This window comes from Perna viridis, chromosome 11 (assembly GCF_037379345.1).
Source record: "Perna viridis isolate PV_CMFRI_1.1 ecotype Kerala chromosome 11, ASM3737934v1, whole genome shotgun sequence".
NCBI lineage: Eukaryota > Metazoa > Mollusca > Bivalvia > Mytilida > Mytilidae > Perna > Perna viridis.
In genome coordinates, this window is record NC_142455.1 from 28,273,329 (window position 1) to 28,561,686 (window position 288,358).

The 288,358-nt window shown below is 32.3% G+C and overlaps 7 protein-coding genes and 2 long non-coding RNA genes across 17 annotated transcripts; 6 read left to right on the top strand and 3 right to left on the bottom strand.

The window, feature by feature from the left end:
- Positions 1 to 5,336: 5,336 nt before the first annotated feature.
- Positions 5,337 to 24,584, bottom strand: LOC148603605 (uncharacterized). 2 transcript variants are annotated; one of them, XM_088551602.1, is made up of 5 exons: positions 24,439 to 24,584; positions 20,635 to 20,886; positions 19,280 to 19,812; positions 16,417 to 16,437; positions 5,337 to 8,860 (listed from the first exon to the last, which is right to left on the bottom strand). In XM_088551602.1, exons 2-5 carry the CDS (start codon positions 20,880 to 20,882, stop codon positions 8,715 to 8,717), a joined length of 948 nt encoding a protein of 315 aa, XP_088407728.1. In that variant the 5' UTR covers positions 20,883 to 20,886; positions 24,439 to 24,584; the 3' UTR covers positions 5,337 to 8,714. The 2 variants fall into 2 exon arrangements, with proteins under 2 accessions (XP_088407728.1, XP_088407729.1); XM_088551603.1 differs by lacking the exon at positions 16,417 to 16,437.
- LOC148603606 (uncharacterized) lies at positions 9,490 to 18,714 on the top strand. 3 transcript variants are annotated; one of them, XM_088551601.1, is made up of 12 exons: positions 9,490 to 9,539; positions 11,071 to 11,507; positions 11,961 to 12,161; positions 12,480 to 12,581; positions 12,787 to 13,164; positions 13,578 to 13,750; positions 14,333 to 14,463; positions 14,846 to 14,965; positions 15,299 to 15,453; positions 16,849 to 17,049; positions 17,422 to 17,520; positions 17,852 to 18,714. In XM_088551601.1, exons 2-12 carry the CDS (start codon positions 11,073 to 11,075, stop codon positions 18,059 to 18,061), a joined length of 2,205 nt encoding a protein of 734 aa, XP_088407727.1. In that variant the 5' UTR covers positions 9,490 to 9,539; positions 11,071 to 11,072; the 3' UTR covers positions 18,062 to 18,714. The 3 variants fall into 3 exon arrangements, with proteins under 3 accessions (XP_088407727.1, XP_088407725.1, XP_088407726.1); XM_088551599.1 differs by lacking the exon at positions 9,490 to 9,539 and adding an exon at positions 10,433 to 10,545 and having other exon boundaries at positions 17,852 to 18,713; XM_088551600.1 differs by lacking the exon at positions 9,490 to 9,539 and adding an exon at positions 10,455 to 10,490.
- Positions 24,585 to 24,749: 165 nt separating the features above from the next.
- On the top strand, positions 24,750 to 128,987 carry LOC148603607 (dynein heavy chain domain-containing protein 1-like). The gene is made up of 102 exons (XM_088553740.1): positions 24,750 to 24,844; positions 26,016 to 26,189; positions 27,032 to 27,133; positions 27,783 to 27,870; positions 28,441 to 28,542; positions 29,311 to 29,481; positions 32,739 to 32,829; positions 33,586 to 33,659; positions 34,327 to 34,428; positions 35,109 to 35,258; positions 35,601 to 35,770; positions 36,336 to 36,446; positions 36,789 to 36,836; positions 37,356 to 37,439; positions 38,018 to 38,107; positions 39,616 to 39,696; positions 40,151 to 40,308; positions 40,927 to 41,086; positions 41,556 to 41,782; positions 42,166 to 42,319; positions 43,031 to 43,205; positions 43,941 to 44,159; positions 44,404 to 44,526; positions 44,703 to 44,864; positions 45,298 to 45,363; positions 46,210 to 46,311; positions 46,878 to 47,075; positions 48,228 to 48,416; positions 48,911 to 49,154; positions 50,050 to 50,121; positions 51,617 to 51,652; positions 53,438 to 53,598; positions 54,022 to 54,156; positions 55,556 to 55,651; positions 55,990 to 56,350; positions 56,721 to 56,894; positions 57,131 to 57,350; positions 62,009 to 62,163; positions 62,927 to 63,130; positions 63,415 to 63,671; positions 64,013 to 64,145; positions 64,704 to 64,816; positions 67,616 to 67,732; positions 67,982 to 68,114; positions 68,714 to 68,913; positions 69,149 to 69,286; positions 69,514 to 69,619; positions 70,056 to 70,336; positions 70,872 to 71,072; positions 71,281 to 71,313; positions 73,026 to 73,064; positions 74,260 to 74,451; positions 75,004 to 75,271; positions 75,584 to 75,628; positions 78,035 to 78,200; positions 79,549 to 79,784; positions 80,168 to 80,333; positions 80,590 to 80,779; positions 82,072 to 82,387; positions 82,687 to 82,818; positions 84,237 to 84,415; positions 84,746 to 84,929; positions 85,372 to 85,551; positions 86,013 to 86,128; positions 86,706 to 86,976; positions 87,417 to 87,575; positions 88,479 to 88,544; positions 90,161 to 90,193; positions 90,677 to 90,760; positions 91,547 to 91,725; positions 92,119 to 92,212; positions 92,593 to 92,735; positions 93,245 to 93,340; positions 94,933 to 94,971; positions 95,576 to 95,747; positions 96,180 to 96,347; positions 96,942 to 97,099; positions 97,420 to 97,629; positions 98,340 to 98,510; positions 99,895 to 99,990; positions 100,700 to 100,762; positions 101,683 to 101,828; positions 102,093 to 102,363; positions 103,202 to 103,324; positions 103,850 to 104,648; positions 105,636 to 105,786; positions 106,101 to 106,151; positions 107,271 to 107,461; positions 107,877 to 108,062; positions 108,633 to 108,817; positions 109,641 to 109,953; positions 111,154 to 111,398; positions 112,766 to 112,867; positions 113,513 to 113,611; positions 113,995 to 114,163; positions 114,841 to 115,055; positions 115,338 to 115,515; positions 115,792 to 115,916; positions 116,146 to 116,436; positions 117,077 to 117,252; positions 117,762 to 118,317; positions 127,710 to 128,987. The coding sequence occupies exons 2-102, from the start codon at positions 26,032 to 26,034 to the stop codon at positions 128,070 to 128,072; spliced, it is 16,671 nt and encodes a 5,556-aa protein (XP_088409866.1). The 5' UTR covers positions 24,750 to 24,844; positions 26,016 to 26,031; the 3' UTR covers positions 128,073 to 128,987.
- Positions 128,988 to 131,564: 2,577 nt separating this feature from the next.
- Positions 131,565 to 163,692, bottom strand: LOC148603608 (protein boule-like). Of its 4 annotated transcripts, none has more exons than XM_088551263.1 (11): positions 163,617 to 163,692; positions 158,427 to 158,549; positions 151,084 to 151,175; positions 149,698 to 149,755; positions 148,927 to 149,010; positions 148,480 to 148,498; positions 143,869 to 143,999; positions 143,172 to 143,255; positions 141,748 to 141,798; positions 139,299 to 139,466; positions 131,565 to 136,380 (listed from the first exon to the last, which is right to left on the bottom strand). In XM_088551263.1, the coding sequence occupies exons 1-11, from the start codon at positions 163,617 to 163,619 to the stop codon at positions 135,988 to 135,990; spliced, it is 1,206 nt and encodes a 401-aa protein (XP_088407389.1). In that variant the 5' UTR covers positions 163,620 to 163,692; the 3' UTR covers positions 131,565 to 135,987. The 4 variants fall into 4 exon arrangements, with proteins under 4 accessions (XP_088407389.1, XP_088407392.1, XP_088407391.1 ...); XM_088551266.1 differs by having other exon boundaries at positions 133,845 to 136,375; positions 139,349 to 139,466; XM_088551265.1 differs by having other exon boundaries at positions 133,845 to 136,380; positions 139,349 to 139,466.
- A 519-nt stretch (positions 163,693 to 164,211) lies between these two features.
- Positions 164,212 to 185,668, top strand: LOC148603609 (uncharacterized). Of its 2 annotated transcripts, none has more exons than XM_088552851.1 (7): positions 164,212 to 164,245; positions 174,560 to 174,636; positions 175,210 to 175,266; positions 177,276 to 177,506; positions 178,011 to 178,640; positions 183,181 to 183,408; positions 183,988 to 185,668. In XM_088552851.1, the coding sequence occupies exons 3-7, from the start codon at positions 175,227 to 175,229 to the stop codon at positions 185,592 to 185,594; spliced, it is 2,736 nt and encodes a 911-aa protein (XP_088408977.1). In that variant the 5' UTR covers positions 164,212 to 164,245; positions 174,560 to 174,636; positions 175,210 to 175,226; the 3' UTR covers positions 185,595 to 185,668. The 2 variants fall into 2 exon arrangements, with proteins under 2 accessions (XP_088408977.1, XP_088408976.1); XM_088552850.1 differs by lacking the exon at positions 164,212 to 164,245 and adding an exon at positions 173,198 to 173,310.
- Positions 185,669 to 191,117: 5,449 nt separating this feature from the next.
- Positions 191,118 to 208,903, top strand: LOC148603610 (uncharacterized). 2 transcript variants are annotated; one of them, XM_088552643.1, is made up of 15 exons: positions 191,118 to 191,246; positions 193,195 to 193,278; positions 194,588 to 194,686; positions 195,340 to 195,399; positions 195,913 to 196,002; positions 197,439 to 197,510; positions 200,351 to 200,419; positions 203,244 to 203,300; positions 203,756 to 203,815; positions 204,369 to 204,425; positions 204,610 to 204,988; positions 205,973 to 206,152; positions 206,420 to 206,709; positions 206,871 to 207,475; positions 208,135 to 208,903. In XM_088552643.1, the coding sequence occupies exons 2-15, from the start codon at positions 193,211 to 193,213 to the stop codon at positions 208,470 to 208,472; spliced, it is 2,424 nt and encodes an 807-aa protein (XP_088408769.1). In that variant the 5' UTR covers positions 191,118 to 191,246; positions 193,195 to 193,210; the 3' UTR covers positions 208,473 to 208,903. The 2 variants fall into 2 exon arrangements, with proteins under 2 accessions (XP_088408769.1, XP_088408771.1); XM_088552645.1 differs by lacking the exon at positions 194,588 to 194,686.
- An 11,329-nt stretch (positions 208,904 to 220,232) lies between these two features.
- LOC148603611 (uncharacterized) lies at positions 220,233 to 221,662 on the top strand. The gene is made up of 3 exons (XR_015916662.1): positions 220,233 to 220,289; positions 220,606 to 220,659; positions 221,603 to 221,662. It is a non-coding gene; the product is annotated as an uncharacterized LOC148603611 (long non-coding RNA).
- A 2,957-nt stretch (positions 221,663 to 224,619) lies between these two features.
- LOC148603612 (uncharacterized) lies at positions 224,620 to 233,591 on the bottom strand. Its single transcript, XR_015916541.1, has 3 exons — positions 233,291 to 233,591; positions 227,887 to 227,985; positions 224,620 to 225,319 (listed from the first exon to the last, which is right to left on the bottom strand). It is a non-coding gene; the product is annotated as an uncharacterized LOC148603612 (long non-coding RNA).
- Positions 228,994 to 231,379, top strand: LOC148603613 (uncharacterized). The gene is made up of 3 exons (XM_088553251.1): positions 228,994 to 229,028; positions 229,693 to 230,279; positions 231,060 to 231,379. The coding sequence occupies exons 1-3, from the start codon at positions 228,994 to 228,996 to the stop codon at positions 231,377 to 231,379; spliced, it is 942 nt and encodes a 313-aa protein (XP_088409377.1).
- Positions 233,592 to 288,358: the final 54,767 nt, after the last annotated feature.

Genomic DNA, 288,358 nt, shown 5'->3' on the forward strand with positions numbered 1-288,358 from the left:
AGATCGTTACGATGCTTTTAGGAAATAAAACATAGAAGTCATTACTATAAATATAGACAATACTAAACACTATTCCTTACTGGACGTTTGTATTGTGGCAAATGATGTGGATTGTTTACTCTAATAGTAGAAAAAATGATTATATGTTTAATCATAGGTAAATGTGTACACTTAGCCCCACCTTACCATACTGATCAATGATTATAACCTTCTTTGCTGTTATTAGTTCACTACTATTAAATCACCATACTACAAAGTACTCATCTTTATTTTAAAACTCGTTTTAATTATTGGATACAAAACCTTTGTTGGATTAAGGTAAACCTTATCAAATATGAACTCAATCACAGCTGTTTCGTTGAAAATTTTTACAACAGCAAATCTTTGTGTCACTAGGATGTTTGTGATCAAAAGCTCATATCACTCCAGTAAATACTGATCCATGCGCCACAAAACCCAAGATGGAAAATATCTTGTTACGATGAATTTGGAGAGTTTGATTTTATGTTACCATCGAAATTATGAATATGTTTTTGTTTTATAATGACGAGTGACTGTCTTTGAGTTGGGTATGGAATGATACCGTATTTTATGATAATCAAAGCTTCTTAAAGTTTTATTTGTTCAAAGCTTTGCGTCATTATTAGCCATATATCCTATTTTTGTTTGTACAGTTATAATTCAATGTTGTTAAATTTACTGATTGGTATTGCTACATCAGTCTCATAAGGCACATAAGGCATATTGGCATACCTATCTGAGGTTAATTTGTCGAGACAAACATTCAATACAAATAAGAATAATGAAATAAACAAAACTATTAATACTAGCTAGATTAATCAGGTACAATCAAATTAATAGACGGACGGTCGGACAAACGGGCCAGAATTCAGAATACATGTGTGACTACAAAATCCAAATTATTGTATTATTATATCCTATTTTATATGTATTACTGAGTAAACATTTAACAATGAAATAAATTGTACTTAACAATATGAAACCGACAAAAATAGATCCGATCCTTACATTTCATATGAGCTGAGCTTCACTGACATTAATATGTGAAATCACTTGTCTTTTGTAGCTCTGTCTTGATGAAAATATCAAAAGAATTTGCAAAAAAAAAAATATATATAAAATTCATAATAAATGAAAGAGTTAATAATCAAATACCACACAGGTTATCCTTATCGAAACCCAGTCATCTCTAATTATGAATTTGATTTATGGTTGAGCTAGCATAGAAACAAGCTTTGACTAGACTACAAGAATTCAAAATTATCAGTTGTAAATTCAAATGGAAAGTTAATTTTGAAAGGGAATTATATAGGTAAATGATAATCTTTTGTTTTCTGGTTTTTTTTTTTTTTTGTTTTTTGTTTTTTTGTTTTTTTGTTTTTTTTGTTTTTTGGTGTTTTTTTTTCATTATGACCCCTGACCTGACAAACAATGCATGCAGAACAGAAAGAGAAAACATAAGAAAATAAACAAACTAACAAAACTTGATAATAACAAAGTTGTCAATTACAACATAACGTGCTTAGTATGTCATCCTCATAATAGCATATACACTTCAAATCAACACATATTTGATAGATGTCAACCCATTTCAGACATGACAACTTGCATATGACATTGATTTTGACTTCGATATGATTTTGACGACTTTGAAGTGAAAACAAAAATTCGAAAAAAAAAATGTGTAAAAATTCTGACAGTACAGAGGACCCAAATGCTACAATGAAGTCGATAGTGGGGAAGAGGAGTTCGTTAAATTGACTTACGTAGAAAATGAAATAGCAGGGACCTTTATACCTGCCGATGTAGCTTTTTTTCGGTTCACAACAGAAGAAGTTGTACTGTGTAAAACAAGAACTAATGAAGTGTCACCCGTATTCAATGCAATATTTACTCTGACTTCAATGAAGGAAAAACGAATGAAGTTCAACTTCCAGGGAAAAAGGTGACCCCTTTTCTGCAATTTTTACGTCTAGTTCTAACGGGTAATTATGACAAAATGATAGGTAAATTTCGTTCGCATTAGGGGCATGTAGATAAAAGAAATATAACACGTTAAGCATTTAGAAGGTATTGTAACATAAAAGTGACAAACATGAAAATTTCTATTTCTTTGATTTCTGCAGTTCTTTTTGTTTAAAATAATACATAGATCACATTGATATATATATATATATATATATATATATAACGTCTCAGAATGTGACGACTCTATTCTCTACACTGCTCCATCGGATCAAATTGATACAGGGAAGATAACGTAAACTTACAGAAGGGTCTGAAAAATTCCCAACGATGTTAGAACTGTCAAATTTGCGAAGCAAATTTTTGTCGTTCCCTCCGCGGGACTCGAACTCGTACCGCTGTGACATCTATGACAACACCGCCTGCACTAAGTCCAGCGCCCTAGACCACTCGGCCAGCTAGGCTATATAAAAAATATAGCTTTCGCTGGCCGGGTGATTCCTCCTTGTAGGATTAATCTAGGGCTGTAACTTAGTACACGATGTATGGTAGTACGGGACAGTTCATCTAGGTGTTATTATGTAGGATAGAGGGTCAAATTAATGATGCATGTCACAACAAATCAATATTATATAACGTCTCAGAATGTGACGACTCTATTCTCTACACTGCTCCATCGGATCAAATTGATACAGGGAGGATAACGTAAACTTATAGAACGGTCTGAAAAATTCCCAACGATGTTAGAACTGTCAAATTTGCGAAGCAAATTTTTGTCATTCCCTCCGCGGGACTCGAACTCATACCGCTGTGACATCTATGGCAACACCGCCTGCACTACCCGTTTGCAGTTATGACATAAATTTAATCTTTATATAGAAGATGGCTTTGATAGAAGAATGTCAGATAAGACTTCATCATTTCAGAGGAACAGTACATGAAGTACATCCACTTGTAAGAGAATATCAAACTGAAAAGTTAAAAAATTGATGAATATCTGTCTGCCTTAGCAAATAAAACAGAGGACACAATGACTCCGACAGACCGTTTTGCATATGTTCTCGTAGCAGAAGAATATGGTTTAAATGAGGCTTTTGGAAAACAGTATAGGTATTTCGTCGAAGAAAATTGGAAAAATTTAGTTGTCAAAAGAAGTTCGAAAAGATTAGTATAGAAACTGTTTCGATAATCGCTGTAATAAGATGAGAAAAGAATGAGGATTACTTTATCTTAATTCTCGTGAAAGGGCTTTGACCCATTTTGCTTCAATTGATCAATGATTTGATCGGAACGTCTATTTTGTTAACAACCGATGCAAAGATGACTGGTGATACGAATTTATAAACAAAAGCAAAGAGGCTAAAAGAATTAGAAAGTTTCTAAACAGCTGAAACAACTTTCCGATGTTTTTTTTTCTTTTTTTTTTCTTTTTTTTTTTATAAAATTGTAACTGGAGCTAGTGAATTTTAGATGTTACATTGTAGTTGTTCAGTCCTATTTTCAATCAATAGAATTTTTATTCCGGTTCGAACAAAGGGACCTGTCTCCTCCTGGCTTTACCAAGTAAAACGCAAGTAAGTTTTACATATTTAATAGGTAAAAAATGTCTATATATTAACAACAGTGTATTTGTTATATATTAAGTAACCATTATTTAATAAGTCACAAAGTTTAACATAGTTTAATGGATCAACCTATGTGAATAACGCACTAATAAAACCCTGCTCATGAAACCTACATTTAAAAAAACCTACATTCCTAATTAAAGTTAAGTCAAATTACCGAAACAAGACCAGACGTGGAAGATCCTACTAATGAAGAAAAATGCCAAATATTGGAAAGGTACGCAAGAGCTAAAATTACATAATCGATGATGGGTATTGGTTACAACTGCAAGGTAGCACAACGTCCTGCTAAAGGAACCTACCTTAGTCTTGTACAGACACTATTAGCTCTTGTGAGTAAAAAGTCTTAAAGTGAGAATTGTTTTATACATCTATGAAAAGTATTCAAATAAAATTGCTCTAGTTACCTAGAATGAGAATAGTTCAATAGTACTCATGCATTAACCTTGAGGGAACCAATCGCCTGCACATACCAGAAAGTAGTCCATAAAAAACAAAGTAGTTCTTAGGATGCATTGCATATTTTTTGTGATTTAGCCAGTATATGCAAACTGGGTATCATCTGAAAGCTTATCATGTCAGGTACACACTGAATACAACAGTTTTGAACTCTGATGTAGAGAATAATTTGTCAGAGTCTAGATCTTAAGCCCATTGATTTGTCAAATTTCCAAAAGGAAAGTAGTAGTTTTAGTACCTGTCTACTTTCACATCACCGTTCTTTCTTAGAAGACATTAAAGGCTGCAAACTTTATGAGAGAGTCTTTAAAGGGTCCCCTCTATGATAAAACCTGTTAAAGTTCATTTTAACAAACTTTAAAAAAGATTGGGACCTTGAAAATAGCTTAATTCAACATAGAAAGTAATGGGACTTTTAATAGTGATTTCACACCTTGAACGCACCCAATACTAAAAACCCGAAAGTAAATCTTCATTCAGAATTCAATTAGTTCGCGGACAACCATAATGGACCTAACGAAGTAAAACACTAAAACCAAATATCACTCAAATATAAGATATAATGATCTTGGAAACCTCTGTTGAAGTTACTTATTAAAAATGAATGCAAATTAAAGACGCTATCCGCCACAAAATAAAAATAAAATTTATTGAGACAAATTAATACGTGTAGACATGATAGCAAAGGATAGCAATAAACTTTTCATTAATCGTTAATGACTGTTCATTTGTTAAGAAACACATATTAATTTGAATTGGGTATAAATCAGACAATATGTAAGGTTGAATTAAGGAGAATGAGTTTTTATTAAATACACCCGATTTTATCCAACTTAATAGGCAAATCTATCAAAATCAGCTATATTTCAAGAGTTATGTCCCTTACCATAGGTCTACCTCCTTAATGACTGGTCGTTTACATTCATTTTATGGGGGAAGGGGCAAATTTTTTCAACAACCTTCTATGTATTTAGGGAAAATCGAGACCAAGAATTCAATAATATTTTAACACCCACCATTTTGTATATTGATTGGTTCATTTAACAAACCATAAATGACCTAAACATCTTTTTAACATTCTCAATACATATAGAAACAGTAACCAATGTGCTGTACAAGTAGACAGGCTTCATTTTATGAAAAACTGTGCATTGTACAACTGACGTTACCTACTATGATATACAAAATGGGACTATAAAAGGGAGGATAATTGTACAATGTGATCACTGACAGCTAAAGACAGGCAAATATTTAAATAAATGCAAATTATATTTCTTGTATCTATTTTATTTCTATATGTATCACTGAGTTAGAAAATATTAAACAATAAAATAAACAGAACTAAACAATACAAAACTAACAGAAATAGTCCCTTACAGTTCATGTGAGCTGAGCTTCACTGAAGTGTACCTACAATATGCATGTGATATACAATCCTCATAAATGCAACAAGTTACACACCTTGATACATTCACATTTCCCATTTTAGTGTTCATGCATCATTTATCATGCCTTTACACATCGTTTTGAGTTCGTTTAAACACACAATAGAAGTGTTCGTTTATTTTTGTACTTTATTTCCTTGATTCATTTGTTCTTTTGATATTTTTTGCTATTATTAATTTATATATTTTAAATAATTCTATATTTTATTTTTTTTTCTTCATTATTTGTTAATATTGTTTTTCATCTTTTGTTTACCATGTGTTGAAATGCACGCTTTGACTGTTCGTCTATCATGCGTGTAAATGCACGCTTGGAGCATTCGTCTATCCTGCATTTAAACACACGATAGATGCGTTCATTTATCGTGTGTTTGGTGAGCATTTAGCGTGCGTGTAGATATCATGCGTGTGGCAAACCTAAACGTCTCAAGGAGATTATACATTGAAACTTATCTTAAACAAAACTGGAAAAGAACACTTGTAAAATTTTAACAAAAATTGGTAGGAGCAAAATTAGGTATAAGTTATGAAGATGTAACAGAAAATAGCACTGTGACATCGTAAGTTCATAAATTACAACTTATGATTTTTTTGTGAAATTGATAACAGAAATCCTTCTAAACCAGACATATTCTGAAGTCCCTTCATGAAAATATAAATAATTTTTGAACCTGTGTAAACAGAAATCCTGGTTTATCTGAACATAGGCTAAAGTTCCAAAAGAGGTTTGGTACCAACAAGCTATACTATAATCGAAGCTGTAATTCGGCCAAACGACAAGAAGCATGTCTACCGATACCTTTATAATAAATAGAGATCCATATGCCTCGGTTCTAGACACTTATATGTATATAAAACAGTTTATTCAAAAATTATCTGAAAGACCTTACAGTTAAAAAATAGATTATATGTCACTTTCATATGGTCACTGACATTGATGTCACCAGAGGAAATATTTTCAAGACGTATAGTGTGGTTGTCTATATTGAAAACAATACAGACGGCTGACATTCAAAACTTAATTTTTCAACAACCATAAAAGGTGTTTTGGTCAAATTCACAAAAATAGAAATCACAATTAGCATAATATTATTAAAATCATAATTAAATGATGAAAACAGTATTTTCTAAATTTACATTGCTGGCTTTAGTAGGATTTATTTTAAAAAAATGATCCAAAATTTTGAAAAAAAAAAAAAACTCAAAATAATCCACATTTGGATGTTAATTGCCAAAAATAGATATGTTTAACTATTTCTGAATTATATATGTTATGCAATTCCCTCATTCTATTATCTAAATGCACTCAATTCTCCACTCAAGAATACCAATAGATACAACTCTCCTATGCAGATGTACCCCGTAACATATCCCATTGGCTACTGAAAAAATATACTAGCTGTACACAACACTCAAGGTACGTAATGGTAAGTTGTTCTCTATCATGATGATTAACTGACATATGATAATCATAATCATCATGTGTTAACTGATACAAATGACAATCATAAGCAACATGTGTTATCTGATACATATGACAATCATAACCATCATGTATTAACTGATACAAACACAATGTAATAATCATTAAAATCAGGTTTAAGTGATACAAATCATAACTTGTGAAATACATCTGTCCACCATTTCATCCCATAACAACTAATACTTGAGAATGACTATAGTTATTATTGCAACCTTTTAAGATTTTTTTAATTGTATAAGTATGGTAAATATCTAAATTTTCATTGCTTGTTAGTTCATTATGATATTTCTTCAATCTTGACTACTGAATTTATGGAATTTCAGAAAATAAGATTCAACTTTCAGTGAAAATTTTGAACTACATATCACTACTTTGACAATGTCATAAATACTGGTACCCATTAACAAAAATTCTTCCATGGTGATTTATTTAAATATAACCAGCTTTAATTGAACTCATTTAAAAAGCTAAAGTTTAAGTGTTTTAAAAGCATTCTAGTTTTTCACACAAATTAGTGAGACTGATATTTCTATTGAAATAAAATGTTAATGATGACACACTGACAAACATTAAAATAAAAATACACCTACATCATAAATTCAAGTCAGTAAATAAAAAGTAATATATTAATACTGCAAGGCGAAAATGAATGTTTTGGTTTCAGCCTCCATTCTGGAATTTCGACATTTAGATTTTTGTGTTGGATTTACCAAGTACTAAAGAAATCTATTCCAAAAGGTGTACAATGTTACAAACTTCCTAAAACATTGGTGTTTTAAGCCAAAATATACCCAACAAGAAAGTCTAAGTACTTTTAATACATACATCAAAGTTTTCAAATTTCTGGAAAATGATGTTTATTTACTCAAAAATGAAAAGTACATATATATATATATATACAACGTCTCAGAATGTGACGACTCTATTTGCTACACTGCTCCATCGGATCAAATTATAACAGGGAAGATATATAAAGTATAGAATGGTCTGAAAAATTCCCAAATTTGACAGTTCTAACATCGTTGGGAATTTTTCAGACCATTCTATATATATTTAATAACATACATTTACCTCTGTAATCTAAAGCACCTTGTCCTGACTATTGCATAAACATGACCAACTTAGTGTGTCTCAGTCTCAACAATTTATGTATTACAAATTTCATTGGAATCTGTCTAATTATTCAAGAAAATAATACATCAGTACTCATGTTAACTAATAATTTCACCACAGACAAACCATGTTTGTCAATTATATTACCACAAAGAAGAGCAAAGGTAAAATAACAAAATTAATTGCCAGCTCAACTTTGAGTGACTTGAAATAGTCATATGACTTTTTGCATGTGCAATAAACACATGGCTATTAAATGCTTTATCACACTTGATTGTAACCTTAAACCTTTCAAGTAGGTCAAATTAGAATCTCACAATATGATTTTCAAAACTAGCATACATAAAGCAACACATAAATTCTGGAACGAAGTACATTCACCTAAATTTAGCAGAAAAATATTGGTCAATTATAAAATTGCTTACTCATCTATTAATACAATATTGATGACACAATGAAACCAATTATATCTGAATTGAAGTTTTTATATGGAAATTGATCCCATTTGTTGATAGATTAAAAACTTGATGTTTTTTTTTCTCTTCAAAGATAGATCTATAATACGTAACTCCTATTCCAAAAGTAAAAAGAATTCAACCAGCGCTACAAATACTTATCAGGATTCCAAACATATCTTTTTGTCTTTGGCTTCACTTTTTTCTCTTGCTTCTGTTTAGGTATAGGAATTGGTTGCCATGGTATTGGGTTGTAAAAGGATGGTGTTGGATAGGCATTGCTGTCATGGTAACCTGTAAATAGAAAGACATTATCAAAGCAAACAAAAAAATAATTTCACAAAGCCAATGCACACATATATGCATTCCAGTATCTGATCTATGTAAAATTAGTCATAAGTAATGACATCATATCATGGAAAATAGCTTTGTGTTATATATTACACTTAAGATTTTTTTTATAAAATCTGAAGCAGTTGTAAACATTGGTTAGGGCCAATACACTGCAGAAGTAGGTTGTGATGATTCTGAAAATACCATAAGTAAATTCAAGCACCAAGAAACTTTTCAACTTGACAACATTTACAAGTCATATCTCCAATGCAATTCATCATATTGTCTTTGCAAGAACACCATTAAAGTATTATTGCTGAGGTCATAATTGTTACTGTATTTAACAACAGTGCTTGTCATATTAGTTCTTAATTCTATTATTACAAGTTTGTGTAGTACATGAACATGTAATTCAACTTCTCTTAAAGTTTCTCTACTGGTGGTTTGTACAGTCTAAATGATTTTTATTTTTTTTCTGAAATTTGATTGATTTTAAAGTCAATGCTTAGAAGTTAATATCATGGCATCAGTATTATCTATTTATACTTTTACTGTTTATCAATAACCCATTGATTTGAGTGTTCACACAGTACATTCAACTGGATAAATTTACACACTGACAAAAGAAGCACATCTGAAAGTAAGTACATGTAATTCATTTTAGAACAATAGTTTTCTTCATTGATTTTCACACCCTATGGCCTGTAAGGGAAAAATATTTCATTTGTTGAGAGATAGGTTGAAATATAAAGGAATGATTGGTTGTTGTGAGATTGACAAATGAAGAGAAACAGAAGCTACAACTTTAGCTTGTTGATTATGAAATTTCTCACATCTCCAGGAATAAATTTTATCATTTTTTCATATCCTGGCAACTCTTGATATTAAAATATGCAAATTTATTTCTCAAGATATGAGAATTGCTATTGTTGTAAATTCTATATGCAAATTTATTTCTCAAGAAATGATAAATTCTATATTTCTCAGAGTGAGAGTATACAGTATTTATGAAGATACACTAATATAGTGATACAGTAAACTTCTGACAACTAGAACAGAATATCAAGTACCAAGAATTTTAATAGTATGCCAAAAAGGAAATAGCTTTCAAGGTTCATCAGTCACCATGAAAAAAAAAATTTGTTGAGTCTGAACATTTTACAGAAAAGTACCATATATTCAATGGAAAAAGATCAATCTGACAACTTGGGCTCCTAGAACAATATTTATAACATATTCCCTGTACCTGTGAATAGGTTTTTCACGGTACAACGTTATAACAGACTTATAAGATTGCAACACACAAATACAATATCCTGCTACAATGAAAAAGTCAATTTAAGAGTTAAATAGAAAACTGACATGAAAATTATTTCTGTTTATTTCTGTCAATTCAGTTGAATAAAGGAACATTGTCACTTTCTCATGGCAAATAGAAATAGGTAATTCAAAAGTAAACAGCCTCCAATCAACTTTCCATTTAAAGTCACAGCACAGGTAAATCTTATAGATATACCTATCACCTTTTTGTGCCTCAGTTCATCGTCAAGGTAAACAATCTACCTGACAACCAATACACCTGTCTGTTCAGGTAAACTGTTGATTAGTACTTGATTAATATTAAAGGCTTATTGTTTCCTGTACAGGTAATAAGAGATTTATATTACTATGTTAACCTTTATATGGGTGAATACATTATGGGTTCAAATATCAATTGTTTAAAATGAAATTTGTGCTGCATTTTATTAAATACACAAAGAAAAGGGGGAGGGGACTTAACACTTTGTGTGTTATGTACAACAAACAATGAATTAATGCATAATTTATTATCTTGTTGGTTTTTGTAGTGATAAATGATGGTAAATGATATTCTTTGGAAAAAAAGATTCAAGAATGTTTTGGAAAATTACAAAAAGGACTGTTGCATTGAATCATGCCTTTACTGTTTTGTATTAAGTGTATACACTGATGAATTTGTTATGTGTCACCATATCTGTTCTTTTTTCTATTCAATTAGAAAATGTACTTTAATTACAGGGCATTAAGGTGACAGGGATGATTTAGTTTTGCAAATATTATCATACTATCCAATCAAGCAATTCTACTGCATGAAGCTTTATCATACAATTAAAAAGTACATTACTCCAACTATATACAATATTTTGCTTCAGAAATGAGTGAATTTGAATCCAGCAAGCTTTACCAAGCCATCAAGGATAAAAATACAAATGATGTAAAAGAGCTCTTAACAAATGGAGAGAATTCATCAATCAGGGATAAAGATGGAACAACACTCCTTCATGCAGCTGTCAAACTGGGAGCTCCTGTTGACATATTCAAATTACTTCTTAATAAAGTAGATATGACTATCAGAAGCTGTGATGGGCAAACTGTGGCTGATCTAATCTTCAGCAAAGACTACAACTGTCCAGCTGAGGCTGAAACAGTTCTAAAAGAACATACTCTACAAGAGATTATGAATGCTAAATCTGACAAACTTGAAGCAATGATTTTATCTGGTTGGTCTTATTGGCCTCTGACAATTGACTATGCAAGGGATACATGTCAAGAAGTGTCTGATTTTATGGCAAGCCTTCCTGAATTTCAGGTATAGAAATTAAAGGCTTTCAAAGCATGAAAGTAATATGGCTGGTCAAACCTGCAAGAAAATGAAGTTGCATATATTTTTTTTAATCATGCCTTTACAATTTTACATCAATAAGGATTTATTTTTCTTAATAATTTATCAAACTTACAGTTATGAGGACTTTGTCCTCTATAAAACATGAACTTTTATCATACAAATGTTAAAGTTTAACTAACACATGTAAGAGAAAAAATTGAATTGACATTTAACTGTATTTCAGATGCATGAATTTGTATTAAAACTCATGCTATGAGGGTAAACAGGCAAGCATTCATAATAATCTTACAATCTGTGAAGCAAAAAAAGTTAAATTTCACTGAGAACAATATTGCAATAACAAAGACTTCCATATAGTTTTAAACATAACTAAATTAAATCTTGCACATTATCATTATTTATCTCCATTCTTGTTAGGGTCAAGTGCAGAAAATCCATGAAGCTGTGGACAAGGAAAACATCAGAGACCTTAAAATGCTCTTAGAACGAAAAAAATTAACCCAAGCTGCTGATAAAACGGGATTACCTCCCTTACAAAAGGCAGTTCTCTTTGGAAAAGTTGACGTGGTCAAGGAAATGATTAAAGAATTTAGTTTCACATTGAACCAGCAAGATGGGGTATATATTAAATAATCTTTTGCGTATTCTAAACATATTGTTTTCTGAAAATTAATCCTCCTTATTAAAAGTGAGACTATCATGTCAAAAATGCCAGATTCAACTCTTAGCTTGAAATAAAATTTGGAACTTTTAATGTGCCACTGAAATCAGAAAAAAGCACATTTTAAACTTTAAGTCTTCTACAAGCCAACAGAATACTTTACTTTCTGAAACAGATTTAAAAGTGTTTGAATACTGTTTTGGAATAGTGTCTATGAGAGTGTAATGACATGATTAAAGAAGTATTGCAAATGATATTTTTTTAACACATTTCAGATGGGTAGAACATCCTTGCATTATGCAGCAGGAAAACATGATGGAGGACATTTGTATGAACTGCTTAAAAAAGCTGGAGCTGATGAAACCGTTAAAGACATTGTAAGAAAGAGGCTGTTAGTGGTTGTAGGGCAAAAATTGTCACTTTTCTGAACTGTACATAGAAACTAAAGAGTAAGACTTAGTGTTTCTCCAATGTAACAGCTGCTGTATAATCAAACAGAATAACATGAAAATAGCTAAATATTCTAAAAACTGATATTAAACAATATTAAATAGATCTAATTTACATTTATTTGTTTCTCAGAATGGATGTACACCCAAAGAATACTATGAAGATCCAACAAAGATAGGTACAGCTGCACTGCAGGATAAAATCCAGGAACTCCAGGAAAGCTCAACTCCTACATCAAAACAATCAGTGCAGACAGAGACAAGGGCCTTGTCAGCCAAGAGTAATGGCCGAAGTAGTGGCAGTGGACACAGGATATACATCTCCAAAGACACAAGGCCCAGAACAGGAACAGCTCCTTCAACGGTTGATGGGAAATATGTGGCCCAGCACTTAGGTACAGCTTTAACCTTGGCATTGGCAGAGATTGCTGAGAGAAGACCTAAGGACCCTGTAGAGTATCTATCAATGTGGCTGTATAAATACAGAGAAAATATGGACCATAACACTATGGTAATTATCTTTATTGTGATAAAGAGTGGTAGTAAGGAAATTAAAACCTCATATTAGAATAACATTTTGTGGAGATAGTAGTTTACAATTCTATGTTGAAAAAATGGTGAAACCTTCTATTCTATGGTAGGTCCCTGAAAATCTTGATACATGTTGGGTGAAAAACAACTGCTATGTCGCATCATGTGGTGTTCTAATCAATGGGCCAAAGTGTCCTCTTGTCTTTTTACAGCAATATGTTATTTATCTCAGAAAAATAAGATATCTTTGCATTTAATACAGTATTTTTTTCTCAGAGAATTAATGGAAAACAGGATTAGCCATTTATGAAAATCAAATATTCTTTTTCTACATACTTACATATCTTATTTACAATGTATTAATTTTTTTTTCATCATTTAAAATTTTTTCAGCAAGAGAATTTGATCCAAGACCTGCAGCGTGCTGAAGAAGAGAGAGTTAAAGATGCTGAGAGAAAGGAAAAAATCAAGACAGAAAGACTACAGCTAGAAGAGGAAGAAAGGCAAAGGAAGATAAAGGAAGAAGAAGACAGAAAGAAAAAAGAACAGGAGGAACTTCAGAGAAAGTAAGACTGACTGTTACAGTAAAAAAAAATATATCACTTCATCATATTTTTTATAAATCTTCATGGCTGTTCCATTAAACAGGACACAATTCTTTTGAAATGAAAAATTTCCATTGAGACCTTGGATACCCTTATGAAATCAATGAACTAATGATATTTTTACAAACAATGAAAACTAATACTCAAAAATTAAAGAATTTTAGTTAAAAGGAAATTGTTTAAGGACATTAGATACTAAACTAGGCATCTGACCTACCAAATTAGCAAATATACAGAATTGTATAATTTTCTGGTAATATGTTTTTCGTCAGCAATTATTGTCATTAAGTCCAGTTGTACACTCACTTTTCCTGGTCCACAAAATATTGAAAAAAAACACTCCTAGATTTCAGATTCATGGTAACTTCAAGCCTAGTCTAGGGTTCTAATGGCTAAGATAATTAAGATTAAGATTTAATCAATTTTGCATGTCTTGTGGCATCTTGGACAATTCTTAGAATGCACAAACAGTTCAGAAATGTTTCATTTTTTTCCAAATAAAGACAGATAGCCCTTGAGAATAATTTTGTTTATTTTTTTTAGGGCCAAAGAGGCTGCCTTGGCACAGAGACCAAACTTAGAGACGGTGACTGAGGAGGGAGAGGAGGAGACTCCCAGTAAGGAGAAGGACAGTCAAGGTCAAACTGAGCTACACAGACTGGCAGGACAAGAAGGTGAATACCAAGTTTCTTAATGTAAACATTAGCAAATGAAGAGTTGTCTCCCGGTTGAATCTGGCCATGGTAGTGTTGTATATTTTTTTGAAATGGTAAGGTGTGCCAAGAAATTGCCACATATTTCTTTACAATATTTTATAAATGAGAAATACATTGTCAAATCATTGTCTTTGCCCAGGGCATTTGACTGATCCATTGGCCTAAAATTGCCTGTGAATGAACAAATATGCATCCTGGAAAGTTAATTCAGGGTTGGTAGTCCAAAGATGTTTTTAAGACATTTGTGGCCTCAATTAGAATAATAATCCCATTATGAAAACACTTTTAGAATTTATACTTTGATAAAACAGTAGTCCATATGTACCTTTTCAAATATCAGGTGCGGATATAAGAACATTGATTAATATGGGGTATAGTATAGCAGAGAGAGATGCTGAACAGAGAACTGCCAGAGATATAGCAGAAAAGGCAGGCATTAAAGACAACATTGAAGCAATAGGTTGGTGTAATATCAGTCTTATACATCTCATTTATATTATCTCATTGCTGTTGTATAAATTATACAAATAGAGCATTTTGTGTCAGTAATAAATAAATTTTCTATAAATTTTTCTAAGCAAAAAGTATTTTTAAAAATTCATAGTACATAAAAATTGTAAATCATAAAATCGTAATGGTTGATATTCAAACAATAATAAAGGAAGTAGATGTTTCAGATTAAATTTCCCAATAAAATTTTCACAAGTGTTTGGTGGGAACAAAAAGTTACACACACCCATATTTATTGCTGGTTAAGTTTTATAAAAACATATTTTCGTTTCATAATTTTAAGATAATTACGTACAAGATCTGCTAAAGGAAGAAAAGTTTGATGAGTTAGAACAACTAGTACTGGACAGTTATGACAAACTGGAGACAGTTCTAGCTACCATAGCTGACCAATCAGAAGACATAAAAAAATTTGCTGCATCTTTGCCTGATTTCATGGTAAGATAGATAGTTTATAAATGTACAGATACATGACATGATTCAGCCAGTCAACCCCCTTAACCAACCAAAAATCATTAGGTGTGTTCACTTTTTATAAGTAGGGGTAAACTTGGCAAAGCATGGCAAAAGAATAGGCAAAATGATTGTGAACCTGTAAGAAAGTTATTTAAGGCAAACAGTTTCTTCGTAATTTTTCATATGACTTTGCCACTGAACTAAACAGATTATATGTGTACTAGTATATTGAGGACTGTGTGTTCAAGAAATTGATCAAGAATTTGTTTTTTTCAATTTTCTAAAAGTGTTGCTAAATATTCAATTGAAATTTCAGTTGTGAATCTATGTCTTTTCACCCTAAAATCCCGTTATAATGGAGAAATTAATGTAAGAAGCATGATTTATTTTCGTACATTTTCATTAACAAACCTGTGTTTATTTATAGAACATAACTGATATATATTCATATATACATGTATATGACTAACTGTAAAGTTTACAGTATGTATATGCTATCATTAAGGTATTAAGGTCTATATATAGAATCTTACACAACATTCAGTGTCAAAAGATAGTTCTTCACTCAAGATACATGTAACAGTAGCTAAATTTTCAAATTTAAGACAATTAAACACAAGGTTTCCTCAGTATTTGAAAATTTGATAAACAAGAGTGTAGAGATTAATTTTGACAGAAATGCAGTATAGGATTCAGTTTCTCTAATGACTTTTTATTAAAATTTTTTTAGCTTTTTTCGATAACTCTTATCATAAGGCAGAAATACTTGTTATGATATTCTTACTGATTATTGGCCGAAAATAAAATTGTTCCCTATGAGTAAGTGAAACACTTTTTCACACAGGAGTCAAGGGTATAATAAATTAGCAGAAATTAGAGAAATTGGATTCTATCACTACCTAAAATATGGTATATAATCTAGCTATAATGTAATGAGTTCCATACCTGGGATTTCAAAGTAATAATCTGTAAATAGAGAATGGGATGTAAACAGATACAGCAATGTTTTCATTGATAAGGGCTTCAGACCTAAATAAAAACACCTGCAGTATATACAGAGGTTTAAATTAGTTATGGTCAAGAGGCCAGACCCTTAATTTCTGACCTAGGACCTTTGAAATTTCATTTACCTGGGTTCTGGACTTTCAACCATTTTTAATGTCACTTATTGAAGACTTCCAGTTTTTCTTCCAATGGTCCATTGATTTAAAACTTCAATTCTTGAAAGTAAATTTGGACCCCTGATAATAAACTTCAAAACTCATTGACACCTTCAATAGGTGAGGCAGAAATTTAGGTGACATGCATGTTAAGGATTTAAGAACAAATACTTCCACAGTCCAAACAAAAACCTATAGACCAATATTCTATTTGCAGACCAAAATAACAGAAACATTCACAGCAGTACAGAAAGGAGTGTTAAGAGATGTACAACAGGCGGTAGAGCGTAAAAAATTAGCAACAGCCAGAGATGGAATGGGTCGTTGTCCTCTACATGTTGCAGTACTGACAGAAAATGAGGATGTTGTAGGATACATTGTACAGACATTCCCAAATACTGTTAAGTGTAGGGACCATGTAAGTCAAACTTTAATAAACACTAAAAGAAAATAAAAAAATATTTGAGGGCATGCATGTAGTTGAAAACCTAAACTGATATGCATATCTATAGATTTAAATGAATCTAATTGAGTACTTCTTTTTACCATGTTATTTCCTTTTACATTCTCTTAAGTTATAACTGTAGACAAAATTTATAATTATATATATTTACCATAAACTTTTGTTTTCTTTACTAACATCTTACTTTCAATATCAATGGTGGTATGCAATATACATTATCTATAAAACTAAAAAGGTTCTTTTTTTTTAATGTTGATAGGAAATGTTCCTTATAGAAAATTAATATCTACATACAAGAATATCACAAATGCTTTCATTTTTCCCCAGATGAACAGAACACCTTTACATTATGCAATGGGACTGAACAATGAAGACCTAATTACACTGTTACTTGCAAATGATGCTGACACAACCATAAAAGATGTGGTAAGTTTTCTACATTTTTAATTATCTCCCTTTTTATTGTTCCTAGGATCATAAAAACTACACAACTGTTGTTTTAAGCCACAATCCCATGTCTGATACTGTTTGAATTTCTTAAGGCTAAAATGTTTAAGCTTAATTATTATTCAGGGCAGAGGCATAGAGAAATGCAGCTGTCCAAGTGTGCAGCGCATAACGTTGAAAAAAGAGGGGGTGATAAAAACATGTATTTAAAGTTATGTAAAGATCATTAAAGTTTTGAAAATGTAAACATGCTATTTCATCTAGTAAAAAAAATAATTGTAATAATTTTTTTTGTAATTTCAAATTTCAGTTGAAAAGAACACCTTCTGACTATCGAGACAACAATGAAGACATTAAAAGTATGAAAGAGAACTTAGTTAGAACAAATGCTCAACAAGAATCAGAAGGACAGAGTCAACAAGAAGAAGATACCTCTCAACAAAAAAACACAGATGGGGAAGCAACTCAGCAACAGGAAGCAAAAGAAGGGGAGACAAGTCAACAACAGGAACAGCAATAGATCATGGGCTAACATTGCTTACATATTTATGCAAACTACATGTAGCTGCTATAGTTTTGTATAGAAATAATTCATACTTTGGATCTTAACACTGCTTTTGCAATACAATAATGAATATTTAGCAAGAAATAGATTCATTTATTTTGAAATATTATGTTGTGTTATTTAAAACAAAACTAATGTTTTGCATTTTTTTTACATTTCATTTGAAGTTCTCATCTACGTAAATAAGTACAAATGGTAGCATGCTTATAAAAAAAATCTGTTTTCAGTTGCAAATACAAATCATTCATAATCAACTGGATTTCCAGTTGTTTGAAAAAAAAAAGAGAATACATCTAACCCTTTCAGTTCATGTGCAATCCCTATTCATAGTATATTTAATGAATTTGTTTATTTCATTATTTTTTTTTACATTTATAAATATGTTTATGTGCTTAGCGTACTACTGAAGACTGCCATGACATTTTGCATTTTCTTGATATTAATACTTGCAATAATTTGGTATTTTGATATTCTAGTGCATTTCTTTGTTAGTATAATATATCTATTTATAATTTTCACCTGTTATAGCTTACTTTTTTATAACTTTGTATGTTATGATGTTACCCATGGTAATATAATATACAACTTCTTTTTTATTCAATAAAAATATTAAACAGTTATTTGTTATTTTATATTGATCTACAAGACTTACTGCAAGACAACATGGGACAAAATCAGCAGTCAAATAGAGAACCAAACATAGACCATATATATTTAATTTCTTCCAAATATAAGTACTTTGATATTTAAAGAAATGATAACTTGCTGGACTTCTAAAGAAATCCAAACAATTCAACATTTACCCTTGAGAACAAGAAGAAACCAGAAAGAAAGTATATCATGAAATCAAAATTCATGTAGTAGAATTATAATTTATGAGTGCTTCAGCTAGCCACAAACATACATGTAGAGGCAAAACACATCTTATTTTTCGGAGATTGGTGAAAAATGATTCCAGTCACAACTGTGTAATTGCCATTATTAGTAGCTCTAAATAAAATGATACATTAAACTAAAAATAGTTAAAATACATGTACAATGTAAAAACAATTACTTTAGCCATAATATAAGAAGTGTACCATTGTGATTCTTGATTTCAACTCTATTTAACTTTCTCAATGTCTAGCTAAAGCACTGCTTGTATTAACTAAAACACACAATATCAAACCTTACCTGTCAATTTTCCTGACATGTAGCCGTAACTATTTGGAGCGGATTTGGGTCTATTTTTAGCTTTGTGCAGCCATTCTTCAAATTTATGCTGTGCATCGATCTGTTGTTTTCTTTTTGCTAATTCTATTTCTTGTTGTCGTCTTTTTTGTTCTCTTTTCAGTTCTTTTTCTTCTTTACTTTTTCTTTCGATCCATTCTTGATAATTTTTATCTGATTTCATTGCCACTCTTCTTTTCTCGTCTTCCTTTAAGTCTTTTTCTAACCTTTTTCTCTGTTTTTCACTCTTTCTTTTTAATTTTTCTTCAAATTTTTTGCGCTCTAACCACTCTTTTCTCAACTCTTCAGCTTTCCTCTCCTTCAATTCTTTTTCTTGTTTTTCCTTTTCTTTTAATAATTTGTCTTCTCTTTTCTTTCTACGTATTTCTCTCTGTTTTTTACGCTCTACCTTGCTTTTTTGAATCAACCATTTTTCCCATGGAGACAACTGGGACTCTTTCTTTTCTGTATAATTTGATGACGATTCTGAGACAACACTGTAAAAACAAAAATATTCTTAGTAATTAGTTAATTTCCTAATAAATATTCAATGGAACTAAAGGAAATTGCATAAATGCCAAAATTTACAAATATAAACAACACTACACAGGCAAAAATTGTCCATGTGAAATCCATCATCGACATGTGAATCATGCTTCACATGAATTTCATGTAAAAGGCTTAATTCACCTAAGTTTCATGTGAACTGTCATCAATTTTACTTGGTCGATTCAGGTGAAAATCATGCAAAATTCTTGTAAAAATCACATGAAATAATATTGCTGGTGAAAAGCACATGATAGGCCCATCATCTCAAGTAGATATATTTGATTTGCATTTCAAGACATAAACACTCTAATCAATATAATATTACCAAAGTTACACTCTAATCATTATAATATTACCAAAGTTAGTCACACTTTTATTATTAAACTAGAAGAATAGAAAGTTCCTATAAAGAAGTGTCATTCAGATGAAACGTCAGGGCCAGGCCTAATCTAGACATCGATGGCAAAGACCAGATTTAGTCAATTCTGTTAGAAAAATAACAATATTAACATTTTGTCTAGGTAATCTTTTACAAAAACTTATCCCTATCAAAGTAAAATGGGAGAAGTAAGCACAATTGTTCATTTCTCACTCTAAATTAGGCCCTGAAACATTTAATTCTACTTTTGACCAAGATGTCATCAGTCATTCCTTGTGGTTACCAGAGAAACAGTGACTACAAATTACAAACCCATCTTTACAAGTTGGAAAAGGAACTCACTACCTTCAATACCATATTTTGGACAAATCTATGAAATCTATATTCATACCACTTTCTCTGAAGCCTTTCATGCAATCTGTTGTCAATGTCTGCTTTGGAATGCTGTTCGGTAATTTCTGTGTCTAGATCATCATCTGTATCCGCAAGGCTTTCATAACTATCATGATCGAGAACTGACGTAAGTGATGCTGTAGAGCCATTGGATTCCATCGACCTTGATCTTGGCCTATACACTTCAGGTTCCATCCATTTTGGTTTGGTTACAGTTGCAGTTACTGGACGAGGTCGTAAACTCATTGTTCTAAAAATAGAAATTAATACTGCTGTTAAAGTGTTTTTTTTTCCTTCAATAAACAATAGTAACATTATACATATACATATATTGTAAGGAGTTTTGATAGATTATAATACATGTATAACAACTAACTGTGAAGGTAATTTTATTTATGGGTATCTTTTTAAAATAGGTTCAGTAAATTTCTAGACACAATGACACTTCTTGTTGCTCATTAGTGAGACCTGTTACATGGAATTTTCACAGCTCATTTCATAAGATATTTTTATGTAGGAAACAAAGAGTACAAAGTACTAAATATTCATGCTAGTTTGAAAAGCATCCCTTGATCCTTTACTTTTATACACACTTTTTGCAGAAGCAATATTTGGTGATGTCAAAGTGTTTAATTAGTATTAAAATATGTATTTAAAGGTTCAGTTCTGGTTTTAATTTTAAGATATAACCAAAGAACATTTCAGAAAGTAAACTAGAATCAAAAGAAACAGGCCTTTCATTAAGAGCCAGTACCAGGTACTTTTACCCTTCTTAACTACTGAAAGGTACCTCCAGATTTTTTAAATTTCATACATTTTTATTAAACAAAATGGTGAAAAAAACCTCCTACAGAGGTACCTGTTTTGTGATAATGAAACCCCTGAAGATAGTATCACACCACAGAAATGGAAATATGTGACAAAGTTGACCTGACCTGGATGAATCTAATTATTATATCAAGACATGTTCAGGCCATCTGTTTTTAAAATTTGGTAATGTTGTAAATTTCTGTTTTCGCAGGAGTGTTTCAGATTATATTGTACATATATATTCTCCTTCAGTTAAGAGTAGTTTCAACCACTTCTCTACTCAAGATGGTAAAATCTTAGTGGAGAAATAACTTGAATCAAGGAGAATAAGTTTCTCCTATAACCTGTAGAAAACTTTGAAAATGTATTGTAAGAAGGGGAGAAATATCTTGCAAAAATATAATCACCACCTGTTAATTTAACAAAAATTCACATGCATTTTTAATCACTGGTAATAAATGGGAGAAATCAGTCTCCGTACTGACAGTTATAACCAGAAATATACATGGTTAATTGATTTGACGAGAAAAAAAAAAACTTAGCAATACCTCAAATTTCACCTCAACTCAACTCATATAATGTCCACCTAGAAAATTAGGCTAAAGGGGTACACATTGAGAAAAGGGGGCGTTTAATCATGCATTACCAAAATCATAAGGACAAAAGGACATACTTTTCACATTTAGTTTTATTTTTTATCAAATGTTTACTAAACGGTATTTCACTGTACAATAAGCAGAAATAATATGGCTCAAAAGGGAAAGCAAAAATAAGGTTTAATGAAAATTAAGGATCTGACAAAATACTATGGGTAAAAAAAATAAATTCTGCAAGATGATGGAAAAAAGGTAAAACAAAAGAAGGTAAGAATAGTAAAAAAAAAAACAGCACATACAATGTACATAAAAATGTACTCCAATAACTCATTAACTGTGATTTCATGATGACACAACAGCATATGTACATGAAATGTCAAGCTAAGTTTTAATTGCACCAAGTAGCTCTAAAATTTAATAGGGGTATGAACACATGCTTCTTCAGGTATGTTACAGGTTTTATTTGTATTTTTATCAATGGCATCTATCAAAAAGTATGAATATGAATACCTGACAATTTGATTAAAAAAAAAAGGACCATTTTCAGATTTGTATAAAAGGTCAGAGTTTGTACATTATTAGTTTAATAATGTATGCTGTTCTTCAGGAGCATAGCAGGCAGTGCCTGTCTAAAAGGACTACATTGTAATTTAGCATCAGCAACCTTCAACATTTTTAGATTCTATGTCAAAACATGGATGGCTCAATATCTTTCCGTCAGAAGTGATGTCAGCAGTTAAGATGTTAATATTATTCATTATAGCCATAGGTCTAGCAGATTTCCATTGGTTGAGACTTCAGTTGATCAGTAAATATATTAGAATTACATAGCAGTGAATTATCAACACAGTCAAATATTATTTGAGCACAAAAGCTCCCATCCTTCTTGACACAGCCTAACTACACATTATCATATATGAAACAGTGTTTAAAACACACTGGTATGTCACTGCCACAGGTTTAAAAACAAAAAGTGTCAAAACTAGTCCGAATTTCCTCTGACCCTGCAATCCTCCTCTTTTTTATTTGGATATTGATATGTTGGGTTGGGGTCAGAACGATGTGCCATACAAAATGTTGGAGATTTAGCGGTACCACGGAGTATTGCCTTTTAATCGCTTGTAACAACTTTCAAGTTGAAATTGTGCATGTCACACCTACCTAGTTCTATTCCGGAATCATTTTCCTGTATGCTGATACCAAATTTGCTACAAAAATTACATTTATTATTAAAGTTTCTATAATTTTCCACGAGAGACCCTGTTTTGTTGACATTTTGAACCGTAATAGAGAGTAGGCGGAGCTTGTTACCTTTGGAACGGAACGAAGCAGAAACGATTTTTAAAACCGGAATCTAACAGAATATTTCAAAATTCCGCTGAAAAATTACGTGCCTGCTACCCTTCCGATCGAAAAGTAACAAAATCTGCCCACTCTCTATGGTTCAAAATGTCAACAAAACAGGGCCTCTCATGGAAAATTATCGAAACTTCAATAATAAATGTAATTTTTGTAGCAAATTTACGTCACATACAGCACATTTTCAAATTGAAGCACTACTTTTTAAATCGTTGGGACTTACCGCTAGAGTTGTCTCTCTTTTATTTAATCTGAAGATAGTTTGCATATATGCATGATGTGCTAGGACCAATGAGTCGCTTATAGGCAAAAATCGTGCGTAACAAATCCTTACGGGTAAATCCCACACTAATATCCACCATGTTGGTTTCTATGGGACGATTTGTTTACAAAAGAAGTTCGTAATGTCCCGTCCAACTCCAGTGACAATCGTCTGGTTGATCAACTTCTCGGTATTGTACGTTGTTCGCATAAGATATATCCGAGATATCCGAACTAACGCTGAAATGCATTCTGGGTTCTTTGGTTTTTGGACAAACCATTTAAACGTAAACAACATCTCCTAGCAACCTGATCACTGTAAACATGGCCAAATTTTGACAATGTAAATATTGGGACTGAGAATTAAAATCTCACCGGAATTTAACGATTCAATGTTTAGGGAGAAGCCGTTTGGCTAAACGAATGAGCAAGTCATTTAAGACAATTTAAACGACGGTAGGTGTCAAAAAAGTTGTAGAAAAATATTTTTATTCAAATTTTAACAGTATCTTATTTATGTGACGCCTAGTATAAGTAGGTGTAACATGCACAATTTCAACTTGAAAGTCGTTACAAGCGGTTGAAGGGCGATGCTCCATGGTACCACTAAATCTCCAGCTTTTTGTATGGCACATCGTTCTAACCCCAACCCTACATATCAATATCCAAATAAAAAAGAGGTGGGTTGCAGGGTCAGAGGAAATTCGGACTATGGCAAAACAAGCACCTGTTTATGATGTTTTAGGGGTTTACAATGTCTAAATGTAATTAGTTACCCGATTCAGAAGGCGAGAATGTAGTTGTAAGAATGATCTTGACTTCAAATACTTCAAGATTTTTTTTCTGAACCACAGAATTAAGTTTTTTTCTTGTTCTACATGTCAAGACGAAGTGGCAGATCGGCGCTATGGTAAACAGGAAATAAAGCTTCGGACAAAATAATGTTTGCATTTAACAGTTAGATTGAATTTAGCAGCAATAGTACAAATTTGTTATATCAAATCAAATATTCTTTCTTTTGATATTTACAAATCTGTTTTTCATTACCTTTTTAGTAAAAAAATATTTACTGCGTTCCAACGATGGTACTAAAATTTTGAAAAATGGCGACTTGACAACAGACGCGAAATTTTATAAACATGGTCATTTAAAAATATATCTTGAACAGTTGTCAATGATCAGGTACTTAAAGAGCAAAACATACACGTCTTTGGTTGTATGTGACCTCAATATGATATATTCGTAAAGCTATGTGGATAGAAATAAGCCAGGAAAGTATGGGCCGGAGTGCCCGTTGAGGCTGTTCTCAAAATTTCTTCTCTTTCGCCTCCGATATCCCCATCACGTGTATGCAATTTGTTCGATACATTTATCTTCAATTGTTCACGTGTATTTCAAATTTTCAATGATTAGGCATGGGGGTGAGGCCAAATTAGTAAAATTTAAGAAAATACCATATTTTACAGTTTATCACTATCAGGGGTAAATGCCTGCAATAAAGGTGATGTGACACAAAAAATAAAATTGTATTAATATTTATATTTATAAAACGGTAGTATGTTAAAATATGAGTGTAACAAATGTTTTCTCATCCATGTTATGGACAGCCAATCATTTTTTTTATGGATTAATTTCTACTGCACAATTATTAACAAATACTGTCAATTTAACAGTCTAAATTTGGTAGAATCATTAATGTAAAAAAAAAAATTAAATTACCATTGTTGATGCAAAATGTTTTCTCTAATTCCAACAGTATAGTATAATTCTCAAATTTTTTTTGCAATAGTTATAGAAAATACTACAGGAAATTTATTATCAGCTTCATTGAATATTTGTTACATTTCCCCTAATATGTCACCTCCAGCTGGTAACCTAATGGCATGCAGTTACTGAGAAAAAAGGCTTAAACTTCAATTTACCCATTACACTTGAGGAGTCCTTTTGAGAAGAAATTTTGACAATGAAGGTGGTGAACATTTTAAATTTTGAGTGAACTTTTATATTCAAAACAAAAAAAAAGTTTATATATATGCATATTCCAATTTTAAAATAATCAGGTAATTTTTTTCAAGGAAACAAACTTCATGCATGAGGTTTTCCATTAACTTCACACATAATTTACTTGTTACACCATGAAAAAAAACACAGACCCCCCCCCCCAGTTTTTAAACCAAAGTTCCAGCTGAAAAATGACTAATCTCCTTTGACAATGAGAATTTCATGATATCAGTTTCAATGAAAAATGAAAAAAATGATTACATGTAGATCTAGATGGAATTTAGTTTTTTTTTAAGAATATTAAAAAATCTTTTATTATTATGCATTCATTTTCTGATATTTCTTCAATTAGGCATTAAGTAAAGACCATGTCCTCTAAGGTGGACTTATCCCTAGACAGGGGATCCACACCCACCTTACCAGCTTTGAGAGAGGGCCAGAGTAGTTTGGTGGCCCCACTACATGGATCACCATCAGTCACACCTCGACAAAGAGCATCACAATGGGCTGTAGAGACCAGAAATAGGTTTGTATACTGAGATCTTGTGGAACCGTTGTATTGTCCAAGTATTACATCAATGGGCTATAGAGATCAGAAATAGGTTTGTATACTGAGATCTTGTGGAACCCTTGTATTGTCCAAGTATTGCATCAATGGGCTGTAGAGACCAGAAATAGGTTTGTATACTGAGATCTTGTGGAACCCTTATATTGTCCAAGTATACATCAATGGCTGTAGAGACCAGAAATAGGTTTGTATACTGAGATCTTGTGGAACCCTTGTATTGTCCAAGTATTACATCAATGGGCTGTAGAGACCGGAAATAGGTTCGTATACTGAGATCTTGTGGAATCGTTGTATTGTCCAAGTATTGCATCAATGGGCTGTAGAGACCAGAAATAGGTTTGTATACTGAGGTCTGTGTGGAACCCTTATATTGTCCAAGTATTACATCAGTGGGCTGTAGAGACCAGAAATAGGTTTGTATACTGAGGTCTGTGTGGAACCCTTGTATTGTTTTGCATTTTGCATGTCACTATTAAAGAAGTAGTAACAATAATATAATACATTTAAAACTCAAAACTGTGGATGTTAAAAGCTTAGATTTAACAATGAGTTCTGGCTCGAAATTTACGTTTCTTGAATTTTTGATGAATCTAAGCCATTAAAAATATCTTTGTGTCATATAAGCTGGAAATGAATGTCTACATATTTTCTTATATTTCTTTACATATTTGCAGACTGACTTGAAACTCCTTATTTAAAGTAAATATTACAAACACTACTATTAAATATTTATTTGACTGGCCTTGGCAGTCAGATGGCTAGAATTAATGACTATACATAAAGTATTTCATTTTTTACAGGATAAATAAATCCATTGAAACTAGTGAAGTTCAGAAAGAAGATGTAACACAACTAAAGAAAGAACTTGTAGCTGTTTTTATTACAGCTCTTCAACAAGACAGGTACATTGTAGTTACATGTATTACAATGAAACCAATCTAAACCTAACTTAGACTTATAATCTATTTAAACCAGACATCTTTTGAAGTCCCTGTATCATTAATTGTGATAATATGCCCTATATATATATCATTTGTAAACCAAACACCTGTCTAAAGCAAACAAATCTTTAGTCTTAAAAGAGATCATTATAGACAAGTATCACTATAGTAGAGATTACAGGGAAGTTGTATGGTGTATTGCCATTACTTACTTACAGTTTACCAGTACTTTTTATACAGGTTCTCCTTCAGTAATGAGTGGAGTGCATGCAAGCTTAAGTGAGCCTGTTAAAATGTAAATGTTACCACAGAGAGTGGAGAAATAGTTAAAATCAAGAATAGGCTGAAGGAGAAACGGTTTCTTGTAAAATATATTTGAATATGGAAAATGGTGGGAAACCTCTTTCAGAAATTTAATCTCGGCCTGATGGTCAATAGGTTATGTGTATTTTTAATTACTGGCTTAAATTTGAAGAAATTTATTTAATCCAATAGTTTTGAGAAGTACACCACATCAAAGATATAAACTATATTTGTGTTTACCCCAATATCCAACAGAACCAAGCTATGTGAATATGATAGTGTCTAAAGAATGTATTTTCTTTTTCAGTCGAGATGCTTGGGTGTACCTACATGAAGTATTAGGCATAGCAGAGTCATACAGAGTCTATCTAGAGATGTTTGACCTGAAATCTGAGGTACCATTCAGATTAATCTATTTATAGCAAGTGTGTGATTGGATTATTAACCTCCACCCTTACTCCTACCCACCTGCCCCCCAAAAAATTCATTTCACAAATGAAAACATCTTACAACCACACATATTTAGAATAAAAATGTTGAGAAACAGATATTTGAACATGTCATAAATAAAAATGTGTTGAAGTTTGCTGTATTAGAATATAAAGTCAGGAAAATACTACGGAAGTTGGAAGGTAATAGTTTATTGAATTCTTAGACTAAAAAGGGAAAGACAAAAACAAACTATACTTTTACACCAAAACTTTAAATTTAAAGCTGTTCACTATGATACTGACCCAAGCTCGCCTAATATGATATCTGCATGGGATAATATTCACCTTTATATATGTGATGTAACTTTAGTCCAATATGATAACAAAGCATGATACTTTTACTTAGTTAATAGGGCATGGAGGTGAGCAATTCAAGCTCTTCGATAGCTTCTTGTTATATATGTGATATATCTGTAGTCCCATCAGTTTTTCTCACACTTTGATTATTACTCCGTCTATTTTATTATGTTACAGATGTATCACTACATTGAGAGATTGATTCATCACACAGAAAACAACAAAGAGAAATTATTTGATCTGCAGCTGGTGGAATCACTTTCAAAAATATTTCCTCAGGTATACAGTCAATCCTGTCTTCATAATACAACAAAGGGAGAGCAAAATCATGGTCATATTAGACAGGTTTCACAGGGAGAAGTAACAAGCTTTATAATTATGAAACTTTGTCTGTTGTTGTTTAAATTATTGTATTTACCATTGGAAACCTTGCTTTTCAGTTTTGAAATATTTTTTCTAGGTGGAAAAATGCTTTTTGTAAGGAATTGAATTACTTGAAAAGACAGAATTGTCAACTGAGGTTTTGAAGTATCCTCTTTTATTGCTACTTTGTTTAAAATCCCTTTGATCTTGCTATACAATAGTTTTTCAATCTCACACCAGTCAAGTGGGAATAAAAATTATCATATAGCTGCACAATATATGTGACGTCACATAGCACTCTGCCAAAAATAGTCCGGAAAGGAAACTTTGCAGCGCTTATAAAACTTACATATTTAGGTTAGGAAAACTGAAAATAAAAGAAAAGTAATACCTTAAACATCAACAAAACAGCGATAAACTGATTATTTTATATTTTTTCAACTCGCTGGGTTTTCTTTTCGAAGCTGCTTGACTAGATGAGCATGAGATACTTCCTCTCGTTGAAAAAAATATTAAATAATCTAATAATCTTAGTATATCAGTGTCTCGTGTAGAAATCTATTGTTCTCCCAGTTTTTAAGGAAAATCTATAGCATTTATTTTTCTATGAAAATTCATGTTTAAATCTTAAAATTTAAATTGGAATATTTGTATAGTTCACCTTTCTTTTCTTTTCTATGTCAGGAAGTTGAAAAGATCAGAGAAATTGGAGCTTACCCAGCCAGAAATTACTGCACAGCTCCTCCTGTGCCAGTCATCAAACCAAGTATTGGGTCCCCTAAAAAGTCTCTGCAGTCCCCAAGAATTTCATTCATGCTTCCTGATGGGACCAATCCTTACGATACTCATGTACCAGTAAGTATCATTGAGGACCCCTAAATAGATTTTACAATCCCTACAATGTCGTTCACTCTCATTTATGGAAAGAATCCTTGTAATACGCTTGTACTGGTAAGTATCTTTGTGAATATTTAATAGTTGTAGCAGTACTTATGTCACACACACTAGAGAATTAAAAAAAAGCAAATACTGTGCATGTACTTCAATTCGTGGATACCAATTTTCATGAATTAGAGAAAATACACAAGTTCATGGATTCTTGTATTCGTGGTTTTGAGGTTTTCAGTACACACATCAATTGAAATCTGCTTTTCATTGGAAACCAAATTTCTTGGTCTGGCTTACCAACAAAAACCACAAAAATTGATACCCCATGAAAAATAGTACTTTCACAGTAGGTAAAAAATTTTCTTATAAAAATTTTGGATGTTTCTCTTTTCTTTAAATAAAGTAACAACAAAGAAACGGTAAAACAAACAACCTTAAAGGGACTGGGAATGATTCCTAACAGAAATTATATGATGGGATCTAAAAAAAAATTACTTTGTCAAACCGTAGAAAGGGATTGTATTGTTCCTTAATTAGCAATTGAAAGATGTGCATTTCAATATATAAATAAAATTTGCCAAACAATGGAATTATACTGTGCATGTACAGTCAAATCTGTATTAAGCAGACACCTCTGGGGAATACTCAAAGTGACCTTTATAGAGAGGTAACCTTTGGAATGAGGTTACAAATTGTGATGTAGAAAGACTTTGATGTCGGCATATAATCCCATATTCCTTTTAAATTACATTACCTCTGATTGTCACAATATTACATGTATTTATCTTTCATTTTCAGAGGTAGATTCATGTATTTAAAAATATTTTCATTTAAAATATCATTCAGATAAAAATATATGACAATAAAAAACAAAGTATTTCCACATTTCCCATTTTATGTTGTTTTCACCGTATATGTTATTTTCAATGTCCTCTATAATTTCTGCTTATCTTTTGGCAGTTTTAGTAATTTGTGTTTTTCCAACATTAATTTCCTTACAATGGCACGGGCACCTTTTCCATTATTTAATTTTTTAATTGCCTCATGTCTTTCTATTTTCTGTTTCTGAGACATTTCGTCGCAACTCAAACTTTCATAATTTAACTGAAGACTGACGTTTTTACGACCAGTGAGTAAATTTCACACCTTTACTATCGAGTCTTTAATTTTGTTTTCATTGCAATACCGATTTAATCCCTTCGGCAACCTAATTATCTATATTTACATGTTCTAAATATAATTAAGTCACGTGACACGGTACTGTTATCAGGTCAAGTGATAAACCGAATGTTTACAAAATGGCCGATATAAGAAGTCAGAAAGACGATTTCAGATGAATAATAGGTGACCGTTGGCCGCGTTAGGGAGGTGACCACTGATTTGAGTTAAAATAAATAGAGAAAACAGTTGGGCGGGTTTTGAAATGACCTTTAATTGAAGGTAACTGTTAATTTGATGTGACTAGCAGAGCAGGTTTTACTGTATTTTTCTGTCTTTTGATTTTTTTTTTTTGCATTTTTTAAATGAGTCAATGAGTGCCAAAGCTACGTCAGTTTTCAAAGACCCCGATGTAGCAAAAACATTGTCTACTATACATGACAAATATGTTGTCGTACCAGCAGACAAAGCCCAAAACAACATTGTTTTTGTCTGCAAAACATTTTATATCCAATGTTTATTATCAGAGGTAGACGTAGAAAATAATAGCAGTGATAGGATCTACACTGCTACCACTCTCTCCAAAGAAGAGATTGTGGAAAACCATAAATCTGTGCTATCCTCTTTTGGTCTCTCTACCAAGGACGATGATTGTGATTTACCGTCTATGTACTGGATTCCTAAACTTCACAAGAATCCATACAAACAATGTTTCATAGCTGGATCTGCAAAATGTACCACCAAACCTCTCTCAAAACTTGTAACTTCTATACTCACAACTGTCAAAGAGGGTCTACAGTCCTACCACAACACTTGTTACTCCCGTAGTGGTATTAATTCAATGTGGATCCTGAAAAATTTGAAAGATCTTTTGGTGACAATCAGTTCAAGACTATTATCTGAATATAATAGCATTAAAACCTATGATTTTTCAACACTGTATACTTCTATTCCCCATACTCAGTTAAAATCCTGACTTAAAAACATTATACATCGTTGTTTTTTCAAAAAAGATGGTACACCTAGATACAAATATATAGTTCTTGGTAGAGATTCCTCATACTTTGTAAGAAATAATCATCTTCCAAATATACAGAGGAAGATGTTTACAAAATGCTGGAATTTTTAATCGACAACATATTTGTCCAGTGTGGTGGGCATGTTTTTCAACAAACAGTCGGCATTCCAATGGGAACAAATTGTGCTCCTTTACTTTTGACCTATTCCTTCACTCTTATGAGGCTGACTTTATAGCTGATCTGATCAGAAAGAAAGAATATCGTTTGGCAAGATCCTTCAATCTCAGTTTCCGCTATATAGATGACGTATTATCTTTAAACAATCCTAATTTCGGGGATTTGATACATAGCATCTACCCAAAAGAACTTGAGATAAAGGATACTACAGACACTGTGAAGTCAGCCTCATATCTTGACCTACACTTAGAAATCGATGGTAAAGGAAAACTATTGACCAAACTTTACTACAAACGTGATGACTTTTCATTCAGAATTGTCAACTTTCCTTTCATCTGTGGCAACATCACTTCGGCTCCTGTGTATGGAGTGTTCATATCACAACTCATACCTAATGTCAGAGCTTGCCGAAACTACGCAGACTTTTTGTATCACGGTAGAACTCTAACAAATAGACTTCTGGAACAGGGTTATGTTGCTACAAGATTGAAGTCATCACTACAGAAGTTTTATGGTCGTCATCATGAACTCGTGGATCATTATGGTGTATCCATCAGCACCATGAAAACTGATGTATTCAACGGGTCATAGTTTTCCTTTCCTCGTTTGTCTACCCCGGACTTTTTATGAGCAACTCGGTGGGTGTTTCTAAAAAAGCAGAGGACGCTTACCCTACCGGTGCACCTGGTCCATGCTCTCAGTTTTTAGTGGAGTCCAAGTTGCTCATTTACTTTTGTTACTTTGTATGTATGATTTTAGTTACTTTATGTTCTTTGTTGTATATGTCTGTTTTCCATGTCTGGTCTTTGTCCCTGGATTACATTCTTTTGATTACCGCTATAAACTTGGTTCCCTTGATAACTCTTTCAGCACAAAGAAGAAAAGTACATGTTTTCTAAACCACTGACAATTAGAGACATGAGTAAATCAATAGCAGATGTAGCAGCAGAAATGGCAGCAAGTATGTATATGTTTCTAATTCAGGCAGTGTTTCAAGTACTTATTAAGTTTTTGTAAGAATCAGGCAAAATGGAAAAAAATCAGAAACATGCATGTCAAAAACCCACCGGTACTAATGTAAAATCACTAGAGGATGCTTTGTCTATTTGAAAAGACAACTTTTAGATCTCTGCATCACTGGATTTGCTCAGTTTTCAATAGAATGTTAGAAAATGAGTTTTTTCAACCAAGTTATCTACCCTTGAAATGATCATTTTCAGTGCATTTCAATGAAATTATAACTTGATTTACCAAAATGATATGGAAAATTTTGTCTGTATTTCTTGATTCTGATGCTGGAAATAGTCAAATTAAACTTTTTTTCACACCATGTTTCACTCACTGTCTGAATATTACAGAGACTGACACTTAATAAAATAAAATACATTTCAAAGGGTGAAATATACTGACAATTTTTATGTCCCTCCTCCTTTTCCAGGTGAGATTGGGGTTTTTTGTCTATAAGAAGTGGTATGCTCTGTATATTTAAATATATGCTATTTATTTTATTGAAATGTAAACCTTTCACTGTTGTTTGAAACAATGCATACATTTTATTTTTGATGCAACGACCAATCCATCTTCCAGAATTTTAGGTAGCCTTGAAATAGCTCATTAAAATTTGGAAAATTAACACAAAAAGCCAAAAGCGACCCTTGTAGAAAAATTGTTTTCCAACTACTGGTTTTAAAATTTAGTCTGGTGAATTTGTTTACAGGAGAGTCAATATGGAGTCAACACTATGGTACTGTTACCCAGGCTCTCAGAACAGAAATTCCTGAACCAGAAGAGGTAAAACAATTTATTGAATAAGAAGAGTATAGAATAAACCTGGAAATCAAGATCAAGGCAGACATTTGTATTAATACCATTTTTACTTTTTATCATGGTGTATATAACTGGCATTTTTAATTTTATTTATGATAATGTTGTCTGTATGACTTAACTTAGGTCATTGAAATGACCAATGGTGTGTGGGAGAGTTGGCAGTATCTAAAAAATATCAGAAATTATGATGCAAAGATGCAGATAACTTGAGACCACTGGTAAATTTCAGTTACAAAAAAGAAAGAAAAATATAGAAACCACGAAATCAAAGAGAGATAATTAACAATATATTTTTACAAAAAAAAAGCCATCACTGCATTTCTGTTGTTATTCTTAATCCATTAAGTGTAAATCAGAGTAGAAAGAAATCACTTAACAATTGTTTTGTGCATTGTGAATTGATCTGCATTAATCAATTAAATTTATTTTGGTACTTGAGATGGGAAAAGATCCAAACAGGGTTGCCTTGAGATATCCTAATTTTGAAGTTTATGACAAATCGAAATAATGTTTACAAGTTTTTCCAAATATAATCAAAATATATTAAAAGCAGTTTTCTTTGTAATTTTGTTGTGTTAGATGTTAGAAGTTATAATGTTTTAGGAATTTTTTATACTTTCTGCAATTTTAGAAGAAACAGAAAGTAGTAGAACCAGTATCTAAAACATCATCTCCTAGAAGTTCTCTGGGGTCTTTGTATGGGAAGAAAGAGAAGAAAACACCAAGAATTAAGGTAATTTAATCTACAATTAAAACTTATGTCTAACATAGCCACTAAAAACCCAAATACTACTGCTAATTTATATGCTATGTCTTTATCATTGCACAAGTTGTATGTGGAATGCCTACCATTACTGGACCAGGACTATTCTCAATAATATCTCAATTTACAACATCAATTTTAAATTAGATAATATTGAACCTTCTTTATAATCCAGATGTATTTCAGTGTCAAATAATGCATCATGTTGATCTACAGAATGAACTACTGTTTAAATATAGGGATAAACATATTCAAGTATGAGAAAGACATTGTGGAGATTTTCTATTACACTTGTTGAAGACCTTTTGGTGATCTATGAAAGTATTGTACTATTTTATGCTTTTTTATATATTAGTTATATGCCTAGTGCATTTGTTGTGTTTCATCATATCTGTTATTTTTTCTATTGTTATCAAAAGAAAAAAAGATTACTGATCATAATTGTTTACTGTAATGGTTTCATTTCTCCAAACATCTAGAATTAGATTTTCTTTGATTCTTGTGTGTGTACTCTTTTCTTCAATACTGAGCTGTATTTTGTCTATGGTTTGACAAATAGATTATAAGGTATTTTGATAAGTGTGGCATAGATGCTATATTTATTTTGATTTTATTCTATATGCTCTTTAATACTTTTTATCTATATTTAGGATGAGAAGATACCAGTAATGACAGGACGAGAGGCTGTGGAATATTTTGCCAAGCTTCATCACATAGGAAGAATTGAATCAATCCACTTTAATATAGTCACTAACAGACATTATAATCCTTATGATCTTATATCTGTACACAAAAACAAGGTATGGTATTAAAAAGAAAACATAGGAAATTTGAGTCAGTCAGAAGTCATTTTATATACCCCCTTTTCTTTTTCTTCGCAAATATATTATGGCACACCACTCAGCATTGTCCACATGCCATGCAAAAGCTAAAAAAACATCTTGCACAGAATTTTATGATATTTTGGTACAATGTTTGTCATCATGAATGGACGCATTTTTGTGTTTGTCATCAATTTATGGGCTGGCACAATTGTTTATTTTGATTTCTTTTATTTAAATATCTAATAAAACAATGTGAACAATTTTGTTCCAAAACAATAAAAGATCATACAATTACGTATAGTCTTAATTTACATATAGGTTCATCCTGAGCACTATGTCTTCTCAACATTTGGAGTATTACATGTATACCCAGACCAACCCTCTGAGAGTATGAGTTTATCTGACTGGCAGAGAGAGGCTGTGTTATGGAGTGCTATTTCTAAGATACCCTTCTTTAAAAACTTTCTTGTCATGAAAATGTTCCAGAAGTAAGTACCCAATCTATTTGTAACACAATATTTTTGTAAGGTTCTAATTCTTTAAAATTTTTGTTCGTCCATAGAGACAAAATGAAAGACTATTAAAAATTTAATCTTTCATTGAAAATAAAACTACAAAAAAATCATTCACCTGTGAAATAGACTGCAATAAAATGATATGGTGTGAAATTAACTACTTTGATGTATTTAGTAAGTTTGTTTTAATTGATGAAAAAATCTCCTGAGTATTGGAGGACAAACTTATTCTAACTGTTATTGAAAAGAGTAATTTATAATTAGTATTTTGCATCTGGATCACATAGACATTGTTTTCAGTTAGAAAGGAAGTAGTTGTTCAAATAATATTAATGCAGGCATATTTAAAATAGATTTTTTATACCTTTTTGGAGAATCAAATTAATAATACCAAGTTAATGATAGATTACTTACTTACAATAGCAATACTGACACCCTTTTCTGACACACTGTCCTTTCCTCACATCTAATCTATATAAATTATACAGCCCACATTATGCTAAGATTACCCCTTGATAACTGTAATATTTCTCAACAGATGGAGATATAACAGGAACTGTTTAGATTTTATGAGGAAACAAGAGAAGTTAAATGACAGACTATTACAGGCTGTTCCTGCTTTTGGTGCTGCACTTATACAAGTTTCAAGGTGAACTATGTAAACCTTTATCAAGGATAATTTTCTACTTTGTACTTTAAAACATGTTAAAGTAGGAACATTTCTTGTGCTCGTGATCTCAGATGTGAGTTATTTTTCTAAGTTTAATTAGAATCCTGATATTTTGTTTTGATAACATTTATTTATTGTGTATTTACTTCTTATTCCTGTATCCATAAGGTTTATTGGCAAGAGAAAATTTATTGTCATGAGGGAGATGAAGTATGCATTTTACGGGTTGTAAATCTAGAAAGCATCTAAATTCTGTAATTGCCGAAGTTGTATTAACTACATGTATTTGTATGTACATGTATATATTTTCTGTTCTTACAGATTGTTGAAAGAACTGGTCACTGTAAAATTTCTGCCAATAGAAAAAGAGTAAGTAATTTAACCAAAACAGACAGCAATAATATAACCTTCATAGAAAAATACTTTTGAATAAAATTGCATTTTTCCAATTTTTCCAAGTACAAATTGTAACAATTTAGCATTTATTAAGACTATTTAACTGGTGTGTTTTGTTTGAATTCATAGAGTACCTGTAATTTGATATTTATTGAATACATGTACCATAGTTTTAGGCCAAACCATGATGAAAATGTAGAATTCTATTGAACAATGCTTAACTGCTATTTAAGAAAAATTATTTTGATATTCTTGGATCGTAAACCATTTAAAGTTGATAAAACTGTTTACGTATTAAAGAAAGGTCAGGCAGTTGCGACAAAGCAGAAAGATGGGCACATCAAGATAGAAAGGGGAAGGTGGTCATTTCTATTTTTGTCTTGGGCATTATAGAATCCTAGAAAGAATTGGAAAATTCAAATGTAGCTCATAGTTTACGGTTTTTTTCCCTGAATTTCTGCATTGAAATACTTTTGTCAAATTTCTTTGCAGTAAGTTGTATAAACTTCCAGAATTTGAAAGTGATGTCAATTATAAGAATATGCAGGCAGAGAAGGTTATAGAGAGGTTCTTTGGGTAAGTGTGCTGTTATAGAGAGGTTCTTTAGGTAAGTGTGCTGTTATAGAGAGGTTCTTTAGGTAAGTGTGCTGTTATAGAGAGGTTCTTTAGGTAAGTGTGCTGTTATAGAGAGGTTCTGTGGGTAAGGGTGCTGTTCTCTTATTGTTTGCTCTTTACTGCCGTGCATAGTCTTATGCAATTTCCCCCAGATGATCCAAATGTTATCACAAAAGGTGAAAAAGCCAGATGTCATTTTGTATTTGCTCTGGACTTTTTATAAGAATAGTTTATAGGTTGTTAAACATAATTAAAAATTTAATATAGGACAACTAAAATAATTACATGGTTTTTGATCCTCTGTATTCCATCTCATCTACTGTTTTTATCCTCATATCAATTAAGAACCAATAAAGCATGTCCCAAATAATTTTTTTCTAGCAATGAACAATATGATGTGTAAAATCCATTCATGGATGTTCATTAGAAAACCTCTCAGACCAAGAAAGTTGAATAAGGCTTTTTAACACTTTGTTAGCTCTCATCATCATCTATTGGTTTATCCTCCTTTTAAAATTTATAATCCAATATTTTTGTAGCTATTGTAAAATGGTAGTAGATGTGACAGCTGAAGCTTCATTCAAAAAACTTCACCACTGTGAAGAACAAGTCAAGAAGAAAACAATATTGTAAGTAAAAACTTCATATTTATTATAATGATCCTCAATTTGGGTTTTATGGGATTTTGTATGTCTGTCTGTCTGACCCTATTGTAGATCAAACATGTCTTAGATTTATATTTGTGATGATGCTGTTTTTTCAGTCAGTAGATTGTATACATCACCAATTCAGAACTCTGCCAATCCAGTTATGGGTTTGTAGGTTGGGGAATAATTTGTTTCCAAAGTTTATTTCTTTGCTCTTATTCTAAAAGTAAAGTTTACTGAAAACCGTGAAATTTATGTGGCAGTTTTTTTTGCTATTTTCACGCTAAGTTCTGTTATGCAAATAATTTCTTTGAAGAACATTACAGTACAATTTGATGAACGAAAATGAATTTAAAACTGTGTGAAAGCAGATTTATAGCTGAAACCGCCAAAAAAAAGACTGCGCCAAAATTTCCTGGTTAGCAGTATTCAGTTTTGCAAAAACTTTTTTTTTATTTGGTCAGTATGTTCATCTTGATATGAGAGTGTTAAATTCTTCATACAGTCGAACCTCGATGTGTCGAACTCGGATTAGTTGAAATCTCGGATAACTCGAACTAATTACAAAGTCCCGGCAAAACTCCCCTTACTCCAATACAATTTTACCTGGGATGACTCGAACTCGGATGAATTGAATCCTCTGATAACTCGAGATAATCAATCAGTCCCCTCGATAGGACTTCGATCTTAATTAACCCTGATGTTTCGAAGTTAACTAAGTAGTTGGAAAACTGATTGCTTTATTACAAACCATGATTGAAGTGCCTTTTAACAACAATTAGCGAGGCTTTTAAAATTAATTTGTTGACACTCTTTATGGTTTGATTGGTTTATTTAATTAATTTAAAATTGTGCGTATTGTTAAAAGAAATGAATTTTATTAATAACTCGTCAGAATTTTCACTAACAGTGATATCGAATATTTTGATAGTTTGAAATTAAAAAAAAAAATACAGATGAATTATAATGGTATCTGACTATTTAATGAAACATCAAACAGACGATAGTACGGGTATTTCAATGACTATATTCATTTCGCTAGTGAATTTGAAATTTTATCATAATATTGTAGAGCACATGGTTTGACGATACTCCTGATTGTGAATCAAACAAAGCAGCATGTTATGGACTATGACGTTTTTTGATATAGAAAAAATAAAAAGGAATTTCACTAAAACACTCAGTGCTGTTCAATATTTCATACATGATATACAACATACAAAACAATACAAATAATTTCTGATATGAAACACATGACATTATGAAGTATCGTGTAAAGTGAAGTACATGTACCAGCACAACAAATGATGTAAATACAGAAACAATCATGGACGAAACTACTAGTATTTCCGGTTTACCCTCAACCTCGGATTTCTCAAACCTCGGATAACTTGAACATTTAATGCATGGTCCTTTCGACTTCAACTTAAAGAGGTACGACTGTATTTTAAAACTTAACCGGCAATAAATGAGAGCTAATTTATTTTCAGTTCAAAAGACTCTTTACATTTACAAAGAATAAAGCACGAACAGAGACAGGTCAATTTGTTGAAAGCTAGGAATGAAACTGGGTAAGTCATAACTGTTCCTACTATTCAGTGTGAACTGTTATCATTGATAACTATCATCTAAGACACATATATTCTTAAACAAGCACCAAAGACAATTACTGTAACCAAACAAATATACCAGTAACTAAACATACAAATATACCAGTAACTAAACATACAAATATACCAGTAACTAAATATACAAATATACCAGTAACTAAACACTCAGATTGGCAAATTTGAAATATACTCTAATGTTTCAACAAGAAATTTACATTTTAAAAGGAATGTAAATTTGTGGCTTGACCAAACAATGAAAGTCCTACTAAATAAAGCTTCTTACATTGTAACATGAAGATTATTAGATTTTTTTTATCCATGTAGTTAAATGAGGATATTTTCAGCAGAATATTTTTTTTTTTCTTTTTCACCATAGCCAACCTCTTATATCTTTGGTTATATTATTTATTTATAGCCGTCTAGGAAACTTTGTCAAGCTGACAGATCAGCTGATAGTAGAACATATGTATGAGATCTGTAAAACTCAAGTGATAGAGTTTGTAAATGAAGTGTTGAGAAATCCTGGAGATTCTGATGGATTTTTTAAAGTCAGTCTGGTCTTCACTAAACAAGGTAAGAATGTGTTACTGTAAGAATCATCTTTAAAGGCTCTCTTTTTGTTGTTGCTGATTTGTATTCAACACATGTGCTGAGGTATTATGGTGACATAAGATAATTATTTACTGTTGACATTTTTTTTGAAAAAGTATCAAATTTTTCCATTCATTGTAGTTTTCATTGTGAATTGGCTTTGTTCTTCAGTTGTCATGGCTGTATTTCAGCCACAAAAAGATAACAAATAACATGTTTTTCAATACTTCGTAAGAGTTGAGATGCATTTCCTCAAGTATCATGAAAAAGTTATATAGATTTCATTAAAATCAGTGGTTATTGATGTTTCGCTTTTCAGAAAAGTACAAATGGATGTCATATATTTTTTGTATTGCCTGTACTGTGCAACAGTGTGAGTGGTATATGTTGAAATCATAAAACTATAAAGGTTTTTTGCATGGTTTGGTAAACTTTTTATCAGTTATTGAAAATTTTAAATTCATATTTTTGATGTGATTTTTCATGCTTTATCACAGTAAAATAATGATTTTTTTTCTTTATTTTTATGTTTTTTTTTCAAAATGGGTTTGATTACAGTTCTTTGGTATGTAACTGAAGAATATTCTTAATACTTTTCAGATATACTTGGTTTGTCACCAACTAAAGACAAATTCATCAAGGCTTTATCTGGTACCCTTAGAGGTATTCCTAAGGTGCTTTGCTCCAATGCTATGCCTATTGATGGTTCCCTGCCTGATGAGACTGACCACTCAAAGTCTGAGCAAGCTGAAGTTTCAAGGTAAAAAAACAGAACTTGCATGTCTTTCAGCATTTTCTATTACATACCCTTGTCTATTCTTCTACAAACATTTTCACTGCCTTATTTTCCCAGGAAATCTCATAATGCTTTGAACAAGAGTTGTATATTTTCTCTTTGTTTTGCATCACGATGTCATTCAACATTAAAATGTACAGAATACACACAAAACATTTTAAACAGGAACAGTTTTCAAAAGTCTTGACCACTACAAATGAATAATAGCAGGCCACTTATTTCCAAGTGTGCCCTATAGTAACAATGTGTACTGTGTGTTCCAAGGAGTTTAATAATTATTTTTTTCCACCATTTTATAGTTAGTCTTCAAAGACGCCATTTACAACAAGAAAAAATGGCAAAACATCTTAATATAATGTCAATTAACATTCTTTCATTGAAATTATGGCATCATTTGTAAAATTTCAAACATGCTTCAACTTTCAAACTTTAGGTCAGAGAGGAGGAAAAGTACAGCAGCCGCCACTCTAGCTACCCTGAGACGAGAGAGCCTGACTGCCCTGTCACAGAGGAGGGATAGCCAGGTACCAGTAGAACCAGCTCTATCACAAACAGGGGAAACAGTAGTAGCTGATACCATTGTAGAAGAAGAGGAGGGTCAGGCTCTGAAGTCTGTTACAGGTGGTGATGACTTGTGTGTACCTGACCTACCCCCAGCTGGTAAGAACCAAACATCATGGAGAAAATTAGCAAGAAAATGCCTACTTTCAGTACTGCAAAACTTTAGACCTATTATTACCATATTAGTTTTTATATCATAATCATGCTATTTCAAAGTTTTAAGGGTATGTAGGATACACAATGTTAGTCTGTCCATCTCTATGTCTATAATTTTTAAATTTTGTAAGTACACATCCTCTTAAATTGTTATATTGTTAGATTGCTGTGTTTTTTTTATGTGAATCTAAGTATGACAGATGGGCATCAAATGTAGATTTGCATAACGTTATATAAGGTGATTTATTGGTTTTACCTGTTGCCAGCTCATAAGCGCAACTCTTACCAAATTGTTTGATGGATTTTGATGAAACTTTCATTTTCAGATATAAAATCAAAGGAGGAAGATGAGCTAGGTGTTGCCACCCCTGACTTAGTTCTCCATGATGAGTCAACACAGCTGGTCATTAAAGGCGAGGGATTCATGGGACAGTATACACCACTGACTCGGGCTAGTCTAGAGGAGAAACTGAGCAAAGAGTAGGTCATAGGGACAAAAGTAGTTGTTGCAAAAATTGAGATTAAGAAAAAAGTTACATAAAATAATATTGCAGTTTATTATGGAAATATATTGCAGAAGTTTTAAGCAACATAAATCACCAAAAAATACAATGAATTAACTATGGAAGTTAAATTAGATTATGTTGTTATTGTACTCTTTGCTTTTTCTATGTGTGAAAAGTTGACAAAAATTGTCAGTGCCATGGTTAACAAAAACTGGAGTTTGTGAATAATTTAGCTATTACAAGAAAATATTTAGCTTGACATAATTTCTGCTTTAAGTACCATTCTGTGTAAGAATCAGGCAATGAGTGGCACATCATTTTTCTCAATTCATTCTTTTTTACCTCTGACATATTCAATACATCTTGAAAACAATTGAAATGCAATTTAAATTTATCCTGAAACATCTGTTACTTAGATATTTTTTTACTGCTTATATGGGAAAAATGTACGGGAAAATTTTCTTGCCATTTTCCATAGTACATTTCAACTAAATTTGACCTATAAATATCTTAAAAAGGCGAACGTGGAGGTTAAGATGTACAGATATCTAGATAATGCAATAAAATCAATATTTTTTTCCTTCATGTGCCATATCTTTTACACATTTTGCCTGATTCTTAGACAGAGAAGTACTTAAATGTTCTTATTTTAACTATGTCTGGTTATGTTGCCTTTATTTTTCAGTTTGAACTACATGGCTGCACTGAAGTTCCAGGATACAGTAATGAGCGAGGCTTTAGAGGAGATAGAACAATATTGTAAACACCACAGCTGGCTTGGGGAAATCTATCACTTCTGTAAAAAGTGGAGTGAGAAATCACTTAAGGAAATAAAAGGGGTACCTGCATTCCAGATTGAGGTAAATACAGAGAAGTATGGTTAAAGACAAAACAAATAATTTCACTTTTTCTCTCCTTTGACTGAAGAGAAAGGCATTCAGTCAAAGCAATGGGATGGGATAACTAAAGCTGTCGAATTATTTTTATTTGAACTTATTTGCCTGTTTTTGTACAAAATTCGATACTAGTTTTGCTGTAGTTCAACTAAAAATAATGTTTATCTTTTAGCAACATGTGGAGTGAAACATTGAAATTGGAAGGTTGACTTTGTCAGTTCTGATCAAAACAAAAACAAGGAACTCATAGCCATATGTCCTGTTGCTGAAAAAAAAGAATTGAAGTGAAAAAGTCCAATAACTCCTGTAAAATTTGTTAATTCAAAATGACAGCACAATTTGATCAAATACAAATGATAACTAACAATTCAACAAAATTTGAACACAATTCATCAAGCAGTTTCCAAGGAGTTGCCTCCACAAGTGTAACCAGACGGACAGATGCACAAATGGACACTGGTATTTCTATGTTCCCTTCCGAGGAGTGACAGTGTACAAAAAGCTTATAATTGCATCAGTTTACTTAGCTTTAAAAGAATGGACCAATTTGAATATTATCAAATTTTTCCAAATGTATTATTTGTGTTGGCTGATGATTGAAATTCAGATTCAGATGTATGATTGCAGAGGCACATTATAATAACAATCTGTGTAGTTCAGAATTAAATTATCATTCATATTTCATTTGATTACTTTCAGCAAAAATTGAATGACATTCGTGCCTGGTCAGAGAAGGTTAAAGTATTTGAGAGAAACTTCACTACAGAAAATGGACTATTTTTTGTGGACTGTATGGCTGTACATGACAACCTCCTACCAAGGTTAAATGATATCTATACTGAGGTTGGAATGTTTGTAGCTGAGGAAGCAACCACTCTTGCAAACAACTTCTGTGAAGAAATGAGGGAAACTATTGAGGTATGTCTGTACTACCACTTTAAAAGCTACAGTCTTCTCTTAATTAAATTCATTTTTTGGTCTAGAAATCAATTTTATTACTACAGGAAATAATATCTGAATTTTCAGTATTATAAATAGATGTGTTATATTTAAACATGGAATGGTTCAGGGTAAATACATTTGAAACTTGATCATTAAACATGAGAAAATATCATGCAATAAACATTTTTTCACTGTTTTTGTTATAATTTTAATTTTTCAGAGTTTAAAAGACAAGAGTGATGAGATAGATGCCTTTGCCACCTATGCCAAGAACTTTAACCAGTACAAGAAGAACAGTCCATCATTCCAACAGAGATGTGAATACATCAAAATGCTGTTTGAGGTAACATGACTATTTAAATAAAAAATTAAATATGTTGTGCAGCCAAAAAAAAAAAAAAAAAGTAGATTTTACTCCTACAATTATTTTGACCATCTGATAAGAATTTGCATACTACGGTTCTCTGTAGATTACTATTCTTTCATCCCGTAAGTCTCTTTTTTTTCCCATTTGGTTAGGTTGTAAGGATGAGTTATCGACAGTTGACCCCAGAGGAAGAACGAGATGATAGTTATGTCAGAGCACGATGGGATGAGTTTATGTTGACGATGCAGGAAGCTGCGGTCTTTGTTAACACTAAGACACCACTGATGACTCATCAACTAGAAGATACTCATAAGGTATACATTATTGGTTTCACTAAAGTAATCAGTTCTTCATTTTGATGAGCTTCATATTTGATATTCTTAGTAGGAAAAAGGGAGATAATCGGCCACATTTTTTTTTTTTGTTTCCTTTCTGTTTCTCTATAATTTACTTTTATTTATCCATGGAGCAGAAATGATTGATCATCAAAGCCTTGTATGATTTGCCCAAAGTCTCCAGTTAAATTTTATGCTAGTACAATTTCTTTTACTAGTATGAATAACAGAATCGAGTTCTTCATATTGATTACAGTGGTCTAAACCCTTTTGTATGATGTAAAAAAAAATAGTTAATATATTTTATGTTTGTTTTGAAAATTCACTCATTTTAGTTAAAAAATTTGAAAACTGTTATTAAGGTAAAAGAACATATTATCACATTATCTAACATGTCTATATCTACATACAGCGCTTGTCAAGAGCCAAGAACTTGAAACAGAAAATGAAGGCTCTGAAAAATCCCAGCCTCTATATGGTATTTGTTGTCATGATGACTGCTAAATAATGAATTTGAAATTTGTTTTCAGCAATGACATTATGCTTTTTTAATCAGTTTTGAGGTGATTTTGTGTGTCGTTAATTATTGTTTATTTCCACAATTTTGCTCTTGTAATTAATAATGTTGAGAAGCAGCAATGGCCATGCCAAATGTAACTATATGCCATATAAAATGCAAAAAATTCACAAACATATTCTTGAGGCATGACATTTTCAGTATGCATTTATGTTTTTCACATTGTAGTCTTGTATGAAAAGGCAATTTCTGGTAAAATATTTGGTCTAAATGTTGTCACAGAGTTAGCAAGTTGTCTTTAATATGATAAGCAAAACCTTTTTAAATTTCATTAATTAAGCCTTAAATTAAATAAAAAATAGATAAAGGAAATAAAAATATGTTGAGAAACAGGTAAGTCAGTTTAATAGAATGATTTGAGTAATGTGTGAAATTTGCTTGTGTGTGGTCATTTTGAGTAATTGTTGTTTGTGACTAAAGCATGTACAAGGGCTTTTTGATGTGTATTTTGATGAAAGTAGTCTTAAAATTTTATAATACAACTGACATTAGACGGTAAGAGTCCAATTTTTGAAACATTTGTTGTCATCTGTAGTTAGGTGAAATAAATATATTTTACAAACATAGTAGATGGTTTTGTATAGACTAATACTTACATAGTACATGTAGTAGGTGGTTTTGTACAGACTAATACTTTGATGAATCCAAATTAAATAGTTCTACTGTTTGCTAATTAATTATGTACAAATTTTTAAGGTGATTCCTAAGCCATGCACTGTACATAGATTTTGGATTTTTATATTTTAGAAATTGGATATGGAAGCAAGAGAACTTGCTAAAATGGCAACATCGGAGCATTTCTTGGATCCAGAACAAAATGCTACTAAGATTCTGATTGAAATGAGAAGGGTAAATAATGTCAAATCAGTTTCAGATATTGTTGGAATGCATTGTTTCAGATAGATGTTTAGTATCCTCTCCTTAGAAGGAAATAAGATGACAGAAACCAGATTGATTGGAGATAATTCTGTTTTATCTATGTTTTGTTAGAAATTACTTTGAGACAAATTGCTTTTTATTGAGTTTAATTGGTAATATGCTCCGTTTTTCTTGCTTAAAATACTCACATATATTAGTTCAAAGGTGAATTGGTACAGCATCTATGCATATTAATTTCATTTATTGCTTTCTGTGGTGGCAAAGTCTTTTTTTTTTTTTATTGTTAAATAAAATTTTATTTCATCATAATCATTTGCATCAGTTGGAAGCCATTTTGGTTATATTTGTTTTGCCATTGTTGTAAAAAAATCATGGTTAGACTCAGATAGTAAGATTTTGTAATTAAAATGACAGTCTAGAAATCTGAATGCATACACACTTATGACTTAAATAAATATAAAAAAATTAAGCTTATACATCTATAAGTTTTTTATGTTATGGTTTCAAAATTTATTTTGTCTTTTTTATTTTATCAGATTCGTGACAAGTTCTATCAGGTTCAGAAACAGCTGCACCAGGCCAGTAAATGGCGGGAAGCTATCGTAGGAGAACCATATGACCTGACATTCCTTCATGAGATCACAGTCAATATAGATGTACTACAGGAACTATGGAAGTATGTGGAAGTATCAAGGCATGCTATCAAAGACTGGAAACAGATGTTATTTAAGAAGGTATGGCTAGTTGATTGTGGATGATTTTTATGGGTAATAAAATTTGTCACTTTTATTACAAAAAACCTTTAGATGTGACTCTCGACAATTGGTCTCAAATTTTTTAAAGCTTTTTGGAACATTACTAAAGTAGCTGAAGTTAGAAATTTATGACTGTTTTCCCACAATATCATTTGTACAAAGTAGATAATGTAACATGATAATAGATAGTTCCAACACGCCAATAATTATTTCTGATGATAATTACTCCAAATGTGAATCTAATAAGTGTGTTTCAATATCAATTCCATGATTCTGAAAAATGGCAATGTCCTAAATAAGGTTATATAGTAGACTGTGTTTCATCTTCTGATCAAAAATACATGTTCTGTGATATTACAAAACCTCGTCAAGTCAGCTATTTAGAAATAGTTTTCCTTGACTTTACAGATAATTGTCTACCAAAACATGACAAAATTTGGGCTAGCCTTGGCAAAATTGACTTTCAAAATGTCCGCCGAAAATAAACGCTGATGAGCGCGCAGACGCATATATGTACCTGTATTTTTCAAACTTGATTAAAACATAGAATTTATTAATTTATGAAAAATATGAATAATCAAAAATTCTTTTGAAATAATAAAAATAATAACTTTAACCTTTTAGTCAAAAAATAAAAATACTGCAAAAATTTATCTTTACCACATTTCTGCTTTAGATCTGGCCAAAGGGAAATAACTCCAAAATTTCTCTCAAGGTCTCACTAACCACTTCTAACGTTTCCATTACTTTACATGTTAAAAAAGTAATTTTCAAAGTCTCACTGTGAATTCCCAGGACACAAATGACACCTTAAAGTTGCATACTGTTGCGAAGCTTGGAAAATAAGGCTTCCAAAATCATTATGCTAATGGTACGATGATACTAGAAAGTAAACATTCTCAGCTTCATTTTGACTACTTTTAATCATAATATACACAAATAATGCACTTACAATGCATATGTCTAGGTTCACTGTGTTTTTGGTACTACATAGGGGGGTGGCCATTTGACCCGGAAGTGGTTAGTGAGACCCAAAAAGTTTTAGAAATTAAACTGTCATGTTACATTTGTATTTATAATGAGCTCTGTAATTGGTTTATGTAAACATGTTTCTATTGAATATATATTCAGATGAACATAAAGAAGGCTCTTGAGAAGATAATAGAATGGCAGGCAGCTGCAGCCCAGCTCAAACCATATGTAGATAAGAAATCTTCTTTGCCGGAGGGAGAAAAGTTACTCAACCATTGGTTTACCTCTCTTAATGAGTTTAAGAAAGATCTTCCTATCTTACATAAACTAGCTAACGATGCTCTTAAGGTAAAGAATTCTGGTGCTTGGAAAGAGAAGAGTTTTCAGTCTACAAATGATAAACCTGTTTGTGTAAATAATATTTAAATGGACATTTTTGGTTGGTGAAATAGATTAAAACTAATATTGAAAAGTATAATCATAAATTGATTGGTAATTTTGTACAAATACTGGTACATTGTACCAATTAAATATAAAGAAAACTTAACATGAAACAAAGTTCACAAAAATATGTTTAAAATGAAATACACACAAAATGTACCTTGACTTGGAGGAAATATTCTTGGTTTATATATCTTACTTATTGTAAGCTTTTATGGTAAGTTTGGAAAGAAAATATGTTGATTTCTCCTTGAACATTTTCAATTCAGCTGCTTAAGAAAAAAAAAATTATGGTGAAAATTTTTATTAGTTTTAAGAGCGGATATTCATGAATTACAGTAAAATGTTGATGTTTGATGCAATAATTCCATCATTTACAGAAATTTGATGTTTGTTTTTAGGAAAGACACTGGAAAGCCATCTTTGTAGGCATGAATGAAACCTATGACTCTGATAAACAGTTCACTGTCTCTGACCTTTTGACATATGACCTTGAAGAGAATGCTGCATTGATTCACTCTATTTACCTTGGTGCCATTGCTGAATATGATCTTGAACTAAAAATAAACCAGGTCATTAAGCTGTGGGAGGAGAGAGAATTCAAGTTGGCCAAACATATTCCTGACAGTATCCTCAGCACAAAAGGTAAGTTTGATTTTTTGAAAAGTGTTTCTTAATTTACTCTTTTTCTTTAAACTCATTTTATATAATTTTGAATATATACTACTAAAATGGCATTTTTTTTCTTTGAAAGATATGTTTGAAACACTTTATTTTATTAATTTTTCAATGTATTAGTGAGGTGGCTAGATTCATGCAAATAGGAGTGTTCAAATTTTCAGTTTTGTTGATATGCTTCAGAAGTTTTAATTTGAAGTGGCTTTAGAGTGCTGCAGTTTATTATTTTGAAAAATATCTTATTTTTATCATTTATTGTTTATTGCTTGCCAACAGTACACTATCGAAAAACCATATTGACATTTTTTTTTAGTTTTCAATTACAGCACATACAATGATTATGTTCAGGAGATAGAGTTGGTCTTTTCTTTGATAAAATGACTATCACTTTTACCTATGGAATGGTAGAAAGTTTAAATCTCTTTGTTAATAGTCAAGTTCCCATCAAAGGAAGTGCATCAGATGATAGTCATTTAATAAAGGGAAGACCAAATCGCTCCCCTCAATATCACCATTGTACCAGTATATGTTAAAAAATAGATATTTCATATCAACCAAAATTATTGACCGTCAACAATTTCAATCTTTATTTTTCAAGAAGATAATATTAAATTATTTTAGTAAACTTTTAAAATCTGCTAAACATTATTTTCACTTTTGATATGAAACTGAATGTGAATTTGATTTTATATAACATATAATCAAGTAATGCTAAAGAATGGATGTTATTGCAGAAAAGCCAAATTGGTTTAGATATATGTGTTATTCAGGCATCATAAATTCATAATTTTATGGAATTGACATGACCATAAAAAATCAGATTTATCATAGATATATATAATAAAATATCATAATTCTATAGAACCAGAATTATCCTCCAATTGGTACACAATGCAAAATGATACGGTGCGATATGCCCAAACTCCACCTTCAGGTAAGGCAGAGCATGCACCAAGGGAGGCTATTCTATATATTCTGTAGACCGCTTCTAGTAGTCACTAGGGATACAGCATGCAAAGGGGAAAAACTCTTACAAATAGTGTAAAACAAACTACAAAGTTTTATGACAGAAATCATAGATATTATAAATTTGTTTGGTATATTAATGTTTTGAGATTAATGATTGATAAGTACAATGTACTGTTTCACCATGGAAACCAGTTCTGGTAATTTTGCTGTCTAAATTTTTGTACTCTAAATAAACAATGAAATACATGTTTAGAAATTGCACCAAGGTTACTTTATCTCGTTCTATAAATACTACACTTTTCAAAATCTCTGGAGAAAACTGCAGGGATTTGGTTTCTATCTTTAAACAATATATTACTTTTTGAGAAGGTAGAAATTTTAAGTATTTTCATTTTTTTGTACAATAGTTAGTATGCTTGTTTACTTATGGTTTGAATAGGAAAACAAATTATGATAAAGGTTTGTTTTTCATTTTTATAGTTGCCTAACATTTTTAACCTTTGTTTCAAACCCTTCCATTGAAATTTAATGAACGACTGAGTCCATCAAAATTCTTCTTATAACTTTGTAGTTTGTTTTCAGTTCCATGTACATTATATGTATGTTGTGTCTTGTGTACAGCACTGATGGAATCAAGTACACCATCATTGTACAGTAATCATTTTTAAAAATAGGCATGAGGGTATTTTAATAGTGGGGAATGACACGGTAGTAGTTATAGGATTTGGACCTTATGTCTGGAACTGGCTCTTAGAAGGTGGGAAGAGAGTCACTATACTTCAGTTTGGTGCAAGGATGGAAGTTTTTTTCTTATGTTTATATATTCTACTGTAGCATGGTTTTGTTGATAAGAAGAAAACTATCTCAAACATCCACAAACGAGTACCAATTCATTTTGAAAAGGCATTTTTTTTTCAAATTTGATAGAAGAAAGCATAGAAGATGGTTAAATTTCACAGTATGATAATGTATCATTTGAACTTTCATGCAAACATTTCCAAATAAATGCAAAAAAAAATGCTGCTGAATTTTTTAAGATTCTTTGTATATAAACAGATAATTCTACTACAGAATTAGTACATTTAGACAATAATTGTTAGTTTAAACTTATTTATTCAAGTATATACGCACAAGCAGATACAGTAAACACATTTACATACAAAACTAGGGATTCAGAAAGAAGCTAGATAGCTTATACAAAGTTCTGTGTCCATAATTGTTGCTCCCACATTTTGTATTTGTCATGTTTAGTGTTAAAGAAATATAGTTAGTTAATTAATCTAATTTTTAGTAACTGGAAAATTCAACAATATTACATGTGTTTGTATGTAAATATATACCATGAAACCACGTTAATTCATTAACAAATATTGAGTAGTTATTTCATTAGATATTCTTACGCAGGCATTGAGCTAGTAGAAACATTTAGATATTTAATTCTATTTCACTCCTACTAACAGAGGCAGAACGTCAGATGGATCTACAAGCTATGAATGGTAAAATGATTTGTGTTCACAGTGTGAAGACACCTTTCTTGCCAACATCTACATTCAGCTGAATCAATTTTTTAATGTTTCTTGGTCAATTTTAAATGATCTAACTGTATTATTTATAACAAAATACAGTTTATGACATTTATCTCCCTTTCTTGAAATTATCTCCTCTTTATAAATCAGTTCATGACACTGATTGAAATTTTTTCAATTTAATTCTTTCCATTAAGTATTAATTCATTCCATATGTCTTCATTTAATGTTTGCAAGATAGGTATTATACCCATTTAATAGAGGTTTTTTGGTGATCCAATGTGTTTATTTTTATTTTCATCATTGATTGAGTTCACATGACAAACATATTATTTTCAGTGTTATTGAATATCGTTCTAGAAATTCCTTGTTTGCGAACAGAAAACCATAATAATCTTGTCTTTTGTGGAATTTATCAGAAAAAAATGTATAGTAAAACCTTTTAGAAACCTGGGACCCATAACCAGAAATTTTTAGGTGGAGTTTAGAGGGGGTATTGGACAAAATTTTACTTTCTTTTTAACAGATTTCAACTGTTCTTTGCTTCCTAGGAAGAGGGTTGTAACCCCGAATCCCCTTGATATGGGCCTGTTTCTTAACCAGTAGTGTTCTTAAGTTTCAAAAATCAGTTTCTATGAGTCTGAATCTGAATGAATTAAATTGGTATACTCTGTCAAATTACTTACACGAGTAGATCATATCTCTGCGTAATAAAACCCTTTTTGAAAGTTCTGTCTGGTGCTTTCAATAATTTTCAAAACTTTGATAGATGATGTTAAACCTGAAAAATAATTGTAGCTTTCACAATTACTGCATTTAATATCCAAAGTAACAGGGGCTTTTGATATTGTTGCATTTTAATGATGTGTCTGTCTGTTTTGAGCATTAAATAGAAGTATAATGGTAAAGGTTAAGGCATTTAAAGTGACAAATGCTTATTATGGTTTTCATATTGTAACTTCTAACTTGTTTTATTTAACTCTTAATGTTCTCTGATATATTGGTGATTTATATGGGAAATTGCAGGTAGAACTGTGTGTATTATTATGATATTCTATAATACCTGGTTAATGGTAATGTATTGCTATTGCTATCAATTTAAATTTGTTGCAAATTTGAGTAAATGATGTTTCTTGGTAATAAAACTCTAGGGTTGAGAGAATGTTAATATTAATGCATTACATGATTGTGTCAGAGTCTGTGCAAGAACTGTTAATTCTGTTTTAAGGAAATAACAAAGAAATTGTATATGCCACTTTAATTTCTGAAAATGTGAAGTCAAAAAATAATTTAAATATTTTCAAAGTTCTTGTAACCCAGTCAGTAGTTAGCAATAGCATACTAATGTCTGGATATTTTTCACAAAGAGAACAACAAAAACAAAAACAGCTTAATGATGATATAGATCTTTCTTATGTCCTTTATGCTTTATACTTGCTATTCTGTCTAATTTTTATTACACATCTAATGACACTGCACACTGGTTAATGAAATTGGACAGAAATTGTTTGGTTCTGTCAAATATTTTACATCTTTAGGTTAAATACTTTTATAACCTATAACTGATAATTCTGTTTTCTTGTCTAAATACTGCAACTAAAGTTTTTCATCTTTAAAATTCTTCAGTAGCTTCTCTTCATTCCATGCAGTAACAAATGAGGATAGTATTGAATATCCAGAATGTTAATGATTGACAAACCATTGAGCTTTCTTTTACGCAAGGATTGTTTAAGCATGGTTTGGTTTACATTAAAGATCCACCTAAGAAGCCATCTAGCCCTCGTCGTAGGACTAAATTAGAAAAGTATCGCCAGGAGAAAGCTGCAGCTATGGCTGGTACACCTAAAGGCATGAGTGTTGCTGATGATGACTTCTATAAACTCATTGAAGTCGATGAACTAAAATATCAGTTACAGGTATGTATTAATAGAAATTGTGTATGCATTTTTTGTACCATTTTAAGTATTTCTTTACTATCTAGTATTCCTGTAAAATAAGTTAATATTAACTTTTTTGATTTTGATTAAATTTAATGTAAAACAAGTTGGTAGCAGCTAAAGTGATAGCTAGAGTAACCTGTGTTTGATGAGGATCCAGAAATTTTAAAAAGGGAGTTTCCAGACTATTATTGGCCAATTTATGCCAAAGTATATAAAATATTTTTTTAACAGAAGGTGGGGGGTTTCCAACCACTGGACTCCCTCCCCCAGGATCAGCCATTGAAAATCCATTCAAGAGATATAAGTTATGCTAACATTATAACATTAACATACATAGTTCTCTAAACAGTTGATCATGTGTGTACACAACCATATTATTACTTGAGTGTTGTACTTCAGGACTCCAGAATCAGTATAAAAGGTATGATGCAGTCTCCTTACCTGGGTGACATGAGACAGTTGGTAGAGTACTGGAACAGTGCTTTACAGCAAGTTGAAGAAATCACAGAGCTATGGTTTATCTGTCAAAAGAAGGTAATAGTTAAGGGGTCTGTGATTTATTTGTCAATGAAGGTAGTAAATTGGGGGCTTGTGGTTTATCTGTCAAATGAAGGTAATAGTTTAGGGCCTGTGGTTTATCTGTCAAAAAAGGTAATAGTTCAGGGACCAGTGGTTTATCTGTCAATGAAAGTAGTAAATTGGGGGCTTGTGGTTTATCTGTCAAACGAAGGTAATAGTTTAGGGGCCTGTAGTTTATCAGACAAAAGAGGGTAGTAGTTTTGGGACCTGTGGTTTATCTGTCAAGAGAAGGTAATAGTTTTAAGGGGCCTGTGGTTTGTCTGTCAAGAGAAGGTAATAGTTTATGGGCCTGTGGATTATCTGTCAACAGAAGGTAATAGTTTAGGGGCCTGTGGTTTATCAGACAAAAGAAGGTAGTAGTTTTGGGACCTGTGGTTTATCTGTCAAGAGAAGGTAATAGTTTTAAGGGGCCTGTGGTTTATCTGTCAAGAGAAGGTAATAGTTTATGGGCCTGTGGATTATCTGTCAACAGAAGGTAATAGTTTAGGGGCCTGTGGTTTATCAGACAAAAGAAGGTAGTAGTTTTGGGACCTGTGGTTTATCTGTCAAGAGAAGGTAATAGTTTTAAGGGGCCTGTGGTTTATCTGTCAAGAGAAGGTAATAGTTTATGGGCCTGTGGTTTGTCTATCAAGAGAAGGTAATAGTTTATGGGCCTGTGGATTATCTGTCAACAGAAGGTAATAGTTTAGGGGCCTGTGGTTTATCAGACAAAAGAAGGTAGTAGTTTTGGGACCTGTGGTTTATCTGTCAAGAGAAGGTAATAGTTTTAAGGGGCCTGTGGTTTATCTGTCAAGAGAAGGTAATAGTTTATGGGCCTGTGGTTTGTCTATCAAGAGAAGGTGATAGTTTATGGGCCAGTGGATTCTCTGTCAAGAGAAGGTGATAGTGTATGGGCCTATGTTTTATCTGTTAAGAGAAGGTAATAGTTTAAGGGCCTGTGGTTTATCTATCAAGAGAAGGTAATAGTTAAGAGGCCTGTGGGTTGTTTGTCAAGAGAAGGAAATAGTTTAAGGGCCTGTGGTTAATCTGTCAAGGGAAGGTAATAATTAAAGGGTCTTTGGTTTATCTGTCAAGAGAAGGTAATAGTTAAGGGGCCTGTGGTTTATCTGTCAGAACGAGGTAATAGTTAAGGGGCCTGTGCAGCTGACTAAAACATTTTTATACTGCAATCATTCCATTCAAGTAACTTAAATGCATTGATAGTACATGTGTATATTTATTGATGATATAGGTGACAGTATATAACACTGTGGTTCTGCCTTCTTTCCTACTTGCATAAACTACCGGTTTATCATATTGTCGCAATTTGGGGCCACAGGTGGGGAACATTTATACTATATCTTTGTAATTTCAGTGGTTGTATTTGCTGAAGGTGTTTGAGAAGCCAGATTTATACATAAGATTTAGAGGCCTCAGTACAAAGTTTGATTCAGTACACAAGCAGTTCAAGGTTAGTATATTGACTTAGGACCTTACATTCAAATTAACATGTATTTCGTTTTTGAAGGAGCTAGTTGTTAGTACAAGCTCTGTATACATGTACATTTTGTGACAATCTAATTTTGATTTTTTTTTCTGTCACTTTTGTTTAATTGAACAAATGCTAAATTTTCATTGAAAACTTAGATGCTCACTTGAAAATATGAATTCAAAATTTAAAGATTTTAATAAAACTAGAAAATTGATATACACAAATGAACATTTATTTTAGATGGGTTGAGAAAACATAAAACAAAGGCAGTAGTAAATTTCATGTATGTAATAAAAGATTAACTATTTGTATTCTAGGACTGGATGAGAGTGGTTGCCAATGATTCGAAAGTTCTAACTGTTGTCAATAGAAAACGTGGAGAGAAAGGATACAGACTTTTACAGGGTGACAATCTAAGGACTTTATTCCTCGGACTGATTCAATTACAAGAAGAAATTCTCAAAGATCTAGATTCCCTGCTTGGACAGTCACGTATGGAATTTCCACGTCTTTATTTCATTAGCAATGAAGAACTTGTTGAGGTCCTTGGGATATCTAGAAATCCTAAGGCTTTACAGGAATGTGCTGTCAAGGTTTTCCCTGGTATACAGAATTTGTGTTATGCTTTACCTACTGGAATAGCTAGCATGAATACTACATTAGACTTTGCTTTGAATGGTATGTTTATGGATACATCAAAACATTTAGGCCATATGGAGTTAATTCCTTGGGTCTGTGCCTAATTGGGGAAACCCGAAAAACTACACTGTGCTAGTCTGTGCAGAAAAAATTATATATTAACAGTGAAACATTAGTTAACTTCTACTATGAAAAAGACGGGGGAAATTTCCTGTCTAAATTTGTATACAATTTTTGCCAACTTGCTTTTAAAAATTATATTATTTACCAGTACTATTATATAAATGTATTCCTACTACATGAATCTCAGCCATATAAATGATAACTTGCATAGTGATTTTAAAATGCAGACTGTCTATAAAAACCATTTGTTACAAACTGTAGAAATTATTATTCATTTTCATTATAGCTGACAAACTGGAAGTAACTGGAATGAAAGGTTTACTAGAAGAAGATATCCCATTCTTTATGAGGGTACAGGCACACCAGAAGGCCACTAAATGGCTGAAAAATATAGAGACTAACATGAAAAATACAATGGCAATAGTCCTTCAGGGTTGTGTACAGGCTAGAATGGAGGAAGGTATGCTTAATGTGTGAAGTAAACCCTTATAAAAATGTGCACACATTTTGTATTAGTCTGTTTGGTAATGATAATATATTTAATAGTAATATCTGTATAACTATTAAGTATAGTTCTACTTAAAAATCATGCAAAAATATAGATAATAAGTGGTTCATGCATATCTTTGACACTAAAATATTTTGCAAGCAAATTAAGAAAAAAAACAACAATATTAAAAAAAAATTTGTTGATAGGGTCTAGACAACCTGTACATTTGTTGGAGGAGTTGGCCAAGGTAAACCGCCCCCTTACTCCACGCCAAGAGGAGATATCCACAGACATACATCAAACATTTAGACATTGGTTACTGAGGTTCCCTGTACAGTGTGTTTTGGTTGCTGAAGCCATTCTGTTTGCTAGATCTGTCACCAAATGTTTTGACAAAGGAGACATCGATGAAATAAAATATCTGAAGTAAGTCTTTTTTACAGCCAAGAAAGAAAAAAAAATGATGTTATTTACAAAATGAACATGGGGTATTTTCTGAGTAATCCAGTTTCTATCACTTTCTTTTAACTTACAGTTAATATACAAAAAAAAGTGTGGAAAAATTTAAAATCACTGAGATTCAAAATATTTTGTGTGGTTATCTGTAGTAACCAGACAAATATGGGGAATTACAAGCTAAATGTATGTTATAAGGACATAGTGTCAGGGATGTCCTTTATACGGTCAAGATGAAACATGAGTCACTTTAAATCTGTCTGTAAGAAATGACCTATTTTAGATGTGATATCAGTAGTTAGGAAATCATTATTTGAACTTTTAAGGTTGTAGACTTTGGGTACCCCCAAAATTTTCCTATAATTCAATTTTCTTATAATTTGTACATGATATTACACTAACTGTGGCACATCATTTGTCAATTTTTTGAAGAAAATTCACCATGCAGATTTTGAAGAATGTAGTCTGAAGTATTGCTGTTTGTAGAAATCTGCCAAAATTAACCATATCTGGTATTTTAGGGTCCTTTTGACAATACAGTGGAACCCCCATAAACCGGCTCTCTGAGAACCGGATTCCTCTGAAAACCGTACATTTATTTTTGGTCCGGAATTAACGCCTATATATTCAAGAAAAAAGTCCTCTGAATACCGGCCCCTCTAAATTCCGAATTCTGGCCGTACATTCTGGTACGAAACATATGTTTTCATACAATATTGACCTCTTAAAACCGGCCGACAAAATCTGTTTACCTGAGAAATCGGTGAACCGTGTTACCTGTCACTCTGTGTATTGATTATTGATTGACATATTTTACATGTAAACCATTGCCGCCGGACTATTTACCTTGTTACGTAAACATGTCATACAGGTGCAAATCGTAATTCAATGTAATTATCAAACATCAAAACATAATAATTAAAACAAATCGGCTTGTAAAGATAATGATTAAAAGACAATTTAGCTTGCACACACAATGATCGGTGTGGTTTACCACATGTATATTTTTGATTTGTTTTTAAACCCATGAATATCAAACGGTTTTGTAAAGGCAAACTTCATTTGATTTAAACAATTTTTCTGATCGCGATGCATTCTTTTGTCTTATGTGTAAATAAAATTAAATTTATGGTTTCATTTCATTTGGCTATAAATTTTGAGCGCTAATAAATTAAAATCATAAAAGTCAGTGACCCCCGATATCAATGTATTTATGGTATTCTATAAATAAACTTGTAAAATAACAACAACATGGATATAAATATTTATTCAATGAAACATACATGTATTACAAAAAAAAACATTTGAAAAGATACAATGCACTGCACAAACCGTCAACATGCTTTAAAAATGAAATGAAGGTATTTTGCAGACATAGATTAATCATAGTTGTATACTTCCGGAACCATTTTCAGAAGCAACAACGTCAATTTTCAGTACCTCTGGAAACCGGACCCTCTGAAAACGGGCCGATTTTGTCAGTCCCAGTGATGGCCGGTTTACAGAGGTTGCACTGTATATTTAAATAAATAACTGAATATTAGATGAAAATTCACTTTAACAGGATTAATATATCAGATTTAACATGAAACTTTATTCTGTCCATTTTGTAGAATAGAAACTAGGCTTTTAATTTACCAAAATAACAAAAAAGGGGGTAATTTTCAGCTGTTTGCTTATGTAAAAACTTCTTTTTTGCAAAAAATCCACAATACAATTTTCGTACAAAACTGACATTATATGGACTATTCATATGCAAATCAATAAACAAATTGTTAGGAAAGTTCACCGTGTAGTTTTTTTATGTTTTAATGATTGTAGGGTAAGGCATTGAAATATTTTTTTAATAATTAATCATTATGGCTAAAATAATGTTAATATTCAATAAGGTTACCAAATATCAAATTATTCATGACTTATATTGATGAAAGAGCATTGCCAGGCACAGCTTGAGTCAACTACTGTTGCAAATTAATGTTACACAAATATTCATGATACTTCTGCACAAAGGGTCAAACTTATATATGCTAAATATAGTTCAATGCTGGATAGAGTCACATGCTGAACAAAGCAACAAAAAGAAAATAGAAAGCTTGAAGTCTTATAAGAAATTATAAAAAAAGTATATTTTTTAACTCTAAAAGGTTAAGGAGTTATGAAACTGGCAAGGTTATTGGTAAGCTGTACTGTCTCATGACAGAGATCATCTTCATATTTCAATTTGAATATTTTATCTAAAGGAGTCTTGGTTTGTAGTAGAAGGCAACATTTCAAACGTTTTCCCCCACCTTATAAAAATATATTCCTCAATGTACCCATTTGTAACATTTAATCAATACTTCAAAAGGGCAGTGTTACTGGGGCTGGCATCTTTGTTCTAGAAGTTAAACCCTTTCTTGGAGTTATTTCCCTTTAACATCGGTATCACTTTGAAGCTTGCATATTAGGAAAGAGTAATCAAGGGAACCAAGGTTGTAGTGGTCATCAAAAGAATGTAACAAAGGGACAAAGACCAGACGTGGAAAACAGACACACACAACAAAGAACATAAAGTAACCGAAATAATACATACAAAGTAACAAAAGCAAATGAGCAATTCGGACTCCACTAAAAACTGGGAGCATGGACCAGGTGCACCGGTAGGGTAAGCGTCCTCTGCTTTTCTAGAAACATCCGCCGAGTTGCTCATAAAAAGTCAAGTCCGGGGTAGACAAACGAGGAAAGGTAAACTATGACCTGTTGAATAAATCAGTTTTCATGGTGCTGATGGATACATCATAACGATCCACGAGTTCATGATGACGACCATAAAACTTCTGTAGTGATGACTTCAATCTTGTAACAACATAACCCTGTTCCAGAAGCCTATTTGTTAGACTTCTAGCACGATACAAAAAGTCTGTGTAGCTTCGGCAAGCTCTGGCATAACGTATGAGTTGTGATATGAACACTCCATACGCAGGAGCCGAAGGAATGTTGCCACAGACGAAAGGAAAGTTGACAATTCTGAATGAAAAGTCATCACTTTGTCGTAAAGTTTGGTCAATAGTTTTTCTTTACCATTGATTTCTAAGTGTAGGTTAAGATATGAGGCTGATTTCACAGTGTCTGTAGTATCCTTTATCTCAAGTTCTTTTGGGTAGATGCGATGTATCAAATCCCTGAAATTAGGATTGTTTAAAGATAATATGTCATCTGTATAGCGGAAACTGAGATTGAAGGATCTAGCCAAACGATATTCTTTCTTTCTGATCAAATCAGCTATAAAGTCAGCCTCAAAAGAGTGAAGAAATAGGTCAGCAAGTAAAGGAGCACAATTTGTTCCCATTGGAATGCCGACGGTTTGTTGAAAAACATGTCCACCACACTGGACAAATATGTTGTCGATTAAAAATTCCAGCATTTTGTAAACATCTTCCTCTGTGTATTTGGAAGGTGATTTGGAATTATTTCTTACAAAGTATGAAGAACTATATATTTGTATCTAGGTGTACCATCTTTTTTGGAAAAACAACAATATATAATGTTTTTAAGTCAGGATTTTAACTGAGTATGGGGAGTAGAAGTATAAAGTATTGAAAAATCATAGGTTTTAATGCTATTATATTTAGATAATAGTCTTGAACTGATTGTCTCCAAAAGATCTTTCGAATTTTTCAGGATCCACATTGAATTAATACCACTACGGGTGTTGTGGTAGGACTGCAGACCTTCTTTGACAGTTGTGGGAGTCATTCAAACACTCTACTGACTAAAATCCTTTCAATTTGGATTACTTCCCTTACTCGAGGTCTACTACCTTATTAAGTATCAGTCCACATAAAATTCAGACACTGCCAATGGTAAAGTGATTCATGATGTAGAAAAACCCACCAAACAAACATTATTTTATCAGTCTACATACATGTATAGTTTCACATAACGATAAACATTTCTGTAGTCAGGTCTGCACTGTTTAGAGAATCATACAATCATGTAATCAACCAAATGGAACCAAATCAAGAACGATAACTTTTGCAAAGTGCCAATATGATGTACAGTCTATATATTTTTTTATCTCAAAAGCGCAACATCCAAATGAAAAACTAAGACTGGTTATGTGATCAGCAACTGTTTCTGAACAAGAAATAAAACTGAATTTGGTGGGTTTATCACTTGCATAAATCACCTTCTGTCTGATTTTTAGAAAGACTGATACTTAACATGACGTACTACGTGTGTTATATGAAGTCTTGCATATTTCTGTTTGTTGGGCAATATAACAACAAAGCAGTGCATTATCAATATGGTCAAATTTGATTAAAGAAAGAATAGCTCTGTCCCTGACAGACAAAGCCTAAATTCATATTGAATTTTGGAGGAATTCTGAATATCAATTAAAATCAACGACATGTAGGATAAGATCAGTACAAATATGTATTATAAAATTACAGTTACAAATGGCTTTAGTTTTGACAGTTGTATAGCTTCATGCCCTCCCATTGACTATGTTTGTGAGTTAATCAATAAAATACAATAAGTTCAAACCATTTCTTTTTAGTTAAATATTGTAGTTGAATTCTGTACAACTATGGACCTGGAAACAGTTTTTATTATGTAAATATAAATGCATCATTTTTGTATTGCAGGTTAAATGTTAACTCCAAGTTAGACCAGTACATTGAAGTTTTACGAGAGACCTACACTATGGGAGACAAGCTTTCAGAGGACACAATAAAGCGTCTTGGTGTATTGCTGTGTAGCCTGATTAAACAGACCCTTCATCAGAGAGATCTATTAGACAGTAAGTTTCATAATCAAACAAACTCTTTATCAGAGGGTTCTTTTCATAATCAAACAAACTTTTTATCAGAGGGTTCTTTTCATAATCAAACAAACTCTTTATCAGAGGGTTCTTTTCATAATCAAACAAACTCTTTATCAGAGGGTTCTTTTAGATGTCAGTTTTAACATGTCTGATTTCATTTGCTTTTTCATGTTTTTTTTCTTATCAAGTTGTGTTAAAAAATAGGTTTCATTCCTTTAAGAGTCTTTTTTTAGTTTAGTTGATAGTGCTACAGTAACTTGCTAAAAGACTTTCATAAGCTGCCAAAACAGTAAAAGTCAAATGTTTTACATGTACCTACATGTGTATATTTGAAAAAATGCACTGCATTTTTGAAGGCCAAAATAATTTTTGAATAGTCTCCCAGTAGGCAAAAATCTCCCCAAATGTTTGATTGACTTTAATCAGTCTTTACCTTCATAAAGTATGTGTAACACTGTCATGATGAATTTGATAGATATAGCTTCCCACTTCAAAGGGGTACTCCCACAAAATCAATGAAAAATTAAAAATCTCTCAGATAAAGACGAAAGATTGTGAGAGGTTTATGGTTAAAAGTACTATTTTTTCTGTGGAAAAATACTGTTGAATTATGAAAAATCTTTTAAATTTGAAAAAATCCCATATTAATTATTCCAAAGGTTAACAGTTATGGATAGGACAAAAAAAGGTTATTAACAACACGATAAGTTAATCCATCTATATTGATGTGTTTTAATAGAAATGATATCAGATGGTACTGGAGGTGAGAGTAACTTTGAGTGGCAGGTTTCTCTTAGGTACCACATGGACATCAATACAGTTCTCAGGGCCAAGACGGAGGCTGTTGACATGGAAGTTCATCCTCCACTTCACCAACTTGGCAAGAAAGGAAGTAGACCAAGAAAGACAACTCTTCCCAAACCAAGAGTTGAGGCTACCATTGGTATGTGTTCTAGATAATTTCACTTTTGATGAAGAAAATTGTATTAATGGTACAATCAGTTAAATATTCCTAAATCCAACTGCAGCAGCATATTATCTGTGCTTTTCTTTTTTTTTACATTTTAAAGCATGCATATCGCATCCAACCTAATTTTCCAGAAAAATTTTTAAAGAAAAGGAAATTCAGTTGTACTTGCCTTACATATCATTTTCAGTACATGGTACATTGACAATTAGAGAATCATGTCATGAATATCTATTTAGAATGTTCTCTCCTTCACACAGAAGAGCCACCGAAGTTGACCAGAACCAAGACAACAGTATCCACTGACTACCATTTCAGCCTGTGTTACCTCCAACAGTTAGGGAACACATTTACCTATGATTATGAATACCAGGGCCCTGTACAGAGATTGGCCATTACTCCCCTGACAGAAAGGGCATTTTTATCAATGACACAGGCCCTGAAATACTTTCAGAGTGCCACATTGGTTGGTCCATCTGGTGTGGGCAAGTCTGAGACCATTAAGGAACTGATGAAGGTATATATCATGATATTGGCTTGATGGAAATAAACGTTAGCTAATGGTTCTATCAATGTCTTTTAATATCAACTTAAGTTGACATTTAAATTGTAAATCTAGGTTGAAATTACATGGTTATTTTTTTTAAGGGAGGTTAGTTCATTGAAAAAAAAAAAAAAAACCTACTTGCACATATGGACATAATCAATGCAGATTTTATGATGTTGTTTACTAGCCCTCAAAACAATTGTATACAAAAACTCACTTTACAGAAACAAAGCATACAGGAGATTAACCATTGCTTGTATATTTTCTTTATGTGATATCTTGGACTTAACTCATCTTCAATCTTTATTTAGATGTTTGGTAGGAATTTAGTGACTGTGAACTGTAATGAAGATATAACCTTACCTATGATGACCCAGTACATGATGGGAATGGTCCAGTCTGGCAGTGGTGTACTGTTTGATGATACAGACAGACTGACAAAAGGTAATGGCAATGCAATAGCTCAAAATGACAGAGTATATAATGGCAATTGTCTGTACTGTTTGAAGATACAGACAGACTGACAAAAGGTTAGGGCAACACAATAGCTTATGATGACAAAGTACATAATGAGGAAGTAGTGTTCATTTGATAACATAGGCAAACTGACAAAAGGTAAGGAACTGCTTTAAACAGAGCCTTAGCTATAACCATGACATATTACCCTCTCTGTGGTGGTAGGGATCAAGTATGGATAAAGGGAAATGGTAAGGTAGTGCTTTAAAAGATGCCTGCACTATAACCATAAAACATTATTCATTTCACGATGAAAGTGTCTACCTGATTTTCTTCTGCTTTGTGAAATGCTTCTTGTAAGCCAAATTTTACCTCTTAGTTCTTTTTAGTTTGTATTTCCTTTTTTTGCTGATACCTTCTTAGTTTGGCCTTGTAAAATAAGGTCTGAAAATGTCTAGTTAGCCAGGGATGAACTATTGAATAAGACGGAAATCAAATCAACTCTAAAACTGAAACAGTCCTAATATGTACAAACTTCTTTTTTAGGTCTGATGTCTGTAACAGCACAACATCTGGACTACATTAGGACTGCATTGAAAACACTAGAAATCTCCAGTGAAAACCAGTATAAAATTAGAGGCCAACCTAGGTTTGATAAGGTATTGAATTAAGTATATGTGGACCTTGAAATTCATATACTTCCTGAAGTCTCTACTTATCTCTGTCCTTTCATTCCAGTTGACCTAGATACCTATACATGATTGATACTTATTTGTCCCTACATCAAATGAAATGAATGTAAAATTTTCAATATGTTTTTGAAATTCAAGTCTTGCCCAAGTGGAATGCAGAGGAAGAGGCGTAAAGATGTTGAATTTAACATACAAGATTTTCCATTTATACATTATTGAACAAGTGTCAATAATTTTTTTTTCTGTTAATATTATTACTCATTGTTGAAGTCCATTTGAGACCTGGTATTGTGACCAAGATGGTAGTATAATGCTAGAAGCAATAGACATGTACAAGAGTTTCTGACTGGATGTCACCTTGTTGACTTCTGTATATAAGCTGGTCTGAGTTCTGCCTTTAACATGAAAGTACCACTCACCAAGTAAAAAATTGGTTTAGAGAAACATATCTAGGTTCAACTGAGAATGAAAGTGTGAAGAAAGTAGCATCCTGAGGAATTTCAGAGAATTTATGATCCATTTATACAATTTTTCTTTTTTTTTCTTTGTGAGCTTTCTAATTTTTGCCATAACCACATTTATAATTTTACTAACAATCAGTCATTAAATAATTTTTTTTTCATTTTTAAGGTTTCCCAACTTTACTTGTATATTGATCTCTCCTAACATTTTTTGACAAAGCTGATAATATAAGCAGAGATAAGCTTTATTTTGCATCATATTAAAATACATACTGTTATATAATGTATTTAGAACAGAACATTTATGTAAAGAGCTTTCAACTGCTTTTATTTATTACACTGTGCAAATGGTTTTTTGATAAGTATAAAATTTTGTCATATCAAGATGTGTTACTAGCTTTTCTTACAGGTGGACAATTTTAAAGAAGGCTAAATAGACTACGATATGAGGGGGTCTTTCTCAAAATTCCAATCTTTTGGGAAGAAGGATTATGATTTTAGGCTTCTTGCTCTTGATGAAAACACTATTGTCTCAAAGCTTTCATAGTTGGTTTTGTGATTTATATTTTTTCAATAAGTTATGATTGAAAAAAATGTACATGTATGGTTTATCATTTTATATTTTCCATGTATGTTAACACTATAGCTTGTTCTATTTTCAAATACACTAATGCTGCACTTCTAAATATAGATTGGATTGATTTATACTATATCAGTCTAAAAACAACAATGATAAAAGTGCTACAGAGGAAAAAAATGTACAAAAATTCACCTGTGCATATGTAATGTTCATACAAAGAATTTTCCTTCAGTCAATACATTATATAAGGACTGTTAGATTATATTGACCTCAGACTTTTGTCCTTGGTTGATATAACCTTATTTGGCCATTATATGACATACTGACCTTGTCTAAAGTCCATTAAGTAATTGTTTTATTGGATTCAGTTTCACTTCTAAAATGTTGCAGAATTTACACTTCTCAAAAATTTCCTGCTGTACAGTTTATACAACGTTATTTCAATTTTTTTGATCCTGTATAATTTTCAGATTTATACAGTGGTATGTTATATAAACTACATGCTAATAGTATACTAGGAGTTTTCACAGAAATTTAGTTTTATGGCCAGTTATTTCCCTTTAATAACAGCTTGCTTTTTGTAGGAGATTGGCTTGTCGCTTAATTTGAGTGTACAATACTAAAATAATGATTTATTTTATGTATGAAACCAAATGGGGGAAAAATGCATACAATAAAAACACAAACATTACCAATAAACAAGTAATACATGTAGATGCATTCAGAGTATAATGTCTACCATTTGCAGCTTTATATATGAATTGTTATTGTCAACTTATCTGATTTCCTTTGGTAACAATATTTAAAGTAGGATGAAGGAAATGATGGCAAGTCACATGATCATTAACGATATCTCATTGGATATCACATTTGTACCAGTATGTTTATACTTATTTTCAGATGGACATGTTACAGTTAAATGCTTCATGCTCATCTGCCAATAATAGTTTAGTACCATTTTTTTATCCATGACAGTAACTCTCTTGTTTTTTCTGTAATTTCTGATTTATGGGACTTCAAACATTGTTAAACGAGGGGAAATCAACATCATGTGCCAAAGTACAGTTGATCATTACTCTGAATATACCTACTATGTAACAGAGCTAACAGAGAATTACAAGTTGTTGTTATCTAAAACGTGCTCTAAATCACAAACATGTAGTAATCTGCTAGTATGCTTGCTTGTATTGTTAGAATAGCTATATTCCACTGTATGATGTCACTGAATGACACTAAAGTAGGAAATATATAATGTATTCTATTGCTTAGTGACCATGTTTGATAAGTAATTGGGTTTACCATTGCAAACTCCAGCTTCACAAAGACGTTAAAAAGTACTTGTGTCAAAAAATATTCTCATTTCTCATATTGTTCAAAATATTTGATGACATGAGTAGAGTGGCACTGCAGCCTGGTGTTTAAATCTACTCTTTTTACTCTTTGCCTACTTTTGTTTTTTCAGAAATTCTTCTCTTTTATTTCAAACTACTGTATTTTCTGTAATAACAGGGGAAAATAATGATCTAGATTTATTTTTTATACTAGGATTTTCTAATTACATACATATGTTAACTTCAATTCTACATTTGGCTAATAACACGGTCCTTATAACCTTCTCTCATTACTTTTAAGATGTTGACCCTGTTCATTTTCAAGTCACATTGATATATTCCTGTAAATAAGATTGACTAAAGGTTTTGCTCCAGTTAAATATTTGTTTTACAGAAAGCAGGGATAGGTGATAAGGTTATCAGAAGAAACTCTCTGACGACCCTTCACCCTCTACCTACAACAGCTATGGCTAAAGTAGAAAGACAGAATACAGTACCACATGGATTCAATGTAAGTTTATATCTTGTGACTGAACAGGTAGCAAGTTTATATTATATAGGACAGTTTTAGTTGATTGAATTTGTTTTAAAGATCATGTTTTCTCCATATTGCAGAATTTTGTGTCCATTAGGCTTTAGTGAATTGGCCATACATATATTCTGCAAAGTCAGAAATTTTTTATGTCGGTAATGGAAGTTTGAATGTTTGGCTTGACCCTGAAGGCTACTGTTTATCAATTTATCATCTAATTATTTATAGGAGAAAGGATTGGTGACTTACTTTGAAGATGCCTGGGTTTCTGAAAGAAGGAGAAGACATTCTATAGAGAAGGAGATAGAGATCAAAGAATCAGACCTGTACAAGAATAACAGACCCCCTCCTCTGTTCTATGGTAATATTCTTTGTCCTAATAGCACATATGTTTTCAGCAGCTAAAAGAATTAATTTTACTAGGTTTGACTTTTTTAAGCGAACGAAAACTGTAAAAGTTTATTGCATTAAATTTAATTTCTTGAAAATTAGGAGCCTTCCATATTGTCATATATTTCTTCTGTATTTCATGACTGTTTTGGACATTTTGTTGTCACAGAAGTAGATTTTTGTTTAGATTAGTATTGAAGAAAATAGCTGGCTCACAGAAAAAAAAAATTATTTTGATATCTCAAAGATAATTCTTAAATCTGAAAGCAGTGCTGCTTTAGATCTAGAATGTAAATGATAACATGAATTTATCGGTACATTTAAGGAGGTAGACCTAGAGTAAGAGACATAAATCTTTAAATCAGTGATATGTTTGTTTCATATTCAGTTTCACCAAAGCCTTTTGAGCTTTCCTTTGAAACAGAATAAAATCAGTCCAAGTTACTTTGATACTTACATGAGATGGTTGTAAAATTGTAAATACAAATGTTCCAATGATTTGTAAGAGTTGTGTCCCTTACCCTAGGTCTACATCCTTAAGTCTAAAACTTTTAATTTGTCCATATCCAGAGCATGTGAAGAGCAAGGGTAAAAAGAATGCAGTAGCTCCTGACTATAGCAAGCTTCTTCAGGAAACAGGATATGAACAAAGGATTCTGGGTAATATCATGTTTAATGGGAAGCTTATCCAAGCCAGTGCAAACTTCTCATGTTTCATGACAATGAACACTGACAATCCTGCTTATAGAGACATTCCAGAGGCATATAGGGTAGGTAAAGCATCAAAGGACAGATTCAAAATGTCCATGTCATTTATATTAAGAGAAAAAGCAGAATTTTAAATGCGATTGAAAATTCAAGCAAATAGCATGGGAGTAGTGCCAATTAATTGGCATATCAGTAATTTTGAATTGAATGGTCATTTGAATAAAATTATACTGGTATATTTTCTCCCAATGGCTAAATGATGTTAATGTTAGGCATGTTTTATATATTCCCTTTTAGAACCTGATGAGACCTTGTGCCATGATTGTACCTGATACCTACATGATAACAGAAACAGCATTGTGTTGTCATGGTTTCCAAGAATATAAACCAATGGCAAGAAAGCTTACATTTTTGCTGAAGACTCTAAAAAATCAGGTGATTTTTTTTATATTTTAGTTTGAAAAGGATTTTGATATGAAGTAGTATATATTACTATCCTACATATTCATTTTATTATACCTTGCACTGAAGAAGGTCATAAGTTGATTGAAAATTGTGCTTGTGTTTATATTCTCTTTATCGGTATATATATATATATATATATATATATATATATACATACATACATACATACATACATATATATTATCAATATGCTTCAGTTGCCAAGAATGAAGCAGTACCAGTTTGGTTTGAAGGACGTAAAGAATATTGTTGCTGTAGCAACTGCTAAGCTGAGGGATGATAAATTTGTACTGGAGCTGAGAGGTAGGGTTTGTTCTTTGTATGCTTTCTATACCACAAGGTGATAAATTCATACTGATAGATTTCCTACATTACTGGGACCATGATAAGATCATCATAATTAACAGTCATTGAAAGACATTGTTGAAAGGACCACACAGGTGTTGTGTAGTAGTGAAACCGGCCACATTTGTGTCACTGATTAGGCTAGCTAGATGTTTATTGAATTCTGTATCAGTTTTATTGAATTTGTATAAAACTTAATTCAAGGGCCAGATGAGGCATAAACTGTAGAGAAAGAAATGATGTCATACAAAATAGACAAGAGAAGAAAAAAGCATAAAAAAACTGTTAACATGCAATCTAGACCATAAATTTGTAGCTTAGACAAAGGTACATTTGCTACAATATTTTTTTTCTACAATTACTGCATGGTTATGAATGATGTACTAATTTTCAGAAACAGAAGAAGGTGAGACTCCCAGCTCTGACACCTCAACAGAAATTGACAAATCTCTTGAAGAACATTGCATGGTATACTCCCTTAAGGGTGTAATACTGCCTAGCTTAGAGAACGAAGATGACAAAGCAGTATTTATGAACCAGCTGAGAGACATGTTCCCAATGTGTGCCAGTTCACGAAGCACCACAGAACATATCTATAACCATGAACTTGTAAAATCTCTCAAGGAACAGTTCAAGGAAGATAATCTTATTGTGTCTAAAGAACTGATAGCTAGGGTTAGTATAATTTGTTTGTCAGGGTGGGTATTTTGAAGCCTTCTTAAAATTAAACCTACTAACTGTTCCATACATATTGCTTTCACAATCATGAAAGTTGAAATTTGATTGGCTGAACAAATTAAAGTAGAATAGAGGTCTAATTTTTAATTTGTTTGTCATTTTTCAGTTAAAAAGAAATTTTAATGGTCTGGCATTGAAAATTTTAGGACCATTTTATCAGGTTATTTATGAATTATGATAAGAAGTATTGATGCTAACGAGAGAACACATACATGAACAAAACAATGCTAGGTCAAAAAGTCAAAGAGCAAATCACAGAACATAACAGAACTGAAAAAAAAAAAAACAGCATGAACTGGGAAATCAAGTTTCTTACATCGGTCCCAAATATTTAGAAAAAATTGCTTACTTATTTTTGTGTAAAAGTTATTCTACCTTGATGAGAACATTCTTTTAATTGGTTGCAAAGAAAAAGAAATTGTTAGGTTAAAATTTGAGAATTATGACCTATATTTTACATACTATTTTTCAGATGCTCCAAATAAATACTGCAATAGAGATGAGAAAAGGTATAATCCTATCTGGGCCAACTGGAAGTGGTAAATCTACTGCATGGCTGACACTCTCCCGTGCTATCAATAGGCTGAATTATCTCCTCTTTGCTCCAGATCATTCTAAGGATGAGCTGTCTACTGATAGAGATCTGATTTTCCACCAGAAAAAGAAACTGAAAGTGAGTCAGCATAGTATGGGTTATTTTTTCAAAGTTTCAGTGATTTTTTTTTTAAATTTTAGTTAAGGTTATGAAACCTGGTATCTTTTTGCCACATTTACATTGTATTTTGAATTCTACCTTTAGTTAAGTTAACATTTTCCTGTGGATAATGCCCTATTACATCAAATCTATATTTAAACCTAAGTGAGTTTTGAATATTTATTAGGAAATTGGCACAACCCTTTCAAGGGCATCTGAAGTAAGTGACATCACTTGATAACATATATGAAGCATGTTTGACCAATGTAATCTATAGAAAATTGAATAAGAAAAGCTTGATATGTGTGCTGCATTAAGATAGATAACTACACATAATCACGTATTCTAATAGCATAAATAGAAGTTAATGTTACTTTAGTATATGAGAGATAACTTGTGAATATTAATCATTGAAAAAGCATGGTTTTCTCACATTATATAATTATGAGGAAAAAAATCCTGTCACATCTAACAGAAATTCACCCAGTATACCACAAAGGTACAAATGTATAAGAGATAAGAAGCATGACCTTAAAAATAATTGCTTTTATTGTTAGAACATGCAGAATGGATTACTATAAACTAGGGAGTTTTGCAGACATGTACGTTCATTGTTTTAGATCTGTATGTGGTTCTAGCTTTTTTCAAAATCAGCAGATATCTAATTCAATCAAAGTTAATTCCTCGGTTCTCAGGCCATTTGCATTTTGTCATGAAAAGAAATGAGGGAGAGAGGCATTTTTAATGTCCCAAAAATGGTGATAGTACTTTTTGCATTGTTTATAGACAATATTAATAATGAAGGAGATGCTTTTGTAAGCTTTATTGTATTGATATGCCAGTTAAAATGAATAATGATTCACCTGCCAAAGAGACAAATAAGGGCATAAGAAAGAAAAACTTACTTTCAGTTGGCCTAATGTTAATAATGAAAATAATATGTAGTGTTTAGTGTAACAGTTATCAGTTTACAAAAAAAAAAACATTGCAATATTCACATGCTGTGGCCTTTGTGACGTGTCAACTAGCATCATCTAATACATGTATTGTTATTTGTATATAAAAACATGTATAATGACATTCCAAAGGGAGATAAATTATCTTTATTTTTATTACCATTTACTGAAAATAATTGCTGGTAATACTCACAATATTCACACACATGCTAAGACCCTCCTACCTTGTCTCCAACCTCATGTTTTGTTTATAATTAGTACAACTTTCTGAAAGCTTGAAATTAAAAAAAAATGAAATTCTTAATTACAGATTTATGTGAAAGTTTGATGTTAAATTAGAGGGGAAAATGTGATTTTTTTTTATTTATTGCAATATAGTATTTGATGAATTTGCTCTGAATGATTATCAGCTGCACTGCAGTATTTCTTATTTCAATTTAATCATTCACAACTGATGAGTGAAAGTTATAATTCTTATATAAGTTGTACTGTATTTTGGTCAGCTGTTTAGTCAGATTAACTCTCTTTGACTTCTAATAATGATTTAAGTATGGTTTTTCTTTAAAATTATACAGATGAGATCATTCCTCCTTGAAAAAATTAGCTCTAAGGAGCTATGATATACCTATACATCTTTTAAAAGGATATTCCCTACTATGTTACCCATGGACAGTCATAATAGATCATGAATTTGTGACTTAATATATATAGAGTCAATTTATCATTGGAATTTTACTGATAGTTTTTAATAGTTCAGTACCAGTAGACAACTTAATTTTGGCCCCCAATATCTTTGAAAATCAAACATTGCTTAGTCTTTTATTGTACAGACTAATATCTATGGCAATACTGCAGGCTTAATTCTTTGAAACTGTATTATTGATTCACATGTATTATCCATTTGCTGTTTCTGTGTGGTTTTAGGTAGAGCCATACTTAAAGTTCTCACAGTAATAATAATGTTTGTTTTACACAGGAAACCCTTGACAAAGTTGGTGACAATATTGATGAGGAAGTAAGTTGTCACATGACTAACATGTGATTGATATAAAATGTCACATGATTTGACATGTGATTGACTAACAAAGTTAACTTTTTTAATGTATAAATGTTGTATCTGCTCTTATGTTTCTAATCTTAGCTATCATAGGGCTTTGCTTGTGGTCAGTTCTGTGCTGCTGATTTAGAAGCTAGAAGTATATTCAATTTGGTCAATTTTGATAGAAGTCTTTTTAGGAGATATCTTTAGATTTGCTCTTGGATATTCATTAAGATATTTCCCCTTTATAGATTTTAGGGTGGTAGAGGGCAAAGTATCTAGTCAGCTCATTTTCTTGTTTTAGAAAACTTCATGTGAATGTTAAACTTGTAAGTAACCAATCCCTATCAGTGAATAGTTTTGTAACAGACTTTTTGCAAGGCAGGTATGATTACTAAAGAAGACCAACTGGTTGTAAATCCAGCTGATATTTGAAAATAATTATTCAGAAATTATGAATTGTGTTAAATTGACTTTATCCCAAAATTAGTCTAGTATTTTATGACTGCACACATTTCCTCTGCAAGGCCACTTCAAAATATGATTGGGGTTATATCTATGGGGGATATTGTAGAGCGGATTAATTGTATGATCTTTCTAAAAGACTTAACACAGCTTTTGTCAAAGATTTTTCAAGACTAAACCATCTTTACTAACTTTCCCAAACCTTTGTTCTTCCAAAAGACAGGACTTCCTTTACTCTCATTTTACTCATTGGTTCCAATGTAATTTAACAACTGAATCACCTACAACGCTAATATATCTTGGATGATACTTATTCAGCTGTTAGCTATAAACTTGAGCTTTCTCTTATAAGCTTTAAAGTCTCAGTCTTTAGTGCTTTATCTTTTTAGTGTCTAGAGTTTCTATAATTTCTTGCTTTTCTCTTCAGTCTTTTCTTCAATTACATAAAAATAAAGCTGTTTTTGAAATAACTCAAAAATATGAATTAGTCATTTATCTCTGCTAAGCTTTCTATTACTTTTGTTAAAGGTCTTTTAATCCAATTTACAAAGTAGAATACTATATTTATATAGTAATGACATTTGAACCTTGATAACACTAGTCACATCAAAATTAATAATCTATATACATTTTTACATCAATCAGGGTCAAATTAGATATTTGGAATGAAGGAAGGATATCAAAAGATAAATTTTCTTTTTTGTAGTTTTTGAAAGAAATTTCTGCACCTGAGATTCCAAAGGCCAAAAGAATGAAGAAGACAACTAGGATGTTGAATGTTATGGGTCGAGTCACTGATGCAATCAATGACCTTGATTCTCCAAAGGTCAAAGAGTGTGCTGAGTATCCCAAGGTTGATGTTGTGAGAATGAATCCTACAGCTGTTTCTCCGCAGGAAGTAAGTTTACTTTATTTTTAACTTTATATACCTGCCTAATCAACCACAGCTGTTGAACCTGAAAATTATTTGATTAGACAGGGTTTTGGAAAAGACAGGTAGAAAATAAAAAAGTGAATCTTAGGACTGGCAAAAAGTGTCAGATTATGCATGATACTGGTCCTGCACCATAAAGCATGACGAATTACGTAGTCCGAGAATATTCTTGACTGTTTTTGTCATCAAGAAACCTGAAGATTCTGATATGTGTTACCATAAGAGTGAAGAATATTTTCAGACTTACTTATTTTTCAAGTTCTATGACACCCAGGTCAGTATGTACTCAGGTCATAGATAAAACTAGTTACTAAATTATTCCTAAATTAATTTTAATGCTGTCTTGCTACAAAAAATTTAATAATTTGACATGGGACGATAGAAGATTGTTGTCAAGTTCTTATGAGCATCAATGTTAAAAACTAATTGTATAATGGAATTATGATACAAGTCCATATATAAAATTTTGAAATATGTTTGCTGTTGTATATATATGCACAATGTTTATCCTTCCAGTTTCTTGGTACATTTTCTAAGGGATTGTGGGAAGGTGGGATTTTCCCAAAGATCTTAAAGGACTCAACATTCTTGTCTGAGGCTGTTAGAAACTATATCACTGGACTGAAAGACAAGAAATCCAAAGGTCTGGAACTTCCGTCAGTCTTGGTCAGATGGATTGTATTAGATGGAGTTATGCATCCTATTTGGACTGAGAGCACAAACACTTTATTTGACGATGAGAATAAATTGTCGATGGCAAATGCAGGAAGTGTAGATCTGAAAGGTATGTTACTTAGTTTTCTGTCTTTGAGATATTACAGATGGAAAACACTTTTATTTCCATTTTATTAGATTTTGGAATATCAATGTTAATAGTTATGCATTTTATCATTGGTTGATCTTTTCATAAATCTTCTGTAAAAGATATGTCTTTAAGCTTCTAAGAAACATTTATTTACATCTTTGAGGCAAGAATAATTTGTTTTATTTTAAACATAAGAAGTCCTGAAATAAACAGTTTTTCCACCCATAAGTCAATGCAGAATTCTTCTCTATTTTGAAATCTTTTTATTCAAATATTAAAATGTATATTTAGACCGATATGGACACATCAAACCTCGTGTCTGGCCACCGTTGGAAGGTACTGTTTTATAGATAATAGTTATTGTGTAAAACAAACAAAGCATGCTATAGTGGCTAAATTAGGACTGTCTTAGAAATCACAAGTTAATTGGACAAGATTTAAACTAGATTGTTATAGCATGAATTAGTGGTGTACTTCAGTATCTCTGTGGTTGAACCACTATCTAAATAGTTTGGCATGTTAATCTGTCTTTTCTGATAGTTTTTCCCTATTTTTATACACTACCAGAAGTGGCTAGGTATTATGTGATACCTTCTGAAAAGTTGTTTGTCTGTCTGTTTTCTGATGATGATAACAAGCCTATGGATTATTTTGAAATTTTGCCCATTTGTTTAATACCATTATACTGAAGTTAAGTTAAATTTTCAACAAAATCCAAGATGTTATTTTTCATTTAGGCTTTTTTCACATTTTGCCACCCTCTTTTTCTTTCACCATTATATGGCAGGGTATCACTTAATGTTCCATCAATGCCCAATTTTTATTTTTAAGATAAAATATTTTAGAGGATGATGTAAAGGTACAATTCTTTTGTTTGTTAATCTATGGTACATATAATGTTTTTCCGTAATAGCCTTTACAGTAACCAGTAGATGGGGATATTATTGAAGGGTTTCAAAACTTTCAATTTATAACCCAACTGCTGACGAAATGGCTGAAAACAAACCTTAAGTAATTTAATAGGAATCTAATTATTAGTATGACCTGCTATTAGGTACATATATCATTACATGAAATACATGAAGTTATTTTTTTGAAATATTCATAGCAAACTGGCAAAGTTCTAAAAGAAGAAATTTTTGTGCTTTGTCTATCATTCCATCTGTCAAACTTCCCATTACATGTTATTCATTGGCATGAATGTAAATTTGTTTGTATTAGGTTTTTTCTTGATGATGAAATATTATTATTAAAAAAAAAAAGAAGATACATATTACAATGTACACTAATGTAGGAAAGTACATGTTATTTTATACAGAATAGTATTGAGAGTGTGAAGTCTTCTGTCTGCTACTTCTTCTTGTTTGGTTTGTGATATAAGTTCAATCAATACAACTTTATATTCAGAGGTTGATTGGATATACTGATTGTTCTTCCCCTCACAAATTAAGTTGTGAAGGGAAATCTGTACATTTGTCATTTTGTTTTTTTTTTCTGTCCCTCTGTGAAATCCTTGTAATCATCTTGAATCAACACATTTTAGTAAAACAAAATCAAAATCTAGGAGCTCATCTTTTCTCATGATCATAGGCCAAAAATCATTCGATAGTTTACACTATTAATTCTTTTACAGCCTTTTGAACAGTCTAAAATCAAAATTCTGTTCCAAATTTAGTGCTTTGGAAAATCTGGCTCATACATTTAAGATCATATGTCAAAGGTTAAGGCTACAAAAAGACTTTTAAGTTATTTGACATCCTTATAACACTAAAATCTTTTAAATGGCATTTACCATTTTTGGTGCGTACATATTTCTTAGATAAAACTTGAACCATATCTGTTTCCAAGGTCATGAGTCATATTTCAAGGTCACAGTGTCTTTCAAATGAAGAGGATGCCACACTTCCTGTTGCAAAATCTGAACCCTAAAAATCAAACAAGTGATGAATAAAATCAAATGAATATCTTTATCTGTCTTCAATTCACTGTTCTGCATGATGCTTAGTAGCAGTACAAGTACATGCCAATCTCTCTTATTTAAATGTTGGGGAGGGGATTATAATAGCTGCTTGGTTTGCACAATAATTAGTTCTAGTTTGTTATATTACAAGATTGCATTACAATCTAGTTGTATTATTTTTGCAGTAATTAGATGATGCATTTATTGCAGTAACCTAGTTATATTTATTGCGATAACTTAGTTGTATTTATTGCAGTAATGTTTTAGTTATAGTTTTCAGAGTTGTTACAACATGTTAGAATCAGGCTATAGAACTGAGGAATTATCTCTTTGTTAGTTTTGTATCATGCAGATGTTTTTTATATGCCCATCTTTTGATAGGTGCATTATTGTGTTCCGCTGTTCATTCATCTATCCATTAACCCACAATATCATATCAGACCTCTTAAACATATCCATGTTTTTATGATAATTCACAAAAAAAAACTTTTTAAGAATGTTAATATTTTTTTCTCTTCTGCCACCAAACTTTTTGTACTTAAACATACTTTTAATGATAAAATAATGGTTCAGTTATGGGTTACATTGCTTCCGCTGTTCAGGAGTTATGGTTCTTTTCCATATTTGTGTTCCCCAGGCCAGAGTGGTCCTTTAACATTTTACTAAAATTTTAAATAGAATATTCAGCAGAAAATCCAAATTTTGAGAACTAACCCTCTAAAGTCTCAAGCATGTTCTATCAACTTTGAATTTTTGTTTATTTCATCTTTAATTTATTTTAGACACGACAGCATTGATGTATGAAACCAACACGTTGTGTGATGCTTCACCAGCCACAATGTCACGCTGTGTCATTGTAAACTTTGGCATAGAGACAGTTCACTGGAATGCTCTGTTTGAATCATGGAAAAGTACAGCTAAAACTAGATGGGTTCTAACCTCAGCTGCGTAAGTCTGTTTTATGTAGTAGAATTAAAGTTGAAATTACACTTTTTAAAAATAGTTTTAATGGCCAGAAAAAATATTTTTATTATGACTCAATGATAGAAATAAATTATTATTTCTTAATGGATGATCAAAGTTCAGTTTACATACTAGTATATCATGTACCAAGGGTAAAATTATTAATGAGTTGAAAAATCACAAGTTTCTGTTACATGATCATAAAGTAATTTGTAGAATTAATCACAGGTCTCACTAACCACTTCTAATGTTTCCATTACTTTACATGTTAAAAAAGTAATTTTCAAAGTCTCACTGTGAATTCCCAGGACAAATGACATCTTAAAGCTGCATACCGTTACGAAGCTTGGAAAATAAGGCTTCCAAAATCATTATGCTAATGGTACAATGATAGTAGAAATTCTTCACAAAATTTACTTGAATAAATAATACTGAAAATCCACATTTTTACCTGTTCTGCTAACTGACAGCATGGAGGCAAATTACTCACACATGTAAACAATATTCATACACTTTTGTAGTTAATTACATATATAATTTTAAAGTACACATTCTCAGCTTTATTTTGACTACTTTTAATCATAATACACACAAATAATGCACTTACAATGCATATGTCTAGGTTCAGTGTGTTTTTGGTACTACATAGGGGGATAGCCATTTGACCCGGAAGTGGTTAGTGAGACCACAGGCAACATTCATTGATTAATATTACAAGCACCCTAAATAAAGAAATTTTTGCTGTAGTTTTGTTTTGGCTCATTTGGCACCTCTCTCAATAAAACCATCATTAAACACACCAAAATATGTAACGTTTTGGAAACTATATATCAGTGTATTGGTAGGTGTGGACGAAAACAAGATTAGTATAATAATATGTGTCTGCAAAGCAATTAAATTGACCCTGGTAAAACATAGTTATGAAGATGATACTGGTAGTGTTAGATTCTTTTTAGGATAATTAAGGATAGTTTGATTCCACCATGAAGGTAACACAAAAATTCTGAATACACCACAATTAAACATGCATATTTTACAGAAAACCAAAGTAATCCAAAACCAAAATATGCCAGTTTTCAGTATTAATAAATTCATAGGATTTTTGTTTTACTATCTCAGGTCCAAAGTCTGCAATAATGGATTTATAGATTTCTGTTACCACATGAATTCTTCATTTGAATGAATAAAACCAATAAAGTAGGGATCAAATAAAAAGATGCCTTACCTTGAAGGATTCTGCTTTTAATAGGTAAATTCAGTTTTTATATATTTCCAGTCAGTTTTATATGTAACTATAAGTGTCTTTGAAAAATCTGTTCATATTACATTGCAGATTTAAAGTCTGGGAAGACTTAGGTAGAGACATTTTTCCATCAACATTGAAATTCTTGAAGAATGAATGTTGTTCAGCACTATTAGCAGATGTTGGCCAGACTGTTCAGGCAGCAAACCAAGTTAACATGGGTATTCAGGAAATGTCAACATTCCTGAAGATTCTCTCTGCTCTGCTAGATAAGGTGTTCCTTAGAGATGACTTTGAGAAGAAACAAAAGGCCATGGAAAGTGATGGTAATGCTGTTTCCTATTTATGAGGTTCAGCTTTATGCACTTGTCTGTTATTGAACTTTATACACCAGAAATGGACTTATATTGCATTGGCAACTGCTTATCAGTGATTGAAGTTTTTTGGTGTTTCAATGTGTCAAGTGACTGATATTAAAACATTTAAGGTCAAAGGTCAAAGACAGCAACAAGAAAACAAACACAAAAAAAAAACAGACAAACAGCAACTGGCAACTTAAAACAAATATGGAAACAAAATAATAGAATGAAGAACATGGACTCAAACATAGAATTATGGAGATCAGATTTTCCTGTTGAGTAGTCATCATTTGCTTTTTAAGAAACATGCATCCAATTGTTTATGTAATGGTTAACCATTTATTTTTTAGATGATAATAGGAAGACTCCCAGTAGCATGGCTCCTTCCAGACAGGCAACCAGTCGTATGACCAGCAGTTCACAAATAGAACACTTATTACCAAACTACCTAGAAACATTGAAGGGAATGTTTGCTTTCTCTTTTATATGGGGATTTGGTGGCCATATCCATGAAAGGTAATAAAGATTATATTTATGGATGATATTCTGTGTATTGTTCAAGTCATTTGGACCTTTAAAACTTTAAAAATATGGAAATTTTTTGTTATATTTTCATCCAATATTTGCTTGAAAAAGTAATGGGATACTAATAAGTGCATGATGGTTCCCAACCTACACACAGGTAAGATTGAACATGTCAGTTGATATTTCTGGTAAGTGGATGCCACCTCTTGTTTCTTTGGTTTAATCATTTCTTTGTTGAATTTTACAGATATAAAGAAAAGTTCAGTAAGTTTGCCCATGATGCCATGTATAGAGCGACCCACCCAATACGTATTCCATTCCCTGGTACTGTATTTGATTATTGTATAGATGAGTCCAGTGGGGCGTTCATGAGATGGGGAGAGAAACAACAAGACAGAGCCAAAATCTTGGCTGGAGGGTACTGTTTAACACCAGATGTAAGTTCTGAACTACAGCTAAGCTGAAATACCCTATTTTGTGTGTATAGTGTGCATTTATGTATTGTGCGCAGTGCAATTTTGAATGTCTAAATGTGTGAAAAAAAATTTTTAGACTTAGGTTGCAGTAAAACTTTGTAAGACACAAAAATCGATACTTTGCACTTGATTGGTCAATTTATTTATCTTGATGCGGTATTTCCTATGAAAATGTGAAGGAAAGAAACTTCTATGCGGGCTAAAACATCATGTAAACATCAGTAGCTACATAAATTGGATAATTTTAATTTCGAAGCATGATAAAATTGACACAGGATGTATGAAATGGCTTATAAAACAAAATCGAAAGTCGGGAAAATCAGACATTGCCAGTTTTGGTTGTAACTCAAATTTCATAATTTTTCATTTAAGAACATACTTTTAAGGAAGAAAATTGTAAGAAACAATCAAAATAAGTATCAGAATAATCATTTTCAGCTGTAAAAGCATTTGATAAGGAGGGTTTGACAAAAAAGGAATTAGTTACTTTTTGGTTTTTAGTTATTTCATATTAATTTCTAACCATGCTTTATAACAAAGAAATATTGTACAACCTTTGTTTGAAACATGTTATTAAGTCATTTGAACTTGATTTGATGATTACATAAAATTTCTTTCAGTAACATTTCACTTCTAGTTTGTTTGATTACATTACACAATGTCTTTTCATGTACCAACCAAAATCTTTAATTTCATGGTCAATTCTTTTGTATTGATGTATAATACGCACCCCCATGTTCTGGAAATAATTTCTATGTAAAAATGTGTGCATAATACACACCAAAATACGGTAGCTATAGTCTTTTTCAACTTTTCATGATGTAAGTGTATATATATGAAGAACTTAATTTTCCAATAGAACTGATAACATACTTTATGAATTGATAGAATGTTTTAGTCATTTCAACATTTAGATTACTTTTAACCTTTCTCAACAATATGAAAGCTTTCATATATAACTGTATTATTTAAAATGTGTGTACTGAAAGTATTATAAATTTAAACTTACCGATTGAAAATCATGGAAGTTTTGTCTAAGCTCCTTTAGAACAATACTTAATAGATGTGTTAGTTTGTGTGGTAATTTTCATTTACTATAAAAAGATTTGTTCATGTAATATCAGTTGTATGCTTAACATCTTAACTATAAAATTCATGTTAACGAAAAGAAAGAGAATATAATTTCCAGCAATAAATTTTATTTCAAGATCTTATCATTATAGAATTTAAAAAAAAATTGTGATTTTTCACAGGTTGAGAAATACAACTACCTGACAGAGATGATGTTGAATGCCCACCACCCTGTACTACTGTCAGGATCTCCTGGTGTTGGTAAAACCGCTTTGATACATAACACCATACTCTCCAAGCAACAATCTACCAATGTACTGATGTCACGCAGCATGACCAGTTCTATCTTCCAGAACCTAATGGTTTCACACATTTTGGAACTGAAGTATAAAGTTGCCAACAACTTGCCTGGTAGTAACCCTGGGCAACACAAGGGCAAACAGTCACATCTGTTCTTCATTGATGATCTAAATACTGCTCCAACTAACAAGGAAGGAGGTAAAGTTCTGCTCTGATGTCAATTTTTTTAATAGTTATTTCACATTTTACCCATTTTTTTTCGCTGGCTGTGGAAAAGTAGTCTAGTGTGACAAACTACTGTATTTTGTAAATGTTTAATTGTTTATGTGGTCATCTGTACTGCTAAATGTATAAATAATAAAAGGGAATCTCTATGATGAATGAATAAAAATGATAATTATCTCTTTTCAGTTTTTCATGACACAACTTTCTCAAATTTAATGAAAGGGTTTCTTGACCTCTTGTTCTTTTGCTTATAGTTTTGGGAATATTTTCAGGTTACCAGCCTCCTCTAGAACTCCTGAGACAGGTGCTGACCCAGGGAGGATGTTATGACAGACAAAGGAAGGAATTCCAGGACATGGATGAGGCCATGTTCCTAACAGCTACTACACTACCCAGTGTTGCAGGTACATGGTTAATTATGTTTGTTCCTAGCAGATACTACACCACGTAGTGTTACAGGTACCTAGTTAATTATGTTTGTTCCTAGCAGCTACTACACTACGTAATGTTACAGGTACCTGGTTAATTATGTTTGTTCCTAGCAGCTACTACACTACCTAGTGTTACAGGTACCTGGTTAATTATGATTGTTCCTAGCAGCTACTACACTACGTAATGTTACAGGTACCTGGTTAATTATGTTTGTTCCTAGCAGCTACTACACTACGCAATGTTACAGGTACCTGGTTAATTATGTTTGTTCCTAGCAGCTACTACACTACCTACTGTTACAGGTACCTGGTTAATTATGATTGTTCCTAGCAGCTACTACACTACGTAATGTTACAGGTACCTGGTTAATTATGTTTGTTCCTAGCAACTACTACACTACCCAGTGTTACAGGTACCTGGTTAATTATGTTTGTTCCTAGCAACTACTACACTACGTAATGTTACAGGTACCTGGTTAATTATGTTTGTTCCTAACAACTACTACACTACCCAGTGTTACAGGTACCTGGTTAATTATGTTTGTTCCTAGCAGCTACTACACTACCCAGTGTTACAGGTACCTGGTTAATTATGTTTGTTCCTAACAACTACTACACTACGTAATGTTACAGGTACCTGGTTAATTATGTTTGTTCCTAGCAGCTACTACACTACCTAGTGTTACAGGTACCTGGTTAATTATGTTTGTTCCTAGCAGCTACTACACTACCTAGTGTTACAGGTACCTGGTTAATTATGTTTGTTCCTAGCAGCTACTACACTACGTAATGTTACAGGTACCTGGTTAATTATGTTTGTTCCTAACAGCTACTACACTACCCAGTGTTGCAGGTACCTGGTTGATTCTGTTTTCCAGAACAGTTTTAGACAGTATTACCAGTATTCAAAAGTAAAACAAAGTAATCTACTATACTCAAGTCAGTTGCTGGTACATGTACTTGTCAATTTTTTTTTTTATTTTGGAATACTATCATGTTTAATTCAGACTGATATTTTGTCTGTTTTCTTTCTCTTGTCTTTGTCTCCTGATCATGAATATCTGGTTTCATGTTGTTTTGACTCTCTTACTTTTACTCCCAGATAATTTCAAGCTAATAGAAAAGCAAAAGAGTTAGGTCACTAAGATCTTGTTTTGATCCTTTTATATACAAGTACATGTAGTATGAATTCAGTAATGATGATTTCAATTCTATTTGATGCTTGAATATTTCTAAAACATGATCTGTAGGAAGGAATGTTCTCTGTCATTGCTTTCACATGTTTGTTTTCTAGAATTTTGGGACTTTTAGCACCAGTGGAAAGGAGATTGTGATGTTCTTTAGCAAAGCTGTTTATGATTATATAACAAATGTATGATTATATTCCACAGGATATGGTCTGGGTAAATCTAGCCATGTGATGTCCAGTAGGCTGACTAGGTTGTTTGTAAACCTGACAGTATTCACACCCCCAGCTGAGACTCTACTCAGTATGCATGGCCGAGGTCTACAGAATTGGCTGGAGGAGTTCCCTACCTACAGTGTAGAACACCATTTTGAGTTTGCCAGAGTATGTTTTGTTATATTTGTACACATTTCTTTCTTAGTTTATGAACTTACATTGTACTATAGTATTTGTTTTGAAAAATTTTAACTTTCCTCCCTTTTATATTAGACTGTACTATTTACATTGGAAGCCGTAAACTGAAGGTAAATGATACTGAATTTTTAATGCCTCTGCCTGGTTGTTGAATGAGAAAATATTTCTACTCATGGTTTGTTTTCATTTAAGAAAAACGATCATTTTATTGTGTTGAAGCTTTGAATTCGCCATGTTAAAAATTATTGATAGAATAGTATTTAAAATAAGACATCATATATACAGATTAGAACTTTGTAGGCGATGACTCTTGGCTTATTAGACTTATATGGACGTATCAAGGAGAAGTTCAGACCAACACCAAATAATGCCCATTATATATTTAGTCTCCATGATATAGCCAGGGTGGTCCATGGTATCTTACTTATGTCTCCAAGGTCTAGGTCTAGAAAAATGCTGAGGAAGAAGAAAGACGGTGATTCTAGTAAGTGCACGGAAAAAATATTAAACAAAAAAAAAGTTGGTAAATAAAAATTTTATGATTTTTATGAAGTCTGTCACAAATAATAACAAATGCTTAAAACAGAAGAAAAATGCAATTAACAAAATGATTTAATGGTTTAAGTACTTTGTACAAATGCACAAAATTAAGAATTTTCAGTGTATGTTTTTCAAGGGAAAATATAAATTTTGTAAACATTAAGACATAAGATTTCTCTGTTAAAACTATTGCAGGGATAGTTTTTCAGATTCTTCACTTTCAAATCTGGATTATTCCATAATGATTTTTTTTCTTTTACTTGCAAGTACTCCAAATTTTGCCAATTCTGCCTTCCTGTTATTTTTGCTTTGGAGAAATATGCAAGATTTTACACTTGCCACAAAATTTGCTATTTTTGTTAAAAGTCATATTTTTAAACTTGTAGGAAGTAGCAGAGTGTCAAGACAGACCTCCTGGTCAGATTCTAAATCTAGAACAGTCAGTGTAGCCAGTGGAGGTTATGTTGCTGATGGTGCTGCGTCGGCTCCAATGATGAAGATCATTGGTCAGCTGTGGTGTCATGAGTGTACAAGGATGTTTGCAGATAGGCTGGTGTCATCTGAAGGTAAGACCACAGATTGAATTTTTACAACTTATTTATTCATGTAGTGATGACATTTTTGTTGCTAAAAAATCAATGGTGACTTATGTGTATGAAAAGACCAGTATTTAGAAAATTTAAGTGCAAAGAGCAAGAATTGCTCATAAAATTGAATAGAGTAAAGAAAAAATATTCTCCAATAGTGAGCAGTTATTTTCTTGTACATGTCGAAATTTTGTTGGCTCTTAAGTTAGAGTTTCTTACCAGATTCTTTAAAATTTTTAAAGTTGTTTATTTTTTCAAGTTAAGCTGTCTTTAATGTTGAAAAATAATAATTAACTGCTTGCGGAGAAAGGTTGTCAAGTTAACACAATGTAAAGATTTAAGTTTTGAGTTAGATTTTGTATGTCTCACCAGTAATTTTCTCTTTATATACATGAAATAGCTACCATATAACTTCAATCAATCAATCAATATTTTTACAGACCTTAGCTGGTTTTCTAAGACCCTTGAAGAGACTGCTATGAAATATTTTTGTTCTCACAGAGATGACCCTAAGTCTGAGATGGCAGCTATATCAGAGGAAACACATTCACAAACTGTAAGATTCTGTTTTAGCTTGTGGTTGAATTTATTTTAGTAGACTGGAATTTCAGTCATGGTATTATTGTTGTTGATTGACTATTGACCTATTATTTGTGATTGAAAATTTATTTTTCTTTGGATATTCTATTTAGTAGTATTCCTACATAAATTTGTAAGTATCTACTTATTGTATTAATAGAATTTGATGAAAAAGAAGTGAAATATAGATTCTCCATCAGTTTCAAGGTGATTACAAGATTTCTCCAATCAATCTAAAATTTAACTATCGAGAGTGGAGAAATCTTGCAACCCTCAAGAGCATTAGATGAGAATCTGTTTCTCCAATAAAATCTGTAGAAAACATGGAAATGTTCAATGGGATGAAAACTCTTGCAGAAATTTAAGCACTGCCTGGTGGTTAAAAAGATACATGCATTTTTAATCACCTGATTAGAATGTGAGGAAAAGAATTCTTATACTGTTACTTGTGTATTTTCATTTTGGCTTTGCCTGTATTTTTAATTAACAATAGGCCAAGTTGTACTTTCAATGTTTTATTTGATATTTGAAAAATAGCTTGTTGTATTATAAAGGGGCGAGGCACTCCTCAGACAACTACTTCACCTCCAGTTTCTGATGATGATTCAGAGGAGGAGCTTGCTGATAATGAACTAACAGTTGTTGATGAAGTCTCTACAACAAGGGAAAATGATGATGGAAATATCACTTCCCCTGAAAAGTTGGTCACACCCCTAGATACACCTCTGCCTGCCGGAGAGCGCACTCCTGTCATTCAGGCTACACCTGCTCCACAGAGAAAATCTGACACACCTGAGACACAAGGAGCAACTACTAGCAGATCAGGTATTAGCTCCAAACTTTATTTCCAGTCACACCTGTGTTAACATATCCTGTCACTCAGGCCACTCCTACTTTGTATTGACTCCTCCCCTTTTATCTGAAAACACTTTCAATCGGTAATTATATTTGTAAAAGTACTACCTTAAAAAATGATAAACTAAAACATAAGTTGCAATCAAAAGAAGGTCTATGTATTTGTCCTGTCCATGTTTCTTTCCGTTCATGGTTATCAAGGGATTGACCACATCAATAACTTAGATTTACTTTTTTTGTTGACAAAAATATTCTTTTTGAATAATAGTTTTGGATATATTAATATATTTAACATATTCATATTTAAATCTAATAATTCATCATTCACAGTAGACTTTATGAAACAAGATAGTTAAGGATAAGAAGGCCTTAATCTATTTATAGCATAATGCAATCCTTATTTTTTTTAGAATATACAGCTACAGAGATTGAGACCAACAGAACAACCAATGCTGACCCCAACTCAGAGTCTGAGTATGAATCTGAGCCACCCACAGAGGAGAGTGAGAGTAGTGAGGAGGATTCTGCTACAGAGACAGAAGAAACAGAAACTATAGATACTGGCCGAGGTTAGTCTGAGGGTTTTATAAGAGGTCATTTATACCTACCAACCAAAATTACTTTAAATACTTCTATCAGTTATTGTTTTTGTATGAACTGGTATGGAGAATGTTTTTATTAAATATTACTATTGTAATCTTTTATTTTTGTGGAAAATGTGAATTGGCTGATATTGTGAAAAAATATGTCTATAAAGGTGTATTTGGGCATTGGCTCCATATTAGAATTAAGGAAGAAGTATTTATAGTAAGTTGTCTCTATTTTAATGATTGTATAAACAGATAATGAAGCCATAAAAAAGAAGAAAGAGAACTACTTTATTTACAGACTTACAGACTTGCACTTGTTTTACTACACTGAAGAACTTATGTGTGTTGTTGATAATGTTTTCACAAGTTTTTGTTTATCAGTTAACTACAAGAATTATAATATTAAAATTGCATGATTTCTAGATGTTGGCATGTTACACTATCAGTTAACACTCATTATCTTAACAAAATCATACAATGTCCAAAAGGCTGTATAACATGTATACAAATTCTTTGGGAAATGAAAAACCTTCAGAAATAATATTCTGAGTTTTGGAAATGCAATACAGCAGTCCAAACTTGCCATTATTTAACCTTTTTTTGTAATATATGAAAAGATTTAATTTATAACACTTGCATGACATGATCTTTATGTTTGCTTGTAATTTTTTAATCATGAGAATTGTCCAAATCTGACTTAATTTTGGTGTTTTTAATTTATTTTGTGAAAAAAATGTTACATTATACAAATAAAAACATAATAGAATTTTTGGAGATACCAGAATGAAATATCAGATTTTTTTTTCAGGGATTTAAATAAATACAAATTTTGACAATTCATCCATTTTAACTTATTGTTTGTGACTAACAAATGTTTTGCAGCTAAAAAAACACCAACTGAAGTTTCCAAACCACAATCAGAGAGTCGAGCTTCGTCTTTTTTCACAGGTTAGATTATACTAGGACATTATGCACAAGCATGTCTATCTAGTTAAAGCTTAAAAAAAATCCTAAGGAAAAATGTTTCTTTGCTCATATTTATTATTCATTTTGTTGGTATTAACCACATAAAACTGATAAAACAACAAACAACAAAACATGTCAAAGTTCAATAAACATCCTTACAAATCTTTCCTGACTTTTTTTCCTGATTTGAAAGGTCCCTGTACATACGATCTATTGGATTCTTTTTTTATATTTATATTTTATTCTGTTTATACTAGAAAAAAGAATAAACAGGAAAAAAATGCATTGTCATGTTTTGGACTGAAAAATACCCAAGACAAATGTGTAAAAAAATCATTTAGTAAATGAAAAAAATGTCCTCTATATGATTTCATATTTATAAAAAAGTATATAATTTTGAAATTATATATTTTAATGTGCTTTTAAATGTGAAAAAACACATATTTAAATATTTAAATCCATATCTTTAACATATGTTTCTATATTAATTTATCTGTTGAAAATAAGATATTGCTTTTAACTGTTCATTTTAACTGTTATAATAATGTTAACAGTGGAGTCTGTCTAATCCACTGAACATAAACACCAGAAAAGTAAAACAAAACAAGTTGTTGAAATGTATAGGTTCAAATAATAGTAAAAAGTTTCAAGTTATGAGCAGGCATGTTGGTTTATGCAGTATCTGGATTAGACAGGTTTCCTTGATCATTAGTTCAGAGGTCAAGATAAGGAACTATATATGGTAATGTTTAATGGATAAAGTCAGTCTTCCTATGATTAAAAGACTATTTCCTGATGAACTGCTTTTGATAGTTAATTAAACAATTGACAAGGAGATTAAAATTTTCAATCATTCCATTGACATCAAAATCTATAGAAAGCTATCAATTTCCCAGTTAATTTCCCAAGGTGAAATTAAATGATTTTGCAACACTTATTCGTGTTTGGGCTGTAAATTTGTTGTCTTTTGGTTTAGGCTTTTGATATTTGGTATGAGGGTAGATCAGCTCAAAATGGTTGGTGACCTTTGACCTTGAACTTTGACATCAAGGTCAAATTAATGATTTTTGCTGAACTCTGTAATGAGTTTTGCATGATAAATTTAATGTGTTGTGCATGGCTGATGTACTGGATTTTTACCACAGTGGGACCAACAGTGATGGTTCCATCTCAGTGATATCTAGTTATCCAAGGAAGTTCATCAAATGATTGTCATTTAATACAGCGAAGACCAACTTTGTCTTGATTTATTTTTACATAGACCTACAGCAAATTTTCATGAAATTTTCTGTTGAATGTATATAAAATTACTGGATACATCACCTTTTATACAGACATTGTCTATCGGTCTTCCACTAATTTCAAACACTGAACATAATTAATCCTAATTATAAACTAATGCTGCTTATACAGTGGTTGGGTGTTTGTCAGGGAACAACACAATTTTGCAGTTTCTTAAAATTCTGATTACAATTTTCGAAAATGAACGTGCATTTTTCTAGTTTCATATAACAGATAGTCCATGGTTCCTTTTCTTCCCAACTGTTGTTTTTGATCTAACATTCCAATTGACTAATCTGTACTTACCTTTTTACCAGCAAGTACCCGTATAACTGTTAACACTAATAAAGGTAAGAGTTATCTCCCTTTTTTGTTGTATTTATTTAATCATTGTTCATTATATCAAGTAACTGAAAATATCTCCCTAATCTAAGCAGTTAAGAAATAATGAGATTTTTCTTGGATAGTATTGATTTTTTTCTGAGTTCTGTTGTTTTTAACAGTAGCGGTCTTTGTTATTGATGTGAATTTAATTATACCAGTAGAGCATTATTGAATTTTATAAACTAAAGTTTACTGGTACATAATACCAATATTAATGTAAAATTTCATAAATTAAGAAATATTATTCTTTATTTAGAATGATACAAATATGCTAGTAGTTTTAGATATTGATCTTTAGACTCCAGGTTTGGACTGTATAGACTGGATAGATCTAATGTATGCTAACAGCTTTCTACCTAGTATCTATTTTAGACCTTCAAACCTTTCCTGTAAATCATCTATTGATTTTTCACTTTCCACTAATGACCTTTGAACTTTAACCTCTACAGAATCAAGTGGCACTGATAACAGTTTTGAGACTGAACAGATGGGCGTGGCTAATAGATCTAAGGTAGCCCCTCCCACAGATCAAGGTAACTGTTCATTTCTTTTAAAATCTACATTAATTTAACAATTTTCTTTGTTCATTCCTTAATTTTCAATATTTATTTATGACCCATTGACTGACAAAGTCAGTTTTATTTTGTGCATGCTGACATTCTCCTTAACAACCTTTCCATGCAATTGAACTTTCCTAACAAAAAGTCAATTCCCAAAGCACTTTTCTCGTCTTTCATCAAATCTTTCTAACTTAAGATATCTATAGAATCTCTTTTTCTCTTTTATCTAATAGTTGAATGTCTTAGATTAGGAACTTCAGTGGTCTTGTTATAATCTACAGTATTGGATGCTAGTTTTACTGTAAATTTAGATATGTTATACAAGCAGAAATGTATGTGGGATTTAAGAATATCTACCATTTGTTTCAGGCATTTCAACATAAATGTATTTGGGATTTCTGTGTTCTAGGATTTTTCAAAATTAAAGGTTTCCACTGGAAAACTCTAAATAAATATTAAATTTCTCACAGTTAAAGTCTTTTTTCTGATCTTTACAAATACTTTCAAAAATTTTAATTTTCTACTTGCCAAATGGAAAGTGGAGCATATAAAACAACTTTCCCTCACCAAAATTGCACTTGCCCCAGGTGATGGGAAAGTGGAATCCTAGAACACTGATTTTTATGGATATTACAAAAATCAGAACACACAAATTTTCTGAATTTACAGCATCTGACTGCCTTCGATAAGTGTGCAATTCTCTAGAATGAATTTCTTCCAAGTTTTTATCGCTTTATAATACTGAATGGATTTTTTTAGTTCCTAGTGGTAGTCAGTTAACTGCAGCTAAGCTCAGCATGGGCAGCCAGCATAACTTAAAACAGGTCCGCTCAAGTCAGGGGAGTCTCAAGTTCCAGAAATCTGTCACTTTCAAGGCAGGACTGTTAGCAGATTGGGAACATGAAGCCTACTTTGGACCCTTGATGTCAATGGAAGAGGTATGTTTGCGGTCCATTTTGTACCAGTACTTTTTCACTATGAAAATTGTGATCATTTTGTGTGCCACAAGCCATTTACAACTTACAAGTGACAGATTTTTATTATTGTTAAGACTTTTATGGGAATATAAATGGTTGATTTTGTGAATTGTTTTGGTCATAGGCGTTCTCTTTTCTCTTTTCATTCTTTAAAGAACTATCAGTGTGAAATACTTTGGTTTTCTTCTGTATGACATTCCATAATGTTCTAATACCTGTCAGATTTAATTGTCAAGATGGGAAAAGAACAAGCAAAGTTTTCTTAATGGATTAGAATCACTGTGTACATCCATTATATTATCTATCTGTCTGTCTCTCTGTCTGAATCTCATAATTTTTCTTTGAATCTTACAGTTGAAAGGCTCCAACAACAATCTGACTGACTTTATTTTCTCCAAGTTTTATATGACAACTCACACAGAAACTCTGGGATTGACTGTAGAAAAAGGTAATAATTGTTTATGTACATTTTGTTTTATTTTTTTCTCTTAATGAGATGTACTTGTAAGTTATTGTTGGTTCCCACAAGATAGATTTTCTCTTGGGCTGGCCAATTTGAAGTGATAAAGTAAAAAAATTGGGAAGGCTTCTATTGTTAAGAAATCAATAAATATTTGGCATATTTGAAACAGGTTGTACTAAAATTTTTTACACTTAATTTTTAAAAAATTGCTGGAAATAACACCCATGTTTTTTTTTTATTTGAACTTGAAATAGATTTTTTACACTTTTTCTTCACATTGCAAGTATTTTCTAAAATACAAACAAAACATATAATCCACATTCACTACTGCCTATTGCATGTTTGACATATGTTTTCCATTACAGCCTATATGGAGGGTACAGAGGAAAGTCTTGCTGAAGCTTTATCTACTTGTTTAACTGTATACAATAATGGAACATCGCAAAGACTGGATTTAGTGTTCTTCTCTGAGGCGATTAGACATGCTGCTAGACTAAGCAGAGTTCTGGTATGTCTCTGGTCATACAGATGTTATAATGAAACCTGTCTTGACTACATAATCATAGAATATAAAATATTTGTGTAAACTGCAGGATAGTAGATAAGAGTGCTTAATCTACACTTTGGTGAACACAACTATTTTGTTCTACCCCTTGCCCTACTTCATGAAGATGTATGTCATGTATGCTTATCAACTACCCCACAGTAAACACTAAAGTGTCTGATAGGTTTGATTGATAGAGTGCAAAAAATGTTTTGTTTTCATTAGCTGATGATTCATTTAGACAAAAAGTTAACAAAAAATCGTTTAAAATTGAAAAAAAAATTATTCGAAAACTTTTTGGAGGATATTTTTTTATCCTTTTGAAAGATAACATAAAATATTGTTTATAGAGTTAGACTGAGTTTATATTCAAACTCCATCTTACTTGATCATTTTCTCAATACTTATCACAATTGCTGTTATTTAATTGTGAATGGAATAAATGGATGAACACATAATTTCTATTTTTACAGGCAATACAAGGAGGCCACGCTATATTACTTGGAATGAGTTACTCCACAGGCAGATGTACTCTGGCCAGACTGGCAGCTTATATTGCCCATTGTAAGGTAAGACAAATTTGACTGTAGTGTTTCTAGCAGGATTCATTGAACTTGTCATTTCCTTAGTGTATTATCAACAAAAAGAATTTGGTAAAACAACTTGAGTGTAATGTTAACATGAGTATCAAAGGAATTTTTAGATTTTCAATGCAAACCTTACTATGAAAGATCCATTGTTTTGTTTTTAAGTTTACCCTTTTGAGAACAGGATGTTGTTATTCATCTATTATAGTTGCAGATAGTTAAATGCCTCCAAAAATTGAAGACCCACAAAGCCATAATAAAAAAATTCTAAGATTCTCATCCAACTTTTCTGAAAAATTTGGATAGGGAACAAATTTAATTTTTTATTTTCCTTCAGTAACTGTCACTCATGCTTAAAAACTAGCTTTGTTATTAAGACCATCTATTTATGCTTGGTGATCAATTTTACCAGCACAAAGGTATTAATACAGCTACAGTCCAACCTCGATGTGTCGAACTCGGATTAGTCGAAATCTCAGATAACTCGAACTAATTACAAAGTCCCATCAAAACTCCCCTTACCACAATACAATTTTACCTCGGATGACTCGAACTCGGATGAATCGAAACCTCGGATAACTTGAGGTAATCAATCAGTCCCCTCAATAGGACTTCGAGGTTAATTAACCCTGATGTCTCGAAGTCAACTAATTAGTCGGAAATTTGATTGATTTATTACAAACCATGATCGAAGTGTGTTTTAACAACGATTAGCGTGGCTTTTAAAATTAATTTGTTGACACTCTTTAGGGTTTGATTTGTTTATTTAATCAATTTAAAATCGCGTGTGTTGTTAAAAAAACAAATTGTATTAAGAACACATCGGAATTTACACTAACAGTGATATCAGATATTTTGATAAAAAATTTTAAAAATACAGATGAACTGCAATGGTATCTGACTATTTAATGAAACATCAAACAGATGATAGTAAGGGTATTTCAAATACATTTGTTTCGCTAGTGAACTTGAAATTTTATCGTAATAATGTAGAACACATGGTTTGACGATACTCCTGATTGTAAATCAAATAAAGCAACATGTTATGAACTATGACGTTTTTGATGTAGAAAAAAGAAAAAAAGAAATTTCACTAAAATACTCGGTGCAGTTCAGTATTTCAAACATGATATACAACATACAAAAAATATCTTCCGACATGAAACACAAGACATTACGAAGTACCGTGTAAAGTGAAGTAAATGTACAAGCTCAACAAATGATGTAAATACAGAAATAATCATTGACCAAACTACTTGTATTTCCAGTTTATCCTCGACCTCGGATTACTCGAACATTTTTACATGGTCCCTTCGACTTAACAAAGTTAGACTGTATATCAAAGTCTGTATTTTCTTCTGCTACACCTATACCAGTTTTCAATGGGTGGGGATGAGAATATAGGAATTTTTTATCATGGCCTAATCAAGTTAACTATCAAAATCTGCATTTATTAATTACCACAGATATAATTACTCCAGCAAATTATTCTCTTCAAACATCTGACCTTTTAATATTGATATATGGATAGAGGGTGTAGAATAAAGTCATAAATTTGCATACAATATTATCAGAAAGCACCATCAGGTTGCTGTAGAAAAAGATGTAGAGGGGTAAGTCTATACCGGATGTGGATAGTGGATAATTGTGGGATATGGACCTATAGTATTATCACCATTGTTTGTTAATGTACCAAGTTTTGTCAAATGTACACAAGATTAGTTTTGTGATGGTTTCTGGATACAATGTATTGGCATTAATTTCAGAGTATGAACAATTGTATACATGTATTGTAACTGGACATTTATTTTAGTTCGATTAAATTTTTTTTTTTATTAAGTTTAAAACTGTAAAATTTCAAGTGATCAGGAAAAGATGTTTAAATGAGCAAAATTAATGTGACTAAACATGTATTTTTGATTGAACTCCTATACTTATTTTGATGGGTTGTGGAATATGTGAAAATGGCTTGAAGGCTTAGTGCTTGTTTTGTGACTTTATCAATTGGCCAGGATTCAAAACGCTTTAAAGATTCTTTTAAAAATTGGTGTTTCCATTATTTTTTAAGTCATGATACATGTAGTTTATGATGTTAAAAACATTATATTTGTAAACACTATCAAATCTATCATACTGATTCTGATTTATGTTGAAGGTATATTTCAACTAAATACGGTAATATAACAATGATCAATAAATTGTTTTACATTTTGACAGTTATTTGAGCCCAAGTCTCAGACTGATCCAAGTAAGAATTTAGAGATAGTCCGCGAACACATCAAGAGAGCATGTTACCACACAGGTATCATAGGAAAACCATCTGTATTGTTGGTACATGAAGATCTGGGAACGGAATGTCTACAGGATGTCTGTAATGTCATGGCTGATGGTATGTTGGAGAAGATTTCTTGTAAATTTATTTTAGAATGTACCTTCTGTAAAATGTGAGGAAGGTTGTTAATAAAATGTTCATGTTACAACAAATGATAGAAAATTACCATTTGGACAAAGTTTGCTTTCAAAGTACATATAAAACATTTTTTCTGGAATAGTAATTTTTTGTTGGCTAAGTTATTAAAATTCTCTAGTTGTCTGCCATAGATGAAGAAACCTCTTAACTTCAATAATACAATTTTAATATTATGTCATGATTTGTAAGATTTAAGGTATATTGTAATTTATTTCTTCATTCACTATTACTCCATTAGACACCCCCCCCCAAAAAAAAGAAGAAGAAATAGATGAAACACAAAATTTGGTAAAAAATATGCAAATGGTATATGCTGTTATTTATTTAATGAAAGTTGACATATTTCCTCAGGTACAAGTCCAGGACTGTATACAGATGATGAAATCCAGTCGATAGTTTCCCACATGATGCCAGGAGGAGTACAGACCAAGAGGGTTGATAAGATAGAACAGGCCTTTGAACGATTCCTGAAGAAAGTCCGACATAATCTCCATGTCATAGTCTGTTTAAACAGCAAAGGTAATATATACAGTTACGGAATTGTTTATACAGTAGTGTGGAATATCGGTTAAATATTAGCTGACTATACAAATAAGGGGAAATTTGTGGACAAAACAATGCCAGGAACACCAACATCATGTTCCAGAAGAATGAGCTTTGATACAGATCCTTCAGGTTTATGTTGAGTTTTCTAGACTTCCTGGTAGTATACTGTTTCGTCAGTGAACAAATTTGCAGGCCTGGGGTGTCTGAAAAGTCATTTTTTAACACCTTGAGGGACTTTTTTTCAAATATATATATAACAAATGGAAAGAAATTGAGAATTTTGTACATCGGATAAAATATGGGAACTGAAATGATAATTTTGTGCAGAACTTGGAACAGATTTGTATTGATTACGGCAATAGTACATGCACATTATTTTGACTTTATTTGAGAGATGGGTGGATGTTAGGGGTAAGGTTGCATTACATACATTTGACATAACAAATTTTAAAAAATTTGGGGTTCTTTTGCTTGGAATTGACTTTGGTATTGCGACCATTAACCTAAAGAATGGGAAATCTATGGGAAAAACTGGATGTTCAAAGGCCGACTGTCTTTTCTGTATAGGAAACAGTTTCTCCAGTAACTTCAACAACCTTCACAGTAAGCTGACAGAATTCCCTGGTTTAGTGAAGAATGTCTGCTCAATTGACTTGTACAAGCCATGGACATTTGAAGCTTATGTCAAGATAGCCAGTGTCTGGCTTAGAGATCAGAAGTCAAAGGTAAGAGGTCAAATCTGCCTTATATATCATAGGTCAAAGTGTAGAGGTTAAATATCCTATAGGGATAAGAAATCTAAGGTAAAAGGAAATCAGTCAAATATACTTTATGGGTGAAAAAAAAGGGTGGGATAGGAGGTCATGGTTACCCAATGGATAAGATGTCTAAGGGAGTGGTAAAGTTTACTTTAAATTATGAAGTCAAAGATATGTGGTCATGCAATAGTTTGATATAGATAAAGTAATTCATATTGTGTACTAGAGGTGTGTTCCTAGTAGACTTATCAAAACTTGTTTTTCCAACTTAAAGTAATGTATTTTAGGTACCAATTCCATGGCATCCAACAAAGATGTTGGACCAGTTTTCACTGACAGCAGAGGCAATGGCTTATATGCATTTATCATCTAAAGCGGTTATTGAGAGACAGTTTTGTCACCAGAGGGAGCCTCTGAGGTTTTATTCGCCATTGACCTTTATGGAGTTTGTGCACCTATTCAGAGTTGTATCAGCATACATTGTAAAGACAGAAATTGTAAGTTAATATTTGTCATTCCTTTGTGAAGTGCAGTTCTAAATTGGATTTTCTATTTAGTAAGGAAAATCGCTAATATGTGTAAAAGAGTAAAAAAGGTATGGCTTTGTTTCTTGCAAAGTCTTTGATTTTAGTCAGCTGAAAAAGATAAAGTGGTAAATTGAAAATACTTAGATGTAGTTCATACAATATGTAAGTGACAGGGAATAATATCTGATTTTGACCAAAACACATTAATTTCAAATGTACAAGTATAAGCAGAGGAGAGCAGGCCTTTAACAAGCTGAATGAAGTGTTCATTACAATTAATATAAAGCATCAGATGCGACTGGAACATGATATCGGATGGGCTTACAGAAAAAAAGGTCGGAGAACGGAATCGAATCCAAAATAAAACTAAGCCTTTTTATTACAAATAAAATTAAAGTACAGATTTTATAAACTAAGAAAAAATTAACACAAAATGTTTCCTGTATTTAGAACTGGTACGATAAAATACTTGTTTTTAATGGACAATTGTTTACTTATCCTATCCTGACCCTTACAGCTGTCATCAATTTTTTTCAATGACATAATGCAAAAGAAACTCTGACCAGTGCTCAGTTTGTATAGATGTGATGCTCAGATGTAGGCTGTGCCTAACTCATATTAAATGTGTCATAGTAATTGAAATTAAACCTTGTTTAACAGGATTTTTAATTTCATTACAGGAAAATATTGGGAAGCATGAACAAGCATTAGGAAAGGTAAATGAAGCATTTGGAAGTATTAATGAATACAAGAGAGAAGTATCAGACCTAACACCACAATACAAGGCGGCCACGGATGAGATCAAAGATCTGGTAACCAGGGTGGAAGAACAGAAGGAACAGTATATTGCTGTAAGTATTTATCCCCTTTTGTAAACCATTTTTGGGGAGGGGTCATCATATAGTAATTAATGTTCAATGAATGTTGACGGAATTATATATTTAGGTTAGGTATCATATATGTAGATGTGAATTAAGGAATAATTAATGTTTGATGCTTGAAAGTTGAGACATTTCAACTATATGGCTTTCATGTTCAAAGTCCAGTTGGACTTTATACATTAAGGGTCTTTTGGACTTTAATTTTGTCTTCAAAGGAAGATAAATCACTTTTGCCCATCAGTCTATTGTAACTTTGAACTCATTATTAGCTCATCGTGCTAAAGGCCATGTGAGCTATTGCCATCACTTGGTGTCCATCGTCATCCGTTGTTGTTGTTAACAATTTTTCAAAACTCTTCTCCCTTGACACTACTTGACCAATTGGAACCAATCTTATTGTGAATGTTCCTTGGGATATCGTGCATATAAATGGTGTGGGGATTTTTGATCTGTCAAAAAACATGGCCGCCACTACAGGCTTTCAAGCAGGCCCTTATTTTCCTAATTTTCCTTATTTTTCAAAAGCAGCCTTATTACTATTGAAAGCAGAAGAATTCTAAAAAAAGCCCAATTTTTGTTGAGAAATTCCTTATTTTTCGAATTTTGAAATTTTTAAATAGTAATTTCCCTTTATATTGTTTGTATTAGTGGAATCTAGCTTAGTATACTTTCAGAAAATGAATATTATGATCAAATAAACACCTCAGAAGACATTTTGGTGGTCATTAGCAGTTCACAGCATTCTTTGGACCCGTACTAGTTCAATTTCTAATGGTCGAACTGGAATGCTGAATACAACTGTTGATGACAATTGACATGATCTTCTGGGTTGGTAAATAGCTTTTGTATTGTTGACTTTAGCCAGTGGTAAGTAACTTATTTTTCTTTTAGTATTATAATTGAAAAAGAAAGAATGTCATCCTTTATTTTTGTGTTAAAAGCCCTAAGAAATCATAAATTTAGCCCATATTTTATAAGAATTCGGCCCTAAAAAAGCCCTTGAAAGTCACTTGAAAGCCTGCCACTACTGAAAATAGAACATAGGGGTTAGACAGTAGTTTTTCTCATATTATATCTCCAAAACTGTTAGGTTTAGCCAAATACAATTGCTGATATGATCCTTATTATAAGGCCTACAAAAGCTCCAAGGGATCAAAGTTGTCAGACGAGTTATTGCCCTTAAAAGATGAAAAATGACACTTCTAAGACAAACGAACTGTCAAGTCCTCTTCATGAAACTATGTGCCCAAATTGTCAAATTCATGTGTTTTTTATCTGAGCCTGACTTTTTATTTTTTAGTTTTGCCTGATTCTTACAAATTCCAGTACTGAAAGAGATTATATTTTATTTCAGGCACTTGACAGGTGTAAAGATCAGGAGCAGAAAATTGAAACTCTCCAGGGTCCACTGGAGAAATTGAGAAGAGAAGCACAGACTGACTTTGACAGGGTAAATTATTTTAGCAGAATTAGGCCACTTAAACATAATTGTTAGATTCTTGTTCTTCTCCTCTGGTAGATGTTAGGCCACTCCAATATAATTAATACTCTTTCCAGCTTTCTTAAGTTAAAAGGTGCTTGATGAATGATAATAACAACATTACCAAACTTATAAATCTAAGCAGTAGCCAAAAAGAATAGTCAATAGGAATGTCCATATAAAAAATGGCAATATCAGGATAAAAATCAGCAAATTTTTGTTGGTTTTCATTTTGTTTTTATTACAAAATTTTAATGAATTAATGTTGAAGAAATGAATTGACAAGAATACCTGTATAACCCTTATGGCTAATTGTATGTTTATTGCATTGGCCTTCCATTTTGATCCTTATTAAAATAATTTGTAGAGAATCTCTATCTACCTCAGTTAAATACATTTGAAAGTTCTTGTCCATGTAAGACTAATGGAAATTGGTTACCTTTGTAAAAAAATCTATTTTCAAGTTAAATGTAACTTCAGCTTTTAAAATATTAGAATTCTATCTTCCATCTTAATTTTTTTTGTTAAATTTTATTTATGTATTACAAAACTGAAATTGTACCATTATTTTTCAATACTTGTAATAGAAACTTACAATATTTTTTTTTCAGTATATACATGTATATAAAGGTTTATATTGATGGATGTTTTATGCATTATTTCTGAACTTTCTATTTAGTCTTTCTTCAAGACATCTCCAAGGCCAGATTTTGTAGAATATTTTACTCAAACTCAATATAGGGTAAAATCTATTCATGGTTTTGATATGTTTGTGATGGCTAGAACAAAATTTGATCAGGGTTGCATATATTTTAAATGCACAAATAGAAAAAGATATTTGGTTGAAAAGTTGCACTGGAGATTTTGGGTGCAAGTTTGCATGAATGCTTGCTTTGCTTTTTGTGCTTGTATAAATTTGATACTTTTAGAAGTATTTTAGTCAAAATGCACAAATAGCAAGGTTTCAGGTTATTCCTCTTTTAGGCCACTGACCTTTGATTTTCAAAATAAAGAGATTCTAAACAATTATTTGGTTAAACTTTAAGATGTTAATATGTCTTAAAGAATTAGTACAGAGCAGAAACTCTGAATACAAATTATGTTGGAAGTAAATTTGAATTAACATTGGTGTACACATTCTGTGGAAAGGTTGCACTATTCACAGTGTTTCATGAACAAGGGACCACATTATTTTAAATCTCAGTTTTTCTTTGAATCTTTCCCCAACTCTTTAATTTTGACCAAGCAAATCTCTTATAAGTTTGTAGAAAAAAACTCAAAATTTGAGGGAAATCTTAATGAGAACTTTTATTGAAGCAGGACCAGTTATTAATCCTCTGTTTTTTGTATGTGGATTATTTTAAAATTTCACATAACCATATTGCTTGAGAGTCCATGGGTATCTCTTCAGTTTACAAGTTAAGTTTAATTTAATTTAGCTGATAAAAAAACCTTGATGGGATTTAGATGGTAACTATATGGTATGTTAATTCATAAAGTACTTGTATTCATCTTACCTGTGTTGACTACCAGTAGGATGTTTTTTTTTTGTCAGATCTGTTGCTGTATATATTATATACTTCAGCAAATTTCAAGATTTTATTTGATGAAATTGAATGTCTTCATGTTACCTAGTAATCATTATTTACATTTTAATTTTAGGTGAACCCCAATTATCAGGCTGCCCTAACAGCCCTGAATGTAATTAATAGAGCTGATTTAGAAGAAGTCAAATCCTTCAGAGAACCACCAGAATTGGTCAAATTTGTTACTAAGTCTCTATGTTTGCTTTTCAAAGTACCACAAGAGTAAGTGAATCATAGTGTAAAGACTAAACTAAACAAACTAAAACTACGAAACAAACAACAACAAAAAACAGAAGACTGAATGCAGTCTACATAAATTTCTTTGTTTTTTAAGTTGCTTCCTTTAAAATAATCTGAGGTACACCTATTAATCAGTTCTAGGAAATACTCTTGAAATTCAATTCATTTTGATCAAAGGGAGATAATTTTAACCAAATACAAATGGATCAATAAGTTACTTGTTATTCTAATTTACTCTAATTTTAGTTGGGAGAATGCCAAGTTACTTCTAATCCGTGACAACTTCATGGATGAAATGATGTTCTTTGACAAGGATCACATTCCAAATGATGTATTTGAGGAATTGAAGACTTTTGTATTTAACCCACTATTTGACCCAGATCTGGTCAAACAAGTCAGTTTGTCAGCCATGAAGATCTGTATCTGGGTGCATGCTGTTTACAAGTATGCTCACATTCACCGTAACATGCAGCCAAGACTGAGAAACTTACTTGAGCATGAAGATAAATTCACTCAGGTATGAAATTATGCCTATCAATTCAAAAAAAAGTTATGTAAATGCCATTGCTTTGATATATGAAATTAATTAAATATCGGTCCATATAAAATTTAGACACAGCCTAATCTAGAAGGGAATCATGTTAACTAAAATCACCAGGATATCGCTGAAATATTGCTGCCCGGGCGTTAAACCCCAACAATTAATCATTTTATAGAAAAACCCACCAAACAAATGATGCTTTTGGGTGCACATGTACTAGATTTTTGAGTAACAATAGTCCTTTCTGTATTCAGATCTGTACTTTTGAGAAAACCATACATTGATCTCTCAGTAAAATTTACCAAAACACAAGAATGGTAACTTTTGCAAAGTGCCAATTTCATACACAATCTGTATAATTTTTATCTCAAAAATGACAAACTCAGTCTATTTTTGTGGTCTGTAACTGTTACTGAGTTAGAAATGAAAGTAAATTTGGTGGGTTTTTGACATGCATGAATTACCACCTGTCTGATTTTTATACCAGATAAAAACTAAAAATCTAAATTAACAATTGTATTTTTACATTTTATTACAAATCTTGTTAGATGATCAGTAAACTCTAAAATGAAAATTCTGACAAAATTACAATTAACAGTGCTAGATTTACTTTACACATAATCCTTAAATTTGATAGTAATGAACTTTATATAAATTTAATATTTGATGGTAAATTTCTTCTGATCTTAAAGTATTTTTTCATACATCATATACAAAAACAAAGCATAAGTCATCCTTACTGGAACAAAATGGGAAAATGTTAGGCCATGTAAATTCAAAAAATGAATTTTTGCTCTGTTCTATCTTCCTATAGGCCCAAGCAAAATTAGGACAGTTGAGAGTAGAAGCCAATAGGATCAAGAGTGCTCTAGAGAGAGTGATAACTTCACATAAAGCTGCTGTAAAGAGGGCAAAGACAATAGAGAGACACATGCAGGTATGTTAGAGCAATTGTTTTTGAAATCTTAGCCTTCAGGTTTTATGAAACTCTTCCTTATATATAATTATTTATGTGCCAGCTTTTCATGTTACATAATCCATAACATTGCAAATCCTTATCTATAAATACATAGTTTGTTTTAATTATAATTATGAACATTCATTTTTAGCAACTTACTTCTGTAATCTATAGTTATAACTTGAAATGACAGTAAAAAGTTTTTAAGTGCTTACCTGTTAACCCTACCATTAGGAGGGAGAGTCCCACAAAATCCATGAAAATTTCTGATCCTCCCACATGCAAAGTGAAAAATTTGTGCAAGGTTTTTAGTTAAAATTACTACATTTTCTGTGAAAAATATGAGATAATTGAATTTTTACATAAAAAAATTTGCTTTTACGTAATAATCTTCCACATTAAGCAGTGTCAGTGGAGGAAAATCATCCACATGAATAACATATATATATATATATATAAGTGGATAACTGATAGTAAGTCATCATGTTTGTTGTTTATTGATAGGCTATAGAGAGGAAAATAGCAAGAGCAGTTAATCTGATGGAACACATGTCCATGCAGCATTATTTATGGAAGTCAGAGTTACGTAAGGCTCGTCGTAATGTACTTACCTCCCCTGGTGATGCTCTTATCACATGTGCCTGTGCATGTTATCATGGACCGCTAGAGGATAAGTGGAGAGCAGAGCTTCTTCATGATTGGCTAGACAGATGTAAACAGGGAAATTTCAAAATGACGAAAAAATTAGGGGAAGATGTCTTTCCATTGAGTTCAAACCTTGAGGGTCTTTTTGATGGACATAAGGAGTTTGAGACTGCGAGTAGCATGTCAAGGACTGTTACTGAAAGTAGTGTGGGAAGTGAAAGTCTGGACATGCCGTCATTGCCGGAAATTAAAACTTACAAATATCCACCTGCAGTCTACGACACAAGTAAATACTACAAGTCAGAGTTAAAGAAGCAGGAAAGTTTTGAGTATGACCAGACTCAAACTATTGAGTTTGAGGACTCAGATGACGAGGATGAGCAGAGCACTCTCATGAACAGAAACAATTTTACTCTCCAAGAAATTCTGAGTGACTTTGATGAGTTGAGTAATTGGCGACTGTCCAATCTACCCACTGACTTACATTCTATTCAGAATGCTCTGTTGGTAAGAGTTAGCTGTCACAATCGTAAACATTGTTGGCCACTATTGATTGATCCAGATAACCAAGCTGAATTGTGGGTAAAGACGATACAGAGTAGTCAGAATGTATTTTCAGAGAGAGATGTACAACAAGGCACTCCAGATGAGCTGGAAGGTAAACATTGTTTTATGAAAAGTAATCTTTTTTCACATGCTGTTAAGTCATATAAAATCGTTAGAAAATTGTTTTTTTACTGTGGTGTTGTCTTTGAATGTACCCCTGATATATATATATATGTATGTATATATATACACTTCTGTGAAGAAAATCCTTCTGTTCACCCCAAGGCATTCCTCTCAGATGTATGCCTTTATGCCTACTATCCTGCATTTTAGTATCAAGTCTTTTTGTCCAGAAACAGTAACTGTTCTCATAATCAGCCTTAGTTTTTCATTTGGTTGTTGCACAGATTGTACATGAAATTGGCACTTTGCAAGAGTTATCATTCTTGATTTGATTTGGATGATTTTAGTGGGAGATAAATATATAATTTTTTCTATGCCATGAATCTTTTTACCATAGGCAGTGTCTGAATTTTATATGGATTGGTACTTAAGACTAGTGGTCTACTTGTTTTGGCATTATTTAAAAGTAATGCTAGATTACTTTATATAGCAAGAATATTGTTGGCCAGTTATTGTTTGGTGTGTAGGATTGAAGTACTTAAATTTGCTCTTTAAGAGACTGTCAATGAAGAAACCATGCAGTTCTTATGATATGGATGACACATGGTAAATTTTGTCCCACAGATCTTTTTATACCAGTGTAATGTTTACATCATATATATGTCCAATAGTACAGAGATTTTTTTTTTAATCAACAATGGATGGTTCAGAAAATGATTTTTCAGTTCATTAAGAAAGCAACCAAATTTTGCACAATATGAATGAGTTATCTCCCTTTTCAATGAATTTCAATGCTTTCTATGTAGTTTATTTCTCTTTAACTGTATCAGTTTATCTAAAATCAACATTCAACTTTGAGTAAGAATGTTTATGGGATATGAAACAGATAAAAAAAATTGTCATGTGCCTCCCACTGTCTGATTTTTTTGTGGATGCCCTCTTAACTCTTGCAAATCTGTTTTTGCTTTTTTTTCAGGACTGCCACTACTAGACACCACTAGAAGTAAGAGTAGTTCTGGACATCTACCACCAAGCCGTGGGACCACAATGACATTCCCCTCAGATGTATATACTGATGATCGTACAGCTTCAACCAATACAATGACTACAACTGATTACACCAAGAGGTAATGGCACATGATTTTGATAAGTTTTAGTGGAGAATCCAGCTGTATTGTGTAGTTGCATATTTTTCTGGTAGAAAATCAATTGGCTGTGTTGGAAAATATTTCTAGTTATCTCTTTTGAGTTGTTTTTATTTTGGCTTTTTCTGTGATGCAATTTATCAAGGAATATGTGAACTTCTTGTTTTTTTCCCTGTTTTATACAATTATGGTATTTTAAAAATAATTGCCATTATTCTATACTTTAAAGAATAAGATTTGCAGACATATAAGTTAATAGATAAAGGTGTTACTGTTTTATTAAATATGTATTTCAGAGCTTCTGACCACAGTGTCAGAGTACATTTTCAAAATGAGCATGAAGAGTTGTAAGTTACAAATGTTCCAGAGACTCAGTATCATAGACTGTTTGGGTTTCCTGTTTTTCAGCTAAATGTTCTAACATAAGGGATAGTTTTTGTCCTGCAACTGGGTTTTCTACTATACAAATACAGGGTATCAATTAAAACATTCCTGTATGATCTTATCTCTTTTTTACCATTTTAATTTAGAACAACATCTAAAGCAGAACACAGGTAACCAGTTTTGTGGTGCTTCCTTATAAATCAGAGCATCAAGATTGTATAAAATTGTATGCTATGTCATTTTTTTTCTTCTGTGGATATTTCAAAACTACTGAAAATATAGTTGCAGGATAAAAGCAATGCATGCACATTGCCAGAAAATATCAGATTCATTTGTACTGGCTGTGAAACAGTCAGAATGAATTAGGAAACTTTGAAATTAGACTATTTCTAAAGCTTGTACAAATGTTTTTGTTATTTTCTGGAATGTATATGTAATTGTGTATGGTTTAGTTCAGTCATTTTAACTGTGGTGTATTTGGTGGAGTTTTAATTAGCTCTGGTTTTCTACTTCATTATTTTAATATAGATAATTTCTTTAAGTCTCATGATTTCCTCTCTTCATATTACTTCTTTTTATTTCATGAAAAAGGCCAATTTTACTTGTAGATTATTTTTTGGATTCTGAAAAAGATATAAATTTAGGAATTTAATATTTTTATTTGCTAAATTTTCTCATTTTAATTTAGCAAATATAAAAGTAGTGGGCTAGCTGTTCTAAAATCAAGGGCTCGTGTGTTATCACCATCTACTTTTACATCTGTATAGGCCTCAAAAATATATTCCCTTCTGGGCTTCTGCAGCCTAATGTGATTTTGAAAAATAATATTTCATATTTATTCAATTTTTCTTATTATTTAAGTTATTAGTGAAGTTGAGATTTGCATGAAAATTTAAACTGTAAGCTCCATGACAACAGAAAATACAAAAAAAAAACTTTAAAAAGTACTATTTATCATTCCCAAAACCTTGGAGATCTTTTGATTTGTAATTTAAACATTTGCCTTTTTTATTATTTGTCTAATATGACCTCTAAAATTTTACAAGTCAGTCTCTTGAAACAATTTTGCTGTACTTTTGCAGTACATTTGGACGTCACTCCCGTAACACATGGAACAGCGAGGAACTGAGACCTGTTACATCAGTGACCAACAGTTGGGAGAATTTCAGTCTCCATTCAGAACAAAACTTGGATCGTCCCAATGATAATCTTTGGATTATTGAAGCAGATGACCCAACACTGGACAGTAAAATTATCAATGCCATTGTACATGGTAGGTATGGGGTTTTCAGGGAAAATAGAAAAAAGCTTTCACAGAATTATATTTGTAGTTAACCAGCCATGGATTAACTTTTAGTTTTGTTTGTGTTTGTTTGCTTTTTTTTGTTTACTTTTGACAAAAAGTTTTAAGGGATTTATCATAGCCATCACAGATTTTTAATCAAAAATTATGGAGAAAAAAAATTCTGGTTGCATGCTTCCAATTAGAAAGTTGTCTTTATACATAAGGTGAAGTGAGTTAGTACTAAACTCTTCATTTGTACCAATTTTATCAACAAATCAAGTTTATTTAATTCATGTTGTGATGAATAAAGATGTATCAGTTCTACTTTCATGTATGTGACTTATGATTATAGAAAAGGAAAGTCATGTTCTATACATGGTCATATATTGATTTTTAATTACAGGAATTACCATACTGATAACTCATATAGAAAGGAAGCCATTGGATCCAGTCTTCCGAGGATTACTGTTGAAACATTTCTTTGTTGACAAGGAAGGAAATAAAATTATTAAAGTGGGACATTATGAGTTTAGATATCATCAGGATTTCAAACTATATCTCAGTACATCTGTACCACTATTCTTGAAAGGTAAGATATCTACTGGTAATATGATTTTAGGTTCTACCTATGAGGAACAGAGCTATTTTTACTCAAATAACAACTTTGATGATTATGCACCACTAAGTTGTTATGGGTGATGTCAAGGCCAATGGGAATATGCAAGACTTTCAAGAACATTACATTTGCAAGTTCAAACAAATACTTCTAAATTGCATACATCATTTCCGACCAATTTTCAGCTATTCATGTCTCAGACTCCTACATATAAATAGGACATTGCTGAAACTCTGTCACCAAAAGATATGTAACTGCAGACAATAATCTGGTGAAATGAGTAGAGTTTCATGTGCTGTTTTTTACTCACCAAATGTAATAATTATGGATATAATAACCGTACACCTAAAGGACATTGATTTTACATAACAAATAATATTACTAGGTTATTAATTGATGATATATTACAAGCTACAGCATATTTTTGATGTTCGGTAAAAGTTTCATTCTTTTAAGGTTTCTTGTTTCTTTGTTGTATTATCTAAATATTGTTGGGGTTGTTTTAGGCAGTATTTGACTTTCTTTATATTGATATAATTTAAGGTGATGGTCTCCACAGTATTCCAATACACAGGATGTGTGTCATTAACATGGCCCTTAGTGACGAAGCCATAATGAACCATCTCCTGAGTGAGACTATGAAGGTTGAAAAGAAAGAGTTCGAAGGTCAAAAAAGGTCAAATGAAAATGACATCATTCTTCACAGACAGAGGCTGGCAAAGGAGCATGTAAGTATATGTGTAGTGAGCAGTTGGTGAATTGTATGACACCATACCATAACAACTACCTTCCAGGTCTGGTAATACTGTGTGCCTCCTGTTATGCTTCTGTTTTAAGCATTCAGGAAATTGGAAATACAGTGATGAGTCTGGTAATGTTTCCTACTCAAGTTACCTGCCTCTAAATTTCTGTTTATGTTACTGTGAAAGTACTGTTGTTCCTGGGCTACCAATTTTCGCTGTTTTCTTGGGTAGGCAAAACCAGGAAACCCAACAAAAAGGAGATTTACATTGATGTGTATATTGAAAACCTCAAAACCAGGAATTCAAGAATCCACAAACTTGTATTTCTTCCCTAATCCAAAAAAATTTGTATCCAGGAGTTAAAGTACTTTCTCAGTACTGATGGAAAAGGAAATAGACATTTAAACGTAGAGAAGGCAGTGGAAAGGTTGTGTTGAGAAGACAAATACCCCACCAGAATGCAAAAAAGGTGGTCAAAGGCAGTTTTCAGGCCTTAGTGAATGGCAAAAAAATTACCTACATCAGGAGTGTACTTTGACTGGCCCTTGAAACTATTATTCTGGTACGACAAAAAAGATTTATTTCATGCAATTTTTGTCATTAGTCTTCTTTTTTTTTCACTGACATAAATTTGCAAATTTGATTTTGTATTTTTAGTTCCTAAGAATAAGAAAAAGTAAGGTTACAATTGAAAGTGTCTAAACTTTTGTAAACATTTTTTTGTTAACAAATTTCACATGTCAGAAGAGTTCAGAGAAGCATGTAATTGATCTATCACTCACTGTAACATGTTTATTTTTCTTTACAGGAGCTTATCAGAGAGAAGACCCTAAACTTAGATGGACCATTATTGGAGGACCAAACAATGCTCAACTCTTTACTGGCATGCCAAGAAGAGATTACAAAGAACAAACAAATCCTGGAAGAAACACGCTACATGGGTGACCACCTTGAGGAAAAGTTTGCACACTATCGTATTATGATAACACACATTGCTGTACTGTATAACATGATTAAGAGGATGTGTGTCCTACACCCGTACTACTATCTGCCATTTAGTAAATTTGTCGAGATCTTCAGTGGTATCATAAAGAGCAGGGATAGAGGGAAAGGTAGCATTGGTGAGTTTGGTTGTTAGTCAGACCATGTTTATGGTGTTAGGACAACATTTTTACATTAGAGAGCTTATTTGTCGGAATCAGTTCTCATGGTCTGCGAATATTATTTTTGGGATCTAATATTTTCAAAATTTCAATTTTTTGGATGTCTAACAATTGAGCAGAAAGGAAATTTGAGAAAAGAAACAAATTTGATTGAAGTAAGAAATGAGTAATAAATATTTATATATTGTATTAAATTTTCTTTAACTTGTGGATAATGAAGTTTATTAATATTCAGGGTGTTTACTTGTCTGTCTTTTACAGTTATACTTATTTGGTAGAATGTATTTTCAAGAGCAAATTGTTGAATTTCATTTTTATATAAAATTATTTATTATTTGGAGACCAGAAAATTTTATAAGTTGTTACAAGTCTCTTGAATGTATGGACTCTTGGTTATTGATGATTATGTAATACAAATTTACTGATTTTTTTCAATATGGCAATGAGTAATTGTATATAATTAATTATCTAACAGTTGAAATGCCAGATGGCGTAAAGGTCCAATGGCCTAGGCCAATACTATCAGCTGCAAGTAGTACAGCATCTGCTCCAACTGATAAGTTGGTTACAGAAAAAGTAGCTAATGATTTGGAGAAGGTTAAAGTGAAAGACAAATCCCTTATTGATGCTTGTGGTATGACGAACAAAAAGTGTTCTCCATCATGTTTCACTGTTCCCTTAACACTTTATTTTGTTTAACATTTAATTCAGTTTCAGGTCAAATTGTTGCCAACACAGTTGAATGGCATTTGCATGCTAATTTGTTTTGAAAACCCTGTTCACTATTTTACACTTTTCATTTTGAACTGACGGTCATCTCCTGAATTTTTTCTGTTTCTTTGTACCATAATACTCTGGAACCACACCTTACAATTTTACAAATCTAAATACTTCTTCTCACTGTAATCACTTAAAATTCAATTTCCATTTTTCATTTTGTTTGAACCCACCTTTCTGCATATGCATGGGATGAAAATAATTTTATTAGAAAATTGGATGATTTTAAATTTAATTCAGCAAAAAAAATTCTGATGAAATGAAAATAACTCACTGTTATTTTGGACTATTTTAAAAATTTGACAAATACTTAGGTCAGATATCTTATTAATATTTTATTTGCTTAGAAATATAAAAAAAAAAAAACTTTTTTCAATGTAGGAGCACCACAGGCCAGAGCTCAAGAGCTAGCGGATGCAGGATCATCTGCCATTTTTAAATATGTCTCTCAGATGATGTTTGAACAGCACTTCCTATTGCTACAGTTACTGGTTTCCATGGAGAGACTGAGGATGTCTGGGAAGGCATCCACAAAAGAACTTAGTCTATTTATAAACAATTTTGACAAGCAAGGTATAGATGAAATGGCTTTGATGGACAGCAAGCCAACATGGATGGCTGGACAGGTGTGGTATAGTACTATCATTGGAATTTTTTATGTCTTTTTTTGTGATTTCCAACATAACATTATGATTATATGCCTATTGTGTAAAAGACATATCATGGAATGCAGTTGTGTGTTTATTTGGTCCACATTATATGATAACTTTTTGATGCTATGGGTATGTTTTTTTGGTCCACATTATATGATAACTTTTTGATGCTATGGGTATGTTTTTTGGTCCACATTATATGATAACTTTTTGATGGGTATTTTTTATCATTGTATTATGTATTTGATTCCTTGTCCTCCTATTTTAAAATGTAATTGTTTATAAGAGTCAGGCAAAATGGAAAAAATCAGAAACATGCATGTCAAAACCCCATTGTTCTGACAGTGCAATATCACTCAAGGATACTTTCTCTCTTTGAAAAGACCATTTTTTGATCTCAGCATCACTGTCCTTGTTCAGAAATTTTTCAATAGAATGTTAGAAAAATGAGGTTTTGACAATGTTATCTGCCCTTCAAATGTTCATTTTTAGTGCATTTCAATGAAATTATAACTCAATTTCCCAAAATGGTATGGAAAATATTGTCTTTTTCTCCTGATTCTGATGGTGCAAATAGTCAAATTACACATTCAAAATGGTGGGTTTTTCTATACCATGTTTCACCCACTGCTTGATTCTTACAAAGACTGACATTTAATGATTTTAGAGTAACGGGGCATGAAAGGTCAAATTTGCCAGATGGTCATACATATTTTACTTCAGCTTAAAATGTTTCGGTGTTATATAGTTAGGCCTTATATACATCATGCTGTTTTAGTTTGTAAAAGAAAATGTCCCTATTATTCACTTTTAGCCCCGTGCAGGTCCGGGTGTCAAAAGAATAGGCCTGCAGCAGCGCTAAGCTTGTCGTGAAAGGCGACTAAATAGTGCTCAGAACCCTAGCCAGAGGCTAGGGCGCTCTGCCCAGAGAGCAACTGGGATGTGTGCCCCAGGTGGTGGAATGGGGTACCCCTGGTGTGTTACATGCTGGGGTTGTCAGGCTATGATACGGAAAACCTGACCACAAACCATAGTGTTGGGAAAGATGCCACGTTCCTCGCACGTTAAAGAACCCTACTGTGTTATTCTCCCAGAGTAGGAACCACAGGGCTCCGCCACAGGAGGCTAAATTGCCCGACCCTACCCACCTCTCCCTATTTCCAGTGGCAATCAAAATTGGTCGACCCCATTGCCCTTGTGTCCCATCCCTTTTTCATTTCATCATTATTTTATGTTCATTTTATCATCAATTTCATGTTCATCGTCTGAATATAGCTGAAATATTGCTGCTCGGACGTTAAACTCCAACAAACAAACAAACAAATTGTTCAATTTCACAGATATGGATAGACTGTTTAGTGTTAGAACAACTCCATCATTGTTTCCATGGACTGAGAAAGTCACTGATACAGAACAGTCTACAGTGGCAAGAATATTTCCAGGTATACTTTTAAAGTTGAATATCATTAATTTCTTGTGTGCTCTGTATAAAAAAAATACATTTCTTACTTTTATGTGTTGTATGAAAAAAAAACATAATCTTCAGAATGATATATATATTTTGTTTATCATCTGACTAAAGATGTAGGGCATTTAACTTGATTGGTGTTTTTTACGTAAGTACAGTAGAGGTATCTCAAGGGAACCAAGATTTGAGTGGAAATCAAAAGAACATATACCAAGGGTAAAAACTAGACAGGGAAAGTAGACAGACATGACAAAGAACATGAAATAACCAAAATAATATGTACAAAGAAACAAAAGTAGATGAGGAATCTGGTTTACACTAAAAACCAGGAGCAATGACCAGGTGCACCATTAGGGTAAGCGTCCTCTGCTTTTCTAGTAACACCATCAAATATATATCTGTCACATTTAATTTTTTAGTGTGCGAACATGGATTTTTTTAAAACTTATATACATCTCTTCAGCATGATTTTTGTGCCTTGTGTGTGACTTTCCTAAAAAATTTCCTGAATAGGCTTGGGCATCCATGTTCTTTGTACACATTTCTTCTTGTCTAATAGTCAACTTTTTTCATAGTAGATATGTAGACTCATACCTGATGTTATAATGTTATTTTTTAGCATCCAATAACTATAATGAATCCAGTACCAGGTCTTACAATGCAGGAGCTATCTGTCTTCCAGAAATGTATTCTGTGGAAAATATGTGTACCCCATAGGGTAAGAATTTACATTAAAACACACCAACCTCTAAAATATCAGATATCAGTTATGTGAATTTACTGGATAATAGTTACAAAAAAAATCAATTTTTTTTACCATCTCTTAAATGTTAAAATCCTTATGTGCTTGGAAATCAGATATGATGACTACCTATTTATCTATTGTTTAAGTTAAATTTTTTGGAAGAAGTTTATATTTCATTTTCCTACTGGACACTTTTTTTTCATTTTACCATTTATGGTTCTTTTTCATTTTATACCAATACATCTGATTTCACCAACTTTTAATTTTCTGTTTACCTATTTAAACTGAATATTTATGATTTCTTCAATTACAAAGTTTAAGAAAGGTTTTTTCTAAATGTCTATCTTTTTTCCTAGTTGTGTGAACTAGCTAACTGTATGACTCTGTATGAGATGGGAAGTGTACGTAGTTTACCAGATAACTACAACATCCGGGACGTCTACTCCTATACAGACAAGACTACTCCTGTTGTCTTTGTAATGCCAAACTCAGTACATGATAAAAGGTCAAATTCTGGAACAAGAGGTTTGTAAAATTATTTCACAACTTCTAATAAGTAGGTCACTTACATGTATTTCTGGAAAAAAAATTGTTTTTGCTTGGTTTCTTTTTTTCTTTTTGGTTTTTGTTGTTTTTGTTTTGGGATTTTAGCAATGCCTCCATCACATTGAGTGATGGTATAGTTCTCACAGTTGATGTTTATACATGTAGAATAACAGCTGATTTGAAGGGAAATAAAGGAATACTAGTCAGTCCTAAAGGGCAAAATGTTATCTCAATGTTTTTCTTCTTCAAAATCACATATTGTTGTCCTTGGCAGTTTCTTAAAGGAGATAGACCTAGGGTAAGGAACGTAACTCCTGAAATCAGTGATATGTTTGTATCATATTCAATTTCACCAAAGCCTTTTAAACTTTCCTCTGAAACAGAATGAAATCAGTTCAAGTTACTTTGATGCTTACATGAGATTGATGTGAACTGGTGAATACAAACATTTCAATGATTTCTAAGAAATTTGTCCCTTACTCTAGGTCTACATCCTTAATATTTGGTATGACAGCAGTTTGAAAAATAAAAGTGCCAGCCAGTAAAAGTAAAGTGAAAACGTGAGATATGGTAGGAAAATCAATGTAAGATAATTTCATGGATCATTTGTTGAAATGTCTACCCATTTGATTACCAAGTCATGATTTCGGTTACAGGTTACTCTTATGTAAGTCCTACTCATGAAGTAAAGAGGTTGGCCAAGGAGGTAGGGATGGAGGGTAAAGTCCGTGTGATGAACTTTGGTGTCCCTGGACAGATGTGTGAGGTCAGACATGCCTTAGAGGACTGTCTGCAGAATGGATACTGGTTACTGTTACAGAACTATCACCTCTCAGAGGAACCAGAGCAAGAATTTTATAGATTGTTGAAGGTAAGTTTAAGAACTGCATTTACTTTTTTATGGCCTTTTCGTTTTCAGTTCCCTTGCAGCTCACACTTGAACTGCAATAAAACTTTGTTTTCAATGAAGCTACACATTCAACCAGAGAATCATGCACACTTCAAATGCCTTGGTTTTTTGGGGGCTGATTTTGAGGTTTACTGAACTTACTCCTTTGCTATGGAATATCAAAAGCATGACAGTGTTTCCATTTTGCATGATTTGTGCATAAATTGTAATGAAGAAGGACTGTGATTTTATATTTTGTTACAGGATATAGTGTACAGTAAATGGAAAGAACAGGAGAAGAAGAGACAGAGATCAGATGTCTCAGATGATGGGACAAGTCTCATCTCATTCTCAAGGAATATTGAGGATGATGATCTCAATATACATAATACATTCAGACTATGGATCACAACTCAGGCAGAAAGTGGCAGACTCATCCCTGGTAAGTCTATTTGTGTGGACGTATTTAAAACTTGTAGCATTTTGTTCCCTTTTGCCTATCACAAAGGGGTTCTTTGATGCCCTCTTTTCCTTTACATGAAATATTTGCTAATGGACAATAAACTACTATCAACCAATCAATCATTCTGTAATGATATTCAGCGGCTTGGAACAAATCTGAATACATATCCTTGGCCCAATATCTTAGATGTGCAAAACGCATTTGGATTTGGACTTTCACGGTGAAACGTTGACATATAACTTGTATGTATTTCAGGTGTGCTGGTTCAGTATGGTATAAAGGTTACATGTGAAAAGACTGGCAACTTTAAATCTATCATCCAGAAATCATACAGGAGTGTGGCCTTCCTTTTGCAGAACTGGAAAAATATGGCTGACAATGTAAGTCGATAGGATATTAATGCCTCATCAACAATCACTAGGGGAATATAGCCAAAATATTGGTTTCTTAATTCTTCTATGACATATCAGTTTTTTTTAAATAATTTTGCTTGTTTTCTAAAAACTTTGACCATGTATTTCTTTTGCTATGTCTTATTCCATTTTACGGCATACAATGTTGTCATGAATCCCATTATCAGTATGTTACCTTATAATCTCTTCTCGTCAGACCACCAATAAACAGTCAAAGATCATGCCACTTGCTCTTCTGCACTCCATGCTACTTCAACAAAGCTTTTATGGTCGCAATGCTTTCATCAATGATCACCACTGGACTCTAAGTGATTTGGCAATGGCAGTAGATGTTTTTAAGAAAGTGAAGTCAAAATGTCCTTCAAATACTGAGAAGATTACAGACATGGTTGCCAAAACCTATGCTGACCATTGTACTGATAGTACCGATGCTAGGGTGGTTAAAGCTCTCGTTTGTATACTTGCTGAATATGCCTCAGGCAAGCAGGTGGGAGACAACATTTTTTTTATAAATATTTTTTTGTAATTTATCTGTGACACATTAATTATCTTGCTTTAAAGAAAGGCAATCATATATGCCCATTTTGTTTGGCAAAAATTTTACCTGTAAGATAATTTCCTAATAGCATAACATATACATGTATTATATATTTCCTGCAGTACATTGTTTTTGTTTTCTTCCTACAGGCTTTCAATTGTGAAAAATAAAGAAATTCCAACTTATCAAAATCCTTCCATGAAAAATGTTCACCACAAAAAATATCCTTGATTTAAAAACAAGTACTATCTTAAGATAGCCGACGCAGTAAAATTTTGTTCATTTTACTTCTAAATTTCTACATTTCTTTAAAACAAATAACACATTGCACGTAATTTCGAAATTTCGATACAGTTTTTTCGAACGCAATTTCAAATTTTCGATAGTTTTTCCCAACACCACTAAGTTAGCAGTATTTGGCCAATCGGGAAATGTGATCAGGTGACTACTGTTTCCATAGGAGAGCATCCTTAAGGTCAAAGGGTAAAAGACAAAACTATATGGACTGCGTCAGAGAAATGTAATTAAGCTCAAGCATAGGAAAAATGTGGTGTTATAATTCAACTTAAGTAAATTTATTCCCTTTTAGCTTCCTTCTGAGACTACATCTGATGGTATAACAAACTTGTTGACAATGCTACTAAAAGATACTGGTGAAGAAAACTTTACAATTAAGAAAGCTGTAGATTCATTGGATGAGATTACAGCAAAGGATTATGGTCTACCAGATTCTGCCGATACCGATGTTACCCACGCTCAAAGCAGGTGAGTTGATTTTACTACCTTTAGGCATATATATTTTTTTATGTTTTGGTGAGCTATAGGTTTTTAATTTCTGAAAATATATATCCAAAAGAGGATCTGACCTTAGAGTTCCATTGTTATATTTTTGCTTTCTCATTTACGTTTTTTCTCTATCTTTTAAATCAAATAGTAAGTACTTACCTTCAAGTTAAAAAATTATTCAAGTTCTTATTTGTTTTTATTTGTACATTTTTTCTTTCTTTTGAAATGTGATTTCCCATTTCCTTGTTGCTATTAGTTTTTTTAATACAAAAATAATACTTCTTTTTGTATTACAATATGCTTGGTGTTTCCATCCGCAGTGGGGTATTACTAGTAAGCTATCACTCACAGATTTCTAGTTTAATCTGTTTCTACATGCTCAAAAGATGATTAGTAGGGGAAATTTAAGATTGTATATAGTGTGGTAAGAGTTTCTTTAAGGATACTAGTATTTAGGATTTTATCATATGTTGTATTTTTATCAACAGAGTCTTGATTAAAGATATGATCCAGGTAATTGGTGCACCAGAGCTACTTCTCCGTGTCAACACTGCCATAAGTTATCGTGAAGTGTCAGTTGACAGCGTCCTGCCAAGCCTCATATCGACAGTGCAGAAATGTACAACCTTACCAGAGACAAACAAGAATCAAATGTACCCAATTGACGTATTTATTCACTATGAAGTGGAAGGATATAAATCTCTCATTCAAACTGTCCAGTCAGATTTGAACTTACTGCATAGAAGGTCAAAAGGTGAAGTTATGACCAATCAGAAGTATGATGATGTTATACATTCTTTGAACAGGGATAGAGTTCCAGAAATATGGCTGTCACAAACCTTCCCATCATGCAGTAGTTTGACAAAGTGGGTCAAAGAGATTCCAATAAAAATACAACACATTATATCTTTAGTACAGGATCCCAATCCTGTTGCTTTTAACCTGTCAATGTTTCTCAGACCTGATCGATTTATTGAAGCTGTCAAACAAACCTTTGCCAGGAAGCATTTTGTAGACATCAATTCTGTGGAATTTGAATTGCAGGTAAGGTAGAACAGTCAATTTTTTACTGCATTTTACCAGAATGTGGCAATACGTAAAATCAATTTGGTTCACGGGGAATAGTTTTGAAGTCTGTCTCTTTTGCAGCCTATAGGGTTAGATACAAGGTATTTTATTTAATAGGGGTCATTATGAGTTTTCGCTGTTGATAAACATACTACAATTAGAACCCTAGACATTACCCTTACTGACTGCTAAATTAGTGGTTGTCTCTTGACATTTCCTCCTTCATCTTTACCGTCCTAATTGTTTATCATTTGTATTTTCAACTCTATTACTATTACTAAGGGAGTTATTTTCAATTTTCTATTCCTCTTTAACTACTAAATGTGGTCAGTGGTATGAATGTTATAGGCTATAGAAATGTTCTAAAATTGTTTTGATTTCCAGTCAGTATACTGTCCAGTGTTTTATAAAAGTTGCAGAAAAAAAAGGTCTGCATAAAAACTTTTTGACTGATAGCCAGATAGAATTTATATTACTTTCTTAACTGATCCTTTACCATCAATTGCAGAGTAGGCAGTAACATGACAATGTAATTATCTTAAGTGATTAAGTATTTGTTTGTAGCTTAATTGACAACAGCAAAGGGAACATAATTTCTTGAAGGAATGTTTTTTGAACAGGTTATATGATATAACCTGGTTTGCAGTAATTTGCACTTATAAACCACAAAGTGGTTTTAAAATGTGTAAACTGGTCCAAACCAGATTTAGAAATTAGAAAACATTCCTTATGATTTAATTCATAATGGATACCAGTCAAAATATTACTGATTTATTAATGATAAGAACATTATTTTCTTATGATCCATTGCATTATATGTATAGTGTGGACTAATTGACTTAATGACATCAGTACCAAGCTAGGTTATACAAAATAACCTGATTTGCTCAAAGAAAACCGACAAATGAGCGAGCTTGTTACACATCAAATTGAATTACAATCAAAATGAAGGACCAGGAAGGAAACAAATTGTTTAGCATTTGTATTTTTGATTCAATTTCCTTCATGTCCTGTGAATGCTCTGATGGAAATAAAAAATGAGAAAACTTTACATTTTATCAATATATGTAAGATACAAACCAAATCCTTTGTGGCACCACCCCCTCACCGTCCAGAGCCCCACAAGTATACCATTGCACAACTAGTCATTCCCAATAAAGGGATTGAATTTATATTTCTTAAATATTACACATCTTTATTTTCTCTGTAAATTTATTTAGATTTGTGTGTTGCTAATTTACAGTAGATAGTTCCATGTATAAAATATAAATAATATAAATATTCAACACATGTGAGCTGAATGGATGTTTAGTAATATGCCTATAACACAATAAATCTTAACCCCATTACTTAGTATATTATACTAAGACTAAATAACTAAGGTAAATGAATTTGTTAATGAGTTCATCTAATAATGATAACTACATGTATTTACTGAGGAAACTTATACATGTATTTAATAAAAGAATCACATCAGTTGGTTACTTTACCTTTTATCAAATTAGGATCATAACAGAAGTGATATATGTTATTGTATAGTTTACCTAGAGAAATGGGGCACTAATTAAACTAATCTGCACGGAATGCTCATTGAGCAGTTGTTTATAGTTACTTAGATGCATTACTGACTGGAAAATATTATTTCCACAATCCTGCATTCACACTAAGGTTATTTGAGGATTCATTTTTTTCCTTTAGATGTCAGTGACATTATGACAAACTTTTGTTGTAATAGTGATGAATTTTCATTTAGGAATCTGTTTAAATGTGAAAATGCATAATACATTTTATATGTGCTGTCTTTCAAAAACGAAAAAAAAATAATTAACCATGCATTTTATGAACTTTCTCCTTTTGCATAATTACATTGTATTTCTCAATTATCAGTAACATTTTTTCCTTTGAAAATATTGAGTTACCTCTCATATACTTCAACAGATTGTTAACTCATTTGTTTCTTTCTGTCTGTTGGATAAACCAAAAACATCTAAAGTATTTATTATATGAACAAGTATATGTACTATATGGTAGTGACAATGCTAAAAAGAAAAATTTACTATTATAATTCAACAGCTAAAATAAGTCTGATTTCCCATCAGCTGTGGGCAAGTGAAATAAGTTGGCTGATTGATTGAGTTTATTTGCATGCCGAATTGAAATTTCCTACTGGAAGGTAGGAAAGTTCAAGAAATCAAGAATATATACTGCTTTAAATGTTTTTTATAATTAGGATATATTTATCGTATCAACATAAAGATTATCCAAACTTTTGGTACAAAAAGATTGATTGTCAATGAACCACATTATAATGTCAAGAAAAAGTATTGAGTTGTCTCCCTTTATCCTTTACAGATTGTAAAATCATCAATTTCTTCTTAAATTTCTCACTTCTGATCAGTCTCAGTTGCTCTGATGTGGAGAAATATTCAATCATTATAACATTTTTCTTCTCAAAGCTTCTTGTATCATACCTTAACAATTATACTGGATTGATCCCCACATTAACGACAGTTTAAAGATAGTTTCAGGGCAGCTGATGATCTAAGACAGTTTTGTATACTATAGAATTTATCTTTGAACTGTTTCAACTCCACTGAAGTTTTTGATGTTGAGTCTGCAAATGCAATAGGAAAGGCTGATTTATGTAAGGTCAATGGTAGAAAAGTTATGTTACCGTGATCATTACAAAGTTTCTATATTTATAAATCAGTATAACATGTGGTTTTTTGGCTTGTTCTGACTTCAAGGATTTTAAATTAGATAATCATTGAATGTTTATTTCTTTGAACCATCTTTCAACATTTTATTAAATTGCTGTCTTGGTTAAAGAAAAATGAACTAAGTCAGAATAGGATGTCTCGGGAATTGGCCAATGTGTTTATGTCCCATGTTCAGTTTGGTTTAATTTATTCCGACATTTCATGAGTTGTGATTAAATGTGCATTTCTAGTTATAACCAAAAAAAAATTAAAGTAAGGAAAATCAATGAAAAGAATATTATAACTGTCACACATGTTTTAACTTACTTATAAAAGTACATATGACCTCCATTTTTTTTCCTTGCACAAGTTTTAAAATCTGTGCTATTTATTTCATAAAGGACTTCAAGAGTCAATTAGACATTAGATCATTTTGCACATTACTGTTACTGCCATAGAGTTAAAGTACATGTAACCTTGATTTTTATTAATATGATTAAAGTAATATGTGTCTATAAATAATAGATAATTAGAAACAGGAACATTTTGTAAATTGAATTTTTATTCCTGCTCTAGAAGGGATACTGTTTAACCATTGTCTGTCTGTCTGTCTGTCTGTTTGTCCATCTCCCTGTCACATGTTATTTTGGTTTTTATTATGTGGTAATTTTAGTAAGGTTTTCTATGCTTGTCAAAAAGAATCACTATATTAATCATTAAGAATTCTCAATATGCTGCTAACAATTCTGAATGAAGCTGTGAAACAGCCAGTTTCACCCACACTACTGAAAGCTCTAGCAGTGAGTAGGTAAAACAATCAAGTATAAGTATACATAAGTGGCAGGTTTAGGCATTTGGGACTCCCCAGGTAATTGAATGCAAAACTTTTGCAAAAAATGAATAACAGCCCTAGGAACTCCTCCTTTTTTCTGACCCCCCTTATCAAAATCTCTGGATCAATACCTACCTTATAGTACTGTCCTGAACATCATTTGTTCTGTCTGATGGAAGTAAATCTAAGTGCCATCCTGTCATAACAATATGAACAATCAATATCTCAAATTGTCATTTTACCCAAGTCAGAATTCTATTGTATTACATGTACATACATAAGTACATGAGATATGTCATCTTCAAGGATCATACTAACCAATTAAATCATCATAATTAATTCACTAATTAAGACAACATGACATTGATGTTTGTATCTGTGGTAAATGTTGATGATTAATCCTGTATAACTTATGAAAAATTTGGAATGAAATAAGGCCAATGGAATTCTTAGGTTTTGCAGGCATGAATTTGTTCTTAAAAATGGGATGGTAAAAGGGAGGGGGGTTTGTTAGCTAATAGCAATTGTTTATTTTATAAATATGAAAATTTATCTGGCTAATAAATTGGGTCTAAACTTTTGGTTTAATAGATGTCAAGCAGGATAACTCTAAATACATGCCTAGACAAGTGAGAATTTGACCTGGACTTCCATGCAATAACATGCAGGTCTTGTCATTGTAAAAATTTTCATCTAAAATTTGCACTTAGTGTTTTTCAAAATATGTAAGACATGGACTTTTTAAGTGTTTAATACAACCTAGGGGATACAAAGTGTTGTATCATCTGTATTCCTAATGTAATACAAGGTACTTTTCTATGCAGTATTTATAGTTTTACATGTTTGTAAAATTTAATTTCATGAAGATGGTCTTTAATTAAAACTATATTTCTTAGCCTTAGATACTTGTAGAGGAATCAATTGATCACATTTTTTTGTAAAGTAAATCTACATGGTAAAGAGTCCAAAAAAACAAGATAGCATTTTTTGGCCTGATAGATGAAAATAAATTAGTTGTATAGGTAGGTTATTCTGAGTAACAAACAATGAAAGAAATGTTTCATGGGGTTTATTATTGTATTCTGGTATTACACGACTTGTCAATTTACTTATACTTCAGTCTGTCAGGGGTTGGTGAACTTGTATAGAGGGTTTTTTTAGTGTTCTTCTCTGTATGTATCTAAAAGAGGATGGAAGATATTGATTAGTGGTATACAACTATTTATTTCATAGCATAGAAGAATGATCTGTACTTATTTATCCTGCAGGGCTTTCTACTATACAAAATAAAGAGTGTGAAATAACATGAAGCTTTGTTCCACCACTGCACAGGTATACTGAACATTGCCAAAAATATCAATATATTTATTATAACTCGCTTGGAAACAGACAGATTAGCTTTGGGAACTCTCACGATTTGACTTCCTAAAGCTCATCAAATGAATTTGATATTTTCCAGTGATAAACATGTATTGTATATTTATTACATGGTTTTATAGGATACTATGAAAAGATGCACAAAATGAATGCAAAATGGCTACTTAAGTCCAGTAAATATTTTGTTTGGAAAGGTGCATAACATCAAGTGAAATCACTGAAATTTGTTTGGGGTCTAGCTGCCTCAGTCATTGAAAATTAAATGACATCATGCGTAGGTCATGTGACTTGTGCACGTCTATCTAAAAATAACTGTGAAGTTAAGGGAACCAGATAGGGTAGGAAAGACGTATATAAACCTACATTAAAGATGTTCATATCGACTGCCCTTCAACATTGATGATGTCTCCACCTGCAGCTCAAGGCATTGTCAAGATTCAGTTATCATGATAATGCCCTCTACTTAAGCAATTATCAAGAAACTATTTAATGATAACTTTTTGGAGCTAACTTACTGTAACAATGTATGGAATGACTGATGGGTGTATATCTTTCGCCAAGTGCAACAAAGCCATACTTCAAGCATCAAACTTCAATTTGTGCAAAGAGCAAGTTGCTAATTTTGGCTGCAGGTATTCAACCCATGGCCATATAAAAAGGGCTATAGGGTTAAGATAGCAACCCATGATATGAACTGAATCAACTCATTAGGCATGGAATTTGAAGCAAAATTGCTATAAAAGTGTGTCTTTCAATCTCCTTGTCATATTTTTCTTGATATTTTGTCCAGTTGAAATTTGTGATAACCTTTTATGAGGTGGGTTATTACCAGGTAAATTGCCTTAAATTTTCACTAGTGAAATGTACCCTATATAATTTTGCCCTATAACTATTTTTACCTACAACTGCTCAATATTATTAAGCACTGATGAGTGTGCTAATAAGTGTTATTTCATGTCTTAAAACATTCAGCATTTTGAGTTTATTATCCCATATGAGTCTCATCTTTTATTACAAAGGCTTCATTCTGTTTTTATTTTGTAGTTCAAGTAGGAAATAGGCAAAAAAGTGTGTGTCTTAATTAAAACATCTTTCCCATGCTTTTCATTAGACAGTTGATCTGTTGTATAATTGATTGGCAAGAAATCATAGACATGGAAGGTTGTTTATGTCTTCAATTAGCAAGGAATAACAAAAAAGGGGGGAGAAGATGAAACACTTAAATTACAGGCTTTTGTAAGTGAGCGACCTTTGAATAATTATGGAGGGGCTAGGGTTGAGTACAACAATAGAAAGTGAAATGTGGATTTTATCTATTTATTTTTTTTTTATGAGTAAGCTTTTGATATTTTATGTGAAGGTACAACCAAGGCCCAGTTTCATAAAGAATCTCAAATTTTCCTCAACTTAATTTTAAAAAAACTCGAGAATTTCAATGGTCTACCTGTATTTTTTACCTTGAAATGTTTCTTGCATTTATCGTTAGAACTCAAACCTTTAGCATCCTCTTAGATTTCAAAATATTGCTTCTTAAATCTATTTACTTCATTAAGAAAATTAAAAGGGGGATGCTCCATGCACATTAGTTCTGAATTTGTCTTTGCCAGTTGCCAAATTTTCATTATTAAAAAAAATCTGACTTTTTGGAACAAGCTCCAATTTAAAATAGTGTGAATGGAAAGTCTTTTGTCATCCTTGAACGCTAAGTCCAGTACCAGGGGCATGTAACAATTATTGCAAAAATGTTATTTTCTCAGTACAAAAAGATGAAGGCTGATTAAGAGTGCAGGATGATTCTGCTAATACAATTATATCCCACACATAATACATCATATAATTTGGTTATCTTCTCTAATTAGAACAGACAATAAAGTTACCTGTTTGCTTGTGTTTGTAGCAATTTGATGCATGATATGCACTTGATATAGGTAATTGTAGGTAGATAATTATTCCTTCTCAAGAGTTTTCTTTATAAAAAAAAAGGGGGGGGTCAATACTGCCTGATGGAAAAAATAACCTAATGGAGGAAGGAGGAAAAAACACTGGAGTCTTCTTTAAGATACTTCTTGAACTAACACTGCATGTATTCTTTGTACTTGTTTGAACCCCTTTGATATAGATAAAACAGTGGTAATAAATCCTGTACACCTTAGACTGATCAAGGGATGGCAAATATGATGTTGGTCATACAGATTTCCGGTATAATAAATCTTGTGCAGCTCATAGGATTTGCTACCATTTTATGATCTATGAAGCCCACAAGATTCATTTTTTCGGATGTTATATTAGCTTGATTGCCTTAACTGCCCCGATATGCAATTTTCTTTGAAAAGTTCTGTAAATTCCAAATTAAGTAATTTCCAGTACTTCAAATCTACTGAATTGTTAAAAAGTACTTTCAACTGATGATCAACCCTTCCTTGCCACTAGAATGAGGAGATAAAATCAAACTTAGGCCTAGCCTCAGGAGAAAAGTTTGACATACACATTCATAATACCCCACAAAGTTTGTCCATCTGTCTGTCTGTGCAGATTTGTGTCTGGGCCATTACTTCTTTGTTTTTTGCTATAAGCATACCATAATTGGCTCATGGGTGTATCACCATGAGACTACATGTTTCTTACATTTATGACCCGTTTTATCTTAGCCCTTGACATCAAGGTCAAAATTATAGGTTTTGATATGAATTTGGAGACGAACTTTTTTTGATGTAGGCTCTCCATATTTTGGTGTGTGGCTGAATCACCAGAAGACAATGTGGGATACTTTCTTGACTTTTAAATGTCCTTGATTTTTTAACTAAAATTTAACTATTGGATTTTTTATTTTTCATACCATATTTGGCACATGGGTGTACAAAACTGCATGGTTTTTCCCCATTACATTTAAATGTTTAAGATTCAGCGACTCAGATCAGCATAAAAATATGTGTGATTGGGGTATCATTTATGAGTTTTACTCACAGTATTTTCTAGTTAGTCATTTGAGTTACAAGTCACATAAAGTGTTAATCTTGAACATTTTCTGAAAACGTAAATTTAATCAGGTATATTCATGATAAAGATTTTTATATTTCACAAGAGAAGGCTATGAGAAAAGTGGCCTGTTGTGAGGACATAAGTATGCATGAAGGCATGAGGCATCAACCAGCGTTACTGTTTGGACGTTTATACATGAATTTCGAAATATAGCGAAGTGTGCTACTTTTAATTATAGACATTGAAGGTTATTATTTGGATAGTGTACAAACGTATTACATGTACCACATAATAAACTAACACACTTTTATGATGATGCACTTAATAGCAAATGAGATCGGAACAGTGGCAATTTCTTTGTAAATTAGTACTTACTCCTCCAAAATGTAGCGATATAATTCTTGTTTATGATCTTAATTAGAGTAGAAAATAACAAAATAATGAGACGAGCAGACTGACACAAGATTCTGCTTACATAGGCTTGTTTTACTTCTAGCTTTGTTGGTAGAACTATTACTTCAACACTGTTAACTTCAGAATGAAATTCCAAAACATTTGCAGTTGTATCTGGACTTCTACTTCATAGAAAATCAGGTTTTTGCATCACCTTGCTAGATAAAGCACATGGAAATTCTATCAAAATTATTTGTGGTAACTTTTTACCACAGTAAATTAACTGTAATATACTCAAAATTCAACAATGGTAGAACGAAATTTGTCTTTAAATTTCTTGGCTAAAACTTTTAAACATAAACTAATTTGCTTCCATGTACCATGAATAACTAGATTTTAAAATGGAGATTGTACTTATTTCAATACATGAAGTACAAAATACCTTGAAAGATATGAGAGATTTAAATACCATTTCTTGGGCAAGAAATTTAGTTGGTTTGGTAGATCTGTCAAACCTCAAAATTAATTTTGAAGAAACTGGAAGTTTTGAGTATAATCCAAGATAGATCCATTATCTTACAAAACGAACTACATATATGACTTTAATGTGTCTGCCTTAACATGCTTTAACTGTCTCAATTTTTCAAAATACAGATTTTTTTTATTACTCCAATCTTATAAGTGAGGGTTCCATGGGTCTGAATGTATAACTTTATTCACAAGATGTTACGGTAGTTTGAAGAGTAATGATAAAACCTTCAGTTACAGGCAAGTATCATCGAATGTGAGAGGGAGCCTTTTTTTTGGTAGCAGAGCATTTCAGAGAAAAAAATTAGGAAGTACAAGATGCTAGCCCAGACCACATTTTTGTTTATTGTTTTCAATATGTTCGAACTATTTTTACCAAAAAGTTTGGTAGCCCATTTCAAAATTTAGTAGCCATGGGCGGCTGCTAATTTTTATCCCTGCATTTTAAGTTATTTCATAATTTAAATTCAGAGAACCACCCTAAGGATGTATTTTTTCTTCAGTAAACGGAATCATTTTTTAATACAAAGAACTCCTGATTTTCAAATTTTCTATTTCAGGTGATGCCGACTGGAATTAATCCATCCATTCCTCCTAAAGAGGGCGTCTACATCACTGGCCTTAGTCTGCATAATGCATTATGGGATTCTACAAGAGCAGTATTGATGCAAAATGATTCCGAGAATAAGCATCCGCAGGTCATGCCATTTGTCTGGTTAAAACCAGTTGATGTCAGTTCTCCGTCCAAATTTGCAAGGAAATACCAACTTTATGAATGTCCTGTGTATTGTTCTGAAGATCCTCATAGTCATGGTGACCGTTACTTAGTAACCAATCTTCCATTGGCAACTTTTGAACCACCATGTCTGTGGTGTCAAAACAGAGTGTTTTTGTCTAGTAGTTTGAATATTGCACAAAAGTGAACATTAGAAGAAATTAATTTTCTGGTTCATCAGCCACTTCACGAAACTTGTATGAACTAGCATGGACAAATTGTGTTTTGTTGGACTGGTGTTCAGGTTAAACAATTCAAAATGCATGCAAATATATTTGAGCAAAGGAGAGCATTAAATTTGAATTAAGTTTCATGTCCCCCTTTACCACTTAAGTACATGGATTGAAATTGCTACCAATCTATGATTAAAATATCCAAAGGCTAAAAGCAAAGCTGTTATTGTAATATTAATGTGAATGATTTGTAATTTTACATGAAAATTTTTGTTCCTTTGTTCAACAGTCAATGTAGTATTTCATTTTTATAGGGTAAATTTGTCTCATTGGTGTTGCATTGAAGTAACATGCAAAGCACAAAATGTACAAAAAAGTCCATACCCTAAGTAAATTTTAATATTATAGAGCATATTGAGTTAAGAAGTTTAGTACCTACATTGACACACTACTAAATGTTTATGAAAGGGGCAGAAGCTATACTGCCACTATATAGTCTAATTATGACAATTTTATATCACCTCTAATGGGAATGGTATTGTCCGCTTCAAATGTGAAATTGTATTGTATGCTGCTGAACATTCCTTGTAACTGTGATACTTTTTTAAGATTTAAGAATTTTTTTTTTGTAAAAGTATTTTATATTTGTACTTCTTGAATTTTAAATAACACTACAGAAAAAGTACACATGGAAGATTTCCCACCAATACTGTATTTCAGCTTGGTTAACTGGAGTTTTTATCTTGGGAATCATTTTCATGACTGTAACTGCTGATTTATTAAGGTGCCAATATTTTGGGAGTTCTTATCTTTTACAAGTTGTGAGGTGTTTTACTTCAATATCTGTGATAATTTATTGTGTTGAAGATTATATTAAAATTTTAAACATGGTTGTGTTTTTTCTACTTCAAAAAGAAAGTTGAGATCCCTCTAAACAATGAACCACTAGTCTTGTGAAAGCTATGAAACACTATGAAATCATTTTGCATGGAACCTGATAAAATGGGACCAATATGTGTTCACAGACAAAATGACAAGGTAAATGCAGTATTGCCCCCATTTCTAACAAGCATGTCTAAGAATCTGGCAAAATGTATATAAGGTGTTGCACATGAAGATTTTATTGTTTAAGTATTTATACCTGATAACCTCCAGAAATAATCATCAAAAGCGTTTGTAAAATTTGCCTTTTTAAAATATTGATGGGTCAAATTTAGTTGAAATGCACCATGGAAAAAATTTTCTGCACTTTTTCCTTACATAAGCAGTCAAAACATATCTGCTTCAGGATTAATTTAAATAGCTTTTACCGTTGTTACCAAGATGTGTTGAATATATACGAGGCAAAACAGACCAAATTGAGAATTATGTGCCACCCATTGCCAGATTCTAAGGATACAATGCAGGACTTAACAGTGTTCTAGGATTCCCGTTTCCCGGGACAAGTGAAATTTGGGTCAGGGAAAGTTAGGTAATTAGTTACACTTTCCCGTGGCAAGTTTAAAACTTCATATGCTGTAAGGATTTGTTTTGTAAGGAAAGCAGTCATTGACTGTGGGAAAGTTGATTTTATACGGATTTTTCCCGAGGAAACCTCAATTTCTGAAAAATCCTAGAATGCTGCTTAATTATTTTCTTGGGATCGTACTATTGAGGTCCCCCCCCCCCCCCACAATAAGATCTTGAGAGATTTGTAGGTTGAAACTTGGCAATCTTTTCCTCTAAGGTCACTTTGTGACAATCCAACAATAAGACACAAGGAGATTAAGTGAAAGAAATACACCAAAAATACACAAGACATTTATTCACTCTCACCATTATTCACATGATATGCATGTAAAACATAATCAAATAGTTACAGGAAAAATATCATTTACATATTTCCCTATAACTGTACATACAAGTAGTAATCATACACAAAGACAAGACCAGAAAGATATAAAAAAACATTTCCTGTCAAAAAGTCATTCTGTTTCTTACCAAGGGGTAACAAAGCATTGTTGCATCACGGTCTTTTTCAATATACCAGGACCACTTCTACAATTCAAATTAAATTCCTAAACAAGTGTTAACAAAGTCGAAATGCAGTAAAGGGAGATAGAAATTTAGCTTTTCAATCTTAAAATTGTTTTATCTGCAATGTGAACACTTCAGATTTGCTGAAACTGTAATGGATAAGGTTTAGTCATTTCCTAGGAACTTGACAATAGAAATAATTCCAGTATGACCAATCTGTAAAGATTGCACTATGTATCAGATCACCACTAAAGAATTGTGTGTATTGGATCAGAATTGAGTGGAATTATTTCACACCTATCTCTTACCGAAATTATGTACTTCCTTGAGAAAATGCATTCCAATCAAACTGTACTTTCTCTTAAACATTCACTTATGCAGAAAGAACATTACAGTAAAAGGTTGATGCAACTGGTACCATTCTTCACAAAAGTGAAAAAATTAAATACTACAGGTATAGAACTAACATTTTCCTCCAAAAGTAAAACATCATAACATCAAATTAAAACAACACTTCTAACATTTGACAGGAAATCTTACAGCATTATATTTTCAAAAACATTTAGGATACACATACACATTAAAATAAATTCTTTGGATTTTTTTATTAAGTACATGATAATATGAGAAATCAATGGAATGTACCAGGAATTTCAAAGACAATGTAGAAGTCAAACATCCCTACATGGTATTAAACAAATGTCCACCTTGTATGAAAACTAGCAATTCTCTTTTTCACAACTTAATTCTCACCATCACTTTTTTTCTAAAATAATGAAATGTTGCCTTAATCAAGTTTTCATAACCTTTAAATATGAGAAAAACAATGTCAGAAAAATTGTCATCTTTAAGAGGATTATATTCCATGCTGCTTTCAAAATGCCAAAATTATGCATACAGTATCAAAATATCTAAGCATATTTCTTTATAAAATACTTAAACAGCAGCTGTCAAAATTCTATAGAGATAAAAACCCTTGCACAAAAATCTGAGATAGATGAATAACAGTACATGACAAATACTTCTTAATACTTACTAAATAGTATACATTAAGTGTTTAGCATTTTCAAAAATAAGCCAGAGACAGCTGAAAAATGTCAACAAATTTTGCCAGCTGATGATAAATTGGCACAGCTTATGGAAGGGGAACATCATAGAAAAGGAAGTGGAAATGATAGATATAAATCTCAATAAAAACAAAATGATGACAATCAAATCAAATATAAAATATGAATAGTATATAAAAGTATAAATAAATGAACGAGTTTACACATTCAAAACAAAAACCTAATAGAATATGACAACAAAAATAACTTAAACCAAAATTTACACCAAAAAAAAAGAGAACATGATGATGATGCACCAAAAACAATAACACAAAAATATAAATGATACGAAACCTCAACCTTCTGGAGTAAGAACCCTGAGTCTAACACTGAACAATCTTTTTTTCTTGCTACTTTTCCCTATCTTAAGACATGGTAAATACTTTCACCAATTAGGCTCACCCGTTAATACGACAAGGCACTACTAATGCTTACAATACTATTATGGGAAAAAATGTACATTATTGTAGATCTGTTTTCATTCCAACTTTTCTTTTGATACAGATTTTCACCTTAAATTGGGCTATTTATCTCTTACTGTGTTCATTATTGGTACAGCATTGCCTTCTTCTATGTAAATTAACATAGAAATGATTCTATTGGGGGTATAAATTTGTAGCAAATAAAGCCAAAGTTGAAAATTAGTTTGTTTGCCATAGCTTGACTAATCAAAAATCAAAGGCTGAAAAGTTCATATTGGTGGAATATTGTCAATTTTTTTCTCCCATTGATATATCAATGTTTGTTAATAATTTGTTTCTGTCACTTCAGAAGCCGGTTTGATTTTATTGTTTCATATTACAATATAAACAACACAAGTTTTTGTAGTTCCTGTAATGCAGTTGAAAATTGAAGACTTAGAATGATATGGGAGATAAAAAAAAAAATTATTTCCCCTCGCCCTACTTAACCTACTTAATTTGTAACAGTCGGTCTATGGCAAACAGAAATTCTATCCCATATATAGGAACATTAGACACCCTCAAATATTTCCTGATACAATATAAATGTGGCCTACATCAAAAAGCACCTGTATATACCAAGTCTACATCTCAATCAATAACCAGAAGGACACAAGTCACTAACCAATGTGAATATACAATGAACAATACAAGAGTATATAATAATAAAATTGTTTGGTTGTCATGTTATAATCAGCCTTCATTAAATCTACTAAATTTCAATCACACTCACGAAAATAAATGTCTTGAATATATATTTTGGAAAGACTTGAACTGGATGAATTTCTTGGGCGTTTTCAGCATAGCTGATATATAGCACCAAACTGTTTCATAGCATGAAAGAAAAAAAACAACACCCATTCTCTTGACTAGTTCAAAATTTGGCACTCTCTAATTGGAAGTTATTCTGATGTTTTTTTACAACTGAACTCGTTTAGCAATATTTGTAACTATTCACTATACTTTCAAAAAAAGAAATGAAGCACTAAGGTTGTTAACAGAAAAAATACTAAGCAATCATATCTATAATAAAGCATCAACATTGTCCAAGCATTATGAGCATACATGAAACTGTATTACATTTTCAAGAAACTAAAGAGAAACACCTAACATTTCTCATTCACATATACTAAACATAATACACAACAATTAATGGTATAATTACAATGATAAATAATGTTCAGAGATTCGCTCAAAAACAACACAAAAAGGAATGATCAATAGTACACATGTTAAAAAACATTCATACATATACTGTAAACATGTTTTTCATGGTGTACCAATTTTTGCTTTTTTCAGTCTGTTTGCAGTAGAAATCTTCTTGAAGGACAAAAATGGTCACATGAAAATTATTCTTTTTTACAATTGAATGCTCACACCTTTTTCTAAACCACAAAAATTAATCCCTGCTGGCCTAGTATGTTCATTTTGACAGGATCAACAAAAATTAGCAACCAGGAAAATAAACAAGTTTACAGTAAGCATGCCATGATACAGTCTGTCCTATTTCAAAATAATTTAGTTGTTGATTGAACAGTGATAATGTTTGCCATAAATTAATTCTGAAATAAGGCTGTTTCCTCTAATGAAGGTTCCCAACTTGTCTGAAAAATAATTTAAATTTCCCTATTGTATATGTTAGTACTCAATACGATGTTTCTGTTAAAAATTATTTATTTTATTGTCAACATCTAGAAGATTAATGCAGACATCTCGAAACATGTTGACACATTACAGGATAGAGAAAAAAAATGGGGTAGTATCATCCTAAGCGTAACTGAACATAATATATTGTTGGACCTTACAGATAAATAATTAACCGGACATTTTATCGGACCTTTCCAGTGCAAATCAGGACCATCGGACCAGCAGTTTTTGAGATGTCTGTTAATGATTTTAACTACAAACTCAAAAGTTTTATACTATTATCCTAAATTTCCCAATTTAAAAAAATTGCACCAGTTTTCCAAATATTCATATCCAAGATCAAATCACAACCATAGCTTATTAGGATTTGCTAATTGACATTGTGATCACAAGATTTTAGGATATGTGAAGATAATAGACCCTTAAATATTAATCCCACTCAGATAGACAGTAAAATGGCATGCAAATCCATACATATACATTAAAAAACTACAATTTTCATCATCATTAAGTGGACTTTTTTTTTCTTTTTTTTTTTATATATCATAGAAATTCACAAGTACAGCAAAGAATTTTATCAAGTTCTTAATATTCCTTTTTAATGCTCAAACTTTCAGCTTTATCAAGTCTTTGTAAGAGAAATCATCTACAACTTACCAAAAATTTTGTATCTTAATCAAGCTCTTTTTAATTGCATAGCACAGTATACTTAATAAATTTCTTCTATATGTAATTTTGCTATTTTTTCTACTACAAAAACCATGTTTACAAAGTCTTTATCTAAACAAGCTGCATAAAAGGAGAAATTAAGAACATGATGAATTACAAAAATCAAATCATTTCTTCCATAAGAAACATATTCATAAATTACACACACAACAAAACAATTTTGCGCTATAATTTAAACATGTGTATATGTGATGTAAAACAACCATTTGATAAATGTTTATCAAATACATGTAACAATGTGTAAAAAATGGTGTAAACTGCTGATATTGGGCTGACTTTGGTCTGAAGATATATGCTCTTGTAGCTCATCTTTTAACTAAAATGCAATACTTATAAAAATATTTTTTATTACAAATTCCATATCATTCTTTCATCTTTAAATACTTGTGTTTGGTCATACAAATTTTTGCTGGATTTTAATTTAATATATACAGTTGAAATGAGTTCATTAAACTTACCAAAGGAAAATCTTAGAAAATCTTTCTAAAGAACTTCAGTTATTCATTATGAAAGACCTAACAAAATTAAATTTCACATGAGCAACCCTTTTATTTCAATTCAGACCTAATCCTTCAGATATTCTTAAGAGTTAAAATTACAAACACATTGTACAGAAATAATGACAATATAAACAAAGAAATAACAAAAATATGCCTTATATTAACAGTGATATAAAAGTTGTTCTAAAAATTAGTTATTTTTTTAAGTAAAAATTTTAACTTGCACCTGAACTGTCTTTTACATCTTAAAATTTTCTTATCTAATAAATAACCATTCTTATTTTTTGGGTGTGTGTGTATTTGTAATGCAAAATCTTCCACTTCCTCTCCGACAGGCCCTCGACAGTCAAAACATGATTTCTATGTCCTTTTTCGAACCAAAATTATTGATTTTTCAATTTTCTATTTAGTTTCAGCATTAATAGTACAATCACGTTTTGAGTAACATTTTTTTTTAATTACTTGTCGGCAAAATGTTTACTGGCAATATTTTTCCCTTGTAAACTTTCCAATAAAACAAAAAAAATTATGCTGCTTTTCTTTAGAGAATGAGTGACATCCAATGAAGTTGTGTTTATATTTCATGCAAAACAATTTTGTACAAATTTAAAAAATGCAACAGCAGGAAGAACTTTTTATGCTCAACTCCATCAGTGATGTACATGTCACCAAAAATACATGTAAAAAAAATTGAAATGAATATTCCCATACAACATAGGCAGCTCTTTCTAATATAAAGAATACTGTATGATAAAATGAAAATGGACAATGAATTGAGCATTTAAACCTTCCTATTTCTACACATTAGTAAATGGAAAAATCATTATGTCAGAATATTCAATTCAAAATATTATGGATGTGAAATCAAATGCACAGAAGTTCCATCATGCTGCCTGCAAAATAATTCAGTTATCCTTGACGTGCAAAGGTTAAAATTTTATTCATTTTCTTCATCAGACTTCTATCTTAGCACAATGTAGTAAATAGATTTTTTAGAATTTTGTCCATCCCTTTTTAAGGAAAAGTGAACATTTGGCAAAATACTCCATACCTAGAACAAAGTTCAATTTTTCAGTATTTAATATCATTAATAAAATAGAACAGAGAATTTTTAGCTGAACAAACTTGTATTTATCTAAACCCTTTTCATCTTCAAACTGCATACAATGTTGTATTACACAAGATGAAGTCTGATAAATCATTTTGAAAATTGAAGCACTAGCCAGTCCTACAGCCCTCGAGAAAGCCTTAGAAATCAAGTGGGCTTTTTTTCTGTAAAATACTTGTAATATACAAAATTATAGGCTAAAATCATGTTTAAAACCAAAACGTTTTTTTTTTTTACAACAGTCTAAGAAAATAAACACATGCTTGAATTAAGTCAATAACATTTCTTCCACTGATATCAAAATATTAGATTGCTAATAAATGTTACTTGAACTCTGGGGGTGGGGATGTAGCTAAATAGCTATACTGGGGACATGCCTCAGTGGCATCCCCAGCCCCCATCTCTACAGGACGATACAAAGGTATAGCTCCAGCATTAGCGACAGGTTTTGCAGGCATCATAACTCTCTGAACTTTGTGGCCATGCTTGACAAGTATGGTTGGACTACTGAAGGTCCGTCTAGGAATGGTGGTTACGGTTTTCTTTGTGTAAGGTGCAACAGATGGTACAGTGGAAACAGATTTACTGGGAAGTGATGCGGTGCAGACAGTTGAAGGGAAGACAGACACAGTGGTTGTGATGACTGGCTGCTCGGTAGGCACATCAGAGACATAAGTGCGAGGCGGTTCTGCAGGACATACCGGGACTAAGCTGCCCTGAAATAAGGTTGCATTCCTCAAGCTTAGTAGGTCAAACATGCTGGATACCAGCTGATCCAGTTATGTATAAATATATATTTGTCATTCATATTTATGTAATTATCTAGTTTCTTGTGTTCAACATTTAATGTCTCTTGCTCATGTGGAATGACATGGACAAGTTTACTATGCACTTCATATGAAAAATCCTTAAATATTGCAGGAATTCTAATGAAAAAGCATGTTATCTAGTCAGTCTATCCAGCACAAGAAACTAAACAAAGACAGATCAAATATATGCGTTGGTATATTAAAGTACTGATAGGTTAACAGTTTGTTAAAGAAGATGATTACAGTGGTTAATTTAATTTAATGATATTTTGATCTCTTAATTACGCCTATTATTTGCTAGAAGGTAAAACCTGATCCTCTGGTTACCATCATTATTCACCAATCTAGTTTCTTTGCAGAAATAAAATATATTTTACAATTAAGAAAACAACTTCACTTTAAATAAGACAACAACTCTTAACTTTTGCAACGGAATCGAAAAAATCATTCTAATATATTTTTGTCCAGAAATTTTGGAATAACACAGACCAATTAAAAGTAACAAATAGGTAAACAGTGGATAATGATGTAGAAGTTAGTATAATGTAAAAAATTACACTTGATATGAACAAGTTATTGAGCTAGTTGTTAGAAATCTCTGCTCCATGTGCATTTTTATACTTTAGCATGAAAATGAGCACTAATCTTATTATACACAAACGAAATTAAAATTGAGTAGTGACTGGTGTAATTTTGTCTTCCAACAACAGGAACTACTGAATATTCAATCATGAAAGTGGTCTATATATCACAACAACTGAGTATTTATGAAATCAATCTTTGTATCACATTGAAATAAGACTTTTGAAATGAAAGTTTGGTTAACATCTCGCACCTAGAAAAAAAGAGGAAAAATCATTAAGAGCTGAATAGGAACTTTAACATTTTTTTTCTGGGGGTGGGGAATTTCTTTCCTGAAAATAACAAAAGGGATTTAAAAACATACACTTCTTTTAAAAACACAATTAACTTAGGTGAACTGCCCAAAACAACTTGTGCCTAACACAATATATGTTACAAAGTATTAAAAAATAGAAATTTATAACCTTAGGAATGTCAGAGGTAAATTAAGATTACTTCAAAACACATGAATGTGCTAGAGGTATAAATGAACTGATGCAATACATGCTGTGTATGAATGTTTGTAGCGACTAAGTTGACCTACTAAGCATCATTTAGATGAAGACAGCCTTTTACAACTATTATATTAAAACTACGATGCAAAATTAAAAGCTATTGAACTAAGATACTGAAACCATATATGGTACTTAGTACTAAGGTATGATTCCAGAATAGAAAGTAAACACTTCCGTTCAAACTTGAATAAATAAAGCATTAAATGTTAAAGATATGAACTACCCAAAACTTTAGTTTTTCATACTCCCTCCTTATTCTGTTAACCTCGATATCTTCCACTAACATTCATAGGAAGCAAATCTTAAATTATCCATTATCCAAACTATTTCATTTCTCAATGATCAAGACAACACCCTTTCTAACAAAATTTTTTGCACAGCATTTCAAAGTTAATATTCCCAAGTGCTCATGCCATTTTTCATAAAACCCAATATGAAAGAGTAATCAAGGGAACCAAGGTTACAGTGGTAATCAAAAGAATGTAATCCAGGGACAAAGACCAGACATAGAAAACAGAAAGGAAGCATTTCTTTTCCCTTTTTACTTCCCCCACCCAACTCTGCAATGAGGTGCTTTTTGTTTTTGATTTTGTTTTTGTTTTCAAGGAATAGTATAAGTAATGACTTCTTTCCAAAAGTATCAAGGGCCTGAGAACAAAGAATATTATTTTTAATTGAGCTGAGCGCATTCTAACCCCTATACATAAAATTAAACTTGCTTCTGCTAAGTAGAACAAAAACTCAGGATTAACAATAAATGAGCTACAATTCATTAACTATTATAGTAGAAATAAATTTTAAAAATAAAAATAAATATTTGAAAAAGCTAGGGAACAAACAAGCCAGAAACAATGGAATGACTAAAATGTGATGAGATTAAAAAAATGTACTCAATTTTATTACAAATACTATAAAAGTCTTTTAAAAAAGTGCCACTACTATATAAAATTATTTACTTAAGTTAATGACATAATGAAAGTTAATCAATACTAACAAAATTGTATCAAATCTAAGAACTCAGTAATCTAGGTTTTGATAGTTAGATAACTCACAGCCTCTATTCCTAGGCCAATAAAGAAGTAATGCAACAGCTCAATGAATTTATTAAGTTTTTCACTGCACGATAGAATCTTCAAAAATCAAAGCAGATAATTTTTCCATTTTAAAACATATTTTTCCGTCTTCTGAAATATCACTGCTGTTGCGTCATTTCTTTTAATAGTTCCTCCATATCACAAACTTGTTTGTAGTTCAAACATGAACATCATTCAAAATGTGAACATTATAAATAAACACTTTGTAAATTAATTCTAGCCATAGAACTCAAAATTGAATATACAGGTTATTATTTTACTGGGTGAACTGACAGAACAAAAGGTATTCTCATTGGTCATAGGACATTTCAAGATTCAATCACCAATATTTCATATTAGTATTTCCAGAAAAGTCCACCTGTGAACTACCATTTTTGAAAAGCAGTTTTAGAGACGTGGCATAAATTCTATAATACACAGACCAGAAAGCAGACTGTCAGAAACTCATCAAAAGCAACAATCAAGATGCCCAAATGAACTTATAAATTTTTAGCCTCTGGCAATCAAGGAATTGGCTAGAAGACCAGTCCGGAATTTAATTCTGTAGCTAGAGATAGTTAAACAGTGTATTTTAACAGGCATAGTGAGGGATTACCTCCACCGAGGATGCATCGATGAGTGCAGTGCCAGGATCAGACACCTCACCTGTCGGATATGTTGTTAACTGAGGCTGTTGTGGCTGGGCATACATTAGCTCAGGTGAGGCAGTTTGCATAGTTGTGTAGATATAGGCAGGAGACCCAGTCATAGCCTGTGTTGGACTCTGTCAAAACATTAGAATACAGTCAATGCACATTTTCATTTTAATTATTCAACTTGTTTCCACTGATATACAACAATTTTGAAATAAAGTTACAAGATTGCAGATATAAATGTAAGTGACGAAAAATAAATGTGTGATAAAGACAAGCTTGGTGCAAAAAATTGTGATGCCCTATTTTCACATATTTTTTTCTGAATAAATTTATCTGTAAAATAAGTTTACTTACAACTACATGGACATGTACAAAATATAAAATGGACTTTTTCAAACCTGATTTAAAACAATGTTTTGACATGATTCTGATTCATAGTTAAGACCTTAGACATCTTGTTTCCAATGATTACAAAACTTAAAAAGAGTGTGTTTGACATATATATTAGTAGATAAACATTTTATTAGCCAATCTTGTGAATACATTTAAGTAGGGTCTTGAAACTTATTGTCTACATGACAAACATACACTGTATCTGCGGTGATCTAGTAATTTTTGCCGTTTTCCTTCAAAAGACTAAGTCTCTTCATTATATAGGAACAAATTTTCAATAAGGTTTTTGCCAATTTTCCAGGGTCAGATTTTCACCATTCTTTATGATGAGGAACAGGAATCCAGTGAACACCACACATTTCATGTCTCAAGGTTTGAAAAATTAAGGAACCTTAGTGAGCGTGCTCACATATCCCACACATCCCCATGTTGGATACTGAAGTAAATTTCTTCGTAAGAGAAATACATGTAGAAGGACCCAGATAAAAAAAAGGAATAAGAGTGTTTTTTTAGGCTTTAGACTTTTACCTTATAACAGACTTCTGTTACTCAGAATGGTAGTTTAAAATTCCAGAGTGTTATTTCTTCGAGTTTTAGTTGATTCCAAGTAAATATCATTTTAGCGGAACAAAACATACACTTGACCTTTAACTAATCACAGTGAATTTATATACCAAAAATTATGTCAGTATCTGCAAGTGTTTAGAAAAAAAGTTTGGAAAACTGAAGATGGACCGACGGGTCAGAAACATTATACCCTTCATTGCGTTGGGTATAAAAATGTTAGGGGGCCAAGTGGGCTCCCACAAATCAAAGTTAAGTAGCCTACATGAATATTTTGGGGGCAAAAGACTCACTAGCCAGGGGTCTGGATAAAGCTCAAGGGTATTCTTAATGAATGTAACATTTCAAGAATTAAATAATGTCCCATAGACAGCCAAAACTCAAGGTTGACTGTCAAATTCTTTTTGGAAGTCTATGAACACTGTATTAATGATGAATTAAATATAAGTGATTGCTCAATGATCATACACAAGGTGGCTACCTGCTCCACGCATGATCTATTCTGGAGCAATGCTGTTGTTTTTGGTGGACAGCCTCCTTCTTAAGTTCCAAAATTATCCTATTTAAAACCTGAACAGGTACTGAAAGTACTACAGACTATGTCTTTATCACAAATGCTAAGATCACCTTCCTTCATATCTTGTATTCATGTTTATCATCATAGATTTTGCCAATTATATCCTATGACATTTGTGTGGATGTTTCTAGATCTGTTTTTAAGACTTCTGCTTGTCTATTATCTGGACCTGAATAGCTTTGATTTGTTTCAATTAAGGCAAAAAAAAAAATGTCTTTTTCCTGCTATCCTTTTATGCATACTCTAGACATCTTATGGCCATTTTGGCTCAAGAACTGTTTAAGTCTAGATTGTTTTCCAATTAACTCAATGTAAAATGTTTTAAAAATTGAAATAATTTCCCGAACTACATATCCTATTTTGTTCTTGCTGGTAGCAGGAAACAAGACTATTACTTCTATTTTGCCTAATTCTCATGTCTTGAGCAGAAAACTTGTACCGGCATGCTTTGTTGGTTGTTGTTGTTTTTTTTTTGTTTTTTTTTTTAAATGCGCAAATCATCTTTTAATTTGTTCTTCAATTGTTTTCAGAACGTTCCCATTGTTGTCCTTCACCAAAAAAATATTTGTCAGCAGTCTAATATTGTCATACATGGCTTTGATATTATTTTGCTTAGCTGCATCTTAAGTAGTGTTTAAGATAAATTCCTTCTTAACCTGACCAGCACAATTTTTCACTTCCTTATCTGCTTCAGAGTATTGTCTGTGCTTTTCGCTTTGCTGTTCTGGTCTTGGTTTTAAGGGTGCAAGTAAAAGTATATAGAACTGATATATTTCCATCTAGTTTGTTGTATTTTAAGATGTAAATAAAAGCAGACTTTTTAACAACCAATACCATACTTCAACTACATTCCCTCTTTCAACTTTTATAATTACCTGAGGTGCCCATCTCCACTGTGCATTTGATGTAGCCCACTGTGGTGTTACCTGACAAAATACAAAATCAATGATGCAGATGGTGCAAACATTCAGAAATTCGGAACTTTGTGCATAAAAGGGGTCAGGGGACATTTCACTGAGTTATACATAATTGTAAATATAAATGGTAAAAAAAAAATAGAATTTTTTTTTTCTATCTGTAAGACCTGACATACAGGTACAGTAACCTCAATTTATCTATCTATTGCTGCATGGACAATGACAAGGCTCAGTGCAAGAGAACTGAAGTAAAGAGAAGGAGTTTCTTTTTCCAATCAAGTCTTCACAACTCACAACATAATGGTACTAAGGCCATCGAGTAACCCCATCATCAATAAAATGTTTCACTGGGTGCAGCTTGTTAGCACTGCAAAGGTTGAACCCTGAACAGTTTGGACAAGCATGGACACCATTTAAGCTTGATACAGCTCTGAATTTTGATTCCAATTAAATATTTGGCACAGGATAAGAATTTGTCCAGAATCAAATTGGCCCCATATTCATATATGCTTACAGTTACAACCCAAAAAAACAATCCCTAACTTCCTCTCGAGTTATGCATTCACTTGTAATCAAGTTCTTGTTCAGATATCATAAAATGCTTATTTCTGGCCCAAAATTCATACTGTTCCAGTGACAACCCCTAAAATCAATCCCACAATTCCTTTTGTATAATAACAACTCATGATACAATTTCTAAGAGATCCATTCACTAATAATCAAATTGTTACAACATCGCTTGTTTCTGGTCCTTAATCCTAAGGATTCAAATAACCAGTTTTCGAAATTGGGACCAGCCCACCTGCCAATGCTGGTAAAAACTGCTGTTTCCTGGTAGACATTTTGCTTCCTAGCCAATGTATCCTAAATAAAATTATTTTTGGATTAAGGGAAGGGGGCTTGTCTTAAATTTAGACGGCACAGACCGTGACAACCCAAAAAATGAATCACAACCTCCCTTTTGTGGTATGGCATCTTGTGGCATAATTTCATGAAGATCCATGCACTTGTACTAAAGTTATTGTCTGGAAACCAAATTGCCTATGGATGCCTCAAATGACATATTTCACAAAGTTCGAAGAATCTAGATGGGAATGGTGAAATTTCAATGTACACTAGCGTTGCCTACATGTTATACTCATTATTTAACCTTTCATGTCAGATAAAATTGTTATAGTAGTATAGATATTTGTTTTAAAAACAGCAGTTACAAATGGTAGCCTGCCTGCCAGCCCAAGACTGGCTATTGTTGGGCTGGGCTGGCTAATTTTAGCAAAAATTTATATAGCCATATTCATAGTAAATATATTGAAAAATTGTATTCAGGACTAGCTGGAATTTGAGTGAGTTTCCTACCCTGAAAACAGTGCATTGCAACTTACTGGCTGATATGCATACTGTGGTGACACATAAAAAGCTTGGGTAGCTGCTTGTGGTAACATCACAGTAGAATATGCCGCTGCTGCCTGTAAAAATAATAATTGAAATATTGTTATCAATGGATATTACATGTAAATGAACCTATTTAACCATAATATCACAACAGTTAAAAACAAGATGTTGCTAATTGGTGATACCCCTGCTTTACATCACAATATACACAAAATTCATGTACTTCCGGCAAAAAGAAAGATGTTATAATAGCACAAAAAAGGCATTAAATGATACATTCCTAAAGAAAGCTTAGTACAATATATCAGTAACCTCTAAATTATTATAAGAGAAAAATGCAACGAAAATTGTGTAAAATTTGTTTTCTACTAACAGAAAGTAGATGTCATACAAGTACAAAAACAAATCCAACCATACAACTATTATATCAGCATCCTAGGATTAATAGAAGAAAAAAAAACTTAACCTGTCTTTACAGAAGCTGAGTATTTTGTTACAAAAAATGAGTTATAACTATAGGTGTGAAAATATTAAGTTGTTCCTTTCCCTTAAAATTTTTTTGATAATTTTTCCAGGTGAAGCTCTGGGTATAAACAATCTCATTTTGATCCCTTATTTCCTAAAATTTCCCCTACATAGTTTTTAATATTGCTTGTGGACTTCTCTTATTTACCCCTACTACATCACCTGTGAAGGAATTTGTGCTTGGGGTACAGCAGGATACCCTCCCTCTTGAGACTGGAAGACAGCCAGGCCATTCTGGTATGTATAAGGTATACCATTTGTGTACATAACTGAACCAGCTGGAAGTGTTGGATCTACAAACCAATAAATTATTGTTGGTAGCAACATCAACTAACAACACTGAAAGTCCAAGTGATTTTATAATCCAGTTACTTCGTAGGTTGTTAAGTAATAAGATATATCACTTTACTTGCCAACTTAAGATGCTACATGTATATAGCATCACTAGTGAACATTTCAAGACAATTCACTACACCAATTCCAAATCAAATAAAATGTACAAGAGAAATTTGATGTTTGCTTTAAATCCAGATTTTGTTCTTAACCAATTGATGTATCATTTTATTGCCAATTCTTTCCAAAGATTTACAGTTGAAAATGTTTCAATCTCCTACATTCCCGACTTGAATAAATAATGTTTTATTGAAAAAAATGGGTAAATATGCAAGCAATTTGGCTTGTATATTAACAAGCAATTTATAATAATCAAAGCCATGTATAACAGCTTTTAATTCAATTACACCATATTAAAAGTAAAATTACCCTGAACTTTCATTAGTTTTAACTCAGCAATTAGAGATTTCGTTTACAAGCAAGGCCTTTTTTTCTGGATATTTTCCAACTGAATAATTGAAATTCCTCAAATTAAAAAAACACAACCCCCCAAAGGACTTGTAGAACACAGAATCACATATGATCATCAAAGTTCAAATCTGTGAACTGCATGTAGCACTTCCCAATAATCATATCTGAACTTCTTTTATCTCCAACAATTTGTATTCAACATTCACCAGATTGTAAAATCACTTGGTCTATATTTATGATAGCAATATGCAGATAATTTATAAACCATTTGAAACCAGTCATTAGTATCTCCACACTGTGCTGAATGAATCAGATGCAGTTTTCTTCAGATTTTTTGGGCACTGACCCCATTGATCAGATACATGTAACTGATTCCTTGTTTTTTTCTAGGATAAAATTGGAGAAATGATATTGGTGCCAAACTACAATTGTTCTGTAATGACCTTCGAGGGTTTGAAAATTAGCTCATTATGGTGATTGTTTTACCAGTAATGAAAGAGCTGTTGCCAAAACTTCCCTAGTTTCTGGTATTCTTGAAAACAGTCGGTTTGCTGAATAACAAATGCAGGGATTCCAAATAAAACTGCAAAGGTTTAGATATATGGCATAGTTTTACAGAGCCAATCAAAATAGCAGAAATTGCCGAAAAAGAAAATCAATGGTAAACATACAGTAAAAAAAAATAACTAACAGTAAAATTACCAATAATGGGGTAAACAGTAATTTATAAAATAGTAACTTTTTTCAATTCCCAGTGAAGAATTTTAATTTACATAAAAATATAACTCAAGACCAGGGATGATTTTACAAGGTCTACAAAGCAGAAATTGGCAAAATCGGAAGTAAATATACAGTAAAAATCCAGATATGAAATGGCAGAAATTCCATAAAAAGCAGAAAAAAAATCATCCCTGCAAGACATGTGTAGATCTTTCAAATACTGCTGTTCATGATATTGAATGCAAAACCAAATGTAAAAGATCTCAGTATAAGAAATTGGTCACATGTTACTAAAATACACCAAGAACACACTAATGACTGATTTTTTTTTATGGCAATAGTCTTCACCTAGAGCACTGAATCATGTAAAATAAAGCATTTTTGAAAAAGCATCCAAATTTACAGATCCACGCACAAATTACTCGAGCCTGGCTAAAATCTCATCTAATTCCAAGGCCATAAATGTTTATACTGTCATATTTAAATTGTTGCAGAACTTTAAAGGAATATCATTATTACATTTGAGTACATGGTGCCAAGGCATTGTATTTTTTTAACTTATAGTTAAGAAATTTCTAGGTGGAGACTATCAAGACAAAACTCTAGTGATGTGTTGTTACGCTATAAAGGTCAGGTGTCCAACATCATGCCAACGCTGCTATAAACAACAATATGAACAAGGATTATATCATTACGTAAAAACATGGGAGATAACCAACAATTTTTAAAATGCAGTCAACCGCCATTTATAAAGAAAACTGTGTCTCTCAACTACTTTATTATAGCGCTTTCCCCAGTTTCAAAATCAAACAGAACCATAAGATGAATTAAACCAAAAAATAAATGTGAACAGAAAGAACATAAATGTATATTGATTTGCAGTGTGGACACTCTTGACAAAGTTTTCTGACAAAGTTTGACAACACATCAAATCAAGACAATTTCTTTTATCTTGAAAAATAAATTAAGCACTTAAAGAACAAAAATTTTAGACATAACAAGTGAATGTTTTGTCAAAGGTCAGAATTCTTTATCAAACTCTGAATCCTGCATTTAAAAAAAGATGTAATTAACCGAATTTGTTAAAGCTACATGGTATAAGCCAAAGCATTTTATACTTTTTTGTACCTGGGAAAATCGTTTTAATTCAGAATAATTTAAAACTAATTCAATTTGACAGTGCACCCTGCATGCCAAAAAAACTGCAAAAAAAGAAAAAAAACGGTAGTGTTTTGTGTGTATAGAAACAAAACAAATGAACATCAGTCAGCAGGCGTAGAACTTCAGGCATCAACTACCTTTAGAAGGATCTTTAGAGGCTGTCATCAAGCTGAAGAGAAATTGAGATACCTAAGATAGCACCACTAGTGATTGGGATTAAAAGGGGCAATGAGTCATTTATAACAATCAAGCTGAAAATGACCCACCAGAATTTTTACAAAGAATGTTGAAGTATGACAAAGAATGGCCTATAGAAACTATAATTATCATCAAAACTCATTCTTAAAATTTTAATCCCAATTACTGCAGCATATGCCTAAAGTTTTCTCTTTCAGTGTTTACAACTTGTAAAGATGTTTTACAAATAAGTACAATGCATTCTCCCCAGACAATTAAAGGACTGTGCTCTCAACACTATGATTTTAGCTCAGTGCTCTGCAGCACTATAATTTCAACACTACTTAGCAGCATTATGATTTGCGCATCCTGCTCTACTAAAAAAATTAACTATTATTGGAAAATTATGTCTATGGTTGATGTTCTTCAAAATTTGGTATTAACTGTGAGAGTGGGGAACATGTGTATGAAATAGATATGGAAGTGTCAAGTAGAGATTCTAATGTAACTTTAAACTGTATACAATAGACCTAGCAGTTCTCATTATTAACTTGCATTATCAGAAAACTTTACATTAAAACCTTTACAAGAAATTTCGAAGTTTGTAGCCCATAACTGTGGAGCATATACATGAAACATACATGGAATTGTGATGTTGTGATTTTTTTTTTTTTAATTTAAAGGGAATTAATAAATGTGTTCAGGGTTCATAAAAGTGTCATTCATGTTGTATTGGATATTTTTCTAACATTTCTTTTAGCTCATATATTTTATGAAATATTGGTGTTAGAAGGGTTAAACCAAGTGAGGGTTTCAATGAATCGTCTTCATCACTATGAAGGCATTTAGGTAAAAAATTGTGTGAATCAGTGTTTTACTGGTAAAATCTCAAGAATAGAAGAAACACTTAACATTGACCTAGAAAATATACATGAAAGCACAAGTATGTACATGTACACGTGATGCACTACATATCAATAATACAGTGTATAATAGGAGCAAGGGATTTCACTATATTTCTTCCTTATCACTCTTTAATGAATATTCTACTGTAGTAAACACACATATACTTAAACAAGTACATTGAATAATCATGAACTGATCAATATTATAGTCTACACTTCTTCATGATTTTTGGTCAAGTAAACTAACCAAACAAAATACATGATAGGAAGAACTAAATATATAAGGACACACATTGCAGCACATAAAATAACAGTGAAAAATGTTTGAGGATATCAATTAGCCTTCGATACAAGACCAACAAAAAAAAGACGGACATTTACAAATCAAGTCTGTGACTGGATCTTCCTCAAGATTTTTGTTTTGGTAAACCCCATCAGCAAATGGGTTGCTTAACTTCATCCAACCTTACAGTTCAATACTTATCTTGATTAAAATAAAAGAAAATTAAAGTAGACATTGCCCAAACAGGACTAATACCCTGCAGGATGTTGAACCCTGTACATTTAGGGACCAATATGGACAAAGTTTCATAAATACATGTATACTGCAAGCTATTTAGAAAATAGTATGAACAGACAGGGTGAATCCTATTATCCTATAACCTCCCTGTTTTTTTTTAACAGAATATCTAGGACATCTCCGTGCCTATTTAAACAGTTCTACCTACATTTTATCCATAATAAATGTTCAAGCAAAGAATACCTTTGCCAATTTTCTTAATTATTTCAATTCACACTAAGAACTGACAAAAAATCAAACCATAACAAAAGCTACCAGATTGATGTGTTAAATCTGCTATTTTCATCAAGACAATAAACCCATCATAGGTAATCATCTTCATTCTATTTATAGCACTGTTACCACTGAGGTGTAATTACCATGCAAGCATTGACTGTCATGTGGTGATGTTATTGTGATAGATACACAATCTGATAAAATACTTACCAAAAGCTCTTGGTATTATCTGAAAATTGAAAATACATAAAAGAATTTACTTCAAAAGTTTGGAGATTTTATCAGAAGAATATAACCCACACGCACACTAGCAAAAGTTAGCAGGAACTGTTAAAAAAAACCCACAAATCTCCCTCCTAATTTATAATAAATGTGATAAAATTTTGCGTCAATTAACTATATGTGAATCGATGTCAGAAGAAAATCAGAAATTTTTAATCATTACAATGATGGGCCAATCACCAATCTCTAATGGTCATTCTTTAACTATGAAAAGTTGATTTAAAAAAACATTTTAAAAGTCAAACAGGACATTGAAAACCACTACCTTTGAAGGGTAATGGAAAAATTGCTCAAACTTTTCTTCCATAATAATTCCTAGTTAATTGCCTTAAAAATTGACATTAACAACTTAATGTATTGTGTTATAGTACTCACCACTGCTTCCTGTTCTAAACTGACTTGTTTGCGTATTGCTGGGCCAATGTTAAGCTTCCTCTCTCTGAATACTAAGTTCTCAGACTACAAGCAATACCAGAACAGTTGAATTTAAAACATAGAAAATTGATTGTTAAATGTCATGCATGCTAACAGGGCACTAGCCAAAAATAGCCATCTTACTTATGACAGATCAACTGTTCAGTTGGATATAAATTGTTACAAAACATTACAGAGATCCTTATTTCTGGTTTATTAAGTAGTAATCTTTTCAAGAATCATGCAAATTCTGTAAAATGTGATTCTGTAGTACATTCTTTTTAATTTTGTATCTCCTAAGAACAGGGGTTATGTGAAAAGCCACATGTTAATTCATGTTTACTTTTAACATTTAAAAAAATATCAAAATTAAGGAATGGAGGCTTTCCAACCATGAATCACATTACATAATGTATGATTCTTAGCTGAAGCACTACTTAAAACCTTTACAGAATAAGTAGATGTATACACTTTACCTGTCAAACCAAGGATAACTTGGTTTTTTTTTTCAAAAAGGAGCATTTGAATTGTGACCATACTTTGACCTTGTAAATAAAATCTATTCGGACATATAATAATGAAGTGTTCAATATTATGTTCCTAAGAAAATACAGACCTGGTTTTTGATAGCAATTAATTAGTTACAATAAAACAAAATCAATTATGTCTTTCATAAAAAAGACCCACCAAAAAACAAATCTAAGCATTGTTTAGACACATGACTATGGTTACCTCTTTTTTTATAATCCTATCAGCATCTTCTTGGTTCTCAAAGGTAATGAATCCATACCTGAAATGAAATTCCCTGAACAATTGCTCAATGTACTTGTACCGTATGTCAAGATGATATAGGTTTAACTTTGGGCCAGAGAAAAAAAAACATGTCTGTTTAAAGTTACCCTACCTACCCTAGCAAATGTTAATGGTAATTTTTATGAAATGCTGCTTAACTGTAAATTTTTAGTTGAGCCATATTAAGGTCAAGAAATCCTCCCATAAGTGTCTATATAAAATAATTTAAAAAAAATAAAATGATTTCACCTACTTACCTACCCTATTTTTTCTTCCAGTGTAACCTTAAACAGACATATATTTTTTCTTGGCCTTAGATGAAATATTTTAACTACCTTTCCTAACATTTGCAATGGTTTTTTTTAATTATACAATCAGTTTATTCATGTTGCAACTTAAAATAATTTTCATAGACATTTCCATAGGAAAATGCAAATTGAGGACATCTGAGTATGATGCTAAAGGTTGTCTTATTGCCCGAGACAAGTGAAACCACCCTTCAGACAAGTAAAAATTAGACTATATCTACCCATAGGACAACCAAATCTTGTTCATTTTTCAACATTTCCTTACTGAAAGACAACCTACACTTCAATTTGGGCAAGTAGAATCAACTTGCCCAACAGAACAAGGCTCATCAAATATTAACCTCATACGCTGGACATATTTTAGATGTTTTGTTATTATTCCTTTTTAAGCAACTGAATTTACTAGAACAATGAAAAATAATCCACAATCAGTCATGGCATCGTAAAAAACTATTATCAATTTTAAGAACTTATATATTGTATTTTTTGTCAGTTCCATATTAAGGGTTTGATTGATTGATTGATTGTTGGGGTTAAAGGCCCAAGCAGCAATATTTCAGCTATATTCAGGCGACTATGGGTTTGATGTTAACATTTCACTTTCCCTATCTCTCAGAAAACTAATCAACAAGAATGTAGATTTACATGTATTTAAGGTGTAAGTTTTCAAAATTTTCACATAATTTTGTATATTATTCATTTACACCCATTATTAATTAATTCCTAGATTTTGACATAATCTCATATTCATCAGTTAGACTTGAATCTGTACCAAACACATGAGAAATAATAGCCTGCAGTCATGGCGAAATTCGTCGGACCACTGGACATGACCACTACTTTTAGACGTCGGTCCGGTAAAATTTGCATGATTTCCAGACCAGATGTCCCAACTTGCCCAAAATGAGAAATGTACATATTATTTCACTAGCCCAAATTAATTTTTACTAGCCCCCGGCTTCGGGCTAGTGGCTAAAGGTGAGCACTGTTCACTGTATGCATATTGTAAATTTCTTACCCTTTAGAAACCCCTGCCCGATCAGCAATTATCTTGGAATCCTTCACTGCTCCATAACCACAGAAAAAACTTTTCAATTCTTCTTCTGTTGTCTGATATGATAAAAGTTTTAAAAAATTACGTTTCATGCGACAAAATCTTACTCAATTTCTATCAGACCAGTTAGGTTGCACTCACTGTTATGCTCGTACAGGAAGTAAATATCGAGAGAGCAACAAATTTCACTTACAATAGATGGCTTATCTACATGAAGCCACACATGAAATCTGAAATCAATCCTTTATTGGAAGTAGAGTTTTATGTGACGAAATTTTTTTGTGTCATTCAAAGGCAGATAAGGATATTCAAATATACAACTCACTCATTCGTGAAGTAGGGGAGGGGTATAATAATTGCAGTCATTTTAGCACATAAAGAGTATCACATTCAAGTTTAAATGGGGCACAGGAATTTATAAAATAAAATGTATTATTTTCAAGCCAAAAAATGTGCCATTTTATGATAAGAGTCCAAAGCACTGACTTGCATGAATTTATATATGTATAAGAATTAAATTTTAATCAATAATATTTAGTCATATTTTGTTGAAGTTATATGCAATGGACAAAAAAAAAATTCTGTCAACAAATAAACAAAAATTGTGATTTATAAGTTATCTCAATTGAGTAGTCAGAGTTGGGATGACCACTGTCCAGTTGTGTGACAGACAGATGGACAAGACCAAAACAATGTCCCATTACCATAGGGGAAAAGGGTTGGGGTGTTATTAAGTTGCCAATATATGCATGCGACTTGCATTATTATATATTACTACTTCACATTATGCTTCTGATCAGTGCCATGTTTACCCCCATATCTTCATAGTTCTAGCTTCATACAAGATCAAAATGTATCCCTTAAAAGTCATACAAATGTGTTCTATGTGTGGTTTTTTTGCCTGTATGAGAACAGGAAGTTTACATTAAAAGATGACATGGTCAGTTGGAATTGAACATTACCCAATTTCCAATTCAGACAAAGAAGCTCGTTACTTATATAGGTCATATACATTAGCAGGGCCCAATTTCTATAAATAGTCATTGCCAATTGTTGAATCAGGTTCCTAATCTGGCTCCCTGGTCAGAATCTAGAGCGACCCAAAGTTGCCAAAAATATGAGAGAAACTTGTGGAACGAAAACATTACCAGAACTTCCTGGTAATCAGTTAATTGTTTTCATTGAAAAACATTCTTGTCATCACAATTACGAAAGAGTAAACCAAGGGAACCAAGATTCTACTCTAGTGGATATCGCAATCATGCCTATTCGGATGTTGAAAGCAAGCCAAAATCAGTGGCATACAATATTTGAAGATCAGCAACTTTGAATACTTCAGTCTTTAACATGTTATTAGGTAAATCCCAGTTGCGACGAAATGCAACTGATCTTCATTTGGTCAGACAGAAATTTGCACACTTACAAGTATTTATTTATATTTTCCCAAGTCTGATACCCATCTGCTTTGTAAATAGCATTCATATACAGTATATGCAGATAACAGAAACACGATACACATGTACTACATACCAAATCAGCAATCAATGGGTTAATCCACAAGTCCCACAGGTCAGACTACATGTATAAAAATAAACATGTGTGTTTACCTGAACTCCAAACCACCAACATTGTTTTAGAAATTTTTTTTATTTTTGGTTAATTTGGAAAGGGACACTCCAAATAAAGATTAGTTTTACCACAACTCTTATGAATGCTTTCCAATTTAACAAATTCTTTCTGAAATTCAAGCTGTCTACTTGCAAAAGGGAAGAGGAACATTGTTATTAACAACTTTCTCACTACTGGTCCATTTTCCACTCTTCACAGTCCACTATTCTCCTCCATAGTGACTCAACCAAATTAAAATAGAGATACAATGGCTACATTTCAATACTTTCCTTTCATTTTTTCTGTATATACAGCTCTTAAACTTCATTAAATATATTTTGTCCTGTAAGCACAAGAATAAAACAACAAGCATATTTTGAAATGTTGACTCCACTCACGCTATCCTCATTATGAACAGTGGAAAAACTAGAAATCATCGAGATGGAATCCATCTCTGTGAGCTCCACCATGGCAATTTCCCCATACATGGGTCATTCTCAAAAAATGTGCAATTGTGTTGTCCCTGTGGGCTAGTGGATGGAAATTATTTAATAAATATACAAAATCTATGTTTTCTGATGTGTTCTGGCCTGAAGATGGGGAAAAATATATGAATCATAACATTATATGGTAAAAAAAAATTCCACCCTGATAAGTAGGCATTTGTTGCTGTTTTTTGCATGTCCCTGGCCCACTTTTCAATTTTTATGATGGTCTAGGAATTTAAAAATGCATCAAATATTACACAAAAAGCCAATAATTTAGCATGTTGATATGTAAATTTGATTTTGTAACATCCAAAAATGCATATATCTAATAAAGCTGATTTTTTTTTGCCATCGGAACATGCCTTTTTTTTGTCTTTGGTATAACACCAAAGATAAGTCAGGGGCATGGCTTGTCTTGCTTTGAATAATAACTCAAAAAATAGTTTTTCCCCTTCTCCATAATCCAACATAATCAAATTGCAGACATTGTTTTGCAGCAGCAATGTTAAAATGATTTGAAATCAAAATATGTGAGTACAAATGACTGCGCAATTTTATTTTATGGTCTTTGGTATAACATTGATATACAGTCCATAAAAAACTAAATTTATTAATTCTTATTACTGAAATATCACAGTAAGTGATAGCAAATTGATGACTTGCGATTTATTTATGAAGGGTCCAGTTATTTAAATATTGAATGAAAATTATCTTACGTTTGTCCAGGGTATAACAGTCCTTGGTGTAACAAGAAAAATCTTACTCAGGCCAACATTCATTTAATGTTTTACAGGACCACTGACTCTATTTTAGCCAAAAATAAAATAAAAATAGAAGTACATGAATGTCGTTTTATTTTTGTAAATCCCGCAGACTCCAGGAATATTTGCGAGAAAATCCCATGCTAAAAATAAAAGAAAATAGATCGCAAGTTTTCATTGGACGAGTAAAAATGAAGCGACCAATCAGCGATAGTTTTATTATAGTAAGTTATTGGAAGCCCTCTGCATTTAACATTAGTTAATGAAAAACACTGAAAGTCAATGGCCGACCACAACAACAATGCCTTCGAGGGTCGGCCTACAATTATTTCAAACCCAATTATTATTGGGGAATACAGGAAGGTGAATCTTTCTGTATCTGTCAACGAAATAATTGATGAGATTGTTCATGAGAAAGCTGTGGTTGTCATAACAAAGGTGTCATGCCATGGTCCCACTAACATTTTTATCATGCAAACAGCTTCAGGTACGAGATCACAATTAATTCCCCTTGACTTTTCATTGTATACGAATATAGTTCCTTTTTTTTTTGTGTTTCTTCCTGATTTTTTTTCTTTGCCTGTCATAAACTTTATTGCTTAGTATTAACTGCAGAAATGTAGGGCAAGGATCAAATTTACAAAGGATTTTTTTTCATTCTGTTATTGTATGTGGAAGTTGTGATTTAGTCCTATGAAAGAAGGTCAAAATTTAGGACCTTTGGCAGTGGTCACTTTTCATGTCCACGGGGTCTCTGAAGCAAAGTTGGTAGAAATAAAAAATGATGGTGAATTTTTCTGGCACTCTTATAGAAATCTGCTTTTACATGTTTCCATATTGGTGAAGTTTGAATGAGTTTGAAGAGGTGGAATTTTTTTTATATGTCAAGATGGGTCTGTTGAAATGCACTACGAAATTAATTGTGTCCTCGTACTTTCACAAGGATTAATATATGTTAATTATGAAATAAATGCTTATTAACCAAACAACGTTATCATACACTGCCCAACACACCAGTGGGCAATATTAGCCTTAACATTATTTCTAAATCTCAACATATCTTGTAACACAGTAAAAACGTTCTGCACATAAATTATTTACATTTTTCAAAGCAAGAACATTCCACCTCCACAACTGATACTGATGTAACCAACTATTTCAATACCAACTGCCAATTCAAAATAATCATCTTGTCTAGAAAACGATCCTATCTAACCACCAAGAGATAAGATTGTCCTCTATGGATAAATTAATTAAAAGGAATCACATTCATATACTGTACTGGGTAAACATCTTGCCTATAATTACCATTTTATCTGGCTTGGACAGCTGATGATCACTGTTATTCCTTGTGAATACAGTATCAATCAGTATTAATAATTGAAGAAGTGAAACTTAGATCAAAATTGGGTATCAAAAGGTTTTACTTTTCGCACATTTAAAATATAGCAAAAAAAAAAAATGATAAAAATGAAAAACAATTACTTTTATTTTTATTTTTTTCATCGACTCGCCAAGATTTTGAATTTTATTTTTATTTTTATTTGCTCCCCTCGACCCAATTTTTTAAAAAAAATTCTCCTAAAACAGATTATAAAAAAAAGTTGGCCTCATAGGACTAAATACATTAGACGAAAGACTTTTTGTAAATTATTATATATTTAAAGATGGAAAATGAAATGTACAAAGAAACAATATTTTATAATAGATAACACCAAACAAATTGAAAAACTTAAGCTGCTACAGTAATTGTAAATTATTTTAGTTTGTGTTTTATGTAAAACAATTATTTTGTTTGTCCATGGACATTTATGCAGTACTAATCCATTTAATCATTAAGTTTATATTTTTCAAAGTAATTATATTTTTATCAATTTACACATTTCTTATTTAAGAATCAAATATTCTTAACACTATCTCAGGAGTACTTTCTATGAAAAATGGTTCTGCAAAATTTGTGTTGCACCAAAGACAAAATGCGTTACATCAAAGACAATTATTTTGTTATTCCATGGACATTAATGCATTCATGATTCATTTTATTTGTGATATAGTTTATCTTGAAGAAAACAACTAAAATTTTGATCAATTAACTTCTGAATTGCAAATTGAAATTCATTACACTATTTACAGGATTCCTTTTGACAGAAAAGGGTTTTGCACTATTTATGTTCTACCGAAAAAGACGACATTTGTTACACAAAAGACATTTATTATGTTATGCCATGGACATTTATGTATTAATGATGTATTTTATTTTATTTTCTAGATGAAATTTGGATTTCAGTGTGCGTTTTGGTTTTTGCTTCCCCTATCTAAATTGATTGGTATTCAATTGGAATGCCAAGAAGTTCTACAGTGTTTGATAGGCGGAAAATATTCTTGAAAATTGTCCTTCATATAACAAATTTCTTCACGGTATAACATCCGGTAAAAAGTTCAATAATTGCATGATAAAACATTTCTTTTTAAAATGATTGTTACTGTATTGATGCTTCACAATAACATGATGGTGCCATAACAGAAATTCACAGAATATTTTAAAAATGGCATTATTCTGGAGATTTTGCATGGTTGATTTCAGCTGCATTTCGCACCTGGATATGAAAAAGACCAATAGCAAAAATCATGAAGCTTTGATATATTTTTTTTCCTACTTTTGAACCCACATTACATTGTCAACTTTCTGTTTAAAAACGGTCTATATGACTTATTCCTTTCTTATAATGACTAAAACAATCTGTGTTATACCAAAGACATTTGCTGATGAATTTAAACACACATCTTAACCCTTGTCGTCCTACACCCAGACCTGTTTGGGATTGGACCCTGTTCCACTTTATCGGTTCAGGTAGTGTAAATCTGAGTATAGGAAAGTGCAATTTGTATCCATCTGCAAGGAGCGTGACTGTGCTTTAAAATGAGGCTATCTGATAAAGAGTTAATAAATAATGACTTGAAAGCTAAAAGAAGAGGTCATGAGTTTCCGGTCGAAAAAAATGAGATTTTTTGGAGGGTAGGGTTCATTTCTCAGACCCTCACCAGAGCAAAATTATTCTGTAATACTTTATTTCGCCTGGAAACTAAATAAGAATGATTTCTGTCACCACCATTTCGATGTCAACCCCTTGTATTGACTATTTCCGGTTTATGGACAGAGGCCAAAAATTGGAAAAAATACTCATTTTTTTCACACGAATGACCCTTCAGGGTGCTCCTGACCCCCACTCGTGACTGTAACACACTTTATTTGGCTTTAGTAGCCTTCACGGTCTTCAGGCTGTAGGATGAATGTGCTTTGGTTCCCGATTTGTTCCCTTTGAACCCAACAGGTAGCAAATAATGACCAGAAATGGACAAAAATGACCATTTTCAAGTGACAGACCCATTTTTATGCATTGGAGCACCCACCCTCCTACCAGCTCCTCACCCCATCCACTCCACCCCATGATCACCCACCTATAACTTATATATAACAATCAGCATCAGTACCATTGTGCAACTAATTTGCATATAATTTGCATGTTTGCGAAATATCAAAATCTAGACTTTCGTTCAGAAATGCGCAACACAACAAGGGTTAACTTTTGACGGATTTGTACTCAACTTACTGTGGAAATATTTTGGACGATGAATATTTGGAATCCACAGTCCAAAAAAAACCTAGAACCATTCGTTTTTGCAAAATTATTTTCTTTCCAAACACCAACCCAGGAATTGCACATATTTTGAGAATGACCCATGTATGAATTTGATTTAGGTGATCAACCCACATGCCAAATATCAAAAGTCCACATCATAAGACAAAATTTACAGCCTGGATGAGTTTGTCAACGAAAAACAGGAATTTAACCTTGAGGTCAAAGTTTAAGGTCATTAACCACTATACATGAAACATGATACATCATCTTTAGACAATCAAACTACATACCAAATATCAAAAGCCCACAAGATAAAAAAGTTGCAGCACAGACAAGAGTTTGTTACTGAAAAAAAAATGGGTTTGACCTTGGGGTCAACGTTCGAAGTCATAAACCACTAACCATGGTACACAACACATCATGTTTATGTGATCTACCCACATGCCAAATGTCAAAAGCCCACACTGAAAGACAAAAAAGTTGCAGCCTGGATACAAGTTTTTCACACACACAAAAAAAAACAAAACAAATTTGACCTTGAGGTCATTAGCCTAAATCCATGGAACACGACACATCATCTTTACAACACATCATTTTTACGTGATCTACCGACATGCCATATACCAAAAGCCTACATCGAAAGACAAAAGAAGTTACAGCCCGGACAGGATTTTAAACCCTGGGTACACATCTGTGGTTTAACTGGTACATTTATAATTCATTTCCCCCTTCCCCACTGGTTTATTATATTGAGCCTGAATAACAGATAAAGCAAATTTAACATAATGATGTACATTTTCTATACTTACATTAGCAGCTATCCCACCAACAAAAATCCTGTTTGGTATTACAGTTCCATACTTGGGAGCATGGTTGCCACTCAGTGGAGTTGTTGATGGAGTCACACAAGGTGATATGTCTGCTGATGTTGACTGAAATACAATTGTGACACACTTTAGTGTACATGTATATTGCAGGTACAAAAAATGTACATGAACTACACAAATAAATCTTGTCAAGTGATTTCATAACTTTCTAAAAATACACACCCATTGAATCAGAACTCTAACAGTAAGAGGGAAACAGCAAATTAAAATAGTCATTAGGCTTCAATTAAATTATAAAAAAAATTATGACTAGAAAGACAGTTACATTTTTTGTACCTCACTATATGATATGTATCATTTTACTTCCAAACCATACTATTACAGCAATTGGGAAGGATTTTTTTATGATGGAACAATGGCTTCATCTTTGAATGATTCATGGGGCCAAGTCAATTTTTATGGGGCACTGACAAATTTTAAAGGGCCATTTGATTTTCTACCAGTTACTTTACAAAAATTTAAATGTGTAAATCTTGCAGAACAGGGACATGAATACAACTTTTGTGGTCACCAATAATTTGATGTCTGCATAGATGTTTCAAAAGTGGTACATCAGGATGTAAAAATATTTTTTGCCGTATTTGATGCACAATATGCAATACATATATATCGCAGACTTAATACCATATTTTCAAGTCAAAATTTAAATCTCAGAAAGGCTAACATCCAGGACCCAGACCCCTTGCCAAATTTATTAGGTACATGTACCTCCTACTTTCTGCAAAGTACCTCCTACTGAAAAATTAATGAAACCCCTGTATGGTGTATGAAATTGACACTTTGCAAGAGTTACTGTCCTTAATTCAGTTTGATTTGGTTGTTTTCAGTGGGAGATGAATGCAAGGTTTTTTTAAAAGCAGAGATATGAATATAAAGAAGACTACTGTTATGTAAAAAAGTAGCATACACTACGTCTAAAGACTATTTTGACGATTCCCTTTTCCCTCGGTGGGAGTGGGCAATGGTGAACAATTTGTGTCCACCCTTGGACACGTTCCCACCGGCCCACGGTGGACACGTGGTTAGTCGCTGTCCACGTTGCCCACACAATCTGGTGATCAATTTTAAGTCTTGCTTCGTTCTAACAGGAATCGGAGTTAAAAACTCATTCTTACATAATAATTACTACGGTCCTGTAGTATTATAAGAAGCGTATCTAATTGTATGAACTAATTCAGAAATACTGAATAGTTCAACATAACTTATATGAACTTGGGAACAACAAATAATCTTGTAAGATGAATTCTGAGAAAAATACTTTAACGACGATGTGATGGAAATAGTACACCCTCCTTTTGCTTATAATACTTAAAATTCTTAGAGAAAATCAACTAAGATTGGATGTGCAGTCCCTCTGAAAGATGAATCTATTTACAACAGCATCCCCTTTTACGGCACTGCATTATTTTGCTATGAATTTCTCACGGTGGCTAAAGATGCAGGTGTTCTATCTCCGACCTTTAATTGACAGGTAATCAATTAAATAAAATGTCAAGGGTGTGGTTTTAAGCAAAGATGCAGTAACGTTGATTGTCAGGTAATAAATTATAGGAATATTGAAAGTGTGGTTTAAAGTATTGTGAAATGAAACTGGACAGTTAACGGGGCGGGGCGCATATTAGCTAACCACACTTACATGTACCTTCATGTAGGTGATTTAATCATGACTGGAACTTTGTGCATGTGTGTACTTAGATTGAGGAGAAATAATAATTAATTTTTCTTTTTGTCATCAACCGTAAAGAAAATAAACAAGATATACGATGAGTGCAACCTTCATGAAATTCGAAAATAAAATCGAAACGACTGTGGGCTGGTGTTACGAATTTTAAATATGTTAAAATTTGAATAATACTCTCTACTATGATTAATTTAATATGTATCCATAAGGCAAAATAACGCAAAAATACGAAATTTTCAAACTCAATTTTGTCCCGTTTTAGTATTGAAATATATTGGAGATTTTCAGAAAAAGGACCTACTAAGTCAGCACACCAGTGTAAATAAAGATACCAATTAGTTTATTTTATTTATAGTTAGTCGTAAATTCATACTAGAAGAATTTATTTTTTTTTATCAGATTATATATATCTTGGGGATTCTAACACTATTATATAAGGAATTTTTAATGGCGAAATTTTGATTAAAATATATAATTTTGGATGTCCCTAATATGCTTCTGTAATCATAAAACATTAAATTTGATTTCTTTTATTCTTAAATCTAAATATTATTAAACAATTCCTTCTCGTTAATTGACAGTTAATCCACCACTTCCTGTATATTGGCTGAGTGTGACACGCTCAGGTATTAAGTAGTGACATTACACGGATAATACTGATTTGACTAAGTTATCATTGTAAACACATTGATTAATTTTATTTCTAGGTGGCTATGATATGAAAATAACTAATACTTTACAAGATTATTATGTTTAGTAAAAAGAAAAAAATACTTGTATTGAGCATGATTTTACAAGAACACTGAATTATGGAAATAAAAATACGATTGCCCTTGTGTCATTCACCTATTTGTATATTCATAAACTAACAATGGATATTTTGAAAATGAAAGTAATAATGTTTTTATGAGATTCCAAAATAAAACACTTTAAAAGAAATCCATTTTTGAAGTGCATTTTGATTAATAACTTGATATGGGATGATTTTCGGGAATTACAAGTAAATTAATTTTAATTAAAAAGTCTGACTCATAAAATGAAAGTCATGATTTAACGTCAACAGTATGAAAAAGTTAAGAAAGCATAATTTTACATTTCTGTATGTTTCTTAAAGTTATTTTTTGAATGACGGTGTTGAATTTTAGATACTTTCAAGTATTATTCCTCTTCTTATTATCTATGCAAGTAAGGCATGGTGTTCGTCGATCGATAATTGTTGGTGTCAATGAAATGTCAATTTACCTCATACAATGCTCCAAAACACAGGGACACACCTTTTGATAAAACGTGAAACACATTAATTGGTTGACGATATTACAAAGGCGTTTATCAAATTTGCATAAGAAATTGACACACTCAAAGCATTCTAATAGTTATTGGTTTAAAATACTTTGTTCTTTTTTTAGAATTATTACATAAGAAACCTGTCAGTAAAGTAAGTAGTTCGCAAGTACTCGACTTTCTTTAATATTTTAATTTACAATTTGTATGCTACTGTTACTGCTACTTGGACACGTTCCCACCGGCCCACGGTGGACACGTGGTTGGTCGCTGTCCACGTTGCCCACACATTCTGGTGATCAATTTTAAGTCTTGCTTCGTTCTAACATGAATCGGAGTTAAAAACTCATTCTTACGTAATAATTACTACAGCCCTGTTGTATTATAAGAAGCGTATCTAATTATATGAACTAATTCAGAAATACTGAACCGTTTGAACATTGTAATAAAATTGCTGATCATGGATTAGATCCAATCAACAGGTTATCATGCATCCACCGGATACCCTGGGCGTGGACACTATACTGTCCACCTGACATGGTGGGCACGTGGACATCTGTCCACCATGGGCATTAAGGGTGGGTAAAGCATGAACAACTTGATTTGTCCACCGTGGGTGAGTGGCATCGTCAAAATGGTCGTTAGCTGTAGTGTACATGTATGTAGACTGAAAAAGAGTAGTTTGTCCATGTTTTCCTACACCATGAATTTTAAATGAATATTTCATTTGAAATGCATAGAAGACGGTGTTCCCCCAAAGATTTACAGATACATGTACAAAAATGTAGCACCCAGTGTTCTAGGATTCCTATTTCCTGTTACCCGGGGCAAGTGAAATTTGGGTCAGGGAAAATTAAGTCCTTAGTTACACTTTCCTGTGGCAAGTTGAAAACTTCATAAGCTGTAAGGATTTGTTTTGTTAGGAAAGCAGTCATTGACTGTGGGAAAGTTGATTTTATATGGACTTTTCTTATGGAAGCCTCAATTTCTGAAAAATCCTAGAACACTGGCACCCAGGTAACCCCTCAATTTCAATACAGCATCTTGTATCTAAAAATAATAGCATCAAATTTGTATTGGACTCCATGGGAAGCATCCTGTTAGTCACTTAGTGTTAAAAATATAGCATCAGAAAAGTGATGCTATATGGCCCTAGGGAGACAAATGAAATCCCTGTAGGATATTGTTATACATTTCGAACTTAGATACATGTATATGAACAGAAAGTGACAAATCTTAATTTAATTTTTTGTCCCCGCCCCTTTTTGGATCAGCAGCTGATACTATTCATCCTACAGACAGACAAATAATAGAGTTCACTAATCTCATTAGTGATGTCATGTTCACTAATTTGCACATCATTTAGTGTCAAATTGGTTGCAAATAAACAACTAAATAAACAATTGAAAATTTCATGATTACAATCCCAATTTTCAAAACTCTACAACTTAGTTATTTTATAACCAATTTTGGTTCTGTTAAATGTTTCATTTAGAAAAAATAAATCATATTTTTGAAAAAAAATTGTAATAATAATTACAAGTAAACCTCTACTTTCATAAAAAAATGTTGTTGAAATTTTATGCTTATATAGTCTAATTACTGTATATTTATTCAAAAATTCTCTAGGTGTAGAGACTTTTATTTGAAGTTAAGGGAACCAAAAGAATTTGTCAATTATCTTAAGCTATGATGATTTAAATCAATGTCCCATGCCACTCAATGGATTTTTTACCAGCTAAAACCAAATCACATGTAAGTGATGACATCATGAAGAACTCGTACAAGTAACACCTCATGTCAAAATGAAACCCCTATGGTCATTTATAATGAATACAAAATGTGAATGTTGTACATTGCAAGAAACAAGAAAAATGAACTCAAAATTGGAAAACTGCGTTTTATCACAAACACTACTCGTATTTAGGGCCGAACAATGGTGTAGTGATCGTCTTGACTGTCAAATTTATCTGAACACTCTAAATTTAGCAACACTCATGCAGTAAGGCACAACAAAATCAGTGACATTCCAATGCTCTTTTCTGCACTTTCTCGAATACATAAACATTTTCTTGAATTGAAGTAGCACTAATTTCGATAGAAAAGCACACTAACTACAAGTTAAAAACTTTGTAAACTTCGAAACTTACCATTTCCGACGATCTTTTGAAGTTTTCCAGATGAAATTAAGTCAACAACAGCAATGATCTGCAGCCGAATCTAATCAATGTGTGCAAGAAAGTTTTTGGATTGTTCCAAGTTAATTACAGGGGTGTAAAACGTTCAAATATTTCTATTATTACAAGTTGTTAGACTGATGAAACAAACTAGGGGAAAATAATGATACTTTTTACACAAAAAACAGTGTGACCAGCAGGAACCCGTTTTTCAGCACCTCTTAATTTTACAAACCACAACTGTCGCAAACCGAGCCCACCGTCATAATGGACTAAGCTAATTCCAAGTGACGATAATTTTCGCGCCTGCTGAGTAGATATCGTTCCACTGTCCAGCCGGGTGTCACGCTGTGATGATCATGGATGATGGGATTTCCCCGTCATTGTGTATTTAAAAAAAAAAGTTCACATTGTTATTTATTTACATTAAACGGCACCATGCCAGAAGTGAGTCCCATTTTCAAAATTTCCCACAGAATCCATAGAAAAGTACATTTTTCCAACAAAAGATATTGTAGTTTCATCTACAGAGAGATGAAATACAATTATTTTGTCTATTTGGGTTTAAGATTAAAGAAGATGAAGATAACTATGAAATAACTGTAAGTTGAACTCGATAGATAAGAAACGTCAAGCTGTGACTCCATATTTTTTCTTTTAAATCAAATAATGATATTTTAGAACTCGGCAACCATAGTAATGGTTTATTCCCTTTGGCAAGAAATTTTCTAATATAAGAATTTTTTCTAACATTAAAAAATATATTTTAATATTAGAAAAGGAATTTCTAATAAAAGACTATGATTTTTTTAATATTAGAAATTATTAGAATATCCTAGATTGATTTTTTATAATTATAAAGGGCATTTCTTACATTAAAAATCATTTTTTATATTAGAAAATTACTATCCCTTTTTTTTTAATATAAAGAATTTATTTCCTTACATCAGAAAATCAATTTCTAATATTAGAAATTAAATTTATGATACAAAACAATCAATTTCTTATATTAGGAATCAAACCATGGACAGCAAAGAAAATACACGATTTTTTAATGTTAGGAAATGAATTTCTGATATAAGAAAATGATTGATTGATTGATTGTTGGGGTTTAACGTCCGAGCATGAATTTCTTATATTAGAAAATGAATTTCTTATATAAGAAAATGATTTTTTTTAATATTAAAAATTCATTTTTTAATATTAGAAAATGAATTTTAATATTAGAAAATACGGCTTTTTGTCCACTTTGGCTTTCCATAATTCCCCAGATATTTCTCTTTAAAAATGTAAAGTTCTATAATGGCAACACAATTCTTTTTGAAAAAAAAAATGTAGAATTTATAGGGAAATTGAAAATGGGACCTGCTTTTGGCATGCTGGTTTAGGTCATTTCTCTTTTCGTGGACCCTGCACGACGAACTTAGTTCTAAATTGATAGACTTTTAAACGATGATAACTTCATGACAGGAAACGTTTCTAGAAAATCCAGAGAAAGATTATTTTAAAAAAACTAGAAAGACGATGTATTTTTAGCTTCAGAAATGGCATATATACAACGAATGTGAAATTTTGAAATGTCACATTCTGAGACGTTGTATAATATTGATTTGTTGTGACATGCATCATTAATTTGATCCTCTATTCTACATAATAACACCTAGATGAACTGTCCCGTACTACCATACATCGTGTACTAAGTTACAGCCCTAGATTAATCCTACGAGGAGGAATCACCTGGCCAGCGAAAGCTATATTTTATATAGCCTAGCTGGCCGAGTGATCTAGGGCGCTGGACTTAGTGCAGGCGGTGTTGCCATAGATGTCACAGCGGTACGAGTTCGAGTCCCGCGGAGGGAACGACAAAAATTTGCTTCGCAAATTTGACAGTTATAACATCGATGGGAATTTTTCAAAGTTTTGCAACTTTGGCATCGACATTTATATTCTGAAAAAAAGGGGGCTGAGATTTGATGTATGAATTACGAAAGTACATTGGGCTCATTTTCAGTTTGCATTTTCACAAATTGTTATAAAAATTTCAAAAATATGGATAAACTAAAAGAAAAGAGTCGACTTCATTCGTATCTAAAATCAAGCTTGTTGTAAATGGTTAAGATTAAAATCTTTTGATTTAAATTCACCATTCCTAATACGAATGACATCTTTTTTAAAATATCACACGAAAATTCACGTGGCATCGCAGCAGTGCGCCAGATTGCGTAAATTTTAGTTTGTAAGTTTACATGGAACACATAGATGAATAAAGATAAAACTCTGATATCCCGCATTACTGAACTACAAACTACTAGCTTGCCTTTTCAAGTCGGAATTCAATTTAGCGAAGTCTAGGTTGTCACTGCCTGTCAAATTATTTAACCTTGAGCCACAATCGTTGAAATGAATCCTGTTCTAAGATACGAGCACATCTTTCTCAGTTGATAAGCTGTATAACTGCAACAGATTATCACTTAGACACCTATGTGTCCTGTAAAAAGCACTTTGTTTCTGGGCACCGAGTTCCAGAGACCTGGGGTGGGGTTCTCGAAGCTATCCTAAGATCACGTTAACATAATTAGCATTAACAGTAATTGGTGGAGTCTTAGGGTATGATTTCAACAACGCCATTTCATCAAGAAACATTATTAATTTCTTGCAAGACATTGGTTTATTTAATAAAATCTAATTTTTTATCTTTTTTTTTGTTATTTCAATGTTTTATCGAATTATTGTTCCTATGTTTATTTTATGTCTTAAATTTACCCTTTACGTACCTTTTTATACGTAAATTTTGTTTTAATTTCATAATTTTATGAAGACACTTGGATCTTGTTTTTTAAATAATGTTTTCTGATTGTTATATTCTCTTGCCATGATATGGCCCTGGTCCCGAAACGCCATTAAAACCAACAATCAATCGATCAATCAACAACGTCTGATAAAGGAAATACTAGCCATGAGCGTTTTTAAAAGTTACTGAACAACTACATAGATATTAACCCATATAATCCTAGATATGTACGTTTCTTCAAACATGACCCAATAGTCATGTAAATTATCATTACAAATATCAATAACATAAGACCGCTGTCTTCACCATTCCTGAAAAAAAAACATAGAGAATTAATATGCCACCGTCTAAGCAAATTATTATTTTCTTATTTGTGGTCTCCATTTAACGACACGAGGCGATGATCGAACTGAAATCGGTTAAGATTAAAATACATGAAAGTACACACATTTTTTAACCATTTTTTTGTTTGTTTGATTCGGAGTTTTTATTTCTTAACTCGTTCCTTTAATTCTTTGTTTGTTCTTTTGGTTGTTTTTTTTTCTCTCAGAGGGATATGGCCAATTGAACATACCTATGTGACAGAATGGTCTAATGCAAAGAAAGGCTCAACCTGTTTTTCCCTATAATCTCTTTACAAATTGTTTCCATTATTCCGAAAAAAATAAACTTGAAATCATCAACAAAAAATTGTTGTAACAAAATAACAAGATACGGAACATAAAATCGGGAATGGTCATGAGCGATCCCTCCCTTCCAACAATTCGTCAAAACTTAATCGAACGTAATGCGAACAATATAAATGGGCATTTTATTTTTTTTTAAATAAGTTTACTGTAGTTTTTTTTCATTTTTGCTTTTTAGAAATTATCATAAAATGTAAAAATGTATACAACTGATTATTATCATTATGAATGAGTAATCAAGGGAACCAAGATTCTAGCGGAAATCAAAAGAATGTATTCCAGAGACAAAGACCAGTCATGGTAAACAGACAAACACAACAAAGAACATATAGCAACTAAACCAATACATATACAAAGCAAAAAAGTAAATGAGCAACTCGGACTCCATTAAAACCTAAGAACATGGCCCAGATGCACCGGTAGGGTAAGCGTCGTCTGCTTTTCTAGAAACACCCACCGAGTTGCTCATAAAAAGTCAAGTCCGGGGTAGACGAAAGAGGAAAGGAAATCTATGACACATTGAACAAATCAGTTTTCATGGTGCAGATGGATACATCGTAACGACCATAAAACTTTTGCAGTGATGTCTTCAATCTTGTAGCAACATAACCCTCTCCCAAAAGCCTAATTGTAAGAAGTCTAGCGCGATACAAAGAGTCTGCGTAGTTACGGCAAGCTTTGGCATAACGATAATACATCATCTATATAGCGGAAACTGAGATAAAAGGATCTACAAGAACGATTGTCTTTCTTTTGGGGCAGATCAGCTATAGTCAGCCTCATAAGAGTGAAGGAATAGGTCAGCAAGTAGAGGAGCGCAATTTTTTTCCCATTGGAATGCCGTCCACCACACTGGACAAATAAGTTGTCGATAAAAAATTCCAGCATTTTAAAAACATCTTCTGTATATCTGGAAGATGATTTGGAATTTTTTTTTACAAAGTATGTGGAGTCTCTACCAAGAACTATATATTTGTATCTAGGTGTACCATCTCTTTTTTTTGTTGAGAAACAACGATGTACATGTATAATGCTTTTGAGTCGGGATTTTAACTGATTATGGGAAATAGAAGTATACAGTGTTGAAAAATCATAGGTTTTAATGCTATTATATTTTGATAATATCAAGTTATTTTGTTTCAGTTCTATTCAGACGTGACCAGTGAAGCTCAGCCTTTGTCGTTAATTATTTTTGTATATTATTTATCTAATTCAGTTACCAACAATCAAGAAATGTAGCCAGTTGTAGCCACAAAATCAGTTCATAGCTCACGTGACAAATTGGGCAGAGCTCACTAAAGCCATATAAGGCAATGTCTGTCTGTTAAGGTTCATTAAACAAGTGAACTGCAATGGCAAATGCAATTGCAGCAAACTTTCTAACGGTCCTGAAATGGATACATAGCGGGGTATCCCCAAGTGAGCCTTGTTTATAATTTTTCTAGTATTTTTAATGTTATCTGCATTATTAATTTATAAAGTTTAAAACAAACAAATAAGAATATCAACAGCAATTATTTTGAAAGAATTTTACATTTTAAGGAAAAAGAAAAAAATGAAGGTTGAAGGTTAAAAGAACTCCTTAAAACAGCTTGTTTAAACTTGGTCATAAACAATGTTACGAGCAATACTGAATGATTTATGCTTGCATACCATGAGCCACCCCTTTAGTGGGCCTCGTAATCCCCTGTTATTTCAATTTAGAGTAATTTACTCACTCAAGCCACGCCTTTTTTCAGCAATGACCGTAAATAAATAAAAAGCATGATCCCCCCGGTGTTGAATCCGTAAAACCTCCTCCATGGGTTAGACATGGTGGGTCTGTCTAATTTTTATCATTATTATTATTATCAATTGAATGCTTAACACAATTTACGTATATGCAAAATTCGACAAGGATTCTAATGCAGCATCCATTGTAATTAGGAATTTCATTTCATAGCATCGTAAATTTTAGCACTAATTGGCTGTTGTAGTTATAGTACGTATGCAGAGAGTTTAAAGGTCATTTTCACAAACATGTTTAGTTACGCGTCGCCAGTAACCTCAGAATGCAACCGCGTCAAATACACGATGGACGCGTCCATTTTCAGAAATAATACAGTTATCCAGAGTAGGATCAATGGGATGTCAATAGAATAAAACGCCTATAAAAGCAACATTACAAAAAATGGAGGTAGAATTTGTAAAAACTCAAGGTTATGTAAAAAAGGAATATCCCAAATTTAGGGAGGGGTGTGTGTACCCGCACCTGATAACTCCTAAATAAAAACTTCTTTTTGAGTTCGTCGGTGTGTGAATGAGACTCACTCATTTACAAATAGTTGTAAAATTTAGCGAAGCCCGAACTATGTGAAGCCCCTCGAACATCTTGATAATAAGTTGTAGGTGAGTTGGTATATCAATGATCTCAAATGAACGTTATTTGAATTGAGTTATAGACCATTTCGTGTTAACTGAGGGGTTGTCGCCGAACATGCTCAATCTGTACTTCCGCAAAGAACATTCTTTTGTTCTATAAATATATTTAAAATTATTTTAAAGCGTATTTTTGCCTAAGTAAACAAGTGGGTGCTCTCCTATATTGTTCTTCTGACGTCACCGAAATATGTGGAAACGTGTCACGTTAAAAAATGGAAATCGGCGAGCTGATTGTTGAAGGAAAGAACGAAATTTTAAATAAAGAAAAGTTAATGCTTTTATTACTAAATTAATGTTATTTTGCGAAAACGTATTTTTGTTTTGCCACATAATACTTTGAACTATGAGGTATTTTACTGCGGCATACAGGAATGTCGCAACTCCATTTTTTAGCGGAAATACGAGACCGACTGCAATGAATAATAGTTATGGATTGTTTACTAATGATATTTTACGGGTTTGATTTCATGATTATTTTTCTCGATATAAAAAAAAACATTTTTCTACTTTCCGTTGTACTTGATTACTTGAAGCATCGTCATATTTCGAAATGCTACACTAATGTTGCAAAATCTAAAATCTTTGAAGTACGAACATCGCGCGTACGTCAGGACATTTTTGATATTGGCTTAGTTATAGGCCCAAGGTGGGTCATATTGTCCCGATGCAACATCGAAGGCCAAAATGACGAGTCGAGGACCTATAACTAAGCCAATGTGAAAATCAATACGTAATGATACCTTTATTAGTTAACTACATGATCAAATTACTATTTTTATGTAACCTAAACTGCCTGAACCATTTAAAAAAAAAAGACAATGTACACTTTATAAATTATATGATAGACCTTTTACTTATATTTGTTTTGATAGTAAGGTTCCATTGTTAAATTGTCATAATATTATATTTTTATCGCTGTTTTGCTGAAGTGTAAGGTATTAGTTTTCTTTTATTTTCAGTTTTGTATGTCAGTTTGATGTTACATGTAAAAACATATCTTCCCTTCCGGCCGTTCGGAAATTTTGGACTTCAACGTAATTTCAATCCTTCGGAATTTTCGGGACTATACCTTAAACAAATTGTTATAAAGAGTTGTAGATATAAACACACAAAGTTTGTTTCAATGTTTCCTAACCTAAATATGTATGTTTTATAAGCGCTGCTAAGTTTCCTTCCGCGACTATTTTTCGGCGGAGTACATGACTTTACGTATGTTGTGCAGCTATACGATGATTTTCATTCTACTCGACTGGCGTGAGATTGAAAATTATCGTATAACAAGATCAGAGGGATTTTAAACAAAATAGCGATAAAGACTTTTATAACCTCTAAGTCACCTTCTTTTAAAATGCAGCTCGTATAGGATGAGATGAAAGCTCACATCGTTGCTTTTCCAAAAAAGATTTTACACCTAGATACAAATATATAGTTCTTGGTAGAGATTACTCATACTTTGTAAGAAATAATTCCAAATCATCTTCCAAATATACAGAAGATGTTTACAAAATGCTGGAATTTTTAATCGACAACATATTTGTCCAGTGTGGTGGACGTGTTTTTCAACAAACGGTCGGCATTCCAATGGGAACAAATTGTGCTCCTTTACTAGCTGACCTATTCCTTCACTCTTATGAGGCTGACTTTATAGCTGATCTTGTTTGGGTGGATCCTTCAATCTCAGTTTCCGCTATATAGAGGACGTGTTATCTTTAAACAATCCTAATTTCGGGGATTTGATACATCGCATCTACCCAAAAGAACTTGAGATAAAAGATACTACAGACACTGTGAAGTCAGCCTCATATCTTGACCTACACTTAGAAATCGATGGTAAAGGAAAGCTATTGACCAAACTTTACGACAAACGTGATGACTTTTCATTCAGAATTGTCAAATTTCCTTTCATCTGTGGCAACATCCCTTCGGCTCCTGCGTATGGAGTGTTCATATCACAACTCATACGTTATGCCAGAGCTTGCCGGGACTACGCAGACTTTTTGTATCGCGCTAGAACTCTAACAAATAGGCTTTTGGAACAGGGTTATGTTGCTACAAGATTGAAGTCATCACTACAGAAGTTTTATGGTCGTCATCATGAATTCGTGGATCGTTATGGTGTATCCATCAGCACCATGAAAACTGATTTATTCAACGGGTCATAGTTTTCCTTTCCTCGTTTGTCTATCCCGGACTTGACTTTTTATGAGCAACTCGGCGGGTGTTTCTAGAAAAGCAGAGGACGCTTACCCTACCGGTGCACCTGGTCCATGCTCCCAGTTTTTAGTGGAGTCCGAGTTGCTCATTTACTTTTGTTACTTTGTATGTATGATTTTAGTTACTTAATGTTCTATGTTGTGTATGTCTGTTTTCCATGTCTGGTCTTTGTCCCTGGATTACATTCTTTTGATTACCGCTATAACCTTGGTTCCCTTGATTACTCTCTCACTCTCAACCACCATATTTACATTCTAATGCGTCCTAATATAATGCAAAGTTGCAATGTGTTTTTATTATCGATCTTTTCTGATACTTCATTGTACTTAACCTTATTTCTTTCGATTAAACTCCGAACGGCCGGATGGGAAGATAGGTTTTTACATGTAACATCAAACTGACTTACATTTGTGCATGATTAAAATCTTATCTTTTAATTTTTTTCGCGGCAAAGTTCTTGACTGAGCTTGTGTTCTTTATTTCTTGTGATATCTAACAATTTGTTTAGCACCACCTGGTGGATAGGACTACTTTGAGTCTCGTATGACTACAATTTCGGCAAATTTTTTCCAGAAGAGTTTTTTTTAGCGTAGCGGAAATGGCCACGTACAATGTAGTTTCGATTGGGAAATGACCGAATTCCTATTTTAGTGGGAACCCGGAAATAAATCGATATTGGCATAGGTTTTTGATATTGACCGGGTTAGTGATTTTTTTATTGTAAGGACTGTGCAGGTTGCATTAAAGACAATATAATGTTGTAAGTAAAACTCTCTTTAAGATGGTGTACACATACTACATACATTTAACTGGTTAATTGGCAGCCGAGGTCATAATTAATCTTATTGACATAATCAGTTTCTAACAAGTAGAGCTGTAAATAGAAAGGACTAATCTATAGTTGCGTTTAAATAGCAGATGAAGACCGAAAAAAAACATCGTTTGTTCAATGAGATTTCTGCGCATTGAATCACTGCTATGATTGGTTTTTAAACGAATTGGTACTCCATAATTGGCCTTAAGTTTTCTTTTATTTTACAGCCTAAATTTTTTTTAAACAGGATGGAGATGAGAAAAGAAATCCAACCATTCCCAAACTTCCGTGTCAAACCACTCTCCCTGATACTAAAATATTGTTTCTGTCATAACATTTGGACATAACCCGGGTTCCCTATCTCTGGGACTTCTCATTGTTCATTAAAGCGATGTGGTTCTCATTTATGCTGTATATTTTATAATGGAAGGTTTTCAAGCGCTATTTATATAGTTAAAATTCGTCTAAAATAATATCTTTCCACTGCCAAACTCTTTGCGCTTGACTAGTCTAACATGGGGTCAACCGGAAATAGCATGTCGGCACGTACATGTTTCCACGTGCAACCTGTTAGTTGATTTAAATCTTTTATACTTCTTCGAGACAATTGAGGTTAAAGACGAGATCGTATTGAACATTTTATAAATCAGTTGTCAAAGGTTCATCTCACACAACCTGTTTTGTATACAAATGAAGTTTGGGAGCTTAGTCGAGTAGAAGGAAAACTTTCTTTCAGAAAGGGTAATGATAGTTTTTAATAAGTTTTTTTTGCAGTGGCCATTGGCCAGTAAGGTAAGGTCAACATGACAATTTTAAAGAAAGACATACAAATAAGCAGACTCAGTGCGGAAATATTCTATCACTATTTGGAATATCCGCAATACAAGGCCTAGGCACTGGAACCGGCTTAGATTTGAAATATCCGCAATTCAAAGCCTACGCGCTGGAACCTGCTTCAATATTAACATTTACTTCACATTCAGTGTTCTTTACGAAATTGTTTTTTTTTTTCGTTTGGGATATTGCATGGGGTGGCTTTTTTTTCACTTTTAGACAAGTCTTTGCGGCAAATTAAAGGTAAGACTAATTAATGGAGTTCAGATAAATGTCGGTGAATGTTACTTGTATGACTGTGTCATATCGTTTTCATTTGTTTCCATTTTATTTCTATTTTGAATCTCTCATGTATTCTGATTTGATGGCAATTTAGTTTTGCTTGCCTCATTAATTTTTTTCATATCTATATTTAAGCTTTAGGTAAAGGACAGCATTAAGATATTCCCATCTCCATTTCGCTGGTAATTCGCTAGTAAGGTCTTTATAACAGATTTGCTGAATAAAGTACATTTTAAGGGGGGAAATCCTTAATTCATACTTCCAGGACTTCAGAAGAAGCACGGAGATCTTTAACCGTGCTGAACTAGTTTTCGGCAAAATTACATATTTATCCTTCTCTTCTCATTGTTCTTCATCACCATGGGTGGTGTCACAAGCCAGAAAAGTTAAGTACGCTTACCACATCTGGTCCGTGTTAATTTTCATGGGAGACGGTTTAATTAGTTGACTTAACTATCAGATTTTCTTGTGTTAAGAAACAGTTGTTATGCGTATTGTATTTTGTTTGTTTGTATGTGTTTTTCCTTCTCATTAAAACTTCTATTTGTCTACATTTCTTTGGAAATAAATTCTTTTTCCTGTCAGGAGACCAGGACAGCATATAGCCTTAATTATTCAAATAAGACTTCGTCTTTCCTTAAAGTCATAACCTGTGCCACTAACGAAAAGGAGTATGGTAGCCCACAAGCTACAAATTATCATGGAAAACCAATCGTGTTTGAAAGTTCAAATAAAAATGACAATGCTTGTTGTTTTATTAACGATTATTATCTCACATGCGTAATTAATTTATAAACAAATTAGACAGGACTTGAAAGTGCATGAATATTATAATTTAGTACGACATGTTAACGTTGTCATGTTTATGTCACAGGGACATAACTGGGGACTTTATAACCTACATCCTTCTAAAAGCATTCGCAGCATCAGTGGATCATCTAAGCACCAAAGGTGAGACAATTTATTGCTCATAAATTCATCGATGTGGTTATTTAAATGTTGAATTTTCGTTAGAAGCTCGAGAAGACAATTAAAAAGTCATATGTTCTACTCAAACGTTTGATACATACATTTTTTTCCTGATCTATAGAAGAGTGGCATAATTGAACCTCCTGTCGAAGATCGTAGTAAAAACGACAAACATAAAAAGTAACAATTTTTCATTTTAAATGATAATTATATAAATATAATTAGATAAATAATTATAAGTGCCGAGACCATTTAAAAATTTAAAAAAACAGTTACACGTCTGTGGTATATTTGCATATTTTTGTTTCATTAAAATTTAAGTCAGGTTTTAGTTTACACGATTAATGAAACGACTTGTTTCACAATACAGGACGTGTACAGTAAAAATGACGTTTTGTTCGTTATTAATATAATTATAACTGTTGTGTATTCCTATATTTCTGGATAAAGCAAAGTATTGATTGAAGGAACTTCAGTGTTTTTTTTTCATTTCCCCTATTCGCTAATAATGTGAGGATTAAAAATATCTAAAAACTGATAAAATTTCATTCTCAGTATAAACCAGCGGGGAGATGGAGACACAGATTTTGGTTGTTTCAACCATCATCGTGGGTAAGTATATTTTTTAAATGGCAAACTAACATATTTACGGCTGGTATGGTGATTTGATGTTAATTTCTTTTCAAAATATGGCATTAGCAAGACGCTATGGGCTTGGTAGGATATTAAGGTAAAAGGAAAGTTTTTATTGTTCAAATGCATTAAACAGAAACAGTTAAAGGGGGAGGATATTAATGTTACAAATTTAGGAAAGTTTTCCGTTCTTTTGACCGTTAAAACTTTACTTTTGAAATTATATGTGCTTCGTGTTGTCTTTAAGAGAAGTATAGCATTCACGCTTTAACGATTAAGTAGACATTTTTCAGATTATTGCGAAATGGGGAAAATCTGACACATGCATGTGATAGATTTATTTTTGACTTTCTGATATTTCGAAAAGCTTTGATTGATTCAGATTTTTTTTTCACATTATTAAAGTAGTATTTCCAATTTAATCTATCCGGTCTCAAATTCATAAACACCTTTTGAATTGCCCCAGAAGCCTAATTCTATCAGATTTCAGGTCTGGTTTGAAAATCTCAAATCGTTAAGTTTGTCTTCATTTTTTTAATATCATGTAATCTGATAGTTCAGGATTTGAGTTGAGGATTGATTTTTAAAATTTTTTAAAATTAATTTTTTAAACCGGGCACATGTGCTTTGTAGTTATTCGAATAGTTACCCCCCCGCCCCCCCCAAAAAAATATATATATTTTAATAGGAAATAACAAAGCGCAGGCTGTATTTTTCGTGGCTATAAGACATCGCACTTACTGCTATTCTGGTATGAGTTGGACTACGACGACGTGAAGAGTCCACAGTAGCACATCTTAATGTTACAATTGAATGCATGCTCATGCTTTTTAAATTTTTTTTTATCACATATGATATGTACATGTTTCGAAATCTAAAATATGTACATATTTTATTCAGAAACTGTGACGAGTTCAATTTAACAGGTAATAAATATACATGTTTTCAGACGCCAAAATTGGTGAAGTTTTAGTGTTCATTATGCATGCTTAGCAGACATTCATTTCCGGTCATAATTACAGTTCTCAAATATTCTCTTACAAATCTGTTGGCATTCTGATTTTAATTAATTGACATTATGAGTACACTATACATCATAGATAATAATAATTATTAGCGTATTATTTTCAAACTACAAATTTTCCCGATAGTCGTCGTAAAAAAGCTTTCAAAATCTGGCGACAAACTTTCGAAAAAAAAATCTAGCCGTTTATCCCTAAAAGTTCCTGTGTGCTCTTAACAATAAATAGCCTATTTGTAAAAAGAAGAAAATATACATATATAAACCGATTACCAAGTGTTTGTGCATTTCCTGAGGAACACCCGTGTACTGGGAAGAATATTTTTGCGCTTGTTACATATTTTGCGCTATTTACATATTTTAAATGCGCCAGAATTTGGAAACTCATTCGCGTCGATCTATTTGTACACGTATATCAATTAATAAATTTCTTATCTTTTTATCTTATGTTATACCGATCACCTTGGACATAAACATAGCGAAGGGAATTTTATAACACCAACCTGTGTACCATCCGTAATATTTTTAACATGCCCTCTCTACAACATCCACGTATTCATATATGACTTGGTACTTAGTTACTCCTGAAACTCTTTAGATCGTTCGTAGGCCATGTGTTCATGACCAAGAATCAAATAATAGCACGGAAAATAAAATTATCATTTTAATACGAAATTGATGCAAATTTTTTTTTCGAACCCATACTATAAGTAATGCTATAAGACAGGTTAAAATTCTTAAGAGCCTGGTATTATAAATGTAATGGTCACTCTCATCACCAAAATATTCAAATCTGCAAAATTAATGCGCGGTGGGTTGTATTTCCGAGCAGCACAATAAGTGCACTTCATGTTGGTTTTTGTCGTTTTTACAGTCTCACATTTTGTATTAAATTAAAAGATTTTGCCCCTTTGGTGGCCCAGAATTATTATTTCAGACATATAAATCCCTACATTGTATTCACCAGGGACATTTGCACTGGTACCGATACCTTTAGAACCTCAGCAGCCATGTTTTACACATTTTGGTGAATGCTTGCGATACTGTCCGGGAGAAAGAATTCCAGATGTTGAAGGAATCGAAAGCTCCTGCATTACAAATACAGCAGGGTACCAGTTCTGTAAATTTTACCACTGCCCACCTGCCAAATGTAGGGGCAGAAAAAAGGACTTGTATGGCAAATGTTATTACTGTCCAGGTTAGTAAAGAGATTGGGCATTTCCGTTGAAACTACTTCCGTTAGTTAAAAAACGTATGCTTATGTTTAGTTATTATCAATTACATAAATTCATAATATAATGTTCATCTATTAAAATGTAAAATGCATACAGAGGACCCTGCAATAAACAAAAAGGAGAGGGTTCAGTGAGAGAGTTTCGTTAAAAAAATGCATAAAAGGAAGATTTTAACCTATATGCCGAAATCGACAAAATTGATATATTCGAATAGAATGAAGATGTTTAAGAAAGTTTGTTTTGGTGTAAACATCTATCGACTCGCAAATAAGCTTACTGTAATCTCATTCCGTTAGTGTTATTAAAAAAAACCGATATCTTACCCAAAAGTAATACTTCAGTATAAGGATTGGTGCGATTTATAAAAAAAAGTTGATGAGATTTAGATAACTGCTACAGGAAACTGCTATTCTATCATGGCAAACATTGTTTCTTCTGTTTAACCCTTTCTCATTTTAAATTTCTAGGAAAATGTATTGACGGTGGCCGTATTCACAATAATGGACAAGCTTTCCTGAGCTTTGACATGATGAACTCTTGTTTCTGCGGACAAGACAACTCAAAACACTGTACAAAACGTCCTGTCGATCAATATGCGTACTGTAACCACGCTCGTCCAGGAACTGATGGTGATGCTGGTACTGTCGTCGTTGTCGGAAAACCCCAACCTAAAATAGAAATTGAGCCTGAAGTTGTTGCAGTTGTCCATGCGCCCCCACCACCTCCCCAGCCAAATGTTGTAGCAGTAGTTCAACCACCGCAACCACCACCACAGCAGAATGTTGTTGCTGTTGTTCAGCAACCACCGCCACCACCGCCCAGAGTTACGATCGTCCATCAACCTACACATCGTCCTCCACCTGCTAATGTAGTAGCATTCGTTCCGCAACCAACGCCACCTAGACCGGCACCGAGAGTAGCACATGTACCGGCACCAACTGCGCCACCACCTCCACCACAATTTGCACATGTACCGGCACCAACAGCACCACCAACTCCACCACAGCATGCGTATGTGCCTGCACCAACCCCGCCGCCACAACCACCAAATCATGTTCATGTACCCGCACCAACTCAACCACCATACGTGCCTCCAGGTGTTGCTTACGTTCAATCTCCAACACAACCACCACCACCACAATATCTACCCCATTATCAACAACATAATCCTCCTGGAATGGTACCTCATCCAAACTTTCAAGCCAAAAGTCCAAAATCAAACTTAAACCAACGATCAAATAGTCACCCATATCCACAAATGGGTTACAATTACCACCATAATCCCCATCCAAGTTGGAATAATCAGCATCAACAATACCCAGGACCTCCGAATAATCAACAATATAACACTCCCAATCCATTTTTCTTGTGGAAATTTATGATGGCAAACAGTAAATCAAAGCAAAAAGAAATAGAATTATAGACAAACCTAAAATGAGTGGAAATAAAGACATATTAGGCAAATGCGTGTTCGTCGTGTTCATCAGCAGACTTTTCTCATATTATGGGTGACAAATACTATATGAACTAAATCATGCGCAATTAGGGTTTGAGAAAACATTTTACTTTCAGTATTGGATGTGTTCTTTTTAAAGGCAATGGTAAAAATAAATAAAAAGTTGTTATTAAAGCTTTAATTTATTAAGTAACACTCCAGCTTAGACTCATGTAATATGTGATACATGTTTGGAATGACTACATATATTTATTTTTGATATTTTGTTTAAAATGTAATATTTTCCAGAAATAAACGTGGCTCTCCATATAACCCTTGATCTTTAAAGAGACAAACTATATAGAAAGTATTGTAGAATTCGGAATTAATAGAGATACATGTACATGTTACTCTGTAAATGACACTGGGATACAATAGAAACTAAGACCAGACAGCTCGTAATAATAGTTATATTTTTCATCATATAGACCCTCAATATCATAACAAAAGATAATAATATGTAGCCTTTTTTTCTGGCGTACTGCATATTACAGAGTTTACATAATTCTTACAGGGACTGCTACTTAATGCGTTTCTGACATTTTTTTATGTAAATATAATATGTAATATTGATTAATTTCAAGTAATTTAAGTATATTTCCATAAGAATATGACCAGAAAATTTCTACATAAATCCATTTATTTTTAGTTCCATTAGATGACAGTCTCTTTTTTATGTCGAGCATCATTGATATAGAATTTAACGCCAGGTAAACTTGACATCTTATAATAATTCTTGTTACTAGAAAATAATAGGATTAAATAAATAAAGATACTTTGAGACATCAAACATAATCTTAGCCCCCCCCTCCAACCCCCCACACACATTCAAAAGAACTTAGTACAATTCTTTCATTTATAACCCGACAATCATATAGAAGTGCGCCATGCTTCATTCTTACTGATAAAATATAGAGGTCACAATAATCAATAATTATAAAATGTTTTTTTTTCCTTTTTCGTCTACCTTGGACTTGACTTTTTATGAGCAACTCGGCGGGTGTTTCTAGAAAAGCAGAGGACGCTTACCCTACCGATGCACCTGGTCCATGCTCCCAGTTTTTAGTGGAGTCCGAGTTGCTCATTTGCTTTTGTTGCTTTGTGTGTATGATTTTAGTTACTTTGTATTCTTTGTTGTGTATGTCTGTTTTCCATGTCTGGTCTTTGTCCCTGGATTGCATTCTTTTGATTACCGCAATAACCTTGCTTCCCTTGATTCCTCTTTCAAAATACGCACGTGTAATGTAGATGAGTACACCGTGTATGTATCTAAGCACTTTTTAATGAATTAACGTAAAAACTGCATATATCCTGATTAGAGAGCATTTATTAGATCAACAAATATGACATGAAGAAAAGGTAAAACACACAGAATCAGCCTCCATATGTTTCATAACAGTATTGGACTTTAAATAAATTTATTAAACTTTCCTTAAGAATATAACAACACAATGTTATGAAATATTGGCCACGAAATTGTTAATTACTATCCTTGTGTGTAGATGTAATTTTACATTATTTTTCTACAGTAGATATGATGACAATTTACAAAGCAATTAATAAGCTCGAGACATCGTTTGATAATTTATGCGTGTTTCTTAAAATACTCCAAGAAGTAATATGACCAAAGAAACATTCAACCCATAAATGTATATTAAACTAGTGATAAATCACTGTCCACTGATGGTTTTAATTGAAACAAACACTTAATCAAAAGTTGTTCACATTAGTAATTAAACTACGACAATAATGATGAACTGACAGATTAATAATAAAAAAGTGATTTACTTCATCACTTGTAAATACCACACATGCTGAATGTTTGTCGTTAAAAATCACCAAAGTTTTGTATTTATAAACACTATGCTTAGATGACATACTTGCTGCGATTTGCAACTTGCGTCAATGAAAAAAAACATTGTCCGTTCCTTCAATAAAACATGCCCGCTGCATGTTTATATAAAATGAAAAAATAGTGACGATTTTCCATTGAATCACTTAATTCATATAAATTTGTCCAATACATGATACTAAGCAAGTGCTATGTACTCCAATCCTCAACGCAAAATTTAGTTGTAACCTAAAATTAGTATCATTTTGGTTTCATTTTATTTCGATCGAATATTTGTTTTGCAATTTACCACAATAGATTTTTATCATTGTTTAATTTGAGCAATATTTTTTTAACGAGAGCCATAATCACATTAATCATTGACATTTTTGAAAAAAATAAATTTTGCATTACATTACCAGATATGATACCTAAAAAAGAAAAAAGACAAAAACAAAGACAAATTGTTTTATAAAAAAGAATTTTTAAAAAATAAATAAAGACAAACAACAAAAACAAAACCATTTTGTGGTCTTATTATACTTCTTCATTATGAGTTATCAATTTGATCATATACATTTGTGTATTGTCTTTACTTTTTTGGTAGCATTGGTGTAATTTTGAGTGAAACTGTATTTAATTTTAAGTTGTCACATTTTCTGTGTATTTCTTGACAAAGATATTGTTATAAATATTTGTGTGGTTATAAGCGCAGCAAGAAGTCAGTCAGTTTTGCTCATTTATCCTTTATTTTGGAAACAACACACTTTTAAGTTTAATCTCTTTCACTGCTAGTTGTTCAATACATTATATCTATCATTCTCGCAGTGTATATCTCTGAGCTTTAACTTCGCACCAAAAACACGTACTTGATAAACATTCATTGGTTTATTAAAAAAAAAACCAACTAATTCAGTTAATTCAGAAAAAACCTTTAAACTATCATTCGGTTGTAATAATGCCAAGTCACACATCTTTTTTAATTAGAAAACGAAAAAAAAAGTGTTTTTTTTTCTAAATTTGCTGAACCAATCAAAATACATAACTACTGCCACTTTGACGTATATCCAAACAGAAAAAAATGAAAGATGGACGCTTTATTTTTTGAAGAAAACTACACTTATTAACTTTGCATGTAAGATATGTTTTCGCGTTACTGAAACCGGATTTTGAATTATCCTGTTCGTCAATGCTATCATGGAAATGGTATATTCAAGAGTGCCATACAATATATTCTTATGAGGAACCAGTTACCAACTAGACGTCTTTCTTGAAGAAACGTTTTCTGCAGAGAACAGAACACACAGATCATCCCTGGAGGCCGTTTATTAAGTAGCATCGTCTACAAAGGACATCGTATTTCCACTCATTTAGGTTTGTCTATACATTTGGCACTTTTTTCTTCTTTGTAAATGTTTTACATCTATTAAACTATTGAACGTGTTCAACTAATGAAAATTGAATTTGCTTGATTTATTAATCTCATTTGGTGATTTTAACTAAAAGTTGATAAGGTTGGGCATTGTTTAGTTTGAATGTTTACTTTAGTCAACTAACGACTGAGTAATTGATAACAAACTTAGTCAATACGAGATTTCACAAAGGAGGAATTTTTTTTCGGTACTAAAACAAGAAGACGTGTACTATTTCATCAGCTGCTTTCGTGTCGGACTTGCTAGGTATATAACTCTCCGTTCATCTGTCATCAGGTTGTACACCACACAAAACAGGTTTTGTGAGATTTTAATATTTTTAATACAGTCTTTGTCATAAAAAAAAACATCCTTACGTTTTTCCTGAATAATTCGATTAAAAATACAATTAAGATAAGGAGGAAAGTATTGTGTGTTTTGTCATCGTAGCATTTTCCATTTTTCTTGTCAAACTGTAGTAAAAGTATGACATGTTTCAAAAAATGCAACCAGTAAGCTATTAGAATACCAAAACAAAAAAAAAAAAAAAAAAAAAATCTGTACTATGAGGCAATTATTAAACAATTTTTACTTTATAGTTGCTCCGGCAATAAATAGAAATTTAAAAAAATCCATGATCAATTTAAATATTTTTTTTGTTGTATCGAACTTAAAAAAATGACGTTTGGAGAGAAACTTCACATCTAAAGGGTAACGTTATGATTTGATAAAAATGATTATTTCAAGCTGATTATTTAAAATGGATAAAATTAAATTAAAGTTTTAGAGAAAAGAGGTCATTTCTAAATTTAAGGGAGATCATAAACAACATTTATGATAAAACATATAAACAGCTTTTGTAATAATTGTAGTTACAGATTTTTAAATATTGTTTTCAGATACCACCACACTCATGCCCATAATGCAGACACGTCCACCATGTTTTTCACATTTTGGTGAATGTTTGCGATATTGTTCAGGAGAAAAAATACCCGATATAGAGGGCATTGAGAACTACTGTATGAGAAATCGTGCAGGGTACCAGTTTTGCAAATTTTACCACTGTCCTCCCTCGAACTGCAAAATGAAGGCGAAAGATGTCTACGGAAAATGTTATTACTGTCCAGGTAACGACAGTATTTGTTCATATTTCTGGTATTCTTTAATTATTGCAAGGCGTATTTCTGAAGAAAGTTGATTTGGTTACACTGTATTCATTAAAAAATTATTAAAAAGGACTTGTACTAGAATAGGAATCACAATTCGATCATAAAAAAAACAACAAAACAAAAACAAAAGAAAGCAAATCGATGTTTAAATTTATTCATTGTTAGATGTACAAAAAGTCGCAAACGAAGAAATAAAAAGTTCATCTAATAAATTGTTTGTATGCAAGGGTAAATAAAATACAAACATGAAAATAGAAAACAAATGCAACATAAAAGAAATGAAGAAAATGTCTATTTGAAATGTTTATTGCAATTTTTCACAGCTTTCATTTAATATTTATTTAAGCACTACCTATTCAAAGTAAAGCCGGTCTTTATTTAGTTTTACTAATTCACTATTTACTTAAATAGAAATGCAACTGGGGCAATTTTAACTCAAGCTCCCTCTTAGTTAAATATGGACTTTCTTAAAACATTAATATTATAGTTATGTACATCACCAACAAACTTTAAATTGTATACATTTTTCTATTCCAGGAACTTGTATCGATGGTGGACTTATTTATGAAACCGGGAAAGCTTTTTACAGTTTCGATATGGCTAATTATTGCTTTTGTGGGGAGAATAATGGTAAACACTGTACTAAACACCAAGTTGTGGACGAGTACACATTCTGTAATCATGCACCTCCAGAAACGGACGCTGCTTCAATATTACAGAAACCGAATCATCACATAAAAAAGCATATAGAATTGGAGACACAAGTTCATACTATGACTCATAGTGCTGTACCTCCGATCCAACAAGGGCTGTCACAATTAACGTCATATAAGCCACCGAATCCGACTCTTAGTACTGTGCCCTCAATGCGACAAGAGCTTTCACAATTACCGTCATATCAGCCACCGAGCACGACACCTAGAACTATACCTTTAATGCAACAGGAGCTGTCGCAATTACCATCACATGAACCGTCGAGCATGACACCTGGTACTGTATCCATGATGCAACAAGGTCTGTCACAATTACAGTCACATAAGCCACCGAGCATGACACCTAGTAATGTACCCACAATTCATCCACGGCTGTCACAATCAACATCGCCTCAGCCACTAAAACAATCTTTTGACTTGCAATCTACATCAGCACCAACGATACTTAAACAACCACCTCAATATATTTTGTCGCAATTACCGTCAGACCAGCCACCGCCTCCACAAACTTATAACCAATGGCACACACCGTTGATTCCACGGCAGCTACCGCCACCGTCTCCCATGTCACCATATGAACAACCAGCACCAACCATAAGACCATATGTAAATTACGTTTATCATCCGCTAGCAAACACACCACGTAATGCAAGTGTTTATCATCAGAGTCAGTACAATGCTTATGCGGAACCAACATCGGTTTATGAATCGTATCCACCAAACCCAGTGCAGTATCATGTAACCGTACAACCTTTGCCAAATGGGCAAATGAATTCCCACTACTATGATAGAAATGGACAGCCGCTTCCTCCACCTACACCGTCCAATGCGCCTAACCAACCCCCTTATGGAAATTATATGCCCCATCAACCTTTATATGACCCCTACCAACAGCAAGCATACACACATGACTGGCAACATTTTGCACCACATGGTTCGCCTGCTTTAACTAGGGACAAAACACAAGCAAATGGAAACCATATACCACCGGAACAACAATATGAATATACACCAAGTCCACATCATGTACAATCCGCATACCACCCACCTGTAAATGTACAACCTCAATACTACCATCACCAACCAGGGCAAATATCAAGTCATTTACCGACAGAAAAAACTAGTCAACCATCTATATATGGTTCGTCTCAAATGGGTAACTCTCATTTACAATACTATCAACATAGAGACCCACCGGTTCAACCGAATACTTACGAGCATCATGCATCACCTCACTGGACCAACTATGATCAAAGTCGACATCAGAATTGGCACGGACAGAATTTACATTACCATGGTAACCCGCATGCACAATTCACTAATCTAAATTACCCAGGTTATATGGGTCAATATCCTCACTATCCAAATTATAATATGCATGCGCATCCTACACCTGGGAACAATGCACAACAAAAGGAAATTGAACTGTAGTATGAAATGTCTATTGTTACTTAATTTTCATGTTTTATTGAAATGTTAAAATAAAATTGAAAGGAGTGATGCAAGTGTTTGTTCAGTTTTCCTTTTTTTATCATTTCATTTTCATAAATTGCCAGATAATGATGCATGAGAAATGAATAGCCATTTGTAGACTATTTGAATTTGAAATACCTACCTGGTTCGATTCCGGAATCATTTTCCTTTATGCTGATACCAAATTTGCTACAAAAATTACATTTATTATTGAAGTTTCGATAATTTTCCACGAGAGACCCTGTTTTGTTGACATTTTGAACCGTAATAGAGAGTAGGCGGAGCTTGTTACTTTTGGAACGGAAGGGTAGCGGAGACGTAATTTTTCAGCGGAATTTTGAAATATTCTGTTAGATTCCGGTTTTAAAAATCGTTTCTGCTCCGTTCCGTTCCAAAGGTAACAAGCTCCGCCTACTCTATTACGAAAATTATCGAAACTTCAATAATAAATGTAATTTTTGTAGCAAATTTGGTATCAGCATAAAGGAAAATGATTCCGAACTAGGTAGGTGTGACATGCACAATTTCAACTTGAAAGTCGTTACAAGCGGTTGAAGGGCGGTACTACATACTTTATGTATGGCACATCATTCTGACCCCAACCCGACATATCAATATCCAAATAAAAAAGAGGAGGGTTGCAGGGTCAGAGGAAATTCGGACTAATAATTCATGAACACACGCAACACCCATTTCCTCAAACCAAGAATATTGATACAAGTACACATTGCAAAGCAAACTTATCAAAAAAGTGTTTTACAGGTTTTATTTTACAAATCACATTTATTCAAATAAAAATAAAGAGGAAAATTTCAAACTAAATTCTTTAATCGATACAGTGAGCAAGGATGACTTTCCAATCAAAACCTACCATGGTATCTTTCTATTTAAATATTAAGGAGTATATGAAAATAAATTAACATTAAAAAGGCGGATGATGTGACGGACAGCCTTAAATCGTTACATGTTAATAACAACATTGACATATATTTGTAAACTAGATAATAACAAAGCTTACATAAGATAAGTGTTAAATATTGTAAGTAAGCCTCGTTACAGAAGACCACGACAGACGGTTGAAATGTATAACAAATATGTCAAATGTAAGTTAAAATATGTTGGATGCTTTGTACTTTTATACTGATCTGTAAATAAGAGGTGTGCAGCCTTTACATTTAAAACACATTTTGGTATTACTCCTATGTGAAAAATCGTGATATATGAAGATCCTATTTCAAATTTTTCAACCATATTCTATTCTATTTTCTAATTTTATATTTTTGCTTGACAACGATCCCGATCAACTAAGTACACCAATCGCTAACCAGTTTTTGTCCATTGATGACAAAATTCAGTTTTAACAAGATCTAGAGAAACTACGAGTGGAGCAGGAAAAGGCCATGCATAATTTGAATGCGGAGCTACAGACAAAACTGTATTCCTTTGATAAACGTTTACAGAATTGTGCCAATTAAAATGACACGTGATATGAACTTAAGGAGAACTATACAATACTAAGTAAGTATGTGGCAGAATTAGAGGCAAACTCAATTACACAAAAGGATTTGATAACATCAATGGAGTATTTAATATCAACCTTGCAAAGCAAAGTACGAACAGTAGACATACTTTACGAAAAAAAAAATGCAGTATATTGAAACAATGTTCAATGCTACTTTTAATTCAAGAAATCAAACTTCGATAAATGTTAATAATCTTAAAATTATTGCGCAACTAAAAGATTTAAATTCTACAGAATTTGAAGTAAAGGGTTAGATACATTAATAACTTTGTTAGCTGGTCGAGCGGAAGCCGGAAGGGACGAGCTCATTGCGCATTACAATACGACTGAGACGTCATTAGCCAAGTTAATGAAGGATAAAGTGCTAATGACTAGTTCAATCGATGTTATGCAGGACACATTGAGCCAAATAACTGCAAAGCTAACTACCCTTGAAAGCAAGATCGAAGAAATGATAGGAGAAAAGAATCAAATAGGTAATATTTAAAAAAATGTATCTTTGAAAATGAGATGACTTTACTGTCGTTAGTTAATAGATTAAATTTTGTTTTAAGGGAAGTATTCCAAACAGATGCAAATTTTCCTTGAATTAAGGAAAAATAATTTGTGACAAAGTTCACATAATGTTCATGTGAATCGGACCTTCACGTGCAATTCATGTGAACTTTTCGCATTAAATTTTTATTAAATGAATTCATGTGAAAATAACGTTAATTTCTTGAAAAAAACAAAGCACATATGAGCAGTATTGATTCCACTAAAAGCTGGATGTAAAAACCAGCTGTACTGATAGAATAAGCATCATCTGCTTTTCTATAAACGTTCGCAGTGTTGCTTATATGATGTTAACCCAGATTCAGACGAAAGAGGAAACTACGTCATTGTGAACAAATTAGTATTTCTCATATTCCATAATGTTTATACTAATTAAGTTGAGGATTCATCTTCCAATTTTAATATACCCATTTCTCTATTACTCTTTCTCTATTCACAGTTGCTGTAACGGCACACCACCAAAGACAAGTAACAACCTCGGGTGATCTTCAGTTCCCTGATGTCGTATCTGCAACTGGGGTAACAGATATTGAAAATTTCAAATCAACAGGAAAGTTTAATTGTATATCTGCCACGATAATGTCGTACTCCGACGACGCTTATTTCAAAGTATTTGTAAATAAACACATAATCGCAGAAATTTTCATAGGGTCTATAACGTCCCGATATCGCGAAGCTACTTCAGTACTAATACATAATTTATACGTTGGTGATCAGGTTTATGTTTCACACCAGAATAACAAAGTTTATATGTATTCTACTTTCACAAATTTTCAAGCTTCGTTAGGAAAAGATACGTATGTAATTTTACATAATAACTATTAAATAAAATTGTCTATTTTATGAAGAAAACAAATCTAAGAGTTACATCTTTCTGATGTTGCTATATTGCCGCTAAGAATGGAAAAGTTGTTTACAATTGGAGAGTTTAAAACATCACATTTGTCAAACGTTCTGTGTCATCTTTGTACATGTTAAGGTCATGGTTTGAAACAGACAAGAAAGAATTTTAAAATACATTAAGATCGATCAAATGTAAAACATCTTTTGGTGAGTGGCAAATTTGCAGCCTTTTACTGACACACACGTAATGATAATATAGATATTGCCATGCAATTTGAAAGGTGTTTTTGTAAACAGTATATAGTTATCATTGTCATGATGTTCAAGTATAAAAAATCTTGATCAGTTGAAGATTTAATTATGAAATAAATATTTTCTTTAATACTTTGTTCAGGCAGGGTTTTTCTTTGGTCACATTATGAATCGAGCTTAAGTAATATGAGACAGGTGAAATTTTGAAACGCTACCGCAGAAAATTTATTAATTTATACCACCTTTCATGTTGTCAGTTCTGTTATATTTTCATAATTACCTTATACTGCGATTTATAAAGTAATACATCCTCCAAATTGTCATGTTCCTAAATTTCTTTTGGACAAATTTTCCGGCATCAGTATGGATTAATAAGGATGCACTCTACAGTTTCATTTAGGCACAATGTTTCCTACACCAAGTTGATCTGTTGTAATCTTATGCAACTGAAAATAAAAAGTTGAAATTTAGTAAATATATTGATTAAATGTCCCCTGTCGTATTAGGCTACCTCAGTATCAGCTGGCTGATTTTCAAAATACCTTATTTCGAACGTACTTTAGGTACTAAAAATGCGAGAAGATGAACAGAAAAGGGTGCTTTTATTTTATGCTAGTTTCTTAGTGCCTGATATTCTAATAAAAATCATAATATTTGGCTGTAAGTGTTAGAAAGATACTCATTTGTACTAAAACTTTGTTATATTTTTTTCAGTATGTTGTCATTAATTGCAATGAATGTTTTGAAAATAATGGTGTTTACTATTTTTGGAAAATCAAAAGTTCGTTTGAGGTATTAGATTGGATATGATTCTATAAATAGTAATGATATTTCAACCCTGTATACTCCTTTGCAGCATTAAAAATATCAATTAAAAGTTGAAATATTTAACTATATGGTCTTTTGATGAATCTGACTCTCAATTTGTTTCTTGTAATGACTACAATGCTTTTTCCAGTGATTTAAGAAGGAATAATTACACTAACTGGACATATTTAGATATGATCGATACATAATAATCATACTTTACTGGCATATGAAGTCCATGGAAAACGCATGATCTGAATTTACATATTCTTCATTATTTTTTGTGACACTTGGTAACTTTGCTTTTGCTTTTGTTACTTTGTAAGTATGATTTTAGTTACTTTGTGTTCTTTGTTGTGTATGTTTGGTCTTTGTCCCTAGATTACATTCTTTGATTGCCGCTATAATCTTGGTTTCCTTGACTACTCCTTCCCGTGAAAGAACAGGATATGTCATAAAACGATTACGTTAACAATTAGATTCAGTATTAAATGGTGTAAGGAGGTACACCTAGGTTAAGGGACATAACTCTTACAAATCATCGGAACGTTTGTGTGAAGCATTTTATATCAATCTCATCTGAACAGCAAAGGAACTTGGATTGATTTCATTCTATTTCAAATAAAAGCTTGATAGGCTTTGGCGAGTTTAAATATGCAAACATATCACTGATTTTGTTATGTTATGTTCCTTACCCCAGAAGTGACTTCTTTCTTGAAATCTGTAGACAATTTCGAAAATGTTAAATGGCGGAAGACCTCATACACCAATTTGGTAAAAGGTAAAATATCAGGTTTAGAATGGAAAAATGCATATATCACATTTCACTGAAAAAGTTTCAAACTCACCCATTACTACATTACTGTGAATCAACAATGAACCATTATGTACCGAGACAAACATTGCTATTAGTGCAGCGGACGGCTAAGGATTCTTGAACTTTAATGGGCCTAGAGGGTATATGGTCTAATGGTATAATATGTCATTAGGAATAAATAAATGTAGTTTTGAATATCGTACTTTTCAAAGTGAAGGGTCAAAGATCAATCGACCCTTATACACTTTAATAGGTGATTCAAGTGAATGAGTAATCAAGAGAACCAAGATTCTAGCGGAAATCAAAAGAGTGCAAAGAGACACACACAACACAGCCTCTTTGTAAGAAGAGTAGATCGGTACAAATAGTCAGCGTAGTTTCTATAGTGCGTTGTAGGTATCAAGAGACAGGTAACATGTGAAGATCATGTGTATAGAATTTCAGTATATGTAGAAGATATTTTCCCCGACAAAAGTCGACTATTTAATCACCCAAGAATTGACACTGAATTTATCATTTTCTTTTTTTTAAAGTTAAACTTAATAACAAAAAATATCAAAATCTATGGAATTTTTAGTGTACTGTAGCTGTTTGATCTTTGCCAAATTATACGTAGTAAAACTAACGAATGAATGTGTAATCCATTTAAATTGGTAATAGACACACTAGCTAATATGTCATTTAGGTTATTTTAAACAATGGGTGTACATGGTACAATAATTTTCATTTGCTGATACTAAACATTTAATATGGGGCATAAAAACCAGTTAGCGTTTGGTCTAAAACATTCATTGGGATACAATTAACTTTGAAGGTAAAGTAATTCCCCTTTTTTATTGTTAAGCTTAAGATTCGAAAGAACTTTTTCCTATTGCAACCCCAACTGCTTAAGACCACTATCTATAAACGGTACGATTACATCGGTGCACAATATATATACATATTTTCTTTGAATTTATCTAATTACAACAATATTTAAATATTAAAAGAAAAAAATAATTTAGGCTAAGTATCGCAAAATTATCTTGACAAATAAAAATATTTTATGGAGTGTTCATATCACAACTTATACGTTATGCCAGAGCTTGCGAAAACTACGCAGACCTTTGAATCGCGCTAGACTTCTCACAAGTAGGCTTCTGGATCAGGGTTATATTGCTACAAGATTGAAGTCATCACTACAGAAGTTTTATGGTCGTCATCATGAACTCGTGGATCATTACGGTATATCCATCTGCGCCATTAAAACTGATTTGTTCAATGAGTCATAGTTTTCCTCTCCTCTTTTGTCTACCCTGGACTTGACTTTCTATGACCAACTCGGCGGGTGTTTCTGGAAAAAGCAGAGGTCGCTTACCCTACCGTACACCTGGTCTTTGCTCCCAGGTTTTAGTGGAGTCCGAGTCGCTCATTTGCTTTTGTTACTTTGTATGAATTATTATATGGTAATAATTGTATTTAGTTACTTAATGTTCTTTGTTGTGTATGTCTGATTTACATGTCTGGTCTTTGTCCCTGGGTTACATTCTTTTGATTACCGCTAGAACCTTAGTTCCCTTGATTACTCTTTCATATTTTCCTGTAAATGATAACAAATACGTTTCCGTTTCAATTTTTCGTCTAAGAAATCCGTAGGTGTATTGAGAGAGTTTACAACTGTGAAGTTACATTCGCCAAGCATCGGAAGGGTGAATAGACGTTTTTCATTTTTACTCAAATCAGGAAGCACGGCTTGTGTCTGGAAATAATCGTGGTCTGCTCACGCTTCCGGAGCAAGTAATTTCATTCCAAGTTTAAATTGGGTTCTTCGTGCTTCTTTTTTGTAGATATTAATTGCTTTTGCATTGTTTAAACTTTGCATGTCCTTAGCTTGGTGTCTGTTTTTTTTTATCATTTGTTATCATCTAAAATAGTGACTTTTCCAAGAAAACAAATGCAAACGCTTGTAATATAACAAATACCAGTGTTTAATTATTCGTAAATAGTCATAAAAATTTCTATATCATTGTTTTTCTTATACAAACTAATATGTACTGTATTAAATTATTATTTTTGTTTATTAGGTATAAACTTCACACAAGTCACTTGATCATGTTTTTTAAAGTGTCAATTAAAAGGGAAATTCTGTTTTTATTCGACATGAATATATTCGTTGTATTGCATTAACGATCATGAATGGAACTTTAAACTCAATTTTATCTACATTAATGACAAAAACATTGTTTTCAAATAAGTATGTGTATTGTTAAATGAAATAATGAAAGTGTTTATATTGATTACAAATAAGATGTTTAAGTTGAATGGCAATAAATAAAACACTAGAAGAAAAACTTGATATTACGAGAATATTTATGGTGTAAATGACAAAGAGACAAAAACCCACCGTGATAAAAATGTCAGCCCAAGGCCACCCAGTGCTCTTCAATGAACGACCAGGAAATCTTCATACCACTGGACAGGTTGCAACTGCCACCAAACATAATTATACAAAGGTACAGCGACAGATTTCAACCCATATGATCAAGTAACATAATTAAAAAAAACAAACAAAAAAACAAAAAACAGACACAAAAAAAAAAAACAAAAAAAAACAAAACAAAACAAAAGAAAAAAAACAAAAAAAAAACAAAAGAAAAAAAATAAAAAAAAACAAAAAAAAACAAAAAAAAACATGACAGACAGAAACATGTTTTTTTTTATTAAAGGTTTGGTAAATATGCTTTTAAGTGGGATTGTATGTTACTTCTCTTTATTATTAAAAGCAAAGAAATAGAAAACATGGCGTTATCTAGGCAAGTGAAGTCTTCACAAATGACTGAAGTTACGATTGAGGCACCACAAGAAAGGTAATTATTAACATTTTCAAAATTTGGCGTATTTTAGAGCCGCTGGGTCGATATACTCCTGGTATCCAGAGTAAGCCGAGAATATTCACCAGCACGAGTCTGTTTTGATTCATATCATTACTAGTTTACAAACATTTTCCAGATCACAAATATCAAGACCTCTAGTACACTTATCCTATTATTGCACATGTATGTAATTTATTTATTCGGCTAGTGAGACCCACTGAACGTTAACAGCAACTCATATTTGTAATAGATTGGTATTTTGTTCTTCAAAATAAGGAGGGGTGTTGTTATACTCCACAAATAATGGTCACTATAAATAAGGAGGGGTGTTGTTATACTCCACAAATAATGGTCACTATAAATAAGGAGGGGTGTTGTTATACTCCACAAATAATGGTCACTAGAAATAAGGAGGGGTGTTGTTATACTCCACAAATAATCGTCACTATAAATAAGGAGGGGTGTTGTTATACTCCACAAATAATGGTCACTATAAATAAGGAGGGGTGTTGTTATACTCCACAAATAATGGTCACTATAAATAAGGAGGGGTGTTGTTATACTCCACAAATAATGGTCACTATAAACAGGAGCAATGCTACAATTTATATATAATAATTGTCCTTTTAACATGACAGAACAAACAATTGTGTTTTAAGTGAAAAAAAGTTTTTACACTGTTAATTTTCTCTTACATTTTTAATGTAACAAACAAAGAAAATATCGGGCCTTAAAAGCTATACATGTAATACTTGTTCAAGTGAAATGCCCGTTGTATCATTCGGTAATTATTATTATTTCATATCAGTGAAAAATCAGTAATTTCAATTGGATAAAACCTTTTCATATAGTATTGATTAATCTGTAGTAAAAAAGTTTTACCAGTCAATACCAAGATGTGACAATGCCCTCGGGCATTGTCACATCGTGGTAATGCCCGGTTACGAGTTTAGAGTTACATCTCCTTATTCAAACGCATTCGTGATCTAGTAGTTGTCAATGTAAATATGGTGGCCGCACGTCTGTTCCTGATGCAGAAACACGATTTGCATCGCTTTCTGAAAAAAAAAAATCAAGGACATGGTTCCTCAATGAAATAAACTTAATAGTTGTCAATAAACTGGTCAATATGGTGATATTTAGACTGCCCTTAGGACAATGATATTGACTGCGACAGCGATAATGACCCTGCCTGTTGCTCGGTCATTATCGCAGTCTTAGTCAATACCACTGTCCTGTGGGCAGTCTAAATATCACGATATTGGACAGTTTATCCACAAATATTATATAATTATTTTTGAAGGCCCTCAACACAGATTGAGTTTAATGAGAAATTTACCATTGACTTAGAAGATCTTAACTACAAGAAAAATAGGGAAACAAGCGAGACAACTACTGACAGGTAAAGCAAATCAGAATGAAAATTATTTGAATTTATAGAATTTTTCTTTGATGTCTACTATTGCTAAACTGAATCGCACTATTCTACTACTTAATTAAGTAAATATCGAGATGTTTCTGGGGAAATCTTTTGGGGGCCGGCCATACACCGTTTTTTACTGTTTGCGGTTGCCGACATACATTTATCATTTCCTTTTAAAAATCCCTGTAATGTTTATATCTAATCTCAGTGTAAAATGATGTAATATTTGGCAAATATTTGTCTTTTAAAATGTGCTAAGCTAATCGCAACTTTTAGTAGCAGCTTCATTGCGGAGACATACAATTTCAGGAATTTTAAGGGTTTTTTTTTTGTCAAAAAGTAATTTCTTCGCGAAATCTATGCCTGTATTGGATTATGCCTGACTTCAATGATGAACCTTTTGTAACTTTTAGGTACCGCTAATGCTATTCTATTTTTCTTTAATCTGACAATTTGAGGTTCAGAATATTTTATTTAAAACGTTTATTACTGGAACCCTTGCAGTTCTGTCATCATTGCCATTCAATGAAATATGTTTCAGAAACATATTGTTTGAGATAATATTGTTGAATTCGGGGAAAACCCAAAGGATTTGTTTGAAATTTTATTTCTGTCTGCTTTTATTTTTCAAGACAAAAGACAAAGGATCGAGAGACTTATTATCTAGAAGAAATAGACGATGGACCGAAGAGGTAAGAATACTATTTATTTTGCAAAGTTTTAACAAATTATCTTTTAAAAGATGCGACTGACGTTAAAAGTTTAACCCTAAAACAAAAAAAATCGTTAAAACACCAGCAATTGGGAAAATGTAACATGTACCAATCCACAATAATCAGTAATTACATTTCGTTTAAGTAAGATATTTACATATTGTTTATAAATTGGGAAAGATTACCATGATTTGTAGGAGAAAAAGATCCAAAGTTCCTGGTAAGAAAATCGGTAAAATTATCGTCATTTTATGGAATGTTTAGAACAATATTTGCTTCATGCATACTTTATCAGCTTGGTTTCTACCACCAATGGTCGAAATATTTCGTAGTTTTGTGCAAAATATCGACTTAAATAAGCCAATTACTGTCTGGACATTCCCTTTGTTAAACGTTCTGGCCGGTACGCATTTGCCCCTGAAAATGTCTGCACATGTTCGTTTCATAAATATGTCTTATCAAGTTCATTTTTTTCTATATATGTTAACGTAGATCAGCATCAAAAAGCGATGACAAAAGCACATCAAGGCTCTCTACAGTACAGAATATCATACAGGAAACAGATTTGGAATACTTAGAGAAGTAAATTCGTCAAACGTTATTTATATTATTTTTAAGCTTGATTTTAAAGAATTTTTATCGTTCAGTTACAGTGGATTTTACTACTTTGTTGTTGGGCCTTCTAGAGTTTACTTTAGCATGTGTGTTTACACTTATTGAAGATGTTTTGGTGATCTCTGAAAGTATTTATTATTTTGTATCTAGATAATACGCTAGTGCATTTGTAACGTTTCACTATAACCATTCTTTTACCTATTTATGAAAAACAATATACTCTTTATGTCTTTACAAGCTGGTCAACACGCTAATAGAGAAATGAAGTAAATACACATGAATGCAATGCACATGAGTATTATAGAATATAAATGATAAAGGAAAAGCGCTACCTAAAACTAAACTTATTAATTTATTAAAATGTTTTGTTTTATTTTTGCTAGGTATTTGATGGTGTTAATAAGATATCTTTCTGACTTAAAATATATTTCGATAGGTTTATGAGATACATGAGATGTGTATCTTATACTATATCGTATTAAGTTGATAAAGAAATAACGTAAAGTATATAATGAATGTATATTGATATACTGTTTCTATCTAATTTTATGAGTTACCCCTGATCTAAACCAATAGCAAATGCTTAAAACAACAGTAGACACTGAATGATTTAAAGAAATGCATTGATTTATATTGATCATAAAATTCACATTAACTTTGTTTGTAACGTTAACATGAGTTTTCATATCACAACTCGTACGTTATACCAGAGCTTGCCGAAACTACGCGGACTTTTTGTATCGCGCTAGAACTCTAACAAATAGACTTCTGGAACAGGGTCATGTTGCTACAAGATTGAAGTCATCACTACAGAAGTTTTCTGGTCGTCATCATGAACTTGTGGATCGTTATGATGTATCCATCAGCACCATGAAAATTGATTTATTCAACGGGTCATAGTTCACCTTTCCTCGTTTGTCTACCCCGAACTTGACTTTTTATGAGCAACTCGGCGGGTGTTTCTAGAAAAGCAGAGGACGCTTACCCTACCGGTGCACCTGGTCCATGCTCCCAGTTTTTAGTGGAGTCCGAGTTGCTCATTTACTTTTGTTACTTTGTATGTATGATTTTAGTTACTTTATGTTCTTTGTTGTGTATGTCTGTTTTCCATGTCTGGTCTTTGTCCCTGGATTACATTCTTTTGATTACCGCTATAACCGTGGTTCCCTTGATTACTCTTTACATAAATCGAGCACATTTACCCGTAGAATTGTACATAGTTTTGAAAAAAAAATAAACATGCTGAACTTTGTTAATTAGTTTTCTAACAGCATCGTAACCAACCATACATACCTTTTAACTAACAAGCAAATTAAAAAGCAAAACAAAACAAAAAGATTTAAATTGGAATCCAATAACTATACCAAACAGCTAATTATGTGTTTTTATATTATGTCCTAAAGAAAAGAAAAAGAAGAGGTATCCAAGGAAGAGGAATTACCATATGAACTTCGGACAAGTAATGATCCTCTTAAGTATGTGTATAGAACTTCAAACTTTTCCGGGCAGAAATAATCAACAAAAAAGTTATAAGAAAGTACTTAATAACTTACATATATGGAAATTCTTAACTATTTATATGGAACGCCGCAACTGTCCTTTGTTGATGGTTTTCTATATACGCAGTACATTTCTCGTTATACACAGTACATTTTATGGTATACATAGTGTATTTCACATTATACGTGGTCGTTGACTCATTATACGCGGTGCATATAACTTTATGTGCAGTATAACTGTCATTATACGTGGTGTGTTTTTTTATTATATGCAGTACAAAACTGGGTATACGCAGTACTTTTCACATTATACGTGGTACATATATCGTTATACGCAGTGCATTTTGCAATATACGCTGTACATTTTATATTATACGCAGTACATTTTCTAATATGAGCAGTAGATTTCACAGTATGAGGAAAGACATGATACTCAGTATTTTACGCCTTATTTGCAGTAGTTTCAACTTTATACATAGTGCTTTGTTTTATATATGCAGTGGAAAATTCACTGGATATTCGCAGTGCATTTGTCATTATACGTGGTTCTGTCGACATTATACGCAGTAGATATTTCGTTATGATGATGATCATTTATTCTCGTTACTTCCAGTAAATGTACGACTGTAACAGAACCCGCGGGACTATTTTGTTGGAACTTTTTTCACTCTGGCGCCCAAAATGTCGTTTGTAAAACTGAAGGCCTGTCTGGAAGAAATTGGTCTAGGAACGCTTCTGCAGAATTTCGTCGACGAAAAGATTGATGATGAAACATGAAGAAACATTCTTATTTTAGATTATTTCATTGCACATTACTTGATGAAAATTGATGTGTTGTAAATATTCTAAGTTAATATAAATGTCCGTTAAACAGGAAGTTGATTCGCCATCTTTATCTTTATCTGTACAAACTTCTGCCAATCGAGGCAAACCTCCATTGGTACGGAGTACGACGCGAATGATTTAAAAGTGATGGTAGTACCGCGCTATACCACCATCATTGCATAAAATATAGTGCTTATAGACATACACCAGCACCGTGCATAAAAAAATCGTGAAGTTTTCATTATTTTTTTCTTTCTAACACAATTTTTAAATTTAAAAAAAGTAATTAAGACTCTAAAAACATAAAAATCTGTACATGTGCAATAAAATTATCTAAAATAAGAATTTAACTATTTACAATTTTAGGAGTTTCTTAGATTTAGAGCATCAAATATAAAAAATAATTCTAGAGTTTATAAAATAGGAATTTTATGATATTAAGAAACACAATACAACTCATCATACTGAAGCCTCATACCAAATTTCAAATCATTCTGATGAATGGTGTTAAAGTTATGCTTGATTAACATATATGTGTTGGCCATGTTATTCTAAGTTAAATGTCCGTTAAACAGGAAGTTGATTCGCGACTATTATGAAATAAAGATACACAGTACAACTCATCATACTGAAGCCTCATACCAAACTATTGTCTACATTTTTAATGGACGCTTTTTTGAAGTAAATGAAGGCCATGCAATCGAATGCTGTACAAACTATTATAATGTTAAACATAAATTTACTATGTATGGATTTGACTATTCAACCAAAGTTAATCTGCAGAAACGACCCCTTCTGCTATTTAAAATACAAGTCACCTCCAAACATCGTCGATCCACTACTCGTGACTGTTCATCTGTAGTAGCGACATGACCAATTTCTTCCAGACAGGCCTTCAGTTTTACAGACGACATTTGGGCGTCAGAGTGAAAAAAGCTCCAACAAAATAGTCCGCGGGTTCTGTTACAGTCGTACATTTACTGGAAGTAACGAGAATAAATGATCATCATCATAACGAAATATCTACTGCGTATAATGTCGAAAGAACCACGTATAATGACAAATGCACTGCGTATATCCAGTGAATTTTCCACTGCATATATAAAACAAAGCAGTATGTTAAAAGTTGAAACTACTGCAAATAAGGCGTAAAATACTGCGTATAATGTCTTTCCTCATGAAATGTACAGCGTATATTGCAAAATGCACTGCGTATAACAATATATGTGTATCACGTATGATGTGAAAAGTACTGCGTATACCCAGTTTTGTACTGCATATAATGAAAAACGCACCACGTATAATGACAGCTATACTGCACATAAAGATATATGAACCGCGTATAATGAGTCCACGACCACATATAATGTGAAATACACTATGTATACCATAAAATGTACTGTGTATAACGAGAAATGTACTGCGTATATAGAAAACCATCAGCAAAAGACAGTTGCGGCGTTTCGTATATTTACATGTCATTATGTTGTATGGCCTGCTCCTAATCTTGTTCATTTTTGACTTTTCCATATACGTATTTGCATATGCATCTCGATGAAATATTACGATGCCTAACTATTTATATATTATTGTGTTATTTTGATCTTTCTCTACTTATATCTTGTTATTGTTGTACTAGTAGTTTAATTCGACTCTGTTCTAATGGTAGTGTACACAAAGCTAAGCTTCATGAACAATTTATATATGTTGCGGTAAATGTTTTCACACTTTTATATTTCATATTATTGGGACAAAACGCCAATATATTTTTTTTATTTGAAATACAAACGCCATTCATTTTAAAGGGTGATTGATGGGTAAGCAATTTTGCCTGTCTTTTAGAAATTAACAAATATAGCTTAATTCTATTATTTCAGTATTCTTGGTTTTTCTAATTAAAATTAAATCCTTTAAACAAAGAAAAGTGTCATCTAATTCCTTATGAAGATTTTTAAGATGCTTTCAACAGTGTGTTTTATTTTCACAAACAGCTGTGAAGTATCGGTCCCACCAGAGACCAGCCACAGTAAAGACCTGAATAAACGAAAGATGAAGTCAAGGTAAGCTTGACTAAAGATAGTTGTGCGTATGTTTATTTATTGAAACTGCATGCACATTAAAATTGCACAGAAACTAACACTAAAAATAAGCCATTTGTGAAGAGGTGTATTCGCTTTTTCAAATAGTCTGACCCTCACCAAACTCAATTATAGGTGATATAAGTACAACATAGGGATTAATGTGAAGTTATTTGATTTCGAAGTTAAAAATATTTTAGAGCCTGGCTTTTATTTTAAAAAAATAGCATGTCCATGTACCTCTATTTTAAACTATTATAAAATGTGATGCAATACTTGGACAGTAAGATACGAACATTTCAGTATGGATTATCTCTTGAATGAGTAATCAGTGGCTGAGTAACCAAGATTCGAGCCGAAAACAAAATAATACATTCCAAAGATAAAGACAAGACAGGGAAAACAAACACATACATCTAATGAAATAACCACAAAATAACACGTACTTGGAAGACAGAAGCAATCTAGACTTACTAAAATCTGGGAGCATGGACCAAATGAATCGGCAGGGTAAGCGTTCTCTGCTTTTCTAGAAACATCCGTCGAGTTGCTTATAAAATGTCATGTCCAGAGTAGACGAAAAAGGAAATTAAACAAGTCGGCTTTAATGGTGCAGATTGATACACCAAAATGATCAACTGGTTTATGATTACGACCATAAAACTTCTGTACTGATGACCTCAATCTTGTAGCAACAGAAGTCTAGTACTATACAAAAAGTCCACGTAGTTACGGCAAGCCCTGGCAAAACATATGAGTTGTAAAAGAGTAATCAAGGGAACCACGGTTATAGCGGTAATCAAAAGAATGTAATCCAGGGACAAAGACCAGACATGGAAAACAGACATACACAACAAAGAACATAAAGTAACTAAAATTATACATACAAAGTAACTAAAGGAAATGAGCAACTCGGACTCCACTAAAACCTGGGAGCATGGACCAGGTGCATCGGCAGGGTAAGCGTCCTCTGTTTTTCTAGAAACACCCGCCGAGTTGCTCATAAAAGGTCAAGTCCGGGGTAGATAAACGAGGAAAGGAAAACTATAACCCGTTGAATAAATCAGTTTTCATTGTGCAGATGGATACACCATAACGATTCATGAGTTCATGATGACGACCATAAAACCTCTGTAGTGATGACTTCAATCTTGTAACAACATAACCCTGTTCCAGAAGCCTATTTGTTAGAGTTCTAGCGCGATACAAAAAGTCTGCGTAGTTTCGGCAAGCTCTGGCATAACGTATGAGTTGTGATATGAACTCTCCATACGCAGGTGCTGAAGGGATGTTGCCACAGATGAAAGGAAAATTGAAAATTCTGAATGAAAAGTCATCACGGTTGTCGTAAAGTTTGGTCAGTATTTTCCTTTACCATCGATTACTATGTCAAGATATGAGGCTGACTTAACAGTGTCTGCAATATCCTTTATCTGAAGTTCTTTGGGGTAGTTGCGATGTATCCAATCCCCGAAATTAGGATTGTTTAAAGATAATACGTCATCTATATAGCGGAAACGGAGATCAAAGGATCTAGCCAAACGATATTCTTTTTTTTCGGATCAGATCAACTGTAAATTCAGCCTCATAAGAGTGAAGGAATAGGTCAGAAAGTAAAGGGGCACAATTTGTTTGTTGAAAAACGTGATATGTATACTCAATACTCAGGTGCTACCGATGAAAGGAAAGTTGACAATACTTAATAAGAAGTTATAACTATTGTCATGAAGTAATGCTTTTTCGATCTCCATGTCTAGGTCAAGATCTGAGCCTGACTTCATAGCGTCTGTTGTGTCCTTTATCGCAAGTACTTTAGTGGTAGAAGCGATGTAGATGTATAATATCTGGAACTATGATTGTTTAAAGACAATATATCATTTAATAGCGGAAACTGATATGAAAGGATCTGTCTAAACGATATATTTTTTTGATAAGATCAGTTATAAAGTCAGCCTCATAATAGTAAAAGAACAGGTCAATGAGTAGCGGAAAAAAAATTTTCCCATTGGAATGCCGACCGTCTGTTGAAAGATTCGTCCGCCACAGTTGAGAAATATGTTGCCAATAAAAAAAATTCAGCATATTTACATCTTCTGTATATAATGATTATGAATCAATTTTTACAAAATATGAGAAATAGCTTCCAAATACTATGTACTTATATCTACTAAGGTGTAGCTTGTTTTTTTTTTTCGGAGGAACAACGATGCATAATGTTTTAAGTAACTTTCTTTGTAAGAATCATGCAAAATCTGAAAAAATGTGATACACCCCAAAAAAGGCTACATATTTTTATTTTTGTGATTAAGTTATTCTATGGGTCTGTACTATGAAATGTTTAATTATTCATTCAAATTTGCCTGCTGTTAGGAGATAATCCACATTGAAAACCCAGTAGATTCTATTGTATTTATGTTATCTGACTTAATTTTGAAATCTACAGTGTATTCGATGTAGTTTTTATCTCCTAGCACAGGTTATGTGAAAAACCACATGTTAATTTCTGTTTACTATGACACTTCAAACAAAATATCAAAAATAAATATATGTAGGCTTTTAACCCATGACTCACATTTTGCATGATCCTTAGCTGGAGTACTACTTAAATCAGGACTTCAACTGAGTATGGAGAATAGTAAGATAGAGTTGAAAGATCATAGGTCTGATACGTTTATATTTTTAAAATAATCTGGCATTGAGGGTTTCCTGAAGAATTTTTCACGATTCACTTTGAATTGATACTACCACTAAGCTTCAACAACAATTTTCAGATGATCATTATTTTTGTAATTTGATTTTTCATTAGACTTGAAGATCCATTATGTTGGAAAAATACGAAATTGAAGAAAGGCGATGATAAAAAGTAAGCATCATAAAAAAGACAAATCAACTTGTAGGTCAACAAAAATTGGAACAAGCAACCCACCTTTCCTTTTTCGTTTATTTTATGATGTAATTAAAGGAAAACTGCACCAGCAAAGACAATGCTTCGCATGCAAAATGATGCTTTGCCCTTTCTATATGCACAAGTATAGCTTGTTAGCAGAATTCATTGATTCATTGATGTGAGCAGCACAAATTCTTTTTTATCTCCAGATGTTTTTTGAACATGTATTATGTCTATCAAATTATAACGTATTGAAAGATAGTACGCGCGAGTTTAGTGTTGGTGTTTCTCCCATGCAAATTTATTTGCGGGATATAAACAAATTTTCAAATGAAATAGGGTTTTATATAAAATTATTATTAAATTGATAACAAGAAAACCCCATTTTTTTATTCAAATTATCACAACGTGAAATGTATAAATATATTTAGATGCAAGAAAAACGAAACGAAAAAGAAAGCTCCAAAAGATAGAAAGAATAATGAGTCAAGGTATACTATCATTCGTGTCGTTATACTGAATAGGTCAGATTAATGTGTCTTCGATCGTAACATTCTGCTAGATGTGCGATGAGTGAATACTAATGACCTTATTCGGAGAGAATATATACAATTATTATATGGATAACAGTGATTTACCTAATTTTCCCTGTGTTAAAAATTCACACTGGTGAAAAAAAAATTTCGGTAATTTTTACTTTTTCCCGCCAAAACGTCACAGAATGTCACATCACAAATCCACAATTAAAATTTTTTGTTGAAAATAGCAAGGAATAAAGGAAAGAATCTATATAATGGGTTATCGTGATTAACCAAAATATAATCACTCGTGCTCATAGTTTGGCCCTTCACTCTTTCCAATTTATAATCCAATTAATACTTAATCTTTTAATTTGGTTCAGAGAATACATTGACTTACAGAAACAATTGATTTTATAAAAAGAATATTCAACAAAATCTTTAATATTTTGATTTACATCTACAACAAAGAACTCTTGAGACAAACATTAGTATCTACAATATGTGTCGTCTTTATTATTTACAGGAAAGATTTAGAATGCAGTATTTTAACTAAACAAAATGGACCATTTGAACAAAGAAGGTAAATATTTTCATGCATTTCGCTGTGTTAATAACTTTTTTTTTGTCAAAAAATGATCCAATCATCTGGTGCTTACTAGGTCACCGGTTTATTTTTATTTGAAATAATGTTTAAGCATAAAACTTTAAAAATGTTTGATCATATAAGATATTCACACAAATTGTGATTTTCATTTGTTTTATAGCAGTGTTTTTAGAACTAGTGACGCAGGGAACGGTATCGAAATACTTTACCCATCGTATCTTCTACCAGAGGACAGCAATTTTGAATCAACGGTATGGACTCCAGAAGAAAGAAGCGCTTTTTTGAAAGAAAACAATTTTTCCCACGTCCATAGATTCCGCACTGACATATTCCATATTCGAAGGCAAATTATGAATGAAGCACAAATTTATAAGGGATTGTCAAAATACTTGTACTTTCCTGACATTGACAGCAGTAATATAACAATTAGAGTTCAAATACCTGAACTGAGTCAAATGAATGGGCTTTGCCTGAATTTCAATGCGTATGTGAGATTTAAGAAGCAGTGGACGATACTCGGTACTATCTATCACCATGCTGTGAGTAAATGTTGCTTTTTTTTTAAATAAAGTTATTAGGAATATCTTTAAACAATCCTAATTTTGGGGATTTGATACATCGCATCTACTCCAAAGAACTTGAGATAAAGGATATTACAGACACTGTGAGGTCAGCCTCATATCTTGACTTACACTTAGAAATCGATGGTAAAGGAAACCTTTTGACCAAACTTTACGACAAACGTGATGACCTTTCATTCATTATTGTCAACTTTCCTTTCATCTGTGGCAACATCCCTTCTGCACCTGGGTATGGAGTGTTCATATCACAACTCATACTTTGCCATAGCTTGCCGAAACTACGCAGACTTTTTGTATCGCGCTAGAATTCCAACAAATAGGCTCCTGGAGCAGAGTTATGTTGCTACAAGATTGAAGTCATCACTACAAAAGTTTTCTGGTCGTTATCATTAACTTGTGGATCGTTACGATGTATCCATTTGCGCCATGAAAACTGATTTGTTCAACGTGTCATAATTTTCCTTTGCTCTTTCGTCTACCCCGGACTTTACTTTCTATGAGCAACTCAGCGGATGTTTCTAGAAAAAAATTATCATGCTTAAGTTCAAATTGTATTTTTGTATATTATTCTATTTTTAATAATTAAAAAATATTAAGAATATAAAAACACACTAATGTTTTATTTCATTAAAATGTTATGGGATTCTAAGGTAAATATAGGTCATACTGTTAGTTAGAATTTTCTTCTTAGTATTTCTGTAGTGAGATTTAACCTAAACAGTTGTATTGTTGTTGACTATATAATCTTCTTTGATAAGAATCCGAGTAGCTCATTTGCTTTTTTTACTTTTTATTATTTTAGTTACGTTATGTTCTTTGCTGCCTATGTCTGTTTTCCATGTCTGGTCTTTGTCCCGCAGATTACATTTTTTTGATTACCACTAGAATTTTGCTTCCCTTGATTACTCCTTCTAAACCTTTCCTGATCTATCTTTTTGATAGGACTGTACTATTACTTTCAATGTCAACCAAATGGACTCTTTCTGTATCGTTTCAACCCCTAGAGAGGATAAATGCATTATCAAACCGGAAGGATATGAATATGTATCAGATGCAGATAACAGAATAACGATAGACTTTCCAGTTGGAACGGTATCACGTGACGAAGAAGTAGATATCAGGGTACGTTTCGTAGTGGGTAGTCATTTGATGACTTATCTAACATTTTAACTTGCGATCATTTTTTATTCAACATTTGATCTAGTTTAATCGACCATTTCACTTTGAAGTGAATATACCAAGTCAGGATCGTAGTGGCTAATTTTATTTTTCTGGTTTATCCATGATTTGTCCAGTTAATTTATGATTATCTCATTTCCCGATAGATGATTAGCAGTTAGGAAAGATTATTATACATGTTATTACCTTCATTTTACACTTTCCTTCCAGGTAATTCCACTGAACAGAGAATCAATGGCAACAAAAATAGAACGAAATCCGAGGAACTGTTTCATTCTAGCAATATCAGAATGCTTGTCAGTTCGGCACTTTGTACCTTCTTTCGAAAAACCTGTAGAAATACAACTTCCAGTTGATGATCTTCCAGGAATAGAAAGCAGTAATGTTGAGTGTCGGTATGGAGTATTCAGACGAAAACACAACCGGAATTTTTATTTGACGGACCTAGAAGTCGAAGAAAGAAATGGAATTCCGACGGTAGCGGTCACAAGCTTTAGCGAGTAAGTGCAATACTCTAAAAATGCACCATAGCATGAAATGAAAATGATAAATAATTTATTCATTCGAAAAGCAGTAAATGGAATGTGTAGTATTTTCTAGTTGATTAACTAATAGATCGAATAAATGAAACTAAATATGTGTATCTATTTTTAATTTTAAGGTATGTAATTCTAAAAGTCCGGTCTGATATGTTTGGAAAACTACAGGATCTACTACCCGATGAAATTGAAGTTGCAATAGGCGACAAGATATGCTGTAAAATTGTATTCTTTGTCGGAAGTAGGAAACCGAATAGCATTTCAGTAATGTTGGAATGTATAACAAAAGACAGCTTCGAAGATGTGACACAACGGCGTAAACAAATGGGATATGAACTAGTTCGACAATGCCCTAGTCCAGATTTCTTCTTTCCAGTTAACCAGCGTATACGTGTCGATGTCGGTGGGAGATTTGCCCTCACCAAACATATCGGAAAAGGATACTATTTTTTAACATTCTTTCCCATTGCTGCAGACAATTTCATTATATTTCCTGTTGAAAAGTATAGCGGTATGGAAAGCGCCGTATATGGAATTATATCATTTAAGGAAGATAATGGGACAAAGAAGGACTTGCACGCCATTCATTACGACCCCTGGAGCAGTAGAGGAAAACCTACACCACGACAAACTCACATGACATCAAGGAGTGCACCTGTATCGAGACAGATGACGGCAGCGTCTGATGTTCGGAAAGGTCAACCACTTCAAGCTAATTTCGATGAAAGTAGGATGTTTATTTGAACTTAAAACGATAGAGATATAAAAGTTATACTTATATCAGTCATTGAAAGGTTATACTTTCAGTTGATTATATTTTGGTTTTAAAATTTGAACTAAAATGTATGTAACTGACATTACTGAAACTTTTAGGGAAGAAATGTGGTCGATTACTACCTATACCAATTAAAAAAGGCATTACTTAATAAATGGTAAAAAAATGAACAATTTGCAAGGAAGATTTAGTGTATGTTTATGTTTATGTTAATTTTGTATTCAATTTTGCATTAAGAATAATTTTCATGTGCCCAATGAAAATTAACGTTTAAAATGATTTAACATCTAGAATGACGTACAAGTCAAGATTTAGTGTAGAATAATATGATTTTTTTAAGGGAATCAAATGTGTTAACGATAGAAGTATTGACAAGATAACAATAATTCAAAATATAAAGATGTGTTATGTCAGTTCGTCCGTCTTACCATGGCAAAATTGACGACATAATCAAAAAAAGATTTCTTATTAAACTGAGACGCAATTATTAGGCTTTTATTTGTGCGATCGCCGGAAAATTTCTCGCTATACTTTATTATATATATATATTTCTATATGCTATACAAATTATTTGAATTAAACCAAACATACCCATTCATTTTGTTTTACAGTATTCTTCTCAGACAAAGGTCTATTAGCAATTGCGCAGTCTTTAAGCCCAGATTCCATGTTTAAAGTTGTGATAAATTTAGACATGACGAAAGCCCAGTACGAACAAATAACAAATGACTATGCACAACTGACTACATCATCGAGACATCTTCAGCTACTGAAAACTGCTATTGACATAAGTAATGAAGATACAAAAATACAACGACTGTCTTCAGCATTAAGGGATTCGGACGAAAATAGTTTAGCTGACAAGGTGGAGGAGCTTTACCGGGAGAATATGAAGATAACAAGATTTAACTTGGAAAGAAAGAACACAGTTGTTACTATAAAAAAGTGATAAGTGATATTGTCTTTTTATAGCATCGAACCAATTTGACAAATGCAGGTAAGAAAACTGAAAGTCTTTTTTGTTAACAAAATTGTTTTTATATTATGCATGTTATTGTCATAAACACCGTTAATATAATAGTCAAAAGGTGTTTTTAAAACAACAAGTGTAAGAATTGTGGTTCCTTGTTTAGCATGTCGTGTGTATTTTTGAATCATTGATGTTGATGATAATTATTGTTATTATTATAATTATTATTTATCAAAGCTGATTTTTTAAGAAGTATTTCTATCAAATTACAATGGTTTTGTTGTCGAATTATGGTAGCCTTATAAAACCATTTGCATTGTATAAATAACATTTCGTTTCAATTGTATTTTTATAATTTGATTATATACAATTTGTTTTTATGAAATAAAGATGGTATTATATATATTGAATTTGACAAGTGCACATTTTTACTTGACGATTTACGACAGGTGTTTTATTCAACTGTGGTGATATTTATTCTTGTAATTTCCTTCATTGTTGATTTACTGCAACTTCTTCTATTTCTATTGGCTCTGATATTTTGGCAGCAATTTCCTATCGTGTTTATTTTTTCTTTACGGACCCGTGTTCTTAACCTTACCCTCAAAATATACTGATTTGAGATATTATTCACTGATATCACAACTTTAAGTCCTAACATAATAAAATCTAGTTTAGTGGATACTTAATCTTTGTATACAGTTAGGTTTTTTTTTTATATATATCAGAGGATATTCACCAACCCAGTAGTCAGACTTGTCTGACCCCGAATTATATCCGGTTTAATTTATGATATTTATCATAATTTGCATGCAATATGAGTCTTGAGTTTCGTTCTGTTCGTAGGGCTGCCCTGTCAATCTGGTTATGACAATACATAAAATTAAGCTAACAGCTTTAGAATAGAGGTTGCAACCAAATCACATAGTATAGGTATTCCTGATTCACGATGATTCTTAACAAAGATACTTAAGGGTTACAATGTATGACTTACATAAGTTTCAAGTAGGAATATGAGACTGACTGAGGCAATTCACACACTAATTGCCATGTTTTTAAAAGATTATCAAGAGTTTGATACGTGTATATTGTATACGGAAATATGCATGTTATTTTGCTGTTTGAACTGGACCAACTGAGGCAGGTGGTGCATTTTAGTATTTGATTACTTATTTATTTGTGTGAGTGGGATTGAAATTTTATTTGTGTCCTATACCGGCTGGCCCAATTTACATGTTCATACCCTCAATGCTATGTTCTTACATGTACATGTAGGTTCTTTTGATTATGGACATCTATTACACAATGGGTCTTAGGTTAGGTCTAACAGTGAATGTGTAATAAATGGCTAAAGTTTGGTTTGTAACAACTACATGTATGTGACACATTGGTGTGTTTTCTGTTATGACTTTGGGAATCCATTCGTATACTATAGGAATAAATGACATTTTGTTTTTGATAGTGACTTTGTGACGGTTCAAATCTTGCGAGCCCTGATATATACCGTGATGAAATTAATATCTTAAACAAAATGTCATTTATTCCTTTTTTTCGGTAATATGCAATTCATAAAAGAAAATGATGCTCGTTTTCTGAGATATGTGAAATGTATTACCCAAAAGGATTATTTAAATGGGGACTATTTTATCGGATGACCACTGATCACCAAGTATGTATTTAAAACCCAAAGAAGTTCTGTAAATATTTATTCTAATTAAAAGATGGCAATATGTCAATATATTCAAAACTGACTCTACATATCAAATACATGTAAAAATCAGTTATAACTAACAATAATGTTGCAATGAGTAATCATGGGAATCAAAAGAATGTAATCCAGGGACAAAGACCAGACATGGAAAACAGACATACACAACAAAGAACATAAAGTAACTAAAATCATACATACAAATTAACTAAAGCAAATGAACAACTCGGACTCCACCAAAATCTGGGAGCATGGACCAGGTGCACCGCTAGGGTAAGCGTAATGTTAGGCTTATACATTTCTAATTTGTACTACAACTGTACTGTTGTAATGACTACTGACACAGTACTGTATTTTACAGTGACGTTAGAGTACTGTCATTTATAGTAACGTTACAGTAATGTTTCATTACCGAATTTTACAGTATTGTTCCATTACTGAATTTTACAGTACTGTTTTATTTCTGAATTTTCCAGTACTGTTCCATTACTGAATACAGTACATTTTCAGAACTGTATGTTTCAGTAGGTTTTGAGTACTGTGTTTTACAGTATCGTTTCAGTACTACATTTTCCGTACAAGTACAGCAATCCATTTCACTAAGTTGTAGGTCTATCTATACCCTATGTATTTATCAGTTCTTTACAATGTATATAAAGAACACTGATATAGTTGTATAATGTATATTTAAAGATCGCATAGACATTTTCAGAAAGTTTGGCTTCGTTGTTTAAAGTGACGTAACAAAGTTTATAACGTCATCAGCTCCTTGATGTAAAACAATGAAAAGATTTGAGGAAAGAAAAAAAAGGAAATATTTTATTATTGTGAAACGGGGCCCTGCTGAGATTGTTTTACTAACTATATCAAAACGAAAGATTAATAGATATTACTAGTATATGCCATGATGAGAAGAATATACTAGCTTTAAAACTTCGGAAAAGACAAATAATAATCTTTTTTTTGCATATCATTAGATATCCGTTGATATTGATATGCCAAAGCAAAAAGAATATATGCTATACACACGGTCCAAACATTTAAAAGTAATTGCAGAAGTGGTATGTCATTCAGTCACTTTTATAATAAACAAAAGTATATTTTCTGGTGTTTTACTATAAACACAATGTTTATAAGAGTACCCACTATGCATATAGGGGATCAACAAACATGCCTTCTTACTATCGTCCTAATTCAGTTCGTGTGAGAGACACGTTTGTTCGAATCTCTATGCGCTCATGAGTATTTAGCGAATAAAAAATCGACTACAGGGAGACAAGTATGATTTAAGACAAGTCCATCCATGTTGAACATGCAGCACTCACGAAGTTGTTGGTAATTGATGAATGCTTAAAATATGTAAATGATATTTCAGCAAGGCTTTTGATCTCGTTAATCATTTTATACTTGTTAGCTAATCTGAAATTATATGGTATTGAGATTAGCCTTAGTCTTGCCCCGCTTTCTAGATGACGTTGGAACTTTGATGTGGCCTAGATTTCATGAATTTATTATTCCAACCAGAAGATTACTAAAATCAATGACACGTTCACACTCTAATAGAGAATTTTCAAAAGTGGTCGTTTTGTTACGTAATTCATTTTCAAGTTTATGTTTAAGACACTAAAGAAGGTCATGACATACTCTAGTAAAGCTGGAAACAAAACACGACCATAAATAATATTAATAAACTTGTTCTTGGGAAAATAATACACAACCTTTAATCAGATAAGACAAACAATAGGTTTTATCTTTTATTAGTCGCTACAATTTGCTGCGTTTTCAAACTATGTATAGAAAGCACCTCCCCACGACCGTATTTTTCGTAATTCAGTCAATAAAATGAATCCAACACACCTGTTTCTTATATATGATATAATATTACTCTATTTGCATATTTGAAATCGTAAACTTATCAGATAACTTATGTAAGTCAAAAGTATTCAGCACTTTTTCATTATCGTGTGCACACGTATTGACTTACCTGCGCGCCACCAATCTGTACATTTTACTCATACATCCGCTGTCAATTGTCCAGTTTATATATATACATCTAAGACTGTAACGACTGTATTCGCTACAATACTCCATTGGATCATGATTGATACAGGGACTACCTCCTCGGAACTCAAACTCGTACCACTGTTACATCTATGGCAACATCGTCTCTTCAAAGTCCAGCGCCCTAGACCACTCGATCAGTGAGACTATAAAAATATAGCTTTCGCTAGCAGTGTTATTCCTACTAGTAACATAAATCTAGGGTTGTAACTTCGTACACGATGCATGGTAGAACAGGATAACCTTAGATGAGTTGTCCTATCAAGTATTTATTTTATTTCAATATATTGTTTTCCGTACATATTAAGTTGTAACGAATATACCATACGTAGGCGCAGCTAAAATTAAAATTTTTATTTTCGATTCAACTCATTTTAGTGCGTCTCAGAGAGGAGATCATATTTAAAATCAACATTGATAATGGCGTATGTTTAAGGAGATTTTGGTGTCACCTTAATTTAATTTTGTCAATTGCGGATACATGTTCCGCAATTAACTATTTATTTACTTCGTTTATATCATGATTCTAAGTTGAAATGATAGATTTAGCCCTAGTTTGAAAAGTGTTTGACAAAGAGTCGCATCATTTTTCTACATTATTATTAGATTACCCTTCCGGATCCCCGGAGCACCTGATGTCACTTTTGGTTTTTGGAATTTCATATTGTTAATGCTTTAGTTTTTGTATGACGTCTAATTTCCATTCTCTTCAGTTTTTATGCGTACTCTTTTTTCTTCGGTTCGCTACATTGTGCATGTATATGGTCTCTGTTTTATATGTTTACGCTTAAGCCATGTTGTGGGATTTTAACATAATTGAATCATCACATTGCTGATGCTTTGGTATTTTTTTGCCGATATTTAACGAGAAATAAATGAAGGAAACAACTATTAATATTCACGTTAAATCAAACATGCTTAAGCAACGAAAAGTTGATACAAGCAAAACATAAATACCAACCTCACAATATCCTACATGGGCATTTTTAACTTTGTGCACCACTATATTTCCCTCAAACTAATACGTTTCCAAATGGAGCGTAAATGGCTGTATTATCAACATGGGTCCTGCATACAGAAAAAGCATCAATATCGGTTTGAGCATGCAAAATCGGGAGCTTAAAAACAGTATAATGGCAGCTCCATTTTCGTATGCTTTGTAAAGGCGATTGAGGACCACACCAGTCTAGGAAACATAAACTGGCTTCGATGATTCAATACAAATCGAATCTGAGCTTTTAGTTTTTTCTAAGATAGGGATGGTCAAAACATGTCACCCGAATGTTTACGAAAATTACGTAATCAATACCGGACAATTCGATCCGAAAACATTTCCTTACCAAAGCTGGAATTTGGCCCATACATATTTCAGACCATGACAATAGGAGAATGCATAAGGACATTAAAATCCGTAGATCATTACACATTTTCCAATTACAAAAAAAAAGATTTAGGTGTTTGGATTCATATGTTTCTTCGGGAGCGTTTAAGATTTCACCTTCCTCATATTAAACCTAATGTATATATATTGATATTTTACTTGATAAAATGTAAAAACTCTATGTCGAATATGAACTATGCAATACAAACGATCAGACGAAAGTAGAAAGTTTCTAAAATCCTTAAAAGAGACTAAACTTCTTCTTATATAACAATCTTGTCATGAATGCCACTTTACTTTAAATTGCCCATCTTTAAAAATAAGGGTATAACAAAATTACCTAACATCAATCCGATCCAGAGTCAAAGTTAAGTCCAAAATAAATCTGGCAAAATAGATATGACATCACCGGAGCAGCTGGTATCGCAATAGTCCTGACTTGGTGGGTTAAATCTAGAGGGCGCTAAACATCTCTTCCATTGCAGTTGGAATATACCAGTGTTGATTAAATAGCATAAGGATGTTATTACATCATAATCGGTAAATTAGCGGTCACATCAACAAAAAGAACAATTTACAGAAAACAAAAAATACTAATTATTTTAAAAGAAACTGAGTATTTTTCAACCAAGGACTGGTATCTAAAAAAGAATTTGGTTAGAGGCCTTTTGAGTCGCATTTCCCCATATCCCGATACATGATTTTGTTACGTAGATATTTATGGCGTTCAAGGAAATCATAGTAGATAGTCATTGTTCTAGTGTAGCGAATCAATTGTGAAATATAGACATTATATGCAGAAGATGAAGGTATATTGCAACACAGGTAAGAACCACTTATGATTAAAATTAAACTGGTCTTTTTTATCATAAATGATGAGATGACAACTGTTGTCAAATCAGTGACGTAGGTCCACAAAACGCATAACAAGCTGTTCCTGTAGTCTCCTTACTCGAGCTCTGGTTGATATATTGACGGTAACCATTTACCAAAAGAAGAGTTGTTGATGGACAATACATCATAAATATATCTGTATGTAAAGTTAAAGGATTAAGCATCTTATATACTTTTATACTTCACAAGATTCGAAAGAAATTCAGTCTCGTATGAATATACAAACAAAGCAGCTAGGAGAGGAGCACAGTAAGTGCCAAATGGAGAGCCAACTTATTGTTGAAAAATAGCTCCTTCAAATGTGACAAATATGTTATGAGGAAATCAAGCATATCGCAAACCAGCTTTTCTGTATAGCAAACTTTGCCGTTCTGTGATATTTTAGAAAAATATGTGGATTTGTAACAAAGAACAACATAATTTTTCGAAACAGAAAAAGATTTTGGAATGAGTCCTTTCAAACGAGATTTCAATTTATCACGTGGAAACGTAGTGTAAAGATTTGAAAAGTCTGGAGTTTTTGGAAAGCTGCATGATTTTAGGTTTTAAAGTAAATCTTTAGAATGCTTAAGTAGCATATATGATTAATGCCACTACGCGAGTAGGTGGTATTGCAACTAGCTTGCTGTCCATTATCCACTGCGAACAGTATCTTTCAACGGGTCATAGTTTACCTTTCCTCGTTTGTCTACCCCGGACTTGACTTTTTATGAGCAATTCGGCGGGTGTTTCTAGAAAAATAGAGGACGCTTACCCTACCAGTGCACCTGGTCCATGCTCCCAGTTTTTGGGGAGTCCGAGTTGCTCATTTACTTTTGTTACTTTGTCTGTATGATTTTAGGTACTTTATGTTCTTTGTTGTGTATGTCTGTTTTCCACATCTGGTCTTTGTCCCTGGATTACATTCTTTTGATTACCGCTATAACCTTGGTTCCCTTGATTACTCTTTGTAAGGTGAATTGACACCTCCTTCCTGGAGCAAGATGAAGATTCATCTATATACAACTGTTTGTATGGATGCTTATGAAGTTTGGGAATCCAATATAAATACATTTTGTTCCGATTTTTAGGAAAGACATGAAGAACTTATGGTTGTTCAGGATGACATATTTGTCAAAAATAGTACGTTTTATGTGGCATTGCCTGGGAAGTTACTATCAATGCCCAAATACTTAATAAGGCAATTGAGGTACTGCGCTTTACAAACAAATACGATGTTCTTTTAAGCTTTGTCTGCAGGGACGATAACATATTTCTCATGTAGTGAGGAAAAGCATTCTAGTGCCTCACTATCGTTGAATACGGATTTGGGTCTTTCTATTGACACATTTCTTGAGAATGTCAATACAATTCCGTACCAACGATCGCATTGTACGTAACCAGTCTGACAAAGACAGATTGCTGGTTCTTGGTCCTTTTCTCTCTTTATCAAATCCATGATCTGGCATAATCTTCAGCAGCATCCATTATGGTTTTGAACTTAAGTTTCCAGATGAGACGCTGTGGTTCTCTGAATTTTGGACCACGAGAAACTACCTTACGTAGGAGTTCATTCTCAATGATATTTAGATCACCAGTGATGACATGACCATAAGCACTTTAATTATAGAGAGAGGAAGCACAGCCACATATCAGAGGCGACTTGAAGTATTCCTCAATGTTTAGATTCTGCAACGTCTTTTTATGGTTAAAAGTTTTGCTACTGATTGTCTTAATGTACCTGTAAGAAATATGGCCATGGCTACATTTTTTTCTGGGACGGGTGTTAAACAACGTCATTACATTGATTTCACTGTTACCTACCGTAACAACAGTAAGGCATTGCAGTACCTAACTCTTTAATCCAAAACAGCCCCGATCCCTATCGCTGCGGTATGGTCTACTAATCGACAACATATTTGTCCAGTTTGGTGGACGTGTTTTTCATCACACGGTCGGCATTCCAATGGGAACAAATTGTGCTCTTCTACTTGCTGACCTATTCCTTCACTCTTATGAGGCTGACTTTATAGCTGATTTGATCCGAAAGAAAGAATATCGCATGGCTAGATCTTTTAATCTCAGTTTCCTCTATAAAAATGATGTATTATCTTTAAACAATTCTAATTTTGGGGATTTGATACATCGCATCTACCCCCAAAGAACTTGAGATGAAGGATACTACAGACACTGTATGGTCAGCCTAATATCTTGACCTACACTTAGAAATCGATGGTAAAGGAAAACTATTGACCAAACTTTACGACAAACGTGATGACTTTTCATTCCAAATTGTCAAATTTCCTTTCATCTGTGGCAACATCCCTTCACTACCTGTGTATGTAGTGTTCATATCACAACTCATACGTTATGCCAGAGCTTGCCGAAACGACGCAGACGTTTTGTATCGCACTAGAACTCTAACAAATAGGCTTCTGGAACAGGGTTATGTTGCTACAAGATTGAAGTTTTCTGGTCGTCATCATGAACTCGTGGATCGTGATGGTGTATCCATCTGCGCCATGAAAACTGATTTATTCAACGGGTCATAGTTTTCCTTTCCTCGTTTGTCTACCCCGGACTTGACTTTTATGGGCAACTCGGCGGGTTTCTAGAAAAGCAGATGACGCTTACCCTACCAGTGCACCTGGTCCATGCTCCCAGTTTTTAGTGGAGTCCGAGTTGCTCATTAGCTTTTGTTACTTAGTATGTATGATTTTTAGTTACTTTATGTTCTTTGTTGTATATGTCTGTTTTCCATGTTTGGTCTTTGTCCCTGGATTGCATTCTTTGATTACCGCTATAACCTTGGTTCCCTTGATTACTCTTTGATAATTTTGGAAAAAAAACCTTACTTTACGTTATATGGAGTGTCAAACATAAATGAAAAAAAAAAATCATTTCATTTGTGAGAGTGATCTGCCTCTGTTTTATATATTGCATTAAATACTCTCCTCCTTCCAAAATATAACACGTTGCTCCTTTGCTTAAACTTAATTTTAGTTCTCACCATCCAACTTTCCCCGGTGCCAAATACCCGTATCATCATTCCTTTTCTCTTTACTATTAATAATCGAAATACACAAGTTATGGGTGATTAAACATGTTAAAATTTCAAGAAAATGATCATAAGTAATTCTAGTTTAATAATTCGAGACCATCCACCGAAGTGTTGACGTACGAAGGAATGCAATGCTTCAACTTTTATTGTTCACTACTACAGTGAACTTACAACTTGACCACGTGTAAAATGTTAAAAAAGTCTTTCATGCCTCCCGGTTATGTTTGAGTTCTTATCTCACTTATTTTTCAAAAATGTATTTGGTTTTTATATTATTCGTTCAATTTCATACAAGCATGAGAAAATATAGAAATTTGATCTCAAAATAGAATTTTGTATCAAAGTAATTTCCGATTAATCATTTTTTTATTGAGGAACAAAAATGAAATACATAGTTTAAACATATGTGAACAAATCAAAAACATGCAATTATGACGTATTCAAGAGAAGTCAAGGAAACAAGAATTTGAACTGTAATAAAAATATAGGATAACTTCTCGACAGGAGAAATAGCCATATACAACAACATACACAAAAATTAAGATAACATGAATAATACGAACAAAGAAAATAAATGTAAATGGTCAATAAATCATGACCCAGGCAAACTCTCATTGATTTAATTGATAGGTATATCATCAGTTTTATGTGTACAGGTATAAAATGTCCTTAGACGCATCTTCCACACGAAGTTTAAATATTGTGCCTTAGATTTACATAAATTGCATTTAGTTTTTTTTAATTTCAATTAGATATTGTTCATATGTATTGATCTGTTTCGACTACCGAATTTTTAGCGATTTTGACTGGTGACAAATTTATGGTGTGAATTTGTGCTAGAAGCATGGACCAAACTCTAATTGATTTAATTAATAGATCTCTTTATGCCATCAGTTTTATATGTACAGGTATACAAAGTCCCACAAAATCAAGAATTGTGGCTTGAATTTACATAAATTTTATTGCATTTAGATCTTTTTTATTTTAACATATTGTTCATATCTTATGTACCGTTTCGACTACTGATTTTACCGATTTTTACTGCTGATAATTTTATGCTGTCCATCTGTTCTGATACTGGAAACAACGAACCGTAATGGAAGCGGGATGTTTTGTGCGCTTTAAAAGCTGATTTCACCTACCTTTCATTTTGAAATTCCTGCACCAAGTCAGGACCAATGTGGTGGTTCCAACTTTTCCCTGTTTTCACCCTGATTTTGTCATTTGTTATATGGACTTTCTTTTTGTCTAATTCTTCAGAATACTGCCTAGATTTTATAAGTTTGATATTTTTTTTGTAAATACCCTACATGGCAAAACTCCACCCTCTTTAGTAATATGCATACAGCTGTGGCCTCGTTTGAATCAAGTTTGTACGATAATATTGTAGTATTTAATGGTAATCACGACTATGCCTGGTAATATATATTTACAAAAAAGAAGGCAGATGCATCCAAATACAAGTGAACGTGAACACAGGAAACGAAGACGATCTTCATATACAATCTAGAAAACAAATACATAGTATAGGAATTCACAGGAATATGTTCCATTCTAAAATATCTGTGAAATTATCACTCATTTTATCTGCTTTGTAGACCAATCCATATTAGCAGAGGTGTAATATTTAGTTAAATCATTGTCTAACCTTCAATTATTTTGTTATTGTATATTATTACATTTCAACAAATATGGCCTCAATTTCCCCTCTGACTACAAACTAATCTGTATATCTTGAGGAATTTGCTGGCATATCATCCCCTAGATATGAGAAAGTTACCTCAATTTTATGAAAAAATATATCAAAAACTAGCCTGACTGTTGGTGTCGGGATAATGTTTTTAGATGTTTCATATTATTAAAGGTAAACGCTATTCACACTGACATGCTGGTCAATAGAATGACTTTGGCCACCTATACACAATAAATGATTTAAACTATATATATATAAGCGGACCATATCAAGCCCGATTCATTCTTAACGTAAAATTTATTCAAATAACAATTGAATACTTAAATCAAAATGTAATGTATATGAAATAACATAAAAAGCTACAAGGGACGTGAATTTGTTGATTTTAACATACATACACACCACATCAACCAACCATGCATCCAATCCCCTCCCCCCCCCACACACACACGTTACTTTTTCAGAATAAAAAAGTATAAATTATAAAAAAAAGATTAACCAAAACGTGTTTGGTGTATGCGTCATTAAAATAAAGAAGACAAAAAGGATACATTACATAACAGGGAGTTTAAATGGTTTTCTTGTTAAGAGCTGTCATTGAAAAAATAAACCAATTGTCAAACTGTTTATTAATGTATTGATTATTTAAGTTATAGGGGTAGACCTAGGGTCAGGGACAAAACTCTTGAAAACAGTGATATGTTTGTATCATATTCAATTCTATCAAAACCTGTCAAGCTTTTGTTTGAAACAGAATGAAATCAGTCCAAGTTACTTTGATGCTTACATGAGATTAATGTAAAATGCTGAATACAAACGTTCCAATGATTAGTAAGAGTTGTGTCCCTTACCTTTGGTCTACCTCCATAAGTTGTTGATAAAAACATGAAATTTATGGCAAATGATTCATAGAGTTTCACATATCCAATAGGTTTTCTAGACTTTCCACGAACGAGGATTTGCCTAGCAGAATTGAATTACAGAAAATGCGGAGAGAAACCAGACGTTACATCTGCAAGGTAAGAAAGAAATAACTTTTTATTTAAAAAAAATATTTTTCAGTGTTTGTAACAACCAAGACCAACATTCATTTATGCCTGCTACAGAGTATATCATAAGTAAACAAAACCTTATTAAAAAAGAAAAAAACATCGCTTTGCTACTGCTACATATTCGTCTTGATACGAAGTCGTCTTGAATAACTGCATGTTTTATACAGATGGTTTTGCACACAAGGATGCCATGCATGTAACAGATATCTGTTTTAACGTTAAATGTATTCGATGGCATTTAGAATTCGAACTATCAGTGTAACATATGGTTTGTCTATTTAAGAACAAAGACCAGGGATTCAAATTACTTAGAAACACTTGACTGTACCAGCCAAAGGTATGCTAATTTTAAGAAAGGAATGTTTCAATGGCGCCAAACATATTAGAGAGAGTAATCAAGGGAACCAAGGTTATAGCGGTAATCAAAAGAATATAATCCAGGGACAAAGACCAGACATGGAAAACAAACATACACAACAAAGAACATAAAGTAACTAAAATCATACCTACAAAGTAACAAAAGTAAATGAGCAACTCGGACTCCACAAAAAAACTGGGAGCATGGACAAGGTGCATCGGCAGGGTAAGCGTCCTCTGTTTTTTTAGAAACACCCGCAGAGTTGCTCATAAAAGGTCAAGTCCGGGGTAGATAAATGAGGAAAGGAAAACTATAACCCGTTGAATAAATCAGTCTTCATGATGCTGATGGATACATCATAACGATCCACGAGTTTATGATGACGAACAATTATTGCATCTGGTTTATCAGAAATAGGATGACGACTGTTAACCTCAAACAAATGCATCTAATGTTATTGATTTTTTTCCTGAAAATATATGTAACACATAAGAGAATGCCTCATCATGTCTGTCTCACTCGATGCATGAGTTATTCGGATACTCAGGTATGATGAAATATCAACCATTAGGTGTCGATCATTTATTAATCAAACAGCAAATATATCTAGAATAAGTCTATACTTTTATGATTTATTGTTAAAGCTTAAGTCTTATATTTGAAAATAATTCAGTAATCAAATCTTCCGATATTTTCTTAATCCAATGAAAATATTCCTAAGATTACTGAACGAATCTTGGTTACCTTGATTACTTATGTAGATAGAAACACATTTTCAGATTCCCCTTTTTTCATTTGATTCTACACCTTTTCGTGAAGTCTATAATTTTCATGAATAGAAGTCACACTTACAATAAATCTAGGTTCTTTTTAATTTTTTTTTTCTAAATTGACACTTTGAGTGCATTGTTTGTCGTTTTAGACTAGAGACAAAGGAAAATACTCATTTAGACGTACCTTTTGATTGCCAAAACAGCTCGAGGTAAAAGTTTCATGCAAATGTTTAATTTGGAAAATTAATATAATAGAAAAAGATCGGATATGGTGAAACGTAACAAACACCAGCGTATAGCCTAAATACAAAATAGTAAATACTTTAAGAGATCATGAAAAGGTCTTCAATAAGTGTAAACACATTTTACAACTGCTTTTACGTGTGAGTTTCGATATCACAGCCTAACGGTTTGACAAGAATATTTTATTTCTGTTTGTTCCTATGTAGTACGCTAAAATCGTATTACAGAGGCGATATATTATCGGATTTGTCGATTTCATAATTTGTGAACGATTAAAATCGACGAATATGGTCACCACAGGAGATAAACATATCTTTCCATTTTTTTGTAAAGTCCACAACAGGAGCGTAAAAATTTAATCGACGACGTTATAAAGAAACAGGAGTCAAGACGTCAAACTCAAATAAAAAAAACAATCGTGAGTACATACTTACAAATATCAGAATGCATTGTCCTTCAAGTATTATGACAGCTGGGAAAGATAACCCTCTTTACAAAATGTAGTTTTTGAGTTTGTCCATTTTGAACATTTTTACATCCCCTATTTTTCACAATACGTGGCAGGGTATCACTTGAAATTCTCAATGTTCTAATTTATTTTTATACCACTTGAGTAATTGAATTGTACAATTTCCGAAAGAACTTTACTGGCATGTTACCCGGTCAAAAGTTGTTTACTGGGGCAATTGTTCACTACTGATGTTTCGCAGCTTTATTTTTTCGATTCTCATTTGCTAATCTTATCAGATGTTCTCGTTGTTTTTTTTAACAATATTAAAATCCGGTAAACAATCATGGTCGCGCAATAGTTCGATTCTATATTATGTATACAATATTATGATTTAGAACAATAACACATTTGTTGATCATTTATTCGGAGAAAAAAAAATTCCTCGAGTTAGCGACTAATAGTTTTACGTAACAAAAGAACCTAGGAATAAAAAACTACTGTTCCCCTCATCACTATATAATAAATGTATGTTACTTGGTTTAGCGCGCTGTAAAAGTGTTACCCCATATTTCCTTTAAAATGCCTGTACCAAGTTAGGACCAACTACTCAAGCGATGTTATATCTATTTTGTCAGACTTGTCTTGATTATGGATAGGATTAATTGGTTTCTTTAATTTTGTTGTTACCCTTATTTAAAAACAAAACCTTGAAAATGAACACTATAGTTAAAATATCAATACAGATTAAGGTTCGAAAAAAGTAAACTAAGCTTATAGGTTCATCTTAAACGAAAAAATCGAGTTTTCTTGACTATTAAAACATAGACATTTACCTTGCCTTGCTTTGGGCTATTGCAAGCTTAGTAAAGTTGGATAAAATTAATGTTGAAATGTTTCAAACTTAGTATTTTTTCTTCTATATAACAGCGACAGAGAATATTAAAGCGTGTTTGTTCATTGCTGTTATGAAAATATCATAAAATTAGATACGATTCTCGATTTTCGATTCTTTTACTTAAACAAATTTCCAGTTATAGGAAGCATACTAGTCAACCAGAGAGACAATTCAAAAATTTATTTTTCATATCAAAAACAATGTTTAACAATGCCGAATAGATAAAACATCTAGTTTTTTTTTAACGTTTTACCGAAACAGTATCAAAATGTCGTCTAGACATTTAGACCTAAAAGTAAGATTACAATTTCGTCCAGCTGACCTGACACTTCAGAAAAAAAGAACTGATATAGTGAAACCGGGAAAAAAATGCACCATCGTATAACCTCTATTATATAGTAAATTCTTACAGAGATCACCAAAAATTATTCAATCTGTGTAAACACACCCTTAAGTAAGCTCTGAGAGCCCTCGTCAACAAAATATAATAAAATCCACGTTAACAGAATGTTTACATTCATTCAAAATAAACTAAAAAAATAAAATAACGGCACGGTTACACATTAATGACCAACATTGACATTATAGCAAAATCATTCATTTCTAACCAAGTAACATGCTGCAAGTGCAGCAGACAAACATTCGAGATCGACAAAATTCGATTAAGGCAACGAAAATTCACCAAAATACATACTTCATTCATAAATTATTTGTAGAAAATTTTGAATTTCATATTGAACTTGACATATTAACATCTATTAAGTCGGACCTGAGTAAGGATAATCGTGTACCTCGAATATAGGAGTTATGTAAGAGCATTTTATTTAATTTAAAATAGACTAAAACTCCAAAAAAAAATTGTCGTTGAAAATGTCAAGTATGACAATAAGTTATTACTCGGGTCATATTTTCCACATGGGATATGCGGTTGTGCAAGCGCAAGAGATGTAGATTAGAAAACGTTTTGTGTCTTCAGCGTGCTTCGTCAAACCTCAAACAATGCCAACGGTTTGTTTATACTCATTAAGTGGGAACGTGCCAGACAACTACGTCAAACAACTAAAATCCTTTTTTAATTCACCTCAAACTCAATTGCCGGACGAAAATAAAACATTCCAAATTTTATTCATTGATTATTTTATTTTCTTATCGTTTCTTTTGTTGTCTTATTAAGTTATTTGCGACAATATTACGAAAACTCCATTTAGTATTTGGTACATTTCCAAACTTTTGCAGTGTGATTGATATGCTGATACTTTTGTTATTATTAAAAAAAATTATTGTTTCAGGAATAGTAACATACTATTTTTGTTGAAGGATGAAACTAGTGAAATTACTTTTATTCATATAGATTACAGTGATTTACCAAATGTTTCCAGTGTAAAAATTTTCGATAATTCACAATGTGAAGTAAATTTGGTAATTGCACTCTCGAACTTTCTGCCTCCAAAACGTTCACAAAATTGAAACTTTTTGTTGAAAAAGGCAATGAATAATGTAGGAAATATTTATAATTAATAGGATAATCAATTAGTTATCGTGAATAACCAACATCTGATCATATGAAATGTGCCAAGAACCCATAAATTAATTACCACATTATAATTTTTGAATGTGATTCTCACTTTTTAGCCAAATTCTCAATTTTAGCATTGGTAAAGGTAGAAATTAGAAGTTGAATATTTTTTTTCAGCTTAAAGTGCCATAAAAACGTACACTCGATTTTCGATGCTCCCAGTTTTTAGTGGAGTCCGAGTTGCTCATTTGCTTTTGTTACCTTGTATGTATGATTTTAGTTAGTCTATGTTCTTTGTTGTGTGTGTCTGCTTTCCATGTCTGGTCTTTGTCCCTGGATTCCATTCTTTTGATTACCGCTTTACCCTATAAGCAGTTACGGTAAATTCACCCTAGTTTTGCATCACAGAGACATCTATTTCTTTCAAAGAAAGTGCACCTAACATTTCCGTAAGAAGTCTTCTTTGTTTATATTAACATATATTAACATTATATTAGTTTTTCCTTTTTGAGCATCCATTGTGAAAACTGATTATATTTCCATTATCAACATCATTTTATTACTTGAAAGGGAAGACCTCAGGGCCAATAAGGCCGGCAATGGAATAGAAATATTTTTCCCCAATCGCCTTCTTCCGAAAGAGAACTATTTCAAATCAGAAGTGTGGACAGAAGAACAACGTGGATCATTTCTGAGGGATTACAAATTTTCCCAAGAACAAAAGTTCGAAACAAATATTTATCGTCTGATATGTTGTGGTTCTGCAAAAAAAAAGATGATCAATTCACATGTTTGAATTTTCTAAATGCTAGGAATTCTAGTAGCAAGATATTCGTTCACATTCCGGGTTCAAGTATGAAAGAACTGTTTCTTCACTTTCATGCACATGTCAAATATAAAAACAATTGGACAACAGTTGAAGCAAAATACAATAAGAACGGACAGCAAGTAAGATTACGTTATATGTTTTCACTCAGTAAATACATTATGAATCTACCTCTGTGCATACAGACAGAGTTGATAATCCTGTTGATCTGAAGGAATAGCATTTAAATCTACATGTATCTTAGGATAATTAAGAGTGATATATAGAAAGTCAATTTATAGTTCGGCGTATTGATGTGTAGCATATAGTGGTTGTTCTGTTTCGTAAACGCACAGATCGGCACTGGAGAAGGTATATGTTTTTTTCGGTTTTGCAAGTCACGTTGCAAAAAAAAAAAATTGCGTATTACTTTCCATTGCAGTAGCTTTTAAACGTTTTGGTGTGCAGTATCTGGGTACAGGTGTCTTACATCTTTTATTACCACATGGTTGACACTGGCCCGTTTTATTTTGTTTGGGCTGAGATGAAATCTCTGTTCTTACCAGGACATCTCTTAGATTCCTAAGTCTACGAAATGCCAGAACAGGCGCCCCAGGAATTACTTTGGAAAGCTTAGGATGTGTTTTAATGGTTTTCAAATTCGAATGAAGTAGCTGCGAAAAATCCTTGGGCTCCTAAACCGAATAAATATGCCACGCTAGAAAACATTATTGACAAAATACAATCAGATGTCAAGCACTTATCCAACATCATGAGTACAATCGTTGAAAAAAAAAAACCGTGACGATATCGTAAAAAACCAGCAGACAAGGGCAGTGCCCTAGTAGTCATGGATAAACCTAACTACATTTCAGAGGCAGTGTCTTTCGGATGAAAAATTTTATAAAAAAACTGTCCAGTGCCCCTGCTATACTAAATCTTTTAGTAAAAAAATCACTTCAACAAAATGTGCAAGGAAGCATTACTGAAAAACAGTTAGCATACCTAAAACCTGAGGATCCAAGACCTGGACATTTTTATCTTCTGCCTAAAGTCCACAAAAAAGATATTCCTGGGCGGTCAATAGTTTCTGCTAATAGTCACTCGACAGGAAAAAATTCTGAATTTGTTGATTTCCATCTCCGACCCCTTGTTCAAAAGCTCCTGGATCACCGATTATTTGAGAAAAATGAATCAATGAATCCTTTACCTCCTGAAACACTTCTGGTGTCCCTTGATGTCACTTCACTCTATACTAATACCCCACACGATGACGGTAAAGAAGCTTGTAGAAAAGCTTGGAACTCACGAGATATTTTGGACTCCCCTACTGACTGCCTAGTAAATTTACTCACTTTAGTTTTAAAGTGTAACAACTTTACTTTCATCGACGAACACTACCTCCAGATCAACGATACAGCTTTGGGGACGAAAATGGCTCCTTCATATGCAAACATCTACATGGGTTGATTAGAAAATAAAATAATTTCAACATCTTTATCGAAACCCCTCTCTTGGTTTCGATTCATCGATGATGTCGACATGAAATGGAATGAGTCTTAACAAAATTTAGGAAGTTTTATCGCACATGCCAACACCGCTCATCCATCAATCAATTCACCCATGAAATTTCTGACAATAAAATTACATTTTTGTATACTACTACGTCAGTACGAGACGGTACATTTGTTATCGCATGGCTACAAATCAACAGACACAGATCATGGATTTGAACGTGCTTACAACATCATCCGAAATGATCTCCTCGAGTACAAACCCAAGACAAAGAATAAAAGGGTTCCTTTTGTGATGACTTACCAACCAACCTTGGGAAACTCTAGCAGCTACTTCTTTCGAATTGGGAAGCCATTCAAAAACATCCTAAGCTCCCAAGGTCTTTCCTGCGGCACCTGTTCTGGCATTCGGTAGATCTAGGAGGAGTCTAAGAGATGTCCTAGTAAGAGCAGAGATTTCATCTCAGCCCAAACAAAATAAAACGGTCAGTGTCAACTATGTGGAGATAAAAGATGTTAGATCTGTACCCAGATACTGCACACCCAAATGTTTAAAAGCTACTGCACTGGAAAGGAATACGCCATTTTTTTGCAACGTGACTTGCAAAACCGAAAACGCCATATACCTTCTCAAGTGCCATCTTTGATCTGCCGGACACACCCAGGAGGATCTCCACAACATTGTTGTCACGATCATAGATCATAAAAACAACTGGTCAAAAAGTAAAGGAGTGTCTTGGGAAAGCTTTTGGATGAAAAAAAAAAAAAACAAAAAACAAAAAACAAAACAAAAAACAAAAACAATTTCTCCAGATGGAATCAACGAGAAAAAATAATTCTTTGTAAGGACCTGGTCTAAAGCTGGTACAGCACTATATGCTATACATCAATACGCCATACCACTATAATTTGGCCTTTCTCAATTTTTTTTTCACATTTAATTCTCGTTCTCATTCAGATTCCTTATCATTTGCTTATGTGTGCCTTTAATAAAGGTACAATCACTCACAGCGTGATTCAGCGTCAGAATCAATGTTTTGATCTTCGTTAGTTTTATGCTGAAGAAGGATATAAAGATATACATGTCCATACTTCTCCAAAACATGTCCTGAAAAATTTGCAAAGTATTATTATTTTTTCATGAGATTAACTTTTGCCAGATATTTTTTCTATTTTCATGTTTTCAATTGGATTGCAATTAAATTTTAAGATAAGTCATGCTATTTTTATAAACAGGAGGATATTGTAACATTCAACACCAACCAGATAGAATCGTTTTTTATAATGTCAAAACCGAAAGACGACAAGAGAACAATTACAATTGATGGCCTTGAATACGTTTCTGACGCGGACAACAGAATAAGAGTAGAGTTTCCGCCACAGGCAGTAATAGAAGATACAGAAGTTACGTTTAGAGTATGTCACATATTTAGTCATAGTTTGTAGATCGAGTTACTTTTAATTATAAAATCTAAATTATTGTATTTGGGGAAAGTTTATATTTTCATTCTTGACATATGCATAACATAAGTTCCGTCGTTTGTGACTATGCATCGAATAACTGTTATAAAATGTACCATAAAATTTAAATCAAAATTTTTGTTTTTTTCCGAGTGTTGCAAGTCTCCTGATCGTAAGGTAAGATTTGTTCAAGGAAGTAAAAATAGCGGAAATTTAAATTTCTCGATATTTGTTCAGAAGATTCACAATCATATATCATAATTAGAGAGTAACATTTACATTACATTTTTTCATTGGCATATGCACATTTTTGCTTCGCACATTTAACACAATCTACACTGATTATATTGAATACGCAAGGTAAAAATTAATTGCACCAATGCAAAATTAATCAATAAATTTGGAACAATTATTTAAAACGAATTCTTTTTATTACATTTTTTCTTTTGTAACAACAACCGAATAAAGACGCGCGGAGTAATTCAAATACAATAGTCTCGACAAGGCTAATGTTTCCTCATTAAATTTTGTTCATTGAAAAATGTTCGAATAACCAAAATATTTATTTTTCTGATTTATTCATCAAGCGCCTTATAAAAAAATTAAATAAAATTTGAAATGTTATAATTACAAAACAATTGCAGAAAGCGGAAAGATGCCATCTAGCAAGATGGTAAAAACTACGGAGAAGTTAAATAGCTAAGGTAGGAGTTCCGCTGGTAACAGCGATAAAGGAAGTGCATTACTGAGTGAACAGGAAGGCCGATCCTCACATACGATAAGCCATGTGTAAATATTAATCCCTGTAACAGTGGAAGAAAAATTCCCACTGGTACCAGCCATTCTGGTAACATATATACTTTAATTTAAACCCACGTTCCTGTGGTACCACTAAAAAGTATAACATATGGTCCAACGCAAAACAATAAGATCCTGACAACCCATCTTGCCGGATTCCCCCAAATAGGCACATTCAAACGTGTCTATCCCCCATAAAACTCGGGAGAAGAATTTCACATGATTTTCACCTGAGTTAAATAAAATAAATTAAGTGACAGAATTCACGTGAAATTCGGGTGAATGGAGCCTTCACATGAAATTCACACGAAATGTTCACATGAAATTTGTGTTTAGTGAATTTCACATGAAAAATCATGTTAATTTCATGTGAATTTTTCATAAATTTCACGAGAAAGATATTTGCCTGTGTAGAAAACCTAACAGCTAATGATCAGTAATGCTAGAGTGCGCCAGTGTACGAAGTTTCGATGATGCCATCGTTCGTGAATTGATATAATATGTAAATGCCCGTAATTTTACAATTTTATACTGTTTTTATTACGATTTGTTTTAGGTATGTTATTTTAAAGGTTCGTGCAGAAATGTTTGACAAAATAAAAGCATTGTTACCGACCGAAATTGAGGTAGCTGTTGGTGACAAGATGTGTTGTAAAATCATGTTCTTTACCAGACATCGAAAACCTAACAGCTTGTCAGTAATGCTTGAATGCGCCAATATACAAAATTTCGATGATGCCATCGTTCATAGAAGAAAACTTGGATATGAGTTAGTCCAACAGTGTCCAAGTCCAGATTTCTTTTTTCCTGTTAATCAGCGAATCCGTGTTAGTGTTGGTGGAAGATTTCCTCTCAACAAACACATTGGAAAACCTTACTATTTCCTTACTTTCTTTCCACTAGCAGCAGACAACTTCATAATCTTTCCCGTTGAAAGATACACTGGAATTGAAAACCCCGCTTATGGCATTATATCTTTCGCAGAAGACAATGGCGTAAAGAAAAAAGAGTTTCATGTAGTACATTATGATCCCTGGAGCAGTAAAGGAAAGACCACTTCAAAGAGTGCCCCTGTAGGACGAAAAGAAAAAATTCTAACAGAAGAGAAAAAAGAAGTCTCTGCTCAACCAACTTTCGACGAGAGTAAGAATTTTGATTTAATAATACTAGCAATCAAACAAAACAGATTAAGATCGTTGAACGCTGTTTCATACTATCTTCTTTAAATGCAATACAATGAAGACAAACGAATACACCATATGCCATGAAAGTCTAGAATGTATGTCATCAAAAATCATTACACAAATAAGATGCCAGATGATTTTAGAAAAATATGACACGAAACGGTCTCATTGGTTGTACTCTAGCTACCCTGTTAATCTATATAAATCAAATGCGTCTGTTTTTCTATTAAAATGGAGATAACCACTTTACAGTAGCGATTGCTTCTGTCATTTTTTTTCTAGTTTTCGTTTGTCCTCTTTTCTGGATGTTTAAATTCAACCTTTGCAATATCAATAACTAGTTATCACATAGTCAGTTTAAACGGTTTAATGCTTCTGTTTATTATGTCGATAATTTATATGTAAAGTAATTCTGCATTTTCGCGATTAGACTTCTGTCAATAAAATTTCGATATTAGTTTTTCTTCTGACGTTATCTTGATTAGACTTCATGGATGATATAGATGTCAATCGCCAGATCACAAAATTTCAAATTTATTTGATTATTGAAAAGTTTGCATAACATCATAAGGTTATCGTGAAATGACAAAATCTTGGACGGTTTCAGATTTATTTCGTACACTGAACATGTTCCGCACACTTGTTAAATCCTTGCTCTCAGCGGCACTCGATATAATATCATATTGTGGTTATTCACCGTTCCTCATTGAATTTCATTGATTATTTCAATTTTTTTCAGCATTCCTATCGGACAAGGGACTACTCGCAGTGGTTGATTACCTTAATCCTGATTCAATCTACAGGGTAGTAATTAACTTGAAAATGACCACTGCGAAGTATGAGCAGATACTAAACGAATATGCACCATATACAACAACGAGAAAATATCATAAATTGTTAAGCAGTGCTCTTGAAATAGGACAAGACGAAAAAACGACGTCAAAAATTCAACGCTTAACCACAGCACTTAACGAGTCGGACGAAAGAAGTCTAGCGGATAAAATTGAAGAGCTGTATATTCAGAAACTGGATCTTTCAAAAACAAATTTTAGTCGTTAATATAGTTAAACAAGACGTCATAGGAAATTCTACTCACTTTTTACTTAAAGTTAAAATGAATCTCAGGTTAAATAAACAATAGTATATTTACAAACTGAAACAAAAATAGAAGCAAAAATTGGTTATGAGTTCGTTCAAACGTGTCCACAATATATATATTTCACTTGTTTTATCATCAGCTTCCTAATCACTGTTTATATAATTCATTTCTTGAATGTTTAGTTTTACGCCTTTGATTTGTAAAAAAGATACCTCATGTTCCGTCTGTTATTGTGTTACTACCATTAACACAATATCTATCCCTTAAAGATGGACATCATGAGTAAAATTTTTAACATTTTTCCAAAATCCTTTATATAATAAAATGTTTTATTTGACAACATCTTTGCATTGTGTTTAGGAAAAGAACTATGACGTTTATCAACTTGCATGAAATATCTACATTTGAAACGTATAATGATTAGCTGCAGCGAAAACGGAACATTGTAAAATAATACACACGTGCAAGTCAATGTGGTGTAAAATGATGCGTTCCATATACCCATCGGCCGGAAGTGATATAACGCGGACATATTGCAAAATGACAACAAGATTCTACAATCCTTTCAACCCGAAAAAGATATTAAAAGTAAATGTGCCAAAAATGACATTCTTATAAGGATTATGCATAGCAGTTAGTTTTGTTTCAATCTCAATTTGAAGACCTAGAATGTCAAATGCCATGTTCTTTAAATTGTGAAATAAGTAATTACCAAAGCATTTTCCATTTTATATATTATATGAATATTTTTATCTCAGGAAACTACGGCTTATGTGCCTTCATATCTATATATTACAGTAAAATTAATAAAGCCTTATTCTTAAACAAATATACTTTCAATCATCAACGCGTATAACAAGGGAGTTTTGGCTTAATTTACTTGGTTTGACAATATACAATTATGTTATAGAACATATTGTATTCCAAGGAGTGGTATTTCTAATGAAATCTGAAAAAAATGATTTGGGAGTACTTAGAACGAACAATTTATATTATCCTTAGACATGTCTGCATCTTTAAGCTCTACTAACATCTACATCCTGCCGTAAGCTTTTAAAAATAATCATTTAAAAATCAGTTATAATTCACTCACAAACGAATGTGTTAGTCTTCGAATGACTTTTACATTTAATCTGATAAGGGATCTCTAGTCAAATGATTGTTAGTTGAGATATAAGTTGTCAGGTTATGTAATATTTGCCTTTTTTGATATTTGGGCATAAATATTAGGATGAGTAACCAAAAAAGTGTATGTGTGGATAAGAATACTTAAATACTTGTGTTAAAGAATTATCATTAACTACAAGCGATAAACTGAAGTGGGATTACAGTATTCTTTATTTTTGATCTTATTTCTTCAAATTTCGAATGAAATGATTGCAGCTGAAGTTTATAAATGTAGATAAAAAAATGAAGTGGTGCACATTGGTAAGATGTAATAAAAATTATGTGTATGTTTCATTTTATTCCATTCAGCAGTTTAGGAAAAGTAACGAATAAGATATGCCCCCCCCCTTGTCCAGAAATTATTTCCATACTCAGAAATGATAAAGTTTGTGTTTTGCTTTGTGAAACTTCCTACCCATTTAACTTATCCATGATTACAATCTGAATCAACCTACATTCTAGGATACAACGATCCCTTGCTTAACAATCCGAACGGGTAATCGACACACAACCGTTCGATGATTTTATTTAGTAACTATCAGCATTGAAATTTTACGAAGATGCTGATAAAAATTGTATAAACTCTCATCTATGTACCTTGCATCGTACAATCAAATAAAAATGACTGATTGGTAGTTGTTAAACGTTCAATAACGCATTTCTCATGAATTAATTGGTGGGGATATTTGATCGATCATACCTACCCTGCTTTGTATAGGCGACTGAGATATCTTTCATGTGCTGGATTACAGGAGAACCATCACACTGGAGGTATGTCAGCTCACTCTGACACAATATTCAGACTCTGAGTCAACCAGTTGTCTATTTCCTAATTACCACGTGACCAATCTAGTTACATTAAAAAAATCAATTTAGAATTTTTTTGTTCGTAAGACTTGGTCGTATACCAATCAAACAATGATCCCTGGAAAACACACAAAAGGAAGCCATCGGTACCAGATTTCTGAGTTGACGGTGACTCCATTCTGTATTGCAAAATTCCATTTCATCTGTAGGAAAATAAGCCAAATTTTTTTTTCAATGACTCATCTTAAACTACTGAGAGACTAACTTTTTTATATACGTATGTACGTATCTTACACTATTAACATATACAAAATAATTTTTGAACAACGGAATACACCAGAGTTGTCTTTCTTTTATCACAGTGATGAAAAATAAAGGAAATATCGCAGGTTTTGACAATAAACGATGCAGTACTTGTATAGGGAAAAAAAATTCATATTCTATGTTATATTGGAAATGGGGAAAGGGGTACAGATTTTGATTGTTTAAGTGTTGAAAAATTAATTTGATAATTTAAATATTTGATATTTAGAATAATGCAATTGAGATTAAATTGGGGTAGGATAGTATTAAATGGGACCAATGGGGAATTCTCAATGGGGAGTCGGGATAGGGAAAATGGGAAATGAGGGATGGTATATGGTGTCAGTGGAAAGTTAATACCATTTAGGAGCTTGATATCGCTATTACATCTACATCATCTTTTACAGATATTATTTTCGTACCGGGTTATGTAATGTTAAATTTGAATTCATCACTTTGAAAGTCAATTTTTGTACACGATACACTTAAATCATATTGACAGGAGGGATATGTTTAAAAAAGATTTCTTCGTTTTTTAATTGTTATAAACATAACTTAAAAATGTTCTTTGTGGATAAAAGTACATTTCCTCTTTATACCATGGTACCTCTATCATTTCATCATTTTCATACAAATTGTTTATAGAAAACAGGTTAAAATTAATACATAAGAATGCTTATCTCTGTTGTCCAGAAGAATGGCCTTGCTCAAGGTCAGACAGAATTAGATAATCTTATTTGAAACAGAACTCCTGACTTATAAACGGTGAACACTTAAGCATGGTTCTGCCTAAAAAAACAGGCAAAAGGTGATTCATCATATTTTATGAAATCAATGAAACTGTATAAATACAATTGTTGGGTCCTAAAACAACTGTCCCTGTTTACGTGTCCTTAGATCTAGTACTTATCGTGACATTTTTTTCTTTGGCTAAAGTGAAAGCATTCTGGTTGGTAATTTTCCTGTACTTTTTGTAGTAGAATATAACCAAAATCTAAGACTTAATATTTCCAATGGACAACTTTAATTTGCAATTTTAATTTTGAATACCGTTTCTATGAGGCGGTCTAGTGAAGAATTTCCGATTTAAAAATATTGGGGATCTCCTTCTTTCTTGAAATATTTTTTGACTGATTATAGTGGTTGGAAATTGTCCTGCTGTTTTTCTATTGTAGAAAATAACCAAATTATAAGTTTTAATATGTCCAGTGAACTACTTTTATTTGCACTTATATTTCCCAATACTGTTTCTATGGGGCTTACAGAAGGATTTGCTATAAAATACATTTTGGTTTAAAAAATTCATGAATCACCAGTTAGAAGCTCTGCCTAGTTTTTAGGCAGAGCTGTACTAAATAATACACTAAGCATAAGCACTCTAGAGCTTTTTGTCGACATAACTAATGATAGCAACACAAAGGATAATGTATTTTGTTAAGATAAAACATGTTCAGACATTTATATTTATATCTACATTTATATGTTTAGCGTATGTGTCTGTTTCAAGTGAATAAAAAATATTTTGTCTACTAAACAAATTCTTCTAAACAATCGCGTTTACTAGTGTCAATACTTTTGCATTTCATTTTCAAACTACATGACAATGGGATTTTAACGTTCCATTTCGTTTCACAAACCTTACTACTTTTAAGGTTTGACAAAAATTTCTTGTCACATGGGAAAATCTATATTATAGAGGTGTAAATTATCTCGAAATATATAGCATAACTCGAAGTTGGTGTTTAAAGGAATAAAAGTTAAGTCTTTTCATATATACAAATCTGAAATACCAACATCGAAGCGTACATAGAGGGACAATTCGGTTACATCGAAATCCAATTTCATGGCCTGATCGTGAAAATAGAAACAAATACGTTCTATACAGAGATTGTAGCGAACATGATGATATACAATTACATATAAAACCTGAAGATAATGGAAACGAGATAATAAACAAAACAAAACAAACTAAAGCACTAGCGTGTCTCCTGGAAGACAAAACAAATAAAACGGGAGTGACTTCAGGTGTCCCGGATGACAAAACATATTAAACTTCGCCAGGACCACCAATCAGCATGTGAGTAGGCAGGCTAAAACAAGTTTACCCTCGACACAGTTACAGCAGAGTCACGAAGCGGTCACATAAAAATAACGTAGTTACACAAATGTAAAAAATGTAAATAATATGGAAAAGGTGGAAATAGGCAAATAATTTGATGACGATCGATAATATATATTATAATATTAACTAAGGTTGATCAGAACAAATGACACGTTAAACATTCCGTCATGCATGAAATTACAAGCATTTACAAGAACAAATGTCAATGTAAAAAAGTAGTTATATTTATATATATGTGCAACAATATTATTAAACACTAAATTAAGATGATTCTTGTCATTATGGCGTTTACAGAGTGAGCTCAACAGCAACGTGCGTGTACATATTAATAAGCAAAACCAAATACCGTTCGGTAGTCATCAAAAATTTTTCACAGGGAAGTTCCGCAGCAAGTAAGTGAAAATATTTACACTAAACTTGGTCCAGTAATACGATTAACGAGAATTAAAATATTGTGAATTCTTTTGTCAGATGAATGTTGATCTGCTGAATCACATTCGAGTACATATATATCTATCTCGAGCTGATATACGACAATCTCCTTTTTACAAAAATTAACCAAGTTTATGTTGCCATTATTCATAATTATTGCAAGAAAGTGGCATTTATTTTAAATCACCGTCTACAGGACTTGGTCAATAAAGTCGCAACCATTTACAATTCGTGTTTGTCATCATCTTTTTCTTCATTTAAGTCAGTAAAATAGATCAAAAGTGTTTACTTTCTAATTGTTTTTGATTTCATTACTAATCGACATAAGGATGAGAGGTTTATCGTTCATTTACTTGACTACTTTTGATGTTAAAGCGAAATTTGTCCTCTCATCGACCAAAACCGTTACTTATATGTCATATGGTCTTTGGTTATCCACTTATATATTCGCTTTACTCATACTATGACGACGTCATAATGAACCTTGAAGCATCTGCGATCAAACCAAAAGACATCAGAATAATAAACAAAGCAAGAAATTGGATACTCGAATACACCTAGATAGGAAGTTCCAATCTACTGGTATTTTACCAACAAATTTAAGGTCTCACAAAATATTCTTTTCACATGGGTTAAAACATATACTATAGAACTGTCAATTATCTGGGAATGTATGCGGTGAAAGTTAGGACACAAATGAATGCAAAATGACTAAATGCAGACTTAAAAGTACAGAACTGTTGAAGTTGAAATAAATTGAGACGGCTGTATAGATCTAAGAATGTACCATGAAGGTAATTAATAAGAAGGGACATCAGTGCCGTGCTAAATTTCAAGACTAGCCTTAGGATCCTGAGAATGTACAAATATATGGACGGAAACATATAACTTTTATTTTCACCTAAATTTAGTTTATTGCACATAAGCAGTTATAACAGATACATCGTGTACAGCTTTCCACTATGCACCTCTGTGTGTTAATAATTAGACTTCTAGGGTAAGTCCAATAAAGATAATTATTTTCATTGATCATGCAAATGGTAGCAACATTACAGATATCAAAATTTTATTTACAATATTTACCATAAAGATATTTATCACAAAGATCTACCAGATGTTCTTCACTGAAAACCGAATGTGGAATCGCAAATTAACGAAGAGTCAGCGGTACTTCTAAGGTATGGGAAAGAATTAAACGAGGACACAAAATTACACGTGTTTCCGCTATTATCAGAAGAAGAAATTTGTCATGTTTGTCATTATTATACAAAAAATTCACAGTCTAATCATTATGGTAAGGTTCGAATCTTATTAACGAAACTTTCAAATATAAAAGATTATTCCACCAATGTGTTTGACTGTAAAAGAGGTGTGAAGTATAACAAGTGACTAATTTTAACCCAGTTTTACGGGTATGTTTAAATATTTTTATATCTGGTAAATTCTTTAGATTATACATCACCATCACATGTAATAAAATTGTAGCATTATTTTTTTCTGATACAATAAATACTATAAATAGACCTTAGGATAGTAACGATTCCGTGTCCACGTCACTGAGCTAAAAATAGGTCACATGATTGGAAAATAAACCACATGACTTATGTACACAAATGTTTTTACCTCCAAAGCGAGACAAATAAACTTTGCCCAGGATTTTGTTGGGCTTGGAGTAATTTCAATAAAGGAAGTAAACTGTTTTGAAAATAGACTAAGTAATTATGTTTTTGGTTTTCTTTTCAGATTGAAAGTACGATTTATAAATTGAGAAAAATATGATAGTTAGTAATTCATTAATTCCATAATATGCATGATCATCAATTGTGTATCCTAAGACCAAGCATTTAACATTGAGTAAGTGATTATCAAAACCCATACAAGCAAGTAATTTACACATTCCATTTATAAAATCATTTAAATGATAGCGTTTGAAAAAAAGTGTTCAGAATCTTCAGTGACATTACAATAACAACATAAGTCATTTGTTACAATTTTCCATCGAGATAAAACAACTAGTTACATGGCAAAATGAAATGCATTAGTTTCCATTTGAACATTTTAAGTCTATTATCTTTCAGATGAAAGAAAATAAAACGTAATGTTTTTTCTATGATAAAGTCGCACATGTTACATCTAAGCAATCGTTTCCACATTAAAATACCTATAGGTTTGTCGTTTTTCTGTCCCCAATAATTATTTCGTATACATAATTTTTAGGCTGGGGTTTTTTGATATATTGACCTGAGTTTTGTATGATTATTCTGTTTCTATAAAATTTATCCAGTGTTTTGGGGTTGATTTTTTTTAATGTGCTAAACTCACTTACTCAATTTTGTTTTATATTTTAATTGAGTGAAGATGACATTTTCTGATATAATTCCATTTTGGTTGAAAATGTCATTTATGTATAGTATGCCAATTTTTATCCATGAATAAACAAGTATGCATTTTCCATTGAATTTCTGAAGGTGCTTCCCCATATAAATTGTTTTATTACATCAATATAAGTTATTGGATATTTTGATGCATACTACCCTCCCACTTAACACTTATCCAAGAATTCAATATTTCTTGGTAAACTGTGGTAAATTTTTAAAGTTATGTTTATCTAAATCTTTAACTCTTGGTAAATTCATTTGCAAAATAGCCTTATACACTCCGAATAATTTTAAGTTGATAAGTGGAATGATTTTCCAATTTTCGTTTTCATCATTGCACAATTTATTGATCAACCCTATATGAAATGACCGTAAGTGTGCGTCAATGTCAATCATTTTAAGTCCTCCCTCTAGATAATTTTGGAAAGAACTGTTCTTTTAACTCTGTCATGTTTTGAATTCCAAATGAAATTGTAAATTTTGTTATTCTTCGTTTTTTGTTGCTGTATCAGAAGCAATATATGTGAAATTCGGTAGGGTTAGAGATTTAACAACAGTTACTCTTCAATGATGCTTAAATTTTGTTTACTCCTATCAGCTAAAATCTTTTCGCACTTGGTCATTTGTTTTTCAAAATTTAGATTTTGGCATTCTTCATTATTATAACCAAAATATATTCCAAGGCTTTTTATGGGAACAGAGGACAAAATTATGTTTTCAAAATTTTTTTCTTACCTTTTTTTTAGTCTGCTTAGCCAAATACCATCAGTTTTGGTTCCATTCAATTTTAAGCCAGAGTAGCTTCCAAATATTTCTATTAGATTGAGAGCAGTGCTAATATCTTTTTTTGATTTAAAAAATAGCGTGGTGTCATCAGCCATTAGACAAATTTTAGTGTATTTGTTTTTCCATCAATCTTCACATCATTGTTTTATCTTAACTTGATTGTCATGATCTTAACTGATGAAACAAACAAGAGAGATGATAATGGACATCCTTGACGTATACCTCGGAAAATATTGAATTCATTTGATATCCAACGATTATTAGCAACACAACCTTTTATATCAATATACATTAACTTGACCCATTGAATAAAGCCATCTTTAAAACTAATTTTTTTTCAAAGGTTCTAACATAAAGTTTTAATTTTCACATAAATTTTAAAGAGCCAAAAGCATTAGTAAAGTCTAGAAAAAGAATAGCCCCAACAACTTTGAATTTCTCTGAGTAATCAATGACATCTTGAATTTGTCTAATGTCGAAGCCAATACATCTATTTTTATGTAACCTTTTTGATCGGTATGAACAATTTTATGAAATAGCGGTTTAAGTCTCTCTGCTAATGCATAAGCTTATAATTTAGTGCCATAATTCAAAAGCATTATTGGTCTGTAGTTGTTTAATAATAATGGGTCGCTCTTTTTATAGATAAGTCATATTTTTTGAGAATTTGATGAATTGTCTTTTTGTAGCATAAGTTAAGTACTTTTACTATTAGGTTTTTAAAGCCTTCCCAAAAGGTCCTATAAATTGAGGCCATCGGTTCCAGGGTCTCTTTTTAGTTTCATTTTGTGCATTCTTGTATTGGTATTTCCCCTTCTTCCCCTCCCCGTCGGTCACTGATTAACATTCACTGATATTAGTTAAGTACTCACTGAATTCATTTTCACTTGGATTTGATGTGCTATAAAAGTTTTTATAGTATATTTTTATATGTTTTTTTTCTGGATCCATTTTCATTGTATTATTGTATTATCGTTATTTTACTTTGTCTAGACTTTTCTAAACCGAAAAAAAATGTGATGAGTTCTCCCTCTTCAATCCATTTACTTCGTTATCTTATTAGTTGGCCATGTATTCTATCGGAATATAGATTTGTTAATTGATATTCTATTTCTTTAATATTGTTATTGAGCACTATTAAATTACATGTACTAAGCACAGCTTGAATATGTAGTTCTTTCATTTTATTTTCTAAAGTCTTTATTTTGTCTCGTTTTAATTTTGCATTAGTTTTACAATAATCAATTGTTAATTCTCGCACCTTTATCGTAAATTTATCCCTTAATATATCTATATTAGTGTGATTTATACTTTTGGTGTTATATTCAGATATAAAATTTTTGATTAGTTTTCGGTAATCTTCTTGTGCCAGAATACTATCATTTATTTTGCAATAATTGGGACCTTTGACTCCCCTATTTAGATTCAATTAAAAGTAGATACAATTGTGGTCTGTGTAATTCAACACCACTGATCTTATATCACTTGATATACAATTTTTATAAATCTCTGATGTCATTAGGAAGTAATATATTCTAAGGGCCTCGTTTCTGTTTTAAATACACTAAGTAAACTGAATTTTACGAGGTAATTTTTCTCTCCATACATCTTATAAATTAATGATTTTACAAGATATTTAAGATTAGAGTTTTTTTTGATATTTTGGTTTCTTTAATTTTTAGCATCTGTTGTGGAAAAGATATCATTTAGGTCTCCACCTATCACTAATAAACCAATGCTTTTTTGACTTATATGGGACTCTACACTTTTATAAAGGGAATTTTTATTTTTTGGCATTATTTGGAGCATACACATTGATTAATGTAACTAAATTATCATCTATTTCAATGTTTAGCATAATGAGTCTACCTACTGTATCTTTAAATTCATCTTTAAAATTATAGTTAATTGTTTTCTTAATCCATATAGCCACACATCTTGAATAAGTCCACCCATTACTAAGGTAAATATCACTCTCAAATTCAGTATGTAATTTTAAATGTATGTTTTCAGAGAAGTAAGTTTCTTGCATCATTAAGATATCTATTTTTGTTGTTTTGACCATTCATTGAGTCTTCAGATTGTTGAAGACCTTTACAGTTGAAACTGCATAAGTGAACAATATTTTTCAATGTCATTTTGAAGGTTAGATAATTGCAGAAGAAATGGAGTTGTCACTCTTGGCCAATTATTTCTATGCGTATATTGCTACATAGTATATATTTCTTATAAAAACAATAACATAATTTTGCAAAATTAACACAACATTTACATTTAATTACCCCATTTAGGTTATAAGTGGTCATCTTTGTGACTTTACAATCGAGCTCTGACATGTTCAATGAGCATTCAGTTCTCGGTTGTTTTTTTTTATACAAATTCATATACATGTACATAAAATAAACCTTGGAAAAAGATTAACACCGAAATGTTTTTTTGTTTTTGTTTTTGTTTTTAAAACATATATACACACATGTACAAATATTTACAAAATACGCAAGAGATTTTTCCTTCTTTTCTACATTATCTAAATATGACTTCTTTGGAAAGTAATATTTTAGGATAGCTTTTACATTTTTCTTATTGTTATGTAAAGGGAGGTAATCGTTGAAAAAGGTTTTCCTTAAATTGATGAACAGGATTGCCAAATTATGGGGTATGTTTTTTTAAAATTTTTAATATCTTTGTGTTGATATATTTCAAGTCTCCAAATATGTTATCACCAGGAATATATTGGGAATATGAGAAAAAAAAAACTTGAGATGCAAGGGACAATTAGGAGACTAGGAACATTAACTAGAAGTATTGTATAGAGCCAGATTTTTGTGTCAAAAATGAGCAGTTGACCTGAAACAAGGACAGATATATACTAATATTGGTATTTCTTTTACAATATTACATATATTCAGAATTTCTTTTGTGGTTCTATAATTAAAAATTTCATCGTTGTTTTTGACTAACTTGAAGATTTAACCATTGTTTTTTTTTATATTTCTTAGCATTGTTCCGCTCCTATTCATATACTACTTCAGTCGGTGAAATTGGTGATTTTTCCAAGCGGTTACTGGTCGACAGTTTTGTCGGAGTCATGCTAATATCTTTACGAGATACATAATTGGTTTATCTGTTTTTTTTACCATTTTAAAAATCTGGGTACTTGACTTACTCATGTTAGGTTTACGTTTTTACCTTGCACATCCATGGCTGGTGTTTATGACTGCTGTTTGTCAGATCCCTGTCTAATTTCTGACAATATGGATTAAGTGGAATGGACGGAAACATATAACGATAAATCATCTTAGCTTACATTCGTCATGAAGCCAATTAACAATTATCTACTAGATAATACAATAATATAACATTCATTGAACATTTCTTTTCCTGGTTTTGCCTATTAGGATCTTTGCATATATTCCGATATATATGTTATAAAAAGTTATTTTGGAAAACATAATTCAAACTTGGTGTTTAAAAGAGTAAACCTCAAGTCATTTTACGAATACATATCGGCAAAAAATACTCCGAAACATAAAAATCCAAAGTACATGGCCTGATCGTGGAAACAGGAATAAATACGACCTGCATACCCATTGTAGAGAACAGGATAGAAAACAATTACATGCACATTAAATAACCCTATTGGGATTTGAATATTGTCATTAATATATGTTTCAAGTAAATTTGCAGCCATATCCTGTCATTGTGTTATAAAAAAAGTACTAATTTTGGTTTGGAGTTTGGTTTTTTACAAATTGCTGCAAAATTGTGTGTCAAAAGTGCTTTGTTTATCCACCATAAAATTGTGTCCAAAAATATAAATCAATTGTTTACACTGCTTCCCAAACTGGCTGCGGGGGTATTAGTCATGCCAGTGGCAATATCAAGTTTCAATCAACAACAAATATTTCCAGATAAAAAAAGAAATAAATTTGTACATATGTACATGCAAAAATATTCTTGAACACAAAATTCAGATGAATGTAAATGAACTTTTCAAACCAAATCCCGTTCGATAGTAAGCAAATACAACCTTATATATAACAGGGAAGTTCCACAGCAAGAAAATGACAAATTGAGACATATTCGGATAAGAAAAAGTGGTTTTGTTTCCAGCATTTAAATATAACGAGATTAGATATGGTGTATAAGTCAAAAAATACAACAACCCCACTGGGATTAAAATGTCAGTCCAATGTATTCATTACATGATTTGTATTATCATACATTCATAAAAAAATAGGAAAGACATGCATGTACTTACGTATCTTCCTCAGTTCCAATGGCCGTAAAAAAAACTTACCCCAAATTTTAAGCTCCGATTGAATTATTTAAATCAAAGCATATAGTGTCTAAAGTAGGATGAGCAATAATTATATTTATATAAGCAAAATTGTCAGTGACGTCACTTTGGTGTGCATTTTTTATGTCAAAGTTTATATCGCAATCCGTGGAGAACTGTGATATATTCAGAATTCGTATGAATTATGCTTTAACTTAAATGTTATACCAGGAGCTTCTCGTGTAAAAAAAAAAAAATTCAATGACTACTTTTACGAGTTTCTTACTGGACTTCAAAAAATCATCTCATGGAGCTCGCTTTTATAGGCAACGTCTTCTTTACATTTCTATAAATAATGACGTATTATCTTTGAACAATCCTAATTTTGGGGCTTTGATATAACGCATCTACCCCAAAGAACTTGAGATAAAGGATACTACAGACACTGTGAGGTCAGCCTCATATCTTGACCTACACTTAAGAGATCCTAGATAGTTTTCCTTTCCTCTTTCGTCTACCCCGGACTTGACTTTTAATGAGCAACTCGGCGGGTATTTCTAGAAAAGCAGAAGACTCTTACCTTACCGGTGCACCTGGTCCATGTTCCCTGTTTTTAGTGGAGTCTGGGTTAATGTTAACAAGATTTAACATTATAGAATCAGATGTCAGATGATATTGATCTGATGCAACAATTTCGAGTTCATCATCTGACATCGGATTCTATAATGTTAAATCTTGTTAACTGTTAACCAGGCGCAAGATATATACTTGTATTCAACAGCATTGTATCCACACAAATGGTACATGTATTGATGTTTACTGTGAACATCAAATGAACAAAGAACGACAATACAAAAAGCCTTAAGATAACATTCTGGTTTTGTATACTATGTATAAGAGTAATCAAGGGAACCAAGATTATAGCGGTAATCAAAAGAATGTAATCCAGGAACAAAGACCAGACATGGAAAACAGACATACACAACAAAGAACATAAAGTAACTAAAATCATACATACACAACAAAGAACATAAAGTAACTAAAATCATACATACAATGTAACAAAAGCAAATGAGCAACTCGGACTCCACTAAAGTCTGAGAGCATGGACCAGGTGCAACGGTAAGGTAAGCTTCCTCTGCTTTTCCAGAAACACCCGCAACAAAGTTGGTTCCCTTGATTACTCTTAAACGTGTATCGGAAAAAAAAACAGCAAATTTTATGAAGAAAAATGATTTTGTACAATATGTTTCCTTGCATGTATCAAGTACAATCAGTTTTTTTTATAGTTTCCTTTTCTTATCAACAGTCTTTATATTGAAACCACTTCAAACACTTCAAAATTTTGTTTCTACAACCAAAGCATTTTCAAAGATTGGTTAAGATAAAGTGTTACTTAAATGTTCTCATTTTAAATTTTGGCCGAAATAATAATGAATACTGGGTAACTACATGTAGTATAAGACAAATACAGTTGAGATATCTAAAGTACGAGGAAAGACATGAGACAAGTGAACACTCATAGGACTACAAACGAAATAAAAAAAAGTTCAATATAAAAAGAAAAAAGCGAAAACACAGAATGACAGACAGTACAAATCCTTTTTAAAATCAGGGTAATCTCAGGAGCTCTGAAAGGGTAAGGCCTTTGCAGTTACCGGCATTTTGTCTGATTAAAGTATATCTATGAGAATGGAGGGTAAAGGTTTTTTCAGGAAACAGTTTACTCTACTATGATTTCAGCAGAATTCAAAACCAATTTAAACATGTTATTTTATGGAGAAAAGTTGAGTTTGTGCTACATGTTAAGCAAAACTACATGTCTTGGCCTACAAATGATTTACATGTTTATTTGAGCTATTACTAAAAATAATAAAACTGCAATTTCAAACTAAAACAGATATATTGCCCATGAAAATTGAAGTAATCTTGATAAAATTTTTACTGTTATCGCCATTATTCTATTGATTAAAAGTGCGTGTGAAAAACATGACAATTGTTGCAATAACTATAATGAATTTTAATATGAGAAGCTTCTGTTCCCTTTCACACTGTAAATTGACGCTTGAATATGATCATTCTTTGGAAAAAGCTTATAACAACATACACCCGTAACGATCCACGAGTTCATGATGACGAATGTTCCAGAAGCCTATTTGTTAGAGTTCTGGCGCGATACAAAAAGTCTGCGACGTTTCGGCAAGGTCTGTAATAACGTATGAGTTGTGATATGAGCACTCCATACGCAGGTGCTGAAGGGATGTTGCTACAGATGAAAGGAAAGTTGACAATTATGAATGAAAAGTCATCACGTTTGTCGTAAAGTTTAGTCAATAGTTTCCTTTACCGTCGATTTCTAGGTGTAGGTCAAGATATGAGACTGACTTCACAGTGTCTGTAGTATCCTTTATCTCAATTTCCTTGGGTAGATGCGATGTTTCAAATCCCCAAAATTAAGTATTGTTTAAAGATAATACGTCATTTATATAGTGGAAACTAAGATTAAAGGATCTAGCCAAACGATATTCTTTCTTTCGGATCAAATTAGCTATAAAGTCAGCCTTTTGGAATGCCGACCGTTTGTGGAAAAAATTACGTCCACCAAACTGGACAAATATGTTGTCAATTAAAAATTCCAGCATTTTGTAAACATCTTCCTCTGTATATTTTGAAGATGATTTGGAATTATTTCTTACAAAGTATGAGGAATCCCTACCAAGAACTATATATTTGTATCTAGGTTACCATCTTTTTTGGAAAAACAACGATGTATAATGTTTTTATGTCGGGATTTTAACTGAGTATGGGGAATGGAAGTATACAGTGTTGAGAAATCATAGGTTTCAATGCTATTATACTCAGATAATAGTCTTGAACTGATTGTATCCAAAAGATCTTTCGAAGAAGTTTTCAGGATCCACATTGGATTAATACAACTACGGGTGTAATATGTTGTGGTAGGACTGCAGACCCTCTTTGACAGTTGTGAGTATAGAAGATAAAAGTTTTGAAAACAGGATAAAACACAATTACATATAAAAACTGAAGATGACGAAAACAAGATAACACATACAAAACTATAACACTATCATAATGAATTCCCAGTGGGCAAAAAGCCGGAACTGACATCAGGTGCTCCCGAAGTTTAAGCTCATCCAACTTCACCAGTATCAGGCATCCGTCACATTGTTACATTGCAAGTAAGTAACATCTGATAGGAGTCAAGCTATAGTATGACATCCTCCCGACATACAGTGTCAAGGCGGAGTCACCAAGAGGTCCCATCAAAATCAATAGAGCGATTCACACTTGGGTTCAACAAAGTGTCTCGATTTAAATAATGTAAATAATATGGTAATGGTGAATCATTATCTGAAACAGACAAACAACATGTCGATGAAGAACTAAGAACAGATTATTTTTGTTGTTTTATGGACAGCTGACACGGTAAAATGAACGTTTCTTTATGTATGAAAAATGTAATATCAAATGCAAGTATCGACAGATGTAAAACAAAAAAACAAAAAAAAAACAAAAAAAAAAAAAAAACATATTTATATATGAACATTTTTTTTAAACGAAAATAAGAAATATGTACATAAAGGTTTCATTATCGACAGCATTAAACATGTTTTCTTATGGCTGGTTGTTCTGTCTTTCTCTATTCATTTGTTGTTCACAATAAACATCAAAATATATTATATTTTATTATTTATTATTATTTATTTTATATTAACAACCATTTTTCTTCATGAAACGCAATTAAATACAATACTAAACATTTAAATTGGCCCAAGTTTACCATGATCAAGATTTAACATAAGTGAATCCGATGTAAGATGACTGTTGATCTTCCGCAGCACATTCGAGTACATGTATCCTTTTTCTCGAACTGACAAATATTAACCTGCCTTTTATCACAATTAACCAACTTTGTAATGCCATTATTCACAGTTATTGCAACGAATTGTTGTTTACTTTAATTCACGGTTCGAAGGTCGTGGCTTAGGATGTCACAACCATTTGAATTCGTATTTGTTATCACTACTTTTTTTTCATTTCCATCAATAAAATACATAAGAAAGGTGCTAACTATCTACCGGAATAATCGTTTGATCTGGGTCTTATCTTAAACATATTCATTTTAGAAACAAGGCAAGGTAAAAAGCAGGTATATTGTAGGTAAAGTGGGAATTTAAGCGACATATTATATCAATTACATATTTTGTTGTATGAATTTGTTGAGTAAAATGAAAATGATACCGGTATCAAGGATTCGGGTCAAAATGAAAATAATTAGAAATAATGTGGCTACTTTCATATATTTATCAACATTTTCTCTGTTCTGATTTGACTACTGCATTTGCCAACTCTGTTCGGTGGTAATTTCATATTGCTTGGTAAAATTTTGATATTCCAAACATAATAATCCGTAATGGAAGTAAGAAGTGTAGCAAGTTGTAGGAACGACTTTTACCCATTGATATTTTTATCGGAAGCGCCTGTAAGACAAGTTTGGGTCGTTGTAAAGTTTAGAACCTCCCAATTTTTATTTTTGATTTAAGGTTATCAGTTTGGATATAATTTTGTAATTGCCCTTTACAAAGGGAAGACAATGCAAACAGGACGAAACAATAAAACAGAAAAGTATGATAATAAGAAAAAAGAAATCAAATACTCTACAAATAATATGAAAACGCTGGATAAACATCGTCATCTTCAATAGAAATGATAGATAAGTTAGATCAAGAAAACTAAGTAAATAATTTTGATATTTGGACATCAGTTCAGTTTTTTTCATTATCATAAATTTGTTTCTTTAATCTTTTGGACATTGGATTGAAAGAGGGGTTTTTATCCATACACATAGTTTATTTGTGTACGTATTATTTATTGTACATTCTACATGAGAGCGTCTTTACCATTATTTTTCAGTATATAATTGACATTTTACCTCGTAAAAGAAATAGAAAAAAAAATAACGATAGTAATTAAGACAGCTTAAGCATTACCTACAAATTATTGTTTCAGCAAAATTTAAATGGGCGTAATTAAGTGTTCCATTCATGCATATCACTTTAAGGGATCATTTATAGCAAATTCACAACAGCATGGCACCATATAAACGCTTTAAATATTTGTTTTGATCGACAAACGTTTAAAATGACAATCGAATTCTTCTATCCTTTCAACCTTTTCGAGACTGATTATTTCATATTCCTATACTTCACCAATTGCATCACCAAGTACCGTGAATCACGCTCCATGAATTAGAATTATAAAGTTCTTATGGATGCTGTGGAGGGTTACGCAAGAAAATGGATAAAACGAAAACAAGAAGACATTGATTCTGTGTCAGAGTGGTTAAAGGGTCGTGAGGTTTTTGTTTTTGAAACGTATGAAAGCTTTACGTAGGTCAATTAGTGTCAATGCTACATCAGTTTTGAAAAACCCGGATATAGCAAGAACATGTTTTACTATACATGACAAATATGTTGTCGTGCCAGCAGACAAAGCCAAAAACATTGTTTGTGTCTGCAAAACGTGTTACATCCAAGGTTTTAACCAGAGGTAGACGAAGAAAATAATAACAATGATAAGAAATATACTGCCAATACATTTTCCAATGAAGAGTTAGTGGAAAACCATAAGTCTGTGCTATCCTCTATTTCACGATGATATTGTGATTTACCATCTATGTACTGGATTCCTAAAATTCACAAGAAATCATACAAACAACGCTACATCGCTGGATTTGCAAAATGTACCACCAAACCTCTTTCAAACCTTTTAACTTCTATACTTTCAGCTGTCAAAGAGGGTCTCCAGTCCTACCACCACACATGTTACTCCCGTAGTGGTAATAATTTAATGTGGATCCTGAGAATTCTGAAGATCTTCTGGAAACCCTAAATTAAAGATTAGTTTCAGAACATAATAACATTAAAACCTATGATTTATCAATACTGCATACTTCTATTCCCCATACTCAGTTAAAATTTCGACGCAAAAACATTATACATGGTTGTTTCTTCAAAAAAAGTTTACACCTAAATAGAAATATATAGTTCCTGGTAAAGATTACCCATACTTTGTATAAAAATATAATTCTAAATAATCTTCCTAATATAACGAAGAAGATGTTTTTTGATCGTTAACATATTTATCCAGCGCGGTAGGTTATATAATGTTAAAGTTGAATTCATCACGTCGAAAATCAATGTTTATACATGATACGTTTAATTCATCTTGACTGGAGAGAAAGGTTCAAGCAGATTTCTTCAGTTTTTTTTTCTAAATTGTAATCACAGAACTTGAAAAAATGTTCTTTGTAGATAAAAGTACATTTCCACGTTATACCACGGTAACTTTGATTTAGGGAACTGTTGGCATAAACATTTATATGCATATTATATTAATAAACATTTATTCCTCTGAGAGTTATAATTTAATTTTTATTTTTGAAGTTCTTGGTATTTCCTGTTAAATTTTATCTTAATTACTTTTATTGTATGCAAAAGTGTTGGATATATAAGAATTACTAGTATATTTTGTACATTAATTGTGACAGTCATGCTATATCAGATACATTTGGATTATAGCTAGATAAGACCGTAAAATAACATTCGGAAATGTGTATTCTAAAAATTTCAAATCACCACATCATTTGTTATCTATCAGTCGACACTAGATTTCGGTTAAGTGAAGATTCTTTCAGGGAATTAATAAATAACCATATCCATAATCTGAGTTGTTTCAATTTCCTGTCCAATTATAAAAATAAAGTGCATTGAACAAGAACATTTTGTGTAGTTTCAGTGTGTTTACACAACAAAAGGTTCATGAAAAAATGTTCTGCTATATAGATCTATGTAGATCTATATATTTACCATATCTGTTATTGTTTCATCACTTGTAATATAAATAGTTTATATGTAAGAGGTTTAACTTAATACATAAGCATGGTTAATTCCATTGTCCAGAATATTGACCTCGCTCAAGGTCAGACTGATTAAATAATTTTATTTAAAACGGAACTTCTGAATATAAACAGTCGGGATTTAATAATACACTGTAAGCGTAAGCATTCTACACAGCCAAATGTGCCACATATGATAAGTTTGTTTGTTGGGGTTTAACGTCCGAGCAGCAATATTTCAGCTATATTCAGACGATGAACATGAAATTGATGATAAAATGAACATAAAATGATGATGAAATGAAAAAAGGGATTGGACACAAGAACAATATGGTCGACAAATTTTGATTGCCACTGGAAATAGGGAGAGGTGGGTAGGGTGGGACTATTTAGCCTCCTGTGGCGGAGCCCTATGGTTCCTACTCCGGGAGAATACCACAGTAGGGTTCTTTAACGTGCGAGGAACGTGGCATCTTTCTCAACACGGTGCACCACTATGGTTTGCGGTCAGGTTTTCCGTATTATAGCCTGACAACCCTAGCATGTAACACGCCAGGGGTACCCCATTCCACCACCTGAGGCACACATCCCAGTTGCTCTGTGGGCAGAGCGCCCTAGCCCCCGGCTAGGGTTCTGAGCACTATTTAGTCGCTTTTTACGACAAGCTTAGCGCTGCTGCAGGCCTATTCTTTTAACACCCGGACCTGCACGGGGCGCCACATATGATAAGCATATGGTGCTCAATTCATATGATAATCATATGGTAATCATATGACAAACATATGATATTGAACATATGATAGTTATACGATTTTTAACATATGACAGTCGTATGATTATCATGATTCTCATATGTTAGTTTTGGCTTGAAAACATATGACAATCATAAGTTTGGGAAAAATATATGATTATCATATGATACTCGATTTATATGATTATCATATGGTGTAAACCATATGATTCTCATGTGTGGCACATTTGCCTGTGTAGAGCTTTTTGTTGCCATAAATAATAATTATAACACCAATTATAATGCAGTTTGTTATGATAACGCAAGTGCAGACATTCCACATCAATATGTATAGCCTTTGCGTCTGTTCATAAAGTACATAATAAAATCCTTTGTCTACTAAAACATTTTTTTTCTAAACAGTTGCGTTTAATACTGTCAGTATACTGTCATGACAATGGAAAGTTTAACGTTCTATTTTGTTATACAAAACTTACTACTTAAGCAAATGTTCTGCTCTATCCTTGACCAAAACCGTTATTTATATATTTAATGTGGTCTTTGGTCATCCACTCATATGCTGGTTACGCCCCGTGCAGGTCCGGGTGTTAAAAGAATAGGCCTGCAGCAGCGCTAAGCTTGTCGTAAAAGGCGACTAAATAGTGCTCAGAACCCTAGCCGGGGTTAGGGTGCTCTGCCCACAGAGCAACTGGGATGTTTGCCCCAGGTGGTGGAATGGGGTACCCCTGGCGTGTTAAATGCTGGGGTTGTCAGGCTATAATACGGAAAACCTGACCGCAAACCATAGTGGTGCACCGTGTTGGAAAAGATGCCATGTTCCTCGCACGTTAAAGAACTCTACTGTGGTATTCTCCCGGAGTAGGAACCATAGTTCTCCGCCACAGGAGGCTAAATAGTCCCACCCTACCCACCTCTCCCTATTTCCAGTGGCAATCAAAATTTGTCGACCATATTGTCCTTGTGTCCAATCCCTTTTTTCATTTCATCATCATTTCATGTTCATTTTATCATCCATTTCATGTTCATCGTCTGGATATAGCTGAAATATTGCTGCTCGGACGTTAAACCCCAACAAACAAACAAACGAACAAACAAACATATGCTGGTTACTAATACTGTGACGCCGTCAAACTTCGAAACATTTGAGATCAAATTAAAAGACCTACAATATATAAATAAAGCAAAAGGTTTGATGTTCGAATACATCAAGGCAGGAAGTTACAATCTACTGGTATTGTACTTATACATTTAAGGTCTGACAAAATATTCTTGTAACAAAGAAAAAAACAAACTTCACTTAGTGAGATGTCAATTATCTGGGAATATATTCGATGGAAGATAGGTCGCAAATGAAACCAAAATGACTGAACGCAGATTTGGAAGTATATAACTGTTGAAGTTGGAAATGAATTGAGACGGCTGTATAGATTTAAAAATTACCATGAAGGTGATTAATAAAAAGGGACATCCGTGCCGTGTTCAATTTCAATACTAGCCTTAGGATCCTGAGAGTGTATAAATCTATGGACGGAAACATATAACCATAAATCATCTTAGCTTACATTCGTCATGAAGTCATTTGACAACTGTCTACTTGATAATACTATAATAAAACATTCATTGAACAACTCTGTTTCTGGTTTTGGCTTTTTGGATCTTTGCATAAAAGTATATGCAAATGTATTGCTCTTGGCGGCACTCCTCGGTTAATATTGCAATTGGCCTCTTGTGTGCTAGTGATTTTTTTTCAGATAATAAAAAAAGTTAGTTTGTTTTGGAAAACATAACTCGTATTTGGTGTTTATAGAGTAAACCCGAAATCATTTTACGAATACATATCGGCAAAAAATACTCAGAAACAACGAAATCCAATTGCATGGCCTGATCTTGAGAACAGGAACAAAAATCGATCTGCATACACATTGTAGAAAACAGGATAGAATACAATTACGTGAACATTAAATAAATCTATTGGGATGTGAAATGTCAGGTATATATGTTTAAAGTAAATTTACAGTCATATTCTGTCATTGTGTTGTTTAGTTTATCCACCATAAAATTGTGTCCATAATGAATCGAGATGTGGATAAAAAAAGAAATAAATATGTATATGTACACATGCACAAATATTTTTAATCACAAAATTCAGATGAATGTAAATGAACGTTCATTATAGCGTTCACAAAGGGTAACGTGCGTTTACATGAAAATATCATTCTTGAAATGGTCCCCATTGGTATTTTTAAGTCAAATTAAAAATCCTTCGGTAGTAAGCAAAGACAACCTTAAGAGGGCAGGTGCGCAGCAAGAATGAAAAATTGGCACTTATCCGGATTCCGAATTATTTTAAACAAAGCGTATATTTTTCAATGGTAGGAAGAGCAATAATTCTTCATATATGCAAAATTATCAGTAACGGCAAATTGGTGGGCATTCATTTATGTCAAACGTTATATCGCCATCCGTGGAGAACTGTGATATGCTCAGAATTCGAAAGAATGATACGTTAATCCTTAAATGATAAAAAGCTGGAGCTGCTCGAAAGTGTAAAATAAGTATAAGTTTGGTTTTAGGTTTTTAACGCCCTTTACTACTCTTTTGAGTCTCGCACGGACGGCGAAAAAATCACCTCATGGCGCTCGTTTTCTAGACAACGTCTTCCTTACATATCTATACATAGTATACAACATCTAAATGTTATCTTAAGGCTTTTTTGTGTTGTCGTTCTTTGTTCATTTGATGTTTACATTAAACATCGATACATGTACCATTTGTGTGTATAAAATGCTGTTAAATACAAGTATGTATCCTGTGCCTGGTCCAGTCATACAATTAAGAAGATTTAACATTAGTGAATCCGATGTCAGATGAATATTGATCTGATGCAACACTTTCGAGTACATGAATACCTATCTCAACATATACATTAATCTTCCTTTTATTCCAAACTTAACCAATACTTGTTCGTCATTATTCACAATTATTGCAAGGAACTGGCTTTATTTTAAATCATCGTTTGAAGATCATGGCTAATGATGTCACAGACATTTGAAATCGTGTTCGTTATCAATATTTTCTTCATTTACGTCAGTGAAATAGATTAAAAATGTGTTATCTATCTAACTGTGTCGTCTTCTTTCACTTGGTCTATCTCATCAGCATTTTAAAAATAAAATAAGGTAACATTAAACACCAGTTAAGCAAGGCTGGTGTTTTAACGAATTGTTATTTCAATTATATGTTTCATAAATTTGTTAAGTTAACCCATATATAATATCAACGACAATCATCTTTAAACAACAAAGCAAAAAGGGAGAAGAAAAACAAACAAACAGAAGTAAATACAAAAGTACATAATTGTAAAGCCCCTAAAAATATAAATGAGCTGCATAGAAGTGAGTGTTTTTTTTGTATAGATAAAAAACTTGAATGTAGAAAAGTAGTTAAAAGTACTTGTTTTGAGTTTTGTGTTTTGAGATACGTATAGCTTTTATTACTGTATTTGTTAACGTGGAATTTGATATTGATTTGAATAATTCATTAAATCCAAAAACAGTTAATGCATTTGTTTACACATTAATGTACATTCTGTATTAGAGCTTATTCACCATGTTTTTTTTCATACAAATAGAACTAAAAATTGAAAAATAGCAGTTGAGTCAGCGCCTTATCTATACAAAATTTGTTCACATGTGGGAAAATAATTGTTCCACTCATGCAGCTTAGCAATATTTCTTACGCGAAGGTGTAAATAATCCAATTGTCTGTCTTCCAACTATAGTTATAAGGGATCATTTATAGCAAATTACCAACAACACAGCACCGTATTACCACGTTTTATGTTTTTATCGACTATAATGCTGCTGAAAAAAGATGTAATGTTAAAGTAATTGTTACGTAACTCGTATTGTTTAACTTGAAAATATATATCGCAAATTTAGATAAGCTGTACACATGTTTCAATGACTAACCTCTCATTAGCAGCATTGTATACAAATATGTAAGAAGATCTAAATATTCAAGCGTCAGTTTATTGTCAAAGAGAGAAGCAGCTTCCCATATTAAAATTCATTACAGATTTTTGCAGTAGAATTTAAAACCAATTAAAACATATTCATTCATGGAAAAAAAGTTAAAATATGTGCTGCATGTTAAGCAAAACAATATGTCTTTGCCTATAACTGATTTCTTAATAGCTAGCAAACCACTTTATCTTACTCTCTTATTGTTCGGGAGAAAAAATCTTGAACCTTTTTACACTTGAAAAAGGAATTTCATAATTATTTCTTATAGACATTCTTTTACAAAAAAATTGATAATAAGACATAATATCAAATCAAGACGAAATGGGTATATCATTTTTGTGACTTGAAAATCTAGTTCAAAGTAAAAATGTCTTTGAAGTTCAATTAATCACGAGAAAAGTCCTCATTGACTTCAGGGAAATAATACTGTGATTATCCAAATGGAAGTTTGCTCATGAGTCTTTCTTTTGAAATATTGATTAAAGGATATATTTATCAGGAATAAGATGGAAAATGTTTCTTTATTTTTCAAAGAGTAATCAGGGGAACCAAGGTTATAGCGGTAATCAAAAGTATGTAATCCAGGGACAAAGACCAGACATGGAAAACAGACATACACAACAAAGAACGTAAAGTAAACATCGGTAGGGTAAGCGTCCTGGTCAAATTCATTTAAAAGCTCTTCTAAAACGGGCTAATCAGAACTGGCAGCAGACACGAAAATGCAAGACGGAAGTACCTGAGATGTTAGCATTAGATTTAATCGCACTGTGTAAATACAAAATGTACCCGTTAAAGGTAGGTGGGTAGACATTAATACAACCATTTAAAAACAATTGTTTTCTTAATGGCTTAATGGATTAAATAGATCGGACATATTTTAAAGCCCGAAGTAGTGGTCATGAGATGTCAGACTATAACAGGAAAAAATTTAAGGCCTGCAAATTTTATTATATTTCCTCTGAAGTCAAAAACTCTCACAGAAAATAAAGCTATGAGACAGTATCAAAAATGTTATGTTTATACGCCAAGTTATAACTACAAGATGATTATACTGAAACTGCAAACTGACAAGGACATATTGCCCTTGAAGGAGTAACCTTGATAAAAGTTATACAGTTGTCGCCATTATACGATTGATTAAAATGGCGTACAATTTTTCCTGTTTGACATTAACCTGCATTCTCAAAGATACACTTCTTTTTTTATCAGACACGAACTTCAGTAAACAAAATGGTCGGTGTCTTGTAAAAGTCTTTTTAACCCTTTTGGAACACTTGAGTTTACCTAAGAATTTGTGTTGTTAGTCAGTGTGTGTTTACGCTTTTGTTATTTTAATGTTTAACAATTGTTTTGGTTTGTTGCCCTATGGGTGTTTTATGTCATGTCCTCCCCCGTTGTGCTTTAGATACCTCTCCTGCATTTTTCTTACGCTAGTTATGCAGTATACATTGTTACTTCGGCCAAAATCAAAAGAACGTTCGAGTGACACTTGATCTTAACCATTCTTTGAGAATGCTTTGATTGTAGCAAGCAAAATTTTGAAGTGTAGAAAATATGGTTTCAGTATAAAGACTGTTGATAAGAAAAGGAAATTATAAAACACTCACTGCACTTGAAATATATGCAACGAAACATATTGGGTAAAATCTATTCTGTATAAAACTTGCTGTTTTGTTTCGATACACGTTTAATTCAACAGATGTCACTTTTGTGATAGACGAGCATAAAATATTCGTTTTGTCGATAATCAATTTTGTCTATTTAGGTCAAGCAGACAAGGCGTTATTACTTTTAGAATCAAATGCTTGTGTGTGTAGGTGGCAATGTTATATTACATTAAACAGACAGTGTAGTAGAGGTAACCGTATTTATAAGGTTAAGTTGCCAAGCATTTTTAACAGTTTATTATTACTTTATACTTTCGAATTATTTCATGGTATGTGGACACATACAGACCACTTTTTCAATTATTTTTGTCGGATTAGATACAAATTTCCAACGCTACTACCAAAATATAACATCTTATTTATTTCTTAGTACTTGAAACAGAACTGCCTTCAAAAGGAAAGTCCAATAACGTAAATCAATTATGTTATCCTCTGCGTTAAAATATCGAAAAATATCAATTTATTTTTTTTATTGTGTTTATTCCATTTTATGTGGATTGATATTGTTTTATCATTGTCTAATACTAAATTATGATGTGCCAATAATCCATTGTATTATTAAATCTGTAGTTTAAGAAAATATAAACTTTAATCTCCTATTAAAATCGACCAAATCAAATCAACTCAAGAACTATAACTCTTGCAAAGTGCCAACTACATACAAAATCAAAATATTCTTTAATTTCTAAAGCGCAACACCCAAATGAAAAACTATGACTGGTTCTGTGGTCTGTAACTGATTCCAATAAAACTGAAATCAGTTGGTTTTTGACATGTATGAATCATCTCCTGCCTGATGTTTATAACGACTTATACTTAATCAAAATAAACTTAATCTCTTTCACAAAATTATACGTTTTTTTTTTAAATCGGACAGGATGTGATTATGTTTTTAAGAATAATCAAGGAAACCAAGGTTATAACGGTAATCAAAAGAATGTAATCCAGGGACAAAGACCAGACATGGAAAACAGACATACACAACAAAGAACATAAAGTGACTAAAATTATACATACAAAGTAATAAAAGCAAATGAGCAACTCTGACTCCACTAAAAACTGGGAGCATACGGACCAGGTGCACCGCTAGGTTAAGCGTCCTCTGCTTTACTAGAAGCACCCGCCGAGTTGCTCATAAAATGTTCGGGGTAGACAAACGAGGAAAGAAAAATTATGATGTAATTAGTTTGGTTAATGTCAATTTTATAATTAATGTTGTATATATTGCAGGATAATATTGTAAACTAAATATGTCATCCTGTTTAAATAAAGGATATTATTTTTATTATTATTATTATTATTATCATCCATGCATTACCAAACTCTACCAATTCACTTTCATATCCATTTCAAAAACAGTATAATACTACACAACAAGTCTTAGTTTGTCATTTGGTTGTTGCATTTTCAAGATAAATGTATGAAATAGGCACCTTAGGTAATGCATTTTGCATAGATATGATTTGGTTAAAGAGAGAGAGAGAGAAAAAGAAAGAAAAAAGCATCGTTTTTTCGATACTTGTTTTTTATAAGATGAATCACTTCTACCATAGACTGTTTCTCGATTTTACATGGACTGTTAATATTTACTTAAATAATCAGAAAAAAACATCATTACAAACTTTGTCAGTATACCAAACATCCATTTCAGTTTTTGACTTGCTGTCGTCTTCGTCTTAATATGGTAAACGATTAGCCACCCTTATGCAGGGAAATAACAAACATTTTTTTTCTATCATAATACATTAAACATACACGTTGGTTACATCAGTAACTGTACGTGGTTTTGTAATTGACGTGAAAAGATGATGACGTTGATTTCTTCTATTCATATTTTGTCCTTTGGTCTATTTGAACAATTATTTTATTCACTATACCAGATCTGTGATTAATCTATTTATTTAAGGTCGTATACAAATAATTTCAGACCAGAAGTTGCGTTAATAACAAGGGTAAAATCTTACAAAAGTTATAGTGTTATTAGACTATTATTAGCAGTAGAACGACTCAATACAATCAAAAAGATATTCAACATTATATTCCTTCATTAATGAAATATTCATATTCTCCATGACATAAATTGGAATAATTTGATAATGTTTATTATAATATTAAAATGTCTGAAGTATGAATGATGTAAAAAACGTCGCCTATACATGTAGTAATAATGCTGCTGTCAGAGATCTTTTTTTATGACATACTTATCCTTAAAACCTATTTTCCCCGAGTAATTTAATTAGATATACGGAGGAAGTGGATTATAAAACTGGTTTTGAAAATAAATAAGATTTAAGCATGTTAGTTTTAAAAATTAAAAAAAAAACAAAAAAAAAAAAAACAAAAAAACAAAAACAACAAAAAACAAAACAAAACAAAACAAAACAAAAACAAAAGTACAAAAAACAAAATTCCATTGCCGAGATATGTAATGCATCTACATGATTTTGTTATCATTTTTAACGTTTAGACCACAATGTAATAGCTTTCTTTAGGTAAATAGGAAAATCCTTCATAAATTGTACGCATATAAGAAATGGCTACTTGAATAAAAATTGATAAAAATGAAATGAAGCGTTACAATGGAAAAGTTGTGTCGCATACTTTCCTTTAGTTACGTACTGCTTAATTTGTTAAGGTGTATGATCGATATAAATGTTTCTGAGTTTTAATGAGTGTTGGTTAAACTTACATGTATTTACGTAAATGGGAAGTTATACTAATACAGTATCGTCATAATTTCTAGCATTTATTCAGTCAAAAAAAGGCAAACACAACAATTCTGAATCAATCGATGGCCTCCCATTACTTAAGGAAAGGAAAATAGACGCTTTCTCAAATTATTCTGTCGATATGTATATCTCTCTATGACCAGTATTGACATTTTGACCGGAAGTTATTCATCTTGTTGACTGTCAAGATGAAGTGATAAAAGTAATATAACATAGATCTATATTGCCGCCATTTCAAACATTAATTGGGAGTTATCGAACAAAACAGCGTCATTCGAAACGATAAACCATTGTTTACATGACAAGATGGTGTTGGATTGTTCCGAACGGTTTTGATAGTACAACAAATTCCTTTTTGCCAAGTCAATATAAAGGATCTTCCAATGTTAATTAAGATAAACTTAAGACGTAAATCCATTTTTGTCAGAATCAAATGACAGTAAAACAGTGTGGTAATGTGATTACAGTACTATAATAGTGCAATCTTTGTCAACTAACAAACATATGGTCTTCTTCGGTGCTTGTGTTGGTCTGGAGGTCAACTTCTACCAAATTTAAATTATTTTCCGTATAAATATGTCTTTTAAATAATTTTACTTAGAAATATATTTTTTTTACAGATTTATAATCGAGATTTGTCAATTCCTTATTAACTTAGTCGTATTAACTAAAATGTTAACACATCTGAACAAACTACTGAGACGTAAATGTTTTTTTCTTCAAAATGATGCATGGTAAGCTCAACAAAATCTTCCATACAACGTTTTATGATACGGCGAACAAAACAAAAAAAAAAAAAAAAAAAAAAAAAAAAAGATGTTTTATACTTTTTCCAACTGGAAACTGAACCAGTCTTTACAAACTCGTTCTAGTAAGAGAGAGCATAGGATTTGATTTTACTCAATCGGTATAGTGCTCAATGAGTACGATGGGGAGCGAAGGAACTTTACAAGATGGTCGATGTCAGCATTATCTACTGTTATGAGAAATATCGGCAAAAATACAGAAGCATCAAGACTGGGATGATACATCGAAATCAAGAAGCAGGGCATACACGTAATAGCACGACACAAAAAGAAAGATTTAAACACATTGTTGCGAACCAAATAAAATAGATTACACATAGAAACTGAGGATAATAGAAACAAGACGTCATGCGAAAAAATAAAACGCTAGCAATATGAACTCCCACAAAAACCGGAAGTGACTTCAAGTGCTTCGGAAAGGTGAACATATCGTACTTTTCAAGCGTCACATACGATTTGGATGTGGGTATAATCGGGAAATAATCTAGCAACAATAATACACCTTCGCGATAAGTCTCAAACACTCAGGCGAAATCATTGATATCAACTTAGTATCATTGTGTAAACGCAGCAAATAACGATGACATTGTGGGAAAATATTCGAAATTGACAAAATCAATTAGCAGTGATAAAAAAATACAATAAAACATACGCCATTATCACTTATTTTTTAAACCGCCGGATTTTGATCTAGATTTAATATCAGAATGCAATAAATGGTGTAATAGAAACATAACATAGTGCAAAACATTTACTAAAAAATTAAAAAGAAATGAAATGTATGCGTCAACGATTTGGTTGCTATGGCAGACAGTCCTCACAAAAAAGCCTCAAAAACTTGCAATGTCGTGAACAATCAGATTGTACGCGATATTCGATTTTAGTTTTCTCAAAAATTTCAAAGTGATCACCAGTTAAAAAATGAAAAAAAAAAAGAAACGAAAAATGGTTCTTGTCATAAACAAAGCAAGAGAAAGAGCGACACCCGAAAGATTGCATATTTAAGTAAGGGTAAGATGAACTGAATAAATAAGCTCTTCATAACGATTCTTTACTTGTTCATGATCAATTATAAGAGTTCAATTACATTTAAAAATTAGTCAGTGTATAAAATAAATTATTGTATTATAATAATCCAGTACTTTAATGAATGCAAGAAATACATCACTGCGCAATATTATGAGCAAAACAAAAATAAAATCACAGCTTTAAAGAGCTTATATTCCATTATTCTTAAATTGAACGTACGCGGTTAAATACAAGGACGAAAGTATAAAGTTTATATCAGATGAACAAAAATCGTTCTTACCCTACCGGTACACCTGGTCCAGTTTTTTATGGAGTCCGAGTTGCTCATTTGCCTTTGTTACTTTGTATGTATGATTTTAGTTACTCTATGTCCTTTGTTGTGTATGTCTGTTTTCAATGTCTGGTCTTTGTCCCTGGATTACATTCTTTTGATTGCCGCTATAACCTTGGTTCCCTTGATTACTCTTTCAAACACCCAGTTTTGCCAAGTAATAAGTATTGTTCTTCATTTCTTTCCTGGGTTAATTAGACTCGTGCCATGTTATTTGTTTAGACGTTCGTTGGCATTTATATTATACGCGAATAGAAAAAAAAATATCAATTCGATCAATTGCAATGTTAATATGTGGTGTTACAACATAAAGTTAGTTTCGATCAAAAATAATATTTTTTCTGTAGACTTTACAGTAAAGTTAGAACATTAATGCAAATAGCTCGCCCTTAAATCATTCCATAATATGTGTAAGGACATAATTATATTGGCGATTCTTTGCCAGCATTGGAAACTGAATTGAATACATACAAATCAATCAAAAGTGCCTATTCCGTGCAGAAACTTCCACAGAAAATAAATGAATATTTAACAAGATCGTTGATTTGTTTCTGAGATAACAGATTTGTGATGTACAATACGATATTTGAGTTGATTGTGGTATAGAAATTCTGTGGAATATTATTTAATAAGAAAATATTTTAAAAGGTAGGTTTAACTATTACTTTATTCTACTTAAGTTAGATTGTCCTGCTCCTCCTCTTAGCGTTTAATCAATAATCATTTTATCGTTTTGCAGCTTGGGGATGATAGTTTGAGCCAATTTAAACATATTTTAACTTTTTCAAGGCTGGTGTGGGCGCGTCACATAGCATTTGACAAAAGGCGAAATTTAAAAATATAGTCGCATTTTACCACTAGATCAAAGAACGGATCTTATTTTATACCTTCAGGAAAATAAAAAAATGGTAGTATACAAATCTGTTGTCACAACCATCACAAATAAAATGGAAAAAAAGTATAGTTTCGTTTGAAATGCATGTATTAAGTCATGACCATTGTGGTACCAGCTACTTCGGTAATGTAATATTTATTTTGTCAAGTGAAGTTTAATTTGGACTTGACTTGATAACTGATCTTATTTTTTTGTTGTTACCCTTGTTCAAGAGGTATTTTTGTATTTCAGCTGGAGTACCTTAAAAATATCTACGTTTACAGAGGGAGCACTCACTTGATAACAATATTTAATCCGTGGAATGCTTAAATCTGGTTTAAGCAGCATGTACCATTTTTCTTTTTAATGTTTGAACAAAAGCTAATTACACGAGTACCTTTTTTAATGGCTATTGTTTTTTTCATTTGTTAAAATTTCGTTGAATAAATCTCTTGAAGTGTAACGATGACAAGTGACAAATTTCTACCGCCTTATAAGCATTTTCGTTCATTTAAATCATTCGTTTAAAAAGTTAAGGTCTAGATTCAACGTCTTTCTGGATCTACCGAACATGAAACTTAACAGCGGTAGTGGTGTAGCTCCTTCGACATACTTAGTCAAAGGTGCTTGGTCATACGACTCACTACAGTATTTATTTAATTGCAGTTTTTAATCACTCTACCATAATATGATAATGACTTTCCATTAACTTTGAAATTTTCAGGTTCATTGTGGACGCGGTGTCAGTTTTTAGTATGGTTTATTTCTATGTTATATCAAATCCAAGATCGAATTTATACCTATAAAGATGATATGGTCAAATAATTTATCGTGATATTTTTCACATCAAGATAAATGATATCGCTGGTGTAAACTAAAGGATCCCTTTGCAACTCGTTGGGGAATTGCATTATAGTTACTAGTCTATTATCAGATTGTACTCAATTGACGGGTGCTACTGTGTAATTAGGACATTATCAGCATTCCGGAATGACCAATGGCAGTATCCGTTTTTCCTGTGCGAGTTCGTATTGCTAACTTCTTTTTTCATGTGTAATAATTTTTTTTTCGGTTTACTACAGTGTGTATGCAGATCGTTTTTATTTCCTGTTTTCACGTTCAGATAACAGGAAAAGTCAAATGTCACGCTTGATTAAATACAATTACGTAATGCATCACTATCAAAAATTGTATAAGCTAGAAAGTCTTATTTACATCGATTTTTAAGCTCTGAGTCGAATCTAAGAATAAATAGCCCAGATGCAAAAGTTATGTAAACAAAAGTCCTTTTGTTTCTTTCTTCGGTATATAAAGTTACCATAGTAGGTTTTAGATAAATGCTTGAATATGTTTGCATATATTCTTTAAGCGCTTCAATATGGATATTGTGTTTGTGTGTTTCTTTTTCATTTTCAAATATATTTATTTTTGTATTATATATACAGTAAAAGCAGTTCAGGCCAAATAACGGATACAACAAGACTTCTCACTCCTTATGTCCATATATCTTGACCGATAACTTGGCAACTATTGACAATATCGGGTCATCATCAACGCATATCTAAACACAAAAACTTCAACAAAACAAAATTTTTTTTTTAATTCAACTGTGGCAAGACGGATTACCTGCGATGTAGTAAGAAATGAGATTTAAATAGAAAGTTAATTGACTTGGCAAATGGGTTAATTTTCAAACAAAATCGGTATGCTTCAACCCAATACATAATAATTGTTTATTTGAAGATTTATACAAAGTATAACCTGCTTAAGCATACAATGTGCATTTATACGTATTGTAGTTAGTTTAATGTCAATAGTAAAATTGCAATTCCTGTTATTATAACGAGAATGGAAATAGTGAATATGTCATGACAAGACAAGACAAGACAAGACAAGACAAGACAAATTTATTTTGTTAACTCAGTCACAATTTTAAGTGTCAGTCCCTGTAGGAATCAGGCAGTGGGTGAAATATGGTATGAAAAAGCCCATCATTTTGATAGTGTAATTTGACTATTTGCACCATCAGAATCAAGGAAAACAGACAAGATTTTCCATATCATGCTGGACGACTGAGTTAAAATTTCACTGAAATGCACTGAACATCAACATTTCAAAGGCAGATAACTCTGTCAAAAACATTATTTTTCTAACATTCTATTGAAAACATTCTGAGCAAAGCCAGTGATGCAAAGATTAAATAGTGTTTGATCAAATAGAGAAAGTATCCTTCAGTGATATTACATTGTCAGATCCGTGGGTTTTTGGCATGCATGTGTTCTGATACTTAAGAACACTTACATATAAGTGCTACACGAGCATTTTATAAACAAGCATTTAGCAATGTGGCAAACAGTAAAAAAGAAACATGGGTATCGACAGCTTAAATGAAAAAATACATATGTCAAAATCATGAAAATATCTTTTCTAATTTCCTTAAAAAGATACATAACCTTACAACAATACTTTAAGTACAAATTGACAATTAACCCTGCATCTTGTTTGGAGTCGGGTTTCGAGCAAGATAACCTGGAATATATATATTTATTCCTCAGTTCCACTAACTCATTGTTACTACACTTAAAATAATAATGATATTCATTTCCAACTTCTTGAGATTTAAATAAATGTTCTAGTTTGAAATCTGTTTTAAAAGTAAGATAAATTTTCCCCTAGTAAAGTCAGTCTACTAGCCTTTGTTTTAGTATATTTTTATAGAGCCAATATTTGGTGTTAATTGGCTTGACCATAGCAAGCTGTATCCACATTCATATAATATACCTGTTACAAGGGATATTATTTAAATTTGACAATATTTGCTCGGTGAATTTTATACATAATTTCATATAAAATATATGATAGTGTGGATTGACCATATTGAAACAGTTTCGACCAATAACATAAACATTTCATTTCATAGGAAATTTCATTTCATGTTTCACCATGAACCATATGATGTCGATGATTTAACCTTTAATATTGTCTTTAAAAAAATCAAATAGAAATTTTCGATGCCCTCATATATCATATTATTAGCTACACATCTCAGACGATTAAAGTAAACTAGGATTGACTAGACAATCAAAAAGCTTTAGTTGCAGATCAATAAAATAATTTTCTTATCTTGTAATAAAGTGCAGAAAGTGCTTTCGTCACTTGATATACAAGGTTTACTATGAGATTTAGAATCTGCAGTTATAGTTAAAAATCATTTTTAGATATTGGTAGTAAACTTTTAGTACTATAGTCCAGTTGTTTATTATAAAACAGGTGCATCAAGTTTCAGCCTTGTACAATACTCATCAAATACATTCAACATTCTTTCTATGCCCTGTTTTGTTTAAAAAAGCAGGATACTTTCATCAGTATGTAATAGTAAAAATATTTTTAAATGCATACTTGTATGCCCTTGAGCATTATCGTTATTATTTCTAGACATTGCACTCCCTTTTCGATGAATAATTGCTTTGAGTCATTAATAAAAACAGCAATAAGAAAAGGTGATAAAATTTTCTCTTTGCCTGCCATTCACCTGACAATAAAAAGTCAGAATGTATGGAGTATAGTCTTTCACAAGACTTGATATTTGAATACATCTTGAAAATGGACGTAAACATTTTGCCAGATATTCTTCAATGCAATGACCCTACACACCAGATAATATCAAGGATCTTACGGAAATCTACAAATGTTCAGAACAATTTACGACCCGAATTTAAATATATTTGTATCATATCGTATAAACAAAAAATGTTGTTAACAGTTGAATAACCTTTGGAAACTTGCTTGCGATTTCGTTATAAGTTCCTTGTATCGGCAAAGAGACAACCACTCCAACGGGGTAAAAATGTCAGATCAAGGCCACCCATGTGTTTGCAGTGAACAAAATAATACAGAAATTCCTGTATTGAGATAGTCACAAAAATGCGGCGGGGTTAAATTACTCTGGCATAATCACAAACCTCTCCCTTTTAAATCTAGCTACTGTCGAAAAATATTTCACAATTATTCACGCCCAAAACTCAGATCAAAAGTTCTCAGTCCCTTTATAAAAACAAAAATAGAGAAACTGTTTATGTGTTACACAAATGAACAAACAAAGGTCTACTAGCAGTTAACGGACATACTATCTCCAGATCTGTTACATACTATCTCCATATATGTTACATACCATCTCCAGATCTGTTAAAACCTACATAAAGTCCTTATCGTATGTTATTTCAATCTCAATGCTTCCTATCTTCGATTTAGAATCACGGTACATCATACGTTCAAGAATAAGAACACAACCTGCGTCATTAAGCTTTCAATTCTTTGTAAAGTGTAGACATGTAGTATGAAATATATGGTGGGAGAAACTCGAACGTATTTACATTTATTAATCGTTTACAAGAAGATCTGTATTTGAAAATTAGTTCCTCGTATCGGTTGAAAAGAAACAAAATTGAAAGTTTTTACGAGCTTTTGACATCGAAAACCGTGATGTAGAAATTTCTGTTATATAAAGATTTCTTTCTTTAAAATCCACTAAAACATTTTTAAAAAAACGAGTAAATTGACTCATTTGTGATATTTGAACATCATATGATGGTGACAAGGAGACGTCACCGTCTTAAAACGGATAGTTAACAATAGGAAATAAAAAATCATCTCTTCATCGTAAATTATAGTATTAAGATCAAGATACTTAGATCAAGAAACGGATATAGCTCAGTACTTCATATTATAAGTTGCTCATTGTTTTCAATGTCAAGATATGCAGAAAAGTGCAATTCTAATTGTAATCAATTTATATCAAAGTATTCGCCAAAAAGACAGTGTAAATGAGTTTTTGATTATTTTGTTATCGTCAAATTTAAGTATACTTCAGTCTAAATATTAGGCAGAAGGTGTGTATTACAATTTTGATATTTTAGGTAGTTTTTATTCGTAAAAAAGACCATTTTTGTACCAATCTATTTGAAGCTAAGATGCTGAAAATGCTAATTGTAGATTTATCGCCGTCTACATACATCATTTTTTACGTAAATATAGTCCTTTTCTGTATACAGATATGTATTTGGAGAAAGCTATTCATTTGTCTTCAACATACATCAACCTAATCAAGAACGATAACTATAGCAAATAAGTACCAATTCATTTCACTTTATATTAAAAGTGCAAAAAACGGAATGACAAAGACTAGTTATATTGTATGTTTCAGAATAAGACAGAAAAGTGAATTAATGAGTTATTTACATGCTTAAAATTCCTTTTGCCTAATATTTATAAAGACTGCTCTTAAATGAACCCGCAGTAATTTCCATTATTAACGTTGAACGAGACGTTTGTTAGTTTATAGAGCTAGATAAAGAGCAAAATCCTACTTCTTTTTATAGTAAAATCCTCCTTAATTTGGCCCCTTTAACATGACGACTTCATTAATAACTTACTTTATTTTTTCACCATGAAACCTATATAAACTTTATTAAGAATTTGATTTATTTTGGTATAGATTACCAGCACTGTGTCATTATCCTGTATGTACTCATTATGAGCTTAATTATTATTGCATGTCGTGATATGAAGTGTTTCATATTTACAAGCTTCAAAAGAATGCCTTGTACGCCTTTCTAGTTCACCAATTAACTGCACAAATTGTACCTTTGAAAATCAAATACTTTATAATGCATTATCATCAAACAATAATTACCTGAAGGAGGTAGACTTAGGGTAATGGACACAACTCTTACAAATCATTGGAACGCTAGTATTTAGTATTTTATATCAATCTCATGTAAGCATCAAAGTTACTTTGATTTTTTTCATTCTGTTTCAAATGAAAGCTTGATAGGCGTCTGTAATATTGAATCCAATACAAATATATTACTGATTTCAAGAGTTATATCCCTTACCCTAGGTCTACATCCTTAATACGAAACAAAAAAAAATGAGAATATATGTAAATTAAAACTGACATTAAAATAAGTATTATCTACATGCTTATTTTAATAAAAATGTTAAAATTTGGAAAACTGAATAACAGAAAACACACCGACCAAAAACAAACACATTAGATATAGTAATTACAAAGGATGATTTGTCTTCAAATCATAGCTTACCCTCACAACATACAGAATTTCCGTATAATCATTTTATTTATTTGCTGGTGAACGACCGGTGCCATTTATTTTTACATTTGCCTAATGACGCTACAAAATGTATAACTTAAAATTAAGAAATAATATTGTTAACTATACTCAACGTCATCTCAGTCCCAGTATTGATATTAATCAGCATTTTTTCCGAGTTAGAGTTGCCTTTCTTGTTGTTTGTTATGAGTTTATCCAAAGATCAGTACTAACTGATCATATGTAATAAATTATCAGAATTTTAAAAGTTGTTGATAGAATATCCAAGTAGTTTTCCATTTATACATCTTAATTTCAGACCTACAAATTGTGATCCAAAACTTATCTTTTGTTTCATTTTTAATCTAATGACAAATGGGTAATGGGATTAATAACATCTAAATAAGACAATAACATACATATACGAGAAAGCATAATACGAAGTTTAACTTTAATTTTTTTGTTCAGTCAAATCACCAAAAATATTGTTATTTGACAATGTTACACTGTGAAACTGTAATACGGTTAGTCTCATTTGAAACTAACAAAATAAGTAGACGCCGTTTAGAGCTGCGAGTGTTCTTGTCATTCTGACATATTGAAACATCGATAAGGCTTTTGAATGGTATAAGTTTTCCATGTGAACAATATAATATCTTCAATCTACCACTGTTCCAATCATCCCAATTCCCAAAAGAATATCCATTGCATTTTTTCCTGTCACATTAATATATAACAAATTTAAATTGGCGTGTGTTTCAAGAAAGGCAGAGGACGCTTACCCTACCTGTGCACCGTTCCATTCTCCCAGTTTTTAGTGGAGTCCGTGTTGCTCATTTACTTTTGTTACTTTGTATGTATGATTTTAATTACTTTATTATTCTTTGTTGTCTGTTTTCCATGTCTGGTCTTTGTCCGTGGATTTGTCCGTAAGCGTCCTCTGCTTTTCTAGAAACACACGCCGAGTTGCTCATAAAAGGTCAAGTCCGGGGTAGACAAACGAAGAAAGGAAAACTATGACCCGTTGAATAAATCAGTTGTCATGGTGCATATGGATACACCATAACGATCCACGAGTTCATGATGACGACCATAAAACTTCTGTAGTGATGACAATTTTATAGCAACATAACCCTGTTCCAGAAGCCTATTTGTTAGAGTTCTAGTGCGATACAAAAAGTCTGCGTAGTTTTGGCAAGCTCTGGCATAACGAGTTGTGATATGAACACTCCATACGCAGGTGCTGATGGAATGTTGCCACAGATGAAAGGAATGTTGACAATTCCGAATGAAAAGTCATCACGTTTGTCGTAAAGTTTGGTCAATAGTTTTCCTTTACCATCGATTTCTAAGTGTAGGTCAAGATATGAGGCTGACTACACAGTGTCTGTAGTATCCTTTATCTCAAGTTCTTTTGGGTAGATGTGATGTATCAAATCCCGAAATTAGGATTGTTTAAAGATAATATGTCATCTATATAGCGGAAACTGAGATGGATGGATCTAGCCAAACGATAATCTTTCTTTCTGATCAGATCAGCTATAAAGTCAGCCTCATAAGAGTGAAAGAATAGGTCAGTAAGTAAAGGAGCACAATGTGTTCCCATTGCAATGCCGACGGTTTATTGAAAAACACGTCCACCAAACTGGACAAATATATTGTCGATTAAAAAATCCAGCATTTTGTTAACGTCTTCCTCTGTATATTTGGAAGATGATTTGGAATTATTTCTTACAAAGTATGAGGAATCACTACCAAGAACTATATATTTGTATCTAGGTGTACCATCTTTTTTTGAAAAAACAACGATGTATAATGTTTTTAAGTCGGGATTTTAACTGAGTATGTGGAATAGAAGTATACAGTGTTAAAAAAATCATAGGTTTTAATGCCATTATATTCAGATAATAGTCTTGAACTAATTGTCTTGATCTTTCGAATTTTGCAAGATCCACATTGAATTAATACCACTACGGGAGTAACAAGTGTTGTGGTAGGACTGCAGACCCTCTTTGACAGTTGTGAGTATAGAAGTTAAAAGTTTTGAAAGAGGTTTGGTGGTTCATTTTGCAGATCCAGCTATGAAACGTTGTTTGTCTGGATTCTTGTGGAGTTTAGGAATCCAGTACATATACGGTAAATCACAATCATTGTCCTTGTTAGAGAGACCAAAAGAGGATAGCACAGATTTATGGTTTTCCACAATCTCTTCTTCGGAGTGTGTGGTAGCAGTATAGGTCTTATCACTGCTATTATTTTCTACGTCTACCTCTGATAATAAACATTGGATGTAAAACGTTTTGCAGACAAAATCGAAGTTGTTTTTGGCTTTGTCTGCTGGTACGACAACATATTTGTCATGTTTAGTAGACAATGTTTTTCCTAAATAGAGGTCTTTGAAAACTGATGTAGCCTCGGCACTCACTGACCCACTTAAAACTTTCATTCGTTTCAAAATTAAAGACCTCACGGCCTTTAACCACTCAGAGAATCAATGTCTTCTTGTTCTCGTTTTATCCATTTCCTTGCAAAGTCCTCGACGGCATCCATAAGATCTTTAAAGTTATATTTCCAATTTATGGAGGGTGGTTAACGGTACTTGGAACCTTTAGAAAGGATATTACGCAGAGATTCGTTTTCGATGATGGATGATGGTTAAATCTCCCGTAACGTCGTGACCAGAAGGACCATATTTGAATGGAGAGGTTTCGCAAGAACAGTCAGGTGGTTTAGCCTTGAAGTCCTCAATCTCGAGGTTCTGCAATAGCCTTTTATAATTGAACATTTTGGATGCAATGGGTGAAGTATAGGAATATGAAATAATTGGTATGGATTTGTCTTTGAAATATGGGGGAATTTTGTTGGTAACGTTTTTGTGATGGAGGATGTTAGCCTAATTAATTGCATCTATACCTTTGTTGACAAAGGGTAGTGGAAGAAATGATCGTTTTTCTTCATCTTGACTTTTCACACAAACTGGTTTGAAGAATCTGTGGAAACCAATATCCAAAATGATGGCAACAAGTCTGTATAATGATGAGGCGGGATCATAAACAGGAGTGTCCATACCTGTTTTGTAGTAGAGTGAGAGGTATAGAATAAAGTTTGGTTCTAATGTGATATAGTACAAGATGTTTGTATGAAAGGAAGGAGACCATCTATTGAGACATCATGTAACTTAGGTCACGTATAGTGGCGATGGCCAGGACTCCTTTCCCGTCTTTGATTTTTGTCAAATAAATTCATCACATTTATGCTATTGTTATATTCGCTTGAAAGGTTTCCTATACTTTTGATGTCATTGCATCCGTAAGGTATTGCAGTACCTAGTCTGCGTATCCAGTACTCCTCTCTTTCCCTACGATTGTTTTTACTTAGAATGTGACTGTTCGTAGGATCGTAATTTTTTGTTCTAAAATACAAACTTTCATGGAGAGGAATGAACGATCTTGTTGATTAAAGTGTTGATAAACTGTCGGGAATTTGGTGGCGTTAATTTCCGAACGATGACTGGACATTCTTTTGTTTAATCGTTCTTGCGTTTCTCCGACATATACTAAACCACAAAGTTGCATTCTAATCCATATATTAAGTGTGTTGATTTGCAACACAAGTCATCGTGACTTCTTGTATGGAATATTTTGTTTGTAAGGGAACTGGAGAAGTAAGGGTCAGTTATAAAATGTTGCATGTTTTGCAATTTTTAATACCACATTTTGATATGGTACAATGTGGTTCGTCATCGTTGTCGTCAAATATATCATTCAAAGTGATGGAACATGGTTTGATGATTTTGAAATATTCACAATTTTTGTACTGGAATAGATGGTCTGCATACTGAACGTGTTATTTGGTACTTTTAGTTGAATTGGTCGGGGCACTTTCCATACCAGAAGTGAGTGTGCTAAGATTTCCATCTGGGGACACCACATACTTACAAGACAACAGAGTGTCCGATCTGCTGTCAGGTTCGGAAACGTATACTAAACATAGGAAGTGTATATATATGTACCTCATCATTACAAAGCAAAAAAAATTCGTAATGCGACAACTTCCTGATATTCTTCTTAAGATTGACATGCTTGTTCAGTTTAAGATATCAAGTTTACATTTAAGAATTATTTTCTACAAACAATTACACTGTTTTTTGTTGGATATTCTGAAACATATTCATTTCTATGTAATTAGCTAAGATACCACGCATCTTTTGGGTTGCCATTTCTATGTAATTAGCTAAGATACCACGCATCTTTTGGTTGCCATTTCTATGTAATTAGCTAAGATACCACGCATCTTTTGGGTTGTCATTTCTATGTAATTAGCTAAGATACCACGCATCTTTTGGTTGTCATTTCTATGTAATTAGCTAAGATACCACGCATCTTTTGGTTGCCATTTCTATGTATTTAGCTAAGATACCACGCATCTTTTGGTTGTCATTTCTATATTATCAAAAGATTGGTGCAAAATGAAAAAAAATAAGGTTAAATAGCTATATAACATGTCATTCTAGATTAAACGTATACTAAACATAGGAAGTGTATATAAACAGATATATGACATGTATATAAACCTCAACATTACAAAGCAAAAACATTGCCGTCAGCTATTATACATTGTAACTCAAAAATGAAAATAACCCTTAACGAACCTTAAATTGTACAATCGGCTTTACTAGGCAATTAATGTCAACGTATCAAACTGAATATCAACTTAACAAAGACACTTCATTATACAAATAATCAAACAAAAGGAAAACATTTCTCTGCTTTGTATTGTTTTCAGCTATTTAATGTTGTGGGCTATAAACAACAGTTTTGAACCTAAAACAGGAGAACAATTCTAAAACCATCACGGACTGTAATATGCCCCACGACTGTAGAGGTGCACTTGTAATAGGAATTATAATGAAAAGTGGTTATTTAATACGTCTGCTGACAAAACACTTTGAAGAAATAAAATGGTCAATGAGAAAAAACCCTCTGCACACAAACTTTTATTTTAACCTTGATTTTCACTGCTTCTATCTATTTAAGGACTCCATGAAACAACGACCTATTCAAATACTTTTTTCGTGTAAGCACAATTTAGATAATTTCAAAATATGCTCAGGGGAATGTTATGAATTAACAGAAATTATACACAATCATAAAGTAATAAGAAATCGAGTTTCAATTTTGTAAGGGTCATGCCTTTGACTAATTGATACTTTTTATACAGTACATATATATTATAGTTTTGACAAAAGCAATAAATTTAACGGTTAGGAGAAGTATACACATACACAATTTAATTGAAAGCTAATGTTGTATATAATCTCAACTCAACATCAAATACAATATTTTCGTTTATCACATGAATTATTCAAAGCAGTATGATTACCTCTTTGTGTAAATTACTCAGATTTTATATATAATACAATTTAATTAATTGCATTTCGTTAGTGTTTTAATTAAGGGTCCTAAAACAGATAGTCAAGGCACAATCATATTTTCCTCATTTACAAAAAAAAAAAAAAAAAAAACATATCTGATTAACTTTTTCTGCATTCCCATATTCGTTAAACTTGAAAATGTTTTTTAGTTGAGTCCGAGTTACTCATTTGCTTTTGTTATTTGTATGTATGATTTTGGTTACTTTATGTTCTTTGTTGTGTATGTCTGTTTTCCATGTCTGGTCTTTGTCCCTGGATTGCATTCTTTTGATTACCGCTATAACCTTGGTTCCCTTAATTACTCTTTGAATATAGGTAACAGAGCTTTGACGGCCAATAAAATGAAAGTTAATAAACGTCAATCTCAATTTACGACCGAATGCATTTTCTGCATTTTATAAATGTATTGAATCAATAATGATGGTCTTGCACAGAAAATGATCTGCTGTTCTTATATAAAAGTTTAGAATATAAAGTCTTACATGACCTAGCATGACATCCATCTTAAGATAGACATATTTATCATTAGTGTCACTCTAGCTTGTAATTCCGTCCCTTACAAATTACACCTGCTTCATTTTATCACAACTTGTATGTGTCTTGGTCCGTTTTAGTCCTTTTTTGGTGCCGATATGTTTCTTACGGTTGACAAATTCAAGTTTGCAGCAAAATTGAATTTGTTCACTTCTAGGACAAATTTTAACTTAAAACTAACTAAACACAGTGTGAGTGACGTCATCAAAGTTGGCATAACTCTCACAAATCATTGGTATGTAAAAATTTTGCGTATTATCTTATGTAAGGAAGAAAAATGTGGGACACATGAGAATCATATGGTTTGCATCATATGATTATCATGTGAATCGAGCACCATATGATAATCATATGTTTCAGTTTACATATAATAATTGTGTGATCATCATACGATAAGCATATGTTTTTCACATACATATGATTATCATATGTTTTAAAGCCAAGATTAATATATGAGAATCATACGAATATCATATGTCTATCATATGTTAAATTATCATATGATTACTATTTCATTATTATATGAATCGAACACCATTTGATTATCATATGAGGCGCATTTGGCTGTGATGTGAAATTCTGTTAATCTTGGCAAGATTATTTCATGGTTTCATGAGATGTTAAATTGAAGAACATCACAGTGAATTAAAAAACTAAATTGAAAAAAAAATATTGAACAATCTCAAAGATTACTAAAATATCACCAATTATAAATATGAAATAACATATTAAAATTGCATGACTTAATTCACTGAACCAAATTAATACAATTTACAAAGCATGTGTATTCATGTAATGAGTTGATTGCTTGTCTTTTTGGCATTTTCACTCAGTTACGAAAAAGGTTTATAATTATTTTTAGAATTTAGTTTGAATTTGAATAAATAAACAATTTGTTTTTTGCGTACTCTTATTGATACAAAAAATAAAAATTCCATTTAGATAATCATCAAACAGAATAATTATGTCACGTAAAGTGAATTAATATTGCATACTCATAAACGACATTCGAAATGCTTTAAACAAACCATTAATTGATATAGTTTACGTGATTATTCATTGTATCGTGATACCTGATTCATGGCTGTCGTACTGTTAAGAATTTAAGTCGTGATATTTGTGACGTAACGACGCCTTTTGAATGCACGTTTATCACCAATGTGATTTTCTTATAACATTACATGTATATCAATAGACTTTTGACAAACGCATTATGTAATAATTTAGTTAAAAGATTTCGATTTTTTCCTACATTTTAATTCCCGAAACAGTTAACATGCAGTAAAGAGTACGAATATAGAGTCAAAAACATTTTGCTGCTTTTCATGTCATTTTCATTATCTTTACTATGTAGCTGGTTAGGCCAACAATTCACATCACGTAATGTTTAAATTTTTGTATTTATTTTTCTATTATGCACTTTTTAATCTTAGTTACATTGTAAAATCTTAATAAAATTTATAAAAAATTGTAACTCATTTCATTCAATATGCTATTGGTTACCTTAGAACACTTCCACTATTCCAGAAATAGCCATTTATCCACGTTTTGTAGTTTCACATTGTGTATTTTAGATGTACATACTCTATTTTATTCTTCAAACGATACAATACAAACAATTAAAAACCCACGAAAAGGGAACACATAATATTAACAATCACTGGATTGTAACACACTTAAATGAGTCTTAATTTTATGTTGTCGCGTTAAAAGTTTTCTATGTGTTTAATATAATTTTGCGAGAAATATTTCTTTAGATTTTTCATTGATAGATACAATGCATTAGACATTTGTAGCCTTTCTGCTTTTGAATACCTTGACAGAACCAAAATTGCAAAAGTATCAACATGCCTAATGGCAGACACAAATAATCATAAAAATGGAGCATCGATGCAAGGTTTCTGCAACGATTTAATTGAAAAAGTTCATTGACAACAGAACACTTTCGTTTATGTTCATGACTTAATGTAGCAATATCATAAAGCTACTGCTATGTACTTGGTTTTATACTCGTATGGTTATAGATGATGATATTGATTGAACACGGCATGTAAGTTTGTACTTTGTATGGAAATAGGATATATAGAGTAATAATTGAATCTACATATATAGACCTGTCAATGGACATTACAAGGACACGTGTAATTCTTACGATGGTTAGTTTTTTAAGAGCAATTTTTCATTATGTACAGAAAAGACTCATTTAAAAAGAAGAGAGAGAGAGAGTGTCAGAATAGATGAACATTTGACACTGAACGGATGATTGTTTATGTAAATTGCAATTGATTTTGAAGTACTTTGAACATGTTTACATTGCACAGCATCGGTCCTTTTTTTGCCTTGCTGTTAAAGGGGCTTGATTCCTCTTGAATGTTTTAAACTATGACGAGTTTTATTGTCTTCAAACTTAAATATTTGAATCCATTTATATTTACTTGATCAGATCATATACAACCGGTCGATAACGTTGAAATAAAATATATATAAAAAAGAAAAAAAAAATATGAAACAATTTAAAATTTAGCACTATTCAGTAAATTCAATAAAGTGCAGTTCATTTATGGGTTGAAACCCTATTTCTCCTTTTTGCCCACTGACCCATTCCCCGTGACTATTGCCCAATTCCAATCCATCGTTGCCCCGTTCACAGTTTGCATTCCCCATGTTCACAGCAAATGCGTTCTTTCCCAGTCATTTTACTTCCACTCACACATTATAAAAATGAATTTTATACATTTTACATTTAATGATTTCAAAAACGGATACTACAGACACTGTGAAGTCAGCCTCACATCTTGACCTACACTTAGAAATCGATGGTAAAGGAAAATTATTGACCAAACTTTACGACAAACGTGATGACTTTTCATTCAAAATTGTTAACTTTCCTTTCATCTGTGGCAACATTCCTTCAGCACCTGCGTATGAAGTGTTCATATCACAACTCATACGTTATACAATAATTTGTCGAGACTACGCAGACTTTTTGTATCGCGCTAAAATTCTAACAAATAGGCTTCTGGAGCAGAGTTATGTTGCTATACGATTGAAGTCATCACTACAAAAGTTTAATGGCCGTCATCATGAACTCGTGGATCGTTACGGTGTATCCATCTGCGCCATGAAAACTGATTTATTCAACGGGTCATAGTTTTCCTTTTCTCGTTTGTCTACCCCGGACTTGACTTTTTATGAGCAACTCGGCGGGTGTTTCTAGAAAAGCAGAGGACACTTACCCTACCGGTGCACCTGGTCCATGCTCCCAGTTTTTAGTGGAGTCCGAGTTGCTCATTTACTTTTGTTACTGTGTATGTATGATTTTAGTTACTTTATGTTCTTTGTTGTATATGTCTGTTTTCCATGTCTGGTCTTTGTCCCTGGATTACATTCTTTTGATTACCGCTATAACATTGGTTCCCTTGATTACTCTCTTACATTCATTTGATGATTACCGCTGTAACCTTGATTCCCTTGATTACTCTTTCTATACAAATAGCTTTAGATTTTGTTTAATATCAATTCCGGTTTCAAATGCACTGTGTCCAATGTACAATTCTACATACATGTAGCCCTGGTCTCATTCCGTATTGCCCCATACCTCCGGGTATGTAGCAATAGGAAAAGGAAGGTTAACCATTCATGTATCTCATTATGAAATGAGCCTACAACCCAAGTCGTTGTTAAAGCTAATTTTAGTTTATCATGACTTCGATACCAAAGTAGCACTTTGGATATCTGAATCAATGATATGTTTCTTTGATTTCACATGTGTATTGTTTATCAATTAGGCTTTATCTAATTAAGTTTGACATGTTGTCAGACTCATTTTAGCAATACACTCGACAATAAAAAACATTAAACATTTGACGAATGTCCGTCTTGATGTAGACAATTAATAAAATTGAGAGCGAAAAAACTTAGCGACTAATCAATTTTGATGCATGCCAATTTGGGTCTAAATCAAAACTTCTCCACGCCAGCAAGCAATTTTTATAAATAAATGACTTTATTCGCAGCCAGACGATTTCAAATGAAATTGATGCTTTTGCGTTGTTGTCAAATTAGAACCGGAATGGAGTTAAAATGGTTTAATGTCAGACTCATGCTAAAAGGCCATGAATCCTTCATTAATCAAACCCTTTTTTATTTGTTTTCGCGTGAATATTTCGAACATTTGCCCAAAAAATCGATGAAAGTTAAATAAGGTTATCCTTATCTGAAAAAAAAGAGCAAAACTAGTGTGTTTGTGTGAATGAATTGATGTAAGGTTAAAAAAAAAACAACCCAAAACACGATTTTTTTTTAATTTGAGGTAGCATTGAATGTTAGAAATTGTGTTTTTTGATACTTGATCTTTTGTTCACTTTCTTGTGTGTGATGTTGAATAAGAGCGTTTACCTTTGCAACGTAAACAGGTTACTCATATGCCCTTTGTACGATGACTACTTCTTGTAATAAATAGTCTATTAAAATAGTTTCCGATATTATTTTGGTCATTAAAACAGTATTTAGAATGACACGTTTATTATACATGACGCTATAGCTTATAATAGCTTCAATCAATTTTTATACTTAAGTACCAGTCTTTATAAAAATTAGACATGAAGTGATTCATGCATGTCAAAAACCCATCATTTTCAGTTTTATTTCTTGTTCAGAAACCGTTATAGATCATATAACCATTTTTAGTTTTTCTTTTTGAAAAAAAGATATCTACAACAATATTCTTGTAATGTCACCTAAAAGTAAAAAGTAAAAAAATGCAATTAATGTGATTGACTTCCTTATTGAGGCTTTGATATTCTCGGTGTCAGACACTGCCATATAAAGGTACCAATTTAATATGTCAAATCTCGATTTACTTACTCTAAAATTAGCTGTTACGCAATGTTCTTCGTGAAACATGTCTAAGGCAAAACAACTTGATATTGGGTACTATTTCGTCTACTTCTTGACGTCCTAATGTTTTTGGTCTAAATTAGGTGAATGCCAGTCTCCCTGAAATGTTTCGTCATCTGCAAACATATTTTTAAATTGCTCTTTTTATAATTTAGAACAAACTCAATATCCACTAAGAACAAGTGATAAAAAACAACAAAGATTCACTTTCTGCCCTACTGGAAATGGATGGATTCGTTTTTTTTAAATTTTTTTATTCAAATCAAATCACTCTTCAATATGATGATGACTGTGCAATGCAAATCAATGACATTGATTTGCATTTCCAAAACGCTTTTTATTTTTAGTCTATATCTAACTAAATAAAATGTTCCTAAAGGAAGTACACGAATATCATAAATTAATACAAATATTTCAATAAAACTCATTTTATCTATTATTTGGAAAGTGTTCTTAGAGATGTACATTTTTTTCTCTTGAAATCCTCATGTTAATATTTGGTCCTATGTTAAAATTTATTGCATGCTTTCTTGCTTAGCGATATCTTATACAAGATTTAGTCCGATGGTTTAAAAAAAAAACACCTGACAGTAGTGTATGTTTTCATGGTATTTTTTTGGTTTGTTACCTTAATCTAATTTTTCAGTTCTGCATAACTTTCCACTATTCCAAAGTCATCTACTACGTTTACATAACGATACTTACTTCAATTGAATGATTTTGCCCTAAACTAAAAAATACGTGTCACATAGCTTCAATATTGTAGCTAGATTATTACCGTATTTTACTCACTTGTAATGTATGGCGGATGCCGCTTGGGGATCAGGACATGTTTAACCTTTCGGAGCGCCTGGTGTCACTCCTGGTTTTTGTTCGAAATAATATTGATAGTGCTTTAGTTTTATGTGTAATCCTTTACATTTGGTTTGCTACATTGTGTAAATAGATCGTCCCTGTTTCATATGACCACGTTTTGGCTTTGTGTTTAGGATGTTAACGTATTTGAATCATTCCACTGCTGACGCTTCTCCATTTTTTTGCACAACGGTACAACTGCTTTGTATAAACTGTACAAGTCCCAATACATGGTTAATTGTACAGCACAAATATATGTATCACATGAATCAACCAAAAGTACTTGTGCAAGATATTTTAATTATTTACTAGTGCGCACATAGCTTCAAATTGATAACGTCATCGACACATAAAAGGCATTTTACCAATTCAATTTTCTATGTTTTGGAATATATTGAACTCTTAACTGCATGGCTATTTTGTATTTTTTTCTTTCGGACTACATTCTTTTTTGCAGTTCGTAAAATTAAGACAGGTTCATTGCTATTTCGCAATGTACTCTCGATAGTCGTTTAGTCGGTAGAGCCTTACGGTATGAAATATGTCCATGTAGTTCCGACCTTAAGCTTTTTACTTACTAGTGATTTAAGATGTTGTACATTAACTGCAATCATACTGACCTAGAAAGTTAGTATTATTGTTGTTACAGATTCGGTCACATTAACACTATAGCACCGCGCTGGAATCAGTGATCTGGATTTAATAACATTATATCAATTTATAAAATACAACTTTTAAAATATTTTACGTGAGTGAAAAGGAAAGATGCTTATATGGGTTCAAAATCTTTGATCGTTTGGCTGACATCATAATGACGAAGCATGATTTATTGTGTGTTTGTTACTTATGATGTATCTTCTCATTATATTATGCAAAATGACCCTACTTCTTAAAAACATTATGATGTCCAACGCGAAAACTGAATACAACCATTCCGAAATAATTTTTAAATAGGCTATCAGTGTTCAAAATAAGTAATATAAGTAAAATAAACAAATTGTGCGTTTATTTGCGAATGTTAAACTTCAAAATACCTTAAACATTTAATTTCATTCCTTGTATTGGTAGAATCTTTCGGTTTTTTGGTTACTTATTGTAAATAATTGATTTGAGATTTAGATTTTTCTACATATTTGGTTCTTATGCCGCTGATGAGATGTTACTCTTTGAAAAAGATATACAGCATATAGAAATATATGCTTGGTATTTTTTTTGTATTTAAAAACCCCTGGGTCGACACATTCCTGTGTACTCAATGTCCTCGACGGTATTCACTTAACTAGTAAGTCAGACTTGTTTTATCCCAAGTAATAAGAGATTTTATTTATCTTTATCAAAAGTTGCAGTATAGCAAATTTAAGAATACCTAGTTTTTGGTTTTGAGTACCTCTTGTTTTAAATTGGATTATGGATTAAGATCTGCCTATATATTTGAATCTAATAGTGATGATGAGGGGTTATTCTTTGAAACACTTGCACTTCATATCGAAAATTTCAATATATATGATTGGTATTCTTTGCATTCAATAAATTTTGTCTTTAACTAAATTTGACCTGATGCTACACTTTGACTTCAATTACGCAATGCATATGATGACAAAGAGGCCAGATCAAATACACTTTAAATCCATTTGTAGGGAATCTTGACGATCTGTTTCGCTTTTCCTTTTCCTTTACAGCATTATAACAATTTTAGTTGTCAATCTATAGCGGTGTGATTATAAGTCGTTTAAGACATATTGATAGATTTAATTATAACAATGCCTTTTTTAGAATTAAGATATTTTGTTTATTAATGTCAGGAAAAAAATATGAACACTTAGGCAGTTTTTTGTTCTCATCACCGAAAAACACAAATAATGGGTGATGTATTGTATCTGTTGGTATTCATTTAAAGAAAATGCACTGAAATGAAACACACTGTATCTGAGAACTGCAATATGTAAAATGTCATAGTATTCTAATGATGCAGCATTGTAGAATTTTAATGTCTCTCTTTCAACTATTAGTGTAAACAGATTGACAGAAATGTCGGTCTTTGTAGGATTTTTCGAATTTACAATGACACTTAATGTACTTGACAATATGTTTTGTATTCCGTTTAACGACTTAATTTATTCAGTTATTAATTTGAAGGGCGGATGAATCTAATAATGTAGCATTTTATATACGCACTTTATTTTATTACCTTTCGAAAATCAGCATTTAGGCTAGCATGACACAAGAAGTCAGTATTACCCTACAAGGCAGATTTAAGTAAAAGTTTTATGGAGACAGATTTATAAAGGCATAACTATGCTTGTTTCTGGATTCTGTATTTATTATATTTGTATGTATGTTATCACATTTATGACTATATGAAATAAAATATGTTTATACTAAGTAAAAGTTATTTCCGGAAATGATCTGTCCATTAAACTAGGTTCGAAGTGAAAATGTAGGTTGATACAGTTTGCATTAACTGTAAACCAAATGTGGATATGGGACAAGACGGGTCTTGCATTAAAGGAATTAAGAAAAACTTTACTGAGGGCATTGATTTGGATCTAAAAAGACCAGCTTCAAATGTTCTTATACCTTTCTATGATAATACTTTGATGTCTCTGAGTCCTATCAATAGACGGTTTGATCTCTTAGTCCTATCAATTGACAGTTTGATTTCTTAGTCCTATAAATAGACGGGTTGATCTCTGAATTCTATCAATAGACGGTTTGATCTCTTAGTCCTATCATTTGACAGTTTGATCTCTTAGTCCTATAAATAGACGGGTTGATCTCTGAGTCATATCAATGGACGATTTGATCTCTTAGTCCTATCAATTGACAGTTTGATCTCTTAGTCCTATAAATAGACGGGTTGATCTCTGAGTCCTATAAATAGACAGTTTGATCTCTTAGTCCTATCAAAAGACGGTTCTTATACTAATTGCAACGGAAGGTAGTATTGTTTCAAAAAGCTTGTGAATACCAACAATAATCAACAAAAAAATGGATTATTTGGAATTTTTTTTGTAAGAGGAAGGAAACTTTTGATAAAATATCATTTTTATAGCCATTATTCAGAAAAGAAATTTTGGAACCTAAACAGGTACCTGTTTTACTCAAATATTTATTCTGCTACACATTTGTACACGTACATATATAACTGGTATGTGTACACTATTTCTTAAAGTTGCTCGTTTTAAGCAGTGAAATTATTTTTAAAAAAATGAATATTCAAGACTTACCCCGATTAAACTTTTTTTTAAATATTCTTATAATTTCTTACTCATATTAAAGAATAGCTACCACTTGAGGTAAAATAATGCTACATAAATGGCCAGTCCGTGGTAAAACAATGACAAAATTGAGTTTCCATGATTTATTTCGATTTTAATCGGATTAGTTTCTTCATATTTATTTTTGAATAGACGTTGTCTATGTGTTGCACGAAATGTTTTTCATATGTTTATCACTTTTTCTTTTTACAATGTCTGGGGTCTAAAGAGCTTGAAAGGCACGTCATATAACAACTAAAGATAATAAATGAAATTATTTAAATACATTTTGTACGTTCTAAAACAACTCTTTCTACATTAACTTTCATAAAATAATTTTGAAACAATGAACAGAGTACATGCTGCTTGTTAAGGGCTTTCCCTACATGGGAAAGACCTTATTGTTTTTCTAATGTTTTTTTTATTCTTTTGTCATTTGAAAAATTTTCTTTGACATGCTCTCCCCTATTCATCCTTCAAGATATCATTACCAAGTTTTGACCATCGATAGAGCTCATTAAGGACTTTTACCCGATGACCCTGTGAAGAATTCCATTATCCATTGTAGAAGTTATTGTCTATTTATTGGCGTTTTTTTTCAACAAGATCCCCCGATCTCATTTTTCAGGATATCATGACCATATTTGGCGAACATGTACATGTCATCATGTCAATTAGGACATGACTCTATTTTATTATCGTCTTAAAGAGTTATGTCCACTTCACAAAATTTCTCATATCTTGAAAAACATAATAGATAGAATCAATCTAACAACTGTTTCATGTCCACAAGAAGACCTAATGAATAAACCTAAACATGTATTTTATTATCAAACCATACAGGAGTTATATCTTTTGAAATATCATACTTAAGTTTTTAAAATTTATATTTCGAGAACCGGAAGTTGTAGAAACATGAAACCTTCATCAATGATCTTTTTTCCATATGACCTTTCATTTCCATTCAAGGTCAAAGGTCATAGAGTGCTAGAAAGCTTTCTCACTGCGAAATTCAGGCCTTGATATTGAGAAAACGATAAGAGATAAGTGCATACATACAGTGTATAAAATGACCCTCTCGATAAGCCCTACATTTTGAGACCACATTTATTACTGTCAGACAGTCTGTTCAAAAATCATGAGAATTTTAATGTATTGCAGAATCCGGTTTGTAACCTTGATATAATTGTATGACCTTTACTTTGTAATTTTTTTTCACGGTCAGGTAATTCTAAGATGTATGGGTGTAGTTTCATGACTCTACGACTTCCGGTTCTGGCCTTTTGTTATTGCATCATATTGTAATAATCATTTGGCTCAAAATGAGCTCCAGAATTGAATTGCCCAAATCGTTTTAAAATTTTGTTGTTTACGTTCTGCAAATTATTATACAGTTTTCAGATTTGAGATATTTTGTCTCGTTTCGAATCTATTAAAATTTTAGTTTTTCAGAGCGGGTTATATATTTTAAAATTCATAACAGACACACAAATGGTCATTGCACAGAATGAAAGATCTGCTCAAGTACGACCGTTTGACACAATATCAAAGACCAAAAATATTAAAAACAACTATACTACAGCAACCTAAAATTTTCATATTTTCCAATGGTTTGATATATTTCATCAATACCTATCTATAGATTTGATATTGCATCATTTTTTCCAACTTCGTCGCAGGGGGTCATGTATTATATCATTTTGAAGGTCTAATTGAACACATTTAAAAAATCAGAGTTGCAACAATGATAAGTCATACATTTTCAAAGAGAAGGGTCATTAAGTGCAAAAACTTAAAAATCTTAGAGGGTAAGGTTGTTGCATATTAAATGAAAGGTCTTAAAGCGTATATCCGGACTATCGATGTTTTGTCTTGAAATAAATGAGTTGGGTGAGGTCAATAAGTGCAAAGCTTAAGTTGTTTATAAAGTTAGGTTGCCGCATATCAAATTAAAGGTCATAATGTGTACATCTCAAATTTCACTTTTTTTACACAAAAAAAAAAAAAACGAGTTGAGGTTAATAAGTGCAAAATTCTAAAAGTTCACAGAAAGTAGAGGTGTTGTATATCTAACGAAAGGTCGTCAAGTTTACATTACAAAAATCATGATGGAAACATCGACAGTTGCATTTGAGAAGGTCACCAAGTGCAAAAATTAAACTGTTGTAGAAGTTTAGCATTTTATGTATCAAACAAAATGTCTCAATATGTATATTACAAAGAGAAAGTTTTCAAGGGAAAGACCTTTCAACAATTGTTTAACAAGCAATTGACAAAGTTATTCGTTTTTGTTCTTGATAAATTTCATTCAGTCTTTATATAGTTTCTCATCCATTAGTTGAAATCCTTAAATATGTAAAGATATATCCAGAGATGAATCAAACAATGTAGACCTTGATAATACTATTCACTAACATATTACTTCAAGAACAATACTTATGTTATTTCCATCTGTTATAATAGAATTTCTGATGTAAAGACTAAGTATTTATTTTAGACGATTTCTTTTTTCGAATGTTTTGGAATTCGGCTTCTGTTACAATACAATACATTTTGGAACAAATGTTACTTTTGTACTACTTCCAACCCTAAAATAATTTTAAGACACTGTTAATGCAACTATCTGGCACCCTGCAACATTTGTACCATATATGAAATGCTTACCTGTATAACTTACGAGCCATTATCCAATTCGGTGTTTATTGTTTAAAATTTGATTTCAAAATCCCTTCGATGCTTCTACATGCAAAAATACTGATTGGATTGTTGGGGTTTAACGCCCGAGCAGCAATATTTCAGCGATATTCAGGCGATGAACATATAAAGGATGATACAATGAACATGAATGAATGATGAAATGAAACAAGGGATGGGACACAAGGATAATAGGGTCGAAAAAGTTTGATTGCCAATAGAACAAGGTGGATGGGTAATGTCGGGCAATTTAGCCTCCTGTGGCGGAGCACAAAGGTTCCTACTCCTATCGAATACCACAGCAGGGTTTTTTTAATATGCGAGGAACGTGGCATCTTTCCCAACACGGTGCACCACTATGGTTTGCGGTCAGGTTTTCCGTATTAGTGCCTGACAGCCCCATCATGTAACATGCAAGGGGTACCCTATTCCACCACCTGGGGCACACATTCCAGTTGACAAGCAAAAATAAAGTTATATCAAACATCTATGTTACAATAACCAGCGACGTAAAAATATGGATTGGAAACAAATTGATTTTACTGATCTTTTTGTAATTATCCGTTGGATTTACTTCGTGTCAAGTAATTACAGCCTTGTTTGCTAAACGACATATGGTATACTTGACCTCTTAGATACAAATAATGTTACGCCAATGAAATTAGTATTTTCTACCACCAGACTCATGGTATTTTTGGAAATATAAAAGTATCGGCTAGTTAATTATCGGCCTTTTGGACCATTTTTACGAGACGATTGGGAATAGAAGAGTGACTCGGGATTTTTAAAATTTTGAACGCCAAAAAGAAAACAATATATAATCACGTGTTTTCACACTGAATTTTACTTTATCTGAAAAATAAATGACATCACAATGCAAATGTACATTGTTTAGGTAATGTTCTTGGGGAAAAGTACAAGTTTGAATTCGAATCTGATATTAAAGGAAACGTGAAGTTTACACTTTTGTAAACAAGATGTGTACGGGAACAAAGGCAACGCTTTAGCAGTAACAGCATAATATAACAACAATTATCGAAATAGGAAGAAAATAAAATCAAAGCTAACGTTAAATGCAAGCAGACTATACTCGTACTTTATCTATATTAGCTCGGAAGACTGATGGGCGGAAAGAGTTGATCATTTGATTTAATTTTATGAATAAATGAAATGGTCGTGACATTAAGATACAAATATTTAATTCGGTTAGATAGATAACAATGGAAAACATATGAAGTGTGGGTACCGGTCGTTAAACGGAACTTACTTATAATCCCAAAAGAATAAAAACTTTCAACATATCATTTATAACATTAATTAATATTACGTTGGGCAAATTTGACGTTCGTGGAATACGAACGACTTTTACTATGTTTTTCTTTATCGTGATATGATAAACAACATCGGTTTAAACTCCAATCAAATTGCAGTATGAAGATACAAAGTTGCCATCTGGTAAGTTAAAATCAGTATTAAGCCGCTTTTCAACTACAGTGGAAGGTAATTTCTCTATATGAAACAAAGAAATCATATCAGTGCAGTATTTCATACGAATTAGTTGCATCGTTCAATACAAAAAATAACAATAATTCCAAAATTGTATTTTTTCGGTGTGCTTTTCACGTATTTAAAACAGTAGGTACACACCAGCAGCATTAAAGCCGAATACGTAGAAAGGTCAAGATTCAGAAATAAAGTTATAACAAGAAGTGAACAAAAAACCAAATCTGTTCAAATAGGAAGCCAAA

Bases quoted from the DNA above. Each gene is read 5' to 3' on its own strand.
- LOC148603610 (XM_088552643.1), top strand. From the start codon at position 193,211: ATGGCGTTATCTAGGCAAGTGAAGTCTTCACAAATGACTGAAGTTACG. The intron at 200,420-203,243 runs GTAAGCTTGACT...ATTTTTCATTAG, and splicing joins AAACGAAAGATGAAGTCAAG to ACTTGAAGATCCATTATGTT. The intron at 206,710-206,870 runs GTAAGTGCAATA...TTTAATTTTAAG, and splicing joins GCGGTCACAAGCTTTAGCGA to GTATGTAATTCTAAAAGTCC.
- LOC148603605 (XM_088551602.1), bottom strand. From the start codon at position 20,882: ATGAGTTTACGACCTCGTCCAGTAACTGCAACTGTAACCAAACCAAAA. The intron at 19,813-20,634 runs GTATGAATATAG...TTGTTTTTACAG, and splicing joins GAAAGGCTTCAGAGAAAGTG to TGTTGTCTCAGAATCGTCAT. The intron at 16,438-19,279 runs GTAAGGTTTGAT...CTCTATTTACAG, and splicing joins CATGTCAGGAAAATTGACAG to ATTATTACTTTGAAATCCCA.
- LOC148603607 (XM_088553740.1), top strand. From the start codon at position 26,032: ATGTCCTCTAAGGTGGACTTATCCCTAGACAGGGGATCCACACCCACC. The intron at 36,837-37,355 runs GTAAGTAATTTA...ATTTCTTTGCAG, and splicing joins TTTCTGCCAATAGAAAAAGA to TAAGTTGTATAAACTTCCAG. The intron at 91,726-92,118 runs GTATGTTTGCGG...TGAATCTTACAG, and splicing joins CCTTGATGTCAATGGAAGAG to TTGAAAGGCTCCAACAACAA.
- LOC148603613 (XM_088553251.1), top strand. From the start codon at position 228,994: ATGCCATCTAGCAAGATGGTAAAAACTACGGAGAA. The intron at 229,029-229,692 runs GTTAAATAGCTA...GATTTGTTTTAG, and splicing joins ATGGTAAAAACTACGGAGAA to GTATGTTATTTTAAAGGTTC. The intron at 230,280-231,059 runs GTAAGAATTTTG...AATTTTTTTCAG, and splicing joins TCAACCAACTTTCGACGAGA to CATTCCTATCGGACAAGGGA.
- LOC148603606 (XM_088551601.1), top strand. From the start codon at position 11,073: ATGAGTGAATTTGAATCCAGCAAGCTTTACCAAGCCATCAAGGATAAA. The intron at 12,582-12,786 runs GTAAGAAAGAGG...TTTGTTTCTCAG, and splicing joins ATGAAACCGTTAAAGACATT to AATGGATGTACACCCAAAGA. The intron at 17,050-17,421 runs GTAAGTCAAACT...ATTTTTCCCCAG, and splicing joins CTGTTAAGTGTAGGGACCAT to ATGAACAGAACACCTTTACA.
- LOC148603609 (XM_088552851.1), top strand. From the start codon at position 175,227: ATGGAGACACAGATTTTGGTTGTTTCAACCATCATCGTGG. The intron at 175,267-177,275 runs GTAAGTATATTT...TGTATTCACCAG, and splicing joins TGTTTCAACCATCATCGTGG to GGACATTTGCACTGGTACCG. The intron at 177,507-178,010 runs GTTAGTAAAGAG...TTAAATTTCTAG, and splicing joins CAAATGTTATTACTGTCCAG to GAAAATGTATTGACGGTGGC.
- LOC148603608 (XM_088551263.1), bottom strand. The intron at 151,176-158,426 runs GTAAGTATAGAA...TTATCATATCAG, and splicing joins TTGGTGGGATAGCTGCTAAT to ACAACAGAAGAAGAATTGAA. The intron at 149,756-151,083 runs GTAAGAAATTTA...ATTTCATTTCAG, and splicing joins CGGGCAGGGGTTTCTAAAGG to GTATGGATTCATTACCTTTG.